General features: G+C 48.3%; 4 protein-coding genes across 10 annotated transcripts; all 4 read right to left on the bottom strand.

Annotated features, from left to right (window-relative positions):
- Positions 1-22,343: 22,343 nt before the first annotated feature.
- RPL22L1 (ribosomal protein L22 like 1) lies at positions 22,344-24,724 on the bottom strand. Its single transcript, XM_054835224.1, has 4 exons — positions 24,659-24,724; positions 24,207-24,299; positions 23,349-23,470; positions 22,344-22,595 (listed from the first exon to the last, which is right to left on the bottom strand). Exons 1-4 carry the CDS (start codon positions 24,665-24,667, stop codon positions 22,451-22,453), a joined length of 369 nt encoding a protein of 122 aa, XP_054691199.1. The 5' UTR covers positions 24,668-24,724; the 3' UTR covers positions 22,344-22,450.
- A 145-nt stretch (positions 24,725-24,869) lies between these two features.
- On the bottom strand, positions 24,870-33,448 carry EIF5A2 (eukaryotic translation initiation factor 5A2). Of its 3 annotated transcripts, none has more exons than XM_054835221.1 (5): positions 33,326-33,448; positions 32,741-32,956; positions 31,177-31,281; positions 29,572-29,703; positions 24,870-29,122 (listed from the first exon to the last, which is right to left on the bottom strand). In XM_054835221.1, exons 2-5 carry the CDS (start codon positions 32,903-32,905, stop codon positions 29,063-29,065), a joined length of 462 nt encoding a protein of 153 aa, XP_054691196.1. In that variant the 5' UTR covers positions 32,906-32,956; positions 33,326-33,448; the 3' UTR covers positions 24,870-29,062. The 3 variants fall into 3 exon arrangements, with proteins under 3 accessions (XP_054691196.1, XP_054691197.1, XP_054691198.1); XM_054835222.1 differs by lacking the exon at positions 33,326-33,448 and having other exon boundaries at positions 24,870-26,079; positions 29,032-29,122; XM_054835223.1 differs by lacking the exon at positions 33,326-33,448 and having other exon boundaries at positions 24,870-25,589; positions 29,032-29,122.
- A 5,939-nt stretch (positions 33,449-39,387) lies between these two features.
- On the bottom strand, positions 39,388-50,947 carry SLC2A2 (solute carrier family 2 member 2). The gene is made up of 11 exons (XM_054835475.1): positions 50,761-50,947; positions 49,981-50,076; positions 49,150-49,418; positions 48,562-48,686; positions 47,675-47,790; positions 47,035-47,197; positions 46,093-46,280; positions 44,980-45,084; positions 42,972-43,073; positions 41,870-42,073; positions 39,388-41,662 (listed from the first exon to the last, which is right to left on the bottom strand). The coding sequence occupies exons 1-11, from the start codon at positions 50,791-50,793 to the stop codon at positions 41,471-41,473; spliced, it is 1,593 nt and encodes a 530-aa protein (XP_054691450.1). The 5' UTR covers positions 50,794-50,947; the 3' UTR covers positions 39,388-41,470.
- A 5,491-nt stretch (positions 50,948-56,438) lies between these two features.
- TNIK (TRAF2 and NCK interacting kinase) lies at positions 56,439-218,763 on the bottom strand. 5 transcript variants are annotated; one of them, XM_054834861.1, is made up of 32 exons: positions 218,402-218,759; positions 189,608-189,673; positions 130,897-130,953; positions 128,843-128,968; positions 120,687-120,797; positions 118,250-118,340; positions 116,772-116,902; positions 112,321-112,375; positions 111,453-111,531; positions 107,391-107,566; positions 105,826-105,892; positions 104,798-105,002; positions 96,302-96,412; positions 95,727-95,813; positions 94,317-94,517; positions 89,395-89,559; positions 87,304-87,543; positions 84,895-85,001; positions 82,051-82,214; positions 80,598-80,695; positions 76,173-76,357; positions 72,898-73,024; positions 70,615-70,779; positions 66,956-67,070; positions 66,184-66,354; positions 65,748-65,891; positions 64,081-64,215; positions 63,716-63,816; positions 62,062-62,211; positions 60,639-60,798; positions 59,890-60,029; positions 56,439-57,987 (listed from the first exon to the last, which is right to left on the bottom strand). In XM_054834861.1, exons 1-32 carry the CDS (start codon positions 218,456-218,458, stop codon positions 57,904-57,906), a joined length of 4,071 nt encoding a protein of 1,356 aa, XP_054690836.1. In that variant the 5' UTR covers positions 218,459-218,759; the 3' UTR covers positions 56,439-57,903. The 5 variants fall into 5 exon arrangements, with proteins under 5 accessions (XP_054690836.1, XP_054690838.1, XP_054690837.1 ...); XM_054834863.1 differs by lacking the exon at positions 70,615-70,779 and having other exon boundaries at positions 218,402-218,763; XM_054834862.1 differs by lacking the exon at positions 95,727-95,813 and having other exon boundaries at positions 218,402-218,758.
- Between the last annotated feature and the right edge of the window lie 14,456 nt (positions 218,764-233,219).

Here is a 233,219-nt window from a genome sequence, read left to right as displayed (position 1 = left end):
CTACAGTGACTCAGAAAGGGAAATTTTCTGCCTGAGGAATCTGGCAAGAGGCTACAAGCCATGAAAAGGGACTTGTCATTGTGGTGGTGACGAGGAAGGTGAAAGAGAGATTGATGCAGGAGCTGAAATATTCCTCTGGCACGAGAAGGCATGAGGCGTTTGAAACTTCTGAATATTAGATTGCAGTCTGAGTGGCTCTTTGCAGTTAATGATCTGACCAGAAGCACACTTTGATGGAATAAATGCATGTAATTAGAGACATCTCCTACTTTTCCTTCTGTTTCGGATGACAGTCTCTTCTCGCAGAATTCTCCAGCATAATATGCATGTGCACGTTAATTAATGCCTGCTGTAGCATGGGAAAATGTAGGAGCCTATGTGGCGGTCTATACTGCAGACCTTCCTCGGAGGTGTAAGAGTGCTGGGTGGGGGCATCAGACAGAGCGATCTCATTTTGCAGCCCACAATTCTACCAGCAAAGGAGCAAGGCATTTTGGCATTTAGTGCTCAAGCAATTTTTAAAAAAATAGGAGCATCCTGCAGGTCCACACTCACAGCGAGGAGAGCAGGGAGCTGGTTGAACTGCAGAGACCATGGTCCCTGCCCAGAGCTTTTGAATTGCTGCTGCTTGCCGTTCCTCACTGGAAGAAACAGCACAGGAAGAGCTGAAAGAAAGAAAAGAGAAGCCCAGCATTGTCATTAGGATAAACTGCTTGGAGTTATTGATAACCAGAAACGAGTTGCTAAGCAATGCTCGGGGAAAATGTTTTGGAGAGAAAGCCACAGTGTGCGGTACCTAAGGAGGGAGGGAACGTGTGTGTGTGAGCAGAAAGTGTGTGCAGGTACCGTAGCACAGCAAGCTGGGCGCTGGGGCCATTTCAGAGAGGAAATGCAGCATTTTGCTCTATGGATTATTACTTTTATTATTTATTCCTTTATTGCTCATTACTTGACGGGTTCTGGAACTTTCAGGTTTTGAGTTTGCAGAGGAGCTCATCTCACAGACACATCCTCACTCTTTTGTCCTTAGATTTACACAAATGTATTTACTCCTTTGTTAAACAGATACTCATTATCTTGAAAAACCTGTCAAAACCATTTAGCTATGAAAAATCACTTTCCAGTTCAGATATCTTCAGAAGGAGGACATATTTCTGGCATTAATTAGCTCCTGTCAACGTGTAACGTATGCCTGTACCTACTCCAGTGTGCATGTTTCTCGCCATGCAATCCCAACCCAGAGAGATGCTGGCCAGCATCGGGGCACTATGGACTGGGAGGGGATGAGGTCTTTGCTGTACAGTTTATGGTTCCCTGGCTGCCCACACTTGAAGTGGAAACAATTTAAGAATTTTTGTGTCCAGACCCAGCCCTCGGTACAGAGCAAGCTGAAAAGTAGTTAATCAGCAATAACCTCGTCAGTAAAATTGAAACTTTTTCTCCTGGCATTTATCCATGACATCTATTTGCAACCCCTTGTCTCTTTAGCCCGAGCAAAGATATGAGTCGTAGCTAATGACTCAGGGAGCGTTTTATTGATATCATTGTGCTTGGCTTTTCTCCTCCCGCCAGCCGCTGTGCATCTGCAGCCCGTCCTTGGTGCCTTTTCCTTAGATAAACCCTGCATGGAGTGATACAAAACGCTGACTCCCTGCAGCCCCGCTTGTCCCGCACACTGGGAAAGCAAGCCTGGCCCACGCCGCCTCGTATCAAATAATCAGCAACATCGGTTTGAATGGCCACAAACAGCAGCTCCCCCGAGTGAGACCCTCTCTCCCATCAGCAGATTTCCCAGGGAACAGAGGCAGATGTGTCCATGTTATCTCCGGGTTGGAATCACCTCTCCTCAACACATCGCCTGCCTTGCACAGAAATGTTTCTGATTTAGGCAAGAGGGACAAAAAGCACCGTGAGGAGTGTCCTTATTGATAAGGGGTATGTTGAGCTAAGCAAACCTGATGTTTCTATGAGCCAGGTCCACCGTAGGGGTGGATGAAGGCAACTCTGCCAAGCTCATGCTTAACCAGCCCCGGCTGACCCTGGACAGGGGCTAATCCGTAGCAGCTCATTAAAGGATGATCCGGGTGTGTGGGGAGGGATTTATCACCAGTGAAAGTTCCCTGGTCAAATATCAGCGCTTCATCTACCGAGTGGCATGTGGAAGTGGGAACGTGCCCCAAAGCCCTTACCCTTCTGGGTGTGGGGTGGCTAAAGGAGAAAAGATTTGGGATGACTGTAGAGAAATCTGGTCATGCCATGTTTCTGCATGGAGAAGCTGGTGGGGATCTAGGGAGCATCTGGTTTTAGAGGGGAGTTCATGGTGGTGGCAAGGAGGGGAGTGTACTCCCAGGGGGATCCTTAGGTCTCTGGGGACACCCAAAGGGTCACCGTTACTCGTTAGGACCAAACTAAGAGCTGGTTGTTAGGACCAAACCACCTTGGAAAGAGGCACGGCGAGCTCCAAACCTTTCCAGCTGGGTTTCTCCATCCTATGTTGCACTGTTGCCTTGTTCAAAGACGCACTGTGAAGCAGGGCGATGGGTGGGAGCTGCAGGCAGCGATGCTGGGTACCCACGAGCCAGCGGCACAGCAAAGCCCAGCGCTCAGCACTTTGCTGGAGCAAAGATTTCCAGGCCTAGCCTGGCGTAGTTTGGCTTTTTTTTTTTTTTTTTTTTTTGCTATAAAATAGCAAAACAACTGATCTGGGACAGGGCAGGGCTCCTTGCTGAGCTGTGACATACCCTGTGCTAATCAGTTAATCTCTGCCGGCTTTGCTTTCTCTGGGTGTAACAACTTTATGAGGGCTTTGTGAGAATTAACCCCTGAAAACTGCTTTGATGAGTGCTACAATTAAAGATGCTTTGCAAGGTCAAGGAATTACTATCAACCAGCTTGGGAATATATTGCAGGTTGCTGGCAGTTGTCCCTCAGATGCTGTATTTTCTGAAGAGCAAAGGGAGATGGATCTGTTAATCCCTCTGGTAGGATCCAGACCCCTGGGAGCGAGGGGACTGCCTTCAAGCCTGCTGCTGCCGGGAGGGGACAATGTTGTGCCCACAGCACTATAGCAGAAGGGACGTTGCTCAAAATCACCCTCTGCCTGCCAATTATGCTTATTTTTTGCTGTCTAGGAATCGTTTCTGGTCAGAAGATTGCAGGTCACCAGAATTGCGTGCTTTCAAGACAGAGCAAGCTAAAACTAATAAACCCTTCATTCCCCAAGCACTTTCCTCCATTTTTGGCATTTAAATTAGACTCAGACTACAGTTAGCCAAGGGTCTTTCCCATGCCCTGACCCTGGGTTTATATGAGGACCACAGTGCTGTCTTATTAAAGTTTCAGAGACATTTCTTTTCATAAGGATGTTTAAGAAAATAATAGTTTATTTAACGAACCTATTTTTACTCTGACTCTCCTGTAATATGCACTCAGACCATCCTGCAAAATGCCTGAGGATGCTTAATGGCAGTAATCAAGAAATCATAAACTAAGAGGAGCCAAGGTTGTTGGCTATTTCTTCTCCAAGACTGTTTGTTAGTCTGTAGTATGTGTATTTGTGCTGGGTGACAGGCTGTTTTGTCTAAAATAGCTGCATTACTGCATTGAGGAGCTTTGCTTGCCAGAGTAGAGGATAAATTACAGAAAAGCCTGAGCCAAAAATTTAGACCCTGATTTAGATACAAAAGGTAGAGGTACAAATTCATTTCCACTGCCAGCATGGGCCCTTGATAGTAAAACACAATGTCAGCTCAAGGGATGGTAAAATTGGGATGGAAAAGGGAAATAAAAGAAATGCCAGGACATACATTGTAAAACACATGTAAATATTTCCCAGCTCCTGCTTATCGGCAAACAGACTTCAGTTGTTTAACCTAGAGAAAGCAATCCAGGTGTGTGCCTTTCGGTGTCTTTGGAAAGCTCTCAGAACGAAATTTTGATAATTTTTCACTCTCCAGCTGGTACCTGCCCCAACACGGCTGCTTCTTCCCAGGAAGGGTCCCCAGAGCTTCATCCAGCCTTGGCTAACGCAGGTGAGACTGAGACAGGACCGGGGTGTCTCTGGGGTATGTCCTCCTCCAGTGCTCAGCAGCTTGGGAGGAGGCACTCAGGTCATGGCTTGAAAATATAACAACCCCCCCGCCACCAATATTTTAGACTAATTGGAGGCAAGAATTGATGTTTTTATGGAGTTTTCCGTTAAGGGTGTGAACCTTCTTCTCATTTCCACCCTGAATTATTTATGGCTAGCTCATTCCCACTAGTTCTTGTGGTGTTAGCTTAATTATTTTCTTTTCCTGCTGTTATTCCTTATATACTTACAAGCAGCAGTTGTATCCTCTCTCAACCTGCTATTTTCTTGAGCTAAGTAAGCCAAACTTCTCTAGTCTCCTCATAAAGCAGTACTCTCTTATTTCAGACAATAAAATTCTTAAATCCATAAATGAAGACCCGATCAGGATCCTGATCACCCGCCACAGTTTATCTCTGCTCGGTGTGTGAAACGCTGCTGCACAGAGCTGCTGGGCAAACCTCCACCGGTTTTAACTTGACCACGATTTCTCCTGCCAAATATAAGTGCTTGCAAAGCCAAACGGAGAAGTTTAAATAAAGAAACTGCTTTCTAAACGTGGGGTTATATATGTATAGCCACAGAAAGGAGGTTAGCCCGTTTGATTATCTGCAGAGCAACTGCAAAGAAGAGCCATCTGCATTGCTGATGTCCAAGCCTGACTTTCAAAGGTTAGAGGTCTTTCAGGTTGCATTTCTGACTAATTGCCACTGATGAAACTAATTTGCACTAAATTGTATGAAACTGGAGGGCTTTTTGTGAGAGCTGAGCAGAACGGCTTGGTTTGTTGGCATCAGGAGCATGGCTGTGCATGGGAACCAGGTAATGACATTTCATCCAGTTTTGGATTCTCCTGCTCTCTTTCCTGGATTTATCCACAGTTCATATTTGGAGCTGGATCGTTTCAGAAAAGAAAATGCGACTAAAACTCAGGGAGAGCACGTATTTGGCATCCATCTCCGATGTGTTAGGTCTGTGTAAAATCTGCCGCTTTCCTTTGAGGCGCTAAGACAATGTCCCCATTTTCTCTAGCAGCCGGCAGCACCCACTGAGCACTTTGGAAATCTGATCTATTTTCTTCTGAAAATCTGATGGAGTGTTTGAAATACATGACTGGGAATGATTTTGAGAAATTGTGGTAGGCAGTCTTACTTGCTTTCTGAAATCATTTGAAAACATCAGTTTTAGGAAAACGAACCGCAACCCTAGCAGAAGGATTAATTCATCTATTTTCTTAAGGAAGAATAATTACTACAGATCTTTCAAAGCCTGCAAGGAGTCAGCAGTAAAACCTTCTCCAGAGCTGTCATCTGTGACTGCAGATCTGGCTGTGATACTGTAAAATCAATCATTCCTCTTCGCCGGGGCACCTCTGCGCTGGCATCTGGAGAGTCAAAGCTGCTGCTGAGACTTTCCCTTCGCCCAATACGTAGAGAGATGCAGCATCTGCTGTGGTTGGTGGCTATGAATATATATGAGGGAGACGGTTTTCATTTAAAATACACCAGTTCTTCACTACTGGAGACGCATGATACCCGGAGGGAGGGTGCCCGAAGGGGAAAAGAAGCTCAGGTGGTGGTCCCTGGTGCCGGGCACTGGGTTGGTGGTGCACAGCGGGGGTAGGAAATTAAGCGTTTTGCATCTGAGTGAAACCACTGGGAAAAATCAATCAGTGTTGGCAAAGGGTGATGAGGGGAAACGACCTGGAGAACAGGCTTGCAGGAAAGCTGGGTGCAGGGCAGAGCATTAGTGCTGGGGCTTCAGAGAGCTCAGAGACACCCCGGAGCACCGCAGGGTGAGTGAGGATGGTCCTGATGGAGACGTGAGGGATGCTGGCAGGGAAGAGCCTGACGGGACTTTAATAGCTATCAGCATGCTGGTGTAAAATAGAAGTCCTCCTGGGAGGTGAGCCACAGGCAAATGGAAATAATAAGGAAAATGGCGGGGGAAGCCTCTCTGGAGGCAGTAGAGCTGGGTTGGGTGGGTGAGCATCACAGTGCTCAGCTCACCTCTGCCTGCTGCAAAGCCTGTGGCTCTGCTCCAGGGCGGGTGGGACAGCTTCTTGGCAGGGACTGAATTTCTTGAGTTGCTTTCCCACTGAAAAAGACATTTTTTCACTTCACATTTTCACAGGAAAATGTCAGTTAAAAAAAAAAAAAAGTTGTTTTTATTGTTATCTGCTGTCAGTTTTCCTTCAGACTCTCCCTTTCCTCACTGTAAGGTCTTCAGGCAGGGATTTATCAACATTTTTAAAAGACTGGCATGAAGATACCATGCCAACAGAAATAAATATCCATAATAATGTGAATTAACATCTTATTTTGGTATTTTTCTTTTGGAAAGAGCTGCAAAAACTTAAAAACCAAAATGCAAATTGCTTTTGAATGAATTTTAAACTTCTTTTTAATTGGTTGGTTTCAAACTTTTTGGGGGGAAGCCTATTGTTTCTACCAAAAAACTGTAAGCAAGGATTTTTTTAACCAGGCATGTCTTGTCATGTGAATTTTATCAGCTCTCCAGACAGCAAAACAAAAAGGTCAGGTAAGTGTCGGTGGAGGTGGGAGTGACTCTTTTGCTCAAGGAGATCTTGTCTTTACAGCTTAGAAGATCTTTCTGGCTTTGAAGAAGACCTCGCACATTTCTTCTTCCTAATTCTCAGCATGCTGCTCCTTGCTTGTCAAGTGGTGTGGGACTTTTGGAGCTGTTTGGCCTCTAAACCTTAAGGAAAATCAATTCACCTGCAGCCAGGGGAAAGGAGATTACAGCTCCTCTTTTAGGTACCTGTGAAATCATCGTGTTACTCCTCTGAGTTTTTGTTCAAAGCCCTTGAAAACTGTTCCGTGAGCAGCCGAGCTGACAGCCTGTGGTTTGCCTGGTCCCCTGGGTCCCCTGTCCTGCCCTGCCACCTCTCCCTTCCCAGGTCCCCATGGGTCTCCATGGGTCTCCATGGGTCCCTATAGGTCTCCGGTGCCCCTGCCATGTCCCATGATGCCATCAGGCCAGGCTGGGCAGGAGGTGCTCTTGCCTCTCCCCATTTTCCTTCTTGGTTTGCTCACACTTTCTTGAAATCTGAGCAAATGCAACACTCTGGGAGTGCCTCTGCCACGCCAAATTTGGAACAACACTGGCATATAGGTTCAAAACCCTTTAGGAGAAGCGCGGTGGGGAGGTGGGCAGGCTGGGGACGGGGTACCCTGCCTTTCTCGGCACACTGGAGGACCTCTGCGTCCATCCGTCTGGATGGCGGCTGCATCCCTTTGTTTGCAGAGCACAGCTCAGCCGTTCCCGAGCGCAGCCCTGCCGCCTCCAAGAGCCTGCGTGCCCCAGCGCGTCCCCATCCCCGCTCGGCACAAGGGCTTGGGGTCGCCTTTGTAGTGGGTTTGTTCAATGATTAACAGAGAAGCGTGGGGGGATGTGCTGTTTGTGTTGGCACCCACTGTTTTGTTAAAAAAAAAAAAGGTTTAATTGAGCGGGTGGTGGATGGAGGTGATAAGTGCTGACTTCAAAGGCTGCTCCAGCTCTGGTGGTGTTGAGTTACTCCTGCACGGTCCACTTCATCGTGCAGCTGTTTAATTACAACTGTATGATGACACTGGAAATGTGTCCACTGGGTTCACCAAGCTCTCTGGATAACAACCCCAGCAGCTCTTTAACATGGTGACTGTGAGGGGCCTGAGTCAAAGCCATGGACCTGGCTCTCCTGGGAGTTTTGGGCTGTTTGGAACCAAAATGTAGCTGGGACCTGACCACAGAGCCAGACTGTGCCCCAGCTTTGGGCAGAGCAGGTAGACGTATAGCCACCTGAGTTCAGTAGTTTACACCGGTCTCTGAGTAGACCCTGGAGTAGCAAAACTGTTCATCGTTTGCTTGAAAAGCAGACTTAAGCATGATGAGTGATTTATTGGTGGGAATATCAAGTATTGCTGAGGCCACAGAGACCAAACTCTTCTACTAGCAAGAAGGCTTTACAGCCCGAGATCCTCTTCATCCATTCCACCCCTACTGCCCGTGCCCATCATTGGTGTATCTTGGTGGTCCCTGTATCTCCAAAACCTTGCTCAGATGTTGCAGTGATGGAGCACAGCCCTCCCAGGGGCACGCACACCTCCCCACCTTGGGCAACAGCCCCACATCTCTGACAATATCCAGGCTGCTTGTACCTGTCCTCACATAGTCTTGGGGTCTTACAGGCCCTTGGGTGGACCTGCAGGAACCTGAGCAGGTCCCAAGGACCGATGCTGCTCATGGCATCTAAAGCTGCTGAGCATCCCACAGGAGGGCGCTGGGACATTGCTAAACCAGAGCCACATCTCGCTTTCCCCAATGCTTTTCCTTCTGCCTCCCCACTCCTGCCTCTCCGAGCAGCAGAGTGTGCTGCACCCTCCCCTTCATGACTCAGTGCCACTGCAGATTCGCCCTCCACCTCTGTGCTTAGAGTCTGCAAATGGAAATTAAAAAGCCTCTGAATGAAACTGTAAGTAATTTCTAATGATCCTTTCCAGGACATTTTAAAAAAATGAAAACCCCCTTTGCTCTGTCTCTAGTTAACCAAGGTCCTTTGGAGCCAGGAGACCACTGAATATTTTAAGAGCAACGTTATTTTGCAGCAGCTCATAGCTAATGAATTCCCAATTCATATTTCACAGTAGGTGAAGAAGAAAAGAAAAATCCATTTTTCTCACAGCTGTAATGTATTTTCCAGTCACTTGTGGAACAGATTGTGCTCAGACCTGCAGCTTTAACCACTGACACAGCTGAGATAGGGATGGAGGTGGTAGAAGCTGTGCTATAGATGCTATAGATGCTCTCCTTCCTCCAGCACAGCGTGGTGTGTCCACACTGCTGCAAGTTTTGTCTTTCTTCTGGCGTTTTATAGCTTATTTCACTCCAAAGCATTTGAGTGCTCACTGCTGTTCAGGTGCTCCACTGTAGGTGTTGGTGGAGATCGATATGCTGGAGGTGTCTCTGGTGGGCTTCTGCCTTGTGGTCAGCCAAGGAGCGTGCTCCTGCCCTGGGACCCTCCCTTCCCTGGGGATATCGTGGTGCAAAGCTGCCTTCACCGGTGGTGCACGTGGCTGCCGTGAATTGGGTTGGCTGAGCCCCGGACGCAGGCTGTCCAGGACACTGCACGCACAAGGAGATGAGCTGCAGCCGGCACCGGCGTGGAAGTCGGGCACGGTGGGTCAGCTCCTGGCTGCACAGCCTGTCCAAGAGCAAGCTGTCCAAATAGATCCCATGCAGATTAAGCTATTTTGGAACAAGCCATTTTTTGAGAAAGGGTTTTGATCAGAATGGCTGTTAAGGAATAATTCCACCTGCAGGCAAGCCCTCGCGCCGAGGTGGACGTGTTTTCCTGAACTCAGTGGGGTCAGACACATGTGCCTGAGCCGGGCATCAAGAGCTGGCTGGCTCCAGACCAACATGAGTATTCCCACCGCCGGGGCTGGGGCCAGGCTGCACACCGGGAACCGTGGGAGAGCTCCCTTACTGCACCGGGCATGGTTTGCTGCTGGCAGAGGTGGTGTTCATCTCTGCCCCGTGGTGTTGCATTGTGCTTCCTAGCTGGAAGAAGAGCTAAGAAGTGCAGACATGTGGGTACTTCTTTCACAGCATAAAAACCCACAGGTGGAGTTTGGCTACTTCAGGACCAGGATCCATAATCCACTCCATGCTCTAACTGTACTAAAAGTGTGCATCTCAGAGGCTGCCAGAGGCTCCATTTTCATATTACTTTGCTAGGCACTCTCCCCATTTCTCCATGTTCTGCTTTTGCTAAGGGCCTGCAAAGCAAATTACAGCAAATATTCCCTCATCATGGCAATGATTCTTAATTCACGGTGGATTTTTGTTTGTACATGTCAATGTATCCACCTAAATTGTGCCAGCAGAGACCTTGAAAGGAGCCACAGAGGTACAACTGTCATTAGGAATTTTCATCTGCTGGGTGATCAACCATCTTTCATTTGTCCTGGTCCCTCAGATTCAGGATCAAAGGAGAAAGGCATAATCATCTCTTTCCATCGTGAGCACATAGGTTACAGAAACAGATTTAATATAGCCTGGCTCTAGCAATGAAACCTGTGTGTGACGGTATGGAGTGCTGCTCTGTCCAGGGGTACACGTGGGTATCACGTAGACCTCTCCATGCCACCCTTCACTGTCCTGTGATGGGGCCCAACCAGGCTTGGCAAGTTCAGTCAGGGAAAGGGTTAACCAGTTTAAGTTCATTATGATATTTTAAATATCCCTACTGTAAACAAAAGCTGGTGTTTAACTATTTCCCAGCACAAAGTCAAGAGGGTTTCTTGGTGCTTCTTCCACGACTCCAGGCAGTTGGAAGCTCCAGGCACGGAGCTGGATGCGGTGGTGTTTGCTGGACGTGGCTCTTCCCACACAACTGCGGGGCCATGCAAGGAAGCCCCTGCATCACGTTGGAAGGACTGGGCTGAGGACACACGACCCTGTCCTCGGGTAGCTCTGCAAAGCTAAGACCTTGTGCCGGTCCCTGGGCTGCGGTAGTGAACAGATGGCAGGGACGCAAGAACTGTCTCAGTAGACGATGAAGCATCTTTTGGCATCTGTGCTCGCTTTTAGGCAGCAGCCGGCACAGAGCGGCACACAGGCGATGGGTCTCTGCTGGCGAGGTGACAAACAGAGCTGGTGTGACCTGATTGTGGCTGTGTGGCCTTTTTCAAGGTACTTAATTAGTCTGCCAAACACGACAACAAAACTCCTGCGTGTTATTCTGGCTGCGTATTTGAGGCGAGTGAACTGCTGGGGTGCAGTTGGACTTGGACCAGCCTCTCCGGGTCACAGTTCTTCCCTTGCCTCCTCTTTGTCCCCCAGGAGCTGCCTTGGGAAGACTCCTGTGTCTGCTGGGTGCTTACGATTTTAGGAAAAATACTAATTTCCAATCAGTGAGATACACTGCCCAGAGAAATAGATATGGGAGGAAACTTTCCTGACTTATGTAAACATTTCACCAAAATCGAGGAGTTTCCAAGGAATGTTTTGATTTTGTTTAATCAACCAAGAATAATCTGTAAACTATTCCACCCAACTCTTGGTCTTGGAGATCCATTGTTTGCTCCTGGGCTGTTCTAACGCACCTTTCCATAAATGCAATACTTTGGGGCAGCTACTTCAGCAAATGAGTTGAAGCATCCCTTCAGCTTATTCACAGTAAGTGTTTTGCTCAGATCTAGACTACGAGTTTCCAACTTCCCTTGGGATCTACCTTTACCATATCTCATCTCTTCCATGTGATTCTGGTTTGTAAAGGCTTGGCATAAAGTAATTGTGGTTCTGCCTGTGTCAGTCTGGACTATCACCATTAATAGACCAACATCCCGTGATGTGGATGCTAACTCGCATCCTCGCTGTGCTTCTCACTTGCCTATTGTTTTCGCTCAGTCAGTATTTTCAGCATCTGCAATGAATCAAAGTGTGATCTCATTAATAGGGTCATTAATAGCATTTTAGCTTCACTATTTGGGCTGCAAGGTATTGTAAATAATACTTAGATGGTGAAATCAATGCACTTCCCTGGAAACAGGAGCAAAGGAGGAATCTGAAAGTACAAGTGGATGTGCGTGCGCATACCAACATGTTCATTCTTGAAGTTAGTTGAGAAAAATACCCAGGCAAATGTAAAATTGGTTATGGAAAATACATGCAGCTGAAAAAGAATATTGTGCACATCTGGAATACTGTGCGCCAGCTGTGCATCTCTTTTCTATAATCCTGCATTCACCTGAGAACTTCTAATTCCTAATCTCAAACTTCAAATTACTTGCAAGGCAGTGTTACAGAACCTAAAATAATCCTGCTGCATGCAACCCCGCGGGACGCCTGCCTTGAGAGCTGTACGCACCCCCGGCCATGGTTCCGCACCACGTGGGCGCTGCAAGAGCTGCAATAACATCTAAAACTCATAGAGCTGATTGCTAAATGACCAAGAAGAGCCTTCAGCGGTTACTTAGGTCAGGGTGGGTTGGCACAGCCTTGCAAGCTTCTTTCCTCGCGTGCCCATGTGCCTTGGTTTTTTAACCCAAGCACTCACCGCAAGCATCAGGTCAGCGTTTTCCCCAGACTCTGCGCACGGACGTTTGCCCGGCGTTCATCGTACCACTCCTTGCTGCAAGACCTGGATTTTTTCCCCGGCTTTTCATTTTATTCTTAAGAGTCTAGAGTGATCAGTCATGAGTGATCCTTAATCCCTGGGCAGGCAGCTGGCACGGTGGTGCCACGCTGGTTTGCTAGCGGTGGACCTTGTGTCTCTGCTCTGACTCGCTGGTGTGGTCGGGTGGATCTGAGCACAGAAGCACATGTCGCCGTGGTGCTTTATGTAGAGACTCTCCAATAAGTCGTGAGCCTTATTATTATAGTTTATTTGTAGGCCAGCTCTTGTTAAAATGAAAAGAGGTTTCCAAATTATCATCAAATTCCAAATAGCTGCATCAATCAATCAATCAATCAATCAGTCAATCAATCCATTTTGGAATGTTTTGTCCACTGCCTGAGTTGCAATTGCAGGTGAACACGCTGTGGGAAACCAGGGCATGTTTCTGTGTTCATTGGCAAGACATTGTCACACCCGTGCACTTTCCAGCTGACACTTAGGATCAGAAAAAGGAGAGAAATTTTCATTTAGGTCGATCAAGCCCTGGGTTTTTTTAGTAGCGATCTACCGAATCCATCCGTTACCTGAGAATAACCAATTTAATTGTAATTACTGCTGGCCGGTGCAGGGAGTTCTCTGGCACATGTGCTGTTATTAGAAATGACATTTTAGTGCTGGCCAAACCTCTGCTCTTTGTGGTTTCATTTTGCTGGGCTGATTTCGGATCATTCCTGCGCATTTCAAGCTCACCCTGTGCTTTTGGTAGATTCGATGGCAGGACATGAGAGCAACGGTCATGGTCAGTGTCTCATCTCCATCAGTGTACAGGTGAGACAATATTTTGGTGCAGCTGAGTAGCAACATCAGCAAGGACAAGATGTCCTGGATTTCAGAGTTTGGTGGGGCCAAGCCTGGACCATCAGCCCATGGCTGCTCCTTGCCCATCTAGGCTGGACCTGGGTGATTTGGGTCATCTAGTGCCTGCAGTGGGGGGTGGTTCTGGGCAGGACACAGCTGCAGCTATTTGGGGCAAAATGGGATCTTCTCCCTGTGCAGCTGAGATGGAGTTTGCTGCTGTGTTTTACATTTTGGAAGTAAGCTCTCCCGTTATCTCACCCTGACATGAGCAATGGATCAAATACGTTGTCACACCCCGGGGAAGTTTTATGAAAAATGAGTGCAGCGTTGCTTAACCTCTACTTCCAAGTTCAGATAAACACTTATGCAGTGAATTTCAAATTAAAAGATAAACCACAGAGCTGTCCCAAATATCAGGGTAAATAATGAATTAATGGTCTTTGTTGCCTCGTATAGATTGCCCATTGCAACTCTCCAAGTGCATCGCTTCGATATTATTCACTTAAGCATTTCAGCAACTAACTCTTGCTCTGTGGGTTGTTTGTGACCAGTTCACCATCAGCTTGCTCGGTTTGCAGCCCAGACTGGGGTTATGCTGCTCAGCGTGGGCAGGCAGCCCCGCCACCCCTTCCCCTGGCTTGCAGCAAGGCATTTTCCTGCAAACCAGCACATCTTTCAAGCGCTGTGTTTTAAACCTTGGTGGCTCAGGAGCTGTCTGGTAAGGAGAAGAGCAATGGGCAAACTGAGGGGACCTTAACTGCATCCCACCTGTCCGATCCTAGTCTAGGCTCAGCACCTACGCTGCAAACACTGCATCTTCCCTCTTTCCCCGGGGCAGAGGAACGGCAAGCGGCAGCAGAAACGTCTCGACTAGCAAGCAGAGCTCTCCCCAGAGGTTTTTTGTACAGCTGCAAAATGCCCTTTCTGCACCGGGTCCCAGCAATCCCACCCTGGCAAAGAGCATCCGAGCTGTGGGCAGGGAGGCAGCCTGTGCTGCCCACCCCTCCCAGGGCACCCCTGCTAATGGCATCGCTTTTAAGGAGCTTCAGAGAAACCCCGCCAAATGTGCTGGAACAAAAGCCGGGGGTTTTGCCCAGTTTCTGATTTCATGGGCTTTATTGATTTTTTTTGATCACTGGACTGATGTTAGAGACAGGCTCCTGCTAAAGGTGAGCAGAAAAGTTGCAGCTTTATATCACAATCTCTGCAGTTTGTTCTCCCAACAGATAAATGTGCACCTGCAAAAACATTGGTCGCTTTGTGCCTCTTTATTGTGTTTGGGGGGAGAGGAAAAGAGCCCTCCTGAGCTTTCCAGGGTGAGTTTGAAGGTCAGAAGTCAGTGAGAAAAAGCAGATTTCCTCTGCCTGCCAACCTCCAAGTGCATATGGCTCGTCCCAGAGCCAAGGCGTGGTGCTCGGGATTGCCACCAAACAGGCGGTTACGCTTCTATGGCCGGAGCGTGTAATTACGGAGATACCCTGACGGTGTTTGGAGCTGTGCAGTGGCCCAGTGCTCATTGCAAGCTCAAATGTGGTGCAGTGCTGTCTGCACCCTGCCGCCATCATCCCTCTCCTCTGAGAGGCACTTTCCCGGGGGATTATACATATATCTACTATATGTATAATATTTACACATAATCTACATATCTATGTATTTTTATACATTATCTATATATTATATATAATATGTTTTATTATAAATAATAGCTATTTTATATAATCATTGTATAAAATACATATATATATGGTTTTGAGATGACTGTGCCATGGTCACGTTCACTCCCTGTGCCCAGCCCTGGGCTCTGCGCATGCACTTGGGCTCAGATTGATCCTGTGCAAAAATTAATTAAGGGCTTTTTCCTCCAAAGAATCAAGTGGACTGTGGCGAGGGGGTGTGTGTGTGTTGGGCAAATCAACCCATGTGGTGCCTGTATTGGGGGCCACTTATTTTAATTCCCCTTTAATGGATGGATGTGCTTTTGGCCATGGAGCAGAGGGATGAAGTCGGAGCCGGCAGTGCTCAGGCAGATAACCCTCCTCCCTGGTCATCCCTCCTTCCCCCAGGAAGGCAGCGCTGATCTCGGCTTCAGAACATGCCGGCTTTATGTGGCTCCATCTTCTGCTGGGTTCACAGATATGCTGCTTTTGTATAACTGCAAGCCTGGCAATAACTGGTGTTTGGAGAAATAAGTGAAGAAATTTATGGTAGGAAAGGAATCTAGCAAGGGTTGTTGAACACACAGACACCAGCTCTGGCTTGGAATGTCCCTAACCATGAGCTGCTGCAATCTAGGGGGTATGGCTGGTGCTGCCTCCTATTCCTGACCCCCGCTGAAGGAAGGGCACTGGGGTCCAGAACCTTTGGTTGGACCTAGTACAGCTTTTTCCACGTATTTAGCTTAAAATTTCAGCCCTTGGCATCACGCGATTTCCTGAGACTTTCACTTTAAAAGCAAATTAATTTCTAACTCTCCTGCCAAGAAGTGTTGGGAAATGCTACTTCTTAAACTGCAGAAGAGTAAAAAAATAATTCATTATTCCACCTCATGATTTTTAAGCCAATACCAGAAATTTTGGTGCCCTTCTGTGTTTCTTGTCCACTTTGCTGCTGCAGCGCTGCTAGCAAAGACCTCTTGGCACGGAGCTGTAACCTGTCAACTGGGTCAGCGGGGTCTGGAAGGCCTGAAAGCAAATACTGGGGCAATTTAAATTTAATAGCAATGCTGGCATAACGAGAGAGCTTCTGTGTTTGGTTTTCATTAGTATTTTTTCAGCTCTGATATAGTTTCTCATGGAAACAGCCATCATCTCCAGAGGATTAATGCTCCCTGTGATGGTCTACAGCAGCGTCCCCGGTCCTGCGTTCCTGAGGCTATCTAGAGAAAAGAAGACTCGATCCCTGCTTCCAGTGCATACTCATCTCCCCCAAAACCTGCACGGGGAGGAAAACACGGGGTCCTGGAGTGTGCGGCGGGTGCTGCACAGCCAGGAGCGATGGCAGGACCCTCCTGCTTTGGGCTGTGCGCTGGTCACCCTGGCTGAGCCGTCCCTTGCTGACCACCCACAGTTGCTGCCAGCCCCGTGCCATGTCCCACCGCAGCCGCGTGCCATGGGGAGGGTCTTTACCCCCCCCCCCCCCCGCGGGGGTCTCAGCATCCCAGGCTGGGGCAGGAGAAAGAGCCCTGAAACGGCTGCTGGGGAGAAGCGTTGAAGCTTTACAGCTCCCAGCCCGCTGTGTCAGCAAAAACTACCCCTATCGCACAGCCGTTATATCTTCAGCAGTGTAAATATTTTCTAAACGAGCTGGAAGGAGGAGGATTGATGAATACAGTTTTGCTGGAAAATGTTACCGAGTTGGGACACGGATGGCTGAACACCCCTTTATCTGTCCTGGCCAAGGAGCGGGGGGCAGCTGGGGGCTCCCCCGCCAGAGCTGATGGCAGCACTCAGAAGCATCTCACTCTTTTGCATGAAACCAAAGCATTTCAGTTATTTACTTTTATTATTCAGTGCCATCTTTCTTCTCCCTGCCCCATGAGCCAGTGATTAAGGAGATGCTGATGCCTTTGTCGGCTTTGGCCCCCCAGGTTGGGCTCAGAACATCCCATCAGCGTGCGGGGAACATCAGTGCCGTTGTGTGGGCAATGGGCTGCTGAAAAAAAAAGCCCAATGTCCCACATTCCCATTTAAAATCCCTACCAAACCCCTAACCTGATGGAAAAATCATTATAACAAAACCGAGACTTAAATCACGCTCAGTATTTGCTGTTGTGGGGATGGGGTCTTTGACCTGTCTTGCCAAGTTAAACTAGGTAATAAAAAAAGATCTGTTAATAGAATAGTAAAGCATTTCTCTCTTAATTGCTCGTTTAAATCCAGCGTGGGTGGACAGCAATGGAAAAAATCTTTCCCAGCTGGTGGCTCTTTGGTACTCTAAGAGTTTATTAGTCCCCAGAGCAAAGGGATTCGGGTGCAAGAAGCTGCTAAGGGCACGCGCACACACACACACACAGACACACACAGACACACACACAGACACACACACGCCTCAGCCATGAGGGATCCATGGCCTGCAGGGTGTTCCGGGAATGGTTCAGCCGCTGGCCCGGTTATCCCTGGGCCACTCCTCCCACCTACGGTTTGGGCTCTGCAACAGCATTTGACTCAAGCAGCAGCTTTAGGAGAATTGGGGCTCAGGCAGCAGCCGCGGTGCCAAGGCAAGCCTGAAAGTGCCTTTCTGCCAGCATCCTGCCAAAAGTGTCCGTGCCCCAGGAACGTAGATATGCCTGTGTCTGCGGGACAGCTGGGCAGAGACCCGGAGGCTAGCAGCAGGATGTGCCTGGTGGATTTAGGTGCTGAAAGGGGATGGTGCTTACACAAGTCCCAGCTGAGCCCTGCAGCCCCGTGCAGCCCCCAGGGCTGGTGCCCACACCGTGCCCCCCAACCCCGGGTTACCCTGCCAGGACGCCTGGGGCAGCCCCAGCTCCCTGCCTGGAAGACCTGCCATTGCAGGCAGCAACACGCTGCGGGCTGAACTGTTCCCCAGCCAGCCCTGCCGGGGGGGTGCACATCTGCTCCAGCTGTGTGACATCTCCTTCTTCCACTTCTTCAACCTTGGGGCCTTTCTACAACGTGTCCCGGAGAGCTTCCTTGGTGCCTCTGACTTACTCCTTGTTTGTCCTTTGGCAACGCTGTATTGAGTTACGGCTTCTGTGCCTATGAATCTCTTTATTGCTCGGAGCGTGGTCCTTGTGACAGGCATCAGCAGGAATAAAGGCTTAACCTGCTAAAGGGAATCACAGCCCCTTGCCCATGGGATTGGGATCATGCCAGGTCACTTCACCTGACATATAGCTATTAAAGGTCATAGGACAAAGTCTCTACTTTCAATATCAAACATATCCATATAGAATAAACCATATTTTATTGCCCTAAGTGGGAAGCATGGGCTGTGAGCATTAATAATGATAGCAGGAAGGTGGAAAAGGTCTCCAAAGGCAATAGATGCCCACCTTGCTGCCCACCTTCCTGCTGCCGTGGGGTGCAGGGCGCCATCCCAGGGCATCGACAGGAAAACCACTCGCTTCCGTGCAGTCCAAGCACTTTTCAAACTGGTATTTGTGTGCTGCTGCGAGGGCTGATGGGCAGGGGCAATGGGGCTGGTCAGGGAACCGGGGCACCGAGACAGGGTGAGGTGGAAACCCGATGGGGCATCACGACATGGGCAGGACAAGGAGGCATTCCATCCCTTCTGATCTGCCCAATAAGAAGTCTTAATTTTGTCTTTGTATTTAAAAAGAAAGAAGAAACAACATTTTTTTCCTTATTTTTGTCTTTATTTGGTGTAATCAGATCACTCCCACCACTGAAGCTCATTTCCTGCAGTTGGGTACATTGAGGCTATTATTGAGTATTTATTTTTCCACGGGCCTCTCTGTTTCTAATTACTTTGTGCTGATGTTATGTGAGCATGTTGAGTCTGCGCCTCCTTTAATACCTACCACATGCTGGGTCTATTGCGTACAGTAGTACCCCACCACATTTTTCAGATATTTCCTGCTATTATTTACCTCTTTATTTCTGAGCTTACTATTTTTGAGTATATGATAGAGCTGTTTTCTGATGGGGCTATAAGCCAGAAGGGCAAGTGGACAGAAAGCATATGAATACACAAGGCCATTTAGAAATAACTTTTACTAGTGGTGCTTACTATTGGTGAAATCCTGTGGGTTTTGGTGTTTGTTTTTTTTTTTTAATGGAAGCCAGCGAGAGTTTTGCTGCAGTAGAGGTAATAGAGACTGACAGTGCAGAAATATAATCTCTCTGTATGCTCACACAGAAATAGCCTATGTGGTGCTGCTACTGCCGCTCTGGCATCAGCCACATAGCTCTTGCACTTAAAAATCTCTGATTCTTTTTCTTTTTTTTTTAATTTGCCAGACATTGAAATTTTCCATGTGTGGGAGGTCTCTCATAAACTGATTTTATTTGGAAGAGTGCAGCAAAAACACATTTTGAGAAATGGAGAAACATTCATTGAAAAATGAATAGGGGAGAATGTATATATAAAATGTATCTCTCTATATATAATTTTGGCTATATTAAAGTCTTGTAAGAGTTATGATGCCATTGCCCTCCTGAGCAATGCCCTAGCCCAGGGCACAGTGGTGCTCCTGAAGCACTCACTCCTGCTCGATCTCGTGCTTATCCCTTCTCGGAATCCTAAAGCACCCTGAGCATCGTCTGAGACCTGAGCACGTGGGGACCGCACTCGGCAGCAGCCCTGGTCACCTGAGAAGCTCTTACGCTGTAGGTGCATTATTTTTCCCATCAGCTTCATCACCTGGCTGACGCAGGAGCGCGCATCTCTGCAGCTCCAAGGAGAGCCCGTCCCTCCCTCGAGCGGGGCTTTTCTGGGCTCTTGTCCAGCACTAAATATGGAAAATTCCAATAGTCAATCTGTTTTCAAGCTGTTCGTGATTGTTTAACTTTCAAAACAAAGATAAACGAAACTGGTTATTTTACAGCAGATTCTAGTTGGAAAAAACCATTTGGCATGTCCGGTCCCCCAGTGCAGGTACCTGGCAGCTCTGCTGCACCAGGAGCTGCCATCCCAATGAGTTAGACCCCGTCAAGTATCGGGCAAAACTGACCTGCGGCTTTTAAAAAAGCTTGCTTTGATTCTAATCTGAATAATTTGTATTAATTACCTTACATGAACAATAACAGGCTGTTTCCTGCCTGCCACCTGCATTACACCTGGCCTCTTCAGCTGTGAAATACATGAAACTATAAAAGAATCACGGTTTTCCCGAAGCTTTGTCTGAGGTTGGCTTCTCGTCTGCATACTCCAGGTACTTTTCCTCCATAAACTTTGTCAACAATCGTTCCGTAAACACTCCATTTAAATTCAACCCCCTTTCTTTGTGGTTTCTATGCCTACCACACATATATGCACTTTGACCCATTCCGCCAACCCGATACAGCTCCAAACTGCACGGGGAGCCCACAGGCCCTGGAGGGCAGAGCAGGACGGGCGGCTCTGGGTACAGCCAGTGCAGCAGTGTAGGGGTGAAAGAAAAATGTCTGGCTGCTATCTAAAGAGGAAGGAAAATTTTCCTAATGTATTAAGCACTCTAGAGCTGCACTTATTATTGTTATCAGAAAATTTGTACTTTACTTTTTCAAAGTTCACCATGTTTTCAAGCACTGGGGAAAGGAATTCCTAGACTCCATCCTCGCTGCAGTGAAGCTCAGTGATACAACTCACCCAGCATTCCGGCAGTTCTCCTCCAAACCCAGGTATGCAACAAGCTGCTTTGCTTGAAATCCCAGGCCTTGTTTTCCTGTCTTTTGACTAATGACAACCTGTATCTGTTAGGCTGTACAGCTACATGTGTAGCTGCCAGCCTGCTTTAAAAGGAACGATAACAAGGCAGCACAACCCCGTTAGCTCTGATGGTGTTTGTGCTTGTTCCATTTAATCAGAACAGTTTTGTTGTGTCAGCCTGAAGGATGTACAGTCACACAAAAGCGCAACACAGCTGCGGATGTACTTTGAAATACAACTGTCAGTCGTTGCCCTTCTTTGCTTCACTTAGTGCAGCAAACAGACCAGAGGTTTCAAATATTTGCAGCTTTACCTTGAAAAACACCATTGTTTGTTCAACACAGGATTGACTACCGATACTGTAACTGCTTTTTATAAAACATTAGCAATCTTTTGGATTTCCAGAAAACGAAGAACCTAGCCACCTTTAATTGTTGCTTCAAAACTGCCTGATTTTTCTCAACTAGGAAATTCCAAGGCAGCACTCCAGCATTACCCAGTGCCCTAGGCCAGGGGGCAGGACTGCAGGTGATTTATTTCCACAGAAGCATACAAAGCTCAACATACCTGAGCTAGGAAATAATCCTCAGCCTTGCAGCCAGTTACACACACTGCTCCCTTCCTTTTGCTACCTCTGAAACAGCAAACTGAAACGAATCAACAAGGCAGAGATGACACAAGTAGCTGTTGTTCCACTGCTTTCTCTCATCTCCCTGAGCCACACTTCAGCTGCTCAAAAACATTGAAAAATGACAAACGAGACCCCAAAGCTGCTGACATTTGTCTCCCCCTCTGTGCTTTTCATTTAGATTTAGGTAGCACGAGTGGGTGGCATGTGACTGCTAATGCACTGCTTTGTGCTTTGGCAACTCTCTAAATAGTCTGTCTCAGAGATCTGCCAGCAACAACAATGCTGAAATAATAATAAAAAAATCATCAGGAAATCAAACAATTTAGTAGGCACACTTCAGCCTAATTTGTTCAAGCACAAAGTTCAGTATCCCAGCCTACATGCATCCCTGTTTTATGATATTAAACAAATATGGCATTACTAATTCCAGAGTTTTAACTCTTAATTACCTAAAACTCCATTTCTGGCTTTAAGTGTTTAAAACCCCACTTGACATGGCAGTTCCAAAAGAGGTAGCTGCCTTCTAACAGCCTTCAAGTAAGTTCACCATTGCACTGGAACCCAAGAGTAGATATTCTAATTAATCACACATGGAGTGCAGCACCAGCTTGAAAGAATACGGTACTGAAGTGCATAAGCACAAATAGCGCTTTTTTGTAGTGAAAACTAAACGAATTTCTCTTGATATTACATGAGCAACAGGACCAGCTTTCTAGGATCTGCAGTGATGTGTGTTTCAATGAAGAATCAGTCATTTGTGCTAGGTTTAAAGGAATAACCATAAAATACACCATCATAAAAGCAGAGATTCTGTATGAATTTAATGGAATTTGTTATCTGTCAACATTAAAGCACATCTCACTGCTTCCTTTGCTGTTTGAGCTAGATGCCAGCAATGAGATTCATCTCTACCTCTTTATTCGTAATCCAATATAAACCTGGCTAACAAATCTTTGTTACACTCCAGTTTGACTTGCGGGATACATAGGAAGACTACAACCAATTAATGATTTAGATAAATCACACAGAAACAAAATCTCTTATTTTAAAATATGTAAGCCTGGGTTTTTTTAGCTAATTAAAAGTAAACATTTATTAAATATTATTAAATATTATATAAGCTCCACGTAAATTAGCAGAAGGAGCTGGTACTTTTAGTCACAAAAAGCTTAGCATTATTTGTAAAAATGTAATTAAAGACTGATGTAATTGTCCTACATATGTACTGGGCGAAGGGCTCAGTTCTTTTGCATTTGGATGGAAGGAAAACTGCAAATCAAATGACTCCTCGTGCTGGTTTTTAATTAAAGAAAAAGGCTAGAAAACTAACCATGCTCTGTCAAACAGAGTACAAAATATTTATTCACCAATAAGTTAATGTTCTTATAAATAGATGTTCTAGTCTTTTGTACGCTGTACTGAGTGTAAAGCTAAGCTTCAACTATTCCTCAGACTCTGATCCTTCTTCATCTTGACTGATTTGGAAGTAGCGTAGTTCGTACGTCTCCTTGTCAGATGCGACGACACGAAGCCAGTCACGCAGGTTGTTCTTCTTGAGGTACTTCTTTGTGAGGTATTTTAGGTACCTTAAAAACAGTAATCGTACATTAGAACTTTCTTGTTTAACAACCCTTACTGCTGCCTGCACTCCACCCACGACACGGCTCTAGCAGGGCAACACCACACCAATTATATCCAGAAATAAAAAAATCATCATGTATCAGTCTATTTTCATTCCAGATACATAAGAATTTATTATTTGATGCTTTTTGACTACAGAGCACAATGCCAGTAACTTAAAAGCATTGAACAGTGGTTGTAATACGTATTGGTGCATCTGTATCAGCAACACGAAGGCAGGATGCAGAGGAGGAATCGTACCTCTAACCAGCGCACTCATCTGTTGCATGCCCTAACATGCTATGCCGTTTAAGGCTTCGTTTGATGTAAGGGGTTCTTTTGCCACAACACGTATTGCATACACATACATTTTAATACAACCAATTAAGGAAAAAAAGAGTCACCCATGAATTCAGTATGGCTTTTAAAAGCATCTCCTTCCTTGATGCACTTCTAACCACCTATATAAAGCATCTCTGTATTACTATGCTTATGCTAGAGGGAGCATTAATTTGTAACCAAGTCCGTGTTTTAAAGAACAGGTTTTTTAATATCTAATATTACAAATTTGTTTGAATTACAGCTTTCACTAATATTTGCAAGTGCCACGCAAGTCAGAGCTAACACCTTCTCTGTACGTATCAGAAGTGTGTCACGTTTGTCATACCGCTGTTCAAAATCCACTATCACAAGTGCAACAAAAGGAAACCTATGCCAACCTTTTAGAAAATTGCTTCTCTGATGTCACCGTGATCTTGTTCTTCAGGCGTTCAATGTGAACGGTGTTGCCCAAGTTTCCAGTTTTTCCATTGACCTTAACCTTCTCCTTTAGGAACTGTTCCTGTTTCAACATGAAAGAAATAGAACACTAGGGAATGGCACCCTAGGTATGAACTAGGGAAGGGACCCTAGCCATATAGCGATATTAAAAATCACCGTTTACTTACGTCCTGATAGCAAGTATTTGCAATGCAGCCAGATTTTAGTGTGTAATTAAAAAAATCATCCCCGTGCTAAGACAGGATTCCATTTAAAATAGTTCTATTTATGGATATGTATGAACCATCTTCTAAATATCTAAGTGCGTATAAATATCTAAAGGGTGGGTGTCAAGAGGATGGGACCAGACTCTTTTCAGTGGTGCCCAGCAACAGGACAAGGGGCAACGGGCACAAACTGGAACACAGGAAGTTCCACCTCAACATGAGGAAAAACTACTTCACTGTGAGGGTGACCGAGCAGTGGGACAGGCTGCCCACAGAGGCTGCGGAGTCTCCTTCTCTGGAGAGATTCACAACCTGCCTGGACGTGATCCTGTGCAACCTGCTCTGGGTGATCCTGCTTTAGCAGGGAGTTGTACTAGATGATCTCCAGAGGTCCCTTCCAACCCCTACTGTTCTGTGATCTTGTCTATAAAACACACATAAACTCAAGAAACTTTCCAAAAGTGCTGATAAAGAACAGCTGCTGATTTTACTAGTTTAAAATGCAGCTTTTCAGTTGTAATTCAGTTGTCGTACCGTACTAAGGCTATTATTATACTATGCACCAGAAATATAAGCAAAATCACGACTTACAAAATTCCCAGAATCAAAAATTCCATCTTCCACAGGATGGGTCAAGTCAAGGCAAAACTTCCAGGTTGACTTTTTAGATTTTCTGTCCTTTTGCTAAAACACAAAAAAAACCCCAGCATTAACAAGAACACCCCACACCCGAAAAGCATTTATCAGAGCGAAGGGGGAGCGCGGCAGATGATGCCACCGCGGCGGCGGGCGCCGGTACAGGCCGCCACCGCCCGGAGAACGAAGCTCACCGCAGCCAGCTCGGCCAGGCCCCGGCCGGCCGCCACCCACTCGAGGCCCTCTCGGGGAGAAGCCCGCTCGTCCCCGGCCGCGGGAAGGCCCCCACCTCCCCCGGCTCCCGCCTCGCCACGGCCCTCACGCGCCCCCCCCCGCCACCAGAGCACCGTCCGTCCGTCCGTCCGTCCCTCGGCGGGGCGGCGCGGCGCGGCCCCCCTCGCACTCACCGGCGGCATGCTGCCGGCCCGGCGCTCCCGCGGAAAGAATGACGCTGCGCGCACGCCACGCTTTTATACCCTAGCCGGTGACATCATCACGCAAGCGCGCGGGGTGGGGCAGCGCGGCCCGGGGCACGCTGGGAGGGCGCAGCCGGTCCCGCCCTTTCCTCGCGGCACGAAGGGGCGGCACGCGTCGTTAGCATCAACGAGTCACCCTGTATTTATTTTCCGGTTTTTATTTCTGTCGGACAGGAACGCAAGCGTTTCTCTTGCTCTCGTACAAGTGGCAGGCCGCGCCGCTCGAGCGGTGAAGCGTTTCTCCTCCGGGAGGCGGGGGGCGCTGGCTGAGGGCAGGGACCGAGGGCCACCATGGAGAACGGGCCCCTCACGGGAGCCCAAGGCGGAGCTGGAGCTTTGTGGAGCCGCCTTAAAGCCTCTCCCACGGTCCCTGGGATCCTAACCAGCACCCCCCCCCTCCCCACAGCACTGACAGCTTTATTATTTCTAGAGCAAAACACACATTTACATCCTTCCCCCACTCGTTTGCATGGCGTTGAAAACAATGCAGCTTCCAAAACAGATACGCGTTTGAACAACGAGGACTGCCGTTCCCGGTTCGCACGATTGACAGGGTTTGCGTTTTGCTACGGTCAGTAAAACAAGTCATCACCGTCAGTCCTCTTTCCCTCGCACTTTGAAAGCCACGCCGAACAAGTTACGCTTACAATATACAGCACAGGACAACTGAGAATAGGGGTTTTCTGCGATACAGCGATACATAGCAAACTTTCCGGTTTTAAGTTCACAAACCAAGTTACTCTCAGATGCCGAATACCGTAGGGCCAGGCTGCAGATGCTGGAGAGACTTCCGATGCTCTGGGCGTGCTGAACTGCCAAAGGCTCCACCACACTCCCACCATGATGCCTCCAGGATCTACGCCTTCGTTAACGTTCTCAGTGTAAGAGAGATACTTGAAATATCCTTAACATGGTCTTTATTTTTTTTTTCTCCTGAAGTTTAGTTCTACTGTAACAAACTACATTCTAAATTACTCAACCAAAAAAGTGGGATTTACTGAATTTTGAATTCTGTGAGACTGACCTGCAGTAACCATAAGAGTTTGAACTGTTAACAGATTTGACTTCTTTACAGATTATGTAAAATTACCTGTATTGTGAAGCTACAGACTGTGCACCATTTCTGGTACGCTGTGGATTAGAAAAACCTGCAAGAGGCTTGAAAGCAGATACATTAAAACAATGAAATTCAGCTAACTTCTTAAAAAAAAACAGCCCTGAGAACATGGCTCAACTAGCAAGAGCCTAGTCGAAAAACCACCATTATAAGCAAAAAATTAGAAGGATCTATTGAAATCTTAAAGTATTATTTGCCAACATTTGAGGCAGGAAACACTGCAGTCTTTCCAATTCTGTAAAGTAGTAAGAGAAACTCAATTAATTGGAGCCATAAAAAAAATGCATTATTTGGAGTGAAAAATACTTTTCTTCACCTCCTAGTTTTCACAGCCTTCACTCTAAGCAATTGCCATCAGGTATTAGTTTAGTTCTCAGTTTTGACACAATTTAAGTGTTAAGACAGTACTACGGAACAAGTACATTGGTAAGATTTGTTTTAAAGTAAAGCTATGAAAGGAGAATTTCCCTAAGCATTTGGTTAGGGATCTTGAAAATACGCATCTATATGGACTATTGATTACAAACAAAGTTTGCTGCAAACAATTCTGACAGTAAAATGAAACATCTTACTTTGAAAAAAAAATGCCTCAAATACATGTTCTAATTTAGAAGCAACTTTTAACCTTACTAAAACTTGGAGATTATGCTTAACTCATGCTTATGTACTACCTACGGGAAACTTCATGCATGACACGCCAATGCTCTGCACTTCCATGTGTTCGAAGTGCTTCACAAAAGACAACTAAGTATATAAGAAAAACCTATAATGAAGTACTTAATTGTTTAAATCTTGCAGAACTGAAGGTTGCGACAGAAGGACATCCATATGTCCCAAAGAGGGCTCTTCCAGCAACCTAGAGGACACAAAACCTCTATCTTTAGATTGCTGTAGTACCTGAAAACTCCAGTCAGACCAGGAGCCCACTTGTAGAAACAGGACAAAAGCCAGCCCTCATCCCAGAGAGCTTAGTCTAAGTAAATGCTTAGATCGTGGGCCAGTAGCGTCAAATACCTGTCTTCCAACAAGGTTTTAGAGGACAGCCAGGTACCTGAAAGTAGACTAAAGCACTACCAGAACAAGCACAAATCCAACTCTTGCCGTTTTCAAGAATATTAAAAGTATTCATAATGCACCAATAGTATTAGAACTTGCATTAGTTTGACATAGCAACCTATGACTTCCCATCTGACATCACACAGCTCAGCTTGCTGTCAAGACCATCATCGATGGTTTCACAGTCACCTCCAAAGCCAACAAAACCTGTCTTCCAGGTACTAGTTCGATGGGGAGGCAGAAAGGAGCGTAGTGCAGACTAACTTGAACTATTCGGCACGCACTTCAAAACTGTTCTGAATGCATTTCAATCTCTTGCATCTACAGCTTTTTTTTTTTTAAAGCAGTTTTGCCATTTCAGTCAAGGTGCTATTTTTAGAGTTCACCTGCAATGTGTTGTGCTAGGCAAGAGCGTGTGGCAGTATCCTACTTCTGCCAGGTGTCCCAGGTAACTGTGCTTTATTACCAGAGTATATTTATTGCTGTCTTTACCTTCACTGTACTGCACGCCCTGTCACGAGAAGGCTATGGAAAATGCATGTGTTTGCCATCTACATTAGACCTCCAAGATTTGCTAAGCCCTGCCACAGTACGTACAAGGGCAGTCCAGGACAGTTGCCATGAGTCCTTTGGGGATTAGAGAGTACATACTATTAAGCTCAAAACATTTTAAGCAGTTAACAGCAGCGTGAAGTCTGACTCTCGCTGCCAAAAGAGTGTGAATTGTGCAGCGTGCTGCCCAGGGCAGCGTGCTGAGCGTTTACAAGTTGTCCTCCGTTAGCCAACAGCCACTGAAGCTTAAGGCAAGTTCATTAAACAATTTAGCAACTGTGAAGAGAGGTCTGAGCCACGGGCTAAGGAAGTTTCCCCACTCGTGAAGAGTCACCAAGTCTTAGAATTCAAGTTGAACACCTTAAACAGGAGTAGGCTAGTTATCCTTCCACAACTAGTTCTGTGAAGCCTTCTGTTTGCCTGTTAAGCTACTAAATAGTTAGAGGCATGCATGCGTGTTTCAATGACTCAGAACTCCCTTGGAGAGGAGCTAGCTTTCATAGCTATGTAGCAATTTACTTACTTTTATAGTTAAGCCATGGTTGTTCAGTATTGTCTGTCAAGTCTATATTTTGAAAATACAATAGCTTTATTTTTTTAAAAAGAATCACATGCATTTAGTTTAGGCTCAATGCTACAGTTTGTCCCACTTTTTGAAAAACGTGTGGTCTCTGTGCTACAAAAATACGGTCTGAACCTGAAGATTAAAACCTAAAGCTGGAAGCACTGCAACAGATTCCCATGGAGTTTGTCACCCTTTTATAGTTTAAGATAAATACAATAAAGGAAAGCAATTGAACTGCATTTTTCTATTTTATTTTTCAAGTCTGACAAAGGCCTCGAGTGAAAGTCTATAGCTTTAACATCCATTCTCACCTTTGTGCCCCCTTGACCTATCTATGTCTTATCTACCCAATATTCCAACTGCCCGCCTAAACCACAGGTAGGCTTTGACACCATTTTATTGTTACTATAAGCCAACGAGTTGGCAAAGAAGAATACAGAGGTAATACAGTTAAGTTGCACATGGCCACTGGGGCTTGGTCAAGCCAGCTGGCATTTTTGATCACTTGAGTTTCTTGGTCTAAAAGTTGTGATTGGCACCTACAGTTCTGCAAGAGTCCCAATCCACAAAATACTTAAGTTTTAGAGGAAAAAAAAAAAAAAGAAGCTACTTTTATTGTCAGTTCTACCTAAACATGTCAAGAAAAATACTATTTGTGCTCTAGGTCACTTTATAATCCTAGATACCTACCAGCTTATCTAAAAGCCCCTGAATACTGTATTTTGTCTGTTCATACAGACAAACACTGTTTTGCTCAAGCAAATAAAAATATATCCACTAGTAACACCTGATTGGTTTCTTAGATCCATAGCTGAAACCCACAGGAATGTTAAAATAGTTACAATTAAGGAATTAAAATCTCAGTGATTTTGAAAACTGCCAGTTAGCCTGCAACACTAATCCAGAATCCAGCACTGCTTTTTAACAATTCAAAAAAGAAATGAGGTTGCTTGTGAAGGCCAGAGCTTTGGTGACAATAAGAACCAAATTTATAGATCTGTGGTTTGTCCAGACCTGAGCAGTTGCCTGAGCCTGGCGATCCTCTTTATTTGCAAGGCTTTATGGCTACAGCACATTCTTCATTCATTGCACTTATGACAGATATCTGGAAGAGAAGACAGACAGGTGAGCTCCAACCCATGCCAGTGGGAGCGCTCCTAGAAGTTACAGACATTCACATTTTAGTATCTATCCCGTCCCTCTTGAGAGGAGAAAAGGAAGCTGAAGCTGGTCAGTCCTTAGAAGAATTTCCACAATATCTGCCCATCCCACTGATTTGCTCTTCTGCAGCCTTCTCTTTGCCATATCACCCTGGCCAGCAGCTTGAGGTTCATACAACAGAGGAAGACGAACAAGCTCCTGCAATAGAGCCAAACTAGCACCTGGTGTGGCCCAGCACAGACGACAGTCTGCAGAGCTACTTGCAGACAGGTTTGCTAACATAGCAGATTAGACTGCTCAGGCTGCATTGCAAAGCTCCACACTTGGCCCCGATTAAGAAAGCCTGGACACTCCAATCCACACTGTGCGGACAGCACTGTTAGGCATACTTACCTGCACGTCTTCATTGGCATTGAATTTCCCTTCTATTTCTTTGCCAAGATCCCCTTCTGGCAACTTTAGATCCTCACGAACTTCACCACTTTCTGTCAGCAGGGAGAGATACCCATCCTGAATACCTATCAGCTGTGAAGAGAAGTGCACTTTTAGGAAGTTTAACATCAGCAATCACTAGCAGGCAGTAGATGAAGATAAGCAGAAGGCACAATGAACTCTACCTATTAGATTAATTCTTTAGTACTGTGTTTGTAACAGGTAAGAACATAATTTAAGTCAATTTTTAACAACAGTTAAGAGGGCTGAGAGTTAGGGGAACTGTAGCAAAAGCCAGTCTGCTATCAAGAACTGCCAGAACCCTGCTGGTTATTTCCTAGTACGTAGGGCACTGCAAAACCCATCCTTGTGATTTAGAAAATGTACTCCTTCCAGATCACTGGTTCAGCTTTTTACACCTGTGAATTAGAAACAGTAACTGCAGTGGTGTTCCTTGAACGGCATTGCTTTTATAAAGTGTACACACTACACAACAGTTGAACTGTATGCTTCTATACCTTCACTTGTACAATGAGATCCTATCATTTACATTAAAAGATAACGAATAAATTAAGGAACATCCACCAAGCTCTGGACCAATTTTAGAATACTGTTTTCAGCCTAAACAAAAGCCTGAGCTAAGGGGAACAGCTGTTTTGACAGAGCAGGTTAGGGAACTTGGAACACATAACAGTAAACCCAAAAGGCAGCCCTAACAAGTCTGATAAACAGCAAGAGTTTTAGTACAGTAAGGACCCAAGAACACGACAGAAAGATCACCAAGATAACATTAAGAATCTCTTGGAAGGCCTGAGGCCTAAGGCAGGCTAGTCACACTTTATTTAAACAGCATCAGCTGTCTTGAAGAGTTGCTAACACTCTGAACTTTGGCTCTGTGAAGCAATTGCAGCTTTCCAACCGATGTGGATGTATCGGTTCCTGACTAGAACTACTCCCAAGACAATGGGAAGACAGCTGACATGTTACAACTCAGAACCTGCAGTGTGCTGCTTTTAAGTGCTCACTATCCATATCACAGGAGGTACTGCAGAAGTTACAAAAGCTGCCAAGTTCCCTCCATACATATATTTCAGAGCAGAGCTCAGGAGGACCAAAATTACTTGAGATCAACTAAAGCCAGCTTCCACACAAGGAGCAGAAAGCACTGCAGCAAGTTACAATTGGCACCAGATGCAGTTTAAGGCTGTCTTGTTGAATCATCTACCCTATGTAAGGGTGAAATGATAAACTACAATATATGCTTTATTCAAAAAAGTGACCTTACAACATGAGCTGGAATAAATGCTTTTCTCAGTTATGTTTATTACCTGTCTTTTCTAAAGATTGCTGCTGTACATGAGGTTGTTAATGCAGTAAGGAGCTCTCCATCAGTGAGCTCTGACAATTTTAACAATTCAGTAAATGCTACAAGTTCAGCAATGTCATGTCTAGACAGGCAAGTTCCATTAATTCTGAGACAAGTTTTGGGATGAAGAGAGTTTATGTGTGGTACGAGGAATATAAAGCCTCTTAAAGTGTGAGAGGATACAGTGACTATTAACTCACCTGGTAATCATTCCTCTTGATATTCGGAACATCCATGTTATGAGTTGATGGGCAAATATCTTCATATTTTTTACCAGTGAAAATATCAATACCAACTAAGTGGACCTACAAGAGAAATAACATCAGTTACTGTTGGTCCCAGAGAAGCAAGATGCCATTGCCATCAGTATTGTTGGTTCCACGCAGTTTTCTAGGAGATCACAGGTAACACCAGATCCTGCCTAGACCCTTCGCTTGCAGTACAAAAGCAGCCTAAGCATCAAGAGAGAGCCTCTCACACCCTTTCACAGCACACCATAGAAACGACATGAGAACGAAGATCAGCCACTGTTATCTTCCATAGCCTTCTGTAGTTTTACAGCAAAAAGCTAGAGCTCAGAGAACGTGGCTGTTAAGAGAACGTTTAGTTCAAGTTCTAGCTGTTCCGAGAAACACAACAGTGTCAGTGACAACATGAAGGTTAGGAAGAAAAGAAGAGGTGGTAACACACAGAGATTAAAACAGCTCCCACCTCCCTTTGTGCTAGCAGCAGCTGTCCACTACAGCCAGCACTTGCATTACCAGTTCATAGCCTGCTCTTCTCAAGTCCTTTCACTCTCACAACCGTTTCAGTATTTAAGAAAACAACCCATAAAAAAACCAAGGGGAGGGAGAAAGGAAAAACAACACTGGCAAGGGCTTGGTATACTCTAGCTTTGACAAACCCTAAATAGTTTACCCACCTGCATGTATCATACATCGATCATTACAACTCTAACGAGTCTGTGCTTGTAACAGATCTGTCTCTAAACTCTAACGTACCCACCATGAAGTGTTGCTGAATGAATAAAGGGGGAGCCTAGTGGTCCAAGCTCCAGACAGCTACATAGGCCAGCTGCTTAGGCAGCAGGACTGCAGTCTCAGACAGCAGCCTAATAATGTCCCTGCTGGGACGCTGGAGGGAGAAGGTACTCCTCACTCAGTGCTGAAAAGAAGTAGCGAGGCAAGCCAGCAAAATAGGGCCAGCACAGGCCCACAGAGGTAACGATGGTCTGCTGAGCTCTTCTGGGTTATGTAACAGAACACGGGCACTTCTAGTGAGCACTCAAGTCGAGCGCTGCAATAGTGAAAGTCTGCTAGCACAGGCAGACACAAAAGTGCTTTGGTGGGTAGCGACAGCACGATCCAACCACGCCCTGGTGATTTCATCAGCCCCCCTTCCAGAACTTACTCTACCCCCACTACAGAAACAGGTTTTATCACTAGTGGCATTGAAGCTTTTTAACAACTTGGGGGGGGGGGGGGAAGAACAAACCAACCCAACCCCTTGCCCTCAATCCTTCCTCCTTTTATATTACTGGAAACCCTTGAGCTAACTCTGGGCTGAAGCGACACACCAGACATTGCTGTGAGAAAAGCAAAGGCAGGATACGGAACACTCTGCCAAATGAAACGCTACACCCTTCCCTCTCAGCCAGCACGCAGCGAGACCGCGATGCCGCTCGGAGGGCCGGGAGCCGCAGGGGCACACACTGCGGGCTGTGCAACAGATTGGGGCTTGCAGCGCCCGCCCGGGGCCGCTCACCTTGGCATGGCCGTGCTTGCCCGTCTTGGAGGTGGACATCTCCACGATCTTGCAGGGGCGCCCCTTGAGCACCACGAAGCCGTTCTTCCGCAGCGCCGAGCACTGCATGGGGTAGGTGAAGGAGGCGCCGGCATCGCCCGTGGTGAAGTCGAGCTCGTCGGCCATGGCGCTGGGGGGTTGGGGGGGGGGGGGGTCGGGGGGGGGTGGCGGCGGGGGCTGCAACGCAAACGAGAGCGTCGGCTCGGAGCCCCGGCGGCGGGAAGGGCCGGGAGACCCAACCGCCTCCTCCCCCCCCCCCCCCCCCTCCGGCGAGGGCGGCGCGATGGCGGCGCCCCGGGGTGCAGAGGGCGGCCCGCGCCCGCCTCGCTCCGCCACACGTGCCCGGCGGGCAGGGAGCGCCGCGCGCCTCGCCACGTGCCGAGGCCCCCAGCCTCCCCCCCCCTCGCCCTCACCGGTGGCGGCGCCCGTCCCCGGGCTTGCCTCACTCCCACTTCCCCGTCCCCCTCAGCGCCGCGGCCCAACCACCCGCAGCCCCGGCCGCTAGCCCCGGCCGCTGTCCCCGAGCGCCGCCGCGGCCCCTCTTACCTTGCGAGGACGGTCGGGGAGGCCGGGCGGGCCGGGGCGGGGCGGGGGCACGGCGCCGCGCACACGCGCCCGACCACTGCGGCGGGCGGCGGGAAGGGGCGGCGGGCGGCGGGGAGCGCGCGCACCGCGCACCGCCCAGCCCCGCCCTCCCGCTTCCGCCGGCCGCCTCTCTCATTGGCCCGTGTTCCTCCCGAGGGGGCGGGGCCTTCCACCTCCCTCCCCCCCGCTCCTCTCCGCCCGCCGCCAGACCACGTGCCGGGGACCCTTCCCGCCTTCGCCCACCCCGCGCGTTCACCCCGCCCCTCGCCGGCGCCTACGGAGAGCGGTTGGGCTCAGCGCGCCCTCGCGCCAATCGCGCGGCGCCGGCGCCATTGCTACCGAGGCAACTCCGGCGGGCCCTCGGCCGCCAGGCGGCGCTGCGCGCCTCCTCCCGAGCCTCCCCCTCTGTCCCCCGCCGCCATCTTGGCGCTGAGGCGTCTGTGGCGGCCGGTTCGCCTGAAGGGTGGTCAGGCGGGTTCCTGACCAGTAAACTGGGTTTTAAACAAATTGGAGAAGAAATGGGTGTTAACAAAGCCTGGCGGGATAAAGCTTCCTCGTGAGAGGTGGTTAACTGTCAACGCAAAGCTCTTTTGTCCGCTTAACGTTTCCCCTTTTCAGAATAATCAGAAAGGACCACAGTAATCAGTCAAAAGGGCCTCGAACTGCCAAGAAGCCACGGTGAAAGCTTGTTCTCATCAATAGACGTGAGACTCAGATGGCTCCTCTCCCCCTTACCAGCAACGCTAACGGCGCAGCCCATTGGCCTTTGGCATCCCGTGCTGGCTGAGGAGAGGTGTGCGGCGGTGAATACAGCCAGAGGGATCCCAAACAAAATGAAGCCAAATTGTTATTTTTGTTAAAACCCTCCAAGTTAGATGCCGTAACGCCTTTAGCTGTTTGACTGAATTCACCCGAAGAGCATTCTGTGGAGCTGCCGGTGGATGGGGCCTGGCCCTCCCCGGTGCCATGTGGGTCACTGCATTTAAACACCAGACAAACAGAAAAAAGTAGAAATTGAGCGGTGTGTGCGGCAGCGTTGTCAGAGCTGGCCTCTTCCATCAGCACTGGGCTGCAGCGTGCTGTCCTGTTTTCTGCCCCCAGATCTCGTGTTTGTCATCTCTATTCTGATGGCATAGTTATGAGAGCCAGTTTTAAAGTCACATTTTTAAATGGTTTCTAAGGGATCCTTTATTTAATTCATGTTAATCTCTGTGATCTGTTTGCCTGTGGTCCTGCCCTCGGTTACATAGATCCCACTCCAAATTGTACAGCATGTACCCATGGAGATAGGTTTGGCTTTCATTTACACAAGGCCCTTATTATGCTCTGGCGGGTCGAGAGGGTGGCTCTCCTCTGTTACCGGGTTTTCCATGGATGCTGCCTCACCCAGCCCGCTCTAGAGATGATACCCATTACCCTGGGGAACTGCCCATTTTTCTCCTGTGTCAGTTGATAAGCAGAGTCTGGGGCGTCCTGTTAAGTGTTTTTGCATGCGCAGTGTGCATTTGTTTACCTGCAAGTGTAGGACTAGTTGCACATGCTCTAGGGCTTTTTTTTCTTTTACTAAAATAATTTGTGAGAGAACTACCAAATGTTCTGAGCCCTGACCAGGGCAGCCTGGGGCTAAGCACTGGTGATAATTTCTTTTCTCAAGTATGAGATTATAAATTTGGTTGATTTTCCACAATTCACAGGTTCATTTTGGATGACTTGAGAGATCTGTACTAAATCGAGTCTTTTTGCTGAAGTGTAGCTGTAGATGATATTTATTTTTGAGACACAAAACAAATATTCCACGGCAGCTTTTATCAGAGATTCAATAAAAAAATTTGGAAATCAGCTCCATCAGTCATTGCTTGCAGGCATCGTTCCTTTGTCTGGCTCAACATCTATTTTCTAAAATGTGTTTCTTGATAGCACTAATGTGATTATCCCACTTTTCTATACAACAATAGCAATTCAATTTCAAAGCATATTTGTAAATACCATGGCCTTTCACGTTTAAATATATTTCCTTTTCTGCATATGTGCGTGTGTAGAGTGTTGCACAGCTGGATCACACACACCTTTTATTTTAATTAGACTCAGTACGTCATCAAGCTTTGGTTCTCCTACCTAAGTATTTGTATGAATTGCATTGCAGAAATGATCGGAGCTGTAAAACTTTTGGATGGTTTAAATTGAGTGAGTTGTATCTGTTCTCAGTTACATTCTGGAGAAATGCCTGACACTCTGAAGCACCTCATTAAAGCCTGGCCTCCAAAGAATGCATTTCAGCCAGCGCTGGGGTAAACATCCCGCCTTGTTTCCAGCAAACCCACCAGAACGCAGGAGGAGGTGTTTACACCAACACGAGCCGTGGGTGCAGCCCGGCTTTGGCTGCCTCCTCGCTCCAGCTGCTTGCCTGGTGCATCGCTAGCTTCTGAGAGAAATCTCTGGGGAACATCAAGGAGGGCAGCAGTGTCCTGGGACATCCAGGGGTGGTGGCCTGGGTGCCTGGAGGACAGAGGAGGGTGCCGGAGGAGCGCCCTGCAGGCTAGCTGGGAGAGGGCTGGTTGCAGAGCAGCTGTGAGCTGTTTGCCCTGCCTTGCTCCCCTCAACGCTGGGCGAGCAGCATGAGAAAGGAGGGAGGCTCATTCAGCAAGGCTTGGTTCAGGTCACAAGATTAGAAATAACGGGTCATGAGCAAAGCAGCGTAAACAACCCTGTTTCAACTGCTGAGCTGTCTTACCTGGGATCCTACCAATGTGTCCTGACTGCTAGGGGTGAGGGTTCACAACTGGCTTCCAGGCACAGCCTTGAGCAGGAGGACATGAGGGAGGCTGGGGACTGATGATCCTCACCTCCATAGGACAGTGCCATGCTCAGCAGACCCTCTGAGCTCCTACATACAATCTCTCTGTGTAGCATGAACCAGATTAAAGAGCCTCTGCAGTGACCTTGCTCTAGGCACCCCACTCTGCTCCAGGCACTGCTTTAATCCTGCCGTTCGTTCACCTTCTGCTTCCTACGACGAACGACTGCAGTGCCAGTGACTCACCTTGTTTGCATCGGCCTTGAGAAAGAGCTTCTGGGATACTGGATGTTTCTTAGGATTATTAGGGGCTGCATGCCCCAGGATGCTTCAAAACTACTGCACTGCTGCCTCTGCCTGCTCTGTAGTCACCCGTACCTCTTTGACGGTCCACACAACAGCCCAGTCGGACAAAGGTGGGTGAATGGGATGTGCGCAGACTGCCGCGCTGTCTGATTTACCCTGGGAAATACCCTTGGCACACACTGGAGAGTGGAGGCAAGGGGTGACAGTGCAGGGACATTGAGCTAGTGGGAACCACCTGTAACTCTCACTAGGAAGAGGGAAAGCATGTAGTAACTCTGGCTGTTCCCTCCTCCTGGGGCTGCAGTGGTGATAGAACAGCGATATCCCACCTGTGACCTGGGGGCCCTGATGCTTTTCATAGTCACAAGAGCTGCTCGCTCTCCTGAACAGAATTCAGGGAGGCAAAACCCTGAGACACTGCCCGAGCCTCGGGTCTGCAGTAATACCTACAGCCTGTAAAATTTAAGGACTGCTGATTTAAAGCCCAGATTTATTGCCACCCCGCTGGGGAGGAGATTCCTTCAGCACAGCTCTTCAGGCTGTGCCTCAGGGTAAAATTTGCCAGTGTTGCTTCAGGATTCAGTGAAGTACTTGAGCATAGGCTCAGTTACCTTCAATTAAATCTCATGCTTACATGTGGTGCTGGATCCGGACCTGATGTGCTGCCTTGTAGTTCCTCAGCTCCCGTATTTCAATGAAAGATAAGGACATTGAGCACCCTGGAAAATGCATCATACCTCAAAGACTTGGTCCCTGCATATGTAGGGCTTGGGTTAGGTTCATCCTCATAAGCTGTTTGACTCGGGAGATAGAGGGTAGCGCTTCTCAGTGACGAAAAACAAGTTGAAGTGAGGCAGAAAAATCTGTGATAAATTAGTGTGGAAAGTGTTAATGGGGCCGAATGTCCTGAGTTTATTGGATTAGGGAAGTCAAACTAATTTTAAAATTATGCCTAGAGAGTGGGAAGCTAGATATCGTTAGCCATTTATCTGACACAACAGAAAAAGTCTTAATGGCTGTCATATCAGCACATTAGGAAAACACTGTCAAAGCTCTTGCTGACAAGATGCTTTCTCAGGGATTATTAATTATATTGCATTATTAGCCAACCACATGTGGGAACATATTTTGCATGTTAACTAAAGTGCAACGATCATTTAGCTAATAAGTATAACTTGGTCTTTTAATTTTCTTAATGATTAGCAACTTAGTAAAACTGTAACGCTGAGAGATAAAAATAATGATTCAACAAGCTGTGTCTCAAGAACAAGTTTTAACTGGAACTTGCTTGTAGCAAGATAAAGTTTACAGTTCTAATTACCAGCCTGATGTGACAAGACAAAAGTAAACATATCTGCAGATTTAGCCAACTCGTGTGACTTCTTCCTGCATCATCATACGTTGTAAAAGTGCACTTGTGATAGTCAGCCCAGCATATCAGCTTAATCCTTCCACTGCAGCCCTGGTGAGGACAGGCGTTGCTGCAGCCTTCAGCAGCACCCAGCTCTGCACATCCTGTCCCAGGCTGTAGCCCGCCCCACTGCAACCAGTAGCAGGATCGATTTGAAAAACCCTGGGATGAGCAAAGCATCATCTCCAGGGGAATGTACAAATAAATTAAATGATAATAGGAAAATGCATGAAGGCATGTTGTCCAGTTGTGGTCAGAGAGGGGCAGAGAGTGTGCCCAGTGGGACGTCCGAGCCTGGAAGGAGAAGACCGACTGCCTCTATATGCAGCAGCTGCTGCGAGGAAGCGCAGTCTGAAACTCGGGTTGCGTCTTGTTAGCCCACAGAATTCACAGCATGCTGGCAGCAGACCAGGGAAAAATAATTATTGGCATGTGAAGTCTGCTATCTCTCTGACTCCTGCTTCAAGCTACGTGGTCTTTACTATAGCTTTACTATAGCCGAAAGCTTCAGAGGGATGTGGGATGAAACAAGGAGAGAAAGCCTCACTGGGTGTACACACAGCTTTCAGCTGACAACCAGTTTTACGGAGTCATTTTACTTGAGTGCCTTTGAACCCCCAGGCAGATCTTCTGGGAAGTTCAGGAATATAGCTATGGGTAATGTTAGTGTTGTGGGCTTTGTTAAACTAATGTATGTGCTACGTTACAGTAATCAGATCTGGCTTTCTATTATCATTCACTTCGTAACACACAGGAAAACAAAGCTGGGCTGCTCAGAGTGTTGCTAAATAAATGACCCCTCACTGCTGGGTTACCAGCGTGACTGACTGATGCCCCTCAGGCATTAGGACGAAGCTCAGCAGAAGTTTAGCAAAACAGTTTTGGACAGCCTTTCTCGTGTTCAACGACCCTTATGTGGCTATAGCTCCAGCTGTTCTGTTTGTACAGACTGGCCCGCTCACAAGGACTGAGCTGGGACATGCAGGACCCCAGTGCCAGCATCCTCCCTGCCACCCTGCCTCTGCTGTCCTGTCCTCCCATTCCTGGAGGGAACCCAGCCTGGCTCTGCCTCCAGAGCAGGGGCAAATCTGCTTTGAACCCCCTCTCTCCCCAAATGCTCCTCCTGCCCATTGTGCCTGGAGAGGCCCCAGCACCAAGTTTTAAGCTGCACCAGCTTCTGTGCGCGCAGAGCTGTGCTTTACCGTGGGGTTTTACAGGTGGGCAGTGTGGACGGCTGGGGTCAGATGCCGGCACACCTCCAGTGAGGGTTCCTCCCGACGCAGAGCCAGCTCCCAACAGTTCCAGGGCTGTCCATCCCCAGGACTGCTGCTTCCCAGCCCTGCAGTCTCACGTCTGGACCATGCATTTCAAAGGGATTTAGCTGAGAGCTTGCACAGCAATTGCCACCTATGGAGCAAACATGCCCTGCCAGGAGAATACCTCCCATCTGGAGTTGGACATATGTCTGAGATGTACAGAGGGAAAAAGAAACCAGCAGTGCAAGCCAACACATGCTGTAGATGTTGTTTATTGTCACTTTTATGTAACAGACACAGATAACATTGCTGAAAGCAAGAATCCATCTCTTTTTTTGCATTCAGACAACCTATTATAATATTTAACTAACTGCAGTAGACACCACGGAGAGCTTCTGAGCCTGCCGTGCTAGTCTCCTGGGGAGACCTGTTTGCAGCACACAGACTCTGACTGTTCAACCCAGAGCCTGTGCCCCAGCTCTGTTGCTCTCTTCTGTGCACCGCAGCCTGGGCCCTGGCTCCCACATGCCCTGCGTGCCCCGTGTCAGGCCCCGGTCCCCCACCGCTGTAGCACATGACAGCATTGACCCAGTTCTTCTCTAGGTAAATCCCAGCAGTCACTCCAGGAAAGCCTTTGGTGCAATCTCATTGCTTCAGTGCACAGAGCGCGGCCAGAAGCTTGTCCCAGTGGACCTCGTGGCTGCACTTCTAGTCATTTGGAGGGGACCAGAATTTGCTTTGGGGTCTCAATAAGAGAGTAAAGTCTACAAAGGAAAGAATTTCAGGCACATGGAAAGGAGCATGAACCGTCCCTAAAACCGAACCCACAGCAGCAGCCTACAATCCTCCTTGGCCCAGCTATTCTCATGCTTTTCACTGTGTTTCATCCTCTGTTACATTAAGGTCACTGCTTCACTGGCAGTCGCGATGAGCTCACAGTGACCGAGCAATGCTGGTGTTTCATCTCTAAATAAATAATGGGTTTCTATCCTGAGAAAGTTGCTAGAAAGTAGCCTGGTATCACAACAAGGAACATGCAAATCTTAAAAGTCAAGCAAACAGAGAGCAGGCTTTTACAACGATTCCAACATATCCCCCAAAAAGGAAGAAAAATCCTTGCAGTTTGATTTTGTCACATAGAAGTATCTCGTAAAGAAGCAAAACGAGCACAAACAAGGTTAGAGAAACACCACAACCTCCTGCTTGAATGCTATCTTGGCTGAAGCACATCCAGCCAGCAAAACCGTAAGCGGTGCCAAGTGAGAGTCGGATCGGTGGGGCACCTTCCACCTAATGCTGCAATACCCGTTTCCCCTTTGGGTTATCAGTAATTGTTACGGTACAGGCAGCCCGAGGCCTCGGCCGAAGCTGGAGCCCATGGCCTAAGCAGTGTACTAAAGGAAGGGAATGCAGACGCAGAGGGTGGGAAGGAGGAGCAGGGAGAGAAGGTGATCTGGCGGTGGTCACACCATGGGAGGGATGGCGGCAGGACTTGAGTCTCCTGGCCTGGGGGCCTGTTGTGTGGTCAGTGATGTGCTGTGTCTTGTGCTGCAGCAGGGATAAAGGAGGGAGGAAAGGCTTCCAGGGAGGAGGGAGGAGGTAAATAGTCTAGCTGAAACAAAAGAAAAAGAATGCACATCAGCCGAGCCAGAGTTTCTAAGATTCTCCTAAAAAATGCTGTGACTCAAGAAATCCTTATGACATTGGGCAGCATTTCCATAACACATGGATGGCAAAGCAAGGGAGGTGCATCCCGACCGATTCAGGTGGGATCCACCTTCTTCCTCTGCACAGGCAAGAGTGAGGGGGAGTTTGCTTGGTCTGTTTTCTTTAGCGCCTCGGGTGATCAGTGCGACGTGCTGGTAGCACAACTGCACTAGCAGTTGGTTTCTCAAGGTGTCAGATCACTCAGCAGAAGGAAGCAGCAAGCATGGGACTGAAAGGTGAAGGCACGAGGCTACAGCATCACCCAACCCCTCTTTCCTTCATTCCAGCTGAGTGATGACCCTGCTCAAGGTAATGCCTTTCCAGCTAGTGAGATCATCGTCCCACTGGGCTCTTCCAGTGGACACAGAGACAGACGTGTAACATATTCCTCCTGTCCTTTCCCCAGCTCTTCCTGCAGCCCAGTTGTACCAACTATTTCAGAGTAAAACGCCAGGTTAGCATCTGCAGCTCGGAGGTGTGAGCCACAGCAGCCAGAAGCCATCTGATGGATGAGTTCTCCTGGTCTGCCAGCTGCAAGGTTTTTGTGAAAAGAGACTTTTGCCCAACGTTCTTCCCGTGGTGCCTGAAGGAGGTCCATGCTCAGTCCCTCCTTTCTGGGAGCGTGGTGATGTCTACACTTCCTCACTGCCTCGCAGGTCTTCCAGCTCAGTCATGGCTTTGGCTGGGAGCTTCTTGCGGCGGAACACAGCTGCGATCTCCTCAAAGGACTTTCCTTTCGTCTCCGGTACTTTGAAGTACGCAAACAGAAAGAAAACAAGAAGCAGAGCCGCGAAGATCACAAACACATACTGTCCGCACAGATCCTGCAGCGGGAGAAGTGAGAATGGGGTTCACCACCATCAGCACCGCGGGGATAGCTTCCCCTTCCTACCCTGAGGGCCTGGGGTACCCCATGGGCCTTGGAGATGGAGATCGGGGAGGCACGTCCACATCCCACTGGGCTGCTTTGGGAGCCCAGCAGTGGGGTCGTGCCAGTCATTTATTTGTATGGTTTTAGAGGGATTTCTTACCGCGATGTACTGGAAACACATTCCCACGATGAAGTTGCAGGCCCAGTTGCAGAAGCCAGCGATGGCGATGGCAGCGGGACGCGGGCCTTGGCTGAACAGTTCGGCTACAATAAACCAGGGGATGGGCCCAGGCCCGACTTCAAAGAAGATGACGAAGAGGAAGATCGCGACCATGCTGACATAGCTCATCCAGGCAAACTGGCTCTGCAAGAGGGCACGCTCAGTGTTAGAGTCCCAACACGACTCTCATTAATTATCACTAATTACTTTAATTAGGCTTCTTTTTCAGAAATTTCTTTCTATTCAGACAAGTGAGGACTGGACATGAGTAATTAAAACTCTAAACTCTTGTGCCAGATGCTGGCTGGGTGTGTGGTGCCGGCATTGCTGCTTGCAGAGGGATGTTGGAGCTCCCAGCTATCAGCTCAGCTGTACCTTTGAGCCCTCTCCTTGCCTGCAGCATGGCCAGGAAGACGCAAAATGGTGTCGTCTTTAATAACCAGGGTGTTCAGTAAAGGAGGCCACCCCTTATTTGGTTTTACATCTTGACAGGGGCTTGCAGCAGTCATTTGGACTGACTTTGATGGGGGCTGACTCCATCTTCTGCATGTTCTGCCCCATGTCTCACAATCTGACCTCTCTCCTGGATGTCAGAAGGAATAATTTGTCCCTTTTTTTATGACAAAATGCTGGTCTATCATGCCTGCGCCAACCCAGGGAGATGCAGGTTGAGGGTTTAGGGCTCACACTGTTTGCACGTGAAGGTATGCCCTGGGTTTTCTTAGCAGGCATGGGATTGTGCCGTGGGAACAGCACAGTTGCTGTGTAAGGAGCTGAGATTGTCAGTGGGCTGAAGGAGGGGACAGGGGACACATGTCCTTTCTAGAAGCATTGGGGTGTCTCAGGGGCCAAAGAGCACAATGTCCTCAGGCACTGCTGTAAGCAGAGATGGCTCCAGCTATGGCCACTTTGAACTGTGCCTTCTAAGGACAAATGTTTTCTGAACCTCTTTGAGATAAAAATGCAAAACATTCACTTTAAAAGGTGGTTTGTCTTCTCTTGTTTGCAAACCATGGAGACAAAAATGGAGAGAAATCCTTACCAGGAGCACAAGTCCAACTGTCATGGCCACAGCACTTATTAACATGCCCATCAAACCAGCCAGGAACAGGGACCGCCTGCCTGTCTTCTCCACCAGAAAGACCTGTAGAAACACGTGCAGCAGCTCAGTCTTCAGCACCACCGCTCTCAGGATGTTCGATCAAGTCTGTTTGCAATGAGCAACCTGTTACCACTACCACACCGCACTCCTGCTCTTTTAGCTCTCGTGGTAGAGATTTACGTGCTGGTTTCCAGGTGTCAGAAACTCTGTTGGTGGCTGTTAGGGAGCCAGATGGAGCAGCCACCCTGCCAAAGGCAAGGCAAACCCACATATACTCAGGCCTCATGCATTTCCAAGCTCTCAGGACTTCCCACTGCTCCTGCACATGTATTGCTGACTATGGACTTTTTTTCTCTTCTCCCCCCCCCCGCCCCCCGGGAGAATAAACTTACTAGGTCTGCATTAGTTTGGAAGCAGCCTTCAAATTGTAGCATGATTCAAGTCACATCATGGGCCATTGCACCTTGCCTGTCCTAGGGCAGGGATAGTTGTGTAGCAGCTGGAGTCAGGATTTTTCCTCCAAGTGCTCCCAGACTCCTTCTGTGGTAGCCACAAGGCTTAGCTTGCTTCTTCTCAGCTCCTCTTGGTGGACTCCAGTCATCTCACCCAACTTTTGACATCTAAGTCTGTACCAATCACTTCACCCGATGGGGAGATGTCGGTAACTCTGGAGGACAGTGCACCTGGCCTGCCCTAAGGTACCGTGCACTAGGTTCTGAGGCTGCCTGCTCCTTCCCCTCTGCTCGAAAGGACACCTTTGGCCATCAGCTCAGCCTTTCCTGCCATTACAGCAAGTGATTTATGCTTCCAAGAGACCATCCCTTTTGCTGGAAGCAGTTGATCCTGCTAACTCATGAGGTTGCAGCCAGCCAGCCTCTGTGCTGCCTTCTCCCCTTGCCAAGGTCCACCCGGCTGGCAGTGCTTCTGCCTTTTGATCAGGGTTTGTCATTTATTGACAAATGCAGGTAATTTTTAAGTGCTCATGGCCAAAAGAAGCAAAGAACAAATGCCCCAGGCTGCAAGCACCACAGCTCCAGGGTGGAGATTGAACTGCAGGAAACCCTCCCAGCTGGAGAAAGACCTCTTCCAGCCGCATGCCTCCGTGCCTCATTTCACAATAAACATCACATTTTCTCCTCTGTATGGGGCCTGTGATGGACTTCCTCTAAAGCAGGTTCACCTCAAGATCTCCTCTCTCATGCACGCTGGACTAAGATCTCTTCGAGCTGTGTCTTTCTACCTTGCAGCTAGTCCTGCTCCGTGGTGGGTAAAAGAAGTCCTTTCCTCCCTAAGTCTCTCGAGATGTGAGGGAAATGGGCTTGGCATTTCCTGATCTTCTTATATTAATGGCCGCATTAAAAAAGTAATTGCCTGCTGATAGGAATTGTGTTAATACTCTCAGGAGAGAGACAAAGGGAAAGGCTGTGAAAACAGAACCATCCTTTTATTGCTGCAGAGCGCTGAGGAGGTAGGATGAGGATAGGTGCTAGATTACTTTTATTGCTGCGGAATAGCCTTTGGATATCACTCCTGCAGGTGCTATGTACATACAGAAAACAATTTGAAAGATAACAGGTAAGAGGGAGATTGTGAGCTGCCGGCTTCCCCAATCCCCTGCCTGCTCCCCGAGGGGAATAGGACCTGCAGAATTTCAGTCTCAAAGGCAACTTTTATTTTGAGGGGAAATGCTGAGCTGCCAGAGCTTCCCTGAGCACGGTGATGCAGTTTTCACTCACAAGGCATTTAGCAGTGCTGTTTGATAGCAACGGGCTGTAGTTTAAGGCTTGATTTTTCAAACGAGACTTGCCCAGGGAATGATTTTTCCTGTGAGGTGTGCAGGGTCTGCCCCGCAAAATTGCAAATCCCAGCTCCGGGATAAAATCCTGTTTCAAAATCACATTATAGCGTATGTGTTTTTGTAGTCTGGGGGGCAGAAGTATTTACTTACGGAGATAACAGTGAAGACTGTGTTCACCACTCCAACACCAATGGTTGCGTAAACTGGCTGGTCAACTCCGGCTCTCTCGAAAATGTTTGTAGAGTAGTAAAAGATCTGTCAAAATACATTAGGATGAAGGATTAGGCAACAGGGCTGGTGGAACTTTTTGTTCTCTTGAGGGAAGAGTTGCACTTGCTTGGCTGAGATGTGAAGTAATTTAATTATGATTAGGTTTTCAACTTTTAATGGCTTGTTATAATAATTAAAGCTGAAACTTTCAAAGGAGCCCTGAGGGAGTTAAAAATCCCCTCCCGAGCAACTGCATTTGCACATTTAAAACTGTTTTCTTCCATGTAGTCCCGTGTTTAAACTTGAAAGCCAGATCACCAGCGCCGAGCGCTGGAGACAAATACCTTAATATGACCAAGTCTTGCAAGAATTTTAAAATATCCTCACTACATTGGAATGACTCAAATTTCTCCCTTCTCTCCAAGAATAAGGCGATTCCTATCTGGTGGAAGTTAAGGGCAGGAGGTAAATGGGTGGCTGACCCCATGGCTGGTGGATGGGGCTGGGCATGGCCTCGAGCCAGTGCCGCTGGGCTCCGTGGGGGGCTCAGCATCCCCGCGTGCTGCTCCGCCTCGCCATGCGGAAATGCTCTTAGAGTTTTGAAAGCTGGTGGGACAGAGGCCTCAAACTTTGTAAAGGTTGCCACCAGACTTTCAAAAATTTGAGTCTTAGCTGATTTTGAAAAGGAGGCTTTATGCTCCTGGGTGTAAAATGGTGATTTCTGGTACCCCAGGAGGTGATGCAAAAACTGTTTAGCTAAAAATTGCTAGGAGATAAGTGATTCTGTGCAGAGGGTCACGGGAGAGCTCAGCATGGACCCACCATGCCAGGTGGTTTCATGCTGAACTCCCTTGCACCCTTCTCCCTTCCTGCCTTCCCGCAGCCCCGCTCGGCAGTGGGGTCCACCTTCAACATCGATGGTGGTGGCTGAGGAGCCTCCTGCAGTCATGGGAAAGCCTTCTCTTCACCCCTACACAGCTTGGGCAGAGCCAGCGTTGCCTTTTCATGCTCAGCGTGGATTTCTTTAAAAGCAAATGTTTTTGGGACACTCACCGCGTTGATTCCTGAGAACTGCTGAGATATCTGCACCATCAGTGCCACGATGACAGCCTGCCTATACTTTGAAGAGGTGAAAAGCTGCCTTATGGAGACTTTCTTTTCACTAGCAGCTTCTTGCTTTTCCTTTTCCATCTCAGCAATCTCTTTCATTGGGTCACAGTTTCCTCTCAGCCTTTTCAAACCTTAAGGAAAAACAAAAGATCAACATTTTATTTTCAATGGTAGATAAGGAGTAAGGACAAGAATCTCTCTAGCCAAAACTCAGGCTAAGCCAGCCACGTGGACAGTAGTGTCCCCTTGCTCTGAGGACTCCTGTGGCACATCAAGCCCCCAGAGTGTGTCTGCTTGGCACGGGGCAGCTGCACATTATTTCTACAAAAGCTCTGAGACACCACGCTCAAGCCTCATCCTGTAGCAATGCTTATTAGTCCCATGCAAACGTATCTCACTAGTTTCTGGTCCAGAGCTAATTTATACTTCAGCAGCTCACAGCTTCTCACCTCAGTTTCAGCAGTGTCCTACCAGTCGCTGCGCTTACTCCTTGTAGAGACGGCTGGAGCCAGCTAAGGAGGGCCACGCTGGAAGATGTATAAGCGCTTGTAGTAAACACAGCGTAGTGGCAAATAGCACCAAGGATGGAGAGATCAGCTGTCCCCCAGAAGATGTCATTTTTACACCTGGTTGAAATTCCTTCCAACTGAATGGGTTTTTTGGGGGTGGCATCTGCTAGATGCGATCTCTGATGGAAAGGAGGGACATGCTAAGGCTCACACCACCCGCAGCAATATATAAGTAAGTATAATCCCACCTGCAAATGTGCTGTGTGGGATGGAGCAACTGTACCCAGTTACACGTGTGAGCCCTTTTCCTTCTGTGTTTAATACTATGTATAGTATGAAAACAACTCCAGACGAGCCCAGAACGTGTCTGTCTTACTTTTTTTAGCTTCTTCCACCTTCCCCAGTTTGATGTAAAGGTATCGGGGGCTCTCGGGGCACAGTAAGAGCAGGAAGAACTGCAGGAGGGCAGCCACACCGGACAGACCGAGGAGCAGGGGCCACATCTCGTCATTCCCCAGGAGAAAGTCTAGTCCGAGGACCTGGAATAATTGAGGCATGTGTTTATTTTGCACCCTAGAGAAGAAAGCGATTGTTAAGTTTTTTCTGGATGTGTTGGTTCTCGGTACATTTATGTGCCAGCCTGTCACGTAGCTGGGACTCCTGCCATGGTGGGAAATGCTGATGGAGATGTCGGACTCCCTGCGTCTCGATGAAGCCATTTTTGAGTACCTGACTATCAGGGATCTCATGCTCAGGATCCAGCCTGACTCTGATGAGTTGGGTACAAAAGCTTCACAGTGGAAGGGAGAAATTGCAGAAGTACGTTTTATTTCACGAGAAGTCATCTTTGTTAAGGACACCTCTGACTCGAGGTAGGAGTTTAACCCCACCAGAGCAGATTGCTTCCCAGTCTCTTTCAGTTTTGGGGTGGAATGATGAGTGATACCCCAGCGTATCAGAGTGGTATCCCTAATCTCTGAAATGCCCTCTCTGGACTCGTGCACTTTCCTTCTTACCTGGCTGATGAGGATACCCGTGACGATAGCAAGCTGGTGCAACGTCCCCAGCGCTCCTCGAAGGGCCGTGGGAGAGACCTCGCTGACGTACATGGGCACGAGTCCGGAGGAGAGCCCTGCACCAAGCACACATGGGCATCACCTCTTCTAGACCACAGCTCAGCAACCAGCAGAAACTGCTTCCCGAATGGGAAAGCAGGATGGAGCCCGTGTGCCGCATCCCACATCCCACCAAATCCCTCGTGCCTGGCTGGGAACCACCCGCACCCTGCAAAGGTGCTCGGATGTCCCAGGATTCGGAGCCCTGAGCCGGGAAGCCTTTACACTTGAACACCTACGTATGAGCATGGAGCAGAGATCATCCGCTGGGAGAAGTTATCACAGAGCAAAGAGCTTTCTTAAAACTTGCCTTGAACTTTCAGAGCGTCATAATGTATTTGCATACCAGTAACAGTGATAATGAGCTGCTAATTCTAATGTGATTCCATATTATTTGCCTGCTATCTTATCGTCTCTATGTACAGTGCTCCTGCATTATCTGCTAGATAGTACCGTTGTCCAGGGAACCCGTCAAACAGCGTGGCTAATAACATACTGTTACAACAGCCACCAGCAAGATCGAGCCTTGAGATAGAGAGGAGGGACTTGCTCCTTTCTAGGATATGTAAAATAAACCGATTTCATGATGGAACCAACCCAAATACTTCTGGGAAAGATCCTGGATTGAGAAGGACAGACATAGGGGGAAGAGGGAAACTCCCACCTCTGAAACTCCTTCTGAACTAAAAACCCACTAAATTAAAAATAGAAGAAACTCTAACTGCAGCCATGAGGCAATGCAGCACCTGCCACCCTGCCAAGGGACAGAAGACCCTGCCTGGACTTACCGCAGTACAGCCCCGTGACTGCTCTCCCGGCGATGATGAGCATGTGAGACGGCCCAAATTTCGCCAGCCCCATGAGGAGGTTCCCAATGATGGAGAGGACGTTCACCACCAGCATGGCTTTCACCCTGCAAGGCAGCAGCAGCACAGCTCAGTCTTGCACCGCTCTCAGCCAAAGCAGCCATCGCGACATATAATGAGAGCGATTAAGTGACTTAATCAGCATGACAGGAGGAAAAATAATGCTTGTAGGCAGTGAAAAATATCAGACAGGGTGTAATCAGAGTACCTAAAAGTATATTATACATCCTGTGCAAACGCTGGTCAACGCCCTCCTCTCCCTTTTGTCTCGAAAAGAAAGGGGGGAATTCAGAAGGCTGCTCATCGGCTGCTTGTCTGAGGTGCTAAAAGTTGCAATAAAATGTCTGATTTATAATTGAGGATTTTAATGAGTCAGACCTCTGTGAGTTTTTTTGTTAAATTGGGGAAATTTCTATGGGGAGGAAACAGTTCGGGGGGGGCGGGGGGGGGGAATCAAACAAGAAGGCTTGGGCTATGGCACACGAGTCACAGCACACAAGGTCCTCTCACCTCCCCAGCTGGTCGCCGATCCACCCCACGGTGAAGGAGGAGATCATGCCGCCAATGGCGAACACGGAGACGGAGAGGGACCAGTACATGGTGAGGATGTGCGGGGAGGTGGCGAGGTCCTCGCTGGAGTTGGTTGGGGGCACGAGTGTGCCCTCGGTGCTGCCCCAGGGCTCTGTGCTGGGGATGGTGCCATCCTCCTCGGAGGCGTTGGTGGCAAGTCTGTCCAGGGGGACGATGCCCAGCACACGCCCGTAGTGGGCTTCTATCACCTGTGATGGGCAAAGAGGAAAAAAGCCGTTGGCTCAAATCTATAACCACCCCCAACCCCTGTTTTGGGTTTTTTTTCTGCCGCAGGAAAAACTTTTCATCACAGGCTCAGCAGGGGTGAAATCTTGGGGTCCCCACAGCTCCCCAGCACCCAGATCCCCAGCAGGGAGGGACCACAGGGGCAGGCGTGGAGCATCCCCCCCAGTCCAACTAATCCTGGGGATGGGGTGAGCACGGTGTCTGGGTTCGGCACCCACGGAGAGGTGCCGTCCCCTGGGCTGGGCACCAGGACTGCGTTGCAGTGGGGACGGCACCGTGATGTGCAGAGCCCCGCTCCTTCACTGGGGGGTGGCAGCGGGGGGTCCTCACTGCTCCTTTCACTGGGGAGGTGGCAGCGGGGCGGCCCTCATTGTTGTCTCACCCTGCTGCCTTATTGTGGGGCTTTGTACGGTGGGAGATAGCACCTGGGGAAGGGACGGAGCCTTCCTGCAAGGGACAAACCAGCCCTGGCTGCCCTGAAGCCCTTGTCCCTTGGCTGTGCATGGCTTGGGGGGCTCAGCTTACCTTCTGGGGGGCATTAATGACACCCAGGCTGTAGCCGTACTGGAAGAAGCCCAACACCGCAGTGAAGACCGAGAGGACCAGTGTTCCTGTGAGGTGCTGGGGGAGGAAGCACAGAACAGCCTCACCCTGCTGCCCCAGCCCTTCCCAAACTTGGCGGGCTGCGCCCCATCCCTGTCCCAAGGGATCCTGCTCCTCGGCTGGCTGGGACAGCAGCGCCCAGGGATGATGCTGCAGCAGCACTGATGCTTTGACGGGCTCCAAAGGAGAAGGGAAAGCCCCTCGAGGTGGGCAGGATCAGGCCCCCAGGGCAGAGCAGCATCACCCCGCAAAGAGCAATCTGTGCCGGGGGCTCTCCCTGCTGCGCTGCCCGTCCTCGCCCCGGTGCTTGCGGAGAGCCGGAGCTCTGCCCGGTACGGCAGCGCGGGCAGCAGCAGCAGCAGCGTGCCCCGTCCCGTCCCCAGAGCATGGGCAGCCCCACCGCTGAAGCAGAATAACTGGGGGAAAAAAAAGTGTGTTTTCAGCAGTGCTGCTTCAAGTATTATTTCCTTCCATCACAGTTAAAATTATCTGATGAGCTGATGGAGCTCTTAAAAATAAAAAATAATCCCTTGACCCCTTTGCCCCTGCGCTCAGTATGCAGAGATCAAAAAGCAATTAATTAGGGGAGGGGATTTTTTTGTTTTTTGTTGGTTTTGGTCTTGGCAAGCAATAAATACCATTGCTCAATGCTGGGCTCCCGCAGAAATTCTAGTGCAAAAAATAGCACCGAGCCATAGTTACCTTCTCCGCTTGCATTTTGCTTTTCTTGTCCATCCTGCAGCTCCTCCGCTGTGCTCCTGGGAGTGGTCACTGTCCTGGGCTGCGCAGCGAGGTGAGAGCCTGGGCAGGGAAGGAGGACAGCAGGGCTGGGACGGAGGCAAGAAGGATCTGCACAACTGGCTGGTGCTCTGAGAGATGGGACTATTATCAACTCTGGAGTTAATGAGAAACCCAAGCCTTCCGTGCGTTATTTAGCCGCTGCTTGGCTCAGAGCAGCCGCTACCAATCCCTGTATTTGGGGCGACAAACGAAAGGACAAAGGCATAGAGATGACCCGGGAAAATCAAACGATCCAGCCAAAAGGCCGGTTTGGGGCTGTCCCCCAGTTGACCAGTCTGCGATGTGACGTGCCAGGGACTTGGGGAACGTGCTACAGCCTATTTTGATACGTTCAACACCTTTCTTGGCTTTTGTGCTGGGTCTGCGTGCTACATTACAGACCTCTTGCTGAAGTAGCAAGAAGAAACCTTTCCAGCATTTGTAGCAAAGCGGCTAGAAAATGAATGTTTTATTTAGATAGCACTTGGCACCTGCTTTAAAATATATTTATCTGTGTATATAAAATACACAGCCAAACATATATAAATACAGATGTATATAGGTGTCTCTCTATACGTACACCCATACCTGCACGCACACATGCAGCCCCCTCGCCATGTAGCTGTAATGGTGACAAACCCATAGCGTAATGCTGGCACCCACCTGTACGTATGCATCCGGAGCGTTCAGAGGAGACAGCTCTATGCGTATATGGAGATATGACATACCAAAATTACCCAGAATATTACAATAACATACATTTTTGTTAAAAAGCCCATGATGGCGTGAACACTGAGCCTTTCAGCATCACCAGCTGATTGCTGCGCTGTCAAATATTGCTGACGCTAGCAAATATTGCCGATGCTAGCAAATACTGCTGATGCTGCCAAATATCGCAGCCCTTTGGCTGGGCTCACTCGGTAGTCGTGAACTTTGCACATCTGCAAAAGCTGGTCTGAGCTGGTCTCGCTTAGGTTCCGGCTTTGCTGTCCTTGACATTGTCAGCGAGAGAAGCTGCAGGGCCAGGGCGGATGGTGGCATCCGTAGCAGACGTGCCAAAGTCTGAATCAGCCGTGAAGGTGATTAATGCTGATTTAATGCCATTAACTTCCAGATAAGCCCCTGATGGGTCTGGCAGCAAAGTTACAGCGACTCATTGGATGATGCTCTCAGTCAGCCAGATTTCACATGGGCACAAAATGTACTTTCTACAGAGGAGAAAAAAAGAGCGTAAGACCACTAATCTTTGCACTGGTCTCCTCCGGTAAAGTAAAACTTTAACTGTGAGGAGAAAAGTTCATTGTATTAATGCAGGCATCGATTCCAGCCGCAGCACCTGCATTCCCCTCTCCAGCTGGTGTAGCTGTGAGGGGGAGGGCCCCGAGGCTGAGCTTTTTGAAGTTTTTTTCCCAATATTTGTCCTTCCAGCTGAGATCTTTGCCCACCGTGTTTGTTTGCTCGTCGTGTGTGGATACACAGGCATTTACAAGCGCCATTTCTTTGCACTGCGGTTAAATACCTCCGCGTGGGCTCTGGCAGGATTAGGCAATTAACAACCTGCTCCAGTTTGACTCGGAACACAAATGAGACCCCCTGACCCAACATCCCAAACCGAAACCCTCGGGCACCGTGAAACTCCTGGCCAGGACCGACCCTCCTGTGGGATCCCCGTCCCATGGCGGGTGCCCGGCCAAGGCAGGATGATGCTTTTCCCCCCCCTTACCCTTTCTCAGCCCACCTGAGGTAGTTTGAGGGGACAAAGGCCACCTGCATACCGAACAGAGGGAGCAGGGTGACCTTTCCACGGCTTGTAGCCCATGTCCCTCCCCGGGGCTCTCCCACCTCTTCCCGGCCCCTCTTGCCCGCCCCGCCAGGCTGGATGCTGCGAGCCGGTGCCCGGGGGCGCCAGCTGGGCTGTAACGCCTCCTCCAGAGCCTCGCCCCAGGCAGGTTGAGCACGTATTTAGCTCTCGGTGACACTAACAGACTCAAGCCCCTCTGTTTTTTCTGAGCGGGGGTCAGGATGCGGATGTGCTGGTTAGCAGCGGCCAGCTTGGGGCTGGTCCCAAGGCTCACGGATGGGACAGGTTGGTGTGTAAACCTGCAGTGACATCCCAGAGGTGCTCATCAGAGCATCGCACCTTGACTGTTAGCTTGGAAAACTGACGCACAACGCTCCCGCATGCTAGAGCGCCGCACCCGATTCCATCACGGTGGATGATCAGCCCATCTAATCTCTTGCGTGTTTGATAGCTGGTGGTGGGACCGCAGACCGTAGGGTGCAGGTATCAACACAGGATCAACTCAGGAGCAGTACCCACTCGTCCCACGGCTGGCGAGCCGTGCCGGGCACCAGTTAAGTGATTTGACCAAGGGCACAGAGATTAAAAGAGCAAAGGGGAGATGGCAGCTGGCCCGTGGGCATCTTCCCTGTGGGGCCAGCCCTGCAATTCTCCTCTTCACCGCCAGGACCCAGCTTCGTCAGCCTGGAGTTTGTTTGTACTTTCACTTCTTCAGATGATCTTTGAATGTGTCTGAGGGTAACGAGCATGTGTGCTTCACATGGCTTGAACATGCAGGGCTTTGGTTGCCAGGGCAAACAGAGCGGCTCAGCCGGATACATTCATCCCGCAGTTATTCAGGGAATGTGACACACGCGGATGACAAACGCAGGTCTCCACGCGCGTGGCTGAACGCTGCCGTGGCTCCAGGTGACCCCGGCCTGAGGGCATCGCTGCCGTTCCCAGGTAAAGCGCTGTAGAAATACCAGTTTCACTGTTTTCAGGCCAGCTGCACACGCCGCACCCCCCGTTAGGGCTTTGGCCAGCGCCGTAGGGGTTTGTGCCTTTTCTCCGGGGCTCCTGAAGAAGCTGCTCCAAACTGCTCGCGTAGCTTCTCACTGCCCACGTGTGCAAAACAGGTAAACGCCAGCAATCCTAAACAGCATCCAGACCCTGCACCCTGGGTGACTGCACCTTGCAGTACGAATCTTAACGTCGACGGGCATCATTTACATTATTTGCAAACAACAGTGATAAATATGTTACTTAATTGATAAATATGTTACTTATTAATAAAGAACTACGTACAATACTACTGTCATGCAGAATTGCGATGCTTATTGCCTACTCTATGTTGTGTCTGCTATAATTGGTGTTGTTAAATCTCATGCTATGCGATAAAAGCAATGGGTTAAGGTTTATGCTTGGGTTTTTGAACAACTGAGCATGCTGTCAAATCAGTGGAAGTAATTTAAAGACGACGTAAGGACAGCGAGGTTTTCTCTGTGGCTGAGGTAATGTGCACACCCATTTTACTGCCTTTGGGTCATCCAGAGGCAGCTTTGATGTTTTTAAAAAAAAAAAAGAAGGGAAAAAAAGAAACATAAATTGAAACAGAAACAAAAAGGAAGATCATAAGGTTGTGGCTTTCCAGGTAAGAGCAGACTGATGAAGGTCATCAGAGGCTGGCACCAAAAAGAACATGATATATGTTGATTTGCTCTCTATATATGCACAGCAGCAGCCGGGGCAGGCAGCAGTGCAGGGGCTGCCCGCAGGACAGGGGCTTTGGGCTGACAAAACACATTTGAGAAGGAGAATTTGGAGCATTTACAGCCCAGTTGTAAAGATATCGGTGTGTTGGCTTTGTACCCTTCCAGCAAAAACTAGTGGCATTAAACCAGTGGCCCTTCCCACTCCCCCAGCTCTGGGTGGTGCAGCATCTCCCAGAAAAGAAAAAACTGGGCAGCAAACCCAGTAAACCTGTTCTGCAGTCGGTCGCGACAGCCAAGATGGGAAGCGGCAGCTCTGCAGCGGTACGCAGGGCAGGAAACAGATGCCACAGGGGCGCGGTGGTTGTGACCGGCATCCTACGCCTTGAACCGCATGTGATGCTCACGTTGGCCCCAATTACGTAGCGTCACCGCACAAACTGTCATGTGAGCAGCAATGGATTTGCACGGCCTCAGGTTGAGACAAGGAATTGCAGCCCGGCAACATCACCTGTAGCAGCACCAGCCCAGCTCTGGGGCCGGGGCCAGGGGCACCTCAAGCATCCCCTTTCTGTCCCAAAAATATGTAATATCATCAACCCCAAAACCATCTTGCAACAAGAAAAATGCCATTTGATAATCATTCTGAAACAGGTTTGAAAATGCACTCAATCCCCATGAGTAGCTGCTACGGCCTTACCTCTGAGCATCCTTTACCTTGGGCGTGCTGGGGGGTAACCCCGCGGCCGAGCGCAGCCTCACGTCAGCTCTCAGGGCTTTTCTTTCATTTACCACGGAGGGTATGACTTGTCCCTGAAGTTCATGCAATATTTCACAGCAACTCCATAAATAATTGAATCTGCAACAGGCTCAAGTGACTCCTGCACATGCACGGAAGTTACTCCTCTCTTTCCTCCTGCAGCACTGCTCAGCTGAACGAGTTACAGTTTCCCCTCCCCGGTAAAAACTCCCAGAAACAGGGTGTTAAAAAGAGCCCCACGCTTTACTTCTTTACAACACTAAGATTAAATAGTTTCTGATAGCATTGATCGGCCACAAACATATTTTACTTACAACAAAAGCAAAGCAAAGCAAAGCCAGGAGTATTTGGAGGGGAAAGCATGTCCGTATAATCATCGTGGGTTGATTTTGTGGAAGAGCAGAAGGTTTCAGGTGGTGATGGCCCATCGAGACATCCCTCGGCGGCTGCTCACTGCCCAGCAGCGTTGCAGGAGACATGCCCTGTTCCCCCGCACTCATCCTGCCCAAACCCGGTGCTTTCCCGAGACCCTCCAGGCAAAGGGCGTCAGGACTTGGAGCCCTGAAAAGCCACTTTACCTCTGTGACCTGCTAACGGTTAACACCCCGGGGTTTATTTACAAAAATATAAAAAACATGGCTTAATGTTCCAGTTTTGTGTTTTACTGGCACCAGAAATGCGTTTGCTCTATGGTACGTCCATGCACGCACTCTGGAGACAAGACTGCGTTAATATTGGTTTCTTATGCTTTTTGTTTCAAATGACCCTCAGATTTTATAAAATACATTCAATGAACTATCGTACGTTTAAACACGATTCCCTTCTATTTTGTCACTGTACCCAAAACCCCACAATAAAAAAACCCCACCCAAAAAACCATCCAGAGCTGTGCATTTGTTATCAGTTTGCAACATAACTTAATAAAAAGCTCTGGTTTTTATTTTATTTGTATTTTAACCAACGAAGAGCCAATGGCAGTCAGTGTCTGCAATGGGACCTGTGTGGGGTTTTAATTCCAGTATCGTGGTCTTACGGCCGTCCCTACTCTTTGCAGGGCGCTTAGCCAGGTGCTGGGCAGGCTGCTGCTGCACGGGGCTGCACCGCACCGGCGGGAAGGTGCCCGGTGCCGGGTGAAGGCGGCACCTGCAAAGCGCCTCTCGCCCGCGCTCCTCTGGATGCCACATCCCGCCGCTGGCAATCCCTGCCGGTACCGACGTCCTGCCCGCGCGGGTACCGCTGCCGCACAGCCCTGCCCGTGGGATGCTACGGGCGAGGGTGGCCCATCCCATCCCCGCCGCCCTGCGACGCCTCTTACCCTCCATAAAGATTCAAGTTTGACCAAGTCCTGTTGATTTAATCATTTTTTAATAAAGCCATCGTTACTGAGTACACCAAGATTGCCAGTTAAGCTCTCTATATGTCGCTGGAGGTAACAGCGCTGTGATCGACAGCGGAACGGAAAAAAAAAAATAAAATAAACCAAACCAAAAGACAAACCCCAACCGAAACGAGGTAGGTTAAAACCAGCAACACAGACCTTGTTATGCGACACCCCAACACCACAGGCGGCCATGCTTGCAGCTACTGAGAAAGAAAACCCCAGATACGCACCGAAAACGGAAATCAACTGAGCAGAGTTTATAAGGACACGATTCAACCTGAACTAAACACACACACACGGTTCGGCACGGATGTTGTCTTTCACTGTATGTTGGGTAATTCCTAGGGAGCGGAGGGGGCGGAAAACGAGTAGAGATTCAGACCCTCGGCCGAAGAAACCACACGTATATATATTTTTTTAAGCTCTTTACAAGCCTAATCCAGCAACGCGGGGGACGGGCAGCTCGTTTCGTCTTCCCCGTCCCCGCGCCGGCTGCCTCCGCACGCCAGCGCCCAGCTCCGGGCTCGGGGAGGGGGGGACACGAGCACCCACAGCTCGCACTGGCTTCGGCATCGGGGTCCGGCGCCCGCGGCATCCCGGGAGCCGTCTGCGGCCGCAAATCCCGCCTCGGGGGCGAGCGCGGGGCTCCTCCAACCGCTCCGCTGTCCCCTCCTCCTCCGGTCCCCCCGACCCAGCACCTGCGGCCAAGCCCCGGGGCAGGCGGGCACCTCCGGAACAACAACAAATGGCACCTCTGTCCCTATCAAGACACACCATTATGTGAAGATCCATATAGAAATATGGATTGACAGACTTGACAAAAATGGTAGCTGATTTTTATTAGTCTAAGGCTAGTAGTTTAGCCATTTAAAATCCATTTCCCAAAAGAGGGGAAAAAAACCTATTATTTTTTCTCTTCTTTAAAAATCTGTTAAGCCGTTGCTGCCAAAAGCAACATGTAAATGTTGGTGAAGGCAAAAGATTTCTAAAATTACCCAGCTATACGGTTATGGCCTTCATCACAAAGATAAAAGGTACATTTATTGTGCTGTCTCTCACCAGATTTAATTGGTAACTTTACAACATACTATATATTTGATGCTAGCAGGCAGACAGAATTAAAAACAGACTTTTTGACACTGTTTCTTTCCCCGTTCTTACAAAGTAGGGGACAAAGAAAAAGTAAAATTGGGGGGGGGGGGGGGGGGGGAAGGAAAACTCATAACCCACTATAACACAGCGTAATCAGGAGACCTTGGGGGGTCCAAGCGCGAAAGTCCAGCCCCCGCCCCAGGGCTGACAGCGCCGGGGGAGCGTGTGGAGCGGTGTTCTTCGGGGCCCTCCACATCTGCCTCTACAGTGTTAGTCCACGTGTTTAATGTCCTTTAAATTAGAAATAATGCCATGGCGGTGAGTGCCAAGTGCTCGTCTGTTACCAGTTCATCATGGAGTTTCTGTTGAGGGTCATGAAAAACACTTGGCTGCTTCCTCCAGATCTCACCGATGCAAAAAATACCTGTTTTGAAGAAAAAAAAAAAAAAACCCTTATTAATAATTGTTATTATTATAAGAAAAAGTCTGTTAATTGTCTCGGTGAGCGAGGAAAGCAGGAACTGCCCCACGCCCTGTGGTTTCCTCTGCCTAAACCTCCCTCCCTGCTCCTTTGCCCCAGTTGACAGCAGAAATTTTACGTGGACCCGCATAATTTTATGCCTGGTTCTGTTTTCCACGGAGCTCGGGGGCTGGAGCTAACCCATGCCAGACTCGGATCAAATCAAACCACTTACTATTAGTGAACACAGTAATAAAACCTCCATTGCTTATCAGTACCAAAGACAGCAAGGTTTGGAACGCCTTAAAAATACCAAGTTTATCACATTTTACTGCCATGGCACCATTTATTATGCAATATTAACAGGACTGTCAGTGGTTTGGATCCTGCTAAACGTTAACCATTTGGGTCAATATCTGTCTCGGTCTGAAACGGTTTTCTTTGGAAAAGTTAGTCCTGGTATTTCAGCTGTTCCTGAAAGTAAAGCTCGGGAAAACTACTTTCCTTCAATATTCTCAAAGCACAGAAACATTTCAAGACTTTGCATGAAGAATACTGTTTTTGGTGCTTCTGTCAGGATTCACCAGCGTTTGACCCCAACGGAAGTCTTAAAAAATAAGTAAGTTATAATTTGCAAATATTGAAGGGGACAATTTGAAGCCTCTGTCCTTTTTAAATAAAAATTATTCAATCTTCATGTGACTTTCATCGTTAACCATTTCTCCAGAAAAAGAAACATCTGGGTTTAGTATTTCACAGCCACCAGTGATCAGCTGGTTCCAGTATTTTAGATAGATCGAGGTGGCTTTTTTCCCAGTTTTCTTAGAAAAGGACCCCCCCCAAAAAACCAAACCATTAGGAACAAGCCAGAAAAAGATCTCTAAAAAAACAGTACAAAAGCTGTGGAGTCAAGTATTCAAAAGTCAGGAAAAAAACAATCCAGGGGTATTTGGGCAACTTAAATTCAGCTTCTTGGGCAGCTTCCCATGGTATACTCGGCTGCAAGGTTCGGATATGTTTTTCCCACAGAGCTCCAGCCTAACTCCATGGAACAGGTAGGGCAATGCTCGATTAATGAGCAGCTGTTCAATAAACTGATTATTTATTGCACATTATCAAACCCTGCTCTGGGGACGGAGCAATCAGTTTCTTCACGTGTTTCGTGCTCGTGCTCGTTACGAAAGAAGTCCCTGCTGCATGGTCCTGATTTATCTCGGTGAAACCTTGTGAGATGAGGAAATACCAACAGCAGAAATAGACCTCGGCATTCAACCATCTCTTCCAAGCAAATATTCCTTTTCCTCCAGCAATTTCTCCTTCCCTCATTCCCCGCACCCCTTGCCCATCAGCAACACCCACGGCAGGGGTCATCTACACGACAGCATGTTCCCCATGCAATTCTGGTGACCCTCCGGAGCAGTATTTATCAGTGCTGTCCACAGAAAAAGATGAGGTTCCATGGAGAAAATAGTTTAAGATGCATCAAAAAGCATCTAAATATGCATCAAAACGTTTCTGCACCAGAGCTCAAATCAGGGTCCCTTACGCATCCTTACTGCTACCATTTCTCAAGTTTTGCAGAGTTTACTTGGCAGCCTCGATAGTTAATGTTCGGATGCAAGACTTGGGAGAAAGTCGAGCCAAGTCAACACAGATCTCAGCTAGAGGTGGAAGAGATCTCGCAGATCGTCCCACCACAGGCTGAGGTCTGCATCCACTGGAGAGAATCAATTGGGAGTGGATTTATAGGCACTACTTATTAAACAGGACCTTCCGATTAATTATTAACCTCAAGATAAACCAGACTTAAAGTCTAAAAGTAGTTTGTAGCTTAAAGCATGGATACAAACTTTGAAGTGAACTTACCTTATCATTTCTTTCACATAGAAACTTTAACCTTTGAGCTCGCTTGTGCATAAATACTCCATCCAAATGTCCCGTCTCCACTGACCGGATTTCAATAGCTTTCTCTCCCCAGCCCATTATTTGATTGGAATGAATGTAGGCTGTCAAAAGGAAGCGTTTGGTAGGTGTTACCACGTGTGTTGAGCTAAATATTACGCAACAGGCAGAAAAGCTCTCATCAGCTGTTATTCAAAGCTTACGTAGATCAATGGCAGAGCTCTGACTGCCGCAGGCACAGGCGGCCAGGCATGTGTTCGCAAGGATAATAGCCTCTACATAGCACTCTTCATCCAGAAATTGCTCAGTAATTTAAACAGAAGAACTATCCTTTCTTCCGATTTCTGTGGGTGAGGAGCTGGGCAGTGGCTTGCCTCCATGGGTCATGGAGCTGAGCAACAGCAGAGGTAGAAGAGCAACCCAAGTGCTCCCAGCTCCGCACTCAGCCCCTCTTCCACTCAACACAGTATCCCACCAGTGCAACAGCTTATATTATCTTATCTAAGATGAACCAGAGCTCAAATCTTCAAATCAGAACTTGCTCTTATTGCACAGGACCAAACTGTAAAAATTTAGCAATTGCATCTCTTAGCTGGCTGAGATAAATCTCCTTTGATAAAGAAAAGCCCAAATGACTCCATCTCAGCATTCCAGACTCCTCATCTTACTTGTCATTTGTATTTTACACAGGTGAAGAGGAAGGGTTGACCTACCCACGGAAGTAGGCATTTCTCCCCACTGGAGCACCACATCTTTAGTTATCCGTCCATAGGTGTTCACATATACGCCTTCATCCTCATAGCACACAAGCATCTCCATCCCGTCTGTTTTAGGCAGGATGACAATGGCGTGAGGAGTAATATTGCCCTGAATCTGCAGTTAAAATAAACCCTAAAAGTCAGAATTACATTGAATGGAGGAAGGGGTAAGGGGAAGGGAGCAGAGCCTTAGGAAAACAAAACCCCAAGCCAACCCGAGAACGAAACCCTCCCTCGATTCAGAAACAGGCATTGGCTTTCAGACATAACCTCGAAGGGGAATAAAGCTGTCATGTTTACCCTACCATCAAAGCTGTTCGATACGTCATGGATAAACAGGTTCAGTAATTATAGAGAGATCACAACATACACGCCCCCAAGACTGATAGCTGGCACTTGGCTCCAACACAAAGAAGTGACTGCTGACTGATGAATCCATCTCCTATTCAAATTAATGCAAATAACTCCAGAATCTTACAGGTAGCCCTAGGGAGGAAATATTCCCATTTTTTTAGCAGTCAGTCTCTAGCTCCAAGGGCAGATACAGTGACTTTCCACCCACGTCTGCCCTTCTGTAGCTAAGACAACAAAACCATCCCCAGCTGCCCCAGTATTTCTCCCTATGCTTCTTGCCAGCTCTCGCAGGGGCAGCTCTGCTTCTCAGATCAGATTCAGCAGTTCCTGGATTTGATTAGTGACTCAGTTTCTTCAGGACCAGTTTGCTTGGGCCAATAGCATGGATGGAGCTTAAACGAGCCAACAAGGAAATCCTCATCTACAGTATTTTTTGTAGCACTGGTTCTCTCTTGAAACAGCTGATGGACCTGAGAGAGGTTCTGTGGTGAGTCCCTCCTGTCAGGGGGATGGGAGTTTGGAGCAGCAGGCTTACTGAGATTTGGGCTACCCTAATCCTGCAACCCTCGCCTGGGCAAACCGCACAGCCTCAGCAGGAACAGGTAAGTGTTGGTGACCACATCTGGGACACCGTGCAATGGGATAGGGCACTGGGCAGCCAGCTCTTGGTGGGTCTATGTTGTCCAACAACCAAGAACCTGGTTTCATGCTGTCCTGCCCTACAGAGAGCTCCATTACTGCTCCATGCAGCGTAGGGACAGATTTTTCCTTCTATGGGATACGGCAACCTTAAACCTGACTGCTCAGGCACGAGGACAGAAACAGCCTGTGCGAATAACGAACCTGAAGTATGTGACACCTCCGAGTCCCCTTTAAGAGTGTATCAATGAAGATGACACCGGAGAATGTCATACCCATGGCAAGATGCACCTGACTGGTCACCATTTCTGGGCCACCAAGGGCCTGTCCAAACCTTGCTGATGACCTGCGTTAGTCATGCAGCAGCACTCCCCCGTGTACTCACGTGAGACGGTATGTAGATATCATAAGAGTTCCCAGAATCTACATCAATCACATGGAAACCAGTGTGTGATCCAAAGATAACCTTGAGTCTCTGACCCTCTTCTACAGTGAGATCCACGAGCAACGGCTTGTGCTGGAGATCTGCAAAAGACTTTTATAATCCCTTCAGTGAGTATCGCAGAAAACCAACAAATCCCCACAGCAGCAGCCTGATACGGTTTTGAAATCATATTTGTTTGACTGTGTTTCCTACGAAATGTGTGGTTATTTATATTCCTGTCTCTCTGTTCCTATGTCAGATGCCTCAGAGGGTGTCACCCACTGGCTCCAGCCATCCCAGCAGATAAGTGCTCACCCTTGCCAAGCACAGCTCTTTTCCCCCAGGAGCCCAAGGCCAACCTGAGGATTTGGTCTCTAAAGGAAGGCGACAGCTCAATTTTACACGAGCACGCGTACAGCCAGTGTGTGGGGAGCCCCGCTGCTGGTGCTGCTCAGGGTAACGAGATCAAAGTCTGCAGAGAGCTGTGACCACCCACCTCCGCTCCTGGCAGGGATCACCGCTCTGGTTTGGGCAGTGAAATGAGTCAGATTAGCAAAGTCCTGCTTATCCCTGTTCAAACTAACCTGCTGGATGCAGGCTGGGACCAGCTCCCTGGCATGGACCGATCCAGGACAGAGCATCTCTCCATGGCTTAGGTCCTCAGCAGGAGGGTGAAACACCCCCAGGGAGAGAAAAGAGCTCCTGGCTCTCTGTGCAAGGACCGCTCTGACTCCTGACAGGGAAAAGCAGCGGGTGGTATTTCCCGCCATCCCAACAGATCGCTGCGAAGGATGCTCAGCACCCCCAGACTGGAGAAGCAGCACTGGGAGCACTAACCAGCATCCTCACCGGCGCCTGCAGAGGCTGGATCCCAGGCCACTTTAATGCTGCGGAGCTCTGTGTGTCACTGTGCCCACTTATTCTGGCTTTTGTTCAGAAAAAGCAACTGTGACCTAATACTGAATAAGCCCATTTGTGCTGGAAGGATGCAAAATGAGATTACTCAGCATGAACATCTCCAGAAGGTATTGCCCCTTGTGACTTGTCTCTGCATAGAGCTTAGGATGAAAAGTGCTTTACAGGACTAAGTACAAAATACCCGTTGGCAGGTTATAGAGGAGAAAGGTCTCACTGAAGGAACCCGAGGCAGATGAAAAGGGAGAGAAAAAGAGAGAGAAAGAGTGGGTCACTCTCCTGGACTTTCTGTCTTGAAACAGAATCCATGCTGCGGAAGGGGAGGGGACCTTGCAAAATAAAAATGGAAAATAATGCCAAGCTGTTTTCATACTGTATGTGAAAAAGTAGTCGGAGGTTAAAAAAACCAAAGACAAACCCCCGCCCCTCCAAAACCCCAACTCAATTTTACTCATGGACATTTGGTCAGTTTTCTGCAAACTTCCCAAGTACATCAGCATACACTAATACTAACGCTCAACTGTTAGCCACAAGCAGAATGTATCCCACCTCTTCAGCCAGAATGTATCCTGTCTCCTGTGCCTACCAGGCATCCCGAGGAGCACAGCTACACAAGCGAGACGCTTTTCTGCTCTGCTTAGTACAGAAATCGCAGGTATTTACAATTACAAAGTGTAATTTGGTTAAAAGATAAACATACCTTAAATGCCATAAACTTGTGATATGGTTTAGGAGCCCAAGCGTAGATCTCTACAGCATTCTTTAAGGCAATCACCAAGAACTTGATTCTTTCATATTTCACTAAAATGAAAATGAAACTGATTTTAAAAACATTCACTTTCTTTCCAACAAGGCTGAACAACTCATCTCCAGGAACAGCTTCTCAGGCTGTCTCTCTGTTGGCTCTCATTTAGTAAAGCATCCACCTAATACATACAAACGAATTCCAAATTTATTTGTGGCTATGGTCTACTCATATTTTAAGAGAAATTGTCAGGTTACATCAAAGACTAGAGAACAAAAACGCATCCCTCCAGACATTTTTTTTCTGGAGAGGCCACTCACCAACTTTGTAGTGGATGCATCCCTCCAGGTCCCCGACCGTGATCCAGCCCTGCTTCTTCTCCACTTCAGGGTCGTTGTGTAAAATTCTGTTTCTCAGCCAGGAGAGATAGTACACACGCAGCTTGTTCTTCTTTCCTGTTGGCAAAGGAAACTTCCCTGTCAGACCAGAGCATGCATGCACAGGAAATCTTGAGATTTCAGTGCTTATTTTCACTCACGAGATGATAAAATGAAAGTTTGTTTCACGATGAAGTTGAAAATAGTAATTTAGTTATTGTGTTGGTTTGGAAAGCAGAGCCCAGACCTCTGTCTCCCAGACTGCAGGTGGATACTGGCAGAGCTGGGCTCTTGCTTCCCGCAGGCTGGAAATGTTCCTTTTCCTATAAATTAGCGTTCATGGAGAGACGGGTGGGCACAGCAGGGCCGTGACCCCAACTCTCTTACAGCTCAGGGCTTACCCAATGACTCACCCACCTGGTTTCTTTCCTCTCTTCTCCTTTGTACAACTGGAGCTGAGACACGAGCTCCTCGGTCTGCGGCCGGCACCGCTATTTGCCGACAAGCCCGGCGCTGGGCTCTGCAGCGCTGAGGGGCTGCCAAATTCCCGCACGCCTCTTGGAGGGCTGCGATCCGGCTATAAACCTCCCTGCTGCTGCAAAGCCCCGCGGCAGGGACAGGACACAGCTCGCACTGAGGCCAGTGGGAGATGACCCAAACCATAAAGCAGGGGCTCTGCTCGTGGGTTTCCACAAGTCCCCAGGGCTTGTCCTCAGCGCTGTCTCACGGGCTGGTGGTCCCTGGGGAGCGCCACCCGCCCCCCCATTCATCTTGCACCCCTTCTTCCTACAGCTGTTATCCCCGAAACCACAGGGAAGCTGCAGAGCAAGGCAGATGATGAAGCAGCATTTTTTAAGAGGCCGATCTGAACGGAGGGAGCAGGAATTTGCTGGCGAATGCAGAGTGAGCCTGGGTGGGTGTTGAACAACATGAAAGTAAACTGAAGGACGATATCAAGCCATTTTCCTAACGAGCATTTCTCTTGCTGTCCTCTGCGAGCTCTGTGGGGCAGGTATCAGCAGGAGAAGGCTCTGCCCCGGCTCCGCCACCCACGTGCTTCAGGGGGCTGCTCTGCAGGGAGGATGCTGGGCGCTCTCCTGGGAGACTGGACCACAGAGTTTTTGCTTTTTTGCCAGGAATCACCCCCTGAGCCTGATTTGAGGGCTCCGGAGCTCCTGGCTGAACCCAGGGACAGTGACGAGCCTGTAGCCCTCAGGATGCTGGGGGCACCCCGAGCACAGCCATGGTCTGAGCTGGAGCCCTGAAGCCATGGGTCATAGCTCCCTTGGCCAGACCCAAACAGACCCAAAAGCAGAGCTCACTGCCCCCTCGAGCCGTGACTCCCTGCCTTGCCGGGATATCTGCCTGTATCCTGCCTGTATCCTGCACCTTCCCTTCCCTGCTAAAGGAGGATGGAGCGTTGCGGATGAAGTGGAGCTGGCAGGCGATGGGAGAAAACTGCTCTTGGAGGTGTTCTTGCAGATCTAATGCCTTTGATTCTGGAATAAGCCACCTCCAACCTCCCAGTGGGCAGGATTTGTCTGAGCTGGAACCGCCTGGGGAATCTGGCCAAGAAAGTGAATGATGTGGTGAGAGCATGAGAGGCGTACCTGATATTGTCACGAGGACATTAAGGCCCTCAAGTACGTCCATCTGTTGAAATCGCCGTCTGTTGATCAGGTTGTAGACCTTCCCCTGTCCGCTTCGATCCAGCAGCATCAGGCCATTTTCTGTGCCCACCAGCAGATTCACACCTGAAGAGGAGAGGGCAATGGGCACCAGGGGCCATGGCTGCTCCCGAGGACAACACCCTGAGCTTGTCCCTGCTACCACCGAGTGACCGACCGATCCCAGCTAAGGCTGTGACCTTCCCATGAACGTGAAGAAGCACTCTTACAGCGCAGGGACTCGGGGACATTAGCCTTGCCCAGGATGGAGAAGGGGACAGAGGCAGGGCCTTGGTTCTGTGATGACACATTCACGTTCCATCGCCAGCCACATGCTCTGGAGAGCTCTGCTGAGGGCATGGTGTGACAAGGGGCTTACCCCATAAAGCAGCACAGAGTATCTCCGAGTTGAAGCGCTTCTTGTATTTCCGGATCTCCGGGGTGTCGCTGTGGGGACGGATGTTGGTGGGGTTGACGTTCACCACCGAGATCTTCCGGGCTTCGTTCAGCTTGGCCTGCTCCTGTCTGAGCAGCTCGCTGGTGAACAGGGCTTGCAAGGAAACACAACAAAACAGTGAGGTATGATGGATTAATTGCATGTACCTCTTCTGTCAGGTGGTTTTTTTTTTTTTTAATAGGAAGACAATACTGGGTTTATTTTCTGATGTCATCACTATGTTAGAAGCTATTAGCCTGAAGAGGGATCATCAGGCTTTTCTCGTGGGTTGGAACCACCACCAAACCCGTCAGCAGGTGATGTTCCCAAACCTCCAGCCCTGCCTACAGAGCTGACCAGCACTATTCACTGCCTGCCTGCCCACATCCACCCACTTTCAATGACTTCTGAGCAACTGCCGGCTTTTTGGAGCTATTACAACCTCCCAGCTCTGCCAGGAACATTTCTCCTGGCTGCCCAGGCAGACGGATGGGTGGATTTCTGCTGTTCCCTGTTTTCTCCTGGACCTTTCTGGGGGCATTTTACTGGTGGGGGAGAAGTAGTTAGATGAAAACTGGACAGCACAAGGATGCAGATGCGAGTAATCATTATACATAGTGAAATGTCGAAGAGGTTCAGTGGGGTTATTCAGGCTCCACAACCTGGTTTCCATGAAACCTTCCTCCCCTCTCAAACTGGCCCCATTGCCTCCTACCAGTAGCAGATGACTCTTCGTCCTCATCTTCATCTTCATCAGTAGGCGAGGTCTGATACACTCTGGTGTCCACAAAGGGGGTGAAAGAGGCTTTGGTGCTACTTCCCATACCATACTGGAAAACAAACAGCACAGAGAGAGCTCAGAGCACCGGAATAACAATAGTTTTGTGTATGTGTGTATACATATAGACTTCTTCATTAGCAGACCCAGTGCCTGCCCCTGCGGTGCCCTTTGAGCCCTCCGTGAACATCTGCTCCTCCTCCCCCATAACTAATCAGGAAAAACATTCAATTACATTTGTGAGTGTCCATGAGCAACAGAAAACGAGAGGAGCAGGGCTCGGCTCTGCTCTCTTCTTGCAAGCAGAAGCACAGCACAGCCGTGAGACCGGTTAGCGGAGAAGCCGCAGGGCCAGAGGCAAAAGTCAATGCAGGTAAAAACCAACTTGTCTGCATGTTTTTAGGCAACACCTACCTAAAAAAACCCGCTCTGGGATGTCCGGAAGGTGAGGGTTTGCTTTTCCCACCCTCCTGCCGTGCAGCCAAGGTTGGCAGGATGGCGCTGGGAGCCCCCGGAAAGCCCCGGCGTGGGGCAGCTGACACGGACCAGTGACCCCCAGAGTAATTCGCAGAGCTGGAAAAGGGGCGACTGCTGCTTTCCTTGTGCCAAAGCCAAACGCCAACCAGCACAGTCTGAGCAAAGATTTTATTTCAACAGGTCGTGGACGATCTAGTTTAGGACCTGAAAAGCTTAGGCTGGAGAGCTCGTACAGCCCTAATACTGCTCTGCTTTTACTGCCTGTTACCCTGGGATTTGCTGGGCTAAGCCCAAAGTATTTACGCCCCTGGGAAAATAGGAGAAGTCTGCTCTCTAGCAAAACACCTATTTTTCATTCTGCGGGGCTGTTATCGCAGGTCCTCACACCTATGACTGAGGTGGGACCCAGCAACGCTCCTCAGCACGCCCGGCTGCTCCAGTTTTGGGAGGATCTGAAGTGCTGGAGGCGGGGAAGACTTGGGGTGAGCTGTGCGGTGCTTTAGGCAGAGCTTTTAAACAGGGAGCGTTCAAAACCACCTTGGATACTCAGGCTCATCAGAAGACAGCATCCCCGACATTGCTCCATCCCCCCGACTCTGGTCTTCAGCACACCTCATGGGGACCACATGTACACGGGTCGCTTGTGATTTCCATGAAGTGTTTTAAATGGTGGGATTTCAGGCGGGACTGCAGAAAGGGCCATTTCTAAGCTAACAAAACAACCTGAACGTATCACGGAGAACGTCAGAACCAATACTTTGCCACGGGAATTTGGGGAGGAACAAACCGCAGCATCATGTTGCATTCTTTTTAAAGCCATTGTGTTGTTAAGGCAGAAGACGAGGCTAAGACCTTCTCCCAAGCAAAAGGAAATCCTTTTTGTGGACTGTGGAAAGTGACGTGATTTCCCCCCCCCTCGTTGAGCATCTTATTTTTCCTACTCCAGTATTTACCCAGGATATATCTTACGATGAGCTCCGTTAAGAGCTGTAACAGCAGCAAAACCCAAGTCACTCTGCAGCAGCACTACTGCTCACATTTTTCTTCCCCGAGACATTTTCCTTCCCTGAAATAAATCTTCCTCAGCTGCCACGTCCCCGAGTCACCAGAGCCCAGGCTGCTCCCCATGCCCACCGCCGCAGCCCCCCAGCTGACAGCTGCCATGGGGACAAGCCCGTGCTGCGGGGAGGTGTGCCACAGGGAACATCCATCCCGAAACCGGGCTGGGCTCGTACCAGTCCTCCAGCGGGCCACAAAAACATTTAGGGGCAAAAAACCATCGGGTGCGGTAGCACCATCATGGCTCGGGATTTTCCAAGCGTTTCGTTTTGGGGCTGGCATCCATGGGTGAGCCGGCATCCATGCCCCGCGCCTGCCAAAACCACGCTGCGCATCCCGCTTCCCTCCCGTCTCTACTCCCCTGACAGCCCGCCTGTTTCCATAGAAACGGGATGGATTTCCAAAAAGTACACGGTAACCGAGACCCGTGGAAGGAGTTAACAGCCTGTGGCAGGGAACAGATACCGCATTTACATACACAGTACAGCCACATTTGTATGAGATATACTCGCTACTTCATGCTTCTTTCACATCCAAGAAATACACAATTTTTTCCATCTGCTCAATGTCTTTTCCATAAAACACCAACAATTCAAGGACGAGAAAAAAAATCAGTATTTACAGGGATGCTTTCCAGCTGAGAGCCAGGTGCTTTCTGACAAGTGAATTAGAAAGAAACCCCTCATCCCAGTACACCGAGTGTTTCTTTTCTTTGCTCAGATTCAGTTATTCTCCTAAGAATCTGGCATTTTAGTAATTTTCAAGCCCGTTATTTAAATATTAAGACCTCATCTTCCTGTTCAACTGCCTATAAACCTCCGTGGTGGCTTATGGAGACAGCATCATGCTGCAGGGCGAGGTCGTGCTTGCTCCCTTCTTTTTGCTCGCAGCACCATGAGTCACCTGGAAGCATGTGAACTAAATCCCTAAGTTTCCAATTCCACCCACTCCTGGCTCAGTCAGCCCTAAAAATGCAGTTTTAGAAATGGAAAAGATCTTCTTGGGTGGTATTCTATAAATGAATATATTTAAACCCAATCCTTGCGTGCTGTCTGCCTGTGTTTTAGCAGTCCCAGGATGACCGTGGAAGGTGTTACTTTCAGGATGAAACTCTCTCATCACTACTTTTAAAGGCAACGAAGAAACGGGTAAAACCTTGAGATCGAGTCACACACCATCTGTTCTTACGTTTTATCAATGCCCAATTCCAAGCAATTGTTATTTTTATACTGCTAGTAAAAGTACACCATAAAATGAGTACATCATTTCTATGAAAGAGAGTACAACAACGCAACTTTTGATGTATGACCGACAAAATGAAAAGAAAAAAATTAAATAAAATAGCTTATCAAGCATCAAATGGGTTGATTTTTCACAGGAAAAGAGAGAACTGTGCCTGGTTCCCACAGCTGGTGATGGTAAGGAAAAAACACCGATTCCTTTGTCTTCTGTGTCACAGCTAGTACTTTCTAGGACTTTTTACACCTTATACAATGCTAATGTTCAATCGTGTCCCTGTAAAACAGCTACCAGGGAGAAATACTTTGCCATGACAGGAAACGCACGATTTTAAAGGCGTGCAGATTTTTTCTAGTCTGAAGAACTATCCGGAATTTTGTTGGCTTTGGTTTTTGCTGACCTTTTGAGTCACGCTAAGTATCAGATCGCACAGGTGGAAGCTGGGCCCAGTTGAAGTTAATGGCATCACTGGCCCTCGTAATTTTCTTGTATTTCCATATGTCAAAAAATAAAAAAATAAAAAAATGGGGCTTTCACATCAGTTGGCAGCATTCAAGCCATCACCACCAAAACTCCAGCTGGTGGGCTTGAGAGAAGACCTCGTACACATTTCTACCATCAGCTATAGACGCATATAGCAATAACCCATCGGATTCCCTCGCATTTCCACTACGCTCACCCACGTGGACCAGAAACAAAGAGAGAGAAGAGCCAAGCAAGCGAGGGAGGAAAGCAGGAAAGCCCCTTTGTGGGGCAGAGATGTTAATACTTGTTTAAAGCGATGCAAAGGAGAAAGAGGAGCTCCCCCCCCCACCACCTACTTCAGGCACCGAGTCCATGTCCTGCGCATGCGTGGAGACTCGCCCCAGGGCCTCGGTCGGCGTGCCCGCAGGCGAGTGGCTTTGCTGCACCAGGTCAGGGAGATTGATGTGACCTGCAAAGCCATTGCTGGCTGCGTGGCCAGAACGCTTTTTTTCACCAGAGGTCTGCAGAGACACAAGGCATGAGGAAGAAAGAGAAGGGGGGGGAAAAAAAGAGAAAAAGAAGAGAAAAAAAACCCCGAACAAAACCAAGCCGTTGGCAGTCCCCCAGTTCCCAGAGCAAGCGCAGGAGAAGGACCCTCTCTGTTTCCATCCCCATGCAAGCTGGCAAGCAGCAAACCAACCCCCCACCCCAGGAGAAATAAAGACAGGATTAATCACAAAGTCAATACAGAGTAATTAGCCACGTTACAGCGAGAGAAGCCTGATCACCATCGTTTTGAGACAAGGAACGTAGGGCAGATTCTGCTCTTGCCACCATGGGTGCAAACCCCATGGCCAGCTCTCCTCCCACACGGCCGCCGGTGACAGAAGAATCTGACCCCTTGATCAGCGTTAGCCTTAACGGCTTTGCACAGCTACAACAGCGAGTAGCCTGACCGCAAATGCCAACACAGCCCCCATCGCATGTTTCTGTAACCCAAACCAGCAGTGAACAGCGGCAGCATCGGCAGAACGACCGGCATCTTGCTCTGCGCACAAGGTTCCCGGGGCTTCCCTGCGTTTCCCCTTCCTCTCCACCCCCACCTCGTGCAAGACAGTTGCTGGGAAGTTTCTAACCTTCCCTATCGTTTTGAAATATTTGCCATTTTGATGGATCGCACCTACCTGGAGCACATCAATGAGATCATTATAGAGACTTGCCTATTTATTGAGATTAGTGGAAAACTTCCTCTGAACAGGCTCACCAAGTTTCTGACCAGTCCTGACAACATTTATCCTTTGCTCACTCACTTCCATCACCTTCAACCACCTTGCTGTCCTGCCAAAGAGCGAAAAGCCCTTTGCCCAAAGCTCACTGACCTTGGCGAGTCTGTCCTCTGATGGCTACGGTGGGGAGCAAACAGTAAGTATCCAGCATGAGGCTGCAGTTTGGGTTTCTTATCAGACTCCCAAAGGGGTTTCCCAGCTGTCTGTCTCACCCTTGGCTTTTAAACCCTTCTGCATCACTGTTTTCTGAAATAGCCTTGCTGGTGTGGCACGTGTTTTACAGTTGTGAGGCTGAACACCAAGCTCATTTCAGAAATGGCTGCCTGTTCTAGCAGTGACTTGTTCTCCTGCCTAGCCGCATCACCCTCCCAGCTACGAGGACGCGCAGAGGGCTGCCCAGGCTGCGGGATCCCTGCTCTGAACGGCTCCATGCCAGTGAGGGGTTAGGTGGGCTGTGCATTGCTGTCCGGCTCCAATACTCGTGGAGCAGCACGAGTGTTGCGACTTCTTTTGCTAACTCCTTCCTCTCTTTCCAAGCTGCATTCATTTTTTAACCTTCGTATATGAATATTTTATATAAACGGAATTAAGAATGCTGCTCAAGCCTGGTTTGCATTTGATCTAAACATTCCTCCTTTATGATTGCTGACTCCAACCTCCCCTCCCTCCTTCTCCTCTCCCATCCACCTCCTTCACATGCTGGCAGGAGACTGACCCCCCTGTTCTACCAACTGCCAGAGCCTCCTGCCCCCTCACCAGGAGACCTGCTACCCGTCTGCGTTTCCAGCAGCATCGCCAGCATGTTCCAGCAACCAGGAAACTGAGAAACACTGGGGGTGATCTTACACAGCCTTCCTCTGCCTCCCTCCTGCAGTACCATCCTGCAGGATTGCTCCCACTGCAGCCGACCAGAGCCGGGGGCTCAGCCCTCCCCAAACAGGGCCAGCCCCTGGTAAAAGCCTCCAAATGCCCTACAAACCCCTGACACAGTGGCAAAGGGTGGAAAGAAGAGGGGAAACTTTGGGCCAGGTTCCGAGTGTATTAACTAAACGCTCTGAATTGAAGATAACTTTTGTTGCCTGGAGCTACCGAGGGATTACGGCAGAGTCATTTGCATGAGCACCCTCCCCGCCGTGCCGTGCCCTGACATCACTATTCACTGCTGTTTGTAGTTGTGAGAAACATTTGCACTTGTCACATTTGCTCCGAGTGTAAATTGTATTACGAGAGCGCTAACGAGCACAATTTACTCAGTCATTTTGTGTTCCGGACACACAGCACTGTTAGTTTTTGTGCTTACATAGGCAAAACCTCCTGAAGATGCTCCATGGAAATATTTGTTTTACAACTTACCTCCCTCACCATTAAAGTCCCTTCCCTTGAAATATTGCTAAACGTATCTGCATGGGAAGTCTCTATCCCATGGGTTGTCACCATTCCCAGGTTGTATGGCTCATTGCTTCCAGGAATTCCTGTTGGTCTGAGGACAGAATAGAAAAGCATTAATGATGGATATTTCCTTTGTTAAACTAGATGAAAAATCCTCTAATCTCACTGGAAGAAAAATTAGAAAATATATCCATTACATGTATGGGGAAATTATTTATGTTGTCAGAAATACAGGACCAGGGTCAGGTTGATACACTACAGATACAGCACGGAGACCAAAGAGAAGGGCCTTTCTCATCCCAACATGCCCCAAGAGGAGCACTGATGAACAGGTCATGAGGAGTTGCAGTCCTGCTCTACCTTACATCATTTTTTGTACTTAAGAAAGTTTAAAAAAATAAATAATTCACTCCCTTTCTTCCCTATCTCAACCCCTGAAAAGAGAAGAGTGCATCAGAGCATCTGATGACAAAAGACAATGAGGGAGGGGACGGGGTTTGGAGGGGGCACGGGCAGGAGTACAAGTTGTGTCCTGTAGCACTTTGCTGTTTTCCAGGTGAAAACGTAGCCCTAATCCATGATTTCACCTTGAGTTTATTTCTGTGCTCCTATCTCCAGTGAGAGGCTGGCATTTATTCTCACACACATTAAATTTTAGGACTGCCTGAGAGTGGATGTCGCAGGCAGTGAGCAGCCGCTGTTACTTTATCATTCCCTTCTTAGCAGACCTGCTGCTTAAATAGAATTCAAACAAAACCAAAAGCAAATGATGAAGCGGCTCTGGACTACCCAGCCCTGCTTGTGCGCTGGAAAATGCCGGTGACGGTTATGAAGATATTGTTAATGAGACTTGTAACTTTGCATTTAAAAGCCATACAGACCGTTTGCTTTCCATCAGTATGAAGTAATTCACTCTTTAACACGTCATCCCTGTGTACATCTACTTGTCAATGCCCAGAGGCTCATGAGGGAGCCTGGTAGCGTGAAAAGTCAAAGCAAGCCTGCAGTCATCAAGGGGGTTACTGGTCTGACGTGAGACGTGAGCCCCAGGGACCCAACTCAATGATGGATCCTCTGGACAGGCATCCCCAAAGCACTCCAAACAACAGCGTGTCATACTTCTGCGGCACCTTTCACGTGAGGAGCTCACACCTTCCTACTACTAGCTTTTCAACACCACCAAAGGCTAAGAAAATAACACAATTATTCCAGTGTTAGAAATAAGAAAGCAGAGACAAAGGAGGTTATGTTAATTTTGAGGCCATACAGTGAGTGAATGAATGGCTGTGGTAGCTACGAGGTCCGCAATTCCATCAGCACGCAGTTTCCACGTCACCCTGCAAGAAATCTCTGTACATGGGCGAAAGCTGGCATGCACGGCTCAGAGGAGAGGGAGCCGCAGGGAGTCATCATAGTCTTCAGATGGAGAACAGGTATCTGTAGAGGTGGAAGGAGTAAACGGTCCCTGCTGTCCACTGGGACACAGAGATGGATGGGCTTATCCTGCAGGAGGAGAGACCCAGACAGAGCTGAAATGAAGAGCAGCCCAGTGCTCAGGGAGGATGCCCAGGGAAGTTTAAAAATGGGTTATACAAAGATCACTTGGAAGATGCAGAAGAAGATGAAATGATCTCTCTCAGCCCCAGTTTCTAATGGAAAAACACTGAACATGGGAAAAATAAAGCTTTGATAGAAAAATGCTCAACTACACCTAGTCTGAACTTGAGTTAAGGTTCCTTTTGTGAAATAAGGGTGTAAAGCCAAGCATTTGCTTTCTTTTTCCCCAGACAGAGCAGCACAGCCATGCCTGCAGATACCCACGAACGCTTAGATACAGACAGAGCTCCTGCCACCTCACTGTGACACCAAGGGTTTGCACCTCAACCTTCAGTCTCAGGGGCGCATTCACAGAGAGGACGTTATGGAGCAAGCAGCGTTCGGCTGGCAGTGGGTTTGGGGCATCCATCTCACCGCCGTGCCTGTCGTCCGACACATCTGGCTGCAAAGCATTCAGCGAGATGTTTTATCCACTGAAAAGTGCTGTGTCACACGCGAGGTGTTTGGCAGAAGGTTGTCAGCACAGATGAACCACTCCTGATGAAACTCCTCTTCTGCGAGCAGCCTGAGGCCCCTTCTCACACGCGTGACTGCCCATCCAACTGCTGCATATTCACGGCCATCCCTCTGTCTCCTGGCTTTCTCCAACAAATTCCAAGAGCTCTGATTTTCCTTCTGCTGGAAGGAAGCTCCAACCCAACAGCTTGGCACTTTGCACAGCATGGACCCTGTGGGTCTCCTTGCCACCCAGAGGGCTTCTGTGCCGCTCCACCCCCACCACTATGAAGCTAGGTACGCCTATATTGACTAATAATTCATTTAGCGGGAAGAATGGAAACGAACTGATGAAAAATGCAAATAATCCCCCTTCCCACAACTCCTCTGTGAATTCAAAGGGGCAGGAGTCAGACCCCTCTGCCAGGCGGCGAGCCCCCAGAAACGCCCCTGCAGTGCTACTGCTGCAAAGCACCGGGCAGGGAGCCTGGGTAGGGATGCTCCACGAGCTCACTCTGCATGAGGACAGCTGGTCTGTGTGCGTTGAAGCTATGCTGCCCTCCTCTCTCATCCAGAGATACTCAAAAGCACAAGCATCCCATGACCTATAATGGGGACGCAACAGCATAGTCTGCTGACTTCTTCATTTCAACGTTTATAGCCCAGCATGTTTTGCTGCCTGCACAGTGACTGAGCCAAGGACGAAAATCAAAGACAAAGATTCAGGATTATTATAATCCTGGCTCTACCAGTTGGCACTGGGCAGGCCACCAAGTACCGCGCTTCAGCATGGCTGGATTTGGGGCACGACCAGGCTCAAGAGCAGGCAGAGCTTTAACACGCCAACCCCGTGGGCAGGACCCAAGGTGTGGATGAGGTCAGGTGTGTCCACTCTGGCCAAAAACCCGCCTTGCTCATCAGCAAGGAACAGGCCCATCAGCTTGGAGTCCAAGTTCACTGAATACGCAGTGCAAATAATTAAGTTCTTCCCATTAAGCATCTCTAGTTTGGAGCAGGAAGAAGACTTATATGAGTAAATTATCCCTTACAATCATGACACCATTCCCAGTGCCAGTCACCAAACACCGATGTGCTTTGGACACGTCCCATATCACAGCTACTGCTCCTCCAGACCAAGACACACCACGGTTTCACAGTTCCCCCTGCCAAAAGAAAGTGCTTCTTACATAAGCCGTGGGATGTCACTGACAGGCACGGTCCCATCATGCGTCTCGTTTTCCCCATCCTCCTCCTCCTCCTCGCTGCTTTCCGACTCCTCGCTGGAGGAGGAGTAGTCCGTCACCTTCTTCAGGGGGCGATTGGTTTCTTCGATGCGCAGCTCCCTCAACTCTTTGGCTAAGGCCGTCAGATCCTAAAGGGGATGGGGGCAAGAAAACAAGAAAGCAATGGCTATTATATTTAAAGCGAGGAGAACGTCACATACATCTCTTCAAAAGCCAATGCTAACAGCACGAGCAACAAGAAATAGCTTTACGAGTCATTACAAACATGAGACGAACGTAGGACAATGTTTGTAGCATGTAGCATTTATTAAACAAAACAAAACTGATTTACGCTCACTGAAAAATCAATAGCCAACCTCTTCTTTTTCTGTTTGGAACGTGTATGTGCATATATATACACACACTTATATGTATATACACGACAATTATATTTGTTGGAAAAGGTGAAGTTCAGTCACCATCATAGTAAACTGGAAAACAATGTCATTTCAAAGATTGGCTTGGAGAATTTCTCCTGCAGGGTTTTCTCTTCTTTCAAACTTCTCAAAGAGACCCTGTAATTGTATTTATTCTGTAATAAATGCATTTGGGAAGGAAGCAATGACAGCATCTCCCATGGAGTGGTGCAATCCCCACGTCAAGAGCTGCTTCCGTGGTGAGTCTCCGCTGTCGGGCGGCTGCCGAGAGGCGGTGAGGAGCACGAGGAGAAGCGCCCAGCTCAGCCAGACTTTGGAGTCACAGCTCTGAGTCAGCCACATGATCAAAAAAAAAAAAAAAAAAAAAAAGAAATCCTTCAGCGGGACCCATAAAGCACTTTATGTGAAATGTGGCAGCCTACAAGCTAAGGGGGGAAAAACACAAAAGCCAAAAAAAAAAAAAAAAAGCCTTGAAACAAGAAAAAAGATAGGAGCAGTCCCAAAGCCTAGTAAGAATTTTTCAGTTTACCATGACTTTGATGAGGTCTCAGACCCGACAGTCATATAAAATAGACATTGCTATTTCAAAACAAGGAACATGGCAGGCACCGTGTAGAAAAGAGACTTTTTGTTATCTTACATGCTTTTATAGCAATGCAGGGGGAAGCAGTAGGGCAGAAAAGCATGAGAGCTCGAATTAGAATGGGTTAGAGAACTCTGTTGCACAAGACATGCACATGACGAACACAGCATCGCAATTGTCAGTCTTACCATTTCTCCCTATATTAGTGACCGAGGTAGGCATCAGTGCATTCGGTCAGAGATAAAGGATTAGGGAGAAAGAAACTCATTGAAAAAGACTAAATTCCACAATTGTCTTACGGCCATACTCTCATTTACTGCATTTCCAGTTTACCGTTCCAGCAGGGCGACTACGGCAATACTAATTACGGTTGCAAAGGGAGCTCTTAAAATCTATCCCGTCGACACGTGAAGAAAACGTTGGAAAACCTCTACGGCTGAGATGCAAACCCAGTTTATTTTTTAACCGCGAAGCAGGAAGATTTTGCAAGCAATTTGTACTTTGATTATCGATTACCCACACCTCCCGGCGGGCTCCCACCGGCGGACAGCCGCACATTCTGCTCCCAGGTCTGCCCGGGCTCTGACGTAGAGGAGAGACTCCCACGGACGTCAGAGAGTTTTGCGTCAGACCCGTAAATTTTAGTATACCTCAAAAAGCTAGTTTCTTAATAAAAAAACCGGATCAATCCCTGCTCCACAGTGGGTGCTTGTGATGGGTATTGCATATCCCTCTCCAAATGCTCTCTGTACCTTTAAAGAAAGGCTCTTCATCATGATTAAGGAGAGAATGAGGGATTTCAAGAGCTTATTTTCGATGCCAACATGTTTGGGATTGAAATACAGTCAAATCTGCAGTCACGACAACTAATTATTTTAATTAGCGCTGCAGCAGCTTCAATGATGATTGTTTCTTCTCCTAAAGAAGAACCAATGACAATTTCAACAGCTTAACAATGCTTTCCATTTAGAGTATGAAATACGCTCTTTATTGAGCACTTGCCTTTGAGTTGGATTAGAGCCTTCTCAATTTTAAAAAGGACTTTAGGGCTGCGTAAGAGCCTCTTAAAATTGCAGCTGGAGTTCCTGCAGTGCAGGACGAGGACTGAACCCTTCCCTGTCAGAGCGACGGACCATGAAAATTACTTCTTTTTTGCACCTTCCATTTCTAATGTGCTTCAAGGCACCCTATCAGCTTTCTTTGGCCATCACTAGAAGATAGTCAAGTATTTTAAAAATCAGCTTAATTAGTTTTTAATAACTAATGTGGAAGTTGTAACAGCAATAATAGCCCTAGACAATATCATCAGATAACTTGTATTTCCTAGTTAATGCCTTGCCTTGGGATGGTTAATTCTTTGATGCTATCATTTTCTCCGAGTAATGAGCACTTTGTAGGATTAAACGGCTTCACTGAGTTGCTCTTGGACCAAAAACAATCTGACAACTAGAAAGTGCTCTGTAGTTCCACACGTGTTTGAAATGTTATTACTGAGGGTGACATAATACATAAGCTAACAGTATCAGTGCTCTTTAATTACTTTTAATTACAAAGACTTCTTTAGATTTAATATTTGCTGGAACCAAGTCAGATTGGTTTCCAAAATCACATAGCTCATTGAACTTGAATTTAGCACACACGCTGCCTCTATTTAGGCAGTGATTTATGTGCTTTTTTCTTAACAAAGCACCTCATTAAAGAAAATGCATTGCGCATGTTTTATCCAAGAGAACAAGTTAACTAACCAGCACATCTGCCTTCTTTCCTATCTTCTATTTTTAGAGGAAAGAGGCTGCAGGAGAGGCTGCTGATACCGGTGCTTTCCATTACAGCCCCGCAGTTCCCAATATCAGCAGTGTGTGCACAGCGATGCACGTGGGAGGCAGGTTAAATGCTAAATCAGGAATATTTGGTCTTCTCCCATGAACATTTAAACATTCACCATGGCCAGACGTAAACACGTGTAAAATATTATCATGTGGTGAAAAAGGTGTAATTCAGAGTTATTTTTTTTTTAAGGTGCTGGATGAAGACTAGCATTGCCCATCAACATTCAGGATGGCTCTGGCTTTACAGCTGATGGTCTGGTCCATGAGAATGAATTACCCACTGTATTCCACTGCTCTGTTTTCCTTCCTTTGCCAAGTGCCTTCATTAGGCTTAAAATACGTTTTGAATAGCGCTCGATGCCCCCACTGAAATCAGCGGGCGGCGGGGGGCTGTAGCTGAGAGCAGAATGCGGTGAGCGGAGCAGGCTGCCCGGACCACCTCCACTGGCACAAGGAACCTCCGCTCTCGCTCTTTCTCTTTCAAATACGCCCGACAACGGCAGCACCCTTTGCTCCGTGCGTGAAAGTCGGGGTGCTTCTTGCCACGGCCTCCATGCAAGTGGTCTGGCCAGCGGGTTTCAGGCAGCCCCGGCCGAGCAGAACACACCGGCAGCGCCGCTCCCCTCCCCACGGGCAGGCTCCCTGCGCCGAAACGCAATCGTTCGGTCTCCCGTCTGACCCGAGATTGCATCGCCACCTTTTTCAGTGTCAGCACCAAGAAAACACGGTTCGATATTAAGCGCTAACTAGTCAACCTTGCATAGGCATGACCCACTGAGAAAAGATATCACTAACCTCATCTATAGCTTTCTTATAGCTCTGTGGGTAAAGGAAGAATAATCAGCATCAGAGGAAACAGATCGGGACAGGAAAAAGCCAGAGGAAGGGCAAGCAGGTTAGAAATAAAATTAGAATTGTTAGCTCAACGCTGTGGAGTGTAGAGAAAAAAAACACAACATCAACAAAACATTAATACACATTAAAAAAGAGAAGCAGTGGAAATTCATTTCGTTATTAGGCCAACTCTGCAGTTTTAAAATACAAATGTCAACAGCATTAAACCAGGAGGAAACACTTCGGATGAGATTTTGCTCAGAATAGTAAAACGGGAGTGTAGAGAGACCACTACCAGGTTTGGTTTTAAGCTGCGAAGGCTGTCGGGGGCCGGTCGCCCAGCCTTCCCGAGCAGAGCATCCCTCCGCCGGGCTGCTGCAGGGGGACATGCAGCACGGAACACAACAATGTGCCATCGGCAACCACCGTGCCCAAGCTAGCAAAGCCCTTAAGCATCTGCTTTACGTGAAAACACAGGCTTAAGTGCTTTCCCCTAGACTTGGGCTCCTGATAAAAACTCATGCACTCTCTTAAGCATTCAAATCTCCCACGGGCTCTCGCCGTACCGCTGCTTTCCAGTCTCTCCGCTGGAAGAGCAACGGTACTAGCGTCTTTTTTGGGGTTCCCGCGGCTGTGCTACTGCACCGAAGGGAAACACGGCCAAGCCGGCTGGCAACGTTCCCGCGGGAAATAATTTAAGACTCACAGCGGGTCGGCTTGGTCGCGTCACATCCCTGTTGTCTTCCTGCTTTACCTTGGCGGGCTCGTGGGAGAGCACGGGGGAGCCTTCGGGCTTGGCGTTCCCTGGGTGAAAGGCAAGCGGAGAGAGTGGGAATTACACACTGCTGAAAGCTGTCGCTGCACCCTATCGCCTGGGATGGGTGGGTGTGGAGGGCTTCATCATCCCCGCCTTGCGCCGGGGCAGCCCCTTCCCCAGCTATTTGCCCATGAAGTGCAGGAAGATGGTGGTGAAAGCTGACAAGGACACCCCAGGCTCAGGACTGGATGCCCTGTAAATAGGTAATTTTTGTCCAACTACTAAAGTTTCACTATGTTTTGCTTCTGTTGTCTTGAAAAATCCTCCTGCTCCTCTCTGCTTGACTATATGGAGTGTCCCTCCATAGAGCGACAGAAACCATAACCCAGCCCAGCCTCCACCGACAGCCTTCTCGCAGCGACTGCCCTTTTCGCTACGAAAGAAACAAATTCACTCTGCAAAACAGTGAATGTATGTAATAAATTAAAAGCTCTGCAGCATCTGACATCGCTAGGACATTATTTGTCACAGGATTCCCCATTAGTAAAAACAAAACTAAAGCAAAAAGGACAACTGGCGATAAACTGCTTTTATTGACTACCTCGAGACGTGATGATTTCAACAACAGACACCTCATCTTATGGCCAAGTCATCAGAAATTCAAAGCATGGAGGCGGCATTTGTTTTAATGTGCTTCAGCCCTGGGGATTTATACTGTGGGGCTGTGCCAGAAATGCAGATGTATGGGCTGTATGTGCTTTAGCAACTCCTACTGTGATTAGACGGGGGAATGGAATATCTTTAAGAGTGGCTCTAAGATGAGAAGAAACAATTTGGCTAGGAACATAAACCCAGTGTAAGCATGGCTGCCTGGTGAAAGCATTTTAGAGAAAGCTCCTTACAGGCTAATTCACTCCTCCGCTCCCATCTCAGGCTTTGCACAAAGATGAAGCTCAAAAAAAAAGGAAAAGGAAAAAAAGAGATACCCACCCAAAGTGAAACACAATCCTAAGGAAACCATCTCAGAAGAAGTGAGCTTGGGTCAATGAAGATAGGAAGCATGCTGATATTCTCTTTTTTTTTTTTTTTAACCCTACAGCATAACCCTCCTTTTGTATAAATTACTTGGCACTGTGATGCTTCAGCAGAGCACAGGAGCAGTGCACACTGCCGTGGGCATCCTACATCAGCATCCAGGCAAAGGGAGTGTCGGCACCTCTGTTTGCAAGGAGGCCAGCTGGTCACAGAAGCACATCGGAAACGATGAATCCTTTGATTTTTTAAAATTTTTTAAAAAAACATACATGAGATCAAAGACCTCTGTGATCTCTGCCCTTTCTGCTTATCAAACAAGTCTCAGAAAGCACGCTCGGTGCTAAGGGATGTTTTCCAAGAATCTCACCTCTGACTCTGTTGCGCTCGCTGGAGCCAGCCTGGGAGCCGGGCTGGGACCCACCCTGGGAGCTGGGCTGGGAGCTGGGAGTGCTGGAGCTGGAGGAGCTGCCGCTGCTGGTCCTCTGCAGCGGGCTCTCAACGATGGGCTCCGTCCTCCTCAGGTCTGGGTTGCTGTGGGAGGGCAAAACAGAGGGGCACCGTCAGATGCTGCTGCACACACCTCTGGGGCTTCAGAGCCTTCCCACGCCGCAGGCACAGTTGGAAGGTGCTGGAGAAGACAGGGCTGAGGTCGTCTCTTCTGAAGCTACTGAGCCCGCACGCCCCACTGAAATCCATGGGAGATGAATTAGGCACTCAACATCTTTATGGAGGTGGATCACAACCATGATGATAAATTGGCTAGGGCAGCTTTCTACTCTTACTTTGCCAAAGTCAGCAAAAATTAAAAGATTCTTTGCTCAGAACTCCCCTTCAGCCTGTAGATGTGCAATGCTGGAGTTATCTGAATTAACCACCAATATTCATCATAAATGCAGGAATTTGCAAATTGCTGTTAGACAAAGAAATATTTCAGCGAAGAAAGGATCTCAAGTTTGCAACAAGGCTGCAGATCAGTTTTGCCACTTAATCACACTTCCCAATTTTCATGGCTTCACTTTAAACTCGCATAAGATAACCATTTTTCTTCCTTGATTTCTTTCACCCTTGTGAACATACATAAATCTAGAATAAAAAGCGTCCTTGATACACAAAGAGTGACTAATATCTCTGAGAGTATCAGATGCCTTTAGGAAATTAATTCTTATTTGGCACTGAAATGACATCAGAAGACAGGCTCAATGCAGAGTTATGCAATTTGGTTTTATACAATGTTCTTGTTAAGTGATCTTATTAGTCAAAGTCCCGTTAAAAATGTATAGCTAGCTTTCTCCATCGAGTCCAATTAGGACCTTGCATACATAAAACCGATGCGGTAATACTAACACATGACATAATGCAATTGCAATTGGAGGGCGTGCACAAGAAGTGCAAGGCGTGTGGAGCGTGCACACCGTGTCCCTCGGAGAACGATGGTGCAAATGGTGCAAAGGTCCATAGCCGTAATGGGGTCGTTGGCAGGATCGTTTGGACACTGCTTAGGCACGGATATCATGTAAAATCACTGCCTAGTGTTATCTTGCATTGACACAGGTGGGTATTAACATGAGGAGAGCAAGACAGTAACGTTCTGACTGCAAGGAAATATCCCCTCATTTCTTACAACAGGGTAACGAATAAAAGAAAGCATATTTTAATAATATTTACATTTATGTGCGGGAGGAATCAAGAACCAATAGGAGAGGCGATTAAAAAGGAAAATTGGAGAAATGCTACGTGACTGTGACAGAAATTAAATGTGAAACTATTTCACTGAATACTTAGTTAATGGACATGGTAGCATCCCAATTATTTCCAGTTTTCATCAAACTGAAGGCCTCCAGTTCATGCTACCCAGCTGACACGTCCTTAACTAAATTAATTCAAGAAATGTATTTGAATAAAATACTACTAATGTATTTACCTGTACTGACCAGGACTGGGACCGGGAGGCTGAAGGAAACACTGGGCAACCTTCAACTTGAATCCCACACTCCCGTTACCCTTTTTACTTTCACTACTACCCCTTACTAGGACCATGCAGCCCAAAACCCCTCCATGGTTTAAACTGTCCTTCAAGCAACAGCTAATTAAAAGAACATTTTCAAGAATTCAAAATGTTTCAGCCTTGAGCAATAAAGAGGAACCAACCATGATATGAATGCTTTTTTCTCTAATTTAAAAATCAAATACCACAAAACACAACAAAAAAAGATTCCTCCTCCTTTTGCTACCCCTGCCAGCTGCTCCAGGCTGCTGCCCGCCGTACGCAGGTTTGCTGATGCACGGTCGGGGCACTGAGCTGGAAAGGAAGGCGTACGCTGAAACTGGTGACAGCACATAGCTACGAACATCCCAGCATTCGTCTTTTGACCTCACCCTGAAAGGATGAGGCAGGAAGAAGAAACCAAAATGCTCCATTGTGTAAGGCTACGTGGAACACGTATTTACCCTGAGATTTGTCTGTCTGAGGTCTAGAGACCTGCCTGTGATGCCCTGGAAACCAGAGACAAGCTCTTGCATGACTAAGCCGTGTTTTTTCCATCCATCTCTGAGCAGAGACTGTCAACTTCCCTGATGGTTTTAAACATGCCCAGGGATAGCTCTGACATGGCAGAGACGGGACCGCTGCTGTGGTGCGGCATCCTTCCGCGGGGTGCTACGAGCACGCCCTGCGCACCGCGTGCCGGAGAGCTGGATCTGGCTAAGCTAAAGGCCCTAGTCCTAGGAAGCTGAAAGAATTTAATCCTTGATCTACATCTAAGGAAGATCTCACCAAGCTGTCTCAGTGTCTGTCCCCTGGCACGTTCCTCAGTCATTATCTGTGAAAAGCTGCTCCGATGCGTAGGATGTGTATGGTTGGTATCACTGAGGTCTCCCCACCGGCTTATATGGATCCCCTTACACGCAGGAGGTGACACTGGGAGAACCAGAACTGAATTCCACTACAGGGAGTACCCAAATTCCCGTTTGACCCCAGAGCAGCACATGCAGCATCTACCTCCAAACCCTGCGATGCCCAGGATCGATTCCTCCACCGATCCAAGCGCTCACAGCCTTCGGTGTCGGTACAAAATACTAACAAACGCAAAAATTCATCCCAGCCACACGAGGAGCATTGCAAATCTCGTGTTGTGACCAGTCAGCAGGCAGTAGCACTCCAGGACCACTCCTGCCCGTCCCCCTCGGTGTCCGTCCCCCTCGGTGTCCGTACCTTGCCCGAATGGGCTGGGAGCCCAGCCGGGGCCCCAGGGCGCTGCCGTTGCCCGGGGAGTTCTTCCTCGCCAGAGCAGGGGATATGGAAGTGGTTCGTTGAGGCACCTGAAAAGGAACGGAGACATTCGCCATCACCCGGTCTGCCCCAGCACGTCAGGCGGCTGTTGGCACATCTGACATCACCTTTCAGCACTGCCTCGAGACCTGGCTTAGAACTGATTTCCCACTGAGAGACAGGCAATATTTATATCAATTATAAACCGCAAAGCTCTTGGCTTTTAGAAGGAATCGCCCGAGCGTGAGACGGAAACGAGCTGCAAAGCTGCTGTCAGGGCTCCTCCCGGCAGAGGAGCCCCAAGCAGCACACAGAGCAGCCCGGCTACCATCAAACAGGGCATTTACTTTTTAAAAAATAAATGTGCACACACACACACACACACACATCTAATTCAAATCTAACGAAACCCAGTAAAGCAATTTTTAAGGTAAAATTCAGACTGAAGTGCATTTCAGCAGCCACGGTGGAGTTTTTAGCATCTCTGGTTCAGATACAACATGCACCAGCAGAGAGGTGTGGACTGATGGACAAACAAGAGGACTGATGGTAGAAAGATCCAGACCGAACCACCTAACACTCACGATCAAACCCTACGACCTTCGTTGAGCTTCAGATGCCGCTGCCAAAACCCTGCTGCCGGCAGGACGGCTCACCGCCAACCACAGCCCCCAGGTACTACGGCGAGTAACCTCGGAGCACTGCCCCTCGTCCCACGGGAGCACGGGCATTGCCGCGTGGGCGCAGGCGCGGTGGTCTCATCCCCCCGCAGCGCAGGCTGACGCGGAGAGGCACGATGATACTCACCGTGCGATACCTCGCACCAGATAACAGAGAGGCCAAGGGCTCAGTGGGATTAGTGAAAAAAGGATTAGGCTTTTTTTTTTTTTTTTGAGAATAAACACATAGTTATGTTAGGCAAGATAAAAAGATTAAGAGCACGAACAAGCTTTTTATTCTGCGGCATTGCTAGCTACAGCTTGTCTCATTAAAAAGAAATCTCCCCTCCGGGTAGGGTACTCTGCAGTCGGGACTTGGGAGTTTTTTACCTTCCTCTGAAGCATCCTGCCGTAAGCACTGGCACAAACAAGACGCCGGACCACAGAGACAGCCAGCCCTGCCTCACGGGGCGCTCTTCGTCCCGCTTACAAACACATCAAACCCTCTTCGAGCAGTGAAATGTGAAATCAAGGCTCCTCATGGGTATTACTGCTGACATGACGGCCTTAAACGGGATCTATGGGGATTCCTTCCACTGCTCGTTTCGTCAGTCGAGGGGGAAAATACTCCATAGTGCTGGAAAACAGCTTTTTTCCAAGGAGCGGGTGCTGTGGTCTCACCGGGTAGCACATTACTGCAGTTCTCAAAGGACTCAAGGCAAAAACCAACCTTAAAGTGCAAAGGGTTTCTCAAAATTGGGTTAAACCCAGGCAGCCGCCCTTCTGCACTGCTGAGTACCGAAGCACATGAACAACTCCAGGAGCAGTTGGCTTGCTTTTCCTCCTAAGCAAGCACCTATGTCTCTTATCACTTGGTGGTAGCAGAAATAGAAATAATATTAACATATGTGACACGCCACCATAGATCCCTTGCACAGGGAGGCTTACCTGGGAGCTGGTATTTTGCTCTTAGAAACGCAAGTCACTTATTTGTTAATATATAGAAAATCTGCCTCTCAGTCAGGGACAAATACTGCCTCACTGTCACTAATCAATTCGTAATCATTTTTCCTCTGTAAAAATCCTCCCAGGCTGAGCGCTGATTCACTGTAAGAGGAACTTTAATGGCCAAGTTGTAATTCTTCCAAAATGAAGGTGTATAAACATCGCGATCGAAATACTCGTCCAGAAGAGTCTTAATTAAAGAGGTACTGCCAGATGCTGCCAAAATGTCAATGAAGGTATAAAGCTGCTGGAGCCCTTACAAGTCTACCATCAAATATTGATTGCGACTAGAGGCACGGTACCAGACTAAAAAGGACCCGTCTTATTGAGTATGACAAATTTTATGTTCCTATAATTCTATTTAAACAGAAGGTTGTTTTTTATCTTAGGGAAAGGAGAAATTAATTTATTTTGGCCTCTGTCTGGGCTCGAGAACTTTCTTTGCTGGAGGGCAACGCTATTTTGCAGCGCTGCGTGCGCACCCAAAAGCAGCTCCCAGCATCTCGGGCAAAGCCTGCCTCAGGAAACACAGCCCCTGGGCAGGTCGGTACCCACCGTGAAGCCACGGGGATGGGCTCAGTCCTGCCCACTCTGCTTTGTCGGAGGTGCTGAGTGCAGCACCGTCCCAGGGGAATTAGCTCGGGGATTGCCTTTTTGATGTGCTGAAAGTGAGGAGCGATAGTGTTACCTTTGGTGGAATGTCTTCCTCCTGCCGTAACCAAGAACTTCGGTCAAACTTTTCAATGCGAGGGGGCAGAGGAGGGTTTTCTGAGGTGGGGTCCGAGTTCTGCCTTGGCATCTCAGTGCGGTGAGAGGTCACCGTCAGAGCCTCCTGAAACCCAGCCAGTCCCTTTGCAGGCTGTTCATGCAGTGACTGAGACCCAGACAAGGAGCTTCCTTGGGATTTCACAGTGACCAGATGTGGAATCTATGCACCAAGTCAAAACAGAACTATCAGTACAAATTGGAAAAAAAGAAAAAAAAAAAAAGAGGAATAAAAAATATTTAAAAATTTGATTTAAAAAAAAAAAATTGATTAGCACTTTGGATGCACTAAAAAGCCCCCTCAGTTTGAGATCAGCACTGCCTTGGTTTCAGGAACTTCTGACTTATATCGCTTCGACGCAAGCTCTATTAAAAACTATGCTCGCACAGCTCAGCCTTTTAAAATCGGGCAATGTCATGCTTCGGTCCTGGCTGCTCCTCCGTGCGCACGGTGATGCGGCTCGTACCGACAGCCCCGCGCCGTTCTGTGGGTACCACCCAGGAGCAGGGGCAGGCTGCTCCCTCCTGCCAGCTCCCGCACACGCCATGCCCGCCCCAGGCTCTGCCTGCCGCTTGCCAAACTTCCACCTCCCACGCCTGCACCTCTAAGGTTGTGCTAATGAGGTTTGGCATGGATTTTCCTTGTTAAAAATGAAAAACAAAAAAAAAAGAGAAGGAAACGATAATAAATGATAATTAATAAAAAAAAATCGTCAGGAATTCTGAGGCATAGATGGCTTAAAAAAATATCTTGAAGCATGAGTTTCTATAGGTCTAGGTAGCCCCTATCCCATGGATCAGCCCTATAGATCTAAAGGTTACGAGTGAAAGGAATACTGACATCTGTTTAGGGAAATCTGAGACATTCACAAAGGTAGTTTGTGAAATCAGAGCTTCTTCCCAGGACCCTGTGAAGCTGCACTTCTTTGATATGGTGGGGCTGTAACTTTTATTTGACATTTCTACATACATGTCTATGTACAAATGTACATGTATCCTGTATATATGTATGCATGCATACATTTATGTGGGTCTCCGGGTTTCAAACAATCTTTTCATTAGTATTTTATTTCCAGACAAAAGTCTTTGTAGCTGTTGACAATATAGGTCGTCAAAAAGGTCACGGAAAAGTATTTGCTCAACCAGAGAGATTACAGTGAAGGGGGGTTTCACCCGCTTCCCAACATATATAGACCACGTACATCGGGGAAAAAAAGAGCTGTACGTTTAAGGGCTTTCCTGCACGTATTTTGTTTACAGCTGGCATTGTACTGCTGACCTACAGGTGCACATCCCACATGCGGATGGCACTTAGTTGCCACGTTTTCCCATAGAAAGCCCACGTGGACGTGGAGCAAAGGCTTTGCACTTCCCTCCAAAATCCCCGCTGCAGTCTGTGGATCTGCGGGAGCACTTCCAGGGGCTGGACCAGAGCCAGCACCGACACTCGGTGCGGAGCTTTCGGTGGCAAAGTACTTACAGACCTCGTGGCTGGAAGGAATTTTTAGATGGTCATAGTGATCTACACCCTCTCCAGATGTGTTTGTGACTGATGTCAACTCAATGGAAAACCGAAACAAAACCTTGAATTAAAGCGGCAAAGAAAGCAAAACCTCTTTCTGACGATCCTCAGCATCAAAGCGTCCCGGGTCTTTTGTACCAGGCGCTGTGGTTTTTTTAGTCCTTTATATAAACCAGGTCCAAAGAGGAACAGAGCAACAGCCACACTGGACCAGAGCAGCGGTTCCTCTCAGTCCTCCAGCTTGTTTCTGGCAGTAACCAGTACGTGATGCTTCAAAGGAAGGTATAAACCAGCGTGATGTTTCTAACACATGGAGGTGACAAGAGGAATCCATGAATGAAGATGCTGCTCTTACTCATGAATACACTTAAAGCTGAGAAACCAGGGAGCAAGACACTATTTCCCTTTAATCCACTCTTTTTCTTGTTACCTTACCAGCATCCCCAGCATCCTGGCTCCGGTAGGTCAGCCTGCCGGGGGATGCACCATTACCTGCGGGTCCACAGGTCGGAGCAGAGGTGGGGTCCGGGCCGGCTGCACACCACTAATGCTGAAAGACTCCGACCGAGGAGGCAGGTTGGGGTCAGAAATTCTGTTGGCCACCTTATGGGGCATGGCCGGCGAGCTCTGGCGATTGAGCCGGGAGCGCTCCTCCACCTGTGGTGAGAGGGGGAGAGTGGATGAACAATCCATAAAAAGCTATCTCCAACTGAAAACCAAGGAAAGAAAATACATATATGAAAGCCTCTTTTTTCTTCAGGTGTATCAGGGTATTGTACGACCATGGAATTCAAGTTACCCAGCAGATATCGTGCAATAAATGCATTTTAAAGACATCAAAAAGACTGTTTGTATTTATGTGCATAATTCATTTCTGAATTTGAAATGGAAAACTAAAGAAAAAGCAACATGCCTCAGAGAGGTGTTTCTACAAGATGACTCCTGAGAAGCTCTTGCTTCTTCTCAAACATATCTTTAAGCAAGGGGACCCTTTTCCTTCACTACTATACACACCACGAGGAGTGCTTTTGTTTGATCTGAATAAAAGAAAAAACATGGCAGCCAGAAAATAGCTGGCTTTGATCTAGATTTAGCGACTCTGGCACCTTGTCATTAAGGAAGGGGAAAAATCTCTGTTACTGATAGAGAAATAAACCCCAAACCCACTGCTTTCAGTTACTCTGGCTGGAAACACAGTGGTTTCAGCTAACCCAGGCACATGTGCAATCTGGGTGCCCCTGCAGTTAGACTGTATGCATTGATATTCATGCAGCATATGCTATGCAGAATTTTTGATACCTCGAGATCTGATGTGTATTTTCATTTACGTATCATTAACGTGTTAAATACCCTTAGCATGTCTTGATTCCACCATGTACAATATCACATTAAAAGGCAACATACAAAACAGGTTTGCTTGGAAAGAACCACAGGTCTTCTTTAAGCAAATAAACATATGTGAAACAAAAGAGCCATTATATTAATAAAAATGAATCTTTTCCTCTCTCAGATACTGAGCGGGAGTCAGAATAAAAGTTAGGTAAGAGATTTGTGTTACGGACTCTTTCCTTTCTAGTTCATGAGGGACCACCGGGGTCACTGCTGTGTCCCAGGAGGCCGTCACAGCTTCCCCAGGCGCGGCTCACTGGCTAGCAGAGACCGTGCAGAGCTCGGTTCAGTGATGCCTGTGGGAGCGGACACGAGGAAGGAAGGAGAGCAGGGTGGGAAGGAGAACCCCCTCTGAACAAGGGAGCAGCAGCATGAGTGCTGGGTTGCAGGCCTGGTCCAGTACATCTCCTTATCAGCCAAACCTTGGCACGAACGACGGCAGGCGGAGACGGTGCTGCCGCCGAGTCTTCCAGCTGTTTGCAGGCGCTCTCCGGCACGCTGCCAAGCCGTAATGCGCGGCTGGTTACGGAGGACTTCAAAGCTCGCATGGAGGAGAAGGCAGAGAGTGATGAAATGGGGATGTCTGTGTACTGGGAAGGAGAAAGGTGCTTGCTTTTCCCTCTGCCAGTGTCTCCTCACAAGCACTTTGTTGCACCGGCACAGCAAAGGAAGCTCTTGGGACTCTCCAGCCTTACTGACTCCACCATTAAGCAGAAAGGGGAGAAAAAGCAGCAAAACCCTGCAGGAATTCATCATCGCTCCAGTTCCAGCCATCTCTAATTGAACTCAAGATTCCCCTCAAACGGGAAACATCCTTAGCTTCTGTGCAGGTCCCAGTGGAAGGCTGCTAATGTTTTAATACATCACTTCAAAGCCAGAGAAGGATAAAAGCCATGGGGACCGCAGGGGGAGCTGACGTGCACATTGGCTGCTGCAGAGAACAGCACAGCTCGTGACGCACAGCTGAGCCCCGAGCCCCCAGGAAGCTCTGAGCTGCGGGAAAGCACCGCAGGGCCCAGCCGCCGTGTGAAAAAGTCCAATTAAACCTGTCCCCTCCTTTATGCATGGTCATGTATGGCATATACCTGCCCAAACCCGTTCTTCAGCTGACCAAGCTTCTTTGTCACTGAGAAGTTAGATCTGGCTATCTGCATCACTTCGTTTAGCAAGTACTGGTCCATAGCAGGAGAGTCGGTAACGGAGAGAGCTGCTAATTACAGTACTACTGCTTAAAGTGCTAATGCCGTGTCCCTGGCTGGATCATCAGAGGATTCCAACATGATGTCCGAAAAGGCTCAGCTAGTCCTTGATTATAAGAAGAGAGGTCTGGGGCAGCACCCAAGCTACATCCCAAGTTAACTTCCAGAGGATAACCCTTCACTCAAAAGGAGATGAGCAGAAGGGACAGAGCAGAAGGGACAGAAGATGGGGATGTGCATCCATGTGTGTTGGTATGACTATTTGATCAGACTGTTTTGTTCAGCATAAAAAAAGAGAAATCCTTGACTGTGCTCCAGGAAAGCTGTGAAGACGCCATCCAGCCTAGTTCCTAACCCAGAGCTTTGTCTTCACCAACAGGTCAGTCCCTTAACAAGGGGACACAGGGACACAACTGCAACGTGAGTGGCCACAGCCTCACCTTTATGCTTTACGCCATGTCTGTAGGGTCTTGGAGTCACCATGTGAAGACAAGTGAAGCAAGAAAATAAGTGTATAAAGGAGAAGCATGAAAAGCAGAGAGGGGCACGGCACAAGGAAAACTCAGCTGTGGTGGTCCAGCTCCTGAGAGAGAAGACTTGAGACCAAAGAGCATAAAAACAACGACAGTATGGGATATCATGCAAAAGCCTCAGGAAATATCCCAATAAGCTCTGCAGAGCCTTCAGAAATTGTAGGCTGAGCACCAGACTTGTCTTTTCCTTGTTCCCAAAGGAAAACAAAGTCTCAGTATTTCTGTTAAATTAGCATGCATGGGTTGGGTATGGAAACTGCAAAGCTACAGCGAGAACCACAGTAGGCTGATTAAGCATCAATGCAACTCTATCTGTACAACCAGCAACGATCGTACTTCAATATATGCAGCAAAGTAGCTGAACTGTGCTAAAAGTGGGACTATGCAGTAGATAAAACAGGGGATGGAGGCAAAAGGAGTAGTTTTGGGAAGTTCCCAAGGGTGTTGTGTCAAGGCAGCACATCAAACTACTGCTCCCAAGAGCAGAAAGATGCCACACTTGCTGCTTTGAGCATTTCCTTAGAAACTGGACAGAGTGACACAGGTAAAGAACAAATGGTTTGGAGAGCTAATTGGTTGAAGCTGGAGATGTTCCCCAACAACAGGAAACCTCATCTTCCCTATGATTTCAGCAAAGGGTATGAGGCCACATTCTGCTGCTCCTATTCACATCGTGTGGTTCTCAACGCCCTGCTTCCAGTGATGGCATGAAAAAAAGGCGCCTCCCCCACAGAAGAAATGGGCCTTTGTGTTTGAAATGGAAAGTTAAACCCAGCACTTTTCTTCTTCACCCCAGATAAAGAATAAAATACCCTTTTACGTATCTTTGTTATAGTTTTGAAGACAGTGTCAGAGGTACTTTAGCAACCTTATAGAGGATTGATTTAAAACCAGGCAATGAAAGACGGAGTTTACTCCCTTCTTCCTGCCTGCTACCTACTCTCAGCACTTCTGCAGATAAGAGATCCAGGTCTCTTCTGGGACAAGAGACCCGGGTCTGCCCAAAGCCGCAGAGGCACCACCCAGGTGGAAGCCCCTCCTGTCAGAGACGGCTCAGTGCATCTGGAATGGCTCATCTGCAAACCCACTTACCAAACCTCCTCCTCCCCTGGAAGGGCTGAAGAATGATGCTGCAACTCCACAAAAATATGTCATCAGGTGCATTGCCACCAAAAGACTCTGAAGACTAAATCAGAAGGGAACAAAGGAGAAACCCAAGGGAGTATAAAGAGGTGAAAAGAGTTTTTGACACCCACACCTCTCTTTGTGATGGTTTAGAAAGGCTAAGAACTGTTTGTATGATTGGCCTTTGCTTAGCACTAGACAGCTGATCGAATTTCTTGAGTATTTGATGCTTGCAGGTATTGTGGATGCAGCTCAGGGCTGTCAAGAGGAAAGACCAGGAGACAGCTACATGTTGGATGCACATCGCATCTCTGCCAGGACTAAAGGGTGCCAGACATTTGGCAGCAGAGCGGTGATCCTGCTTAGTAGAAAGAATAGACAAGTTATTAAAAGATCTTTCTGCCCAGGAGTAGGGTTACGAAATTAAACCAACTAAACACAAAGAATGTTAGAAAAATTAATAGCAAGAGTGGGCACCAGTCTTACTGGAGCCACCACAAAGAGATTAAGGAGAAAGAAAGTGTTTGCACATGATCCTGAAACCGCACTGCAGACAATGCGTGTCTTCATCTTTTCAAGACTATTCATCCAGGCAATAATTAATATTCAAGTTCTCACATTTGTTACAATGATTCCCTCTTTTTGCTGGAGAGAGAAAGAAAATCAGCAAAGTGGCTTGCCTTCCTGAGAATCATGAAAGAAGAGCAACCCCAATAGATACAGCCTTGAGCACGGGAGAAAAAGCTGTGTGCTGTGTGGTTCCCGTTTGATTACGGGGAACTGAATCAGTGCTCAGCAAGGAGCCCCGCTATAACCACTCCTCTGCATTCGCCCCTGACACCCAGCAGAGCTGTGGAGCATCAGGAGCTCCTGGCATTGCCACGAGTCCCCAGCTATGGCCGAACCCCTCCATGGGATCCATGCAAAGACCTCAGGTTCCAGGAGGACCTCATGGAAAAACCTCCTTCCTTCACCTTCTCTCCTTGCACAAACATACACAAAGACGCACACAGATTGCATTGAACTGGGAGTGTTTCCAGCACAGCTAATGGCATCTGCTGGAGGCCGACCCAGCAGAGCGCAATCTGCCATATGTATTTCAGACCGAACCGCGTGCCCAGCCCCGCAGATGCAGACAAGGATCACCACGCTCCTCGCTCTCGCCTACCTCCTTGGCCCAGGCTGGTTTCTCGCTGGCATTTATCCCTTCTTTGTAATGGTAGAGGGGTTTCTTCTCTGCCGGCCTCTGGTCCTGCCGCTGCTGCTGCTGCTGCTGCTGCAGGGACACCAGGTAGTCCCGCTCCTGCTGGAGCTGCCTCTGCAGCCTCTCCGCTTGCCGCTGCTCTTCCAGCTGCTTGCGCTTATACTCCTACCCAGAAGAAAACACAGTGACACGGGGACCCGGCCAGCATTTAAACGCAGGGCTGCAAACTGCAGATTTATCGGTTTGGGTGGAAAACCGAGCCCAAGTATCTGAAAGGCTGTTTTCTGGCAAAGCTCGTTGATTTGCAAGACTTTGGGGACTGAGCTGTAAAGCATCCCCGAGGAGACGCAGCTGGGAGGACAGAGCCAGCAAACGCAGAGGTGTGACCCCGGTGCTGGCACCCTGCAGCCGGCGAACTGCCCCGTCTGCCGGATCGGGGGGTGCCAGTGCTGCCTCCCCAGCGAAACACTGCGAGACCCCCTGAGGGCTCACACCTCCCCTTTGTGAGTTACCATCGGTTTTGCCCAGATTTTTCTGGATGGGAAGAACAAAGCGTCACTCTGACGAGGTGACAAACACCACTGGGTCAGACAGAACCCGGCTGAAGCCAAGTCCTCTGTACGACCAATTTATCGTTCGTGGGAAGGGCGGCACAGCAGAGCCAACTGTACGATCTTTCTGAATCCCTACGGCTCTATGAGGTTTAATGACTAAATCATTTTGAAAAGGCCTTTTGAAAAGGCAAGGGTTTGTGTGAGGGTTTTTCTTTTCCCTAAATAAAATTAATAGGAAGAGAGAAAAAGAAAAATCCCTGGGGATTAAAAGAAAACACAGTGAGAGTAACAGCTACCAGCATTAACAAGGATAACACAAAACCAAATTAAATAAAAAAAGAGGACATCTAGAATGCAAACAGCATGAGAGGGAATATACAGTGCTCCTGTGAGGAAATTAAAACAAAAGCCTTCACTCGGAACATGAAAACCCACATGGCAGGGTGAGTTTGCCGGATGCAGGCAGGCAACAGCTCGACCACGCTCCAACATGCTGCCAACAGCCTTCACAATTACGCAGCAACAGAGGGCTGCTCCTCTCACGAAGGCACAAGCATGCCGATGCCACACAAGGGATGCAACGAGAGGCGTGCAACGAGAGGCGTGCACCGCGAGGGGACGCAGCCTGAAGCGGCGGCGGGGGAATCGAGGCATGCTCGCGGCCGCGGAGCGGGACGGGAGGCTCCGGGTCTGGCGGTGACAGCAGCGTCCCCCACATCTCGGCACGGCAGGAGGCACTCAGGGGACACGGGTGCACGCGGGCACATGCGGACGCGACACGGGCAGAAAGCGGCAAGCGTGGCCGGGGCCTCCCATTTACCAGAAGTAGCGCTTGCTCCTGCAACAACTGCTGCTGCAGGATCTCTAACTGTCTCTGCTCCTCCTCTAACTGTCGCCTGATGTACTCCTGGAGGCATGGGCAGCAAGGATCAAAGGAAAAAGAGAGAAAGGTAAAAGAGACAGTATTTCCCACGAGGAAGGAGAATGAGGTGGGCACCCGCATCCATCCCACCCGAGAGCCAACACTGCTCAATCAGCCCGGGCATCCTCCGTCCCTGCCCAAAGAGCCCGGGGTATCCACCACTCCTCAAGGTGCTGGACTTGGGCAAAGAGTGAAATCCACTTGGAAATGGCTAACATTGAAGGGCAAAACCACAACACCCCACCCTGGGAACCAGTGGGTGCAAAAAACCTGCATCAAGTGTCTCCACACCTGCGGGCCAGCAAGTGGATCCACACAAAAATAAACAACAGCGGTGGAAAGCGACACACACGGCGTTAACGATTAAGCAATTTGCTCTCAAGTGGCAAAGACATGAGTGTTTACAAGAAAATCTCTGACTAGAGGAAGAGGAATCCACGCTGAAGGCGATTGCCCCGCTCCCACCAGGTTACCTGCTCATGCTCCGCACGCCGCCGCTCCTCCTCCCGCCGCATCTGCTCCTCGTAGTGCCGCCGCTGCTCCCGCTCCTGCTGCTTCCGCAGCTCCTTCTCCCGCCTCTGCTGCTGTGGGGGCAGGAGGTACAGGTCAGCACCGTCACTCCTCTCCCCAGGAGCTCAAAGTCCTTTTTCTCCTGGCTTTCAGGCAGCCACCACGCCCAGCAACCTGTAACGCTCCCGCCCGCCCGAGGAGATGCCTTGTTGGCAGGCGGGTTCATTTGGGGTGGTAGAGGGGCTTGGTGATCCCACCTCACGTGCTTTGGTGCCTGGCACCAGCTAAGGAGAACCCACAGCATCCTCCAAGCCAGTGCTGGACCATGCACATAACTCCATTTCTTCCCCCGTTTGCAGGTGAAGCCACGCAGGAGGGCGCTGGGGGAGCTCCCACCAAGAGGGGAATGCATCCCTCGATGTTTGCTGAGCCCAGAAGCTAACACAAGATCCAAAATCCAAAGGTTTTTCCCTTTTGAAACACAAAATGAGCAGGGTGGGGGCCTCCCTTGCCGTTCTCAGGCCACCCCTGCCCTCTGGGTCGCATCCCTCCTCGCTCGGCTCTGTAGCATCTTTGCCGACAGCAATCCAGGGCATTTTGGGGTGCCAACGACCTACAGCCTGCTGTGAGCAGTCCAGACTGCGCTGGGCACCCAGGTGACGCCCACAGCCTACCCACCCCCCTTTTATCCCAACGTCACTCCTCCAACCACCCGAACCACGCCGCTCTCCCGTCCTGGGGAACAGGGGCTGGCAGCAAACTGCTGCAACACCCTGCCATGGAAGCAGAGGGGCCGCAGGCTGCTCGGCACCGCAGCCCCGCAGCCAGCGCATCGGCAGAGGGCACTCAAATGCCAATATTGGCTACCAGGGCTCTGCAGCCTGCCGTAACTCCATCGTGCGCTGGGCGCAGCAACACGCGTGCAGCGCTAATGGGGAGGCAACCTGGTAAAGCATAAACTTGGTTTTTTCTCCCTTTTTTCCCCCCGTTGCTAACACCCAGCGGCTGAGCAGGCTGCAGAGGCGAGGCAGGCACCCGAGGGGCTGGCACCGCGGTCCATTAGCTCTATCACGTGGAGGTCTGAGCCGGCAGCTGCCTACGGCGGCTCTGCCCAAGGAACTGGCTGAGCTTTCCAGAGACAAAGATGCATCCACTTTAAACTGCTGCTCTGCAGTAAACTTGCACTGTATATACAGATGGATTTGATATCTGTATCTATCTATAGATATCTAGATAGATATCTGTCCCTAATAGATATCAATCTATGGAAATATTATATAGATATTCTAGGTATTATATGGATGTATCTATAAATAGATATCTATCTAATACAATAGATCCATCACCAATATATATATTTATAATAGATATCTAATACATATTTATCTAATTAGACCTACTTTATTAAATAGCTGTCTATTATAGATATTATAATTCTATTATATATCTATATTGTACTCTATATTCTTTTATATATCTCTATATCTCTTTCTAGAGATAAATATCTATAGGTAACTTGGTAGACAGATACCTACAAAGATGGATGTATCTCTAGACAGATGTTTTAACAAACGTTTAAAGACACCTCCACATTTCAATACAGGGAGGAGCCACTGCCCATCTGGCTGCTGTCTCCTTACCCAGAGGTAACATCCACAGCCCCCCTGCACAGGGACTCTCCCATTTCCTCCAGCTTAACGTTGGAGCGGCAGCACAGCTTTAGTGCCACCTATAGCCATATTTATCAGTGCTGCTCCACTCGCCTCAGGGAAGGAAAAATCGCATCCAACCTGAAATAACCTGCCAGCTCCAGTCTCCGGCGTGTCCCACGCCAGGCGCAGTCGCTCGCGCTGCCCACGTAAGCCGGGGATGCATGTGTTACTCCGCGCGTACGCCTGTCCTCGCCGAGCACAACGCAAACGTAGGGCTGTGTGTAGTTTTCTGAACTCTATACTAGAAATCGCAGAGGATACGCCACTGGGATGCGGTTACTCTGCAGCAGTGATGGTAATACATGGGATTTCCTGGCTTCGCCGGCGCTCCCTGACCTCTTTAGATGAGCACTGTCGGCAATGGTGACTGCTCCCGTGCACTCAGGAGCATGGATCGTTGGACTAACGGGTTGAGTACAGGTTACCCTGAGCTTCCAATCACAGTGTGTATCACTCTGGGTGGGTTTTAATGTTGTTCTTTTAGTTAAAATAGCACGCTGCTGAATAAAGCACATAATGCTCATGTAGGCTGGGTTTGGCTAGCAGGAGGCAAGACCCTGAATGCCACAGCTATTTCTTAAATAAAAATCACCGATTGGTCTTTATTGCCAATCTGGCAGGCAAACAAAGCCAAACCCCTCCAAGGAAGGAGACAAAAGTGTTTTTCCCAGGGAGGGAGCACACCACCATCCTTCCAGGGGCCGGCTGGCCAGTGGCCCATTTCCACACCAAAAAGCCTATTTAACCCCAGGAGCTGGGAACTGACCCCCCCCCAGCACAGATTGCTTTCGAAGCCAGGCTTGACGCTCTTCTGGATATTTAAAGGACCTCTCGACCCTGCCGCAGCCAGGCTTTTCGGGCTGAGGCTGTGAGCGGGATGAAATATATACATTTATCGAGGCCAAGAGTACAGAGCTTCCCTCCAGCTCAACAGCGGTTTTGTCAGGTCACATTATAAGCAAGTCATTTGTCACGGTCGCGTTACGAGCACCTTCAGCTAAACACTGCACCACTGTCTCAGCATCGCTGTGGTGAACCGGCAGTGGCACAGCCTCCTGGCACGCTCAGCTGCCTTCCCCATGCGGCCCCGCTTCAGCAGCTGGCAAACATCTGGAGAGGACCTGGCACTGCAGAGGGGTGGGTGAAGCCTCCAGCAATGCCCCCACCTCCCCTCTACCTCTGCTTACGCCGGCGCTGATCAGCGCCAGATTGATGGGGACCCTGTTTAAAGTGGGGACTGAGCTCAGTGAGATGCAGCTGAAAACTGCATGTGAAAAGTGCATGTAGAAAAGAAAAAAAAAAAAGGAGAAAAAAAAGGGAAAAGGGAGCGATTCAAAGATCTCTCTTTATTTGCCTCCTTGTCTCCCTGTTTTCTACCTTCCCTCTCCCGCTGCCAATGCATACTTCCCACATTTCTCCAAGCCTGAAAATACTGTGTGTATTTACACTATCCAGATCTATTATTCATGCAAGGCAAGAGCGCCAATTAATTAGGACTGCATTTATATAACTCTGCAGGTAAAGCTATATCTAGCTGCTTGTAAGCCAGAATGGGATCTTATTTGCACTGCACTAGAAATGACAGGTTTTAAATATTGATGAGGGAAGACACACGAAGGCAAAAGCTCTGGTGGGAAGGCCCTTGGAGGCCTGGCATGAAACAAGGACTTCAAAGGAGCAAGTTCACTTTGCTAGCTCAGATGCATTCAGGACTACAAGCAATCGGCGAGCTGGAGCTGCCCCGTGACCCCTGGAGCTCAGAGAAGCACCAACATTTGCAAGAAGAGGCTCCTGGAAACCTCGGCTGCTGCTTGCAGATACGAGCATGACCCAGCAAAGAAGTGGAAGGGGAATTCCAAGTGACAAATGAAAACAAATATTCTAGGTGGTTGCGTTGTTGTGACAGGCTCATTTATCTGAGCCACCAGGGAAAGAGTGACTGTGGCTGGAACATCATCTTTCCTGACACACCAAGCACTGGAGCACGGAGAGGTGTTTCCCACTGGTAGAGAAACTGGGTCAGAACTTCCCACCATGGCAAACAGGGATCTGATGCACTCTGAACCATCGCAGGAGCTTTTAGTTGGGATCATCATGAAGGGATGCTCCAAGCAGGAAAATCGTGAGCTTTGCACGCTTTATAACCAAAGAAAAACTAGAAAGACGTAAGGCTTAGCACATACCTGTACTACAGGAGCTGCCGTAATGCAGTGCTCCTTGGAAACAGGCACGGAACTACTGCTGGGACCATTGCAGTGCCACCATGCACCACATTACTGTGAGGAGGTTGTCACCTTCATGGAAATGTTTCTACAAGCTATATGACAGCTGCATATGCAGAAGAAAGTAACAACCACCATTTTAGTTAGCCTAAACTTTTCTATAATTAATTGTTGGAAATTTTTTTGCATTGCTTTATAAGAGCTTGCAGTAGACAGTCTGCTGCCAGTTAACATCGAAAGGAGCTGCAGCAATTTTTTATCCTCTGAACAACCAGCTCTGTAACTGCACTGAATGAAACCTCACATGCAAACAGCAAGATGCTTACATTTGCCTTGTACGTTCCCTGTAAAGACCTGGCCTTCGTTTTATACCTAGAACGGAAAAAAAAAAAACCCACAACGTGGCAGAAAAATGCTGTTATGTAAAGCCCTCCCTGACTACATCTGCCCACTGCTGCCAAGGGCTCTGCACAGAGATTTGTCTCGCAGGATCTCTAATGCTCCTGACCGGGAGATGTGTTATTCCTACAGCTCAGCTGGGGTTTTGGTGGTTAAACTGGTGCAGCAAGGCTCATTCTGGAGGGTTTATTAGGGAACTATATTTTTCTAGTATATGTATAAATAGGGAAAAATTAAAATATATTCAAGCCTATTCACCCTTCTGCATGACACAAATATTTTCCTTAGCACTACTTGACCTATTGATCTTTAATTCTCTAATTTGAGGGTTGGTTTGGTTTTTTTTTTACAGTTAGTTCTGGTGCACATTTTGAATTCACAAGACCAACTTTCTTCATGAGGGAAAACAAATCTGCAACTCTACTTGCATGAAGGACCCAGTTTCAAAGCTAGCTTGGAGATTTTTACTTCCACTGCAATTAAAGACAGCTGCAAATCTAAATCTGTCCAGCTGCCTAGAAGAAGATTCAGCCTTAAAGAAGGAAATTGGTCAGCTGCTGAAAACGGAGACTCAAGTGTCCAACAGATGCAAGGAGGCACGCTAAGGATGGCAGCAGGTCTCGGGGGCAGCATGAGGTGCATCAGGAGACCACCAGCAGACTTCCTTACTTGACTTTTTTATATAGGCATTTGGTGTTATTACTGGAGCAACATGGGGAGATGGTGGATTTCTCCAAAAAAGCCCTAAAATGAGAGGTACTTTGTGAGAGGTTCAGAAATCCTGGTTTAGGAAGATCAAGATGACAGAAAAAATGGGATTCTTTTATTATGAGCTCTGCTGGGAGCTCTGTCCCTGGCAGTATTTAAAAACAAGATTGGAAAAACACAAGAGAATCTACTGAAGGTCTGCCCAGGCAGAGGAATGGACCAGTTATCCCACTAACAGCCTTTCTCCAGCTCTTTTGCTGTGCATCTCCAGCACAAATTAACTCCAGGCATTTCTGAGCTTGGCATCCTCTGCAGTCAATCCTTTTGGTGCTGCGCTGGGGCCTAGCCGCTGTGCTCGCTCAGCCTGGCCACCTTCACGGCGTCTTTTCATGAGTCAGAGCTCTTTCTATAAACACAGTAATATGCCTGGCAGTACTGAACAGCCTGACGTAGGAGCCCCGAAAGCCACCAGCTCCAAGTGGTTATTTGTCCCGGATGCTCTATTGGGTTTTAAAGGTCAATTTTATTTTGAAAATAGAGTCATCTGAGTCTTCCACTGGTCTCTCCTCCCAGTGATCTGCTGGTACAGTGCTGTCCATTGGAGGCACACCCCATCTTAGTCAGACCATAAAGAAGCATGGAAGAAACCATGTTCCCATTAACCAAAATAAATCCAGAGCCAAGAATCAACAACTGAATTTAGTGCAAACCTAGCATAAGAGAATGCAGAGAGGCCAAAAGGCAACAGCCTGGCTGCCGCTGAAGGGTTTGGGTGCTGTTGTGATGGGTAGGAGAGCTGGAGCAATGCTGCTCTCTGGAGCAAAACTGCAGCGACACAGACGGAGTGTGCTGGGTGCCTCTGGGCAGCAATATCAAACTCTGCAGAGCTGTGACAGCCGCTGTTTGGCCCCTCTGTCCGGCCATCAGATGCTTCCTGCCCCAAAATACATGGGAAGAACATAAAGACCAAATGATATCCCCCTCTGGCTGGTTGTGCTATTAATAATGGGACAGTCTAGGGGTACAAACCCCTTCCCGTGTCCCTGGGCACGGGCAGCGGACAGTGAGACTCCTCCGTGAGCGGGAAGCTCAAAGGCAGGATGCTCAAAGCTGCTTGTGTGGATCCTTTTGCCACTCCCTGCAGGAGCGACAGAACTTTGTTTGCTAATCTCTGCCTCTACTATTTTTCAGGTTTTCCTACAGCAGCCCATGGCAGATACACGACGCCTTGCAGCTGGCAAAGCCGCAGCCAGCCGCGCTGGGGAGCGTCCCTCCTAACCGCTGCCACAACCCACCGCGTTTGCAACAGAAGGTTTGTACCTCTTCAAGGACTCCTGCTTTCGTCCTCACCATAGCAACTCGGCCGTGTTTCTTGCTCCCCACGCAAACGGTGTATAATAGGGGAGCTGATTTTATTCTGTGGCTGGAGATACAGGTGAGGCTAAACCTGGCTAGACAGACCCAAGAAGATGCTGGGGCCATCGCAGCTGCCCGCTCTGCCCAAATCCTGGCTGAGCCCACGACGGGCAGAGGATGCCCCTCAGTTACAGTCCCTCTGTCTTTCCCCACTTCTCCGACACGACAGGAGCATGAAAACGCCTCTTCGCCCACTGCGCCCCAGCAGATCTCTCTCCCTTTCAATTTAGGTCCGAAAATTGTAAGGCAGCTGGGGAGAAGGCAATGGGTGACGAGCCCGGGGGGCTGTCAGAGCCACCAGAAACAGAGGTATTGATTTTAAACACTGGCTATGGTGGCATTAGCTTTTAATGGCACAGGGGAAAGGAGAGGGGGAACCAGCAGAGCCCGGGGAGGCTGCGCTCAGCCCGGCCCTGCAAGGCAGTGTCTCCACAGCTCAGGGCAGAGCTCGCCAGCTTAGCAAGGGGATTAGTCCTCCATTCAAAACCTGCCTGGGAAGCAGCAAAAAGAGAGAACAATTTTCTTCTATGTGAAGAGAACATATTAATACAGCAGCAAGCATTGTATTCATTACAGGATTGCAGCTAATCTGGTGTCTGCTTTTATTCTGCTGTTGTTCTGCTCCTGTACTGCTTGCAGCAAGCAGACTGGGACAAAGGCAGAGCCAGGCTTCCTTACGACAGTCCTCAGATCTACTGGGGCAGGGGATTTCGGGGTGCAAACCCCGTCCTCTCTCAAAGCAGCTCACCAGCTTTGGGAAGGGTGCAGGATGCAAGCAAAGCCTGACCTACAACGTATTGAACGCACGACACTCTGACAACACACAGACCTACATATTTACCAGACTGAAAAAATGCTTTGCTGGGGATCTGCCCGTGCTGTTTTTTGCCCCGGAGGGGCTCAGAGGACCACCTCAAAGAGGGGCTGTACCATCACCATCATCATTGCCATCAGCTGCCTGACATTCCTTCCTGTCTGCGCCCCTGGCCTGGGGGCACTGCCCAGCACACCGTGTCAGGTTAAATGCAAGAGACACTCCGGCTTGTGCAAATTAAGGGGGTGGCTGCTCTAATAGCCCATTTACTGGAAGTCCTTTTTTCAGACATATCAGTGACCTCTTTGGAAAGCTAATTTAATTACCCTTACCGCAGGAACCCTTCAATGAGACTCTTGGGATGAGTTCAGTGAGAGTCAATGGGTTTCTTTGTGCAAAACCACATCAAAACCCCCAGAACAGGAGAAACTTCTGCAATCCAGCACCTGAGAGCTAAACTAAAACCGAGCGCATCCTATAGAGAATGCAGCCGGGCTGTGCAACTCACGGACACCCAAAGTCACCCGGTCAAATCCTGCAGCTGGATTTTAAATGGGGTGGATAATTTTATGACCGATCGCATTTGTAGCTGGTATGTTAAGACATGGGTAATGAAATCTTACGCTTCGGGGCACATATGGATCATTGCACAAGTCAGGCAGGCATCTGCCCCTCCCCTGCAAGAGAAATTGTAATTGGCAGGGCTGGAAGGACTGAGGTTGAAAGTGAGGATTACAGGGGACACAAGTGGCAAAAGGATCTGGGAAAAGGGCAAACAGAGCTTTTCAGTCCACAGCAGCAAACTTGACAGATACCTGGACCAGTACGAGTTTTGTCCACCTTGACTGAGTACACCCCAGTACTGGGCTAACTCTGCTCAGTAGTTCCAGGGACCCTTTTAAGTTTGGTATTTCAAGGGTTTATTTATAGTGAACAGCTCTATTACCTTCACAAGACCTGGCAACACGTACTATGGTGAGGAGAGGGGCTGGAGGCCGGTATGCAAAAAGGATGAGCAGGGCAGTTTGTCCAATGTCACAGGATATTTGGGGTTACTGACCAGAGAGGTTAGGAGGTTATCTTCTTAAACCAGGGTGAGAACAGTCCCTTGGGACCTGCTACCAGAAATCCCGCCGTTCCGCCCAAAACCAGCCTTTGCCAGCCCATTGCTCGGCTCTGGCCAGTTACCTCCTCCAGCCTTCGCCTCTGCTCCTTCTGCTCCTCGATCCGCTTCTGCCGCTCAGCCAGCAATTGCCGCTTGTGCTCCTCGTTCTCCCGCTGCTGCTGCTCCAGCTGCTGCCGGCGCAGCGCCTCCGACCGCTCCTTGTTTGCCAGCTGCAGCCTCAAGAAATCCCGTCTCAGCGTCGACTCCCCAGGCAGGTTTAGGATGGAGCTGCATAGGAGAGAAACATCAGAGAAGATGCTTAAACCTCTCACCAGGGGACATTCTGCGTGATTTTCCACCTTGGCTCCTCTCCCCGTCATCCCAACAGCATCTCAACACAGCTTGGGTGGCAGCGGATGGAGGGATGGGGGGATCAAAAATGTTGGGGCAGACACAGCAGCAGACACAGCGCTCCGTTCACAGCTCACCAGCAATTTATTTGCTAAAGGTTTTCTTTACATTAAGTTCCTAACCAAAGCTTCTTGTGCTGCAGTGGCACACACTATATTTAGCTGTTCACAAAGCACATTTAGCATGAATCATTGCCAGCTATTAAAATACTACATTATCTCAGTGAAATAATGTAATAACCTGATACTAATTAAGACGACTCTGAAAAATGTCACCAAAGAAACTAAGTTCCAGCCCTACTGCACTTGCAGCAGCAACAGGGAGGTTTCATGGTGAAAAGTTACATAGAAACAGGGAGTTACACTTGGATGTAAGGAACTGTATTTTAAAGAGTCGTCTTTAATTTCACCTCACATTTTTTCCACATCTAAAACCCCACATTCCCATGACAGCACCACACTGCGCTGCAGATCCCATGGGTAATGAGGTACCCAGGTCTTCTTCCCCAGCTTTTGGCCGAGCTGACCTGTAGCATCAGTTCATACCCACCCAGAGGGAATATACTCTGTTCTGCCAGGGCACGGGACCGAGTGCTCAAACTGTCCTTTTTCCATCTCTAGTGCATACGAGCCTGTAATCCAAGCCAATTTTATAGAGAGTTAAAGAGATGTAAGGACAGAAATGAAATGCTGATTCTTACCTGGGCTCTCCGGAGTCATTTTCTTCCTCCTCCTCCTCACTTCCACTGTACTCATACTCTGTCTCATCTAGGAACAGAATTGCTCATCAGTGCCCTTTCCTGGACTCATTTGTTTTTCCAGTGGTTGAAAACCCCAGAGCTCTGAAGGCAGAACAGACAACTCTTCTTCTCGCATGGCAAAGAATAAGCAGCATTATTTCTCTCCATTTTCTGTTTTTATGGGGGCTACGAGGGAAGCATGGGCAGCCTCCCTGGGTGCTGGTTGTAAAATAAGAATTTATCCCCATACGACAGTGAGTGACCCCCTTCTTCAGGAGGGTTCTTCACAGGGAGGTGCACCACAAGCTACTAAAGCCCCAGGCACTGGAAGGTGGGATTTAACTATGGCTCTGAAGGCACCAACTCCTCTCTCCCCAAACATATGCTCTTCCTATGCAAATCCATGTATTTTCCAGGCAATGAAGACATCTACATAAAAGCCCAACTGCAATGTTGCACTACATACTGTGATTTCTATTGGGATATCATCTTTATCGGATGAAGGGAATGATAGTAAAAAGAAAGGTTTGCATTTATCCAATTACTCTCCATCTCTGGGGTCCAACCTTCATTTGCCAGACTAAACATATTTAATACTTCACTGGGATCCCATTTTATTGTTTTGATTGTAGTGAAATCTATTACCAGGGGCTGGAAGGTACACATAAAAAATTAATACCGCTACCAATAAGAAGAGAAATAGCGACATATTAATTTGCTGGATTCTACAAATGAGCTTTCAAATTAAAATTCGGTTCACAAGCAGCTGAATACTTTAACAAGTTTCTTCGGCTATCTGATCTTCCTTTCAGAGGACTTTGATAGAGCCTGGAGAGTTCACTGAAAACATTCAGTTTAATAGGTTATTCCTAGTCGACGGAATTGCTTTGGGGCAAGGGTCTTATCTAGATGTTCGTTTGCACAACTCTGCTCATCACTGGTGCAGCATGAATGTCACGTAGATAACAGACTTGGCATGAAATACGTGAGCTGGGAAAAATTCAGCTTAGCAGCTTCTCCCTCCCACACGCTAGTACATATACATGCAGACGTAAGTTTTATACACACATTTTAATGAATCAAAGCTTAGATGTTCCATGGAGAAATTACCACCTGGACAAAGAAACACCACTTTTCATCAGGGAAAAAAATATTAAAAAACACTGCTTAACTCTAATGAGAATCACCTGTAGGCTTTGTATGAACACCGATTGTTTTGTTATGGACATTTATTTTTGTTTCAATGACTGAGAGGAATCAAATCAAACAAAATAATCTGACCTCAAAACCGTAAGAAGCGTGGTCACACAGAAGGATCACACCTATTTAACTCAGCCAGTTTGCGAACAAACTTCGCCATCTGAATACGGGAAACTGGTACCAAGACCATGAGCAACCCAGTCCTCTCTGCCTTCCTTCTTCCACCCATATGTTTTGCCCACACGGATTCACCTTGCTCTACCCTAGGGATCTCCAAGCACATGGCAGTGGTCACGGATTGCCCAGAGCACTGCTACTCCACTAACCTTTCTCGCCTCGCTTCTTTTTAGTCCTGTCGATGTGGTCCTTGAGCTGGATGCGGACCTGCCTTTCGTTGGGCTGGTCTCGGATGAAGGGGTGCTTCATCAGCTGCTCCGTGGTTGGTCTCTGGCTGTGGTTCTTCACCAGGCAGCTCTCAATGAAGGACTGAAACTTTTTAGACCTGGCCCAGGACACAAAAGGAATGTATTGAAAAATACAGGTAACTGTACCGATTCTTGTATTAGAAAGTGAGAAACCTGCGGGTATTTGAGATCGCTTAGCTGCTGCACAGTTCTTGCTCAGATGCGGCCTCCCAAGCGGATTCACGCAACTTCTCTGTTGCTGCTTAGCATGGTCTCAAAGCAGCATCACCACATGTGCCCTCTCTCACTTTATCCTCTCCTACTTTTCCCATGCATGCTCCTATCTATGCCTTCCTGGTGCAACTAGGAGAAACCACCATTCTGCTGAGTCTGGAGAAAGCTGGGAACCATCAGTACAACTGGGGAATCATCAAAGCCAAATGTCATCAATGTCAACCAAGAAAATGCAAGGAAGTGTTCCTCCTCCCTTCCTTTTGCTCTGTGAAAGTGCAGGTAGAAACGAGAGACAACACATACAGATACAAATGCAGCTCCTTAACGGATTGTTTCCATATTTTGTGGCCCCAGGTAGCGTTTCAAGAGATGCACCTTTCTGAAGATGAGTGGGACAGGCTAGGTTGATTATTTTTTAAACACCCAACATTACATGGCTCGTTAAAGATCAGACCACCTCTGGGTGATGCTCGCTGCCTGCAGCCCTTCCCTGCTCTCTCAGGCTGAGCCCCAACAGCTTTACTGACCCACCAGGTCCTGGGGGCCACTGTGTCCTGGTCCCCCGATCATGGACCCAGGCGAACGGGACATGCTCTTTGGGCAGCACGGCTTGGGCAGAGGTGGGAACGCGGCTGCGGTGGCAGATCCCAGCCCCTCCTCACAGCCTGCCTTCCTGCAAACTGTTAAATTCAATCTCAGCTAAAACAATTTCAGCCAAATCTTTAATAAACAAATTTCTCTTAGTCTCAAGTGTTGCATATCAAAAGTTTTCCTGGAACTAATCTTACCACATTATAAACCCAAGAGAACAGATATTTACAAGAAAGAAAGATGTTGACAGGCCACTATACTGTATTTTGCTTTAGCAAAGAGGAAAATGAGTGTAAATTAATGTCAGAAGCCAACAGATACTACAGAATTGCATTGAGAAGTAAAACAATAAGCTTTCAGGGATTTTACTTTTAAGCTGTCAGACTAAAAGTGATTTATCTTTTAAGTGCTAATCCGTACAAATTGAGATGCAAAAATAAAATACGCTACTGGATCCAATTAAATCCTTCCTCCAGCTTTATTAACGAGCAAATCTTCCTTTCCCACCTTGCCTCAAGAAACCCCGTGTCTCAGTGTATTCCAGAAGGGACAATCCATGTGATGCTCCAAAAAAAGCCGCTTCTAAAATATGATGCTCCCCTGTTGGTGTGATGCTGGAGAGACTCCAGTCCTGGATGAGTGGTCCAGAGCACCCGCAAATACGCTCCTCCAGCTCCCGGGGTTTGCAAAGCTTAAATAAATGTTTGTAAAGTCTTTGCAGCTGCTCGGATGTAAAGTGGTATCACAGTGCAAATATCACCTCATTAACAAAGAGGTTTTGTCATCACTTTTAAGGCAGGGCTAGGGAGTGTTTATGGGAACGACATCACTGAAGTTCATTTTACCTGTGAAATGCGGGAAGAAGAAAATAAAGCTTCGTTGCTGGTTGGTTTTAATTGGGAAAGAAAATGATACCAAAGAGTCTTTAATTTTATAGGAACACAGCACTATTTTGAAAGCGAGTTCAAGGATTTAGTAAGCAACAAAAGTATTTTCCTCTCTGGGATTTTCATTCGGGGCAGCTCCCGTGCCTGCTTTCTCCGACTTACCCCAAGGTGCTGGAGTCACTTTGCTATTTCTTTCACGCAAGGAAAAAGATGGTCTGCCCACTTGCTGTACTTTCAGGTCTTGCTGCACACAGAAGTGAGGATGAACTCAAGGTTCAAGTTGAACTTTTCTTCATTTTGTTCTTCTCTTGTGATCTGTGCTTGTGCAAACCAGCCCACTGGCTGCCAGAGAGCCTGGTCAAACATCTCCAGTCTTCTTGGGTCGGGTGCGCAGAGCTCCAGGACCCATCCTGGCTGGGCCCAAAACCTCTAGCTGAGAAATGAGCCAAGATCAGCAAGTTTGCCCTGTGTCCCACTGAAAATGCTGAAAAAATTTGCTTTTAAGGAATCAGTGGAGTTGTCCTGGCTTGGAGCTTTGTCTGGATCCTTTGGAGTTTCCCATTGTAATGAAAGCTTAGAAGATGGACATAGATTTGAGCTGCCCAGGGTACTCCTGCTCTGCTGGAGACCAGGGATGCCTGCTTGCTCATGAAGGGGTAGCAGAGGCCAGGTGAGCACCACGCTCTCCTGGAGGGGTTCAAAGCTGGAGTTTCATTTAACTACAACTTCCAAAGCGATCTCTCTCTCAAAGTACCCAGGAACCCATCCCCAGCAGAGCGCAGCCCTGGAAGGACCAGCCGACCCTGGGCGGACACCACCACGGTTCAGCACCACAAGACCTGCAAACCTGAGACAGCCACCGGCCACGTGAGGGAAAGGTGGTGACAAGCAACACCCTGGCTTGCAGTAAGTACATCCCGGTATCTCACAGCAGGGAAGAAAATACAACTTCCACCCCACTCGGTTTTTACCTTCAGGAGATGGGGAAATGTTCTGCTCAAAACCTGCTTTCGTCAGCTCCCCTCTGCCTGGAGGCTGAGGAAGCCTTTGCTGAATAAACAGCACTTTTGTATGAAGAATAAACTCTAAAGTCTTACAATCCATTTTGTGCTGTAGCAGTGAGAACATAATGAAGTAGGAGACTGGTGATCTGGCAGAAAAACAAGCATATAAACTATTTTCTCAGCTGACTAATGGTATCCTCAAAAGGCTGCGCAAGGAGAGCGAGCATCTTTGACACCCTCAGCAGAGCCGGCCGGGAAAGGTGCCTCTCCACCACATTTGGTACAGAGCGGCTGATGATCAGGCTGACAAAATTAAGATGCCTCCTGCCAAAGCCTGGGTGAGTTTTTAGGGGGCTGGTCCTAAAACCCCAACACCGTACATCTGACACAGAGGACTCCAAGCCCTTCCCGCTCCTCTCCCAGCAACAAATACCTGCTGCTTTGGCACCAAGTGTTCTCAATACCTAGCAATTACTCTCTTTTCTTTTCTCATCTTCAAAAAGATAATAAGCGTAATTTCAAGAAATAAGGGAAAACTTCCCTCCGTGAGCTCAGCCCATCTGGGAGCAAAGGGCAGTGCTGTCTCTCTGACATCTGGCAGATCCTTCCTGACCAAACCACTGCTGAACCTGGGGCAGGCAAACAGCACAAACCAAAGATGAGTGCTTCTAAGGGCTCCAGCTCCGTCGGTACAGAACACACAGTAACAAAACAACATCTGCTGGGCTTCAGGGATATTTTTCCTACGGGTTTTTATTGGCATGCCCTGCTTTTTTTTCAAAACAGTGATGTATTTTTTCCTGCAAAAATTTTAAAGTAAAGCCCAAACTAAGTACAAATCTCCGCGTTCCTGTGCCTTCAAGATAAACTATCCTTTTTTTTTTTTTGGCCTGGATACATGTTTCCACTTGAAAACGGAACCTGACTGGAAAGAAACGGGAGCCAAACGAAGTGTCATCTGGCTTCGGGCTGCACAAACTGCCTTGGAAAAGCCAACGCCGTGCTGTGAAATGGCAGTGTTAGAGAGTTCCCCTCTCTGCCTACCGAGGAAGCTCTCCATCCCATGGTAAGCGACTCCTTCAGATCACATTGTCTCTCCATAGGAGATCAAGACCCAAAGCTACACTCACCGGAGCGATGCTGGAGACGGTCACTGACCCCTGAAGCTATATAAACATAAATGTCAAATCCTCAGCGCACCCGGGCTGCAGAAACAAGTTGCTCCAGAAACGTTTTTACAGCCGTTGAAGACTGAGAAAGAGACTCACCACTTCTTTGATTTCAATCTCGGGGCCGGGTTGCGGGGGATGAGGAAGAGGGCTCTCATGGGATGCATGTCACAGAGAGCTGCAATGTGCAAGAAGAGGCATTAAACATGGCACGGCGTCTCACAGACCCCCCCAAGTTTCCTAAAGAGAGGCTACACGCCCAACCGGGGGGACCCAAGTTTGCTTTGAAGCTACAAGACCCACAGGGCAGGAGGACTTACAGCGACAACCCCTTACAGACAACCCCTGGCCCTGGAGCTCAGGTGAGAGCCGACGTCCCCAGGCTCAGCGGCAGGGGCCGGTCGGGGACGCCTGCGCTCCTGCAGCTGCGTGCGCCCAGCACCCTGCCAGGTGCTGACAGCAACGGGCCCAGGGCACGGCACAGCTGCACCACGTGCCGCTCGCTCCGCTTTATTTCCTTGCATTCACCTGCATGCAAGGACGGTGCCAGGATAATGCTGAAAACCCACGGCAGTACGACCTGCGCAGATGCACCAGCTGAACCCAGCGTGCCGCTATCTGTGTCATCGCGGAGGTCGGTAACACCAGTGCTGAGGAGCAGTGTTTTACCAGCTCCCGGTCCTCCATCCCTATCTTCATCTGTATTTTATTTGAGGAAACTGAGTCCCAGGGTGCTCAAGTGACACATCAGGAGTCACACAGGGTTGCGTGCCTTTGCTCGCTGCCCATCCTGTCCCCTGGGCCATGCTGCCCTGGACCCTGGGAGCTCCATCTCAGCGAGCCCAGGTTGCTTGGGAAAACCTTTGCACAGTCTTTCTTGCACAGAACTGAGCGACGGCTGGTGCTCGGCAAACCCCAGCACGTTACAACCCAGCGTTAATTAAAGCAGAGCGATGCATCTACTTACGGGGAGCGCCTTCTGCCATCTCGATGGCCGTTATCCCCAAAGACCACAAGTCGCTCTGTAAAAGAAAGCAGAGGGACATACATGATACAGGGGAGCATCGTCACAGCGGTGGGCGCCGGGCAAGGGGGAAAGAGTGGCTCTGTCCAGCCCAGGAGGCTCAGCCCTGTGAGCTGGGTCGCCGTGTCCTCTGCAAGTCCCCAGACCCACACCTTGGGAGCTTGTCTCATCCTCCTGCCACGTGTTGGAGCTTTAGAAGAGACTCCGAACCCCGCTCTTTATCCCAAGATTTATTTCAAAACCTGCAAGGCATTTTTGGTGTGGGGGACAGCCACCTCGCTGGGGCACCGCTCCCAGTAGCTGTGGTGAGGACACTGCCTGAGGAGATGCTGATGATCTGGAGGTCCCCTGGTGGGGGGCATCTTAACGAGCACTGTGCACTAACGAACGAACCCCCAGGTCCCAGATGAGCTGGTGACGAACTACTCCCCGGCTTCAGGGCTGGGGTAAGCAGCAAACGTGGCTGCTAGGTCCCTGCTTAAAGCTGGGCGATACATCCATGGATTAGATACAGCTCCACAGAAAACGGGCTGCCTGGAACAGATTGAAAACATGAAGTATCTTGAGATACCTCAGAAGGCTCTTGTATCACAGACTGCTCATTAAACGGAAGCCTGAAAAGCAGCGTTTCACCAGTGGAAGAAGAAATGGGCACTTTTTTTTTACCCTGTTCCCAAGCCCTGCTCAGCCCACATGGCTGGCTGAGTCTCCTGAATGATCAGAGCACAGAGAACGCACTTGTTTGGGAAACTCCTTTGATTTCATACTCGTATCGCTTTTCCTCCAACATTCTCCCCTGCAAACAGGGACATTTGTATCCCCAGCTCCCTGCCAGAGAGCAGCAGTGAGATCCCCTCCAGTGCCTCCCCCCCACCCCACCATCACTGATGAGCTGTGGCTGCACCTCTGGATCTGGTAACGAGTCCCAGAGGACAGCTTGGTTCTCCTGGACAGCAGAGGAGGCAGAGACAACACGTGCCTGGCGAGAGAAAATGAGCACCTTCCCTAATGGCACTGCTGCAACTTGTTTTCTTGGCAGAAGGCGGCTAATTCATTATTCTGGACACCACGTATAGGGTTGCTAATGATTCACAACCCCGCACCCGCCGCGGCAGGAGCAGGACCCAGACTAATTTTGGTGCCTTCGTCTCAAGCGCAGCCTCACACACATCTCCGGGGGGGTGGAGAGACCTGCCTGCGATGGGAGGGCAGCAAGGGCAGAGGCCGCAGATGCACAGGGGACCAAGATCAAGCCTGATGCTGATCTTTGCTGGAGACCAGCTAGCACATCAAAACCAGCAAACACTGCAAACAGGCACATCTCAGGGTGGAAGGGACGGACTCTGCCTTTTGCCCTTCCTCCTGCACCTCCAGCTCTCACGTCTTGCTCTCCCTTTGCCCTGCTCTCTGCCATGTCCCTGTGGTCCCTCTTCAGTTTTCTTCTCTCCGTTTCAAGAGCTGCCCTTTCCAAACCGCCTCAAGCCTCTAAACCTGCAATTTAGTGAGTAAATCCCAGAAAGGTTGTTTTTCCCAGTGCAGAGCCCCAAAAGCTTGACACAAGGGACCACAGGCACCTTCTCACATGCACCCTCCAGGAAAGACAACTTGGATTTTCAGTATCAAGGCACTTCTCTTCATTTTAACTCAAATTCTCCCCTAACAAATACCATCCTTGCTACACATCTTTGTACCTGCTTAAAAATTCTCTCTCAAATCTTATTTCCAGCCTTTTCGCAGGACGGTCTCATCCGTTCTTTGTTTCTGGTCAGCTGGGATTTCTGCCGCATACGTAATTATCGCAGTCTTTCCACATGATGCAGCACACATGACCCCTTCCCTTTGGGTTGCCGCTGAACTCCTTCCAAATTCCTAGTGTGTCTTTCCATATTGAGGTGCCCAGTATTATACGCAAGATGCCAAGTAATCTTAAAGCTGGAGCAATACGGAAAGGGATTACCACCTCTCTAAGTCTCCCAGAGAAAGCAGAAAACTCAGCAGGAAGCACGCATTTTATAATGATCTGGAATTCAGAAGGTAGTTTGTTTGGGGTTTTTTTTGGGGGGGCGGGAAGGTATTTTTGAGTCTGAAAAGCTTTTCAGTCCACCCAGCAAAAAGACAATGTGCTAATATATTTGCATTGTCTTGACTCGGGAAGGGAGTCAAGCTTCCCCCGCCTCGGATTCTAAGCTTTTTGACAAGATATCTCTAAAGAAAAAAGGAAAACCGGCTGGGGGAAAAAACAATAAATAACCTCAACAATATGAGGTTTCTATTTGTTCTTGTGGTTTATTTTTGTGAGGAGGTATTTACTGCCTCCTTCCATAGATTACACAGGCATCTCTTTCTGGCTAAGAAAACAGTGAGATCAGAGGCTTTTTGTCCAACAGATTAAGCCTGCAAAGATTCCTTTTTTCACCCTATAAATCCCATCTTTTGTATTCAGTATTTTAAAGCTGGTCAGCTAAAACTGAGAGGACCTGATTTGCATCTCTTTAAAAAATAAAAAAAAATAAAAAATGTCATTTACATTCTTCCCTACACACACTTCAAAGCAAGAGCATCAGGTGCAGGGATATGATCCTGGGTACGGACTAATGTCCAGTGGCTCCCACATCACCACGAGCTCCAAAAACACCCTGCAGTGAGTGTGTCGGCAGCAATCAGCCTTCTGTTTCATACCCCCAGCCAAGGGAAAACGGTCAATGCCAACTTCAGAGACACAAGCGCCCAGCTCGCTACGAGCGTTTGATCCTCGGGGACAATAGAAGGATTCTGGTCCCAGCGCTTGTGCATCAGTCAATGGCATATTAAGTGCCCTAGTTATTCTGGAAAGGGGAAAATCCTCAGGGATTTCTGAGGGTACAAAGTAGCCTATGAAGATATCAGTCCTCTTTTCAAAAAAATAGTAATAAAAAGCTGCGATTAATTAGAGCGTTGCACCAGGCGGCTGTCGGTGAAGCGGCGAGAGCAGCTAGCACGGGCTGCAGCCCTGCTACGGAGCGGTGTCATCAGCAGAATTGAGGAAACGCCTGTTGTAATTGGTTAATCAAAGAGAATTAAGTAATTGCAGATTAAACTATTTCTATGTGTCCTTTTCATTAACGATTTATGTAACCCGGAGTCTTAACTCACATTGGAGAGCTGCTCTCTGGAAAACCATCAGTTCAAAAGTTGACTGATGCAGTTAAATAGCTGCCATACCAAAGCATCGCTTGGTTACTTTAAAATCCTTCATCTCTCAAAATGTTCTCTGAGTGATTGGTAACTGCACCCCAAACCCTGCCACAACGGTGGGCTGTTGCACTATCATATTGTGGTGTCTTACCGTTAGCTTACCTAGCTCCAAACCAAGGGGTCTCAAAAGTCCTTTTTAAACATCACCTTGTGAAGTGACCTCTTGGCACACACATGAACGGAGGTACAGCGAGCTTTATGTATGTCTTAGCTTCTCTCCCCAAAGCTCACGTGTTAGTGTCTTGCTCTCCCCTCTGGACACGCTGGGTGGACCTTAGGGGATTTGGAGCTAGAAATTCAAGTTCTGGATGCTTTAAAACACCAAGGGACATTTCTACAGATGCGTGTCCAGAAACTTGCAGCAAGGCAGAAACAGGATAAAATATATGAAGCTCTCCTTGCTTTAAACATCAGACGTCGCTGTAGTTTTTGAATGGGCAGGTGGTACTCATAACCCTCCTGCTGACCTGTGCGTGGCATGGGGCTCTGTGCCACATTATAGCTCAGCAGCAATGTTGTGCTGCCGCCGATCCAAAAATAAACTTCAAACAGGCAAGAGAGACATGTGAAAAGTAGGTCAGCCCCCCAAACGTCTGATTGCGTGGCAGCCTTCAGATCTCCCTGCGAATACCAGCCTGCGGGCCAGAAGATGTGATTTTGCCCTTTCTAAACCTGACCTGACTTCTCTCCAGAGGAAATAGAGCAAATACAGCATGTTTGACCGTCGTATTTAAACACGCAGCACTGAAAAGCAGGCTAGCAGGTAGGGAGCCTCAGCCTGACACCTTTCAGCACGGGGAAAGACTTCTTCACAGTAAATTTGGATACGTGAGCAGCACAACAAAGAATCACATTGGACCTGACCTGGCATCTCAAAATCCAACAGCCAGAAAGCAGGAGGAGACTACACTGCCTGTCGACGTATTTTGCAAAGCTGCAAGAATATACTAAATTCCGGAGTGCTCAGGTTCATGGTACTGGGGCATAAAACCCGAGATCATACCAAGCACCTTCTGATGTTTATGATAGCAACTCTCACTGCAAGCACCAAGAAGTGCTACTGTAATTCCTTCCCTGCCTTATTAGTAAACGTGCTAGACTTTGCAAAGATTACACCTACAGTGACGTATACAAGAGTAGGAAGATGCTTGTGTAGGTACCTTGAAGTCGTAAGTGGCATCTGGATTTTCATCGCAGGCAATGACCTCGGGGGCCATCCAGTAAGGCGTTCCAATGAAGGTGTTTCTCCTGCCCACCGTTCTGTCCAGCTGAGCGCTGACACCAAAATCCACTGTGGATGAGAGAGACAACACGGCATCGCTAAGGTCAGAGAAAACCTGAGCAACCCTTCTGTTGCTTGTAAAACATTAAATTCATTCAGAACTTCTCTGAACAGTGAGGAGAGAAAGACAGGGCCAGAAACATTCCAGTTTGATCTCTGCTGGGATCAATAGAGGTCAATCAAGGACAAACCTGATCGTCTGATGTCCAGGTTTTGTACGAAACCCTGTACTTTTTCCTCCTTGCCAGGAGGCAATGAAATCGCAGCTCCTCATACTAATGAGAAACAGGGTTAGCAACATGAATAAGCAGCGGCCTTTGTTCTACGCTTTCTCATTTCAATTAAAGCCTGCCAAATATTGGTAGAAGCCTCATTTTTCTACCTAAATTTTTGCTGGAAATGGCGGAAGTGCAAAAAGACTTAAGGAACTAAGGGCCAAGGACAAAGGCCCATAGGGAAATGTCAAGCAGAGAGCTGCAAAATGAAGCAAAAATGGATGAAATCAAATCAATGAGAGAATATTCTATGGTCCACTAAGTTCACTTTGTGCAACACAATGGTTGGAGATTCGCCCTGGAGAATTTCCCCTTGGAGGGGAATATTCACCAGCATAAAGCCAAACGAGCTGGTGGTGCCATCTGTTAAGCTGGGGTTTTATTCTGCTGTAAAGAGAGAGGAGAGACATGGGAACACAAGGCTTGCACCTCACCTTACCAGTGTAAGGGATCTTTCATCACTGCCATAAATTAAAACGCACAAAACCAGCCTTAAAACATTAGTGCTGGACAGCTGAAGGTATCAGCACATCATCTCTGCTGATCTGCTGTCTTCCAGATGATCTTCACGTGAATGCCTGGACTTCTCCAGGGTGACTAACATTGCATACGAAATTCAGAGTAGTTCTTGCAAATTAAGCTCTCTCCAACAGGTTGGCTTGGAAAACAAGTCTGGATTATGTGACATCGAATTGAGTGGACTATGATCCTGTAGGACACTATAGGAAGGTGTAAGAGCACAGCCTTCTATAATGGCTGGGGATGCATACAGGCCAATTTTCAACCCAGGGCATGAAAAAATGGTCTCGATGGTTTAACCTGTATCTGATGGCAGAGCTGCCCAAACTACCCGTCTGAACAGAAACACTACGCCAAGTACATCACTACATGCCGAACTTGGCCATCAACCACCAGCAGTTTATTGCACGGCACTTGGTCATGTTGCAGAGGCTGGCATGATAAAAACCACAGAGCAGCTCTTAGTATCCGTTCTCTTTCTCCAAGTCACGTGCAAGTCAGTTTTGCTGCTTCTCTCCAGCCAGCCCACCTGCAGTTTCCAAGAGCTCTAAACCACTCTTACCTAGTTTAACTTCTGCATTTTCCGTCAGCAATACATTCTGTCCCTTGATGTCTCGATGAATTACTTTGTGCTGGTGTAGATGACTCAAGCCCTAGAGAATTCAGAGAAAGGTTAGAGGAATCCAAGTTCAAAGCATGTTATTTTCTGACATTCCTCCTCAACCAATTACGCTCCAGAAATGAAAGATTCACAGTTGGAGTTAAGCACTCGAGAACGCTTTTGTTTACCATGCGTTCAAAATACTGTCCCATGTTGCACGCTGGGAGGACGTGCCTGGCAAGCGAGACGCCCACCGACGGGCTATATGTGCCGCAGTGGGTGCTCTCCATCACAGGAGAACCGTCAATGGGGATTAAAACCAACCTTTCACTTTCTGCAGGAACCCGTATTAACCCACATTCCTCCGTAGCTCTAGACATATTTTCCCCCATGTGTTTTTTTGCCTTAGGGAGCCATTTCTGTGGCAGAAATAATAGAATGGTTTTGTCTCCTTTCTGTATTTCCATCATCAAGAAACTGAAGAAAACAATTCTCTTGTTATATGGGTCCAATAAACAGGACTCCAATACACTGAAAAGCTTGTATTAAAAAAGCTACCATGCAAATACAAATATTATAACTTGCACATATCCCTAAATAGAAATATAGCTCAAATTAAAAGCCTGTCTCAAAGGCTAAAGGTAAACTAGCTTTTCTGTTGTGCTTTTTTATTAGCCCATTAATTTCTTTTTGCAACCCACATTTTTATTTCATTCATTTATTATTTCAGTTTCAAAGGAACATCCACCTATATTGCCAGCTTAGAAGAAATATGGATTACTTCAAAAACTAATTTTGCATTAGGTTTACATTTCACATTAAACATTCATATTTGAGGAAGAAAATAATTTTTGCTATCACTACTGGTAGTTATTAGTCATTTTATGCTTGTTACCTTGGGGCAACACCACAGAATAATTATGTCTGTACAGGAGCCCTTGCTTAGCCATGTTATTCCCAGTTTGAGGCAGCTTTGGGCATTGGACACAAAGCAAAAATTTCACTGAATTTCAATAAATCCTTGAACAACATGGGATCGAGCCTCGTGTTAGAATTACAAGTGGCCGTCAACATCAGAGCCAAGACTGAGCCACCACCTTCTGCACCATGAAAGGCGGGAGCCTTTCATCGCCCAAAGCCCTGTGGAGGTCACCAGCCAATGGCCAAAATGCCAGCAAAGACACGCGATGGTGGCCCTGGGACATGAGTCAGTGGCTGGGTTCTGACTCACTGGCAGGGACTATATTAAGAAGTAGGCTCACAGAGCTCGTACATTTAAAATAAGCCTGTGTAACTGTGGTTTCCTGGCACTGAAAACAGTGTCCACACAACAACTGATGAGCTACAGTGCCAACATCTTCAGCACATCATGTTGGTGCAGATGGTGGCATTCAGGGTCAACAGAGAAGTGTTGTGTCAGCCCTGGACACCAGCAGCAGCCTCAGCAGCAGAGTCAGACACCTCCTTTTGCAGCAGTCATTTTGCCTCGTTTTCTTTCATAGAATCATTTAGGTTGGAAAAGACCTTTGAGACCATTGAGTCCAACTGAAAACCTAACACTGCCAAGCCCACCACTAAACCACGTCCCTAAGCACCACATCTACATGTCTTTTAAACACCTCCAGGGATGGTGACTCCACCACTCCCCTGGGCAGCTTGTTCCAGTGCTTGGCAACCCTTTTGGTGAAGAAATTTTTCCTAATATCCAATCTAAATTTGAAGCAGTTTCCTCTTGTCCTATCACTTGAATGGCTCTTCTATACTTTTCCCTCACATGCCTGATATTTCTGTTTTCTCCTGAATCAAGCCTCGGTTCAGGGAGCAATAGATTTTAAGGTCGGGCAACCATTACGATCACATCATCTGACCTGAGCTGCGCCAAATGCAAGCAAGCCTTTGCTGAAGCTACCATCTCCCAGTATGTGAAACTCTGGCATGGCCCATTTTAAGACATTCCAGTCAAACATTTATCTTGCGGGTACAAAAGCTGCAGCATCCTCATTAAAGCCAGAGACATGTGGATTTAATAAAACGTAGGGTGCTTTTTAATCATGAAGATTCTTTCCACAGACTTTATTAGTCCTCACCTTTCTGTTAATTGAAAATGTAATTCTAATGTAAATAAATTTTTGCCCCATTAATACTAAAGGAAATTATTTTTTTGTTGAAGGAAAAAGAGGGTTAAAAATCAGGGAACTAACAGAGCTAAAGGGCATTAAATCGGACTTATTTATTATGCATCATATGAGCACATGAATCATTCATGCCTACCGGCACCAAAGAAGCTCCAGACCATGGCAGCGTGGCAGCCACGAAGCCTGCAGAGCCAAAGGCTTTCCACGTCCCCGAGCACGATATTCCAACCACCCCCGACATTTAGCTCCCTTGGGACACGTACCCGTAAAATCTCTCTGCAGATGTAGGCGATCCACTCCTCCTTCAAGGTGTTCCCCTTCGTGTTCTTGATGAGGTCCGTGACGGAACCCGCACCGCAGAACTCCATCACCAGCTGCCAAATGGAACAAAACAGCAATTACTGCAACGGCACTGACAGCATCCTCCGGGCTGCCCGACCCCAGCGTAGGACCTCAATGCTGGCAACGCAGCTGTGGGGCCACTGCAGTGCTATGCAGAGCCACCGGGACATAGTTGTGAACCTATCAGCTTGTAATCCATGTGGTTTTTATTATAAAAATGAAATAATAAAAGGCTGGAATGCTTGAAAGGCTTGTTGCTCTCCAGAAGGCTGGGAACAAGAAACAGGAATCCGTCCAGTGCTGAAAAATCAGCAGAGGAAATCGGAAACCTTGAAATCTCAGATCCCACTGCTCCATACCCTACTTCGTACTTATGATCAATGTTTACTATCAACAGCAATATAAGCAAAATTCTACCTCTTGCATATAAGTTCTTCAACTCTGAAAACGTCAAGGCAACAAGATAGATGTTTGAAAGTTTCCTACAACCTTAGAAACCAGGTATACTTTTCAAATATTTTTTTTTTCCTCCCCCAGAAGGTCTTTGGTTTTGATCACCTTTTTGAGCAGAAAACCTTTCCTGAGGGGAAGCTTGCCATGCAGCTGCAGGGTCTCGGGGACAGAGCTGGTGTCCTACAGCTCAGGTTGGTTCCGATGAGACTGAGCATCACCGCTTGTACCACTTCCAAAGTTTCAAAACATCAAATATAGAAGTAGAATGATCTAACCCAGGCCCAAACTTAACCTTGTCATAGGGCAACGGTGAAATAAACTTTATAAAAATAGCATGGGATGTGAGTCTGCCTCCCAGGGACATGACGGATACCCAGCGTGTGCAGGAGCCGTCAGCATGCTCCAGAAAGCGAGCACAGCCCGTGTACGGAACAAGCCTCCTCCAAGACCTGTAGAAGTGTTTCTCTCAGAAGTAAAACCACATTTTCCAATTAGATCAGCTTGCTACTAAACGATATTCCCTTACAAGTCGTGCCTTGCCAGATTCTTCAATGTGCATATTTAAAGTTTCTTATCACATGAAGCTTGCACGGCATTTAATGTTCTCCAAGCAAGTGACATCACTTTATTAAAAGCATGGGCCAAGAGGAGAAGAGAAAGAAACAGCAGAAGGGTTACTTCTAACCAAATTGCTCAGTGATTTAAAAGACTATCATAAATAAGCAATCATAAAAATCCAGACAGAGTACTGCTATAAACCTTCAGGTTAAATAAAATACTTGAGCAAACTTTGACCATGCTCCTATCTTTAGTTTTTAAGTTTCTCTTCTCTTCCTAAACTGACAGCTGAAAAATTCTTTGCATATCCCTGTGACGTCAGGAAACTGGGCTCAAGAAATAAACGTGTGACTGGGCAAAGTCTGCCCTGTGCAAAGGCAAGGAAGGTGGCTGCAGCGCTTGCAGCTCTTCCACCCCAGCGGGAGACCAGCAATCCAGCCGGGTCACTGGGACACGGCACGAGTCACGGGTTACTCATTACTCCCCGAATGGGGAATAATGGAACAACTGGTTTCAAAGTCGCTTTACCTCTCTTTCTTCCCTTTGGACGATTGACACGTGTAAGTGTCTGCACATGTTTCTGATTAAATGAACATTTGGGACACCAGGGCAGCAAGCTCGGGAAGGAAAACCCTGGATAGCTGAGCCAGCCACAAACACTTTCCAACCCAAAAGGCTGACCCTCTCCAGGCACCTCTCATGGAAATTCATCCACAGGCTCTCACCAGGGTTTGGAGCAGGAGGAAGAGGAAGGGCATGCTATGCTATGTATGGCAATCACAATGCTTAAAGGAAGATGGAAGAAATCCCATTAAATGTACACAATGCATCCATTAATTCATCAGATTATCTTTATGGAGCTCGCAGTTCACTCAGTCCACTACTCTGCCCTTGAATTTCCATAGACCAAAGATTAATTTTGCACCAGGAGGTGAATAATATGGTCACCTCTTGATGTATCTCAAATCTGTAATTGTGATATCTCCTGAAGAGTAAAGAAAAAAAAAAAAAAAAAGAGAGAGAGGGAAAGACAAATTTCCATGGGGAGTGTTTCCAACTTGGCTTTTTAAGAGCTGCAGAGTCCTGTAACATCCACAGGAAAACATCCAGGAGCAGCAGATCCCTGGCAGTACCAGCAGGCTCCAGGTCCAGTTGGGCAGGGGCCAAGGGGGCTCAGCAGTGCACGTGTGCTGCTAACGGTATGGCACTTCCCCAAAGCTCTGCCACGAGTTCTCCAAGAAAACGAGCAGCAGAAAGATGACGAGGCTGCCCGAGTATCCCTGTTCACAATGGAGAGCTGGTGGATACCTGATGTGAAAAAACACCATTCCCAGAAGGTTTGGTTAGAATGGGAGGAAAGCAGGCAGCACGCTGCTGCAGTGCTTAGTGGCACTGCGATCCCCTTTGATCCTCAGATGGAAGGATGCTACAGAAGTCCCAACTACACACAACGCAGCCTCCAAAGAGAGGAGAAACAGATGATGGCTAAGGAGTCATACCAACAGGCCAGGTAAGACCTCACCCACGTGTCCTGCTGGGCGATGGAGCCCAAGAACGATCAATGCACGCTGGAGCAGGTACAGGAAGATAGTCAGGTCTTCTCAGAGGATCTGAGGACTTGTTCAGCCAGCCAGGGGATGGATGGCCATGGGATATAAGCGTATACTGTCAACACTATGGACAGGTAAGCACCAGAGAGGGAGAAGAACAAGGTAGATACTGGCATAATATCAATATATCAACACCCTATGGGTATATTTAGGTTGGAAAATGGCACTTGTACTAATATACCTTCTTACCAGTTCCGTGTCTCGAGGTGAGTGCTTTGCCCTGTACACACTTGCGTCATTACCAATCTTGTTAAAGGATGAAGTCATGATGGGGTAAGACAATAAACTTGAAATGCAGATCGAATTTTTATTAACCATAATTAAAATTATCATCAAGATGGGCTAAAGGTAAGATCATCTTCTGAAATTTAATTTGCAAGGCCATTTATTGAGGAAGTATTTTTAAATACAGTTCATTTAGCATTTGCTTAGCTCTTCATAGCAGAGTGACAGCAAACTTCATAAGCAAGGCAAATTCAGAAGCAGCAGCTGTACATTTCTATGTCCTGCTGTCTCACGAATTTTTTGTTTAAAGAGCCTTTGCAGCTTTTAGATCAACCACCACTTTCCCCAGTTTGGGAATGGCCAGTAAGACCTCTGCTCCCATCGCCGCTGTACATTACCTGGAAGGGCTCAAACCTGAGCATCCCCAGTACAGAACCCCCAGTCCAGCTGATGGTGAACCGCTCCAGCTTGTCCAGAGGAACCCCCAAAATCATCCAACTCCTCTATTCCACAAGCCAAATCCTTCTGTCTTCCTGTTCCTCACCCCACAAACAATTTGGATTTTCTTTTACAGAAAAGAAGCACACAACATCCCTAAATGCTAAATGCTGCTGGAAATCCTTCTTCCTGCTGCGTGCATGAACACAACGTGGGCGCAATGCAGTCAGGGCACCCAAACCTCCCATCCCACCCCACAGCACGCACATCGTGGTACCTGGAGCCAGTGATGGAGCATCAAAAAATGCAGAGACCTTCACTTGGTGGCTCAGCAGAAAAGCCGATGCCCATTTCAGCAACAGAAATAGCCACTGAATTGGTATTAAGCAGCAACCAAAAAATGCTGTAGCAAGATAAGCACGAGTTTCAATTGCAATGTGCTCTTGCACATGTTCATAAAAAAAGGGCTTGCCTGGCTGCGCCCTGCCTGCAGCTCCTTGCACTGCGAGGCCAGGCAAGTTATTCGTGCCCCTTAGGGAGCCGGAGGGCAGCTGCCGCCACGGGTCCTGAGCAGGGTCTGAGCTTTGGGCTTAGAGATGGCAGTGAAAGGAGCTGGGCTCGCAGTCTTGCAGCGTTTACAGCACTGACATCGCTTTGAAGAGGAGTGAGAATGAAATAGCATTGGCTTTTTCAGCCAGACAGCAGCAGAAAGCCTCTGCTAACCCCCGGCTCTGAGTTGGGGGCCGGAGGAGCAAGCCCTGCTCCCCCCACACCTCCCCGGACTGAGGGCTCGGAGGGACTAGAGAGAATTACAGCTCAACCAAAACCTGTCCCCTCTCAAATGTTTAATGATTTAATTCCTGTGATGCAAGGTATCAGCAACTGCCCCAAAATACTCCTCAGTGCCTACAAGCAGAGTCAGAGCAATCCTGCTCTGAGCTGCAGAGGTGCAACCCGGCGCTTCAATGGCTTGTGCTCCATTTTCAATGGAGCCTCACTGCTCCCATTTTTGCTCTCCAGGTCCCTGGTGTGACTCTGTTCACACCACCCTGCAGCGATTCAGTGGGCCCCTACAGCTCGACACGGTGAAAAAGCACTTTGCAACTATGCAGTGACAGCCCTGAGCGTCGCACGGCTGCAGCAGTGCCACCCTGCCATAGCCTCTGGTCCTAAATTGCCCTAATTCCTTCTTCCCCACAATTGCCCCAGATTACCCGCTGCAGAGGACGCACCGGTGGCCACCCCACTGTGCTCGCCACGAGCAGGTATTTGGCAACCTGCCTATTAGCAATTTTTTCCTCCCTTTGTGACAGATGCAGCTCCGGGCGCAGGCAGGGTTGCCATGGCAGCCATCCATCGGCAGCCAGTGCCTGCTGGCCCCCGGGGACCAGGCACCGGGCGGGCTCTGCCCTGGGTGGGCTCTGCCCCGGGCTGCTGCCAGCCGCTGCTCAGCCCCCCGCACTCTGCAAACCTCCCCCCACCCCCCCAAACCCGATGCCGCTGCCCATGCACACGGCGGGGCTTCTGTTAATGGTTTCAGTGCACCGCGGATGGCAAGGGCAGATGATAAACACGCGGCTGAGCAGCATCTCTGTTGCCCTATGGATGTATACGGTGTGTTAATGTATGGGAACGAAGCAGAGAGCCTGCAGCTTCCAGCAGCTGTCGAGGCAAGTGATGTGCTGGGGAGGGGGTCCTTTGGGATTCGGTCTTCTCCCCATCAAGTTCACACTTCCTAATGAATGCCCCATTTCCCACCACCAAGAAAAAAACCCAAACCATCTCAAAACCACTCCCCTGGGTTACGTGCAGCCTGGTAACCCATACCTTAGATCTGAGATGTGCAAGGGGAATTTAAGTTTAACTCCAAGAAGCAGCAGTTAACTGATAAACTGTGCCCTAGCTGTCCCCTGGGTCATTTCCCCAGTTTCTGCAGCTGACCCTCTCTTTGCCCCCTTGCACCACAGGCTCCCCCAGGCAGGACCCCCTTGCCTGGTTAGAGACAGACACAATCCCTCCCAAAGCACCCCCAGAAAGCAACACTTCATCCAACATAGGAATAAGCCTACCTCCTATTTTTTAATTATTTTTTAAAGCGTTCCATAAAGGTCATTCCTATGACTTCTACTTCCTTTTTTTACTAACATATCAGATTTGTAACACACATCTCTATTGTTGTCTGCCAAAGTATGCTCCACGCATCCCTGTAATTTCAGGAAAACTTGCCTATTTGGTAAGCTTGTCTTTCAGGGCGAGTGGCTGCTATCGAATGGAGCAGCAGCACCGAAAGACCTGCTCATCACCACGGCAGAAGCAATGACAATACTTTATGTCAGAAGCCTGCCACGTTTCCAAGAGATCTTAATCTCCACTGAAAGAGCTCCCTGTTTTTTATTTCCGTATCAGCCTCCTGAATGTCGATAAAAAGAATTACTTGGGCATTATCAGAAACCGTTTTATTTCAACAAAGGGCCAATGAAAAACAAACAAGCCTTTATCTGCACGGCAAGACTGATAGAGTTCGCGCAAGTCCTAATTCAATCAGATCGTGAAACAACAGCTATTTAACACAGACACACCAACACATCTCTCCTCCCGTGAATACCTTCACCAGCCCCAGCACTGGGCATAAACTTAAAAAAACCTCACACCCCAGCGCTCTTCAATGCAAGGAAAGCAGCTTTTGCAAGATTTTTTTTTTTTTAGTAGCCCATGAAAAAGGCCCCAAAATTGAGAGGAGAGGTATCTGATCTGAAAGGAAATTCAGATTATCTAGTCTGCCTTTCCCAGGGGCAAGAGACGAGCAGCACAGCAGGGTGATGAACACCTCCTCCCCTTGCACGGCTGGGTGACCTGCCGGGGGAAAGCCCAGGTTCTCCTCCTGACTTTGGCCATCTGAAGGTGACACAGCACGTACAGCATCCTCTGCCGTTTCGTGATGATGAGGGTTTGATAAAGGAGCCTCTCTTAATCCAAGGGGTTTTCTATTGAGCTTCTCTTTTTGGACATTTGGGCTGCTCTGGATGGGTAAATCATTTATAACCCATTATTTTATTAACACTTATATATGCCAAAAGCTCTTTGCACTGGAACTGCACAAAGAAAAAAAAACCAAACCCTCTTCCCTGGTCAGACTGTGCTAAGCCCAGACCCAAGCAGCGTAGAGGCACTGAGCAGAGCCCAGCTCCAGGCAGGGCTTCTCTTGCTCTTGAGGGCTTTGGCACACAGTTGATGGGGCTTTTTTCCCCCCAGGAAGTCCAGCAGCACAAGGGGAAATGTGGGTTGGTTTTTTATTTTATTTTTTTTTAATTAAAAAAACCCCCCAAAACCAGATTATAAACCAGCTAAAGCCAAATGGAATTTCACAGGATGAAAAGGCATTTCTCAGCTTGACAGCTTTCTCCTCGCTGAATTCCAGGCCAGCTGCAAAGAACATGTTTTTTAAGAGTTCCCACCAAAAATAACCCCAACACCCAAGTAAGAAAAGCCCCTGGAGTCCAAGCCCCCAAGCCTTCCCGATAATTCAGCGTACCGGAAAGTCTCGGGTAACAAAGCAGCGCAGAAGCCCATCAGCTCCATTTTCGTCCCAGGTGACAAGGAGGAATGTCCTCCAACCCCCCTGGTTCCCACAGCCAAGCTCTGGCATGTGGACACAGGGGCAAACAGCTGAAGCCACTGAAACTTTTACTAAAATAAAGCCTAGATTAGATGGAAACTAAAGGAAAGAATGTTCTGCTGCTCTTCAGCATCTCCACAGCCTCCCAGATGAACCATGGATATCTGTTACCCCAGAAAGATTAGGCTCTAGTGATCTTGTCGGGGCACAGAAAAACTTTCGAAACCACGTGTGGGCAAGTCAGAACTGACTGGATTTACAAGAGTGAGGATATAAATGCTATTCAGACCACAGGACAACATCCAGGTCGTTAGATTTAAGGTAACTCAGAGGTAGCCTTCCCTTCAATGCTGCCCGAACAAAAGCAGGGTCTCAAACTGCTGGTCAGACGACACGGGTGCTGCAGGCTGTTGCTCCACAGACGTAGATCAGCCCAGAATACAGCTCAGTAACTTCAATTAATTTTTCATCCCCCTTACGGCAGCGCCCCGAGCCATGACCCGAGGAGGTGGGCTCCAATGCTCCCGGAGACAGACAGCGGATTTAAACTCTATCCTCCGCGGTCTGGGAATGCCGAATTAATAACCGAAAAGCCACTGACAAGGGGAGCAGCGCGAGGAGGCAGGGAAAGATTTCTGGAGAGGCAAAGCAGCTTGCAGCCCTTCAGCAACACGAGGCATCTTCACCCAAAGACCACAGACCGTCCTGCCCTCCCTTCGCCATCCCCCTCCCCTTTATTTGCCTCCGCTGGCTCCGTGAAACATCAAGCATGCGAAGCAGCGCCGAGAGCTGGCAGGAATCATGCGCGCCCAGCATCCCCACCCCCAGCCTCCATCTTCCCAGCAACGCTCCTGGCTCCCTCCGACTGGTTGGTTTTTTTTTTTTTTTATGCATTTATTTTCATAGGACAGAATAATTTGCAATTGAATATTGTAACAAAGATGATGTTAATAACAATTCAGAAGAAAAATGTTTTTATCATCGGTCTGCAAAGATTTTGTGGCAAAATGGAGAAGCATTTTGCAGCGCAGGAAGAGCCTTTTCAAAGCCACGATTTCAAAAGAAGACGGATGCAAAATGAGGCTTTTTGTGCAATACAGGTGGTGGTAAGAGGACAACACAGAGTAAATCATTTGTGTCAAACCCCAGTTGTTTTAAAGAAAAGAAAGCAACTTACCCAGAGCTGATCATCCATTCCTGGTGGGTTCTTTTTAATAAAAGCACCATAATACGTAGCGATATTTCGGTGATGAGAATACTTCTTCAGCATGTTAATTTCTTGTTTGATCTCTTCCTCTTCATCCTGGGACGAGACAAAAAGAGAAACAAAACCAGAGGCGCTAAGAGACTGCACTTCACAGGCTGCCATTTCTCTTTGTATGTGGGTGATCTTCCATGCACCCCATTTCTGACCAACCTCGCCTAAGTTTCCTTGCACATTTTTTACAGCCACATTTTGCAGTGGAGCCCTGGGAGCCTGAGGTCTGGACTGGAGACTAAACCCGGTGGTCCCTTGAGCAAAAAGCTAAGGAGAAACCACGTGCTTTGCCACATTCCCCGTCGTACTTCTGAACCCTGAACTGGACAGATCTTCAGGTGGTGTGGAAATCGGGTCGTTTCCAAATGGTTCAGATCACGGTGTCTCCTCCAGAAGAGGATCCTGAAGGTGCTGGCAGAGTTTAAGGGTGGGCAGCAGTCCTCTCGCATGGGTTAATGACCCACCATCCCTGGGTGTTGCTTCGAACCCCGCGGCAGGAGGGGGAGCACAGAAGCCCCCAAGCAGCCAAACACCCACGCAAGCCGCAGGCGAGCCCTCGCACGGAGACACGCTCTACATCCGGGGGGGCCACCAGCACCAGACTTTTGACATCACAGCCAAATTATCTGTTTTCAGTGATTTAGACATTCCTCCGTCTTTTAAAACTGATTCCTTTACAATTCATATCATAATTTACATCAGTATCTGAAACTTAACAATACTCGCGTTACCCCAGCAATGCATCAGCACATTACACGGTTACTTTTTGTTTAACCTCAGACTCCATCCCATGGGAATCTCACTGCCATTAATGCCACGAGGTTGTTTGGAGGGGTCTGCCTTAGAGCCTGCTTCCCACAGGAACTAGATAAATGGCACTTGTTGATGTTGCAAGGAAACAGAAACAAATCTCATTCACATTTACTGACTTATTTGCACGCATCATTTCACCTGTTAGCACAAAAAAAAGAACAACCTGGATGAAGGTTCTCTAGATATTACTACCACAGCACAACATCTAAGGTATTTCCAAACATACTGAGGCCAGCTGACTGCTTTCAGTGAGTCAATTCTGTATGTGCTGCACTCCTGAAAGCTAATTAGAAATATTAATTCAAAAAAATAAGGTGGGTAGATTGCGATCAAGTCCTAAATTCTGAAATATTGCATTCCAGTTTAAAAAAAAAAAAACAAAACCAAACCCAAAACCACAATAAAACACATTCTTGCTCCCAAACCTGGCATTGTTTATGTAAGCAGGAACTTTGGGAAGTATAATACTGCACTTAAAAGTTTTTTATTAAAAAAAAAAACATTTTCAGGTCACCGTCCTACATGAATATATTTAGGTTTTTAGAGAGCAGAGCAACTCCATTAATTTCTTTTTCTGTGGCTATTGGCAAATGGTGAAATCGTTCTTTCCTCTGAATCCTGTTACTCATTTAATAGCTCATAAATTCTTCGCTTTCTTAGTCTGATACAGGTTTCCAAAGAGCCACATTTCTGAGACCAGGGTGGTGCAATTTTTCCTCTGTATCACTAGGATGCACAGGAGTAATTTAACTTGCCTAGTAAAGTTATTCATAACAATACCTGCACATAGTTTTGGTGAACAAAAGCTTTTCAGTGAAAAACATGGATTTGGAGAAACTGAAATGTGTTACAAATACACGATGCTGTTGTTACAAACTTCTTCAGGTTTTATTAATGCGTTCAAAAGAGGCACCGCTGGAACTGGATGCTGCTTTGTTTCAGCATAAAATTACTTAATCTCAAAAACTCTTCCAGATTTATTTTTCTCTCACACATTTATTAGAAGCAAAACCTCTTAATGGCACATTACACATTAAGGCAAAGGGGATTTGCTTCCCAGGAACACAAAACCTTCCACCAACCCCCACATGTTATCACACCCCATCCCCTCTTCCCTCTTATCTGTAATTTAAGGATGCAGGAGGAGGAGGATACATTACCCCGGTGACGTCCATAACCTTAATAGCAGCAAGCTGGCCTGTTTTAACATGACGACCCTGCAAAAGAAAAGGGAGAAGTCTGTTTGTTTTGCTCAGTGGCAATGTTTTCCTCGCAGTGAACAATATCCTTCAACAATCCCCTCGCCCTGGCAGCATCCGCACTTTTTTTTTTTTTTTTCCAAGAGCATCTTCACAGCAGCCATGATGGGAAAGCAATTCCCTCCCCTTCCTCCTGCCATTACAATTAATTAGCAAAGGGCCTTCAATGCTGTATTTTCCTGGCAAACGAGTGCTGGAAATATCCTTTAATGCTCAGCCATGTAAAAAACCAGCTCGGGGCCTCTCCTGAGCACAGAGCATGACTTGGCTGGAAATGGTCTGCTGGAGCTGCAATGATGAAAACGTGCTGGATGGGCACCCACACGGCACAGACTCCGGTCCCCTCGTGTCCGAGCTCCAGCTCTCACGGACCTGGGGACACCCAAGGGACTCCACGCCTGCAGGGAACTATTATACACTCTGTCCACTGATTTATTTATTTATTGTGCAAACACCTCGGTTAGGCTAGAGAAGTTTTTAAAATCAGATTTGCTTCTTGGCTATGGAAGTGACCCCATCTTCAGCACTGGCACAAGCAGGGAGCATGCATCTAGAGATGCTTGAGAGCCAGCGCGGAAACAGAAGCCCCTTGACACATACGGTCTCCTCGGTTTTCAGCAACTGAAAAATTAGCAAATCACTGCAATGAACTCCTTGCTACATAGTGCTCCACTTCATTAATCCTAATAGAAAAGTGCCTGGAAGCGATGGGGAAAACTATAAAAGAGACCAAACTGTTGATGGGGTCTTAAAATTAACACAACTGCTATCAAGCAAGGCAATTCCCAGCCTCTCCTCCTCTCCCGAGAAACAGATCACCCAACATCGTATCAAAATTGCTCATATCAAATCACTCCCCCCTCTCCATTTGAGGGCACGTGCTCTGCTTACGAACCGGGCAGAGCCAAAGGAAAAGATGCTTCTTCTCCAGGAAAACCAGCAGATGCTGATCCCGGCAGGCAAGCCGGGAGGCAGAGGGAAGCATTTCTGTTCCCCAATCATTTCCTACTACGGGAGCAGCCCCATTGCAGGAGATACGGCATGGAGGCACACAGGGAACAGCGGCTCCTGCCCTGCAGCACTGATAATTAACGCATTGATATTAATGCACCAAGGACACAATGAGAAGCAGAGGCTGAGCGGGGACAAGCTGCAGCATGGCAGAAATAGGGAAAAATATGAGCTTTTCCCAAATCACAGGCTCCTCTGGCCCTGCCACCCCTCACCAGCATGCTTGTTGATGAGCTGACGTTTGTGCCCAGGTTTCCCAGCCCCGCTGCAGACTGGAGATGGTCTTTCATGTCATCTCACCTCCAGCAGGAACCCCAAATTACCAGACACGAGGACCTCTCCCCAGCCCTTAGGGTTTCGAGGCATGGTGTTGGGAAGCAAACCCATGTGCCGGCTGCGGAGCAAGGTGGCATCATCCTCTCCAAATTTATGACTTCACCAGGAAGCCAATTCACTCACCAGGGCTCCTTGCTCATTTATTAACACAATTTATATGCCCTGAGCAACTGCACGTTCTAACAACGGGAAAAAAGAGCTTTATTTTAAAATGTGCGACATAAATAAAATAAAAGGCAGCCCAGCAGCAGCAGGCTGTGGCTGAAGCATCCTCTGGATGCAGCCGTCAGGAAGGTGGGGTGCATTGCTAGACACCACCTATTTAGACAGCGTGATCTGCAAAAACAAATCCTCCCCTTCCTAAATTCATCCTTGTTTGCTCGGACAGCAAGCCCCCACACTTACCGACTCTTTAATTAAAGCAAACAGAGCACCAGCAGGGAACGCGCTCGGACACAACCACAGCACACCACATCTTCAGTGAAATGGAGGAAGGAGATGAGGAACCAAGCTGGGGCATTTCAAGCCATGTATTTGCTAGTTACACCCGCCTTCATCTGACATATCACCACCTCGTTTTGTATTTTCAGGAAATGTCCCAGCCTTGCTGCAGTGGAGTGCTGCTGCCTACCTCCAATACCAGTTGAAGGAAAAAGGAGCCCTGTGTGTCCACCCCATCCTCCTCCAAAGGATCTGCCACCGCCCTGTACACCTCCAAAGTATTTACAGATGAAAGTAAGATCTTAATATTGTGTGAACATTTACCAAAACAAAATAAGCCGCTTTAAAATGTATGTTAATGTAAGCCATGAGGGACACTTAGTCATGCAAAAATCCGGTGAAGTAGAACAAATAAGTATTTAGCCCTGGAAGTTTAGAACAAAGATTTGCTTTTCGTATAGTTTGTTTGCAGTGACGGATTGTTGAGCTTCATTCTGGCAGATTTCCACCTCTGTCCAGGGAAACTGGCCGCTTCCTCACCAGTTAACTGTCCCTTTTGATTTGATATACCTAGTGCTAAGCTTTGCTACTTGCCGTGAAACCATCATATATATATATTCTAGAAAAAACAGTTGATTTTCATTCTACTGCAGGCATTCATGGTTTTGCAATACAGGAGCCATTTCTGCCAAAGCTAAGGCAAGCTGAAATCGGTAATTAATGAGCGGTAAGCACTAAATTCTCCATTGCAAACATTGCACTGCTGTTAAGAAGCTACAACTGGGGACTGGGGTAGCAAGACCAAGAAAAGCACCAGAAAGCCCCTGTTGCAGTACGCTTTTACCTCCTGCGTGTCCTCCTCCCATCAAAACTTGGTGGCTTTTTTTCTTTAAGCCATCAGCAGAGCAGAGGCCTCCACTACAAAACCATACAATGACCAAGCCCCGCTCCCGCTCCTGGGGTCACCCCTGTTCCCCCAACAGCAAAGATGTGAGTCAAAACAGGTAAGACTGCAGGTGACTACATAGACTTTCAACAGAAATTCTCTGCTTTTTCAAAATTTCTCCTTTTTGGTGCCCCTGTGCTGGGAAGCTCATCCTGGGGATGCTGCAGAGGGTGCAGCTGCTTGAAGGCAAAGCCTTCAGGAGGACAAGACCCTTCCAGGGTAAGGCAGTCACTTCTGAGCCTCCAGACTATACCAACATCATCATTTTTGGCAACAGGAGCAAAGGAAGCGGGAGGAGAGCAGCAATCACTGCAGCCACCCTTGCTCCCCACACCCTCCTTGCCTCCTGCCTGCTTAATAACCTACGCCAACAGCCCTTGGTCATCTGTCTGCCTGCGGAAAAGGAGCTGATCCACTCTACAGCAGTCTGTAACATTTTGTCTTCTCACCTTCTTTCTCTCCTGGCATTGTCTGGGATTTTTCTGCTTGTTGGTGGCGGGTGAGCTGCTTCCAGCTGCTCATACATAAGAGTGAGAGATGCAAGAGGACCGGCATCCTCCCAAAGCCCAAGCTGCCACGACATCCCAGCATCCAAAATGTGGTACCACCAGCCCCATCCTTCTGTGGGGCTCAAGCCCATGAGTGCCTTCGCCTTTGCTTTGGACATAAGCATGGGTTTACTCTCCTCTTCCTCCCTGCTCAGGCAGGGTAATGACTGAATCCCCCAGAAGTTCAAGGGGAGGAAGGAGAAGAGATTTCCAGGAGACACTTTCACCACCCCATGTTGGCTGTTCACAGTTGGCACCGCAGACTTGGAAGGACCACTACCAGTGTCACCTGGGCTACAGCTCCTGGAGGTCTCAAATACACAAATATCCTCCATCACCTCCCTGCTCCTTTCCCCAAAGCAGGTTTTGCATTGGGCTACATGATGTCCTGGCTGAACTGCAAGATCTGCTTTCATCTTCATAAATTCAGCATCGTTATAGACACCCTGATGGCTGCAATGGCATAAAACAAATAGGAGGAAATCGGAGTTACTAGAGCATTTTTCCCCTCTCCAGATTTGCTGTCAAGGTTCACTTGGGTATGAACCCGCATTTCAGCCTCAAGATTATTCAAGCATGAACTTCAAAGCTGCCACAGTTTTTAATTAAACATCCATCTGAGCATAAATTCATGCTCCTAATTACTCTCAAAATGTTATATCAACTATCACTAACTTGATAATGTCAAGTATTAAGACTAATTTCTGCAAATGAAGCAGGCACCACACGTTCTTCTTCAAAGGTTGTGGTCCTCACACTCCATAAAGCATAATGGACCTGCACACGATGGGAACATTGGAAACACCTTTAAACGTCAATTGATGCATTCAGGCATTATATTTACTACATAAATAAACCCTGGCCTCAATATCAGCCTTTGTACACAAAACCTGCATATTCTGGCCCAAAATTCAAGTCCACATTTTAAGGACAGAAAAAAGATAATTGGTTATTGCTTTTAAAAATTTTGCTTGCACAAGCATGGATTTCACTTTTAAGCAAAACCTGCGATTTCTGTACCCAGAAACATATCCCATCACATTTACTTCACTTCCGCTGGCTGCTCCTATTTGTTCAACAAAATACATGACCCACCACCTGCTCCAACCAGTGGGACATAACCACAATTGTCACTCTTTCAAGAAGGGCAGAGCTCCCATTTCTTTCAGCCAGGGAGAGCATCGTCTCTTAAACCTCCCAATCAGGGCACCCAGCCTCCAACCCCCCCCACATACATAATCCCCACAGCAGGCACTGAACGGAGTAACCCTGTTGCAGGTCTGATACTTTAAAGCAAAACACTTGGAATACGGCCATTCTGCAATGCCTTTAGTCACATAACGTAAATATTAAACAAGTGGGATTAGGGTGCTCTCACAAGGCACTGCAGAAATTCCAACATGGACAGCTTTTGCTGGGAGCAGACCACCACACCATCCCTCACCGCTGAGGAAGTATAACCTGAGGAACACTCCATTTCATACAGAAATCTCAGTAAACTGAGACAAGTAACAAAATGTCTCATAAAAGTCCGACCATTACCACTTTAGCAGGACAAAAGCCTCCCAACTAATTTTCTTCCATGACATTTTTGTTGCAGTTAAAATACCAAGCTGATGCCAGCAACCCAACAATTGCCCTTTCTACTGGCCAACTCCTGCCTCTAAACCATGCCGTTCCACGGCACATCCTCAATACCACCAACTCCAGCACACAGAGATTCTTCCCACAACAGGAACAGCATGGGACATCAGAGATTTTGCCAGGTGAGGAATCATCAATTCATTTTTCTACATTTGTCAAGCCCTACTTCTGCAGACACACCATCAGGGTGTTCACTGGTGAGTCTCATCTCCTCCGGACTCCATTTCTGCAGCCAAGACCTTCTGCAGCGGAGCTCTCCTGGGATGGACCAGAACTTCACGCAGGTCCCTGGTCCAGGTCTTGCCAGTTCCTTGTCTTCCTGTAGTTCAAGGCAATTCAGGGACTCGGTCCAAGATTTTTAGCATGAAGGCACTTCAGCACTAACCCACTGAAAATTGCATCCCATTTTTCCTGGGAGAAGGAACTTTGCCTTCCAACAGGAGCTGTGCATCTGAACTGCCATCCTGCAGTAAATTAGACCATTTTATAGCACCCGGTGTGATTTGTTCTCGGCTTTTACAGAGTAGAGGCACATTTATGTACTTCGTTTCCCATTGAAAATAATCTTGAGGGTGCCGAACCCCCCCCCTCCAACTAGTTTAAGGGGCTAAAATACTAACTGATGGGAAAACAGGTTTATTCTAGTGTGAAAATTCAGCAACCTCCAAATGAAGCTGCTTTTATAAACTATGTACTCTAGCTTTGCACTTGGTTTACACATCTCTTCAAACGTATCTGAAATGAATCCATGTCTCTGAGAAAGGTAATTAAAACATCAGATACTCTAAATATCAGGTCAGCATAAGAAGTGACTCATATGGGAAAAACATTTATTTTAACAAAGAGTAATGTGTCTGTCTGATTAAACAAGGCACTAAAGCACATCACTGACTTTCCTTTCCCCTTGGGGCAAACCCCACCTGCTTATGGGGCTACCTAAAACACCCTCTGTTCTCCCCAGGCTGCAACACGCTCTCTGCAAATGGCATCCTCCTGTACACACGGCATGCCTGAAACTCCAACGCTTTGACACCCAAAATGGAAAACCTATGAAAAAGATAAAAAGGTGGATGCAAACACTCGACATCTCATTTGCTGGCCAGGTGATGTTTCCAGAGTTGCTCCTCTGTCCTCCAGAAAGCCGGCTGCTCTCTCAAGCGTGGCTCTTTCCCTCTGGCCAACCTGCTGCCACCCCTCGGGCTGCTTTTGGAGAGCGGAAGACCTTCATTGAGCAGGACAAGCACAAGTTTTACTCATAGCCGATCCACATCTGTCATCTTTTCCAACATTTTAAGAAGTAAAATCCAGGAAAACATTCAAAAAACTCAGAGAGAAACAAAAATAAATAGAGTGGATTTTTTTTTTAGTGTTTCGTTCTCCTTAGCTGGGCATTTTTATTAATACTTCAGTTTGGATTGAACAACCAGAGCTTCCCCTTGGAAAGGCATAAATCCTCTCCCAGCACAGATGTCTCTAATTGCACAGGGCCAAGCTAATGCTCTGTGTTGACCGAACAAAGCTGACCTTTGGACTGAAATATTTCTAATCCTCTGTATCAATCCAAGCTCTGATCGGGGCTGTGCAGCTGGGAGAGCTGCAATTCCATTACTGCAGCTCCACAATAGGTCTGACGTTAAGTAAAGAAGGCAGGTTTATTAGATTTACAAGCTAAATTGTTAAATTAGCATATTATTCATCTCCAAGAATAACACAAAGTATGGCACATAGGTGAGCAAGACTAATCTTATATTCCCTTATATACATATATATATATATATATATATAAAAATAAGGGAAACACATCCCTTACACCAATGCTTGCACTTACGCCATCCCCTATCCCTCTTGTAGTTCAAAGGAGGCTGGAGACACCAGCTCTCCTCCAGCTCAGGAAGAACTGAGGGGTTTCCCTCTTCCATGGATAAAACCACCAGCATAAGAGGTCCTAAATCAGTGTCGGAGATCCCAAATCCTTCCAGAAGTTTCTGTAGACAGTTCCTCTGGATGTGGCCTTCACCTCTTCTAATTCCCACCCAGGGAAAAGCACTGATTAGAAAGCACTTCTGCGGCACTGCCACCATCTGACACAGGCAAACTGGCAATGGGGGGTTGTGTGTCTGCTTCACACGAAGGACTCTGCACAGATTTTGCCCACAAGTGTTTGAAGCTGTAGGTTTTGAAGAGCTGTGCTTTGTGGTCACAGGAAACCTTGCGGTAGACCAGATTTCAAGATGTTTCTGCATCTGGCAGGGCTTTCCCAGGACATGGGAACCAACACCACTCTCCTAAGGGGACATCAAAGCCTCAACAAGAACAGGTCTAGGCTGGAAGATGAGTGGACCGAGCACAACAGCATGGAGAGCAGAGAGAGATCAACAACAGACAGCAAAGACACCAAAAGTGGGTTTAAGGAGCAGCCTATGAAAACCTACGGCACCAAAGGTCTAAGGAGAGATGTTCCCAACAAAGAGCAATGTATTAAAAAAAAAAAAAAAGTACAAACAGTGCCTTAGGAAAATATTTCCATAGCCGGTCCCACACTGAAGGCAGCAGGATTCAAAGGAGCACCAGTGGGATGGAGGAGGAAAGGGATGCCACCAGTTACCGCTGGACCCCTTGCAACTTTTCCAGGCCCTCCACGAGCTTTGCTCTTTGCTCCGTCACCCCCAGCACATGCAGGTCCGACCCGGCAGCTCCCAGTGCGGGGTCAATCCCCTCGGCGCTCTGCCAAGGGCAGCAGCCCATCGCCTGCAGCCCCCCGGGGCAGGGAGGGCAGTGGCCGCTCCTGGGGTGCTCCTTCCCCTCCCGCACTGCCTGTCCTCCCTTCGCCCCTGGCTCCTCTGCTTCTCTGCAAATGCACATTTCTGCAGCTAAAAGAAGGCAGTACAGTCTGTTCCCAATAACATTAGTTCATGACAGCCATGTTATTACCACCCTTTAACACCCCCACTGTGCTTCTGTTTCACATCACTGCCTATTCAACACTGCAGTATTCATAACTAAAATTAAATCTCCGTTTAGGAGACCCACAAGGCACCCTTTCACACAGGCCACGTCTCTGATAGCAGCAGCAGGTTGCTACTTCCAGTGGGAAGCACTGAGCTGTGGAGGGAATGGCGCTGCCCACGTGTGCCAGGACCACCCAGTCCTCTAAAGAGAGATGCTTGGCTCTCAAGGGTGGCCCAAGAAAGACACAGCCTCCTCCCATGGCCCAGGCTATCCCACACTGAGACCTTCCTCTAGATCCTCACTGCTTGACATGGAGCAGGGGACCACCACCAACCTGGCCAGGCCCCAGCTTTCACATCTGCAAACACCAGGCAGACCCCAATTTCCACGTACTTTTGCTGAATGCAACCCAGTTTGTCCCACAGCCAACCGTTTCTGCATGGTCCCAGGCCACCTTGGCTTTATCATGGCTTTATCATGGCCACAACCGCACTGGTTTCAATGTTCAAACCCAAACTCTAGGATAACCCCACCAGCTCCAAGGCACTAGTTCCCACCACAGGTGAAGCTGGCTCTGCACAGGATACAGGAACAGATGTCCCAGGGAGCTTTCTTAAGCCCTTCCCTGTAATTACTGGGGATGCTCATGACCTCAGACCATCTACTTTGGGATGGGAGCGAGCTGCTGTGTCCAGAGCTTCGCAGCAGCTCGGGGCACCGGCAAGGTCTCCACCACAAAATGTGGTTTGGCAGCACTGCTGCTGCTTCTTCTGTATTTCTGGAAAAAATAGTCCCTTCAAAACAGATTGCTCCTAACATGTTCCCTGCTGCGGGGCAGACGGGGCTAGACAACTGCAAACGTGAGCTGCTGCCTCCCGTGGCAATGTCCCGGAACACTGGACAGACATAGGTAGCCCTTGGTCTCCTCAGGCTTTTGGTACCCCATTTATCTGTGCCACGCATTAAACAGCTGTATTTCAACACGTGAAGGCTCACCTGCTCTTCAATCCATGCCCCAAATCAGTAACTGTCCTGCAAACTGCAGCCGAGTTAAAAAATGGCCCTTGAGGAAAAAACACTACACATGCCGATGGAAATGTGGTTTCTTGAAACACCTCTTCAGTGCCATCTGCTTGACTTCGACTCTAGTTTCATAGTAGCAAGATCCAATTTTGGAGGTGGCATGTAAAGTGCAAGGTGGTTGTTCAACCAACAAACAGCAGGGAGAACCACCTTCTGCAATCCTGAGTGCTCAGCATCCTCTCCAGCAGTGGGGACGGATGGCACTGGTGGCAGGAAACAGCCATGGGCGAGCCCGGTAACACGGAGGTATCTGTTATCTAAAGGTGATTGAGTTGGTTTTTGGGGTTTTTTTTGTTTTTTTTGTTCCTGTCTGAGGAAAACTGAGTATGAAGGAAAGCCCAAATCTTGGTGATTTCCCAATCATTTAATCCAGGAAATTTAACACTATGGCTGTCGACGGTTTTCCATGAAGGGCTTCCATTGCATTTTATTGAACTGCCAATGGCCTAAACCAACTGTGACCGTGTCCACGTGAATTATCCAACCTGACTGAGCAGCCCAGCCTGCTTTCCCAGCCCATGTTTTTCCCATTCCCTCTGTTTCTCCATTTAACTGCAGGGCAGTATTTCTTTTATCTTAGCTCACAGCACGGTATAGCTGCGTACGCTGCCCCACATCCACCCATGGCCCTGTATGTTTCTCTGCAGACATGATGACCCAGGATGAGCTCCTGGGGTCCCACCTTGGATCTCTCTAGAGTTGATAACCAGTGGTTACCGAGACAGTTAAATGGGGCTCTCACCTCTTTCACCCCCACCTGTCCCATGTCTCTCAGCTTGCAGAAAGGCGCCTGAACACAAACCCACCAAGTTCCTCCGTGCACCAACCCTAATGCCACAAATCCAGGAGAAATTTGGGTTGAACTTCTGAGGTCCAGTCCCATTGCTGGTAATGGCTGAACCTGCACAGCACGAGCCAGGACATTTGCCCAGTCACCTTGAACCAATTTCTAAGCAAGCCATCCTTACAACCCTTCCACTGCCTCACTCCTTGCGTCTCTCCAGTCCTGCTAACACTTGGACCAGTTCAGGTCTAACCACCTTGATTCCTGACCACGTGGCAAGGCTGACTGGCATCCGAGCCAATTTGTACATTCAGGCTTCATACATTCATCAATTGTAAGCAAGACTCCAAGTCCCTGTCTCAGAGTGGTAGAAATAACGAGAGCAATCTGATAAAGGTACTTACGCTTCATGGAGCTTAGGATAGAATGCCACAGCTGCCAGAATCTTTCATGTATATTGCTTCGGTGACTTAGGTCTTAGCATTAGGAAAATAAGCGTAAGAATGACATAAGTAACCCCAGATCTAGTGCTATGGAGGGCTGAGGTGCTCCCCTAAGCCCAATGACTTTGTAACTCAAGATGCTGCAGACCCCATGTTGCACATTTCTATCTATGTCAGCTCAAATATCAATTTGAGACCTCACATACTTGAAGGCAGATTGGTATCATGCTCTCTTTTATCCAGAGTTGCCTGCAGGGTTTTTGTCTGCCCTGAGCAGCCTTGACAACTTACTGTCCATCCTATCCTACTCGAAGTCACTTACTGTCAGCAGTCAATAAACATTTTGCAGTGCCTATGTTCTAGTGATTTTAAAGACCCAGCCATGCCTAGAGCAATACTACGTGATATACATACTAATTCGGCTGTACAGGGCTACAACGAGACTTTCATGTTGTCTGCTGCTTTAAACAAGTCAGGTATAGGGTAGCAAAAGTTTTAGAACCGCTTATTGAAAACGGGAGCCCAAGAAATGACATGCAGACCATTTATCCTTATATTTGCTTGATATCCGTCACACATGCACTCGCTGCTTTGTCAGGGATAAAGACGGGATTTCTGACTCTGCCGCCGAACAGCCCCACTGTGGCTCACCTTCTAAGCCAGCCTTGCAGGTTGGGATCAACGGAGTTGATCAGCAGATTAAATTGCATTGCTTTTACAGCTTCTCGCTTTCCATGCCTCCCCTCTCAAGCAGGAATTTCCTACCCTTACACTGGCTAGGCAAAGCTTTTCTATGAAGAAATAAGATGGCCAGATCACTGCCTTTCCCTGCCTTCCCTGACAGATCTGCAAAATGGACCTCACCGCACCCGAAGGCAACACCGAGCTGCCCTCGCTTACCAGATGACCCTCCTCCTCCCCAGACACCCAGCGCTCAACAGTCCTCGTTTCTCTGCAAAATGGAGAAACTGGGATGCGAGGGCTCCTGTAGGAAAGGTGGGAGCCCCAAAGGATCCCACAAAGCAAAAGAAAACCCCCAGCCCCGCACACGATCCCCACCCAGCCTGGCAGCAGGCAGCACAGCTGAGGGGGGGCTTTAGCCAAGGATTTGAGAGCAGGGAGGAGAGGAGGAGGACTCGGGATTAGCAGGGGAAGGTTAAGCCGGTACCAGGGGCTGCATGGGAACCATACAGCTCAGGAACGAGTGGGAGGAGGCCAGAAAGGACCGCGTGTCCCTGCTACCTTCAGCACTCGGGGACACGAGGGACAAGCCCAGCATTGGCACAGCACGTTGCTATTTGGTAATTGAGGGACTTCAGCCACTGCAGCCACTGCCTGACGTGGTTATCAACGCAGGAGGGCTATCTAGCCATTAAGGGTCCTATTTACAGAGAAATAACATGCATAGACACAAATCGATGCTGTACAGTTTAAAGGAACCATCTGAAGGCTACAGATTTTACTCACTGTTATTTGCAAAGTGAAACAAAGCAGGCAAAAAAGCTCTCAAAGCAGCCCGAAAAGCTGCCTGCAGGCAGGGCGCCTGCCAGAACGTGGGCAGCTCGGAGGCTGCCTGCAGCTTTGCAGGGAGAACACATACGGGCAGGGGGTGATGGCCTTTTATTCCACTGGATAAAGATCTTAGTGGAAATCTGAAAGGCTCGGCGTGAAACCTCATCCACAGCTAATCCAAACCTCACACGGACTATGCCATGCTGCAGGCACGTCAGGAAAGAACCAAGGCCAGGCGCTGCATAGAATCAAATCATGAACCTGCAATTTCAGCTGTACTAAGAGAAAGAAAATGATAAGATACTGCTTTATAAGCATCCCTCCAGACCGACTGCTTCCTGCTCCTACCCAAAGGCATCTCAGGCCACCCACTCGCCCCATCCCTTACAGCCAGGACAACATGCCACCCCTCTGGGGACACTGCAGCCTTTTAACCCTTTCCCAGCAGGATCAATGTCGGCTCAGGACTAAAAGCCACCAATATGTTACAGGCAGACTCATATTAAAAATTCAAGATCTTTCCCAGCAGTGAGAGCTGGCTGCAGGACAAAACCGCCAGTTTGTTTTAGTGCTTGGTGTTCAGGGTCTGGGCATCTGTAACGGAGCAGGCAAAGGGGATATCTAGAAGTTCAGCACCGCACAGGAGCAGGGAAAGACCTCCCTGCATTTTTCCAGAGAAAAAAACCCAACCGGCTGATTTGCCTGCTCCTTTGAACCCCCACAGCTAGGGGTAAGTCTTGGTACACTTAATAGGATGTATAAATTCCCTCTGTATCAGAGCCTTGATTAAGTGAATGTTGATTTTTAAGAAAGGAGGGAAAGCACAGCCGGCAATGTGCCGCGGGGGCCGATTTCCCGGGAAGGGGGGGCCAAGGCCAAGCCGAGCAGCTGGGCGCTATTCCTGGATCCCCACCAACTGCACTTGACCTTGGGCGAGAGACTGGGCGCTCTGCCGCTCAACTTTGTTCCCCAATAAAAGGGATAAAATAATAGTGCAGCTACCCCAATAAAGCTGATGCAATGCTCGATGCTATAGTGCAAAAAGCCTCCAAAGCCTTGCCTAGATGTAGAAGCATGTTTGAGAATAAAACTTGCTCCTCACGCAGCCATACTCTACATTAAGGCCCTGATTTGCACCTTCAAACAATAGCACTCTCTAAATTCTTAATATTTTTTTCTATAGCAGAGGGCTTTTGTTTTCCCAGCAGCCTTACAAAGGAAAAAAAAAAAAGTGCACAATTTCTTTACATTTGTAATTCAAATGTTCCTACACAGCATTTCCACAAGACTGCTTAAAAAGTGCACTGGAAATTGTAATTAAAAGCTGATCTTCTTTACAAGATGACTCAGGCTTCTGCCGGCTTCAGCCCTGGCCTCAGACGGCTCTGCCAGCGGAGCACTGTCTCCTAACGGCGCACGGTGAGCTGCAGCATTTATTGAAAACTAGGGGAAGGTTTGCTTAAATATGAAGGGCAAAAGATAAAATGAAGTTGTTATCACCTATTTTCTGGGTGGCAGCAGAAGGGAAATGAGCAGCCCATGAGAGCAAAGGACCAGACCTCTCTCTAGCGCTGGAGGAGGTAGCTCTGCCAACAGGGAAACCATGTTTTTGCTAATGACTCTGAAAACAGAAGCCTTGTCACAGAGTAAAAGGATTTTGCCACAGGACCTGGCCAGGGTCAGATTAAAACCCTCCATGCAAAGAGCTGGCGATCCCACCCAAGGGTACCAGTGCCATGGTGAATGCAGGAGACTTGGCTCCCTCCCGTTTAGATGCAAGGACCATGGTCCTCAGCATCTCCAAAGAAACCACTGAGCAAGGGCCCCTACCTGCAAAAGGGATCAGAAATACCAAGCTGGAGGCAGAGAGGGGACTGTGGAGAGGTAATCCAGGGCACCTTGTTTCCAGGGTCCTTTCCCAAACCAAGGGGATCCCAAGGTCAACTCAAGCCAATCGCAAAAGATGAGAAGAGACAGGAACCACCTCACAACCCACCAACCAACCACAGCTGAGGACCTGTCTCTCCTCTCCAGTTTCTCCATCCTTCACAGCAGCCCAACTGCTGCCTTGTATGAATCTCGTTTGCTTTCCTCTGCGGCCTCACCCCCCACCTGACCCTCCCCGAGTGAGCCGAGGGGGCTCGTGCTGACGAAGATGCGAGGGCTCCATCACTCATCTCATGCTTCCCAGCACGGGATGCAGCGACAAACCTGGACAGAGATGCAGAGAGGGCTAAGGAGATGACAAGCACTCATCTACCAAATCAAAGGCAGCATTGCCGTATGGAGACCAAGGAAAGTTCCTCTCCTCAAGCCACCGCCTTGCAACCCAACCCATAACCAAGGTGTTCATTTACTACTGATCTACCCCAGGGGAAGCCAAGAGGCCACACCAAAATGGGGTGTTGAAGCCTCCTTGGCCACCAAGGGAAGGAGGGAGGGCAGGAGATGGCAGCACCCCAGGAAGCAAGGAGCAGCACTGAGCCACCCTGCATCCCTGCCCCACCGGGGCCAGCATCAGCGATCCAGCCCTTTGCAGACAGAGGGTTTTACTGCTGAGTGCTGCGTGGTACCTGGCAGAAGGCAACACATTATTTTCAACATGCTCTCCCTGGTCTTCAGGCACTAAACCACCGCGTCAGCTGTAACCAAACTGGCACACCCTTAAAAACAACCAGAACCCAATCTCTGCTGTTAGCCTTTAAAACTGGCATTAAAATGCCCATAAAAATAACATAAAGCCCATTGACACGTATTTTTCTGTATAAATACCATCATAAATGTAACCTGCCCCTTTCAGAGCAGAAAACTGACTTGTCAAACAGCCTGGTATTTCTCATCCCTCCCACTGCTGTAGCTCAGCAAGACAAACTGGCTGCAGGAATATCACCCTAGGATTTAATTTCTAGTATTTCCATGGGCATCACGTTTCCCACAGGGAGCTAAAAGATGAGTTTGGTCCGTTTATTTTAGTTGTTTCAGTAATGATGCAGGTGAGGAGCAAAGATGAGGCAGTGATTGTGCGTCCTGGTGCTCTTCACAGTGACGGCTTCTGCACGAGGTGAACATCCAACAGGGAATCCTGGGCAAGCGAAGGCAACTGGGAGACTCCAAAAGGGTAATGGAATGCCAGGGTTGCATTTGCTCAGACAGGAGCAGCGCTATGAGAAGTGGAGGACGTTTACAACAAAGGCAGCAGGAGACTGCGAACTTAAACCTCTGGATGTGTCTCTACACCGGGTCATTCTTCTCCCGTTCTCCAGGGTGCATTTGTACAACCTGGGTCCTCCTGAGAGATGAAAGACGTTCCTTCCCTCCCCTCACAAAAGAGCATGTAGATTGCTTTGGACAAAATAGCTCCCCCAAAAAAGGCTTATTATGTGCCACAGGGATGCGTCCACACTGAATAGGAAAACACGTTTTTAACATAAAAGCTCAGCACAGGCAAACGGGCAGGAAGGCAGACTTCTGTCACAAGTACTGCAGAGCTGTGCCCCAACAGACTCAGCCCCGAGTGCCGTTCAAGTATCAGACTTGTAAGATAGAACCCGTGTTCAGGGTACAGTAGAGAAAACCCACGTACCCCTCAAGTCCATCTGCCCTTCAGTCAATCATACAAAACCAGAAGATTAGACAACGGAGGACACAGACAACAAAACAAATTTGACAGATCATTTTTGTTCCTTCCAAACACCCAACTTGTCTGCATACAGGTCACCACCCTCAAGAGGCAAGACACCAGGAGGAAGACTTTTCAATCAAGTGTTTCCTGATGGAAATCAAGACAACAGTGAATGGGAAGCACACAGTGAGCCGGGACCAGCCACCCAACCGAGCACTGGGTCTTCATACCTCTTCCTCAGACTGACAGATGTCAGGTCAGTACAGATTAGATTAACACCACAGCAAGTTTTGGGCCACTTGCTGCATGGGTGATGTGGCAGTGTTCTCACCTGCAGATGTTCATGGTACCACCATCACCACCACCATCACCACCCCTAAACAAAGTTCCCCCAGGATAGATGTAAGCAGTCCTCGACACTTGGCTTGGGACCCTCCAGTCTGGCCTTTAAACCTCCTCCCTCCCCTTCCCACCATTTGGGGATTTAAAAGTTGCATAAGCTAATTCTCACAAGTGAAATATCAAAGTGCAGAGAGAAAGCTTTTAGCTGTGAAAAAGCATGCCTAGGCCAGACTTTTTCCCTGATTCAGACCCTTCTTTCCACCCCCTGCTCCCGTCTGTCGCTCGGGTAGGCTTGCTCACCCCAATGTAACTTCCCTAGATGTTGCCTCCAACCAAGCTCACTCCAAAGAGCCCACAATGCTGTTACAAATCCATCATGGCTATTTAATTACAAGTGAATAATTGTGGTTAATGCTCACAGCGGTGATGCGACCGACGAGTGAAGTCACTGGCAATACCAGCAGCACCAGCGACTGCACAGGAGATGACTGCAGAAGCCACAACTCATCGTTGCTCCCTACAAGCTGTGAGCCTCCAGTGCTTTAAACAAAGGGAGAAGATGAGTAATTTCAGACAAAAGAATGAGCCCTCGTCAAAACTTCTGAAACACAAATCTCTGGACTGGATTAGGTACCCGTGCTACAACTCTCTTTTCTTTCTTTTCTTCTTTTTTAAGCTTTTCACATTTTGTTTCCCTCCTCCAGATTTCCAAATTCCTACCCATCTCTGAAAGAGATAAGCTGAAATATTCCCTGAAGGCTGCTGTTCCTTGTACCTTTCAGATCAAGAAGAACCAGAGACTTCAATAAATCTAGTCCCTATTTGCACCACGTGCAAAAAAAATTTCTTTTGCAGCACCTTTTCTTGCCTCTGTGAGATCTCAAAGCATTCATGTGATAGACCAGAAAGAAATGGGGTTCAGCCAATAAAACCCACCCTGAAGACAAATGGCAAAACCTCCTCTGTGTAGATGTAGATCTACCTGAAGAGATCGGTCATCACTAAGTTGACCTGAATGATGGCCAAGTCAGGCTGTTACCTGCAGGAAAGGCTGATGGAGAATTGGGTTTCGTGGTCATGGAGGATAGTTGTTAAGAATAAGAGATTTCAGCAGCACTTGCAGACTGGGAAAAGCTCCTTACACCTTCTCAGGACATGCCATCTGTAGCAGCCTCTTACCATGCTCTGGAATGATGGTCTCGTCTCTCCTGAGAAGGCTTATGCTGATGATAAATGAAAGTCATCCTTGCGGTCCTGTCTAAAATGCTGATGGGGGAAGAGTCTTTTAAAAGTGCTCTTAAAACCTGCCTCAACAAAACCATCAGTAACGCACAGTGTCGTGATTTAATGTAAATGTGTCCCAGTTCTGCTAAAAAATAAGTCAAAGAGGAAGTGAAAAACACTCGATGTGACAACAGAAAACAAGATCTTGGTCTCCCCCAAAACTCCTGGACAGCTTGAAAACACTTCGAGGAAATCTGAAATAATTTCTCCTTCTAAAAGCTTAGTGAAAAGGTCAAAAATACAGCTGTCCTTCCAAACACCACAAGCACCCTGTTTTCCTGAACAATTTTATGCAAATGGATTAACCACCCATTGCTCTTCTGCTCTGAACTGAGTGCCGCTTGAAATGCAAACATTGACTTAGGAACGTAAAGGAAAAATCTTCTGACATACAGCAAACCTGGTCCTGGGTCAAAAGGTTGCCAATTTGGTAAATCACTATTAAACAACTGGCTGACTAAACTAGATATCCAGGAGATGGGCTGGGTCCTTGCCCACCCCACACAGGACATGGTGGCTCCCCAGCTCAGGCGCCAGCTGGAAATGCTCTGCCATCCCAGGGACAAGTGCCAGGAGTGGTGGGGTGGGAGGACGCTAACGCCCCTCGCTCTGCAAACGCTGAGGTCACAGGGAAGGAAAACAGAATTGAAACAAAGCCTAGCAGAGCAGGCGGCAGGAAGAGCAGTCATTTCTCTCCTCCTCCCCCAAACCCATTATTTACAGTAAAGTATAAAACCAAGCGTCCCTAAAAATACAAGTTCAGGCTTCCTGCAGTATTGTCTGACAGCTGCTGGTCTCCAGCTTTCGAAGCCCCGCGAGCCTCCATTGCCTTCCTCCTCTCCCCTTTATTTTTGTTCTTTCCATTTTCCTCCCTCTTTTCGTACCCCGCTTTTCCTCATTTCCTCTTCCACTGCTGTCCTGGTAAGGATGGCAAGGTATCCATCTGATTGCAGGTACCCATCTGGTAAGGGATCCATCCGATAAGGATGCCAGAGGACTTGGTCAAAGCCACTTGCCCCGTGGTTTTGTCTCAAGGGGGATACAGGGATGGGGCTGATGGCAGGATTCCTCCTTTCCCCTGCCCATAGTTCTCTGATTGTGGCACCTGAACACAACATGAATTAAAACTAGAAGTACTAAAACCCATGCAGAATAAAACAGAATAATTCAGAAAAGCAACAGTACATCTAATTTAGTTCATGACAACTGAACAAACGGCAATTCCAAGGCTGTAAAATTATCCCATCCTGTAGAAGAATATATATACTTTTAAGAAAGGGCAGAAAGGTAGGCTGAGAACATTTTCTATTTATGCAATTACTTTTGTAGGACTGGGCTGTCCTGCCATACCAGTATTAAGCAATTCCCCCGTCTAGCCATATATGCAAACATAAAGATTCAGATTTCTCAGGTAACTCACCTTTGACTGTAGTCCTAAGGTTGTCTCTGCACTGTTGGGGTTTTGTTTTGGGTTTTTAAATTAAAAAAAGGTTAACTAAGCATTGCTGTCATCTCTTAAGCCAGATGATTATATGCACGTGGGTGTCTACCATGCAAGGTCTCAATTTTCCTATCTTTTCTAAGCCACCAAGCCTGACCCAGCATTTCAGACTGAAGATTGATTTCCAGCAAGAATTACAATAATTCCGGGGTTTTTGTAACATAGGGAGGAAGATTTCACGCCACCCTTCAACCTACTAACTTGCCTTCTCGACCCTATTACAGGACAGAGTCCCCACGGTCTTGTATGAGGCACACTTCCACTGAAAGCTCTTGCAACGCTCCTCGGGGTGAGGGCTCCCAAAACGCACGTCAAGACCCCGTATGGTCCAACGTGGAGAGACCCAGGAGGCTCAGTTTGGAGGGTCTCCTGCTCAGAGGGCATCACCCCTCCTCAGGTGGGGACGAGGACAGAAGGACTTAGAGACAAAGCACCTTATGAGATACTATTTAATCATAGAATGGTTTGGGTTGGAAGGCACCTCAAAGATCATCTAGTTCCACCCCCCTGCCATGGGCAGGGACACCCTCCACCAGCCCAGGTTGCCCAAAGCCTCATTCAACCTGGCCTTAAACACCTCCAGGGATGGGGCCTCCACAACCTCTCTGGGCAACCTGCGCCAGTGCCTCACCACTCTCACAGGAAAGAATTTCTTTCTAACATCTCATCTCAATCGACCCTCCTTCAGCTTAAACCCATTGCCCCTTGTCCTGTCACTACACTCCCTGACAAACAGTCCATCACCAGCTTTCCTGTAGGCCCCTTCAGGTACTGGAAGGCCGCAATTAGATCTCCCTGGAGCCTTCTCTCCTCCAGGCTGAACAACCCCAACTCTCTCAGCCTGTCCTCACAGCAGAGGTGCTCCAGCCCTCTGATCAGCTTCGTGGCCTCCTCTGGACTCTCTCCAACAGCTCCATGTCTCTCCTGTACTGGGGCCCCCAGAGCTGGACGCAGTACTGCAGGTGGGGTCTCACCAGAGCGGAGTAGAGGGGCAGGATCCCCTCCCTCGACCTGCTGGTCACACCTCTTTGGATGCAGCCCAGGACACGGTTGGCTTTCTGGGCTATTTATTCCTACCGATGTCTATGCTGCGGCACTCCCAGAGAAGCAGCTTTGCTTTCACACCAGCTCAACCACCTTCCGCTTGCCCCGAAACCAGTAAGGTTTTCCCTGGCACTCAGGCACTCAATTTTCAGGGCGCAGCCTGATTTCCTGGGTACGGATCACATTTGGGAAGTTGGTGCGTGCAAAAACCCCCAGCGTTCACTCGTAAGCTGATCTTCCTTACATACGGTGCTACTAAAGCACAAGTGCACAAAGCGCCGTGCCATTTCACGACTGCCAAACTGTGCTTTAATGTGCTGACCATACACATTCTTTGACTTCCGAAGCAACCCAAAATCCTCAGTGCTTGGCTTCGACTGAAAAGACACCATCCCTCCACCATTTTACCCTGAGCTTCCTCGGCAACAAGCCGACCAGGAGATCCGACTCACGTGGGCGCGTGCATGCATGCGTGCTTGTAAGCTTTAATGCTATTAGGTAGCTTCAAAGACATCAAAGATAATTATTTTCTACCAACTTCATGGAAACAGGCAGCTGGGTGGCGAAGGATGTTGGATGCAGCCATTCACGAGGTTTATCTCCAACGGCTTTTAATCCCACCGGCCCCTTTCTCCAGTCAATTATAGCAGCTTCTACGTTGACAGAAAAGTAATGCAAGAGAGAGACTATAGGTATAAGCAGACATAATAGAATCCTAATTTAATTAGGGAAGTACTCAATCAACCAAGAGACATAAATACAAAGGAAACCAGGTTTATTAGTTCTGGTGCTTGCAGAAATGCCCATTTGGTTCCTGACTACTGAGGGACAGGAAAAAAATAATCAGTAATCTTAATAACACAGTCCTAGTTTGCTCTTTCAGAAAAAGTTAGTAACAAAAACAACCGAAACTCAAGGGCTTCTAGAAACACGGCGCTCACAATGGGCAAGTAACTGAGCTCATTATGGGGGAGCCTGGTTCTGGTCAAACTGTGGTTACAAAATACAAATTACAGCTGGGCCAGCCTCATGGGAAGAAGTCTTTGACCCCTGCTCTCAGGTCAGATTTACGTCAGTGCTTCTCAGTAACTCCGAGGTCTCACTTTCCCCCATGTCAGAGGAAGGTGAGGACCATCGGGTCTGACAGCCTACACCAACAGGCTTGGAGAAGGAAAAGGAGAAACCACCAGCTCCCCACGGCAGCGCTGAGCCCAGATCTGCAGAAAACTCCATCGTTTTCCCCCAAATATCACACCTCTCACGTTTCCTCCCTCCAGGTTTAACACAAAGGTGGCAGCCTTTCCTCAAGGGCTCATAAAAATGCTACCCCATCCTTCTTTGGGGTCTGCAGGTTCAGAGCCGGCTTTGCAAAACAGTGGGAGTATTTAACATTCATGCTTTAATGCCTGGATAAAGGTTTTGCTGAGAGCGTAATAGTGCAAAGTGACTAACGAGGGGCTAGGGAACTATTTGGAGATTAACTAACTGATTTTGTGTTATGAAAGGGCAAGTTGTAATTTTAGGATTAGAAATCCGTATTTTGGATGTCAGTGCCTTGCACGAGAAAAGGGCCAGGACCACTGACACAACGACGCTCTAATCCATCCGTGAGGAACTGGTAGGGCAAGCGGGTAGTGAGCCATCCATGCCAAGAAACTCTAAAAAAATATACTAAGTCTGCCGCAAGCACCACTGTCTGGGTTCTCCAGTAAAATGTCCCTCACTGGCCGGGCTAACACACACCACCGTGCAGACTCCCACCACCGCCGTTGGGATTCTCCAGCTACAGCCACAAGATTTGAGTGCCTACCCAGCGACGTGGCAGGGTCTACCCTATCATCAGATGGGTCCAAGAGCAGTCCTCCACCGGCCAACCATCCCCACCTCTCCCTGTAGCCTCCAGGTACTGCCAACAGGTGCCAAAAAAATATAATTAAATGCCAGAGAAAGAAAAAACGCTATATATGCAAAGTCACATGGTGAGACTGTCTGAGCATCCTGTTCTGGCACTAATTTAACGAGACTGAGACCACGCAACCGCACTGCTGTTCCTCCATCCCTGCCTCGGGTTAAAGGAGATACTTAACCAGCACAGATATGTCTCCACCACCTCAACCTTCTCCAATTTCCAACAAAAAACAGCGGTTCCCTGTTACTCCAGTAAAGCTGCAGGGCAGCAACAGGTCACTCCTGACACTTACTATGTATATATAGACATATATACCCACCTAAGTATATACTTATACACATGCGCGTGCCTATATGTAACAGATGCAAAGTGCTGAATCAGCACAGCACATCCTACCTGGTTCCCATCAGTGCTATTACAGCTGCTGGCTCATCAGGATAACCCCCAGAGGGGTCAGGGATGAAGTTTGATAAAACTCTGACTATTTAAAGCAGAAAAATGGTTCTCTTGCTGTCTGCAGTATCCAGGGCATTGTCTGAAGGTACGTTAAACACAATATTTATCTTACCAGGCACTTAGTGCTTTATGTTTTGAGAATTTTTAGCTTCTAGTTAGAGGGAAGTTTGCAGGCTCATAAAAAGAAAAAAAAACCTCACTGTAAAGTGGACATAATTTACTGACATATTTTTCATTTAATTGGTTCATTTTTCCTCCTTCTTTCCTATTTACATCCAGTTTTTCCTCTTTCTCCCCACCTCCTCCAGTTTAGGTTACTTAAAATTTACAAAGTTTGAAACAAATAAAGCCAGACTGAAAATACACAGTAAGTCTTTAACGCTGCAGAGGTTAAAAATAGGCTTTAAACCAGCTAATGTCAGCATCGGCATAAAAGAAAGGACACCCTGACAGCTCTAATTATTACATTCTCTTGTTTTGCACTTCTGAAGAGCAGCAATTAAATCTCTGCTTGGGCTTATAAGGAAAAAGTAAAGTGCTCTGCACCTGCAAAACGGATTCTGTTCCATCGGAGGATTTTAGCTCCCCAAAGCACATTATCCAGGGCAGCCTGCAGAACAAAACCCATCCTCCCCTTTCCAGCAACCGAGGATTTTGCAGCCGGTTCACAGGGAAGAATACTAATAATGGCAACCCCTCCTCTTCTGCCTTTGCTAGAGAGATTTATTTGAGAGAAAGCTCACCATTTCTGGACAAAACAGTCGCAGACTATGCATGTGTGCAATGCCTGAAACTGCCATATGGTGATAAAAGTATTTTTATTCATAATCATTTTTATTGCAGTAGCCTCCGGGGACTTGAACTAGGTCACTTTCCCATCAAAGCTCACTACAAGCCGTTAAATAAGTGGTGCACACAGGGTCCCTCAAGCATCTTTTATAAACGAGTGGTTCTGTTCATTAAAAACGAAAAGAGAAACAAGCACCGCAGTTCATGAAACCTATTTTCTACCGCTCATAAATATAATTTCTTTGATGTTCAATAACTGAATTGACTTTAGTGTTTGCAGCTGTTCCCTCGGCAGCATTGATGGTCTCTCGTTTATTCCGATTACCTGTCCTTGGGAAATCTGCTGGTCTCAGAGACCTCTCTACTCTTTTGTCAAATCTGGTTGGGATTAGCCAGGAAGCTGGAAATCTCCGTGACTTGGAGACAGAGGAGGAGTCTCACTGATAGCCGTGCAAGTTGCAGCAGCTTCATTTCTTTAGGAAATTCAGCTAAAAAGCATATCATCGCTCTCATGCTCAATTCCAGGCTGACACTGAGTAAAGATGGCTTTAAAAAACCACTAACAACAACAACATAAAAACAAAACAAAACAAACCCCAAACTTGCCTGCAGATTAATTTCCTCAAAAAATTTAAATCCTGGAATATTTCACTAAAAATATTCTGAATATTTTTCTCTGGAGGCACGGGCAGGGTGCTGCGGGGAGCCAGGGGCCAGGTGCCTGTCCTCCCTGGGGGGCTGAGGGACGTGTCCCACTGGGGTGGCACCTACGGGCTCTGGGTTTCGGCTGCACACACTCACTCCCCACCTTCCCTTCCAAGAAATTACATGAAAACGAAGTCAAGTCTCTCCATGGACAACAAACTTAATTTGCATAAAAGTATTTTGCTGTTTTTTGGTTTTTTTCCTTTTTTGACCAAGAGCATCAGAGCAGCCTCTATCAGTGGCAAAGGGAGGACTTGGTATGTGCAGGAAGGGCAGGCACCAGCTGGGACGCCAGGAGAAGAAAGGCACAGTGTTTCCATAAAGCCAGTGGAAAAAAAAAAAAAAAAATAGCTGGGAACATTTTTCTGGCAGAAAATGTTCACTCATGGAAGCAAAGCACTGATAGCCAAGGAGAAAGCTAAGCTCGCTGAGCCAGCTCTCCCCCTCCCAGGGACACCTGCAAGTTCTCTTCTGCGGGAACAGCCGGACAGGGACATAAATAAGGCTGCCCACGCTCCATCCCCAAACCCAAGCGACCACTAACGCCTTCCAGTCGATCTCAGTGGGTTTCACATCAGCTGCTGACCCAAGGATCTCAGAGCTCCTTAGAGAGGTAGATGCATCCCACCCATCCTGCGTGGAGATGGACCAGCCTTTCCCACTCTGTCTGCATCACTGCCCTGGGACACTGATTTAATCCTGCCTAACGTAGTCTGCTTAAAATATTTTCATCGCCTTTTTTCAGGCTGAGGAAAAAGACTGAGCATGCCCTAAAGCTCAGGCAGCTCCTCCAGCTCTGCCAGCTGTTCTAACAGAAGACATTACCTCTCGCTACAAACCTGGCTTTTCTTCTGTCCCTAGTTCATCATGCCTACACTGAACACTACTTCCAAATGCTTTGCTTATTAAGTACACAGAGAGTTTTACATAGAAAAGCTACCGCTACTCCAAACATTTTAAATTTACGCCTAATTTTACAGGTCTCAAAAACTTTTAATGCAACTTATCAGCCTGGGGAAAAAATGAGTTATCCCGATTAAGCTCACTGCAATACGAAAATGCCGCATCCCTCCTCAGCCCTCTATTGCTGTCCTTATCATGGAGCAAAATGATGTGATAACATCCTCGTGAGGTACTTCATCGCAGCAATAATGTCACAGAAGATAACTCGAGGGAGTCTGCTGGTGTTTGTCTTTACCCTATAAGTCACGAGCTGATCTTCTGGTTGCAAGGGCCAAGAATAAAAGAGCATATTTGAAGGTGCGCGTCATGCCCAGCCCTGCTCGCTGGGGAAGTCTCGCATTCCTCGCACCACACAAACTGCTCTGCGGTTGCTGCTGGGCTGCAGCACAGCTGTGCAGGCAGGGCAGGCAGCAAACACCCGCTGCCCGCGTGTCATCCGAGAGGTCCCACCGCTCAGCCGTACCTGGGACCGCTCCGAACCATCACCAGGTCTCAGAAAGCTGAAGAGCATCACCAAACAACTCATGAAGCCACTCACGGGTTTAACCCAGGAAGCCAAGGGAAGCACAGATGAAAAAAACCCCAACCCCACAACCTGAGGAGCCAGCAGCTCTGCCTGTCCTTGCACCAGGACTCCGGCTTTTTCCGCTGCTCCATTCCGAGGGCTGTGCGCCTTCCAGCCACGCTCTGAGCACTAAACTCCAATGCAAATACAGGTGCCATAGTTTGTCCCTACGCAATGAGAAGTACCTTAGACTTACTTGGTCACAGTACTAAAAATCTAGTACTTAGATTTTTCTGGTTGTAAAATGTCTGCTTTATTTTTTAAGCCTGATGTTTGCCCTGACAGATTTCATCTAATAGCCATGAAATATTTTTCATACCTTACAGATGTGTTACAAAAGCCTTATTGACCCTACACAATATCGCTTATCAATTCCAGGTAGATCGCTCTTGTGTCGAGACAGAGCTGGAAGTTAAAATAACTCCTGCATGACGTTCTTTTTTCGGCAGGTCTTAGGAGCTGGCTCAGCACATTCCTATCTCCTGCTTCGTCTAAAAATAATAAACCTTCCAAAGCGAGCGGTCAGGATGATCTGTGCTGAGTGCAGGCATGCAGCATATGCCCGGTCAGCTCTGCTGCTCCCACCTCCAGCCCTGCCTGGGAAACACCAGCGGCTTGAACCGGGGCTGGTGGCCAGCCAGCGCTGCCAGCAGAAGGTCACGGTGCTCAGCGTGACACGGAGATCTTCCCTTCGCTTCCTGGTGGATGGCCATCGTCCACAGGTGAAGGGGTGGCGAGGGGAACGTGCATCACATCCCACGGTGCTGATGGTGCAGAAGAGGCCTGGCCCTCCTGATTCGCCCACTCCCTGGGCCTGCTGGTGGGGATGTCATCTGGTAACCCACCTCAGATGTAGGGATGGTTGTTTTTCTTTTTTTCAAGTCTTGTGGAATGGGGATGATATCTTTGAATGGGGGATGTAAAAAGCCAGATGCAACAGGATACTGTTCCACAGCTACACCCCAAAGGCTCCTACGTGCCACACCACCACCAAGAGGGCATGGTACTATCACAAGCATCAGTAGAGACTTGGTTAAAGCAATGCTTGCTGCTCTTCATTTTGAATTGTCTACAGAAGAAAAGCACTGAGCACCAACAAGACCATATTTCCAAAGGTACAACGGTCCGTCAAGTCCCCTGGGTTAGGGGTGAGGCTCTCCTCAAGTGGGATTCTGGCCCTCATGTTTGGATGCTGCACCTCAGAAAGCCCCTCATGGCACCACCAGGTCAAAGGCTGTACGAAACAGCCCCAACACACAAGTGATGAGGATGCCAAGCAAAGCTGAGAGGTTCAGCTGTGTGAGAAGTGGGAAGCACTCTGCATGGTCCACAATGTGATGAATTAGAGGTCAAAACTCAAAAAGTGGTTGGAATTTTACCATCAGTAGCTCGTCTAAGAAGTCAAACCTCCTTGTTAGGGAATGGAGGGATGGAGACATCCAGCCAAAAGGCAATAGTGGGTCACCCCCCGGGCTGCTCCGTCTGCACCAGCACAGCCTTGAGCAGCACCAGCACACACAAGTGTATGGCACTGCTCCGCCAATGCCGCACACAAACCACTGCAGCACAGAGATGCTGGTGGATGCTCTACCAGCCACCACAGTGACCCTCCACCACCTCAGGTCAGCAGCACGCTCCGGTAACTAACTGTAAATTCAGACTTTCAATAAAACCAAGAGCTCTCAATTTTTAATGCTCTATTATCGGCACGACGGTACCTGAATTCCAGGAGGCATTCTCCAGGCTAGTAAACCTAATCTTCTACCCACGACTTTTCAATTTGCTGCTGTAATGTAGGTGCACCCTGCTTCTCTGAACAGCAAGTACGAGATTGCTCCCTCCTTTGGGGTGACGTAAGAGCACCCATCCCACTTACAGTCCCTTCTGCCCATCTATTTCTTGCAAATGCACAACTGAACACACTCTGGGATTCTCTCCGTAACAGTGTACGAGAACATGGTGCTTCATTAGCGCGATTTTTTCATTACAGTTGTTTGCTCCCCGACTCCTACACCTAATTAGTGTATATGCACAACGCTCACAAGAGAAAATGGACTCAATCTTATCGGAGGTTCTTGTTTGAACCTCAGTCCTGGGACTGATGCTGTTCATTGCCAAGGTATTAAGATGACAACAGGTACTAAGAGATTAAGGAGAAGAAGCCACCACAGACAGGGCTTTGTCACTTGCACACTTTGTCATTTGCACTCTGGGTACCAGCAACGCGCAGGGTCCACCACCAGGTCCTTCTGTGATGGTCACTCGTCTGTCAGAGAAGTCACTCGTTCATCTCTTCACATCACTGCTGCCTTTTTGTTCTCAGAGACAGCATCCCTAGCTGTTCTCAAAGCAGGCAGGACAAGCAAAGCTGACTGGGTAAACGCTGCAGGACAAGCAAAGCTGACTGGGTAAAACACTGTTTATTTAGGTGGCACAAATGAACCCTAACGCTACGCTGAGCTCAGCTGACCTGACACATCAAAGCCTTTGACTGCCTTCCAAGCGCTGACAGCAAGGACCCCACCACAGCAATGCTGACGGCACTTGGAGAAGCACCACGACGTACAACGCTACTAACAACCCTACAGTTACAGATGAGAAGGAAAAAACCCCACAAAGAGCGATGCTTACCAAAGAGGAGGATGCTTTTGGCGCAACAGGAGCACTACAACGCTGTGACGGTTCCCTCTGAGGTCACCATCAGTTCTCCCTGGCCCAAAAGCGACCAGTTCAGCAACAAAAGCAGGAGAGCAGGACATGTATCAGCCAAAGCATTTTGGGTTACACCTTATCTGGCCATGGCTGATCCCACGCGTGGGTCAGGGCATGGTCCCTGTTGGGTTTTGCTGCTCTCTGGGGAAAAGGGACCAGCATTCCTGCTGCTTCTACAGCAAACCCATACTACGGCGTATGCTCTCTCCAGAAAATAACATGCTCCTGGACATTTGGGAGAGGAAGGAGCAGCAGAATTCAGTCATTCACCCCAACAGAGGGAATGCGTTTTAAGCAAGCAGCCAAGGAAGCAAAGGGGGGATGAGGGGAGGGATGCAAAGCAGTTGCCTCGTAGAGTTTAGTCTTTAATTAAAAGGGTCGAGCAGAATGTTCCAAACACCACGTGGGTATAATTTAAAGAGCAGTTTGTAAGATGAGTTTTCATCTTCGACATGGGTTTTCATGTATTAAGAATAAATAAAATTTTAGTATTATTTCCATGAACTCCAGCCTTTGTAAAATCCCAGCTTTTTTATAACAACACGGCCACAGCTGACATCAAACCGTCTGTACAAAAGTCATTCTGTGAAGATCACAGCTAAGTCCTGGGTATTCAGTCAGAAAAACAACATCTTTCAAAGCCGCGCTGAAAAAGGACAGTTTCTTCCAGTAAAAAGCCAGGTACGAACGGAGCAGGATCCAGCCTGGTGACACACGTATGCCACAAACCGTGGAAGGCATGGGGACAGCTCTGACTCAACTCGTTCCGCTTCATTTCAAACCAGCGCAAAGGTTTTCTATCCACACCGATATTTTTTAAAGGATGCTTCACAGATCACCTCCAGCTGAATTCACCGTGCTCCTACCGCAGTCATCTGTTACCAGCTCATCCTCTCCTGCGCCCTCCCTGTGGGGCCGCGACGAGGCTGAGTAATGTGGTCCTTAATAGAGTATTACATACTGTAATTAGCGCAACCCCAGTACCCAGATCAAGGTGTTTTATCACAGACCTACCCTTTCCTTTACACGGCTCACAGAAGAGCACAAGACTACTCCGCTAACCAAGCGTATTCCCAAACAACCAACTGCCACGCTGCCCAGGTTTGAAAACGTGCTCCTACGGCGGGACATGTGCCATAAATTCACGGGAGCAAGAGCAGCCTCTGCTCCCTCCCAGGAACAAGGACACTCGCTCGCTAGACCCAACCCTTCTGTCTGCATAGGCAAAAGTGGGTCCGTGACTGAGTCTTGTCCACGGGAGATACAATCTCCCCCAAATTCTCCTGAAATGTGGACCCAGAGCCAGGGCTCAGAGCTGTCGACATCCCCGTGAAGGCTGCGGAGCTCCTCCTCAGCTGCAGGCACGTTGCTCTGCACCAATGCACGTCTGCGGGGACCGATGCCCGTGGATCCCTCCAGCTGCTGAGGACCTCCCACGACCCCTTTCTGAACCAGACCCTATGTACCCACCTAGAGCTTCACAAGGCTGACAAGCCTGTTCAGCAGCTCCCTGGGGAGACAGGAAGACAGACTAGAAAATGCGGTTTTGGCACCAATTACCCAAGAAATGTAATAAAGTGAGTAACGTCCCCATTGGGCTGACAGTACCGATGAGCCGAGGGAGGCACAGAAAGGTCAACAGCCCAGATCATACCGAAAACACGTGGCACCGCAGAACATTCAGCTCTTGAATCTTGCTCCTGTGCTTTAACCACGTACGTCTGCCCCTCTTCAAGCTGTGGCCCACTGGGCGTTATCCGACTAATCCTGCAGCAAGGAAAACCCCAAAGCTCCCTTTTCCACAAAGTTTCTCATCACCGCAGTTCAATGACTTAAACAGCAAGAAAAGTCACGAGGAGTCCCTATTGAAAGCTCTTTCAGAAAGATGCCCAGCTAATTACCAAACCACCACAGAGCTCAAAGTCATCCCAAATGCATCAACATGGCAAGAGATGATTCATCTCAGGAAATGCCAGGAGCTCCTCTGTCACCAGCCACAAAGGCAAGGCCAGTTTTTGCTCCAGACAGGAAGAAAAACACTGGATAATATGAAACGGACCACATCAGTCACCGGACACAAGGTAGCAGAACATTAAGATGGCCTGCAAAATTTGTTCCTATCTCTGAAAAAGAAGTGGAGATGTTTTTCAACATGCTGCTGTGTAGAAGTGTCCTACTTCCTTCCTCATCACCGCTTCAGAGAGCACACAAAGACTGCTCCTCCAAGAGTGAATTATTTAGGCAGTCATCTCAGCAAGTTATTTCCGCTCATTTCCGAGGAACAATACAGCTCGACCCGGGATTTAAACCAGCAGTAATTAAATGGTGCCCAGTTGACTCCACCTCCAGAAAACAACCAGAGGATGGACACAGAGCACCCTGAAGCCACCAGTAATACTGGAGGACACAGAATACGCTTGACGTGGCTTAAACACGGGCATGCAACTAGAGGAGCTCTGGCTCTCCAGCAAAACCTGCTCTGCCTTCATATGCTGTACTACCTTTCCTCCTAGAAGACAGTTGGGTTTTCTACTTTCACATGAATTACTCTAATCTTGTTGTGACAGTCTAGAGCAACCAGAGGATGCTGCAAGTTGAACGTCATCGTTTGCCTGTAAGTTTTACGAGGGAATAGGGCTGCCAAATCAGAGCACTGCAAAGCTCGAATCTGACAGCTGTAACTAGGGCAATTTCAGTTAGGGGAAGAGAAAAATAAATAAAGAAAATGAAAAAAGAAAAAACAGAGAAACTATACAAGAGGAGAAGGGAGCAAGAAATGCAGGTACTATTAAAGACAAAAGTTGGCTATTTGCCTATTTTGATGCTCTCGCCAAACCAGTATCGTGTTCCTCACGTGCCTGCTGCACAGGTTTTTTCAGAGCAGCCTGGAAGAGAGGCAACAGAAGAGAGAAAATCCCAGGGTCAAAGCACAGCGTCTGCTTGCCCGATTGCAATTGTTTCAAACATCACAGAACCACAGATAAGACTCCGCCAAAGCCCCCAGCAGCACTGATGGAGGCTCACACATCTCCCAATGTTTATCAAGACAGTTTCAAGTCTCAAGCACATGAACCCTGCACAGAAAAAGTCTATGCTACAACATGACAGCCAAAGCAGGCAAAAACCTGATACCCTGACCCCGATTTGCTCCAAATTCTAGGTGATTCAAAGAGGTTCTGTAATTAGTGACACCACAAGAAAATCAGATCTACCTGAGCCTTCTCCAAAACAGAGGCCAAGCCTCTCCACTGCCACCAAACTCCTGCAGGATTATAAAATGTTAAGCCATAAGATAAAAAAAATGAATCTGTGAATTGTCAGTAAATTCAGATCTGCAGCCATCTAAATAAGGTTTCAATTCTTTTCAAGAAATATTTTCTAAGAATCAGTTTGAGAATTAAAAAACAGATGCAGAGTCCATCTAGCTCTATCCCTTTATCCTTTTATCTTTCTCTGTGTCAAATCTAGGGCTCAGACAAGCCAAAACACCCCCACCACAGAGGCCCCTGTTCTTCAGGGTACCCAGCTGAGCACCCAAGAGGGATTCACCGCTGCACAGCTCTTCCCAAGTAGAGTATTTGAAAGATGAAATTCTCTATAAATCCTTTCTGGTTTTATGTTCATCTCAAAGGCGTGTGCATTTAGGAGTTAAAGATTAGAAGCATTCTGAGTCCAGAAATACTCTTTTCTTTTCTTTTTTTGTTTCCTTCCACAAAGAGGAATCCAGTTGTACAGCCAGAGAGCCCTCAGCGTACGTGGATGGTTTGGAAGCGGGGCTGAAGCCTGGTGGCGAAGGAGTGTATTTTTAAAACTGCACTTTGCAAGGTTTGGGCAACATTTCTTTCTTCATCCTGACCTCGTCACAATTATTCTTCCATTTCTGCTCAAGACCAGCTCATCACAACGATCTCTATCAGGAACTAACCCTGAAGACAACTTTTGGAAGTGTCACGCAGTGCCACGGGAGAAGTGCTGTGTCCCAAGGAAAGAGGGAGGGGATCTTCCCCCGTGCCCAGCACAGCTTGCTGCCTGGACACAGCCTGCGTGAGTGACTAAAAAACAATAAATCCATCCAACGTTGTGTGTTAAAGTTGCAGACACCCAGCAGCAGAAGCCTCTACAGCACGTGCAAAAGTTCAGCTCTCGGCTGTGACTACAGAGAGACAGTCACACCGGGATGATTCCCTGACACTTGGCTGCCTCTCGGTTGTCCTGCTAGGTCCGTGATATCTAGAGTCAAGATCTCTCGTAACCAGCAACCAAATACACACCAACATGTGGCAGAGCCGTCATCCCCGGGGATGGCTTGGGCAGCAGAGCTGAAGCCTCCAGCTGTAGGTCCTCTGCCAGAGAGACTTCATGTTTGCCTTCCAGTGACATGCACGTTAGCCCTAATGAAGACAATTCTTTTTTGATGTCCTCATCTGCTGCACATACCGTTGTAGGACAGTCAGGGCCCATCAGGGCTCAAAGGGAAGGGCAGTTGAACATGACCTTGAGCTGGCGCTGGAGCTGAACCCACGGGCAGGATCCCCGTAGCAGGCAGCAGCGAAGCCTCCGTCCCGCCTGCCCGCAACTCCCCGTGACCCAGTTCCACGCTGCAAAACTGGATTACAGTTCCCATTGATCCACTTGGTTTTCCACTTCGATTTTGCTGGTGAAGCAGCGAAAGAGGTCATCCCTGTCTGCTGCGACTGCTGAGGCAGCTTCCTGCCTACCGAAGAGCAGAGCTTATCTCCTTGGAGCTCCTTGCTAGTAACCAAGAGCCAGACAGCAAAAATATCTTGGAACTGTTAAAAAAAGAAAGTGTGACAAACAAGACGCGTTCCTGGATACACAGAGCACCATCCCAATCTGTACTTGCAAGGCTTTAAAAAAAAAAAAAAGGGGGGGGGGGGGAGGGGGGCTGTCAGTACGTACTACAGACAGTATTTTATATTATCTCTACAGTGTAGTCCACACCAGCATCCATCACCAAGATGCTGATGATGTGCTGAAGGACAGACATTTATTGTCAGCAGGAGATACCCGTCGCAGCTGAAGATTCTGTAATTACTGTTTCTTAGAGAAAATGAAAGATTTATTATTCACATAATAGTCAATGAAGGTCTTTTCTGGAGTAGAATAGTGGTTTACTTACAGGCCTTCTGTATGTCACATTGTATTATGGCAGATTAAATAGTTTAGTTTTTTCAAGCTGTGGTTTTAGGTAATGTGTGGATTCTCCAGCAGTAATTAAAAGGACAGAGGCCACTTGTACTCTCTGCTGTACCCTTCCTGGGCAGCCTGGTACAGAGGTACCAGTGGGGACTCTCTTCCTACCCAGTTTCTGGCTTCATTTCTTTAAACTATGAAACCACAGGTAGAGAAGATTTATATTCTGTCATTGGATAAAGGTCTTCAGCCAAGATCAAAGCAGTTAGCTAGAATTGCAGAGAGAAGGTTGCAAAACAAATCCTCATTTATCAGTTGGGATTTTTCACCCCCTTAAAGTATGTACCATCCACAGCAGGCAGAAGAGATAGGAAAGCAGGGAAAAAAAATCATCAATCATTAGAGAAGCTGCCCTCATTCATAGTTTTGCCATTAGCTACGACAGAAATCCTAAATGCAGGATAAAATATCAGTGCTGTAGTATTATGTGTCTCCCCTACAAAACATCTTCTAAATTAAGAATACTGCATGCACAAAGCCATGGGATCCCACCATTGCAACGTTTCTGCCTTCTCTCCGTCCTCCTCCTCCCAGCTTCTTGCTAAAGCTGAGACCAGAATGTCTAACTCCAGCAGAAACCTCAGGAGAATCTCAATACCAGACAGAGGCAGGACATGGCAGAGACTGCAAGATCCAACAACTGCAAACCGAAAATGGACAAAGTCTAATAGGAAATGAAGCACATCATTTTTAAGGGAGAGCAATTAATCACCAGCAGGTGATGGAGGAGCAGTGGAACCTCTGATGCTTAAAGGCTTTACACCATAATTAAAGGTTTGATCTCAATAAGGTGCCCAACCTGCAGTTGTGCCCATGCCGCAGAAATTAACAGGTGGAGTCCATCATCTGCCAGAAGATAAGGTAGATCTGAACGCCCCGAAATCCAGGATTTCACAAAACCAAACAACTATTTCACGAAGAGGGAGCCCCGCCGGGGACGAGGCCAGGGCAGAGGACCGTCCCCTCTCTGCGCTAACCCAGGGGATGCCGTCCTACTGCCCAGCCCGGGGGGACAAGCACGTAGGTGAGCTCTCACACCTTCACGTTTCACGCAGCGAGCTTCCCGGCCGCAGGGTGGCAAACAGACGCTACCCAGCACAACTGCCCTCGCTTCTGGCCCACGGTTCCCTTTTATTTGTTTCCCACCCAAAAAACATCCTCCCCGTATGCAGTAAGTAAGGTCAAAAGAAGCTGCTGCAAGCTGTAACCAAACAGTCAAAAAAAACTTATGGAGCTGCACCCCCTTGTTTACATTCCTGAATCCTAATTAGTGCATGAAAAAGTTAAAAAGCGCAGTTGACACTCTGCCACCACGCTAGCACTGGAGGCCAAGACCAACCTCACCTCATCTCCATTGCAGTATCTCAGGGCTACAACATCCTCCACATCATTAAAGCCCTCCATCATCATCCTTAAAATGTGGAAATTAAATTCTAAAAAGGGATAGAAATGATCAGCATAACCAGACCGAAGCCCTGCCGGCAACAGGTATCAAGCGCAGAGCTGTTCTCCTTTCTGCCCCTTGTTCATCACCAGCCTTGGATGTTCAAACTCATCCCTCATGTTCTCCAAGATATATTGCATGTCATCTTGAATGCTGGCCAAGTTTCTTGAAGAATTAGTTACTGTGCTGTGGTTTTCACTCCCCCTCCTCTCAGCACATCCCAAAGACACCCCAATTTAAGTACCTTCCTCTGAAGAGTCTCACCAGACCTCCTGCCTTGGTCTGTAAATGCTCCTACCGAGTCACATCCGAGGAGCAACAGCCCTGTGGCAGTAAGGACAGGGACTGGGCCAGCTGGACTGTCTAGGGAGGAATCCAACCAGTTCATCCTGAGTCCAAGTATCTAACCTGTAGTATGCTAACAAAGCTCAGTAGTCATGGCTCTGGTGCTTGGATGCTGAAAGTCCTGTCTCCTGCATGCCCCTTTTCCAGCCTGACTCCCGTCCCTCCCTCCTCTGTGCACTGCTATGGGAACATGGTTCAAGCTCCCCAGATTTGGAAATCCAGGAGTTGGTGCTGCATCATTTAGAAACATCAGATCTGGAAGTTTCCAGGATTTATTTGCCATTTTATGCATCTTATTTGCTATTTTATGTACATGTCCTGCCAACTGGCCTTGTAGAGTCCTTCTGAATTCATCCAAAAGGTGTCTGAGCTACAGTGACTCGCTTGTGGGTCCCACAGTCACACTTGTACGCGGTTATCCCACCCGCGTTACCCACTGGCCTTGCTCTGCTGTAAGAGAGCCACACCGACTTACATTTCACGTTACAAAAAGACAACTCATCTGATCACACGACTACGAAACAGAAGGCACGGACCTTATCTGAGACCCACCGGGCACATGCATCCCACACCAAGCCCGCACCCAGCCAGTACAGGGACAATGACAGCATTCAATCCAAAACCCTGCCAGACTGGTCTTAAAAGTCCCACATTTTAGCAAAATGAACAGAGTTGCTCCTAACATTCCCAAATACTCGGCTATTCAGTGCCCGAAACCACCGACTCCAGCCCTGCCCCATCCACAGAGGTTTCTGGGAAGTGGCACGCTGCTGCTGCAGCCCCACACCGCCAAAACAAACAAACAGGGGCTAAATTAGCGATAGCATAATAAATGCAATCCAAGTATGAATTAACAACTCCAGGTTAACTCCCGGGATTGCACCAGGCTGCTCCACTGGCGATAAAACATTCACAAACGTGGCTGCAGAGCTGGGTCCCTCTTCCTCCCTTGCATGCAGCAGAGCCCAACCTGCAGCTCTATAAACCAAGCATCTGTGATTATTTTAATTAACGCTTCTTCCCAGATCATTAAAGTGAACCATATAAAAGAGGAGCAACAAGAAAATCTTCGTTTTGAAAAAACCTGGCACCCTCTAGAGCTGCGAATGTCCCCCATGGCCCACCTCGGTGCAGCCACCCAGGATCTTCTCAACGTTACAGCAGGATAAATAGGGTTGGAGACCCCAAACATCCGTGGTCCAAGCGTGTTTCCCTGGTTCAGCAGAGCACTAAGGAGGAGATGCAGCTTAATCCATCCGCCTGCAGAGAGGCACCGCACCACCATGTCAACCCCTCATGGAAGTTTTAAGAGGAATTTAGGTGTTGCACAAACTTTTGGGACCTTCGGGTTGAATTCTCACTTGTGAACGTGCCATGGGAGTTTGACCATTGCTGAAGCAGTTCTTCAGTGCAGGAGAATAAAAGAATAAACAAACAGGGAAAAGTGAAAGCACATCCATCATATATTTGACCACCCCAAACAAGCAAGCTAAAAGGCAGGGAATAAAGAGCAGCATTTTCCCCTTTTACCTCAGCCTAGCATTAAAAAGACAAGATACATTCCTAACTATAAGCCTCTATGAATGAAAAACTGGCAGAGTCAATAAAATGTGAAGTAAACCTAATTCATTTTTACTATATGACCTACTTTTGGCAGGTTTTGATTCACACGAGCGGCTAGAGCTTCAAGGTGGTGATTCGGCAAGGTCTGTTCATTAAAGTCATTCTTTTCTTTATGGCTTTCAGCTTCAAGGGATAAGAAAACACATTTCTGTCAGAGGCATTCGCCAAAAAGGTCCCGTCGGCACAAATCTCACAGCAGCCAAGGAAAAAACGGGTATGAACACAAATTCTGCTTCAGAACCGAAAGAAGCTGGGAATGAAGAAAGTTTTAATTGCTGGGGGTAATACCCCCCCGCCGCCATCCTCAAACACCCGCTGAGTCCCACCTGAAACCCTGCGGGGTGGGCAGGGATGCTCCGGGGGGACCAGGGCGAGGGTCCCCGCTCCCCAAGCATCCCCTCGCTGCGGCCGTGCCTCAGTTGCCGCCTCGCAGGTGCCCAGCCGCCGCAGATCCCTGCCTGCCTGACAAAGGAATGACGACGTCGCTGCCCATCTGCTCTGACAGGCCAGGACACAACCCCGGGGTGCGGGGCTGGGACCCCTGTAACACCACCCCGGCAGCAGCAAGCCCCTTGGGGTTCCCACACAGTGCTCCCTCCCGCCCTCTCACTCTTTGATAATTGATACAGCCCTGACAGCTTAAAAATGACTTTTTTTTTTCTTGTCTCCAGAGAAAAAAAGGAATTTGAAATAATCTGCTGGCTCTTAGTTCTTCACCACACTCTAGTCCTGGAGCAGTAACTGGGACCAGATCTTAGATAAAATGCTACGGAAAATAATTTCCCATTTTGACTTGAGCATCGTCTCCCCTCTACGTTGCAGGGTCTCCTTGGCCACCGCCTGCACTGAAGGAGGAGGCTTCCTTCTCTGAGGTACATCTATACCTGCCCGTCCCTGCCTTATGTTCCCATGCAGTCTCACAGGAGAAAAACATAATAAACTTTTATCTCCTGACCACGTGGGGGCCAGTAAAATAAAGGTGAGCACAGTTAACTGGATCAGGCTTGTAGGCACAAAACACTTCCCCAGTCTTCATCCTTAGACCCCCAAGCAGCCCCATTTGATTTCAAAAGGGCTGTTCGTATGCTTGGGTTGAACACGTAAATAACCGTACTGGGAACTAATATGGATGAGATTGAGCCAGTCATCATTAAACAACCACCGAGGTGATCTCCTTTCCTTACTGCAACGCCAAGCAAGCCGGGTGCCTCACCTCTACACAGCCCAGAATTTGTAAACCTGTGGGGAGCTCAAGTTAACCAACAAAAGTTGTTTGTTTTGCAAGCATATACCTCATCCTGTTCAAAATAATACGTGTAGACGTTTTTCACAGGCCAACTCTGACATCAGGGTAGCTATTCCAGAGCAGCATCCCTATTCCCCGTGCTGCCCGGGGCAGCCGGGGATCCCGCGGCGCAGGGAAGGATGGATGAACACACAGATCCCTCCACTGCAGTTTTCACTGGCTGCTCAGTCCCAGCTTCAAGTACCTCCAACAGCATTACACAAAATTAGCAAAAAAGCAACATTTTGACAAAGGCTGTGAACACCGCACCGGGACAACGCAGCTCTGCAGCCGAAGCTGGAGCGAGCCACCGCTTACCAAAGTCACCGCGGCAGAGATCAGTTACAGGCCCTTCAGAAGAATCTGCCAAAATAACAGTAATTAGAAAATAAACAGCTCATCTCTGTGCTCTCATGCCGCTGGCTAACAGCTTCGCTCCAGCTGACAGACGAAGGGCACCGTCACCTCCGCAGCCACTGCCAATTAGCTGCTCGGCAAAGGGCGCTCTCGCGTTCCTCGAGGAGCAAAGATGCTTAACCCCACGCCGGGGCGCAGAGGCAGGAAAAGGCATTTGGTTGAGGAAGGGAAGCCTTGGAAGACCTCTCATTAACTGTCTTCACGTCGAGTGAGGAGAGCTAGCTGGAACAGCAGCAGCTCCTGCTGCAAAGACACATTACAAACAAAGTAAAACCCCAGAATGGGAACCAAAGCTCAAAAACAGCACACGTTTCCCAGACAGGTATTGCATTATATACACGCTCTGAGACAAGGGGGGGGGGGGGGGAAGTTACACGTTTTTCTACCAGGAAACCATCATTTGAATATTTTGGGTCAGAAAAGTTTCCTTCCCCCATCACCAAAGCAAAGCATCTGGGAGAAAATATCCTTCCTGCAAAAAACAGGGAAAATAATTTCTGGGTTGAGCCTAGAGAATGAAGCAATAAACCCTCTAAAGCTCAACTGCATAAAATGCCATGCGAGCTTTTAGGCAGAGCTGAGACTGACCTTCAAGCCTGGCCTGGCTAACTCTAGCCTTCTCATAAGGGAGATTAAATGAAAATAAAAAAAATCATGCCCTGTGCCTTGGTGTTCGGATGGACACAAATACCCTCCTGGCATCAGCCCTGGCTTGCCGACAGTCAGTACACTTAAGACTTAATTAACTTACTTCCATCACCTTGAAGGAAAATACGCAGCTATACAAATGAGTATTTTTCATATTTTGAATGCAATTTGGGGATTATTCAAAAATAAGTTGCTATCGGCCTCCTAGGAGACATGAAAAGGTCATGGAGCAGGCTGCAGAATACTTTCCCAGCCTTCCTCAAAAATATTTAAGCCTATGTGATTTCTCTATTTTAAGGCCTTCTTTGGGACTTTTTCCAAAAGTTCCAAAAAATAATCAATTAAAATGAAAGCGCTTCACAAAAGGAGGACGCATAAGGACAGCAAGCATCGGCAGGAAAATAAATTTCGGTATTTCTATGAACTCTGGCAGCAAAGACGCGGGCAGATGGAAGAAGCAGCGAGGGAGCTCAGCTCAGCGTATGATGTGCATGAACCCAGCAGGAGGGTATCCGTGCCACCCAGCACCGGGCATCTCACTCCAGCGCCGCAATTACCATTCCTCGATCTCACCACTCTCCACGGCCGGAGCGAAGGACAACCTCCGTGCGGAAGCAGGGGCTGATCCGGACATCGCCTACAGGCAGACCCGCGGTGCCCGCGCCACGGGCGGGAGACACCGGGCTGGAAATGAGAGCAGAGGAGGGATGAAGGGGATGAAGGGGATGGGGAAGGCGGCACAGCCCGTCGGCCTCGCTGCCTCCCTGGCTGCCAGGAAGCTGCCAAGCCCATCAGCGGAGATGCTGCAGTATTGCATTCGCTTGGCTCGGCACGCGTCGGGAGCGGAGCTGCCGGTGAGTCACAGCTCTGCACCACTCGCTGCCCGCTTCCCTCCCCTTCTAACTGGCTTCAGCATTACTTTTATTATTGTTCCTCTCTGCTTTCTTTGTTTTTATCCCCTCCTCCTTTTTTGACTCACTGGCTGTTTCATTGCTAGCCAAAATATTCTTCTGCTCAAGGGAGGGAGCTGCGGAGAGCGAAAGTCAGGGCTGATGGGGATCCTGCCAGCCCCAGCCAGCCCCCACCGACACAGGGGAGAAGCATGTGGGAGGTAGACTTTTATTTTCCGCTCATTCAATCACAGAAACTCCTTGAAGGAGATTTGCTAGTTCTCCTAAAGCTGCAATAACAAAGCAGGTTTTCAGTGTTTGATTCACGACACTGACTCAGGCTCTAAAAGCCTCTTAATTTTTCCATTTGCTCCCAGCTAATGGGATGTCTCCAATCTCACCGGTGGGTTCCTTTGTGGAGGGACTCAAGCAACCTCTGGCACAGGCTGAAGACATTCTTTTTCTTCTCCCTTCACTTTAATTATTATAGATTTATATTTTTTAAAAAATATTAAACAGAGTTCACAGAGCCAGGAAGACCCCGCTGGGGCACTCCTGGTGATACCATGGGAATGTGCCTACCCCAGAAGTTGATGGGAACAGGTTCACAGCGTTGCTCTCCAGATACCATAGCTCAGTGCAAACCTTTGTGCTATGAGATTGTTTCTCAGGATGACATTTGATGAAGATGCAGGCTAGGGATGTGCTCCAGCTGGAACACAGTGGACCAAGTGACAGCTAACACAGCCATCAATATTGGAGTTGGATGCACAAACATGCCGAGGTTTGAAAGGGCATGTACATCATCCATGTTCAGTATTTGCATAGGGCCCACCATGTCCCAGCTTATGGCAAGAGCTCATGGACGGTACCAAAGGTAAGCGTTCATTGTGAACGCACCACAAAAAGAGGTATGTGAAGGTATTGGAAAAGAGCAGGTGCCATCCATCTTTGAGCATCTGATGGACACAGCCTAGGCAGACGCACACAAATGCTGTAGGTCTTACCACCGGCTGACAGGCAGCATCTAAAGTCAACTGGGTGATTCAGTCTTGTCTCCCCGTCTCGGCTGCTGGCAGAGTGGTTGCTGAGTTACCTTCAGAAAACAAGATTTGTCCCATTCCAACAGCCTATACAGGCCACACAGACAAAGATGCCACCAGGAGAGCAGAGTCAGGCCAGGCTCTGCAGAAAGAGGTTTGGTGCTCTGACTGGCAGCTACAGTTTCCATGGTTAAGCTTTCATCCAGAAGTCAAAGCTACCTCCATATGAAGTGAACTAGATCAGTTTTAAACAGTGAAGCCCATAACACCACAGTTATCTTCCTCTTTAGAAAAATGCTGTTGTTCACAGATGCCTTCTGCTTGTTGAGATCTAAGACATGTTTGCATCCTCCATAAGAGACCACAGCTGGTGCCAGGCCCTGTGAATGCACAGATTGCGTGTGACGCCACCAGAAACCATCCTGGCTCCAGATAATCTGTGTCCACAGCTGCACTCTCACTCGGCTCCCTTTTATCAATTCTTCAAAGTATCCCCCGATTTTGTTAAAAGTCATCTCGTTCCTATGCAGAGCCCGTCAAAAAAAAAAATTGTCAGCATCAATTCTGTGCTCAAGCAAGCTTTCTCCTCTGCTGCTGAAGACAGACCAACATCTCTGTAGGATCTCAGGTCCTGCAGGGACCACAGCCAGGTCTGCAGCTACCGAAAGGGCCCCCTTCCTTTGCACTATTTGCACCACCAAAGGCTCTTTAGAGGATGGAGCCACTGGAAAGCTCACTCCCTCCAGCTAACAGCCAGCTCCATACCAAACACTGAACCAAAGATGTGCCGAGACTCGTCTTTTTTTCAGCAGTGGTTCCACCCCAATACTGACCCCAAAGCCAGATGCTTCTTTCTTGAGAACCCAAGGTCAGTCGGACCTTGGGAGAAGCGGCAGGTATCTGCTATAGGATGGTTTGTGCATATACGGGGCACATCTCTCAGGTGAATGGAGTAATTTGGATACTTCAGTAAATGAGTTGGTGCTTACCCGAACATACCCTCCAACTCTCATGCCTCTTAACCTATTTGCTAAATACAGTGTTTTCTGCTTCAGTTCCACCTCTGCTTTTTCCTCTGAGTGAATCTCTTTTTTCACAGTATTTTCCGCACTTCCATTCCTTTTGCTAAAATACGTAGTCTGTCTTGTGGTAGCCCCTAATGGTGGGCATCAATAAAACATGACCGCCCTTCCAAGTCTTTTGTTTTCCAGTCAAACATATATTTGCCTTCTCCCTTTCAGTACTATTTTCCTCTAAGCACCGGCTCAGCTGGGAGACTTCTGCATCACTGCTGCTGTGCTGACATCATTTAGATGGATGTTGTGGGACCGGTCACCCCCCCGAGAGCTGCCTTACTCCTCCATCATTCAGAGGTGCTCATCTATTACAAACATTTTCCTTCACGTTTTCCTTCGCTGCTCTAACAAAATATTAACATCCCTATCAGACACGTTCTATTTGCTACACATTTTGAGGTACCTCTGCTCCACGCAGTTTTATGAGAAGCCTTTGTACCCATTAAGGCCTGAAAGAATGAGTGCCAATGGCCTTTTGTAGGTTAATCCACAAGAGATCAGGAGAGTGCAAGACATTCTGTCTATTCAAATTACTCATTTTACAGTATAATAGTATGAATATTAATATTGTCCATTGAAAAAGTGTGTTAATTAGGATACTGGCAGTTTTCTGGACCGCTGCCACCCAAAGCAAGCACTGAGGGGTACGTGACTATTCAAGCCGACATCCCGAATCGCTGTTAATGACAGCGGCATGCTCAGTTCCACTGCAAGAGCCAAATAACCAAAATAATTAATAAGGGAACAACCTACAGAGGGTTAATGTTACTTATTTTTCCTCTACTAATTTCAGTTATTCCCTTTCCTAGAAAAACAGTATTTAACCAGACCACAAATAATTTGCATAGCGCATATGTGCTAGCTGCTGGGAGGTTTTTAAGCAAACAGAACAAATGCCTCATTAATAACTAAGTGCCAAGAAATGCAGAAAGAATTTTGTACCAGACTACCAAAAACCATAGTAGCTTATTCTTCTGATTAAACAGCTTATTCTCAGTTTAAACACTATGCTCCTTTGATAAGACTAGCTTGGGCGGATGAGAAGATGGAGAAGGCAAGGTCCACGTATGTACGAGACGGACACATACCTGGGAGGTTGTTATAGTTCATACACAATTTTCTCATGCACGTAAAGCTTCCACAAGGATCAGGCCTGGTCACTGGTACATTAATAGCAGACAGATGATCTTTAAAAGATACGATATTCCCTCTTTCCAGTTTCTCTATTTTTATCCTATAGCATGGGTGTGCAATCTTCAGTGTAGTCTGCTGATCTCAAGGTTAATCTTCGTTTTCTGCTAGCAAAATGAAAGGTCAGCTATGGACCAGACACCAGTACGGTCTCCCAGACGCCTGAGTATTTACAGACTTGATGAACTGGGTGTCAGCAAACGTCTTGCCACAGAGAAAGCAAGCAGACCTGTGGTCCTGGGGACCGCTGACCCCAGGACACCACCACCAGTTCCCAAAATGCTTGAGATGTTTGCAAACACATTTTTCTTCTGCTATGGAATAAACCTCTACCTTTTGGAAGTTTTTGCAAGACTGAGATTTGCATCAAAGGGCCTGATTTGAATGAAAAACCATAGGTTTTGTTTGGCTATGGTGTTTTCTCCCAAGGTGGAGGAAAAGCACGTTAGACCCCTTGTACCTTGTTTGCTCTGCTTCAGGGGAGGTATTTTCCTTTGGGATCACCCTAAGTTGGGAACATGAATCCAAGGTTCCCACCTGTGAAGCCACTGTCATGCTTATAAAGGGTGGAGTCCTCCTCCTTCTCGGAGAGGTTCTAACCAAAATGCATTTTCACAACCTGGCGTTTCTCAGCGTGGTGGGACTGACAAAACTGGCAGTATCACCCTCTTCAACATAGTAAGAAATGCCAGTTTTGGCTCATCTCCATCAGTCAAGAGATCCAGTTTCTCTTGCAGGACCTTCAGCAAAGCTTCCTAGCTCCATTTACCAAAGCAGAAACTTGAAAACATCTGCCAAGACATAAGGACTTCATTTCCAGAAGCACTCAGTGCCCTGACCCACAGCGTATGCAGCAAAAGAAAGAGGTCTACCAGCGTAGCTGAAGGTCAGGTCCCTTTTTGCCTCAACGTAAACTAGGGCATCTAAAATTAGAGCAGCCTTCTGCAAGTGTGGATGACCAGGGCCTCTGGTTTTCAGATTCCCAGCCTGTCATATGGGGCTGCAGAAGAGATTTTGCATATGCATGTACACACGCAGGCTCGGGGTGAGAGGAAGGTTCACACACAAAGAATTTTGGGCTGTTGAAGACCATCCGTCGGAAGCAGCTGCAGAAACCTCTGATAATTCCCCAGGTTACTGAGCACTTTGCTGCTTAAATCTTTCCCTGGCCAGAGCTATCGCTTGTCACCCACCAAACGTTAATCCTCTTTTCTTCTGATTTTGCCTCTATCTTCTCTGTTTCCCCTTCTCCGTATGAGTGCCAAGCACCTTTAATCTTAATTTCAGATGTACTTTTCATGATATTGCAGATGTGTTATCTGCAGCTGACAGTATTCGCCACCTATTTCTCCTTAAAGGAGACTGCTTGACCTTGTAACAGCTTCCATGCCTCCAGCTTTAGAGGCTGAGCCTTTCTATTTGAATGGATCACAAGTAATCACTTTTCTGTATCCATTACAAGCAGTGAACCAGCTACCCAGAGAGCACCTGCTTTGGGTTAGTTTTTTTTTTCCCTTTCCTCCAAATGCAGCCTTTTTTCCAGGCAGAGACATATTATAGCAATTCAGACACTGACAACTGTGTAAATCACACCCAGGCAAAAGTTATTGATGACCTCATTCCAGTAAAGTATGAGATGATCAGACTGCCCAACGGTATTTTGATCATCTGAGAAGCCTGAAATTGAAAGTCGCAGGCTCCATTTTGCTTGGAAATCTAACAAAAGGCATTAACTGTGACAAAAGGCACTTAGAGCATTTCTCTTAAATTATCTCATTTCACACCAGCAGTAACAAATACTCATTTTCCTTTATTAATACACTCTCCTTGCCCATAACTGTTCTCATTTTTCTAATTTTGAATTAAAATGCTTTCAAGTTATTGATTCCTTCTGCTAGAAATCTTTTATTCTGCTTTTATTAGTTCTTGTACACAGCCTAATTTTAACGATACAAACAGCGCATCCAACACAACCACCTTTCTAGCAGACCTGTCTCGTGAGAGTCAATGTAATTAATCTCTCCCATGCAACGTAAGTCACGTTCTGCAGCCCCAGCTCCTCCACCACCGCCGGCGTGCTTACATCAGTACTCTCATATCTTTTATTAAATTATGTAATTAGCTCATTTCTTCTCCAGCGCCTTCCCAAATAGGTTGTGTCACTAACGGGGGGAACAAAAAACCCCCCCCAACGCTCGGAGTGTATGCTGGAGCTTTCAAGAGCATTTGCTCTTGCCCATCACTGGGTTCCTCCCCGTGCCAACTCATCTGCGGGCTCACGCAACCCAAGTGATGTTCCCCAGTATCGGAACGGGGCTGAAGGCGGTAATTAGCAGAGGCTAAGGCGCACGCTGCTGTAGCTATGGCGGGAGCTGCATCCCCTCCCCAGGGACGCAGGCTGCCCTAGCAGCCCGGCTGGGCTCCTCGGACCCTCACCAGCGGACACGTCCCGCTGCCGGGGGCTCGGCCAGCGTGAGGGATGGGGCTCACACACTGCCCCTGCCCCAGCCTCTTCCCCGCTGTATTTAAATCCAACCGGTGACGTACCGAGTCCTCGCTAAACATAACTCCAGGCACCGTATCAGGGGTTTAGGGCTCTTTCTAGAAGAAAGGCAATAGATTTGGAGGAAGAAGGCTCATCTTCATCACGTGGGCTAGCCTGAAATTGTGTTCTTACCATCAGCCCTTTGGCTAATCCATGTCCCTTGCTACATGCCCTCGCTGGCTGCTGGTACCGTTCTGCACGCAAGCTGGTATCTGCTGCAGAACAGCATGGGAAAGGCAACAATTTTCCTTGGCCGTGCCAAGTTTCAGCTAATACAGGCAGATGCAAAACAAAAAAAAAAAACCACCCCAAAAACCCCCAACCCAACAAACAAACAAAAAAACCCACCACCAAACCAAAACCTCAAGTTAACCATAAGGGAGATGGAGATGCAGCCCTGGCGCAGTGCTGCAGTGCTTACCCTGGGTGAACAAATATGCTGTACGAGCTCTGCAGCAAAGCTAAACGCAAATGATTCACAGAGCCCAAGTCGACCCAGGCCAAAGACACGCACAGAGCTCGGGAGCCAGCCTCTCCCTGCCCCCCGTGCCCTTCCTCAAGCAGAAAGCTGTAACCTGAATCTCCCGTGCTCTGCACAACCCGGCATGCCAGCACGCGTGAAAATCCATTTACAGTCCGAGGAGTTACGTGGCAGGCAGAGTTGAGGAATAACTCGCCCCGTCCATGCTGGCTTTTAAAGGTTGGACAGTGACAGACCCACGCCACGACTGCCATGGCTCTTCTATCCCAACGGATGTTTGCAATTGAAAAAAAAAAAAAACCAAACAAAAAACCCAAACCAAAAATATTATAAAATACTGGAGGAGCTCTTTTGGTTGATATTCAAGGGACCAGCTCGCTGCTGGGCTACTATAGGATTTTAAGGAGATCCTAAGCATCTTCTGTACAAGCAGGAGGATTCACCCTCTGGATGCTGCCCTTCAGCAATGTGCATCAAGACTTCGGTTTTCTGCATTTTGTGCAGTTTCATGACTAGAGCAAACATCATTTTTGCAAAGGCCAAAAGTGCCCTTTTACTTTGCATTTCAGAAGCCTGCTCCTCTAACACAAGATTTCCATTTTCTTTTGCAAACTATCCCTCAAGTTAACCCTATTGGCATTCGGATACACAATTCGCAATTCATCTGGAACAGGCGATTTACAGAAATTCTGCTGAATTGGCTGTCTTCTATTAGTTATGTAGAAAAGAAAAGCTTTGGCCTCGATCCTGGACCTGCTGAATTAAAGTGTGAAAGAGAAAAATCTCTGAAGCACGGGAACGCGAAGGCATTTCCACTGCGCACCAGCAGTACTGCCCGCTTCGGCTATAACCATAATTGCTCTAACAAAACAAGAGACTAATGGCAAGTCCAGTGGTATTTGCAATTTTTCCTAAGCCCTGATCGCTGCTTACATATGAATTTCTACTTCTGTAAAATATAAAGATGCATTTCTAGCCTTTCATGTTGTCCATAAGGGCTTCAAACTCTAAAGAGGTTTTTATGTACCAGGTGGGGAGGGGAGAGGTTGGCTGGAGACTTCTGAATGCTCAAGTTAGATACTTAATGAGGCATCATATTCCCAACTAATGGTTTTGCTCAGGGACAAATTACAACACCAAGGAAAGTATTAGCATAAAGACTTATGAACTGCAAGATGTGCCGGAGCAGAAACATCCCATCTTTTCAAAAGGGGAGGCAAAGCAGAGGAAAAAAAAAAAAAGTAAACTGGAAGGATTAAGTGGCTCCTTGTCTGCATCCCACTGCTGCCAACGTGGGGCTGACCCCAGAGACCCGGGCAGGAGAGACAATGGTCTCCCCTCAGCACATCCCCTCCGCTCGCTGGACCTCAGCACCAGCAGCGTGCCGGAGCCCAGGGACGCTGGAGCCCAGGGACGGCACGCTGGGCTGCTGACTCCCACAGATGCCACCAGTTGCTCAGCACTTGGAAGACTACACCACAAATTGTAGGCTAAACTTGCTACACTTCGTAAGGATTTTTTTCTTTGTCATACAGAAGCGGTGAAATATTAGGATTAAACTAGTAGTTCTGAATGTGGATATACAGGTGTCGGAAAACGTGGGCAGAGACCTGAGCAATTCATGAAGAATGGGACTGCTACCATGAACGTCCCATTGCAGTGACTTGCTTTTCTTTCTGCTCCTTGGCGTAAAGCGAACCAGCTTAATTAATCTCTCACGGCTGAGCTAAGTGCAGCACTGCTCTCTGCAGCCATGCCTCAGTCCTGGCTCTGCAGGGACAGATCCATCATGCGGCGTTTAAAAGAAAAAGGTTTAAAAGAAAAACCTGCTTAACTTTGTTTTCTTTGTCATTGAGGTTAACATGTTCAACCCTTCCTCAGCAACAGTCACGTATAAAATGTCTTTGTTTTTGTTTTGTTTTTTTTAAATGCAAGCCAGCACTGCCACACAGGACACCAACCTGGCACACAGCCCTGCCAGCCCAGCGCCCTGGGCGTCACAGCCTCACCGGGAAAAGCAAGGACAAACGGACAGGGAGAAGGAGAGGCCTTGGAACAAGCTCCAAGCTTTCCTTTCCAACCCTCTGTCTGGCACATGGACCACTACTTACCAGTACCACAGCGTTCTGGAGGAGGAGCTCGGATGAGAGCTCAGCTGCAGAGGCTCCCATCCCATCCCATCATCTTGGGGCCCCTATCAGGAATCCCTGCAGACACCCCAGGGTTGCTTGCCCAGGTGGAACAACCACCCTGAGGTTCACACACCAACAGTCACTTCAAGGAAAACACCATGTCAACCTTGAGGAACCAATCACACCTTTTAACCGATCAGGAGGCATCCACGAGTTAATTTTTTTTTTTTTTAATGTAGCTGTTTTACTGTATAAGCCTGATGTCATTTGATCTAGATACCATGCAGACAAACACAAAATACATTTCTTCACACTGACCCTGTTAATAACTATTTCTCGAAGGAGTAGAAGAACTGTAACGAGCTAACACTATCTGTTTATTTGGAACTCAATAGCTAGACTTATTGAAAAAATATCCCCACCCAGCACTAGCTGGAAAAAAAAAATTAAAAAAATTACATCAAGCTAAGGCAGCACCCACTGAAATGCAATCAGACGGGAGCACGGTGCATCGGCTGTTCCCTGCAGCCGAGGTGAAGCATCACCTCCAGCATGAGAAGCACGTCGTGCTAACGGGTCTTGCCCACATAAGGTGCTTCTGCCTTTTGATCTTTAATGCCCGTGGAGAGCTAACAAAGCCAGCACAGCTTCCAGCCTGGGCTTGCAGGCAGCTTTGTAAAATTAACTATGGACATCTGAAATCCAATTCTCTGTCCTTTATGCAGCTCCCTTCTCCTCCACAACTCTCATTTTTAAACACGTTGGGCCAGATTACCTCCCTGTCCCTCTTGGCCCCTGCACGTCCAGGTCATTTCAATATCATTCGCTGTCAGGTTCAGTTTTACAGTGGATTAAAAAAATAGTAATAATGACCTGCAGAAGGCTACTCATTTTGGAAACTCACTGCCCCAGGTTGCAAGCACCCCTATAAAACAGCAGATACCAGGGCAGAGCAGCATCCCTCCCACCCACTCCAGGGTGCTCCTGCTGCCGATGCTGATGTGACCCTTGGTGAAACCCCCCAACCTCACAACCGATGTAACCCAACAACTCAGAGGAGGTTCCTACAGCCCCCGAGTCCAACCACCACACTCAGAGATATGCACCGAGAGAAAGCCCACCATCCCCAACCCAGCACCTGGATTGCTCACTCCCTTGCAGACCTGTGGGCAACAGCTGAGTCTCCTGGAGACATCCCATACTTCCAAGTCCTCTCTGCTGGGAAAACTAAGGCGACGCATGAAAAAGGAGCACGTATCAACGCTACTTCTTTAAGAGCACTGCTCTGCCCCAGTGGAGAGCAAAAAATCTTGGGGGGGGAAGTTTGAGAACACAAGTAATCCCTGGGACATCAACACACAGGTCTGTAGGTCAGATGATTGAGGCAGATGACCGCTGGCAGGGGCTGGTGAGCCCTGGGACGTGCAGCACCGAGCACACAGGCGGGGATGCTCCGCACCCACGGGCAAGCACTGAGCCCTGCATCCCCGCTGAGGCACCGGGAGAGAGGGGTGGCTGTGGCACCTCGCCATGGTCATGGTACCACACAGGACTGCCTGGGCTGGATCATCACAGCTCGTGTTAACAAAGGCTCAGGTTCCCCCGCATCCCTCTCCAGCTGATTGCAGCATCATCCAAAGCCCTAACTGACCTCCTTGTCGGCAACCTACACAGGGAGCCGAGGGAGACAGGGGCTGGGGGACAAGCACAGCATGGTGAGGACGTGAGGATGGAGTTGGGCTCCTAGCCACACACTTCCACGAGCACATTCAAACACAAGAATTCAGAGATCTAAACACACACACACAAAATGTAAAGACCTAAACAAAAAAAATAAATTACGCCAATCTGCCATTCGTATATGAGGGGAAGAAAAAAACCCACAACATTTGGAAGCAGGCTGTGTTTGCTTGGCACTTTCCATCCTTAGGGAATTAGTGTAAAGGGCTTCCCAGGTAAACCTAAGAATAAACTGCATATTTCAAGAGAGACACACTTCTCACTGCAGCGAGCCTTCAAATCGTAACTAGGAGAAGATGCAGAGCTGCAACCAGCTCCCCGTAGGCATCACTTGCCTTCATGTCTTCAGAGTCAGCCGCAAGTCAAGCTGCATCAAAATTTGAAAAGATATAAAAAATGACAAGCAAGAAACATCTCTGAAGACAAACGCTCTGGCAATTGCAAATGCCTCAAATACACAGCCTGGACCAATGTTCATGGGCTACTGCTCCCCCCATCCCCTTCTCTAAACCTTCCAAAAAGTCCTCTCCTGCCTTCTTAGCTGAGAGTGGCACCTTCAGAGCCGGGAAGAACAAAATACTTCCCAGCTCTGAAACCTACTTTTCAGTGCTTCTTTAGGTTGTTTTGCTTAGCTGACCTACTAACGGCTGCTGTACTTTGCTCCTCTGGGAACCAGCCTCACCCTCAACCTTTTGCTTTCAAAAGGTTGGCGCAGGGGCATCCAGCACACCATCTCCGCACAGATGGCTTTCCAATGCTGGTACCACCAAACAGCTCCCACCGCTGCCCCCAGACCACCCTGGCCTTGCCCTTTTTCCACTTTTATGGGGAGAGGAATGAGGACAGGGATGGAAAAGGAAAAGAGAGGAGTCCACTTAGAAAAGGTCACTGGAGAAGTCTGCAACAGTGGGGACTTGGCCTCAGGCCTCCTGTGCACTGCATTAGGATCCAACTCACTAGACTAACCCAATACACTTTAAACACTATAAACAAGTCAACAACAACAAAAGTCAGCAGGTACCAGCTTCTACTTTGAGTAAGATGCAGGTTCAGCAGTGCAGTTGGTGCCCAGGTACATCACCATGATCAGACCCAAAGATGCTGACCGAAGTCAAAGGACTCTGAACAACCTCAAGAGTGGCTGTGCAAGCACAGGCCAGCCTGACAACTCACGGATGGACCAATTTCTCCTGGGAAGCTTGAAGATTTCTAGGCAGCGAGTCTTCTCAGACCTCAGTATTAAATACGTGCGTCCACATCCTCGCCTTCCCAGACTATTCTGCTGCAGCTCTGCTTGCGTAAAACAGGCCGCACATCCAGCAGCACTGGTCCACAACCATGAAACCTATGGATACTGGGGCTGTACAGACCAACCAGTGAATTGGCCTGCTTTAAGTGCCCTCACAGAAGACCTGAGAAAAGACAGGTCTGATTTACCAGTCCAGTCATTCCCACGGGATAGGAGAAGGTGGCACTGTACACGGGGCTTGCTCATGACCTCTGCAGAGCAGGTGCTTGCACAGAACATCTTCTCATCTCCACAAGTCAAGGAGAAGGCTCTCCCTCCATCCCTATCCATGCCTGGCACCTACACAAACAGCGTTGCAAGACCCACCACGACATCCCCCCAAGCTTTGCAGAGCACCATTGACTTTACTTAGCATCTTCAAAGGTAGCTTATTTCCCCCTTATGCCATTGCAGATATTTTTTTGTCCTGTGAAATTGTGCGGTATTTACAGAAGCAGAGCACCCAGCAACGCAAGGGACAGTGGACAACCGTCACATCACAGACGCATTGGGCTGCTCCTGACCTTCACCCTGCCCCTTCCCATCACAAACTCCAGATGGAGGAAAGGGAATAGAGGTTAAAAGGGAGGCAATACAGGAACATTTTTCATCACCTTTTATAACCTGCGTTCTATAGGATTGAAATGTAAAAAACACCTTTCCCTTATATTATTCAGAAAGCAGCAAAGTTAATGTGACATATTGGTGCGTGGGTGTGTGTGGGCTGGTTTCTTGGGGGGAGGGAGGGCTGAGGGCTCTCTCTGTGTTTCAGAGAAATGAAGCAGCACAAGATGTACCAGTTGCTCTGGTAACAAAGCTTTTTCTTTTTCCCTTTTTTTTTTTAAAAGAGTGAAACATCATTTTAAGTGTTTTCCAGTTAAGACTTCCTTGCCTGCATGGCAAAAACAAGTCCTCATTTCAGAAACACACACACCCCATTTGAGTCAGCAAGGAAAGGACCTTCTCTTCTGCAGATATTTTAACATCGTCGGGAAGCTGATAAATTGAGGTCGCCCGTTTTCCTTCTGATAAGGCCATCCTGCATCATCACACACCAGTATGCCAGCTCAGCCCCTTCCCGTGAGCCAGTAAGAGCTGATGATAAGCCCAGCACCACCCGCGAGCCGGTGCCTGCGGGAGCAGCAGAGACCCCCCACCCCGGCATCCTCACATGGCAGCACCACCGTCCTCTCCGCCGGCACAAGGAGCCATCCCAGCGGAAACAATGGCTTAATATTTAATACTGTGCTTGTAATACTGAAGGATTATAAAGCAGCTTGTAAGTCTCGTAAATCCATTCACACTCACACAGCCCTTGCACGACCTTGAAGATGCCAGGCGGCCGGTCCCTGCCCACATGGGTCGGTATCTGGACGTGGATGCGAATGGTCCCAGGCACCACCAAAACCATCCCAGCAGAAAGAAGAGCCCTGGATGGGCACATCAGCGCTGGTTAACTGCTCTGCTGCCCCAGTGGGGCAGAGGCAAGGTGCTTCCCTGCCTCAGCCCCATGGAGCACGCTCCAAAATCACGGGGAAAGCCAGGGAGCTACCCAAATCAGAGGGTACCAACCCCTCACGTGTTTGCCTCAGTCTGCAGCGACCATCGGACCATGAGAAGGGATGGCTATACACATACACACAGCTACACTCAGCCTGCCCTGCCATGCAGCAAAAGCAATCTCTGGAGTGGTTGAAAACAAAAAGAAGGACTCAAAGCCAAGGATACGACTCTAGAAGAACCTATCTGGCTCAAGTCACACCCAACCTCACACCACCACAGTTCATTTTATGAACAACAACAAGGTGGAAACAGAGAAATGCTCACAATGCACCTTCAAATAGCTGGCTCTCTAGGGTTAGAGCTGTTTGTTAAGACTGCAAGATGATAGAGCTCTGAATTCCTTCGGTGGCCTGTGAAAGCGAGCACCGAGCGCACCAGCATGCTGAGGACCACCATGCAGCAGCTACCACCGCAGGATGGGTGTTTGGACGAGGGGTGGCCAGCAGCAGGACCCGGTCTGCAGGCAGCGTGCGTGGTTTGCATGCATTCAGCTCAGACTCTCAAGCAAGGCACAGCAGTCAGTCTTCAGCTATAAAAGCTGTGTATGTAAACTAAGATTAATTCTTTACAGCAACAATCCCCAGGAAATATTAATTGTGTGCAGCATGGTAACTTCTTCCACACGGCTAAAAGCAACAGTGATTAATTATCAAACTATTGACCATCAGGCTTTTGGAAAGAGAGGCAATAAAACAACTGATTATTAAAAACAATTAATGTCATTCTTGACTCAGGCTAATTATCTGAACTGCTAATAATGACCCAGGAACCTGCAGAGTCTCTGTTCTCACCAGGGCTGATGCAAGGGCTCGGCGCTTGATCAGCAGCAGCCGGGCTGAGCCAGACCTCAGGCAGGCCAAACACGGCACAGACTGCATGTCAGTTATTTTCTCATACCTCCCCTCCAAAAAAATGCAAAAGAAAAAAAAAAAAAGGCATTCTAGAAGCCTTTCTTTCGCATATTCACTTGCTACCCCACCAGCCTGCAGCGGTGGGATGCCCAGGGGTGCCAGGAGGAAGGATGCTGCCGCGCAAGGGAGCGCACAAACAGCACGCGGGAGGGCAGGACATGCGTTATCCCTCCTCATTCGGCATCTGCAGACTCTGGGACAACGTTACCGAGAACAGGCTTGTGCCTGCGACATTCTCAGGGCTTTGGCTCAGTCTCCAAAAAGTGTCTCAGCAGCCCTGCTGCTCCCAGCTCTCCAGCAACAGGCAACCTTGGATTTCAAATGCTTTATTCAGTTTCTCATACCCACACACCTCAACAGCTTCATCTACTGGGTCAAACCTGGGGGTTTGCCTCCAGGTGGATCAGTCCTGGCTTCTGGCAGATGCCAGCTGGGTGATAAGTAAATAAACAAACCCTGACAAAAGACCTTGGGATGCATTTCTTCATCCTTTTCCCCCATGTATTGTACCCCAGACAGACACCACACAGTGCAACAAAGAGCAATTGCAAAAACCATGTCCTCTTCAAACGGCCGCCTAACTCGGGCTGGCAGGGGACGGGGACAGCCCATGGCCAGGCGCCCTGCCTGGAGGTGGCTGGTGGTACCCCGAGGTGGCTCCTGAGGGGTGCCCCCTGCTCTAGCCCGTCCTGCGATGATGGTGGAGGAGCTCCCCGGGAGCCACAGCTCTGAGACTTGTGGCTCGCAGATCCCACACGCTCTAAATTAGAGGGCAGAATAATGCTGCGTAATGGCTTAGCGATTATACGGCATTTACCAGCTAATTAAACAATCAATAGTTATTGTGCAGTTATGGAGTTAGCCCACAGTACTGTATCTTGTACCCTGTAAAATAAAGCCTTGCTAAAGCTGTAAATGGAGAGCCGCATCCCCAGGGCACTAAGCAAAGCAGCACTTGGCATTAATGACCGTTGTCCTCCTGGTACAGCTGGGAAGAAGCACGTGAGTATGTAATCTCAACAGCATTTATTTTCCTGTTCAATGTTGTAAGACTACACAAGATGAGAGAGGCAAAGGTTCCCATCTGACCTATTTACTTTTTTTTTTTCCCCACTACCGCAAAGACTTGCATCAAAATCCTGCTTTGGTGATGCTGTGCACGGGCTGGCGTGTGAATGCCCATGGCCAGGCAGGTCTAAAAACACCAGGGGACTGCTTTGGTTACTAACATATTCAGTAGTCCACTGCATGTCTTCTTCCAGCTGTGTCATGACCTGTTGGAAAGGTATTTCTGAGTAACCTAGTGGCCCTTTTACTTTCAACCCGCGTATTTATTGGCCTTTGACACACCAGCGGTTGTGGCCCTGATGCCGTGATTTATCCAGGCAATCTAAGCACAGGCAGTATTGTAAGGACTTTTTGCTTGCTCTCTAATGCAAAGTAGAAATAAGCAGTGATAATAATGTTCTGGAACATACAAGCAGCATTTCCTCACACTTTAGATAATGCTCTAAAGGGTCTTAGTGATTTTTATGTTTACAGTTTTGCTTTCAGCCATCAGCTACCTGCTAAAAAATACTGAGACAATGGCTCCATTCCCCAAGTCCAACTCCCTGTACTCCTGTTAGCCATTTCTTTGAACACCTTAAATAAAATAAAAAAGAGAAAATTCAAAGGACACAAAAAATCCCCTACTGCAACAACGTCAGGCACAGGAGCTAGCAAGCTCTCAGTCTTTTATCAAAAAGAGTTCACAATCTGTAACATTAGACACTGGATTATTAGAAAATAAAGAAAAGCTTCCGGTTCAATTAGAGAGATAAACCATCACCAGCACAGTCCCTCATTAAAATAAAAATCAAGCTATTCACAAGAGATTGTTACGCAGTGAACAAGGAATGTTATTTCTCTCTGCAATTATCCAAAGTGAAGAGCTCGTGGTCAGGGTTAGAGGAGAGCCAAGCCGAGCAGGTCGCTGCTGAGGGCTCCTGCAGCGTCCAGGTGTCCCTGGGGCACAGCCAGAGCCGGGAAGCACCAGAGCAATGTTTTAACCTGCAGTCCTGAGCAAAGAAAGGCCTTTCCTCGAAAACACAGACATCAATCTGAACAAGTTACCTTTGCCTCTGGAGCACAAGCCTCAGAGAACAAGGCTTTGATGTACAGAAGCATTGTGTACCACCTGAAAGGGATCTTCAAATCACGACCCACAAAGCAGGATCAAAGCAACTTGTGCAGCCAGCTTCATGCCAGTGCCCACGCTCTGGCAGAGGGGTGCGCTGCCTTTGGGAGCTCTTAACGTGCACCGGACTTGGCCAAAACATCGTGTCTCCTACGAGCAAGGAGAAGGCACGTGCTGTGGCACGGGCTCCCCAACCTCTCCAACACAGCGCATCCTGAGGATGGCTCCAGGAACCACTGCTCTGATGGCTCCTGTTACTGTGGTACTACCAGACATTTCTCAGGCTCCTCATGCTGCGATATCATTCAGTTGTCAGAACAACATAACCGTGCACTCCCATCCCATGGGATCAATGGGAGGTTCGCACCTTGCACGTGTCCCTCCAGGTCCTGGGCAGGCCAGCTGGTCACCACCAGGACACCTGTAGCCTCCATCACAAACATGGCCATGCAGTAGTCTTAGAGCCGGCTCCTAAGTCAGGTTTTCTGGGGGACACATCATAGCTGCAGTCCTGTTTTGGCAGTCTTGCAGCACACAAACCTAAGATGTTCTCCCCTTCCTGGAATGAGTATCTCACTTCTGCCTCTTCCCAACAAGAGAGCTGCTCTGCTCGCTTCAGAGAGGGACCAGCCATGTGAGGGGGAGGTGATGCTCACCAGGTCAATGCTCCTGGAGAAAGCACAGGGGTTGGACCTGCAAAGCCCGGCCTAAGAAGCCAGCACCACAGCAGTCACCACAATGAATTACTCCTTCACATCTAAAAAAATGTAACTAGAGACAGGCACAGCCTCTGATGACAGGGATGGTGCACCTTGGGTAGCACCAGCACAGACGGGTGGGAAAACCCCAGCCCCACCCGAGATGGGTTTGAAATGGCAGTGGAACGAGCATCTAGCTACAGAGGACACTGCTCCTAGGTACAGACCGCTTCTAAAGGCTGTTTTAGGAGGGAGCCAGAAGGTCTGTGTGTCATGAAAGTTGATCCATTTGTTTTGCTGCAAGAGATAAATACAGCGGTGGTATCTGGAGGAAAAGAATCGCAGAGATCTTATTTCCACGCTAGGTTTTAGTGTGGGACACCATAAACAGTTACGTATGCTTTATATCAAAGTCTCCTTTTGTTTATAGAGCGGGTGCTGCTCCAAGACTTCAGTTTAAGAGAGCTCCAAAGTCAGTCTTAGTCTGAACTAAGACTTACTAATTTGGTTTGGACACCAGCGTTGCCCCCACCCCGTCACCATCCCGTTTGGCACCGGTACCAAGTGAATCACACCGAGGACAATCCGATTACCCCAGCAAGTGAAAAACAGTTGAGAGGAGGATTTCTTCTTGTACAGCAGGAGAAAAAGGGAACACAGAAGCGTTTGCCTCCCAGTAAGCCTACACTTGGACGTTTCTGGGTGGTTTCTTCCCCACTTTGAGGTAACGCACAGATGCACTGAAAGAATCCAACACAGCAAAAGGAAACCCGATCAGCAGCGCCGTGCGACCAGCAGCGCCAGCACCAGCTAACTTATTTCCCTTTTCTGCTCTCCACAAAAAACACGACGCTTTCAAAAGGCCGTTAAAGGCACATAGTTTCCACTGATTGTTAGAAATATGCACCAGTTAAAATTAGGTCACCCTCTACCATTATTTTAGCAGCTGAGAAGAAAAACAGTTCAGACGCGAGCTCCCGCACGGTGGAAAAGCAACCAATACCAGAGGGGAAGGCTCCCTGCAATATAACCTTGATAAGAACAGTTTTGTGGTGGGGGGCTTTTTTCTTTGGTTTTTTTGTGGGGTTGTCTTTAAACTTACTCCAGTCCAAAAATTTACACATTTGAACCTCCAGAAGTGCCAGTTCATCTTTGGTTCACTTCAACCTCTCCATCCTCGTACTGCTGGGGTTAGCCTACAGCAGTGGGAGGATGGGGAAACCAGAATTCAGAACAAATATTCCCTGACAGGTAGGGTTTTAAGCATCTTTCTCTTCTCTTTAGCAGGGGCAGTTCGCTGTCTTTTACTGTATGACAGGCAAGAGCTGTGTCTTCCAAGTGACCAAGCAAGAGCACATGAATATATTCTTTTCTGTAGTAAAAAGAGAATATGGGCACACAGGTACGCAGGATCTCTGTGTGTGCACACACAAGTATACATATATACAGAACTTATGCCCATGCATACAGAAGTTTACGGACAATGGGGCCCAGGGGAGAAATTGTCTCCCAGCAGACCCAAAATATTTGGCAAATTCCTCACACAACCATGCTGAGAAACATCTCCCCACCAATATATTAAGTGCAGATAAACCCAGACTTTGAAATAATTCAATCTCTCCCTAACCCCACAAGAATCATCCACAAAAAAAACACACACTGAGATGACAAATCCTGGAAATGTCCCAAGCTAAGAGGTGTTTGGGACAAGTGATGTAATTTAGCAGAGAGTGGACATTTTCAATATTTCTGTAAAGAAGTTCACAGGTTTAAAATTCTGTTCTCCACCGCACCCTCACTATTCTCACGTGGAGAGCTGCTTCCAGATGTTTATAGAAATTTAAAGCAAGCCTACTGACTGTTGTGGTTTTTCTCCTGCAGCAGGTTTGCGCCGGTGGAAAGGGCAGCAGGCAGCCAGCCTGCGTGCGAGCAGAGCACCAGACTGTAGCAAACCCATTTGGCAGCCTATTGCAGCCATAAACTCAGCTCTTAGAAGAGATCAAGATTTATCTATTAAAGCGCAGACTTTTCACTCCCTCCTCATCATAAAATCAATAAAAAGCAACTGGGGGGAGAGGAAAAAAAGAAGCGATTTATTTTCTAGTGACAGTTTCAGAACTAATATGAATTGCTTATTATAAGAGCTCTGCGTGCTACACGGTACTTGCACATAAGACCAAAAAGCCAGAGTTCAGCAAGGCTTTTTGTCAGGCCTAAACCAGGTCAAACGTAGCCAAGGTGATGTGCTGGGATGCTCCGTGTTCGACACATGGCCAAGGCAAACAGGATCACTTGAGGTGGAGCCCTTACCTTATAGACCTGCCCATAGGTACCATTGCCAACAAGCTCCACCAGTTCAAAGATTCCCGCAGGATCCTAGGAGAAAAGGAAGAAAAAACAAATAGTATTTAATAAGCAATACTTATAGATTTCTGCAAAAATAAACATTCGACAAACACAGATCGACATTTCACTGACAAATGTTTTGAGTGTTTTAAGCTTTTCAGGCAGCCCCGGGATTAGCGTGACAGTGACGATAAGCAGAAGCGCAGCGCTGCCCCGGTGCCTGTGAGCGAGCACCGATCCATTCGACCGTCGTCTGCTTGAAATGTGAACGCTCAGTGTATGTTTTAAATGCAATAGCATTTACGTACTATTAAAACTTGGGTTTTCTTATGCATCAACTTTGGAATAAAACAAGCTAACTGACAGGATGTCATTTTGGGGCTCAAAACAGGGTTTTTCCAGGTCTGTTGCTGAGGTCAGCAGCATTAGTGTTACTTGGCCTAAATGTCATTTTTGGTTCGGTGCATCCCAGCCATTGACATTCTGGTTTGTCAACTGAGATGAGCAGAACTAGGGCAGTGCTACATGAGGACACAATGATTTGGAAGGTGGCACTGAAGCACCAAAACCTGTCCCCAGACCCCCCTCTGCCCCGTGCATGCCCAGCTAGGGGAAGGGCAGTTGCACACGCGTGTGCAGAAGCCGGAGCACACCTACTGGCGCAGTCAAAAGATGATACAAGCCAAGAGGCATGAGGGAGGGTAGGGAAAGAATAAACCAGTGCTCCTGTTTTCTCCTCTTGGTGGGTTTTCCCCTTCCAGAAGCTTTATTCATACTTTTCTACTCCTCCTTCTCCCATACTCATCACTCCGATTTTGGCTAACGCGATCCCCCAGAAGCTGGCAGATGCAGAGGCGTCCCAGCACCCTGGGGGTCTGCACACCCCTGTGACCACCCAGCCCACTCGCCTGCATGGGTGACCCCAGCACCCACAGCACCACCCATGCTCCCTGCTGGATTCTGAGCCACTTGAGCTACCCAACACCTTGGCGTCCCAGTGAGCAGAGGACTGCCAGCCGCGATCCGAGAGGATGCAGTCGGGTCGATCAATGGCTCTAACAGGCAAAGGAGGATCGGCCAGCAGCACTCCTTGGGAGATGGGAGAGGGACACCCACCACCCCGCCATGGGACACAGAGGTTTCATTCATTGCAAAGCCCGCATCAGTTCAAGATGACTTCTGGGTCCAAAAGTCAAACACTGGGCCTTTGTAAGCAGCTGAGAAGCAAGGTTCAACATATTAATAACACCGCAAGTCAATTAATCCTAGTCTTGACGTGACTGAGGCACCTTTCCGCCCAGCCCAGAACGTGCGTGGCTGCACACCTGATGGGCTTTGGCACACCTCCACGGCAGGGTCACAGCCACCCCTCTCATCACCCCATACATTTAGAAATGCCACATCCTGCTTCTGCCTATTTCTCCATCATATACGCAGCTTCCTCAGGCTGCCGCGTGGGAATCCCCAGGGAGCCCAAACTCAGCCTTTGGTGGTACCATCTGCAGCAAAGGGTGGCGAAGCTGCTCTGGAAGAAGGCTTGGAGACCACTGAGGACACGTCAACCCTGATGCATATACACCCCAACAGACCTTCAATCGGACACTCAGGCAACACGGGTGAAGTTGAGGCACAAGAGGTTTCTGGCACCCAGCATCTCGGCTTTACTGCCTTGGTACCAGGCAGGGAAATGCCACAAATGGGTGGGAAAGGGAACCGGCGGTGCAGCGGGTTTCCACAAACTGGGTGAGAAAAGAGGGGGGAAACACGGCAGCAGCTGCTGTTTATTTTTCGAGTTTCTTTCCTAAGGGTTGTTCTCTGCAGTACTGAAACAACTCTGAAAGAGGCTTTTCCAGTGCTACAAGTCTATCTATTTTTGAATATTCACTAGGAGATTAAGAGGGAAGAAAGCTGCGCCTAGGGCAGATGGATCAGGAGGTTTGGAGAAACATCCAGAGAAGCAGCTGGCCATTCCTGATAAAGAGAACTGCTCTTCACAATGTGTTTTCCAACCTCTTCCCACAAATCCTCAAACCAAAGAGTACCCCCTCCCTCCATCCCAGGTCACTTCTCACTCCTCTAACGCATGCGGACGTCAGGCATGGTGTGGCTCCACCGGGTTTATCCGAGTCCATCCATCACTTGGCCACAGAGCCCCCAGCCCCGTGCCTGCCTCCACTGCCAGCTCCCCACTCCGGTGGGGCAGCTCGTGCACCACGAGGGCTTCCCCCCCGCTCCCACCATCCACAGCTCCCGCTCCAGCTCCCACCTGCAGAGCAATTTCTCTGCGGCAGGTCGCCCCTCCACCCCATTTCCTCTCCGCATTTTTCCAGAAGCATCGCCAAGGTAACCGGGCATCTCGCAGCAGAGTGACATTCCTCCCCTGACTGCTGGCACAAGCCACCCCACCTCAGCACAGCCATGGCAACACGCCGGGAATGCCGGCAGCGAGCTCAGCGCCGGGGCCGATGTCTCCCCCCGGCCACGCTGCCCTATCCGCCCATGCAGCAGGCAGTCAGAGGGACAACGCTTCTCCGCAGCAGCCACTCGTTGTGCCCAGGAGTAACCTGCTGTTAATGGCCTTTCCAGAAAATACAGAGCAGAGGATGGGGCAGGCATGGGGCGGGGGGGGCAGGGGGAATCCCTCTTTCCATTCCTGGACTTGCTCCTATGCGGAGATGAGCTTTGCATCTAAATGGCTGCTGGGGAAGAAGCTGTTCCTGGTACCAGGGGCACATCCTGCACCTTGCAGCCTGCAAAGCCCCAGCTGAGGGGCTCCTCAGGATGGTACCAGAGAGCAGCCGCAGCAGCTCGGGCAGGCTGGAGTGGACAGCGAGGGAAGAAAACACAGAAGCAAACTGCATGGGGGGCTTTTAGGTTAGCTGGGGGAAAAGCAATCCACCCCGCAGAGCCCTGACAGGGACCAATCCAGGCCAAGCAGGGAGTAATCTCAGACCAAATATAGCCTGCGCTGCAGATCAGGGCTCACAGCAGCGGGCTGGGTTGCACTTGGCTGGGGGTGGCCTCAAAGCTCATTACACACAGCTGCTTCCAGCCTGGCGCTACCACCTTCTGCATGAGGCTGCGACCTTCCTGCTACGGCAGCCTCCTCTTCCCACACCCCAGACTGCCTCCACAAACTGTATTTTGTTTTAACTGAAAACATCTGGACTAAGTAAGACCATAAATAAAAGGAAAAAAAATTGAAAAAAATCAGTTAGTTTAGGAAAAGAAGATGCACTGTTTAAAATGGGAGGAAAAGAACCAGTATTTAAGACAAACCCACAAATAATTTTCAGCTCTACATTAGCTTCAGGCAGAGAAAGATTTGTACGGTTGTATAGCACCAGGCTCCGCTGAGAGCCCTGTACCAAGGTAGCATCCCTCCCTCCTCCCAGCCAGCCTCCCTGCACAGAGGAGGGGAGCAGAAAGGCGGGCAGGGGCAAGGGCAGAGCCAAAACCCAGCGCCAGCCAGGGCTGGGCTCAGGAGACCCCGGCACCCACGCACCACGGCAAGGCAGGGCTGGTTTCAGCCCACATTAACCTCGACCTGGGTCCGCAGGGGCCAGCAGCCCCCACTGCCCCGCACACCAGCTCTGGGGGAGCAGGCAGGGGCAGGGGCAGGCAGCAGTTGCAGAGCGGCAGGGATGCCGGAGGGCATTTGCACATCACCCACCACCAGCTAGTCTCGTTTTAGACCTGCAGTGATACATAGCTCGACCATTTCCTGCTAAGAAAATAAAGGGCTTATTTTTAGTCTAAATAAGTAAGCTTTCTGGGGTGGTGCAGGCTCAGCACCCTGCTCCCAGAAAAGCGCGGCTGTAGCTTTCTCTTCACAAAGGTGCCGCCAGCCACTCACCTGCCAGGGCACCCAAAGCCTCGTTGAGGAGGACAAGTTACTCAAAATTTGTGCCAGAAGACACAGGAGCAAACTCAGGCATGGGGTTTTTTCCATAAAGCAACGAAACACGCAATAAGAGGATCTTTCATGGAATGGGAAGTGTTTTATGTGGTGGCACCCATGGCAAGGGCTGCGCAGACCTGGTGGTCCTCCAGCCACGGACAGGCTTGCACTTGAGTTCTCCTGTGCCAGGATCTCACCCTGCTTCCACAGCTGCTGCCAGGGCAGGCTCAAATTCAAGTGGGAAATTGTTACACACCTCACCCACCTCCCAGGAAAATCAGTGGTACTAAAGTCTCAGTGGCTAAAACCAGTCTGGGACACAGAACAAAGTAAGAGCATCATCTTTTCCAGAAATATCATGGAAAAAGTCCACTTTATTTCGATAAACAGTACATTTAAAACTGCTGCATTATCAGAAAAGGGACTTCTGTACGTGGATGATAAAGCAGGATGTATCCAAATTTCAGCAACAAAACAGGCATCCCTTTTGAAGGACTTATCGGCGTGGAGCACACAGCAGTGGGGCTCGCAGCAGGAGCACGCTCCTGGCTAAAACTGCTCTGCTCTGCCTAACCCAGACCCTGCAGAGCTCAACCTAAAAGATATCCTCGCCTACGCCGTGACGTCTCAACAAGTCCAAGGCTCAAAAGAGCCAATACGTTGTTTGAGGAGACTATTTAGAGAGTAATATCCATATCCAGGGCTAACTCAGCTAAGGGTTGAGGGCTGCAGGTGTGTACTGGTGTTGGCCATGGTGACCACCTCGTTAGCAGATCACCAGTTAGCTGTCCTTAAATATGGCCAGGCAGCTGTCCACAAATACAAGAATCACTTATACGTGGTCTGTATACCCAACTTGCTTGTCTTCTTCCTTGAAGGAGCCTCATTTTTCTCCCTTCAACAGGTATGTAACAGAGAGAGTTACATGAGGAGACAGTGGAGAGATGCTCAGGGGGAACCGAGGGGCACACCAATTAAACTACGATTGCTGTGAATGCACGGGAGGGGAAATGAGAGATCAGAGCCTCTATAATCATTGTGCACTTAGTCCCCCAATTCTGAGCAGCTAATGACAACTTGCAGCCAAAAATCACAGAGATAACCAGTCATTAAGCAAATGTTATAACCCTAGAGAAGGAAAATGCACTGCGTAACTGGAGGCAGCACACAGTTATGGGTCAGTAAGAGAGGAGCATCCCCAGGCACCAGTTAGCTGAAGCAACTCCATGGCACTAGGAGAGGTTGTTTTTAATCTCCACTAAGAATTAAGCCTGTGCAACTAACATTTTCAAACATCAGGATTTTATGAGCCTCGGCCTTACAGCTCGGTAATAAAACAGCCTCAACAGGAGAGCCTGTTAAACCGATCGGGCATCCTCAAGAACCAAAGCAGGTTTACAAGCCATTTACTCACGACCCTCAACAGCAGATCAGTGAGTTCTGCCTGTGAGCAGGTGCCTCTGCGTAGAGAAGTCCTGGCAGTCACAAGGAGAGACTTTGACACTGGGAAGCACCAGAGGGTCATTCCCCCCAAGCAGCTGGCTCTTGTAAATGAATAGCAATGCTACGGCATGCAGAAAGCTTGTGTGTACAGGAGAGCCGCAATCCCACCCAGCCTCATGCAGCTCGGCACGACCGCAGCGTGCAGCACTCTCGACACAAGCGGTTGTCTTGAGATGTAGCGTTCGTATACAACTGCCTGGAGAAAATCAAGTCTTCTAACCCAACCAAGATCCAACCAAGAGAGGAAGCTTGCTAATTCAGCGTGTGAGAAAGGCTTTGCGAAGAATGCAGGAGAGACAGAAAAACCCTTCAGCAATTCAATTCAATATGTAAAATTGTCGTCAGGGTAATGCATTTCTGATTATGCAAAACATCACTATGAGGAACAAATATAAGGATCAAGCATTAAGTTCACATACTATATACTTGCCCAGATTTTGTTTCCCAAGGCCAAACACCCGAGGTGGGCCACTCTCTGTGAAGCCACCCTTCCTGTTAGCAAAGTCAGAAGCTCTGTAGACAGCCATACACATCTCCCAGGCATCAGGACCCGAGTAACCTCAAGCTCAAAGAGGTCAACTGCTATTCCTTCTGAAGGCACAGATCTGTTTTGCCATACTTTTTACACTGGTTTCTACAGCAGGAATCAAAACACTTGTATGATTTGACAAAACAAGGTCCAGATCGCCTTGGGGAAGCCACCCTAAATGGCACATAGTTCGGAGGAAAATGGAGGGGTTTGAAGAGTACTTGAAGACACAGTTGCTTTTTAGTAATCAGCTAGTTGTCTCCATCTCCAAGGCACTTCTAGTTAACAGCCCTGTGAGTAATAGAAGATGGACTGCACAAGCCAGGAGAGGATTGCTAATATAGCCGCACACAACAGCAAGCAAAGCAGGAAGGCAAACACCAAGGCAACAAAATATTGATCGAGTTACTGGGAACTTCCAGAAGAAGAGGTTGGGGACATTATATTTCTGAGCTTCAAACACTGCCTTCCTATCACACAGACATAGTCCTAAGCCTGCCCAATAAAGCAGTGCAAAAAACCTCAAAGGCTGCACAGGTGCTGTTTGTTTTTTCTTTTTTTTTTTAGATATTTTGCTTTGGTTATAAGCCAAGTCAGGAAGCAGAACTAGACTGGACTACTAGATGTTATTCAGCCCTCATGGGGATTGCTTAATCTCACATCATCTACTCCTAGCTTTGGTACTTTTCCCCTCCTTCGCCCACCCATCCAGAGACTCACAAGACAAGCTATCATCAATGCCATCTACCACTGCACCTCCTGCCTACTCAAGCAATACAAGCTGCTCTACTTGGAAGAGTAATAAGGAACTCACCGAGGGCTTTGTTTTCATTTTGAAGAAGCAGTTTGTCCTCCCTCACCCCCAAACACCCAGCTCCATATCTTAAACGAAGATGTTAGTCAAGAAACAACACTCATATACAGCATGAGAAAAACTGTTGTCAAGGCTAAGTTATTAACAGGAGAAAAAATTCTCAACTTGACAGCTGAGAAGCCTGTTTACAAATCTATTTGAACCATTCCTCTTCAGCCTCTCATGAGGGGCTGTTCCTCCAGCCCCAGCTGAGAGCCACTTCTGTGCTCTGCCCACCTCCTCTTGCTAAACCATAAATCAGCTCTCCCAGGTCACCAACACTCCTCTCCCCAGCTTCTTGCTGCAGTAAAGCTCCAGCCACCACACATGCATCTCTTTCCTTTCCAAAACAGTTGGCAACAGCAAAATTAAATAAGAACTAATTACCACAGTGGGCTTTTCAGTCAATAAAGCTGGATTACTTCTTCAACTACTACCTGTTGAATATAAGATGTAGCTGTGGATTTGTAGCCATCAGCCAACAAAGGTATTGCCAACACCACTACTAAAGGAAGAAAAGGAAAAGAGTCCCCCATGCACATACACGGACCAGTCCCACTTGGTTCTGCTGAGGCCAAGCCAATGAAGCTACAATACATTGACCTATTCCAGATTTCCTGCTCACAGACTAGCACTTGCACATGCAAAATTAGAGTTCTTCTGACCTAGTTTATCTTTACTACTGTGGTGGGTTGACCCTGGCTGGAGGCCAGGTGCCCACCAGAGCCGCTCTCTCACTCCCCTCATCCACTAAACAGGGGAGAAAAGGCATAACGAAATGCTTGTAGGTCGAGATAAGGACAGGGAGAGATCACTCACTAATTGTTGTCACAAGCAAAACAGACCAAACTTAGAGAGGGAATTCATCTAATTTATTACTAGGCAAAACAGAGTAGAGGAATGAGAAATAAAATCAACTCTTAAAACACCTCCCCCCACCCCTCCCATCTTCCCGGGCTCAACTTCGCTCCCGGCTTCAACCTTCCCCCCCTCAGCGGCACAGGGGGACGGGGAGTGGGGGTTACGGTCAGTTCATCTCACGGTGTTTCTGCCGCCTCTTCATCCTCAGGGGGAGGACTCCTCTCATCGTTCCCCTGCTCCAGCATGGAGTCCCTCTCATGGGGTGCAGACCTTCAGGAGCAAACTGCTCCAGCATGGGGTCCCCCACGGGGTCACAAGTCCTGCCAGCAAACCTGCCCTGGCGTGGGCTCCCCTCTTCACGGGTCCACCGGTCCGGCCTGGAACTTGCTCCAGCGTGGGCTTCCCACAGGCCACAGCCTCCTTGGGGTGCCTCCACCTGCTCCGGCGTGGGGTCCTCCACGGGCTGCAGGTGGAATCGCTACACCCCTCATCCTTCCTCCATGGGCTGCAGGGGGACAGCCTGCTTCACCATGGCCTTCACCACGGGCTGCAGGGGGATCTCTGCTCCGGCGCCTGGAGCTCCTCCTCCCCCTCCATCTGCACTGACCTTGGTGTCTGCAGAGTTTCTTACATCTTCTCACTCCTCTCTCCGGCTGCAAAAGCTCTCTCTCTAAGTGTTTTTCTTCTTCTTAAATATGTTATCACAGAGGCGCTGATTGGCTTGGCCTTGGCCAGCGGCGGGTCCATCTTGGAGCCGGCTGGCATTGGCTCTATCAGACACAGGGGGAGCTTCTAGCAGCTTCTCACAGAAGCCACCCCTGTAGCCCCCCCCGCTACCAAAACCCTGCCACACAAAACCCAACACAACTACCCTGTCAATAGAAAAAGCAGCCATTCTGTACACCCTCCACAAATACGAAACATGGGAGCTCCAAGCCAGTAAGGAACACGTACAGATCTGAAAACAGATTTACCAAACCAAGATGATGCATTAGTACCACTGCAGACAGTGGGCCCCACAGCCCAAGATGCAGTAGTGATACCAGCAGCGGACAACAATGACTACCTTGACGTATATAAAGCTAACCTTCCCCCAACAGGGCACGCTGGAGCAGCCCAGTCTAAGGAAAAACCATCCACAAGCTACACATTTACACCAATCAAAACAAGAAGGGTCCAAGCCTTCTCTCCATTCTTTCAAAAGCCTGACCTAAGCACTGCTAGCAACAAGGTGACTCCATCTTATCCTGATGTCACTCAAGCAAAAGGTAACGAGTTTTGACTTAAAGCTAATGAAGATCAACGTCTGGCCTCCATGAGTCTCACCATGGTAAGAAGGTGCTGACTGAGATAGTCAATACCCCTTAAGACAACACAATTCTACTTATTCTTCATTTGAAGTTGGACTCACTCCAAATCAGACAACACTCTCTCATTTTTAAAGCTCTACAGCACATCCCATAGATCCCCAGGAAAGTCTCCACAAATTGTTTGCAGTCGTATGATAAGCCCTCCTTCCAGTTCACAGAAGATTGTTCATCTAGAGGAGTTAGAAGTCAATCAGTCCAGAAGCACCAGCAAAAGCACTACTGCTAAGCGAACCCCAAGGTTTCCAACGCCGTGTTAGATGAATGCAGCCCCAGTACAATCAACCACTTCAACATATGCCTAATTCAAGCACACAACTTCAACAGGACAATATATAAAAGGCTTGGCTAAGCTCAGTGTCTCTAAAAAGCTACAGTGCCAATTATAAATCATATCTATAGTCCCCAGAAGATCTAAAGTCACTACTAGTATTGTACCACACTTCTTCGGATGCAGACATCAATTAGAGCACAGCAGCTGGACGCTCTCCTCACTGGAAGTCACTTATCTGCAGTTTCAGACCAGTAAGATATTATTCCTAAATGTTTAGATCTCATCCCTCTGAGAAATAGTTTCACCTCGGCCAGCAAATGTTTGCATCAAGCTGAAATTGCTACCTACTAGTAAATGCTGTCAAAGGTTTATCGGCTCTCAGAGGAGTTGGCTTAATTACTTACCAAAGCAGCTGTTTCGGGAACTACAGCCTCTTAACATACCACTCCTAGAGGCACACTTTGAAAAGCAAGGTTGCTGCCAAGCTCACACCAAAAGCAGAGCCCTCGTTCGCATGCGGGCAAAAATTCAGTCTCCAACAGCAGGTCACATTTGTGGTTTGGTCTGTGGATGTCTGTAGGGGTGACAGCTCAGAAGCCAGTTTGCACCTTTCTAAGTCACTGCAGCTTCTTTCCAACCCAGCTTCTGCTGCCCTCACAGGAGGCTGCTGAGGTCGGCCATCTGGGATTGCCTTTGTCCTTCCTTGCAGGGAGAGTTATGGCCAGAGGAATGCCTTAAAATGGGAGAACGTCTCACTTCAAGGTGCATTTAGGAGCAAAAAAAGCAAAGCAATATTAAAACCCTTTGCTTCTTAAAAGTAGGATGGGTTTGCACCTCTATGTCTGTTTTTAAGTTATGGTTGAGGACATGGGCTGAGCTGACCAGGGAAAAGTTGACAGGGATGAAACAGTTGTGTCATTGTGGCACCAACAACCTATAGACTACACCTCTCAAGAGCAGGGATCTGTGCAACAACCAACATACGTTCTGGGCATGTATGTATGCACGCCAAGGAGCCTCAGAAAGTCTTAAAAGCCAAGGCAGAGCTGAGAAGGCACCTGGGCCACAGCTGTGACCACTCATGTTCACCCAGCAGCAGCAGATGAACATTACAGCCAACATTACAGCACCTGGGAGGGCTTGGTCTTGTGGAGCTGCTGGGAACCCTTCGCGCCATCTAAACAGAACAGGAGCAAGAGTTACACATCTGTCTTAAGAGAGACAACCTGGGTGGACAGCCTTGCCCACCAGAAATCATTACATCCCAGTTTAAAGCGATTGCCTTGTATTTTGTTGAAAACAAGGCAGAGTCCCTATATACATGTCTGGAGAAACATCACCTCCCTACTGGATTCAGTCGAGTTTCTCACACCAGTCTAAGCTTCACAGATCATCTGGAGAGGGAGTTATCGGCTGGTTTAGTGCTCTTCAAGGAGTTTACCCACAGCCTGTCACTTTTCATCAGCTCCTTACAGCTGGTTCTGCAAGGGCTGGTTAGCAGGAGAGGATCAGATAACTCTCCAGTAGCAATAGTTTCAAAAAAGGATAATATGAGGAGCAAATCACAGGGAATTATTGAGCATTCAACTAGCTGCAGAACTCTCCAAGACGCATCCAGACTGTAAAAGCCACAACTATACTCAACAAGCTCCCCAAACTGTGCGTTATAAACACATTTTTCATACAACTGTCTTGACAAAGCAGCAAAATTATTTAAAATAATATCAAATACATGTTAATTTGTGTATTTCATATCTGGAAAGACCTTTCTCACCCAAGAGTTAACAAGTTGTGGGGAAGGGGGAGGGAAGGCTTCTCACCTTTTTCCTACATTTCACAGGCTGCCTCCAGTAACGCCAGACTCAGCAGGGAGCCTGAAGGTTTGGTCTTGACAGATGCTCACTTAAACTGGAGGAGAAACAAAGTCCCACAGAAAAAAAAAGCAAGCTCCTGCCTGATGCATGCCAAAAAACCGCCCTGAAAGTCAGAGACAATCCACAGTTGCTGAAGTGATTTGTAATAATTTTTTGCCAGGTTGTAAAGAATTTCCAATAGCAAGACTTCTGGATTTCTTGGTGGCTTCTTAAATTGTGAAGCACTCTTGTAAATTCAGGGAGACACTTTTTAGTTCAAATCCCAATGCCCCGAGTTACTAGCTCGGGGCAGGGGCAAGGATTTAGTTTAGTTCATTTGATATATGCATGATAATAGCACTTCAGCCAAGACAAAGCAGAGGGACCTTTCTTGCAGAAGCATCCTAGGAAGATGCACTGGTTTTGCTTTGCAAGTCACCATGATGCCCCATAAATCCAACCACCACCTTTTGCTTTATGGGATCAGTTGAGCTCCCTGTCAAATTACAGCCCCGTGATACCTCTCTGCCTTGGGAGCTCTCTGCTAGCTCCGCTCCCTGGAGCCAGCCGTGACATTATCTGGCCTCTGCCTAGCAAAACGCTCTTCGCTAGAGCTCCGGTTTTATTCATTAGCTCACACAAACAGGCTGGCAACAGTAACACAACACGCACGCAGCAGCAAAGCAAGCCCTGTAAGACCACAGGTACCAGCCTGCTGAAGATGAGTACAAAACAGGAGAACAAAGCAGGTGGAGATGTCCTTAACACTTGACTTTTCAACAGAGAAATCCTACCCGGCAGCAGACCAAGCCCTCCTGCAGGCACAGGGTGCCCCAGGAGCCCAGCATCCACCAGCTGCCCACCTCGCCCACACTCAGGCATGGGGTCAGCCCTTCAGGTCCACCTTCTCCAACCCGCGAGAGACAACTGCCCATCCCCAAGGAGGATTTGGCCCGCAGTCATAAGTGGTGAGATTAATTATGTGGGTGTAGGGATGTGAAGAGGGGATGGGAAACGTAACTGCTTCTAAATTAATTGTTGTTATTGTTATTTGATTTGCTAAACCCTCCAGGGCTAGATTTTATTTTAGAAAACTATGAACATATCAGATTAATCAACTTAAAATAAATGGGCTTGACTTATTTATTTCTGCTGTATCTACTCCTCTTTAAGCTTGGCAAGTCACTGCATTCTTTCCATCCTGTGAAAGAAAAAGAACAGGGGGGTTGTTTCACTATTATTTTAAAGGAACCTCTACAAAGCTTTGTGAGTTTAAATCACGGCAAAGGTACGTTGTGAAGGAGGACGCGTGCAAGGCTGGAGCTGGTTTCCACACAGCGCAGACACCAGCTCCATGCTGGGAGCCCACCAGGAGAACCTCAGCACATAGTCCAAGCAAGTCAGATCTATTCCTCAATATTTTGGACATCCAGAGAATCAAAAGGTACCCTACCACACAGCAAAGCCCGATGAGCAAACAGAGGCCATCCTCATGTGAGACACCCAGTCCAGCCACATTTCTTGCCAAGAAGTCCAGCCAGAGAAGAAGTTTAATCTTCTCTAGCCAGACTTCACTGTTCCTGAATCCTCTGGAAGTTGGGTCAGCATCCTTCCCCGCTCCTAATCCCCTGCCCTCAGCTTTAGTAACGCAGCGATGCCTCTGCCAGCAAGCTAAAAAGAAAAGCCCTCACATATATTATGCTGAAGAAAATTAATCTTGTGTTCCACAGAATATTAAGTGGATTACATCTACAGCCTCCAAGGAGAAAAATGTTGATTTCCATGTATCTTGTGCTATTATTCACCTCTACTAGTTTTTCTACCAGCATAACGCTAGCCATGATAATTTCCCGTTATTCAGTGCAGAGCTCAACTGGCCTCACAGAGCAAGCAATGAGAGCAGGAGTGGGACCTCTCGGTGGCCACGAGGACAGCATGAAGATCAAACCACTGCGGCACTGCTGCTGCACAGGACAACCTTCAAGGTGAAGAACAAAGCCAGTTTCATGGTGGGATCATCCTTGATCATCAGTGTCTCCTTGTAAAGGCAACAGAATAGCGCAGATCCTTTAAAAGAAAATCACTAAGATCACTTGAAAGGTGCCATTAAACTAGATACAGCAAACATGGCGAGATGGACATTTCTGACCCCTTGGGAATCAAAGGGAAGGGAAACAAAAACCAACCAACCAACGAAACAGTAGAAGCTTGAGGTGCCAGATCTCACACCCAGAAGGAAGCCCTGATCCCTGGATGAAGGGGAACACCACCTCCCGAGGGTGATCCTCACCATGCATGGGAGCGCCAGCTCCCCACCCGTGGGCACTGCACCCACCACCAGCACCCTTCCTAAACAGCCTCACCACCACGGGAAGCCCAGCTCTCTGTTCCCCACATTCCGGGTAGCCATGCAAACCATTGCAAAGTGCCGCCAGCTGACTTACTAGAGTTTTACACTTTCTTTGCAGAGGTGTTAATGACTCTAAAAAAGCACAAGACTCAGATAAGCGGCTTTAATACCATTTAAATGCTTACCATTAGGAGAAACCGAGAGAGCTTGCAAGGGCCAGACTCTCAGAGGGCGGCATATCCATTGAAGCTGCTGCTCATGTGAGAGGAGTGTAAATTACTCAGCACGGAGTAAGCAAGATCAAAGCCGCTCCAAAAGGATGCAACCCACTGACAGTGATGCAAACTCAGCCCAAGCTTTTCTGAATATTTCACAACCAGGCTGATGAGTTTAAAAGGCCAAAAGGAGCGTTTTGATGATGCTGCACAAAGTAAGGAAGGAAAGGAAAAGAAATATCAGGACACGTGCTTCTTTCTAGACACGGTACATGACCAAGAACTCAGCCCCAGCTTGATGCAAGCAGAGACTCATACTTTCCATTTGCATCTCACCGGTGTGCGCAGGGAAGAGGAACACAACTTCTCAGCTGTAATTCCCAGGCTCCATCCCCTTTTTTATAGTTCCTATAATAATTTGAATTCTGCACAATAAGTGTCAGAGCTGATAAGAAAAGCCTTATCGGATGAAGTAATTTACAGCTTCCCACGTGGGTAAGACAAAGAGCTAATGGCTACAGAAGCAGATAAGGGTGCTCATAACCAGAAATCTAATCCATGCAAGACTTTCAGCAACACCACACCGTCTCAAAGTAAAGCAAATAGCACAACAAACTCTGCCCGGCCACCCTAAATCCTCAGAGAGCTGTCTGCAGCACCCAGCATCACCTCATCCCACCTAGCAGACCCAGCTGGCCCATCACCTTCTCCTCTGGTCAGAGGGAAGAGCAGCTGCAGCAGTTTCATTGTAAGCAACTGCGGTGCATGCCCAACCGGTCCATTTTACAGCCCCAGGCTACAGCGAATACGACAAATTACTAGGAGACCAAGATGCCCTTGTAATCCTTTCCTCCTCTGAAGACCTGACACATTGAAAAGGACTATTTCATTATGCTGGGAAACCAGTTCGGCTATCAGTGTTTTCCCAGACTGCAAGTGCTCTGAAGACACGATGGAGTTTTCGGTCGAGGTGACACCGAGTATCGAGCTACTACAGTTCACACTGTAAGAAAATTCAGAGTTCTGCAACTGGATCCATCAAGAACCCCAACGTTCAGGCATAAAGTTAACCCTGTTCACTTTAGCATCTATCCTGGGGCCCACACAAACTCCAGCACCACGTCTTGCCATTGCCAGAGATCCGGATTGTTCAGTGACATTGAAACGCGTGTCAGGCAGCCACCAGCACAGTCGTGCCTTGGGTTCCCCACATCACTTACTCTAAACCAGAGATGCAAGACGCGATCCTTACCACTGACTCCTTCCAAGAACTCTAACCTGCTGGGTATTATCTCCCCATCTGATTTCCCTCCTCAAAATTGACACCTGCAAGTTACTTCCCTTCCCTCATGTCCCAAACCTCACTCTGTGTTGGCAAGTATACAAGAAAAGCATTTATTCAAAGGAATTTGCTCATCAAGTCTTGCAGACACCAAAACCACGCGTTATCTAATCTTAGGAGAGCATAGTTTAATGACTACAACATGGGATGAGAGGCCAGAGGGTTTGACTTCTACTCCCAACTCTGCCAGGGCTGCATCGCCTGTAAGTGAATCTAGAGAAGATGCTTGACCCCTCCTCACCTTGATTTCCTCTGCTACGAGACTATCCCAGCATTCCTTTCCTCACAGGGGATCTTATCTAGAAACTCCTCATTAGCATCTGAAAAGAGTTATGCATCTCTCGATGTGTATGTGAAGTGAAGTATGAAAGCACTGGCCATGGAGCCTGGAGACGTATCCTCGTCCTCTTCAGCATACTCAGGCAAACCGAACAATATTGCACTCTATGTCTGTGCTTAGACAGAAATTTTAATTCTTTCCCTCTACAGGGAAGAGCAAACCCAACAATTTCTTTCTTCAGAAAGCTCAGAGAAGAGATGAAATTCTGGGTATCTGTAAGTCAAGGAAATCATGCAAGATTCTTCCACCAGAGTATCCAGAGACCCCACCACCTCTAGCCAGTCATCCGCAGAATTACCCCATAGGTAGATGACATCAACCATACCAGTGCCAGCAACAGCCACTGCACCAGCTGGGACCGCTCTGGTCCAGCAAGACCTTTGCTCCTGAGATGGGTCCACAAGCCTCTTGCTTCCTCCTGAGTGGCAAAAGACAGTGCAGTGAAGGACAGAAGGTATGTCCACTCTGGTCTGGCTACATGGAACAGAAAGATCTCAGAAGAGCAGCTGGCTCAGTAACTTTAAGTAAAAAGGAAAAAAAAAAAGGCTCAGCTCTTTTTTAAAAAGAGAGGAGAAAAATGTCCTATTGTTCCATAATTAATGGAAAGCAGAAGAGGTTTTATGGACTCATTGAGGAACAGAGGGTGAGCATTAGAAAGCACATTTCAGTATTTCATGATCACAAGGTGAGCTGCTTGCATAATACTGACAAAGAACATAAATGCTGATATCACAAGGCAGTTATGAAACTTGGGGTTTAAATGCTGAATAACAATAACACAGTAATTAAGTCTCATAAGTGATTTTTTTTTTTCCCCCTGAACTGCAAAGTAGATGCTGCAACCTTCAACTGAGGCATGACTCTCTCTGGGGAGGTGTGCACGTGACGGATGCCCCCTGCTCCCACCACCTCACAGCACCAGGGATCCATCCCACCCCACAGCCTCGCCACCAGTCACATCAGACCTTCAGACCTGCCCCAGGAGAGGCTTCAAGATCACACCAAGGGAGAAGCTGTGAACCTGTGAGGAGCAGGAGAATGAGGGAATAAACCTCAGTTAACTGCTAAACCCTGAACAAGCTTCTCAGCCTTCCTCCCTGATGGTTTCCGATATGAGCACGTGCTCTCATGAATTGCTGCAGTGTGACCAGGACACACGGTCTCCCCTACAAGACACATAATATAGAGCAGCAAAATGTCATGAAAATCAAGGGCAAACGAACACAGAAGACAGTCCCTCCCCCTACCACCACTTCTATTTTTAAGCAGCCAGATTAGCTTGGAGCAGTTTTACTCGTTTCCGATAACGAGCAGGGCTCTTGCATCTTCTCTCGAGGACATTTCCTCTGCGCAGGCACTTTGCTTTACACCAGCAGCACGGAAGAGGCCACGTCACCCAGCAAAAGCGAAACCAAAACTTATTGTGAAAGGGTCTTGAGAAAGTGACTCCAGCTTTGAACTTATGCCCCAGCTCCCTTGTCAATGTTTTTTGGGGGTTATGGTCTGTCCACCTACAAGGCATCCTTCCCTTTGAACCACACGATACAGCCTTTGCCTATTCAAAAGTGTAATGATTTACTCCACCCACTTCTCAGAGGATGTCAGCCAGTACGCCCTGGAAGCGCAGGTCTCCATGTAAAGGACATTTGGCCTTCCCAGGCCTGAACATGTGCAAGATGTGATGGAGAAGCAGCCCAGCCATCCTTCAACCTGTAGTGCTCTATCCCAACACAGCAACTCCACCTCCACTTATGGCAAAGAAACTATGGTCCTCTCAGGGCACCCCCAGGTCTAAGGGCCTGTGGAGATCATCCCAGGGGGAGCTGGTGCCCAGGATCCAACTGCTCAGTGAAAGCCAACAGCACTGCTTTTCTCTACCGAAGAGCAAAAACCCTCCTTTACTGTGGGTCCCCTCTGGTGCTGAAGCTGACAAGGATGGCCAGAGAGGCATGATGAGAGCTCCCAAGAGTTGCCACAGCAGCAGGACCACTACACTAATGGTGGGAATGTGCTGAAGAAGAGGATGATAATTATCAAAGGAGCAAGACAAAACAAAGTTAAGTAGAAGATTTGGGTCCCGCTGTGCTGGTAGTTTCTTTTCAGGAAGAGATGTTCCTCCATCTCTCAGAGATATCTATTACTAAGGTACTACACATCGATTTTCTGCAATGCAACCACTCGCACATTCAATGTCCTTTGGATGCTTCAGATTGCCTTGATGGCAACACCTGGGTGCAAAGCTTTCCTCCTTCAGGTCCACCCCTTCTCATCTCCTCATACCTCAACCATCATCACCACCCTCCAATCTCCTTGAGGACCACACTGGTGCTGCGTAAGGCAGCAGGACCTGGTAGTCCGGCCTGGACTGCAGTCAGGGTTCAGAGGGCAAGATGCACCTTGAAGCAGGTGGCAGAGGTGAGGGACAATGGAGGTAGACAGCTTCTCACTCTGAAAATGAAAGCATGGCAGAAGCAGCCCAGGGATCTCCAGCTGTTGTGGTATATCACTCAGGGAAGAAAGAAGGCAAGGCCTCACATATTTATTGCCATTTTTCTTCTGAATTTTCAATAAACTACTCACAGTCTTCTATTTGCCCTTTGGATTATGATCTTTTAGGAAGGCCTTTTCTCCATGCTTCTCTACAATTATGAGATCAAAGAAAAAAACACTTCTCTCTCAACTTAACTTTTGGGCTTCACAGGATTTCATGACTGCAGACAAATTCATCAGGCTTTTGACAAGTTAGAAACCCCTTCCCAGGAGCAAGATGCCCCTCTGCTGTACCTTCCTCTTGCCCCTCTGCTACGTGAAAGGGTAGAGAAGAGCACGCCTGGGGCACCAAATCCTAGGGCTGAGCCCAGGAGCTAATCCACCTATCCCTTCTTGGTGAGCTCCTCCTGCCCTAGGTCACAAGCTCCTTCAACACCAGGCTCTCACTTTCCTCTGTGGATTGCAAAACCTCATTTATTGAGGAAAAACACTAGTTCAATATAAGGAAGCATTAGTAGATGATTAACGAGTGCTCAAGTCAGTTGCTACAGAAGCACCACAGGTTCCTTACAGCCATAAAAAACTTCTCACCCTGCACCCATTTGGTGGACATCAGAGGTGAAGAGTTAACGGAGAGACTATGCCTGGCAAAGCCCTGGCTACTAGGGGACCACATGGCCACAGACTGATAGCTCTTCGCCTCCCTCTCCTCCAGCCTCCTAACTGCAGGTCTGCAGCCCGGGGCTCCCCATAAGGGACCTTCTCATGGCTTTTGTTCCTACCTTCCTGCTCTTCCATCAGCCAGGCTGCCCCCAAGACCTTCCTCCCCATGCTAAGCCCTTGCCAGGCAGCCTTTGCAAAGGTGGCCACAGCTTTCCACGCTCACTGCACAACTTAGCACCTACCCACCTCCCTCTGACCAGCAGACACTTGCCTTTGGACCAGCTGAGCAGGAAGAAGAGCTATCAGGGTCCCCACCCTCAGGCAACATCACGTCAACACAGAAGGCTGGGGAGGAGAGGTACAAAGTGTGTTGCGTCACTCTTAAACCGAAGCGGAAGAAGTAGCAGCATTTCTGCTCTAGGGCCTTTGCCGCTCCATGCTAGAGTCCCCCAGAGCCAAGTAAAGGTGCTTCAGCACTCTTAAATATCAACTATTTTTAGGCAACAATATCCTGAACACCCTTCTTCATCCTGGCTTTTATATCGCACAGTGAAGAAGTTACGGAGATTTGGCACTTTCTCCTTAACAGGCCTTCATTAACAAGTGACTCATTATATTGCAGCATGAGTCATCCTGGCAGAGGTCACCATCATAAGCGACAACTAGTCTTCAATTATTTCCTTCAAGTTGAATTAAAGGTATATTGTTATGCTAATTTTACATCTGCTCCATCCTATCTTTCCATCCAGTCTCCGGAGCAACCTGGGATTCCACCTCATGGCCCAAACTGCCTCTGGAAGAGCTTTTCCACCACAGTGCAGTTACAGGTTGTCACAAAACACGGGCACAGTGATGGGAAGTTTTCTGGATGGGTTTTTCAGCTACGGCATCCAATATCTAAAGCAGCTCTCCGTCCTTCCTCCCACTGCTGCTCCACAGGGACAACAAGCTGCTGTGTCTGCCACCCTCCTGCTCTGTTCATACTTTATCATGACGATTTTCCAAGGATCTGGTCTTGCCCAGTGCTCAACCAACCACCTCCACACTGCTACACCACGTCACCGTCTCCAAGAGCAGGGGCAAAGCCCAACAAACAAAACAACTTTGAACTACGCCCAGCTACGCACGAATATTGAAGAAACTATGACAAGCCACAAGCAGGGCAGGTAGAAAAGGAGTCATTTTCAGCCAATGGCTAGCCAAGCAACCTCACATTTCAACTGGACTCCAGCCTCTCCTCTCCATCGTACTCCATTCACCCACCCCACACACAACGTACCCATCACAGCACCCCAACCAGTGAAGCAGGAGAAGACAGTATCCCCGCCAGGGCAGGGCACTTGGCTCGGGAAACACAGGTTTTTGCCCATTAGAGAACATAGTCATTACCAGCCCAGTCACCAGTGGAGCACTCTGTGTTTATATTTATAGCAAACACAGTCACACTGGCTGCGAGGTTCACTTTGGAGAGCATTTGTAAACTGCTCTCACTACTGGAATCCCATTTAGCTATTACAGCCTCTTCAGCCATACTCACACACCGATCCCCACGGAATAGCAACAGGAAGAGCAGAGTCATCACACTATTTACTGAAGCTAATCAATACGTAAAGGCTGATGAGCATTACTGCAGTGAAGACAGCCTGTCTGCATAGCCAGAAAATGCATTTAAAGCCCTTTTAATTTTGTTGCCTTGGCCTCTGGTTTTGCTCCAAGAACACAGTTTCCTTGCACGCCCATCCTTCTTTCCTCCCAAAATGGGGGCATCTGCAGACACACGAGAGAAGCCCCCCACAAACACCCACCATGAGTATTCGGTGGGAGGATACAACACAAAACACTCAAGTTTAAGGGCAGCGCCCCTTCCTTTCCAGCCAGGTTTCACGTGCGAGAACAGCTCTATGGCTAATCCAGCATCTCCCACGCGAGTGAGTAGCTTGGAAAATTTTGGCCGGTGTTTTGAAGAAGGTCTATGTGCCAGGGACAAGAACGCAGGCTGTGCCATTCAGGGGCACACTAGCTCACCATGCTGTCCTACTCCACTAAAGAGGGAACAGTTAGATCCATGCTTATTTTCATATATATATCATATGTGTATATATATAAAAATATATATGTTTGTGTATATATATATAATTTTTATATACATAAAAATAAAAGAACTTTAAGTGCCCCCACAAAACACACAGCATACTCAACTTGATGTGTTTTGGGGGTGACCACCTGCAAAGCTGAGATGCCCCCTGGGTGTCATGACCAGTGAGTCACAACTGAGGAGATCCTACAAACTGCCCCTTCAAAGCTGGGTCTCTGGTTCCCTCTCGGTCCATGCTTTGGGGAGCAGAAGCACAGCAGGCAATAACCAGCAGGCTTAGCGCTCCTGGAGCACCAGCATTAGAAGGACCACCAGCTCCCGGGTAAATGCAGTTGTTTTGGTCACTGTATCAGCTATATGGCCCACAGTGTTATACATCTAAGAAAGATAGCAATGAGGTAGGGAGGAGATCTGTACCTTTGCTTTTGCCAGTTTATCTCAAAATCATACTAAGCTTTTATGCTTGGGCACAAAAAAGAAAGGAAGAGGCAAATATATTCTGATTTACAGGGAGATTTCTATTGTTGCCTGGACATCAAACAGCACCCAATTAGTCCTGCAAGGATCTGACCCACAAATTATGAAAATAAATGCCTTCGAAGCTTTGATCTCTTGTATTTCTGTAGCATACTACAGCGGTTATTAGACACATTTTATTAGATTCAAGCTGTGCGATCTCTTCCTCTGCAAAGGCTCTACCGCCTCCAATGCGTCCTGAAGTCTCCATCCAGCAGATTAAGGGCATGGTCCCAAACAGTCACTTCTGTCATGCACTAAACACATGACTCAGCTGGCAGGAGGCTTTTTCCTGCTGAGTTTCAAAATTAGGAGCAAAGAGAATTTTTAAAAGGGGGCAAAGTGTCAGTGACCTAAACTCTATTTGTGATTCTTAGTTTATAAAGGAACACACATCCTATGCAATATCCTTGGCTTCTCAAAAGCGTTGCTTTCAGGAGAGTTAAAACAATTTATTTCGTTTTGCACTCCGAAATACACTGCTGGAGGAAGCAAGCAAAAACTGTAACAAAAGGTTTCATGCACTCCGAAGCCGAAAACCACACGTGCACTCACGTGAACAGAAACACATCCACCCACCCTCGCTGCAGCGACAGCGCTTTAAAACCAAGAGGATGTTAAACTCATATTGCTAAGGCTTAACTCAGAAGAGCAACTCCCTGTTCACAGCTCGCTGCACAAATTAAGCAGCTACTGCGCTTGCCAGAGGCCACGGTTGTTTTCAGCCTAAGTGCGTGTGTAGGAACGATGAGACCATGTCAACCGCCCAGGTCTCGCTTACCGGCAAGAGGGTGGCGTTTGCACGGAGCCATTAATATCTGTCTAATAGGGTTTCTGTAGCAGAGGTGAGCTGGCTATGCAGCAGAGCAAAGTGCATGCTGCGCTCAGGGTAACTCGGCAGCTGAGCACGGGGCAGTACACAGTGTTTGCTCACCTCATACGGGAGGAGGAAATGTCGGTTCTCAACTAAGCAAGATGCATCTGGATACTCCAGTGCTGCCTGCCTGATTACACTCATCCATCATTTACTACCAACACACAACCTTGAACTTCTGGCAAGCACCAGAGAAAATTAACGTAGAAAAACAACATTCTCGATCAAAGGGGAGGAAGGTTTTCCGATTTGCCATTACAAAATAAAATCAGGCGTGCAGAGAGATACAGCCGAGTTACGACTAAACTTCTTATCAGTGTTTTCCAACCTTGGTGGCTTTTCCCCTCCTTTTACTAATGAGCCATTGCAGGAGCACCCCAGGGCTGGGCCCTACGTGCTGAGCATCCACGTCCCTCTGCGGCAAGGGGATGCTCGGCCCCTCGCAGGACTCATCTTGAAACCACCGTGGAGGGGGAAGGCAGAGAGAGGGGGAGTCGCCATTTCCCAAGGACCGTGTTTGTTAGACAATCAGCCTTTAGAAATCATAAGCGATTTACACGCAGAACGTCAAACCTCGCTTATATAAATTGTGTTCCTGAGCCCAGAGCAGACAGACCGTCGGTTTCAATGTGCAGCCACGGTTCAAAGTGACAAAAAGGGACAGGAGGAGGAAATCAAAGCTACTGGCCCTGTAAGTGGGAACAACAACCCCTCATTTAATGGAGCTATCAATGACTTAAGCTTGTGGTTTTCGACCTGCAGCCTGCCTTAATGACTGCATGAAAGGTAATGAAGATGCCTGAGCATCAGCAAACACAAACCTCGTGTGATGGAGGCTCTACGTTTCCCACGGGCGAGCAGGGCACCTGCAGAGCAGCCGGGGCCAACCGTGCTGCTGGAGAGGAGGAAGAATCACCCAAAGCCCCAAGAGAAGGGACGGTGCCAACTCCCAGCACGGCTCTGCATTTCGCCCTGCAACACTCCTGGTATCTTCTACAGCTGGCAGCCAGAGGGGAAACGGCACGTATCCTCCCCAGGCAGCCCTGGGTGAGAAGCTGCTTCAGGAGGTAGATCCTGAACCCTCAACACCATCCTCCCCACCCCAAGACACAAGATTTTACTGATGCTGTTCCTCCACACTGTGCACCCTTTTGCCTGATGGTAGCTTTTTACCGGAGGAAGCATGGGAAATCTAACAGGATTCTCCCCATTTATATTTGAGGCATGAAGAAATCAGACAGGGATCAATACTCCGTCCTTGGTCTGCAGGTCAGAGGCAGAGAACTCATGCTGATGTCTATAATTACCCTTGCAAAGTGACTGGGGGTGCATTAGAAGGAGTCAGGCAAGGGTTTGCGGAGAGCAGCTCGGAGCCCGAGCCCAGGAGGTGATAGCAGCTTTGGTGTGACCTGGCCCCACGTAAATGATGGCTTCCAAGGACACCTCTTCCTTAGCCGGGTGATTCATTTGTGGAGATTTACATACAGATCAAGTGTGAACCGTTTCCCCCCTCACCCCATACAAACTGCACCGCTACATTTACTAGAGCCTGGCAGATAAAAACTACCTTCACGAAGCAAGGATAAAATCCTCCTCTAACTATTTCTTGCATAGATTAAAAATCAGACACTTCATTTTAAATACACACGCCAATCAAATACCTACCTCTTTATCGCTTCAAACCTCAATTCAACACAAAGCTTGCGCTCAAACGTCAACCTGCTGAAGCACATGTTTTGCTATAAATTCACTCCAAATTAGTAATTCTTACAGCTGACCAGCAAGGAACACTCCTGAGAACAGACAGACTCTCCATGCCTTTAAAAACACCACAAACATCCTGCGGAAGAACTCCAAAGATGAGGAAGAGTAACCACAGTGCCAGTGCTGAAGGAGACATGGAGAACTGCAGAAGAGCAGTATCGGGGCTGCACAACTCCAAAAGGTGAAAAAAAAAAAAATCAACCATGCAGAAGATCAGACAAAAGACAGCCTTGTTTCTGTTGTAACTTTTCATGAGCATATACACAAGAATATGCATGCGTGTGTAGAAGATGTTTGCACCACTATTAGCACTCCTGGCTCAAGGAATGGAAGCGAGATGCAGGAAAAAAAAGGCTTAGAGTTGGACATTATCATCCCTTTGGGATGATTCAGAGACCAGTATTGTGCTGCCAAGGTTTTATGGTTAAAAAAAGGCTCAGAAATATACAAAGTACATGGATACAATCATGGTCCATACCTTACACATGCACTGAATCACACTGGAAGAGGACAAATTAAGTCCCTGGTGGAAGACTCCTGAGAGCATCCATTCTCAGGAATTGTCGCTATATATATATATATATATTTATTTGTTGAAGATATGTCCCAAATTTTCCATGGTAGCATACCATGTAAAGCACAGCACAAATAAATAAGCTTTTCATGTCTTTTTTTAATCTCCAGAAGTCATCTCTAGTCAAATTTGTTCCTCTTTCTATTTAGGAAGAAGGTGACCTTTGCAAAAGCTGCCCAAGTTCTGTTGAGCTACAGTTTTTTTAAAAGGTGCTGGAAGAAGAAACCGAACATAACGCTGCCAGGATAATGCTCCTGAGTGGTGGCTTGCAGTGCTTATCCCCCATTAGAACTTCTCCTAAATCTTTAATGATGCTGAAACATGCCATAAACTGATGAAGTTCTGGAAACAGGACAACGCCAGCATGTTTGTTTGGGTTTTGGGGTTTTTTAATATGAGAGCTTTTATCTTCATTGACAATAATCAACTAATGCAAACAAACGGCCACTGAAACTTCACTTCTATACAAAGCAAAGCTAAAGGAAGAGTAGTGACATTTTTGGGTTTCATCCAACTCTTCCCAGCAACAGCTAATACCCACCGGCTCCTTAATTCTGTGCTGTCTCCTCTCCAAGCCTGAGCAGTAAAGGCCAGGCATTTCCAAAACAACTAACGATTTTAGGATTCAGTTTCCAGAGAGTGCACAGTCAGCGCTTTGCTAAAGTAAATAACAAAAGCTTGGGTTTTGTTAATGAGTTCAAAACAAAAGCAACATCCAGGTACATGAAGAAAACAATTACTCTTTCTGCAAAAAGGCTCTTTTTAAATTCCCAGGCTTGCAGGAAACCCTCAGCCAAGCCATACAAGCCAGGTGAGCTTTGCAAGCCTTCAGCTGGGACCCCAGCCCAGGGCCAGCCCCTCACCAAGCAGGCAAGGAGCAGCTGGGAGGTTTGCTTGCCCCAAGCCAGTCCCGCCCTGGAGTGTTATCAACTCCCTGGAAAGGTTTTCCTCCCAGAGAGCTCTTATCACCTCCCACACACCTTGCAAAGCACCCCAAACGCATCCAGCTGTGGCAGCTACTGCAGAAGATCCCATGGCCACCGCCGGTACATCAGCTGGAGGCCCATCCCTGCAGACGGGCGAGGCAGAGAAAAAGCTATTGACCTGAATATTTTAGAAGCATCAAGGCCACTGCCTTCAGCAAGAGATGACAGGCTCTTGCATTCACTGAGACAAAAAAAAAAAAAAAAGGGGTGGAAACCCCCCAAACCCCAGCCCCATCTTTCTGCATGCTCTCCTGTTGGGATCAGCTGTGCACTGACCACCAGAGAGCATGGCCCACTGCATCCCTCCTCATGCTCATTCTCCTTTTATTGCAAAAATCTGCTTCTCAAACACGCCTGTCAACAGCCTGTGCGAATCCCCGTGTTAATCATTATTCTGCTAATAGCACTGCCAGGTCATTTGGCTATTAAACATGCTGAGTGGACTAGCAAAAATATCTCCCAGCCTGTACAAAAGAACATTATAATGTAGTTTATCTTATCCCCTTGTCAGTACAATATGCAGCACTACCTGTTCAATGGCCTCATCATTTTAAATTACAGTTTTCTGCAACATTAACAATACTCATTACCAGCACCACCACCGGTCTCTATTTTAAGAATCCTTCTGATATCGAAGGTTTCACCCTGCCCTTCCTCACATGCTCAGCCCCCCTGCACCAACACAGGGACACTTGGGTACCACGGCAATGAGCACGGTCCAGAGTGATGGATAGAAACATGTCACAAAGAAGGTAGGAGCGAGCCCGAAGTGCGCTTACTCGATGCACCAGGCCATGCATTTTAATCAGAATTCAGTGCTTTGTTCCTAGCCCAGCAGCCAGCACGTCAGGCAGATGCACTGCTGTGGTGGAGCTCAACTGCATGGCCAAGATAAACTCCAGTGTGGCAAAAACAGAAACACCTGCTACCTCCTATGTTACCTTCAGCCCAGCTCTACAAATCCCACCCCGTAAGCTAGCAGGGCAGAGGCAAGCAAAAATGAATGATGGTGTGCAGGGTTCTGCTTGTGCCAAGCTGTGCTCAGCCTTCAACAGCATGCTCTCGTCCTGCAAATCAACCCTTGTGACAGAAGGAGGGAAGCCAAAGCAAAGGATGGAGGGAGAACTAGCAGTCAAAGGTCCACCTGGTTTATATGCGTTTGCTTGTTGTTCATAAAACACAGCCTCCTGGAATATTTTGGTGACTCAAACTTGGAGATAAGTGGCCTGAGCGTTTCCTTTCCCTGCTGCCGGGAACAAATCATCCCCTCCGCCAGATTTTGAGTCACTACCTGCTCCCAGCATTTCGCACAGCCATCCCTCAGCCCTTCAAACACGTAGGCACTAGAGCAATGTCTCCTCCATCCAGACTCATCTACGAACCCGCAGCAATGTGACACTTCTAATAAATGAAATTTTGCAAGGCTTGGGGAATTACTCCTCCCTGCCATGTTTTGTGCTCAGGCAGCACATTTACTATTGATTTCTGATTCAGACCCCGTGGAATGATTCACGCTTCTTGCCCTATTTGCTGAATTTATGACCTTTAACAATTATTCCAAGTGCTAGAAGAGCTTAGTTTAGAAGATGATCTATTCCTTGGCAAATTAAGCTCCTATTCTTGTCTCACTTACAAACCAGCACATCTCTCATCATTTAGAGGAAAGCACCACAGCAGGTCTCTCCCCTTGAGAGGAGCAGAGGTCCAAGCAGCAGGAGCAGGAAGCAGGCAGGCAGCAGGAAGCCCTGCTGCAATCCCCAGGTCCTGCTGGAGCGGCCACCACTGGGAAAGGGGGACACAGCTTTGCACTCCCACCCCACCACTGGTCGGGGTTTCAGGTCTCCTTGTCTCCGGTTACCCTGAAACACCAGCTCCGCTCTGCTCGCAGACCGGGCGCTGCCGGTAGGTCTCAGGGGGAAGGAGGGAGAGAATAGACATTTCCTCCTAAAGCAAAAACAAAACCCTGACTGCATCTGGTACGCGTTGCTATTAAAAAGCCAGAAACACAGAAAAGTAAGCATGTGTGGACAGGGTTTTAAAAAGAAACAGTGCCCTCATTCAAATAAACTTCCTAATGCAGATGTTAAAAATAAAATAGTAAAATCTGATATTCAGGGGGTAGAGAAAAAGAAGAGGGCTCCCCCCCACCCCCCCCATAATGCTGCTTTCCTGGATTAACTCCACCAGCTTTGGCAACCTCTCTTCTGAGGCACCTTCCACCTAAGAGGTGAAACAAGAGCTTCAGGTCTGTTTTTAAGCTGGATGGTTCCCCCGCTCTAATCTCATCTACACTGTGTATTGCTGAGCAATCATTTACACTATTAATCAACCAGAAACTCACCAGGAAGAAAGTAGGGCAAGTGAATAAAGATAGCGCTTTTTTTTTCCTTGTCTACACTAAAGCAAATAATATTTCTAAAAATACACTTGTGGAAGTCTTCAGCGGATTCTGTTTAATTTTATTTATTTGTCTATGCCAGCAGGTTGAGAGAAGCAGCCTCGCTGTTGCCTCTCGAATAAACGCTGCTTCTCTAAATGACTCCCCACGCTCAATACCAACTAGCTGTTTTTACGACCAAAGGATGAAGAAGAAAGGGGGGAAAGGAAAAAAGTTACAGGAAAAATAGACCGGGGGGGACATCAGGCCACAGCCCACGCAGAGGCTGACACATTTGACGAGCCTGACATTTCAAGGGTACATGATGAGCTTCATTTTCAAGGGAGGGTAAGGAAGAGACAGAGCGAAGGGGCACGGCGGGAGATGGATGGATGGATGGAAAGGCTGTGGGGTGCCGGCGTGGAAAAGCTGGGTGTGGGGAGCAGCCCCGCTCCCGCATCCCGGAGGTGTCCGGCTGCACAGTCCCTGTCCGTGTGTCCGTGTGTGCATGCGTGCTGCACGGCGCAGAGCGGAGCGCAGGCACTGCCCAGCCCCGCCGCCAAACGGGGTGCTCGGGGCTGCCCCAGCCCCCCCGCACCCCCGCACCCCCCCGCCACAGCCGATGCCCGGCGGCCCCCGGGAGGGACGGGCAGCCGCAGCACCCACCGGCCGTACGCACACGCGTACACACGCTCCTATGTGCGTGTGTGCATACACACACCTGCGTACACGCGTCCGCACATGGGTGTACGTATAGATCTATGCACGCAGGCACACATGTATATATTTATACATACACACACGCGTACACACGGCTATACGGACGCACATGCACGCTCACACGTTTATATCCCGGTATTTACATCCGTGCACGCACACACACATACATCCGTGCACGCACACACACCCAGCCCCCGCACCCACCGCGCACACCCGCACCCTCCACCCCACCCTCCCCACCGGGGGACGGATGGACGGGCGGGCGCTCCCGCATCCCCCCCTCCGGGCCCCGACCCGGCGGCACGCCTCACCCGCAGCGCCGAGAGGTCGATCTCGTCCAGGCTCCGCGCCGGGGAGTCGCTCGCCATGTTTCCGCCGCCGGCCAGGCGGCCCCGCCGCCACCGAGCGGGCAGTGGCGGCCGCCGCGGCGCTGGCGCTATTTAACGCCTCTCCTCATGCGGGGCGCGGGGAAGAAGAAGCCGCCGCCGCCCCTGCCCTTCCGCCTGCAGCTCGGCTAGGGGCGGCCGCGGGCTGCCGGCAGGCAGGGCACGCCGCGGGCTGCGCCGGGATGGCGGCGGCGCATCGCATCGCATCGCCGCCTCCCCGGCCGAGCGCGCCGCCGGAGCTGTCTGTCACGGCGCGGGGAGGGGGCGGCCGCGGCGCGGGGCGGGGGCGGCGCCGGGCCCCGCCGCCAGGGGGCAGGGGGCGGGCAGGGGGCGGGCAGCGCGGCGGGCCCGGCCCGAGGGGGCTGCGGGGGGAGTTCGGCCCTGGGCCCCCGCCCTGCCGCCTCCCGGCGCGGGTCTCCACCGCCCGCAGTGGTCGCCGTGCGCCGCCGGGGTGACGGGGCTTGGGGCCGGGGAAGAGTCCTCGGCAGCGCGGACCGCCTGCTCGTGGCGTCGGGACCCTGCGGAGGGATGCGCCGGTTCGGCGTTGTGCACCGAGGGGTAACGCCTGCGGGAACCGTAGTGCGTGTCCTGCAGGCTTCCAGCCCTGGCGCGCCTCATCGCAAAGCCCCGCAAACGGGTTTATTTAGCGCATAGACCCCCCGTGACAAACAGCGAGCAGAAAAATCCGGGCTCCGGGCATCCCACCCCACTGCCAGCGCGGCTGTGCCTGTCTGGTCTCATGGGAAAAGTCGCCACATTTCAGGTGCTGAACCCAAATTCTGCCATGCTGGAGAGTCGGGAGCGCTAGGGCCTGGTCATGCTTGGTGCCACAGGAGCGGCCGTCCCTCTGCTTTCTGCAGCTGGGGATGCTTGGGTCGAGAAATGGCCCTCGTCCGGCTGGGTCCAGACGTCGGATCTGGCTTTGTGACCTGTTCCTCTGCGCTCGGGAGCCATCCTAGCCCTATCGACTCCTATGCCGCTCCTGAGTAAGAATAAGAGATTTATGCTGTCTTTGGAATTGGCCAAAACCACTCCAAAGTCAGCAATAGCTAGGTAGATTCAGCGCTTACTGTTTTCCTTATTTCCCTTTTTCGGATGTGGTTTCTGTGAAACCAGGTGCCATATATAAATATATATGTATAAAAAAATCTGTTGCCTTTGAGAGAACCGTATGGAAGCTGTACTTACAATATCAACTTGTGTCAGGAGCTTACAATATGCAGATCTGGGAAGCGGAAACCCTACACATGAGTCAATTGGCAGGCGGATGGGGTTTTCTTACACTTTCTGGTTGGAGATGTGCTTCAAAAAAAAAAAAAAAAGAAATAAATTGTATTACAAACAATCATGCGGTCGTGGGGAGGCTGGTTCTGGAGGCGCAGCCTCTCTGGGCTCAGTTGGGAGGGACAGACGGACCAAAGGCCAGAAGGAGCTGCCGAAACCTCCCCAGGAGCAACAGGATCCGCCGAGGCGGTTGCAGAAGTTCGGGGCCACTGGTGCCTCCGCCCTCTGCTCGCTGGATAGCCCCCAGCGGAGGGACTGCATCAATGGCTTATTAGCGTTATTAGATCTGATCGCAGCAGGGCTGATAGGGGCTGGGGACGGGAGCGGCGGCGCCAACGTTTTGGCTTGCAGGGCTGCCGGGGCACAGCAGAATGTGATTTTTTTATGTAATGAACTGCTGAAGTGGCAGGTAGCGGAAGTCGCCTGCTGTGGGTGAGGTGCACAGGGCTGCGCAGCACCCGCAGCGACAGCAGCCTGCCTGGATTTATCCCCTTTTCCCAAGCCACAAATCATCACTCCTCAAGATCTCGCATAGTCATTAATCCTCAAAATTTGATCATAATGCTAAACGCAATAAAATAAACACCAGGGATCATCTCATTGCCTCTGAGCACACTCCTCAATCTTTCATGGCGCTGGGGTGGTTTTTTTAAACCAGATGTTGTCTGTGTCTGTTCAAACCTAGGTATTGCAATGTTTTGCTCGTAGTTGTGAAGCTGGAAGCAAAACTGCCTGGAAACTAGTAACAAACCAATGCGAGACTTCCTCCTGCTTTCATTGTTCTCGGGGAGAGAAGGGAAGAACAAACAGGATGAGAGAGGACGGTGGCTTGCTCTAATGTGCTTTCCATCCAAGAATACGTGGGATTATTTGTGAAACACGTAAGGATTTTACAAAATAAATAGTATATGCCCAATCCTGCAAATAGATGGATTGCCCTGCTCCGCAACATGAATGCAAAGTCCCAAGCTAAACTGTGATTTAATTACAATCTATCAAGATGGTAAAAATGTAGAGGACCCTTCTGTTCTCACTGACATAAGAAATGCATAGAGTGCTAGCGGGAGGTGAAAGGAAAATCCCAGCAAGGGCTGTCATTTCCAGGCTGCTCGGGGGAAAGCCGTGGTCTCAGCAGGGAGGTTATGTGTGCGGTGACCGCCCGAGATGCCGGGGCTGCTGTGCAGCCTGTACCGGTGCCCAGCCAGGCTGCAGGAGGACATCCACAGCTAGAGCTGGGCAGTCATTTTCTACAGGAAGCTTCTTCTGTAGAAAGTGAAGTTTCCAAAATCTTGCAGTTAGAGTCACTATGACCCAAACCAGAGTACTAATTGAATTGGCCCAAAATATTTTACTATGAGTCAGTTCAGCATGAAATTGTGTTTGCACCTGGCCGATCCCCCCCGGGAATGGCGGCTAGACCCTGTTGTGTCTCGCCATGGTCCCTCTCGCCGCACGGTGCCCTGTGCTGCAGCCAGCCTGGCACGGCTACACGTGAGCTGCAGCACGGGCAGGGTGCTGCCAAGCCAAACGAAGGCATTAAGCCACCAGATCCCATCCTCCATGAAGCAGGAGCCATGGAAGAAGAGCACAACCCCTCCTAGCTCAGCTCCCCACGTCTCTCGTCAGCTCCATACCTGGCATTTCTACCGCCGCAGAAGCTGGGACTGTTTTGTGGCAAGTCGTTGGTTTGGGCCATTTCATCCCTATCTGGAAAGTGGAGAAATACAAAAATGTTGGGTTTTTCCTACAGAGGGGCAGTCCTCAGCCTTGGTCAGCCCCGGTGAGCACCTTAATGAACCCGAGCTCGGCTGTTGGCAAGGGGGGGGGCTAGCAGCAGGGCCAGTATTTTTGATTTATTCGTTGAAGGGCACAGACTCACATATAAACTCTCCAGGTCATTTGACCTCTGCATAAAACTAAATTTAATTAACTAACAGTGCCACCACTGTTAATTATATCATGAGGGGGTATATGTAGCATGAGTAAATCTAAATTACACGTAAGGCCTTGTCTGATTAGCAAGAGCTTCAGGTCCTTTGGGCTTTGGGTCATTCTCCAAAAGATTAGCGAGAAAAGGAATAAAACAAACAAGAAAGCACCTTTGGGCCCCATTTTGGGCCCTGTTGCATGATTTATTGCACCAGCATATGTGGGTCACTTGTTCCCAATAATTCTGTGACCACTCAGCCCCATTGCTGGGGTCAGCGTAATTTTTCTGGTTCTCCACATCCAGGCTGCTTTACCCCCATGTTTCCCCACGTAATGCAGCAGGTAAAGGTCTCTGCCCAAATTGAATGGAGGATGCTGAAAAATTAATACTCTGTTAAATGCATAATAACTGGGTTTCAAGCTAACATCACAACATGCAGCTGTGTTAAAAGACACTCAGAAATGAATGGCTACATGTGTCCTCACCTGCATCTATTGATCTTCTCAAATGCACTTTAACTGATTCATTATCCCTTACTGATTGCTCGTCCTTCTGCTGATACGGGCTCCTCTCGAGGGAGAGAAGTGTTTTTCCATTGCATCCTTGGGGCTGAGCAGGACTAGTATGTGAACCCCGCTGCCAGGATTTTTCCTATAGTTATATAAAAAAAAACCCTCTGTAAGTAGTTAATCGCTCCCTCACTTAAGCATTGTTCAACTACAAGACCCTGTAATCGCTGCAATGGGGGAGTAAATGGAAAATCAGCAAGGGTTCTTTGAAAAAAACCCTACCTCCACAGATTCATACCCAGGGAACAACACAGTGCATTTAAATAGCAAAGTCCTGGGGCACTGCGGAGAAAGAGATGGTAGATGGTACGCTTCCAGGAGCTTAACTCGCCCACAGCACCCCTCCAAACTGCTGTTCTTCCCCCAAATATTTGGCACTGAGGGCCAGCACTGTGTTTCCCTTATGCCCCTTCCACTGCAGTTGCGTTGGCCTTCTCTTGAGGGCTGCCACCATGGGCCAAAGTCACTGAGGGGATGACAGCCTAGAAGCAGTCCCCCAGCAAGGTACTAAGAGGAGCAGGACTGCTTGCTGTGCCCTTCCCTGCTTTCTGTAGATCAGACCGGCTATCTGCCTTGCGTGAATTAAAGGGGGTTTTTCCAGGGTAGCAAGCACCCCACAGCCTTTGAAGCGCTGCGGTATTATTTACCAGAATACTAAAATTTCAATGTAAAGTTGCAATGTTTAGGTAAAGCAGAATTGTACGTAAGAATGCGTGTGCCTCCCCAGCAGATGCAAGCAGGCGTTGGTGCCTCCCATTAGCCTGGCTGTTGCATCGGGGGCCTAACGCGTTGTTGATCTGAGCAATACGTTTCCATGTCACTATTTGGGAATGTGCCGCACTGGCGATGTAGGACTTTGTTTTGTCAGTTGACCTCTTTCCTTTGTGCCTCCTCTGGGAAGAAAAAAAAATAAAATCAAAGGACAGCCCTGTTCTTCAAGAGGGTATCAAGTCTTTTATAGTCATTTAAAATGTGCCACTGTTTAGAAACAAATCAAAATCCCATTTTTGCACTGCTCGCAGAAAACCTAATGCAGCCTTGCCCCCAGCAAACCACGCTCCCACAGTCCCACAGAAGAATACTAATTTCTCCTTTCTTTGCTGAGATCTCAAGGATAACATCAGTATGCGCAGGTCCGGCATGCGGGAGCTGCTGGATCAGAGATGTTCTCCAGAACCCCCTTGCCACAGCAGGAAAGTCCTCTGGGGACCTCTGCCCATAAATACCTGCTTTACAACACCATCCACGGGGCACATCTGCTCCGTTTTTCAAGTACCTTTTTATCAGAATTGTTTAGCATCCCGATATGGTTTTTATGCTGATCAGTCTGGAGCTGAGCTACCCTAAGACAACCAGTATTTAGACTTTCTCTTTCCCTCCTCTTTGTTGGCTTGTCTTGCAGACCAAAGGCAGCCCCAGGCCTGGGAAACACCTGACCCGAAGCCACCCCCATCTGGCATTAAGCATGGATCGGTAGAACGAGAGAAACTGGCTCTATCTTTTGTCAAATGCAAATTGTTGAGACTTAATTAAGACACATTTCAGGAACGGTGAGGTGTGTTTGTTTTTTTTTTTTTAAATGATAATCTGTCCTGAGGTGTGGGTAGGGTTTGACATCTCTCCTCAGGAAAGGGGTTACAAAACTGGAACTGTGCATTGCAGTTAGCAAAGGTGCTGACGACAAAGGTCCCATAGGTCTTTGGCGGTGGCCATACATGCAAGCTGTTCAGAGTCCTGTGAGACTGGAGGCAATCCAGGTCCAAAATCTCCTTGGCTTATACATTTATCCAGATTTTCATTTACTTTTAACCATAGGTATCTTCACCATGGTTTGTGAGATGTGGTGTTCTGCAAAGAAGGTAGAGCCACAAAGGCACTATGGTTCTGCCTTTTTGGAAGCATGTTGAATACTTCTCATTTTGTCCTGCAAAAAGCAAAAGTCTTTTATATGTATTTAAAAAAAAAAAAAAAAAGAAAGAAAGGTTAAACCACAGAACAGACTTTCCAAGTCTTATATTTCAGGCTTTGCACTCATAGTCAATGACCAAAGCAGAAGAGAGTTAGAAAACAACTGGAGGTACTTAAAGCAACTTAAAGTAATCATCTGAGTAGTGCTTAAAGTGTTAGTGTCTGAGTAGGAAGACAGGGTTTGAGCCAACTGCTGTTGCCTTTCTGTGGAGGCTTTGCTCAGAGGTGTTTACTTCCTCATGCCTTCACAGAGATGTGGCAGTCTATGAAAGCACTCCTCCTGGAATTAGATGAAAATGGTTCAAAAAAAAAAAAAAAAAGGGTTTCTAGGTCCTGTCATAACAGGGAAAAGCTTAAAAAAGCTAACCCAAATGTTCACTGAAGGCAAGACATGCTGTACTCTTATGAAATGGATGGAGAATTTCAAAGGCATGGGACTTTCTGACTTGCTGAAAGAAAAAATTATCATCAGAGTGCCCAAAAATATCACTTCACCATCTCAGAAAGGAGCCACTTGAGTCTGGATTTTATGTATGGAAGGTCTTCTGCATCGTGCTACTCCATGGCTGCAGATGGAGGCTGGCTGCAGGCCCAGGAGGTCCTGTAGAGTTTACATACTCTGATTTACAGATCGTATCAGAAAACGCTACAGAACAGTGCTTACTTTGACATCAGTTTTGTGACCCTCCGAAGGCATTTTTCAGCCTTCACTCCTATAAATCCCAGCTATAGTCATCAATGTCACGTGCAGGTGGAAAAGTCTCCAAAAGGGTGAAAGAGCCAGACAAGAGCCCTGGCCAATATGGCCATGTCCTCACCACTGCCACTTGGCCTAGTGCCTAATGCTGTTAATGCAACTGCAAACGTAGCATGAAAGGATGGCTAACCCCTCAAGGGCCGTGAAGGTTACACCACGCCACCAAGAAATTCCTCCAGAAAGCCACAAAGACAGAGAAGCAGGACTCTGAGTAATTATAGCAGGGGAAAAGTCCTTGAAACACAAGTGTCAGGTAGTACTAGGAGGCAAACCCACGAAGAAGGGAGAAGGGTTCACCTAGCTGTGCAGCATCCCACTGGTCAGCAGAGACCTGGAAATGAAGTGACATCCAGGATGGGAAAAGCACGGTCAACATGGGATATATGGAATAAAAGAAAACAGGTGTATTTAAACAAGTTGATGATTTTAGTGTTAACATGCGATTTCTGAGTGACTACCAAAACACCAGACAGGAAACAAGGTGGTTTTGAAAATGTCTATGAAGGGCATGCTGCATGTTCAGTGGAATGACTCCATCTTCAGTTGAGAGTGCAGAAAAGAGTGGGCCGGTCCTCAGGGCCAGGGGAAACCCTGCCCACACCTGAGCACGCAGTCTGGGCTCTCACCAGCAGGTTACAACAAGGAAGCCGTTGGCTGGGAACTAAATAGGACAGTCAGAAAAACCTTGGCAAGAAAGCTAGATCCACCCCAAATGACAAAGAGGTGACGGAGCCCCATTTCCCCTGTGTACCGGTGCCAGAGTGGGAAGGATGAACTGGAAAATTTCCTTTGAAATTCTGGCCCCTACAGGCTCAAAGCAGCCAGCGTATGAAAGGAGAGACTTTAAAAAGTGATGTTGTTATTGAATTAATCTCAGGGTTCAAAAGTTCGTGATTCTCAGTTTGTGGCTCCTGGCACTGGCAGTAGCCTGCACTGAGGTTACCGAGACCTTTGCCCCTCACGGTTGCAAGATCAGGCCCTTGAAAGCGTGCAGTGATGAGTGGGAAGAGACACACCACAGATGGACTTCTTTGTCCATCGCTCCTGTCTGACACCGTCAAAGCGGTTCTCCAGCCGTGTCCGGTGCAAGGCTCTGGAGAGCTGAGACACCAACTCACCAGGACCTTCTCTCACTGCTCTGTGCACAGAAAACATTTTTACAAGTCACATCGTTTAATACGCATCATTGAAATTTCTGCTTTGTAGTTCAGTAGGAGGTAGGAGCACATCCTTGATATCATTTTGTTAACACGATGGTTGGCCATACACTGCACTGTTACTGGTGCTTTTCTAAACCAGCTTCTGCCGAGGAGCCACCTGGGGTGGGAAGTCTGTCCTGCTGCCATATGGGATGAGCTAGAACCCGCAGTGGGACCGGACTGCACACATCCCGTGTCCTCCTATCCTGGCTCTGCTCTGCACATCTCAGTGAGAGGTCCCACAAAATCCTCAAGCCTTAAGACAGGAGCAAGCTGCGGATATCTCCAGATGTATAAATCCCCTCTGTACCGTAGCACCTCACCAAAATGCACAGAGGGGAGGTGTCGACAGCTCCGCAAGAGACCTCTCTGCAAAATGTCTCTGGCTTATTTACTTGTTAAAGAAGATTTCAGTGCTTTATACAATATCTTAAGAAGCAAGTTAGAGATATTCTAACGGAAAATCCACTATCCTCTATATAGGCAGGTGGCGGATTTAGCACTTTATGAGCAACCATGCTCTCAGAAGCACCAAATGACACGTACAGCAAAGCGTGAGTTTTGCAAGTGGCATAGCTGACACAGGCTGTTTGCTGAAAGGGAATGAGCCTTTTCCTCTGCAAAACTGAGAATTAGGAGCTAGCCTGACTGCTAGTCAATGGCAATTAGGCTGCTAAAAGCCCAGGTTGCTTTTGGAAAATAGGACTTGGACTCCTGAAAGAGGCAGGCCCTCTTTCAGCCTTGGTTTCCCTTTCTTTTCTGTCTCTAACTAGAGCTAGTGTAAGAGCAGAGATGCAGCTGACCTGAAATTACCCATTAAAAATAATGAGAAAAACCTGTAAGACAACTGTAAGACAACAGTTTCTTCCAGGCATGCAAAACAGCCGTGTTGACCCTTACCAGTATTGCCTGTGTTTTGTTTCAGGTCATGATATTGCAGATTAAGCCATTTGGGAACATAACGAGCGCATCAGTCTAATACCGAGTGCAGATTAAAAACAGTAAAACCACCAACAGCAGTAGCTGTTTAATCAGAAAGAAAAGCATATAGAGTCAAAACGACATTATCTCACGTAGCATTGGAAAATGTCCACTTCAATTTTTTCAGTAAGATGCTGGGCACCCACTAAACACGCTCGGATAGTGAAATCAGAGAACTAGCAAAAAGCCAGCGTACCAGTAAATCCCGTATTAACTTATTTTTACAGATTTATGAACAAAAGGAGAGCGTACAAGCCCGTTCAAAAAGGACGGCTCTTCCAAGCAGCGTGCCTGGGTGTTACTGTGGGGAGGGGATGGAGACAGCTCGCTTGATTTTTGCCCCAACTCTCACTATATTCAGCAGGTTTGCAGATCCTAGAACCAGACATCTATATGTGGCTTTTTGTTCTTATTTGAAAAGAAACAGCCGAAAGACATCGCCTTAGGAAAGCAATAGAATATGATCCCTGAGAGGGTTAAAGAAGCTAAAGGTAAGTTCAGATGACCTGAGGGTGGAGATGATGTGATCTGTGAGGTCCCAGAGACCATCCCATCCTGCGTGAGGAGGGCTCCCCGGCACCTCGGCTCCATTCCAGCCTTGCTGTAGCCTTACCAGAAGTAAAATATTGGAAATGTGGGTGACAGCTTAGATTACACATCGTTAGAAACAGCCAGGATAATCTGCCGCCAGCTCCCTAAAAGGAAATCTTTAGCTAACAAATATGCTCCAGCCTTTTGAGCTGGCAGATAATGATGAAAGTGAATAAAATATAGCTGGATTTCAGGGAAGCACTTGACATGGTGCCATGCAGGGGGCTGCTTCACCAGGCCGGAGCGAGCGGTGCAGAGCAGGAGAGCTGCTTCTGGTGTGACTCGGCCAGGAAGCGGAAGAGGAAGGTGGCAGTTCAGTTTCACAGGGTGTTGCAACACTCCACGCTGCAGCCCTGACACGGTGGGGATGGTCAGCATGGCCTGATCGGCTTTGTGCTCCTCACTGGGGGGGGGTTCATCATGTCCATGCATCATCTCCATGTCCCTCCCATGGTGCTATAACACATGGTTTGGCTAGAGGGACCCAATAGTGAATCAAGGAAAATCATCACTTGTTTATAGAAGAAAAACCTGCACATGAAATCCCTACCCATCATGAGGACAGGTAGCATCTCCATGTTTCCAGTCGGCTCTGTCCGATTTCCACGGCAGGGAAATGCTGTGGGTTTAGGTCCTTTAGCATCACAGGATCCTGAAAGGTGCACCATGATGCTGCAATGCAAATGCATAACGCTGCTGCTGCTGCCATCACCACCAGTAACGCAGGACAAGCGATACTGGTCTGAGTCTGTTCTGAGGACAGCAGCCTTGTGGACATGGGCAGCTGGACCTTGCTGCTGCTGAGGAGGTCACTGTTTGAAACAGCACATCTCAGCTCAGGGAGACTTCTCCTGCTGAGACGTTTTGAATAAATTCTACATAAACTTTTCTGATATGATAAAAATAATAGTGATGAAATGGCAAGACACAGAAAGCATACAGACACAGTGGAAACCAAAGTTGGAACGATTTAGATGATTCAGGCTTTTTTTAGGGTAATAAACAGCTAGAGCAGCTCGCCACACGCTCGCACAGCCCAAGAGCTTGAAGTCAGCTCCGAGGTTTGAATGAATGATTCATTATTCCGCACACGCTACGGCTCCTCCGCCACTCCAGCCTGTACCCAGCTGAATCTCAGGAGAAATTCCTAGAGTGTGTAATTGTGTATAATGTGATCATCCTGCAGCAGGAAATAGGTTTGTAAGCATTCTTAGCCAGTGCAATTGATGTCATACAGCTATGGTCTGCAAGGAAACAAAGTGGAGATATATATTGCAGCAGGTCATTTGGGAGCTAACACAGCCTTCTGGGAGTCACATTTTAGGCAGGGAATGTATTTAAGCCCAAACAAGCACTGCATACGTAGTTTTCATTTTAAAATGGCTCAGCGTGACCACGTTCAGAGGAAAGGGAAGGTGCTGACCCGCAAGCCCCCGCAGCAGCAGCCCGTCTTCGGTGCAGCCGGCAAGGCCAAATTTTGGGGTGCACCCCAGGGGGGTTTGCATCCCTTTGAGAGAGGCTTCCACGGGAGCCTCCGTGGAGGAGGGAGCCCGATGGGGCTGTGTGCTGGAGCTGTGGCCGTAGGGTCCTGCAGGCACGGCAGGACCCAACCCCCCCCGGGGGTCAGGGCTTGCAGCCGCCCGGTGAGGCGGGCACCCATCTTTGCTGTGGGTGAGCAGGTTGAGCCCGCAGCACCCTCTAGAGGACCTCAGCCACCCAGCCCGGGTTTTCAGGGAGGATTTGGATGCACTGAAAAGCATCTCTCTCCAGCAGGGATTTCGCGGGCAAGTTTTTATCCATCGTTGTGCACCAGCTCGTCTTGGGGATGCATCACTGCTGAGCCCCGTGCGTCTCTGCCGGGTGGCATCGGGCCTCCAGCTTGTCCCTCCTGGTGCCGGAGGGGACGGAGATGGGCAGCGCTGCAGGCAAGGGCTGGGATGGAGAGGGCGAGGTAGAGCAGGGACTCCCCACCAAGCCAGGGAGCAGCACCCAGGAAAAATCCTCCCCGCTCCTGCCTTGCAGCACTCCAGGTCCCCAGCATGTCGCCAGCCACAGCCAATGTCATCTTGACGGCAGGTTTAACCCAAATTGGAAGTCGAGTCCTACCAGGTGCAGAGATGGACACTTCAGTCCCATCATGTGGTCCCCAGAGGGCTGTGGGCTGCAGCTCGCTTTAGCCCAGCATCCCTCGGCCGCTGGCACAGCATCCCTGCGCTCGCCTCGACAGGGCGACTGCTCTCCTCGGGCTGCAGCAGGCGCAAGAGCAGTTAGGTTGAATGTTATCTAAAAGTGACTTATCGATGAAATCACATTTTAGTGTGGCCCTAAGGAAACATAGTTTAAATTCCTATGTGTAATTAAATGCACAGGTTCCACCCAGACAACGTAGTTCTACCGCCAGTATCTGCTATACTCTTTCCAGTCAGTATGTGCTGGTCAACACACAGTCCTAACAGATGTATGGGGTTCACCTGGGATTTGCTGTGTAGAAGACATGAGACACCTGATGACAAACATCCTCCAGCTGCTGTACTGTGCCTGTTCGTGGCTTGTGGCTACAGCTGCCTTCACGCCTGATACTGGCCAAAATGGGGCTTTTCTGTATAAAGAAAGCCATTAGCTATGCTTAGAATTAATTCTGTATATGGTATCTAGTGCGTATTTCTGAAATTACAGTGCTTTATATTTTATTTCATAAACCATGTATCTATTTCAAGAGGAAACATGTCTAAACCATGAAATCCTAAAAGGTAAAAAATACCAAAATCTGAAGTCTCAAACCCATCTTTCAAATCTAAAGTAAAAAAAAAAAAAAAAGATGGTCAAACAGACTGAGTCCTCTCCTGAAGGACACATTTTGTGTTTCTACCTTGGACATACAACATGCACGTTCCAGCCTGCAAGTCTACTGAGGCTTGGTTGGTAAAGAATGAAATAAGGATAGCAACCCGGAGGAGAGAACGTAAACGCTTTTCTGCCTGTTTTGTGAAATAAACTGGAGGAATCAGATAAACACCAGGAAGAGGACAGAGCTCCAAAGCTGCGGGCAGCTGAAGCCAGGAAGACTGGCGTCTCTCTGGGGGACTGCTCAGCCTGCCTGTCCCCTCTCTCCCAGATGGTCTCAGCTGTCCCATCCTGGGAACGACCTGGAGCGAGAGAGCAGCCATCCATCTGGAGACACCGGAGCGTCTGTGTGACACGCCTGCTCTTAAGCTGTGCCTTTTGCAGGAACATAAGGGAGCGTACAAGGACCTGGCGAGGATAAGAGAAGCTGAAGACCAACGTGGCGGGATGGCATCTGCCTGGACAGCGTGGTGCACCCAGGGGTGCCAAAGCCCTGGTGCAACCACCACACAGCTTGGCCCTGGTGGTTTCTCCAGCTGAAGAGATGGGTCTAGCTCTTACCTGAATTTCTCTTGTGCCCATATTACCTTCAGCCTCCCCCAGCTTCCCTCCCCGATGGGTGCCTTCCAGCGGGACTCCAGCACTCCTCTGCCTCATTGAATCACAACCCTTGGCCCAGGGCAGGTTCCTGGTAGGGACGTACTGTATGGACAGGCCATCAGCAGCGCGCTGCAGAGCTCCTGAGCAGCGTGCCGACGGCTCCTCCGCTTCTGCTGGGCACCGGTCATCTCCAGATAATAGAAACCTGTGAAGCCACGATAACGCTATCTCCCTGACCTCTTCTCCTTTGTCCTCAAATGGGAACTCACAGGATGTTTAATTATCGAGATCAGGCTGAATATGGACAGATTACTCATCACTGAATCTGGGTATAAACAGTTTTCTTTGCAGCACAATTTCTTTTTTAAGAACACCTCCCCCCCACTTTCTCCAAATTAATTTCCATCCCAGCCACGAGCCTCAGTAGAAAATCTTGCCATAATCATTTTAAGCTAAATATTCTGAGTAATCAATCAAAGCAGTGGAACCAATTTTGAAACTGTCACTTTTAATTTTTCCAATAAAAAAAACCTGAGCATTTCACTCTCAGTGCTCTTAAAACCTTCGCTCCACTGCATCAGCGCTTCAGAGTGTGTACTTGAAAATCTGAAGAGCCGGCACAATTGCAGAGAAACTATAACAGATTGATTTTTAGCAGTGAGAAGAAACCTGTTTCTTCATGTGCCTTTAGACCCAACTCACAAAACCTTTTCTTTCTTTCTTCCCTACTTTCCTCCTCTACAAAAGTAACTAGAGTATTAATAATTTCATACACGTGAAAAGCCGGCACTAATTAAAAAGTTGACACGTTATTGAGAGCTCAGTGCATAAATGCATGGCTAACGAAGGCCCAAAGAGCAGATCTGCTTGGTGCTGGGGTGGGGGGGAGGATTTCTCCAGCCTCCGGCGCAGGATGCCTGCAGACACATCAGCGATGGAGGAGCTGACCTGTGAGAGGAGGCAGGAACGGCCTCGGTACAAAGGTGGCTGGAGAAATCCATCCTGGAAAGAACAGGTCGATTAAACATACCAGCAACATCACTTTGTGCTCGGGGTACGCGTGGGCTGTGTTTCTGCTCAGCGAGGAGCCATCAGATCCGAGGCTGTGCAGGTCATTCATCAAGAGAACGCTTTGGCTGTAGGAAAGTCAGAGGGAGTTTTGCCATCGCCCTCACCGGAGGCAGCGCGGTCCTGCCTCCCCTGCACCAGCTACAGCCCCTAAGTCGCCGTTCACTTGTGTTTTTAATGGGCTGATGGACGTGGATGAAGTTGTGCCCAGTAAAAGCATTGCGTGCCTACGTGTAGGAGAGGGAAAACAGCAAAAGCAGGAGCAGTGCCCTCACGTTGGGCTCCTACATCACGTAGGAAAGGATCCTTCCTACAAACTGATACCTAAACTCTCTAGATTCAGGACCACTTCTAGTTTCACATGAATTTCACACTGGGACGAGCTTGCACTGAGATAACACGGCTCTCCTGGCGCTGCTGGCACAGAAACTAAGTGATGCCGGCAAGACAGAGCCAGCAACGGCTGCCAACCTCAACTGGAGCCGCCCTGCCTTACCCTCATGCCTGCACCTCTCCGCAGCGCTCCTGCTTGCTGTTATCTCTGCTTGCAAGACCTCGTAAGCGTGATGCAGCAGGCATGTAATTAGCTGAGAGATGTCGGAGCGGGAGCAGAAGCTGAGGGTGTCAATCAGCCTTTCACTGACACCCCCCCGCCCTGCAGCTCCGGCTCCCTTATCTTTGTTTATTGTGTTTATCAAGGGCGCAGATTGGATCTGGAAGTTCTGAAGATACGGAGAGCCCTTTGGCATTTGAGGAAGGAGATGAAACCTAAGAAACAGAGAAGTTAATATGTTTTCAGGTTGCAAGAGAGCTTGGAAATGCCACTGCTGCTTTACTCATCTCTTCTGCCCCTGGAGGACAGCAGTAATCTGCTTTTCCTCTCAATGCCCAATTTCCTTTCCTGAAAGTTAAAAGGGACAGTGGCAAGTTAATTCTATTTTGGAAACAGACT

The sequence above is a fragment of the Grus americana genome, chromosome 9 (genome assembly GCF_028858705.1).
Source record: "Grus americana isolate bGruAme1 chromosome 9, bGruAme1.mat, whole genome shotgun sequence".
NCBI classification, from domain to species: domain Eukaryota; kingdom Metazoa; phylum Chordata; class Aves; order Gruiformes; family Gruidae; genus Grus; species Grus americana.
This window is presented reverse-complemented; position numbering and strand designations above follow the sequence as displayed.

Excerpts from the sequence above, each read along its gene's own strand:
- RPL22L1 (XM_054835224.1), bottom strand. Across the intron at positions 23,471-24,206 it reads TTTTTGATTCTGGGAATTTT|GAACAGTTCCTAAAGGAGAA; the intron begins GTAAGTCGTGAT and ends ATGTTGAAACAG. Across the intron at positions 22,596-23,348 it reads GAGAAGCAATTTTCTAAAAG|GTACCTAAAATACCTCACAA; the intron begins GTTGGCATAGGT and ends ACTGTTTTTAAG.
- EIF5A2 (XM_054835221.1), bottom strand. The coding sequence starts at position 32,905 with ATGGCCGACGAGCTCGACTTCACCACGGGCGATGCCGGCGCCTCCTTC. Across the intron at positions 31,282-32,740 it reads GCAAGCACGGCCATGCCAAG|GTCCACTTAGTTGGTATTGA; the intron begins GTGAGCGGCCCC and ends TTTCTCTTGTAG. Across the intron at positions 29,704-31,176 it reads TCAAGAGGAATGATTACCAG|CTGATAGGTATTCAGGATGG; the intron begins GTGAGTTAATAG and ends TTCTCTTCACAG.
- SLC2A2 (XM_054835475.1), bottom strand. The coding sequence starts at position 50,793 with ATGGACAAGAAAAGCAAAATGCAAGCGGAGAAG. Across the intron at positions 47,791-48,561 it reads AGTCACGGGGCTGTACTGCG|GGCTCTCCTCCGGACTCGTG; the intron begins GTAAGTCCAGGC and ends TGCTTGGTGCAG. Across the intron at positions 47,198-47,674 it reads CGGGTATCCTCATCAGCCAG|GTCCTCGGACTAGACTTTCT; the intron begins GTAAGAAGGAAA and ends CAATTATTCCAG.
- TNIK (XM_054834861.1), bottom strand. The coding sequence starts at position 218,458 with ATGGCGAGCGACTCCCCGGCGCGGAGCCTGGACGAGATCGACCTCTCG. Across the intron at positions 189,674-218,401 it reads TCGACCTCTCGGCGCTGCGG|GATCCTGCGGGAATCTTTGA; the intron begins GTGAGGCGTGCC and ends CTTTTCTCCTAG. Across the intron at positions 60,030-60,638 it reads AGAAATGCCTACTTCCGTGG|CCTACATTCATTCCAATCAA; the intron begins GTAGGTCAACCC and ends TCCTTTTGACAG.